This window comes from Botryllus schlosseri, chromosome 13 (assembly GCF_051294905.1).
Source record: "Botryllus schlosseri isolate E-star chromosome 13, Bs_hap1, whole genome shotgun sequence".
Lineage (NCBI taxonomy): Eukaryota > Metazoa > Chordata > Ascidiacea > Stolidobranchia > Styelidae > Botryllus > Botryllus schlosseri.
In genome coordinates this window covers 3,528,026-3,814,158 of record NC_137248.1, presented here as the reverse complement: position 1 = coordinate 3,814,158, position 286,133 = coordinate 3,528,026, and the positions used below count along the sequence as shown (strand labels likewise).

Sequence of the window (286,133 nt, the reverse complement as noted above, 5' to 3'; positions counted from 1 at the left end):
ATAATTTTTACGACATGCATTTCGTTTGTATCATAGATGTTGCACTGTCGGTGAAGTTATCATTTGACAGCTTGTAGCCTACTTTATAGGCCTACCGTTGTAGACGGCCCATTGTCTGCTCAATTTGAATCATGAAACATTCAAATGGTACAAATAGGTTGCCATGATGTTATGCTCAACGTACCGCAATATCCCAACTGAAGCAGGACTGCGTGGACATTGCATGGTTCTTATATCAAGACGCACATTATGTAAAATTGTGATGTAGACACCATTGTCAGAATGAAGCAACTCGGCGTGTCGCCAACAGTGTACGTACGCACAACTTCAGTGTTGTCAGCCAACAACTGCTACTGTTGAACGTTCTTTCTCCATTCTTGGCAAGCTACTTAGTAAGGACAGACAATTTCTACCAGAGAATATAGGAAAGTCTCTTCCGTTGTACTACAATAAATTTTAACTATTTCTTACATAATACGTGGTGTAACTACTGGAATTCTTCATAGTGCCAGATTTCGTTAAAATAATTTTTTTCACGAACAAAATTGTCAGTTTTTGGATCGAAAAAGTTTTTTCGGGCCCAACTACTTCGCAGGGACACACAGTTCGAACCAGAAATGAAGATAAATAGTACAATTTTAACATCATGTGGGAAAACACTTAATTTGCATATGTTAGGTCAAAATGTGGTCAAAATCAAGTTTTGTAAGGTAAAAAAATGTCAAAATTGATTTTTTGGGTCGAAATCTTCCGTTTCTTAGGTCAAAAAAATCGCCCTACTTATAATCTTTCAGTTTTCGCGCGCTTCTTCTCGCGGCCGTCGCAAAATTTATGGAATCGTGTCACGTGTATTGCTGTGAATAATTTAAACATTTTGATATGTACTTCTGATCTGGCCCTTGTTCGCTACAAACCTTTCATGCGGTGCACGCCAGACCGTTCGCGGGGATGAGCGCCATCACATCTTTTACCATTGATAAAAAATCATAATTGCAACTGTCGTTCACCAGATTTTCACACGTACCTATTTCTGAATCACAACACCTATTTTCACAACACCCATTTCTGAATCATTATGTAGGGCGCGCTGATGATATCCTTCTACCGGGACGAGCCCAGATTTCATCTTCCGTTCCAACTGCTGCAGGCTCTTATGGACCTCGACAGTCATTTCATGAAATTCAGACGTGAGGTGTTTTGAATCGCGAGTATTCAGTTCTTGTATAAATTTATTGCTTGCATATTTAGAGGATCACACGACCATGGTGCAGCGCATGGTTGGGAGCAAATTAGGTACCGGCGGATCGTCGGGGTATTTATACTTGCGTTCGACGTGCAGGTAATTAAATATGTGTAAATTATATAGTCGACAATGCGTCTGAATTCCTGTCGCTTCTGACGGTCACGAATAGGGCTGGGCAAAATCGAGTACCTGAGTGATTCGATTCTGAATCACGTAAAATGCTTCGAGTCGAGTAATCGAGTATCACTCATTATGACGTCATTGTAACGTACTTTTGATCGTAGCCTAGTTACGATAGTACGTTATATTTGGCTCGATTAGAAACTTGGCTGTATCAACTTAGACTGATCGAGTAGCTTGCTAACTCGATTCCAACCACTACCTAGTTTTTATGCGTCCTATTATCCGAGCCTACCCCTGAGACACGGTCAAAGTAATTCAAGCAATTACAGAAATAGGAACACAAATTTATCAAATAAAGTCCACGTCAACTTCAAGGCAGCGGTTACAAATCGGTTAACAACAGTTAACTCTCTAGGCTAGACTGATAATCTAAATGAATAACGACAATTACCTCAATGATGCACCAAACGTCCAAACAATACAATAATCGAAACCCTTATACCCCTAATTTTGACTAATTTGAATCACTGACAAAAAACTTATCACCAGCACCAAGCCTCAAACCGTAGGTTAGTTATCTATACTCAAACTGATTAATAAATCACGCGGGTACGGATGACCGCTAAAGTCACTATTGAGCTCCAAGGCTCACGGACACTCAACATTTCTCGTGTTACAGTCATAGCAGAATATTATTTGTCAAAGTTCAAATATGTACCTTTTAAGCGACCATAAAGAATATAATGCCTGTTATCCATCATATTAAGGATACTTTGTTATTTTTTTCGACCATATACCGATTTCATTGCACTTGGTGACATATTGTGGGATGATCATGACTTCGGAAATGTGCTATTTCCAGTAACGTTCGTAGCTTTGTACTTCATGTTTCGTATGCTACGATACGGCCAATCAAGGTTTCAAAGCTTCAACAGTGAAATTAGCATAAACTCGTCAATCGTTGATAAACTCCTCGTTGATAAATCAACTTTCAGTGGTGAGGAGCGTATAATTTCAGTACTCGAAAAAATCGTCTTTTACTACTCGATTCGAATCATTATAATTAATACTCGATTCAGATTCGAGTACTCGAATCATTGTGCCCAGCCCTAGTCACGAATCATGGTTCGCAAAAGTGGAAATCCTTGAAAATCGTAAGCTGTGCCTTAAAGACCTAGAAGAGGGCCGTGATACAAGTCGGCAGATCCAGAATCATAATAGGGAATATTGGCCTGATGTACATGTACATGTTGTATTCGAAACACCATGATTAACGAAACAACAACAATTATTTTGTCATTGAATAATTAATTGATCACGTTACGGATGTCTTCAATTCTCTAATAGCACTTGAATATACATGTAATCGCCATCAAATCAGCTTTGTAGCGATAACGCAGACAGATAGGTGCCGATTCGCGAGAAACTTCACCGTGAACTATTCCACTTGGTCAATCGTTTGCGCCTGGAAAGAAAATCTGATGCGATCAAAGCTTCACACACAAATAGCCTATACCTGGCTGAGCGTCGGACGCTGAGTGCCGATACTAATAACATAATACAACCAAATACTCCAATCTGTCATTTGAGCAGAAATTACTTGATTCATCGGAAGGCGGAGTTGTCATAGAGCTGGTCGAGTCCGAGATATTGTATTGAGACTCGAGTCAGAGTCCAAGTCATGGTGTTCACTGTTCATTATCGAGTTCAAGTCACGTTCAGCTCACTTATGCGTGAAACTCTTGGGTGATATCGAAGGACACGCATTCATAATATAGGCTACTGGTTTTTCTAACTATTAATATGTGTAATACATTCAACAGACATAAGACAGTTTCTAGGCCTATTTCCCAAGTATAGGTTATCTGCTCCTGATACACGAACCTTCAATCAAGTCACTCATAACGTCTCGAGTCGCGCACAATACACAAATTGACGCAAGTCGAGTCAACGAGAGAGGGTGACTCGAGTCCGAGTAAACGAGTCATAACTCGGGTCATTTCTCACAATACGACCTAACCTGTTGTGCATAATACGTGTTTTCCCGCATAATTTCCTGATATTGTCTTGAATCTCAGTGACCGGTACAAGATATTCCTGGACCTTCTCAATCTGTCAACGTATCTGGTGCCGCGCGACCGAATTCCCCCGCTCAGCAATCGTATGAAGCGATCTCTCTCCATTCAAAACGGGCACATTCCGTCCGACTCCCCGTTTGCCGAAGAGCTCGATTCTGGATACCAAGCGGGCAGTTTGCCGAGTGTCTCGATCAGCGAAGAATAATTGGGAATAGAATGGCAGAATAATCGTCGCGCGTTTGTTTCCCTGTGCGTTGACGCTGTAAAGTGTATATTATAAGCTTGCCATATTTGCAGCACCCAAACATACATTTTTACTGGCGAGTAAAGTGAAAGTGGAATTTTTACGTTTGAATTTAATGTTGTTTTCATTTTTTTTAATTGCAGGCAAATGTTACAAAAACAGACACAAAACAACAAAATCAAATTTGTTTTTCAGATTGCGAGAGGTTCGCTTAACGTTTGTCAATACGGAATGATCATTTTAACAAGTTCGTGAAATTGTTTACACGAAACACTATTGAAATTGTATACAAGCGTCAAGATGTTCGAACCCGATCCGACCAATAGGTCTGTTAAGTACGGACTTGCGCCAGAATAAGTGCGATAGATCCTCGCATGCACAATGCACATAGGCCCAGATGTTGCAGAGAACGTCGAACAATGTTTGCAATATCAGCCGAGAAGGTGCAGAGCTGGTAGGGAAATGTGTTGGAAAACCTTTTTTAAATCAGCAATTCATCATGTTTCATGGCAACAGTAAATAAATATGTCTCGCACAAAAGTATTGTTGAAAGTATAAGCAATATAAGCAACTAACTCGAGATAGGAAAAAGAAGACATTTTGGCAACATAACCTATTGCCTACTTCTCGCTATCTCATCCGTGCAAGCGGGTCGAATAAAAGCCTACAAGTGGGCCGTGCTACAAGTCGGGCATCTACGGAATAAAATTGATGAAAATTGGCAAGGTGTAAATGACCATAGTAGTCAACAAGCACCATGATTACCACAAACAACTTGCGTAAGCGGTACGAGGTGTATAGGCAAGACTTTATCAATTGTGAGTACTCCGAAAGAGTAGAAATACTTCGCTGCTGGCCACGTCTGTGCACTGTGCAGCGCACAGTTACCAATACGCATGATCCAACTAAACTTGTGGTTTTGTGATGCTCGTTATTTACGACCATTTATCACATTAACCATGTAGCCTTCATATTGGCCGCAATTTTCTGTCTTGCTGTCTTGTCCGTAAGTAACTAAAACTATTTAAAATTCGGACATCATTGATTTGATTGACACTGTACAGTACGGGAAATACAACCGCTGCAAATCACTAAGCGTTTTATTACAAACCGCATGGTGGGGTTAGTGAGTAGTTTATGAGATGTTCAGTAGCAGACTTGCAATACAGTTGTCCGACATTTGAGCCAGCAATGAAAGACAAAATTTGATGAGCAGTATTCTCAGAGTCAAAAACATCGCAACCGTCGGACCTTTGAATAATCTTGTACACGATAGCACTGCGGCCGTGAGTAAGGTTGATGACGTCTTCGTCGAAGCGTTTGGATATAAATTTGTAGTTTTACTTTACTCCAAATACATCATTTGTGAATTGACTCTGCGTCGTGCGGATCTACGTACGGCATACGGCGTATCCTACGACATACTGCTTCGGCACTAGATGTTATACGTCTATATATACCATAATATAGGGTTACCGTATTTTGGAAATGTGAAAAGGGGACCCTTTATCAAAATATTCCGACTTACAATATTGGAATAAAATCCGGAAAATATGGTAAATTTTCCCCGAATTTGTGGTTGGTTGACCAAAAAAGGTCAGCTTTCCGGCTCAGCTCCCGAGATAGCCGCTGGAGCGATACTTCAGTGCTGATTAACCGTATCTCACTCAAAATTTTCCCTATGTTTAAAACAAAATTCTTAATAAAGAGGACAAAATCTCAAAAAATAGCACATTTGGTCGTCCTCCGAGGACACTTTCAAAAAAGTCAAAAAAGAGGACAATTCTTTTTAAAAGAGGACGTATGGTAACCCTACCATAATAAGTTACTGGCTTACTGTAGCTATAATGACTGACTCGTCACTGTCGGCTCGGGACAGGCTCCAGTGTGTTCATTGTTGGCATTGTTCAATGTTCATATATTCGTTGTCATCCAGGAGGACAAATGAAATAAATTGAGCAGCTGCGGTAAAGTTTTCTGTTATGGTTGCAAGCCACGTGTCGCATAGCGTGTATTGCTCAACGTGACTAAAACATAGTACTCATGTGTTGTCTCACGATATCGCATGCAATTTAACGCATGTCGTCAGAAGAATGACGTGAACTCCACGAATAAACTATTAATCATCAATGAAACAATAGACCACCGTATATATGTAATTATGCAACTATTCTGCCTGTATACTAATGGTATTAGCCTAGATTTTCATTTGAAACCTAACAGCAGGATATTCTATTTCACTCATTTGAGGCTTAATTTTGGTAGATCCTAATAAATTTAATGGCTTGTCCATATTTCACATTGCCAACAACAAGGTAGGAATATCAAGTGTTCAAAGGTTTCTATCGTGGGATGACCAACATTATGCATTTCTTTGCAGAGTTGCTAACAGGACTTCGGTCATAAGGCAGGGAGAGTCGCGTCAGAATGGATTTTGTCCTATACAGAATGAAGATGATTTGACCTATCATAAATATTTACAAGTAATAGCGAATACTCGATAGATTTCTAAGGCATAGCCCCTATACATTGGACTACATGCAGGCATGCGTTCTTCAATCTTATAGAACCGAAGTTCATCGCACAATAGGTTGTACACTAGGGCTCTTCAAAAATGACCTTTTTTCTCAAATCGTACTGGCTACTTGATAAAATTGGTAGGTTACCTAATTTAAGCCTACACACAAAATTTGGTTCAACTCCAGCCAGTAACCGCTTTGCTACAGGACAAGAAAGTTTCTATTTCTTATATATAAATAAATTATAAAAAAATTGAAAATTTTCTGTTCACCCCATTGAAGTGTTAGGCTATCTATAGAAACGATCCTCACCAAATTTGATTCAATTCCAACCAGTGGAAGCGGAGTTATTGCCGTCGAAAAATTTGGATTTGAATAAAATAGTATTTACGGTGACCGATTCCTTGTTTATTTATTATAGTTGTGCTCACCGTAAATACTATTTTATTAGAATCAAAATTTTTCGACGGCAATAACTCCGCTTCCACTGGTTGGAATTGAACCAAATTTGGTGAGGATCGTTTCTATAGACAGCCTAACACTTTCATGGGGTGAACAGAAAATTTTCAATTTTTTTATTATTTATTTTTATATAATAAATAGAAACTTTCTTCTCCTGTAGCAAAGCGGTTACTGGTTGGAATTGAACCAAATTTTGTGTGTAGGCTTAAATTAGGTAACCTAACAATTTTATCAAGTAGCCAGTACGATTTGAGAAAAAAAATCATTTTTGAAGAGCCCTATTGTACACTGTACCACTACAGCTACGGTTGTTACGCGATGTGATTCTCGATAAGTAATTGCAATTCAAATAAACTGATCACAGTTATCAGGAATATCAAGGTAATTCCACGATGAACTATTCCACTCGCGCGCAGCGCGCATACTCGAAAACCAGTTTGATCATATATCAGCTGTAAAATCAGTAAACTCGGTAGTATTAATAAATTCCAGATTCAATAGAGCGGGTTCCGTGAGTGTTCAAATTATTTGCCTAACCTGGCCGAGTACTATCCATCGTATAATTCACGCCTGTATTCAGTAGAATCACCAACCTGACCGGTTGACTGATTTGTTATTGATCTGTCACTATACCGCGCATCAAATATATTTTATTACTGCGGCAATTACGTAACAGGACGATCACGGTGTTTATATTTCAATCGGTTCAAGAGACACAATGTAGCCGACAGCGGGATGCGCAAGACGCAATGCGATGTAATAAACGGATATGATGATGTCGAAACGACCAAGGACATCTACCTATGGCTAATGTCACTATTAACAGTGTTCATTCTGTTCAATCTTGATTTTTTGACGGTCCAAGTTTTTAGGCGCCTTTCTACCGCATTTTTGTTCGCCTTACTTGTAATCGTTCTTCGCCGGGTCTTTCTATGTAGGCCTATATGCCGTAAGAACAGCGGCGCGATATGCATCGTGAGGATCATATTATAGGTTAGGCATAGTAGAATCATATTTCGTCATGACCACTTGCTTCTGTGATAGGATTGAATGCAGTGCAGACCCCGCCCCGCACAGGAGCGCGCTACAGAAATTTCTTCAGCTGTGTGACATATCTTCTGTTTAGTCGGTAAGGAAAAGTGATATATCGGTTGATATGACAGCTGGATAACATACTGAATGCGCAAACCTTGAGAAGTACCCTCGACGGACAGAAACCGGTACACGACGAACACCTATTCATCATAACTCATCAAGGTGAAACTGACTTGGTCTTGCCGAATGAGAATGAAAGCAAGTTCTCAATTCCTGCATTGCAGCTTTTGAGTTGTGGTTTCGACAGATTTTGTATGAGATTGACTCGATAAGTAGGATCTTGTCGGCGGAATACTTGGAGGAAAGGAAAAGTCTTTGCGTTATTTCAAGGCTAAATCGCGTGATCGCAATTTTGAAGGTATATACAATACATGTATATTGTATATTTATATACACTCCATGTTGTGGCTGAAATACATTGCCACCGAGAGCGTGACGGAATGGACGTTACCGAGAATGCTATTATCGAGAATGGACATTACCGAGAATGGACATTACCGAGAACGGACATTGCCGAAAATGGTCGTCAAGAATATAGCTTACTGGGACTGACGTTGTCGAGAAATTTATACCTGAGCATCGATACCGAATGTGGCAACGCCGTGATGCACTCATACGACCTGTGCATATGCATAACATGCCTGCATTGCATATATTGCATTCTCGGTAATGTCCATTCTCAGTGGTGTCCATTCTCGGTAATGTCCACTCTCGGTGGTGTCCATTCTAGGTAATTGCATTCTCGGTAATGGTTTTCTCGGTATTGTCCGGACACCGATGGGCTATGGTTATGTGTAGAGAGTCAGAATTGATTTTAATATTGTATTGTTGCCAGCGGCAACATCGTGTTATTCGTCTGGCGTAGAATTATAGTACAAGAATGCATATCACGGTCAGCACCAGAATTTATACGCGTATGTCTCGCTGTTAAGAATAGAAACAGGACGCAGTACATTTTTGTCCTTGATGTTTTGCGGCATATACACCGACTAATGAAATATATACATACGATATGTATACCAAGAGCGCATGATGTACAGACGCCGCTTGGATAAGGAAGGCGCAGATGTAACCTTGTATCCCGGTAATGCGGAGCGCCAAGCGGGGAAGTGATTGATACCAGCGTTACTAATCATAATCATTAATCTGGTCTTTGGTCTGATCAAGAAGCCGGACGCTCCACCATCGTCCATTACGCTATCTTGTCGGTAAAGAGGAACATAACAACTCCCAAATTTGTAACAGCTATGCTGCGATCAATTCGGTGTGCTGGAAACAATGACTCCACAAGATTTTCTGGACTTCAGGTGAGGAAGCCTCTATAGCACGCATCGAGATATGCAACAAAAGATGTAGTTGAAGCGAGTGATGTCCTAAAATTCGGTTCTATTCGTTGACGTATGCCGCTATGTTAAATAGAATATGCGATGAGATATCATCGTGATATGATATTATAACTCATTTCATTCAATAGTCACCCAACTAGTCATATTCAACGACCACTCATACCAGGAACTGTTTATGTGACGCGACGCCAGGCACAAAAAATCTCCATAGTGTTTAGATTTGATGGAAATTCGAATTTGTTTTATTGCGCACTGTAAATCTAAAAGGTGGAGATTTCCTACATTAAAACTGGTTCACCATTTTGACCATTTCTGGTGGAATGTAACTCCACCCCCCATCATGGTGGAAATACTTTCCACCCTATATGGGGGAATACCGTCCCCCCTATATGAGGATTACCTTCCACCCTATATGGAGGAATACCCTCCACCCTATATGGGGGACTACCTTCCGCCCTATATGGGGTAATACCCCCCACCCTATATGGGGGACACACCTTCCACCCCAACCTAGCTGTCAGCTGCCACACATCTTTGCTTTATGCAATACTGCAGAATACAAATCCAATTAAAAACATACAAGTATGGCATTTCATGCATTTTATTAGGCGTATTCGAACAGTCATTACTATAGGGTTACCATATTACGGAATCGAAAAAGGAGGACAATTTTACCAATGCAGGAAAGTTAGTTGATCAAGAATGACAGCAGATTTTGCTATTTTTTGCTGGAAAACTTTTGGTGTTGAATGGGAGTGATGACTCCAGAATTACCATCTTTTCACTTACATTTAGTGGTGTTGACTAAAATTGAAAGTAGGCACTTACACTCAACTTCCGAATGACCCGCTCGAACCTCCGTATGGTAACCCTACATAACTATGATGACAGTTCCATTGTTTATGGCAACATATTGGTAGTCCTCACAACGGAATTTGTCAGCTCTACGCCAGGCAGCTTTAGCAGGTATGACGAAATGAAGGTGAGGGTGTGCTTGATAGTCTTCTGAAACTTGATGTTAAATATCCAATGAGTTGCGATCAGAAGAGCAAGTGCTTCATCAAAACTTTCAATGTTTTTTGAGAAGATGAGTCCATCCAAGTGCAGGCTCCATTGCAAATTGTAGACCATCGTTGGATATGGAGAGATAGAAACCTGAAAGATATATTACTATGAAATCTTCGGACTTCAGATCATTATGATATCGAGATAGGTTTAGTACATGGGACAATTTATATTACCAATGCACAAGTTATTAACATGACTTTGTGTCACAAAGTGTTGCTCATTTGATTTATACTTTTAAAAATAATCTTGTCAAGTCAGTCTGCTTTGGTCGCAATGAAGTATATATTTCAGTCACGATGAAGTATATATTTCAATCTCATGAGCTCCAATCCATTACTAAAGCTATGCGACGCCTGTACCAGGTCTATGAAACTATTTAATTGAGCAATTTTGACACTTTCTATTGGTAGAAGTTGTTGGGGCATATCAGAAATATGAATTGACTCGTGACTCGGTTATGAAACACTGGTCTACCACTATGGTCATTTACACCGGGCCGGAATTATTTATTTTTCATTCCGTATTTGCCGACTTGTAGCACGGGCCACTTCTAGGAATTTTGTAAGACACCGCTTACACGGATGAGATGGCGAGGTAGAAACCAGACTAGAACTACAACTACTGAATTTTCAAAATCAGCAGCTACAACAGTGGTTATCAACCTTTTTGTCTTCTCGGACCCCTTTTGGACCGTTACGGACCCCACGGGAGCGTGCAAAAAATGACTTTTCTTGAAAATATTTTTATCAGTAGGCTCTTGGCAATTTAGCAATTAAAATGAGTCTCACAGCAGGATATTTCATATCAGACGGCCATTCTGTTGATGTGAGTTTGGAGTTTTTAATGAAGCGAGGCGGCCTCGTGATTTTCCTAATTAAAAAAACAAACACAAATTACGTTATCAACTATGTTATAAATTTGGAGGCTTCGCAGACCCCTGAAAATGCTTCGCGGACCCCCGGTTGAGAACCACTGAACTAGAACTACAACTACTGAATTTTCAAAATCAAATAAAAAAAACCTTAGTTAGTTTACCATCAACTAACTAACTGTTTAGTTTTAACAACGTGTATTATACATAATACATCATCTATCTACGAACAGCTTACCTCTCCAATATGAAGAAAATTGTCATATCCTTCTCCAAACATGGATGGTATACCAGCACGCCAATCCACCACTCCATCACCTACAAAGCAGACGCAGGTTATTAGAACCATCGATGATTACTTCTAGTGTTCCGATATTTATTTTGAACGCGTATAATTTTCGGAAATGAATCCAACTGTAACCGGCTGGTACGAGACAATGTTATTGTGAAAGCCACGATTATTGGTGCGGCGCAAGTCAAACAAGTTTCTACAATTGCCTCGCAACGGCAGAAGTTAGAGAGCCACTGCACTTGAATTCATTCGAAAAAAGTTGTTAGCGGAAAATTTGCAATGCCACACAATTTCATGAAATAATATTCTCACCAAGTAATCCTTGAATAGTCTCGGGAACTTTAGGCCACTTTATCTTGCCTTGAGCTATATTGTAGCGGCTCTGTGTTGTGTGCTTCAAAATATCAAACCCAATCAAGGTTTCAGCCTCTTTCAACATCTTAATATACATAAAATATGATACACCTGTAGCAATGACAATTCATACTCTAGACTACTGTACTTACCCATTGAGCATCCCATAGTGATGGATAGATCAGGAGTATCTCCGATAACTGAGCCCCTTCTAAAATCTGATTTCTGCGGTGTTGGTGGGTCCTCTTCATTCGGTCTAGGAGCGTGACTTGGTTTGGCTCCCTCTTTTTAACTTCTTGTTGTATATCTTTTATGTGATTATCAATGCTGTGTTGATCTCCGACAAGATCCGGACAGAAATTATCCTGAAAAATTAGAATTTAACTAGCTCATCTCAAAACCAAGATAAAAATTAACTGGACTTACAACCCTGACTCTTTTGCATCTTGAGCTGCTGGTTTCTTCTTCCTCAATAACATTCCTTCGTTTTGTACCATACTTCTGCTTCATCTGATTCACCAATTTAGCTTGTAACGGTCTTCGATATTCATTGAACTTCTGCTTTAAGGCAATATGCCACGAGCCCTGAAGAAATTGCAATTATTGTTACACTCGACTCTGTAGAGGGCACTAATACCAAAACCAAGAAAAAAAACCTAAACAGCCCGCAAAGTCTGAAAATCGGCATTGTTTCAACAGTGGCAGTGCCACGACACAATGAACATAACAATGTTCAATTTTGTCGAGCGATTGTTGGGAACAATGCCGATTTTCAGACTTTGAGGTGGTTCCATTGCATGGACTCAAGTCGCGATTTGTGGGTGACTCGACTTGACTCAATTCTTTAAAAAAAAATACGTTAAATGACTCGACTCGAATCAATTTTTCATTGCAACTTCGAAAAATAGTTATTTCGAGTATGAGTCCTGATACTTGGCAAAATAGGGCCAGAAACTGTTAAGACTGAGGAAAATTACTGTATTCTGGATGGGAGCCAATCACTTTAGCAGAATTGACAAAAAGTGGATTGAACTGAAAACCTAACATTGAACGTAACGACTTGGACTTGGCTTATCTTGTAGTTATTCTGGAATTGTGGTAATTGCCTTCAGAAATACATTGAAGCAGCGTACAGTGTACAGGTATAGTCATGACAAAAGAGACCATAGGCGCCGACTTACGAGGTTACGAGGTGGCGCAGGTTGGGACATTTTGATTTGCGAAGACTGTCGCCGAGGCTGCGTAATACCAGCGCGTATTTAATTGTTCACCAGACATCAGTGACTCGCTAATTGACAGCGCTTCCGGACTCTTTGGCAAGCTTATCATACGCCAAAAATCGTCAATAAGAATAGATTATATCAGGCATGGGCAATGTGCGGAAATTTGTTTGGGCGTCAACACGTAATTCAATTAGTATGTCTTGGCGGCCGTCGATATTGGTGCGTATAATACGCTGATATGAAAACATACATTAGTCCGGAATTCACCTGTAATGGGCAAGGACAGTTGACTATGGATATTTGCCCAGGACTACAGGTACATGCAGCTGACTTACATAGCTGGAATTTTCTTCGTTATTATCTTTCAAAACTGGGTAGTTTCTTATTAATGCCGAGCATACTTCTTGATACTGACGCGCAGTGGGGTACCTGTTAGATAGATCGGCATATAGTTACCTGATATCTATCCAAACTAATGAAATGCATGCACGAATTTCAAAACAAATTACGATGGATGAATTGAATAGAATGATACTTACAAAGTATATTGTAAAAGATCTTGAAAGAGAATTGTCCTGATCTCTTTTCTCAGTCTTGATGGAATTACAATATTGCGAGCGCTACCAGGTACTAGGTGTTTGATGCGTTGCACCAGGTATTGAGGAAAAGTTGGGATGTTGTAGACCACAGGCCATCGTCGGTATGAACGTGAAAGTGATGATTCAACTGGATCATTCGTCACAATAGATTCAGATGAATCCAGTAATGATTCAACTGAATCATCCATCACATCACGTTCAGATGAATCCACAGTTAGGGAGTCGTTAGTGATGCTGCTGTCGCAAACGCTTTGTACTTTTTCTTGGAAAATTGGGTATAGAGGTGAAAAAATTGATAATTGAAGTCAAGCCTAAACTCACCCGTAACAAGGACTCTAATCCGATCATTGTCTTTTACATAAGCATCAGACAGATCAACCCAATCAGTAAACTCCTTATCATAACACTGAATATTCAAGAGTTCCGGCGCCAAATCAAATTTCAGTGCAACAGATGATGGTATATCCTCTTTTGTGCACACATTAATGATCTTGTTGTTGGTATTGAATGTAACTAAAAGTCTCATAATTATTTAGGACTGAAATTACAAATTACAATTAGTTTTCAATTACATCTCACACCAAGTGATCTAAACGGACATGATGGTGGTCATCGACTGCGTAGGCATCTAAAGGTACAAATGATTTTTCATCGTCGGGGTAAAGCAAATATTTCACTTCAGAGTTTTCCACAATGTGACTGTGAATTTGTCTAGAAAAGAAAATTGTGACGCCAGAAAGATATCAGAAGAGTTCCTTTCATTCAAACAATGAAAATCCAAATTGTAAATGTGCAGCTACTGCATGATGGTAAAACCATAGCCTTTATATAAAGGCTTATATAAAGGCTATGGTAAAACTATAAATACAGAACCAGTTTGAATACCCAATAGCTCTATACCTATGGTATGCATGAATATAAAAATGTACTCTTCCTAGATTATTTCTTGCATTATAATCACCAGTTGGCTTACTTGAATTATTTTCCCACCAAACAAGATATCAGCAGAAAAACAGTATCGGGTCATCAGATGCATCATTCTCATCTCGCAGGTACTGCTAACTGCTTATGGCAAGTTCATTGTATTTTTAGTCACGAGCGATACCGGTACTCAATACGAAATCGATTAGGCAGATGGCATAACTTATGAACTAAAATCAACAATACTCATAATTGTGATTAACTCAAAATCAATGAATATAAATATCTTTTTCTGTCGACTGACTGACTGACTGACGGCGGAGAGAGCGCATCGCGTACATTCGAAATTGCCAGAGTCCCGGATGCTGAATTAGCGCCGGTCACGGTTCATTGGTGAGAATGTTGGCAATAATAATATACGTTAAAGGTTTTGGATATGCTACAGTCGTGAAGGATATTGAAATAATTATCACAATCCATTATTAATATTCAGATATTTTCAAATTTACTAATCCCTTTACTGGTTTAACCACTTGAACAAAAAATGTTTAAAATTTTAACAATATTCCCAAATGCACGCGACTGTGACTTTATATTGAGTGAAAAAACAACACTCGACTCGAAATTCATGTCTGATGACGTTATTAACTAGAAGCCAGTATCGACTGTCATGTTTTAATTAGGCAATACGACAGTTTGCGAACAGTCATTTCTGATTTCCACCATGTCAATAATTGTTTTCCACCAAATAGGGTAGACTATTGATTCCTCCCTCCTTCCACCCTCTAAATTCCTCCATATGTGGTGGAGATACGGTGGATAAAAGAAGGAAAAGTATCTTCCTCCATTTTCCTACCATTTTTTCCACCTTTTAGATTTACAGTGCGATGTGCAAGTTGTATGGTTTGTGAACGGGCCTCAGCTTGACTTATCTTTGAACTAAGCCCGCAACTCAATACAAAAGAAAACAATGCAAATTCGCAATTGATATTAGTGCCAAATACGATGAAAATGTGCCCTGATGACTTAATGACATTCGGTACCCTGACTCTACTAATAGCCGTGCTACATATGTATGCATGGTTGTACAATGTACATGTACATGTACAAGGTACAATGGACCAGGGCCGTCTAACAGCACGAACATGTTGCGACCGGCACAATGTATATCAAAATTTCAGAATTTACGTTTGTATGGCAAGCTTTGCATCTAATTCGAGGCTTGAGAAGTGAGCACCGGTGCCGTGATCTTCAAAATTTGGACCCTGTTCGGCTACGCCTATAAAATCCGATTAGAACCCGGTTTTTCCCCAGACTGTCGTTTCCCGTGCATGTGCTCAAGAATAATATATATAATAATTAGCATTTACCCCTCTACGAGACGCTCCTGTTTATGTTAGCATGTCGAATCAACCGCACATTTTGAAGATTGTAGTTGTACAGAGAATTTCCTATTGATCTTTACGTTTTAGAGATACTTTGGGAGTAGCCTCCGGATTCCAGAGCTATCAATTCCGTTTGATGGAGATCCGATTTGGTGTCATCGATGTAAGTTCCATCTTTTTGCTAAGGTCAATGCACCAGACCGCATTCAAAATATTTCAACACCGAGCCGGAGATGAATCAACAGAACGTTCCGATTGAACTCTCGCTCAGTGTTCACTATTGCTGTAATCAGTGCAATGCACGTTATGGTACGGCCACTGATCATATGTTTCTAATTGGGACACTAGCTGACGCTATCCAGAAACTATCGACCAGAATAACATCTGTATTCTGTACTACCGATTTCTAATTGAATCACTGCTGATTTTGCCGAATTTAAATTAATGTGACATGTGTTGGTAGGCGAGGGCATTATATCCGGTAAACTTGAGGGCTGTTTAGAAGCGGAGTAGCCAATGCACCAACATCTTTTCACATTTTATATTTGACCTTGCAACATGGTAACGATTATCAAATTGCGAAAAACTCGGTTCCGTAGGACCTTCGCGTGTCATACGACAGGAAAAGCTTCCTTGAAGCGTTCCCTAACAATGAAAGACAGCTTCTTGAGAAGGCCCAATCCGAGCCATCCCTTCTCGACCTCGTCAACGACTGGCTCAGCAGGACTCCGGGACTCAAAGCGCGATCGTTCGATTTCTGGTGCAGATTCAAAGTCAGCGTGAACTCCATGCTGGCCGAGATGAAACTGGCAACTCAGGTAAGACCAATGGAGTCAGTATCTGTATTCATGCGGTGAGGGAGGACATGGTCACTGGGCCGGTATTCATCGTATCGCATATATGTTACAGCGGTATAAGAACCGTTACGTCGTATATATTGGCGGGATGTATAGGTTATTCATTTCGATTGCACCACACTATCCACAACGTCTTCAGTCTCGTTAGCTTCCGCTCCGACATGATGTAAAGTCGATGATGATATGTCAATGCTGGAGATTACTGGACTATTAGATCGGACATATCAACTTCGCCTTCCGTCACATGCCACTTCATTTTCATTGCCTGTCCTTTATATGCAACCATCCGTTACTTTTCAGTCACTGCGCCATGTGCATGTCTCTTATTTACATCTTGTTGGGTCTTAGGCCAAGGAGTGTGTTTGAAACACTACTCCAAATCGTTTGGACATTTTCCTACCGTTTTATCGTATCATAATCTTGTGGCGTGTTGTTTTGAATTCATCGAAATGCTAACAATTCGAAGGTGTCCCACAATGTGAAATACTGATTTGACTCCACTATATACTCAAATGATTGTGAACGTGGATGCATTGAAAAAAATTACGTTTTGGGTGTAAGGACTTCTGTAACAGATGCTCGAGGCCTGTGTGAATCGGATTTGATGAAATAGTGATACGGAATCTCCAGTCTATTGCTTGCTTATCTCTAAATCATATCTCACTCAATTTCAATTTCATAATGTATGCTACCGATACTGATTCTTTCTCTCTCACCCAATAGCAACTTAACTAAGAGATCTATCGACTACTCAGGACCTACCACCTGGAATGAACTACCCTAAGATATCCGTGAATTGCCTTACAATAGATTAAAAAAGACCTACTTAGTCACCACTTGTCGTCATATTAACACTATTGTCCTACCTTGCCCAGACATTGCTTCATAATCATTTGCTTTACCATCGTTTACTTTCTTTTTTATTTTCCTTTTCACACTAACATTTCTTACCGACTGTATAGAGTCAAGTGTACCTGTTTGATGCTGGTGTGATCAGACTAGTTGACCTTCACGGTCGTATCAATGATTCTTATCTGATACCAAATACTGTACATGCATATTTTCTCTGCCACCATCATTGCCGTCTGTTTTTTAATATATTTTGGTTGGATGGAAATAAAGGCTCGTTCGCTCTCTCCCTCTCTCTCTCTCTCTCTCTCTCTCTCTCTCATCTCTCATCGGCGAGGGTCTTAACTTTTAACTGCCGTCGCACATTGAGATTATCTTTCGAAAACCTGTCGCGCAGGATGAGTGTGACGACGTGGCTCGCGAACGAATGCTGTGGAGATATGACAAAACCAAGAAGAATTTCACAGAGTTATTTGACGAGGAACACCACAACAACTTACTGAAATTGCACGAACGTCGACTAACGTACCAGGCTATGCAAGTAATCTCACCAGGCTTGCGACATCACACGAAAGCATGCCGCATAATAACAAACTATATGCCGTCTATAGGGCGCGCTGATGATATTCTTCTACCGGGACGAACCCAGATTTCATTTGCCGTACCAATTATTGCAATCTCTCATGGACCTGGATAGACAGTTTATGAAATTGAGATGTAAGTTATAAGCAAAGTTCTAAATCTAAAAAGTATATAATATATATAGCCTACATGTCAGTCAACATTGGCATTATATTTGGGACGTACATACGACTAAATATGACTGTGCAAATCAGGTAAACTGCACTTTCTGGTACCAAATTAACTTTATTCGACACCAATTTCAATTCGTGAAAATGAGATGACATGATTTGCATCAGCGCTATTGTGGAAATCTATAATAAATACCCCTATCTTACAACCATATTACAGAGCAGTTTAACATGAAGCGACCATTCTTATGACAGATAATCACACGAGTATGGTACAGCGTATGGTTGGCAGTAAAGTCGGAACCGGAGGCTCGTCGGGATACTTATACCTGAGATCCACGTGCAGGTAAATTGGTTTCCAGCGGTCTGGCAATTAAAGTAGTGAGTAGGCCTAATGTAACTAGGGCAATTTGTTTGACCTAAATAACGAAATTGACCGACTTTTACCTAACGTATGCGAACTAGGTGTTTTCTCACATAATGTTAGAAATGTACTACTTATCATTTCTAGTTCGAACCGTCTGTCCTTACGAAGTAGTTCGCCAAAACTTTTTGGACCCTAAAACTGACAAATTATTTCATGAAAAAACGTGATTTTAACGAAATCTGGCCCTATGAAGAATTCCAGTAGTCACACCAAGTATTATGGTAGAAATAATTAAAATCAGTTGCAGTAAAACGAAAGATACTTTCCTACATTCTCGGGTAGGAAGTGTCTGTCCTTACTAAGTAGCTTGCCAAGAATGAAGAAAGAACGTTCAACGGTAGCAGTTGTTGGCCGATAGCACTGAAGTTGTGCGTGCGTACACTGCTGGTGCTGGTGACACACCGTGTTGCTTCATTCTGACAACGGTGTCTACATCACAATTTGTCATAATGCGCTTCTTGATATAAGAACCATGCAATGCCCGCGCAGTCTGGCTTCAGTTAGGATATTGCGGTACGTTGAGCATAACACCATGTCAATCTATTGGTTTTATTTCAATATGTTTTTGATTCAGGATGAACAGACAATGGGCCGTCTACAACGGCAGACTTATAAAGTTGGCTAAAATCTGTAAAATGTCAAATGATATGTTCCCGACAGCGCAAAAGCTACGATACAAACGAAATGGAGGTTGTAAAAAAATTTGACTTCGTTTACAATTTTGACATTTTGACGTAACGCTACAATTTTGACCTAATTTTGACTTTTTTGACATGTCAAAAAAATTGCTTGAATAATGAGTATTGGTGAACGGCGAACGAGGTCTCGGACCTGTAAAGCTGTTCAGAATTAAAACGTGTTGGAACAATTTAACGATAATTTAGTCAATCGATTTTAGAGAAACATCGGCAAACGTGCAATTATTATTATTGTTTTTATTGTCTCGTTATTCACAATGTACCACTACTGTGGCGTGAGGTGGCGGTAGTGACAATATCAAAATAAATAATAATACTCCCAAATAATCCTGTTTTGGATCCACCATTTCAGATCCACATTTGAGAAGTGCGTCACATCTCTTGTAGTAGTAATTTGCAGGCTGACAGCATAGAGTATATATACGATTGTCAGCCATATATATCTTACGTCCGATTTTATCTTAACAGCGACAGATACAAGATATTCCTCGACCTGCTGAACCTGTCCACCTATTTGGTACCTCGCGACCGTATACCGCCTCTCAGCTCCGAGATGAAGAAATCGCTCTCGATCGAAGGCTGCTTCGAGATTGGTCCGCCGCGATTTTTGGACGAACGGGACCCCGGTTATCTGACCGGTAGTAACCCCAACGTTTCGATCGCAAAGGATACGGACGATAGCGTTGAAATGGCGGTAAAAGAGAGGAACGGGACATTAGTGTGAATGCGGAAGCGGGTCGTTGCAGTATGATACTTGCATGTATGCCCATTGCCCAATGTCTATATGAGAGACGTCTGGTCGCTTGAACATGCTACATCTGTTCATTGCTTCGCCTTGTGTCTTGTGTAGGCCTCATCGCATTGTACGTTTTGAGCGGACGAAAACAATAGAGTCTTTGATTATGATTATTATGAATATGCACATTGTGATCAATTTGTGAAATAAACAAAAGCCGGTCTGCACAATCCTTGCCTTTTCACTGTCGGATAGTACGGGGATGCCATCCGATCGACGGATGTTCTTATTTAACATGCGACATCATGAAAAACGGCAGTTGAGCGTGTGACACTTTTAGCATGAGACATTATAACCCCCACACACCTTCCAGACCGCGACATTTACCCTTATCCCAAACCCTTTGACCCCAAATCTACTCCTAACCCAACCCACATGCTGAAGTGTCATATGCTATTATATTGCATGTTCTTGATCATTGCTAATATGTCCAGTGGACATTGTCCACGGAACCCACACGACATCATAGAATAGCAATAAATTATTTACCTTGAAGCAAATCAAGGCTGTTGTAGACATGCTGAGAGACCGATTATTTTTACAAACATCTCTTCATCAGCTACGCGCCCAGTGACAATTTATACGTTTATGAATCTTGTAATGTGAACCACGAACGTTCATTGAAATCATATATAACCAGAGGTGGTCAAAGTAGTCACCGTCGCTACTCAAGTAGAAGTAGATATAACGCCGGAATTTCTAGTCAAGTAGAAGTAGGAGTTATGGTTCACAAGTAAGTAAGTAAGTAAGTAGGCATTCTACGCTTATTTTTGCCTACAAATCTGAAACTGTCAAGTAGAAGTAGAAGTAATCTAAAATCATAACTACTTAAAAAGTAGTTTGAGTAGGCAAAATATACTTCAAGTACTTCAAAAAGTAGAAGTACTTCGTTACTGACCACCTCTGTATATAACCCCTTGAAAAGTATGCAATATTTATTGAAGTTGGTTTTCTTATTTCTCTCTCAATATCATGTATCACAGCGCATCGTCTTTTTGGGGGTTGATTTGTTGTTTCGACAACTATAACATCTTGTTGATGCGTTAATTGAGGTGCTAAAGAGGCTCATAGAGACGTAGATTATGTGTCATCAAAGTTCAAGGCAGCAAATCTCTTTCAGAAATAATTTTGTTTGATCGTCATGATGTATCGACATAAACGGTCACGTAGCAGCCCGATGTTTTTTCATGATTCGTGAGCTGCTCACTCATAGCACCGAATGAATATGGATCCTGGATCAAGCTTCTTTGTTATTAATATGTCCAGACCCAGGATTCAACTGCTACAATATTTACTCAGTTCCAACAACCAACAAGACCAAAAAACTAATCTGTTCCGATCAACAACTGCTGATTATTATTATTACAGCTGCTGAATCGAATTAAACTGTTTGTACTCAAGCAGTGCTTCGAAATTCACATTCTTATTTCATTTTTCTTCCAATTAATTTTGTGAAATCAGCTTCAACGGCAGCCGTCGATGGAACGACTGTTGCCAGTCCTCAAAAGAAGATCTTCAGCTTTTCATATTCTGATTACTACCTCAAATCCTACTTTTTGGCGCACGGGCACTTATATTATTTACTTCTTAATGGTTGTGTGGATTGATGCACGAATTAACCATCAACGCAAAATATCATTACTCGGCCTTTTGGGCTCGATTTCAAGGATACCTTAAAGATAGTCTGCTGACCCATGGAATATACACACCAGGACACACCCCAGAGTTTAAGAACTCATGCTTGCGACTTTCATAAATATTAATTATTTTCAAAATTTTACATTTCGCATCTGGTTACCCAATTGCCAAAAATAGCAATGGCTATGGAGAATTTGGTCATCCTTACTGAGTTACTATAACTTTTGATTGATCATTGTTTGACAGGAGATTTACTTCCGTGTGGCAGTAAACATTGATGATACGAGATACACGAGATCTATTAAATATCTACGATGTTTTCATTGACCTACGTCCCGCGGCAATGATATAGGCCACATCGGTTAACTGCAGTGTATATTTACGAGTGTATGTATATATACACTACAGAGAAGCATTCTGCATTGAGAAGCCCGGGATAGAACACGCCCTATAACTGCATGACGAATCATTATAGGGTGGAGAGGGGCAAATAGACAACATCCCAGATATGTGATAATCACATTCTTCAGTGTCATATATTGAGACTCACTATAACACAGTTAACATCTAGCGATAACCATTGTCGTGAAGTATATCGCAGGCCCCGCTGGTACATTGTAAAGGCAGATCTACTAAAATGACAACGGCCTGTGAGGATGTAGTGGAGTCGTGTCGAGTTACTTTGCAGGAAATCATTTTGATTGAGCAAATATATCTTGGAATCCACATGATAGAACTTTCATGTTATGCCGTGTTCCAGTAGCATGAAAGTGCATCTGCATTTGGCTAGATGGTATTGAGATGAGCTGCAGGAGATTTCTGTCGGTTAACGGATATTTCCTTCCAGCAGGTTTACTCAGAGAATCATTGCGAACCGGAGGAAGTTGACTCAAATTTTCTTCAAAAATGGATCCAATACTTTCAGCGACCGTGTTTGTCATAGATGTTAACAGACATGACAGTGATTCCCAACCTTTTTTAGTGTCGGATCCGCATTTCAAATTTCAGAGTAGCCGGAGCCGCACGAACATACTCATCAAGAATAACAAAAATTACAAAGCGTGAAAGCACGTACCAACGAATAGCAACACTAGCAAGAAAAAAAATCAATCTAATGTCCAACTTGGCATTGGCTTTGATTTTCAAGAAGTGTGTCAAAGCGAGGCGTAATTGCAGAGAATGCAGTGCGCAGTAGCTGCTTGAGGTGGTCATCGGTCAATCGACTGCGATACTGGTTTTTGATTCTGACCATTTTGTTAAAAAGTGCTTCACATATGCATAAGTTGATAACAATAGAAAATCGTTTGTACTGTGCATTGGTTATCAAGTTGGGAATCTTTGCCTCTGGAATTTGACGCCAAAATTCGAGTAAAGTCTTCACTATTCAATAATTGCTTGAGTGCGATATCTGACTGCATGTTCAGCAACTCAAGTTGAAAATGACTAGGAGCAGTTGCCACATTATATACGATTGTTGATATACGACAGGGGTCAACAACACGCGGCCCGCGGCCGCATGCGGATAGCATGGAGGAGAAAAAAACTGGGGTGCAGACTAGATGACCTTGCTATAAAGGCCGTATCGCATCTCCGTCGTCAAAGCATCTCGATGGTGCAGGCGAAAAAGAATACCATATCTCTCTCGACTGTACCCAATATCACTATTCCTTCGGTTCGGCATGGTAATATCATTCTATGGAGGAATAATTTGCTGATATGGATAGGCATATTGCCTTGGCGTGCAATGGCCCACCTCTGCCACGACCGGGACGCTTGATAAACGACTTCAGGCTCTCCAAAAGACCACGCGCGTGGAGAAAGTTTCCAGCAAACAGGCTACCGTGTCTATAACTAACCAAATATCGATTCTTTAATCCAGGGGTGGACAATCTGCGGCAGTAGAGGGAAAATTATGCGGTTGTCGACACTCAATTCAATTAGGATCTGCTGGCGGCCGTCAATAGGCCTATAATGCAAAATGAATTTACGAATTGACTCCCTAACTGATGAGAGGTTTGAACTATTCTTGAAATTTTCTGCGCACTAGGCGCGCTTCAATGCGAGTTGATTTAGGATTTTTATACAGTAGTGTCCTTTTTAATCAGAGTCAGACAGTACAGATGCGAACAGCAGAGGAAAATGATGCGCCCCGTAAAGAAATACCAATTTTTAATCGTGTTCTCCTCATCACGAATTAATTTTTTTTCTGGCAGGCCTGCGTTTGGGCGAATCCAATATATTTCTACTATACCGACAATTCTAATGGGAGGTAAAGAAATAACTGCATGCAACAAAGGGGACTAATGAGAATTGGCCCACCCAAAGATGCAGCACATCATTAATAACTTCTCTCCAAGTTTTTGAAGACACCCCCTGCATCAACTCTACCGGTGAATCTCATCACATGAGAAAGGATAAATATTTGATGGTATAATATGTGAAACTATACTAACATTTAATGACGAAATTCACTCATGAACATGAATAATTTTTCGCGCTTTTCGCGACTACAGAACGAATCCCTGTCGCTCTTCATAACATGACTATATTCAATATTTCCGTGCGCATAGTAAGCCGATATCAGTAAATAGATTAGTCCGGAGTGTACCGGCAATGGACATGGTGAGTTTAACGTGGATATTTGGCCCCAGTTAGTTCATTACCACTATGCACCGGAGTGTGGCGGCGGGCTACATGAGTAATCGAAATGCGGCCGTGAATAGCAAAAAGGTTGGCCACCCCTGTTTTAGTTGCTACAGATTATTGTCAGATATCGTCCGCAGCTCATAGTTAAAAATATATTGAAATTGATGATCATGATATTTTTTTGTATTTGTGTTTGTTCCATAAATATTATTTCTTTTGTGCCGCACATGTTAGAGAACACAGCATTGTACTAACGTAGCGAGTTGTCATTCGTGGAAGTTAAACTGCGTTGGCTATTTTAATCTCGATATTGAAGTCATGTGGCCCGCGGCCTCTAGGAATTTTGAAAAGTGGCCCGCGACCCATAGTGAGTAAGCGACTCCTGATATACGATGTTCTTTTGAAATCTCTATTTTAGTTTCTGACGATTACCCCTGAAGAGTGTCAGCCGAAAATATTCGGGTTCATTTCAATATGAATTGAACATACTATTCAATTGTATATTGAAGTTCTGTACCTCCACGAAGCTGTGCAATGGGATTTGAAAACATTTTCATCATGGGCAAGAAAGCATTCATTCTGTCAATGCGGCGGTTGAACTCATCAATAAAGTTGCTGTTAGGCCTGTTGTATGCATCAAATGATCCATTGGTTTGATGGTCAGATACCGTTAGGAAATGTGTTGTAACACCGCCTGGACTAAAGTCTGGTGGTGAGCTGACTTAATTTTGAGTGCCGATCCGAGCGCATTTGAGTGTGAGTATACTTTTCGGCGTGAGTTGAGTATCGAAATCGTTAACAACGATTCGTTGCTGAGTAGAGAATCGCTACTCGACAGCAGAGGAATTGGTCTCCACCCTTAATTATAAACTCCATACTCCGGACTCCAAGCTAAGCAAGGATAATTTTTGAATATGATTTTTTTGTTAATATTTTTGTGGGATTTCCAAACGTCAATGGGAGCCACAAGAAGGCTAGTTGGGAGCCGCGGTTGGGAATCACTGGACATAACACGATTAATTGATTCGAGTTTAATATAGTTATGGATCATCCTCATATAGCACGTACCCACCTATAAGCACGTGAACAAACATTTTTCGTGAGGATTTGCATGATGATGATCACAACACGAACCAGTCAAATTTCAATTTCGAGGTCTAAAATTAGTTCTGCATCAGTACGACTGTAATTAGTTGACTTTTCAGACGATATTTTCTGAAGGTCGCATCCGTTTTTTATTTCAAAATCTTTGTCACGAGGAAGCAAACTAAATATAAATATAGTGAAAGTGGCTATATTCGTGTTATGACGTGGTAATTTATAGCAAAAATTCGCAACCCACACCAATAATAGGATGTTCAATAACGTTGGGATAACAGGTATGAGCTACATCAGCTATATGTCAGCTATCGTAAGTCGTAACATTGTACACCACAGACTTTGATTCGGCAGGGCTTTAAAGTGAGATTTTGCCGAATTTGCACAGTTGCTGCAACAGGGACACCATAACAACAAAAATCACGTCATAACATCATAAATTTGCACGCTATTCACCGTACAGGGGTTTGTATGATCGGCGAAAGACGCCAGGTAACTATGACTGTCCCGACGACGAATTTGCGGAGTCACTGTTACGTCAGAGTCTTTATATAATGTGTCTCGGGTTGTTTACATCACTCGGTACATTTCCTATTTCGTATTGCTTGTGATGCAATAGCACAATGAGAAATATAAGCGTGCGAAGGTCAGCACAGACCAGAGCTAGGTATTAAACAATGTCAAAGAAGGATGTTAAAACACCACTAAGCACCGCTACATCCTTGATCGGATGAGAATAAATGAGAAATGCTCAGCTTTGTAATATCAGCAGCATAAGACGAGAATGTTGAACAGTTGTAATTCACAAAATCGTTATTATTTACATTCTTACCGGCGATATACGTCTCATGTAGTGCACAGTGACTTGGCATATATGCTGTACAATATAATGAACAAAAGAGAACGATTCGCTTCGTTATCCTCGCCAACACCATGGAGATACTGAGAAAATAGGAGAACGGCATACTTTGGATTGTTTGTGTAAACAAGACACATTCCAAATTGATGTGGTTGAAATTCTTGTCACTGTGAATTGCTTTGCATTTGACCAACGGTCTCTATGACTCAATTTATGTATCCTCCCCGGGCAACGATAATATAATTAACATAATCTTACACTTTTCATATAAAGCTCAGAACTTGTTGGTAACTCAAGAGTACAGCTGGCAACTTATGTTACTTTGAAATACTTGTCTAGATACTGCAGATCGAGTTACAAATATTCTTGGGGATCAAGTTCAGTCAACAATACTACTTGGGTGAGTCGGTGTGGATTCGTGAACCGAGCATATTTCTGTATCCTATGTACAATTGGATATGTAGGTCATAGGTCATACTTCGATAAATTAGCTCTGACCTCTCGTCAACCGCGAATTGAAAGTACCAGAGTAATCGCGAATGCCAATTACACGATATAAATATATTATACACTACGTAACTTTCCTTTACCTAGAAGGTGCCTTTACAACGCTGCCTTGACACCAACATCGCAAGTTACATATCTTCGAAACCCCGACGGAATTTATCGATGGCTTTACCAAGAGCGTCTTCCGTTTCTAAGCAAATCTACAGCCCAATACCGACACGATATTTCACTGGTTATTTTCCCGAGAAAATATTCAAGAGTCATCGCAAAAGTATTTTGTTTCGTGCGATGCTGCAGGTATTTTACTACGCCACTATGTTGCAATACTAAAATGACGTCATCTTCATCACGCGTTGTCGTACGATTGGCTGTGCGACGCTGTAAGATCCAGCAATGGATACAGTTTTCGCCTGCTTTCAAGTTTTCACGTGATACAGAGTATGCTTTGATTTTAATATTTGTTAGTAACCTTGTTAATGCGAAATTTATCCTGAATCTGTCCGCTTTATGTGTCAGTCACGTTGATTTCAAAAGAACTATCTTTAGAACAGGCCTTTTCTCCCTTACGATGCCGGTCTCGTGAATAGTCACGATGCTGTTCGTCATTACGCAATCTCTGGAAGGGGGCTATGTTTGTCCTCATAAACTGGGAGAATGAACAAGGAATGCCAGTATATTTAGTGGTTGTACAAGGTCAGACAGTCGAGGGTAAAGATTATTTCGTCCGGGTTATAGAACTTGCAAAGCAGATATAAGGATCGTTGTAAGATGGGTTGTGCTATTAGTCCACGAGTGGAATGCAGCTGGAAGAACCCTTTCATGGGATATCGAGATATCCCTGTCTTTCCCGTCAACAAGAGCGGTAAGAGTTGCCAGTGACAGGCAGATTCCACATGCTTCCATAGTAAACAATACCTAATGGAATCTGTCGCACGCTGAAATATTTCACACATTCTACAATTTAGATTACGTGAGATTCGTGTACATGACAGTGAATGATTTGTAATTACATTTATACATATAGGCCTACGTAGAAGTGCAAGGTTGTAAGGAAGGACCACTGCTGCTCGTAAACTATTCGATCCCAGGCGATTACACAACGTGAAGGGCGCTATCACATATCTACGACTTAGGCATACCAATGCAGGTAGATCATTCAATTTCTGACCATGACCACGATCGAAATATCGGTTTCGGTCCTTGAAATTCGTATAAGACACAAAATAACTCACTCGTCGGCTAGCAATGGCATTGGCTTTGAACCATGCCACAGATTTAAATCTGATGTATGCTTAACGTGTCTATTTAGGTATATGCTACTTCACAATATAGTTATTATAGGGGATAACCTGTGCGAAATACGGCGTTTGTTGTATGCGTGTCCGAACTTACCAGATGTGATTGCAATCTGGTAACTTCGTCACGCCCACTACAAGGGGTTCATAAACTACGCATCAGGTATAGCACTGAATTCTTCTAGGACTAAACAGAGACGGGATACAAAGATTAGATTACAGCTATACAACAGGCGGCGTATCATCGATATGGTGCTACCTTCTCGAATAAATTTAGCTGACTACAATACTAGAAGAATTGTTCACCGATAGAACAGTATTTTTCGGTGCATATGCTTGCTACTGACAAGCATACATTCGTTTCTCAATCATACATAGGTAGGGTTGCATTTAAAACAAAAATCAATTTAAAACAAACGTGTTTAAAACAAGACCCCTGTTTAAAACATATTTATTATTGTGTTTTTTTAAAGTCATGACGTCACGAATATTCAATTGTGACGTCATAATGGATTGGCATTTACAATTGAAAATATAGGGTAAATATGGCTCCTTAGACGAAATATCTGTACCATTGCTGTTGAACCGACTATTTTGAGGGTTCCAACCATCCCATATCGATATACGTTGGCTATATCGGGTGGTAATTGCCCGTAGGCTCATAAAACATGTTGTTTTGAAATTATTTACGCAATTATTTCATAATTTTACAACTTGAAAAACGTACAACTTTTTTTTTAAAAGGCCTTTGTTTAAAACACTGTTTAAGACATGTTTTAAACAAATTGTTTTAAAACACCGTTTGTTTTAAATGCAACCCTATACATAGGCCTACACACATCTATGTGCATTTTCATACATATATAGAACCAGTGTACCGGGACTCTTGAAAACTTGTCCAAGTCCCAACTTAGGAATAATTTTCGGCGACGTGTAATTTATTACTTGCTAAAGTACACAGCTCCCACAGAAGTGAAATCATACAACATCCATAGATCGCGGCAACCATCAGCTCCTTGCGATATATACGGAAAACATGAGCATTTCCTGTGCAGTGTGCAATTGCGCGGCGTGCATGCAGTTTGCAGAGACTTCGGAATCTATTCGATTTTCCCGTGTTTTCTTTGTGAAGCCTGTGTCGCTGTGCCATGCGCATTTCATTGCATAGTTACAGCTTACAGCAATTCTTTTATTCAGAGATCACATTTCGTAGTACCTGACAGGACAATAACAAAAGTTAGTAATTGTGACCATTGCACTATCTATCTAAAATGCTATTTGAAATCTTTCCTTTTCACGTCCCCCTGTTTTTCGAAACTAGCTCAAAATTGTTAAGAAATAACGTGTCATCCTAATTTATATATAGTACAGATTAAACGTGGAGAATGACATTCGCTGTGTTATTTAAAACACTCTTCTACGCACTCATGTATTGTCAAGACAAAACCAATCACAAGCTTCAAACCATAGTAATGCATTGACTTATATATTTTGAATATACAGTATCGACTCAAAGGTGGGAACTACTGGATTAACTAATTCAAGCAGTGAATTTACCTATTGCGATAAATGAAATTTGATGGGTGTCGAAAATGGGTTTGGTTTGAAATATGAGTTCATATTTAGTTATTGACAAAATTGCGTACATTCTACTTTTAGTGGTGGACAGACACTCCCATATGCTTGAATCAACAATGCCGATTGAATGCATCCTCACCGGTATGCAGCATTATTAACTGAAAGTTTCCGTCGCGATATACTTTTTCCGACACAATTATTATCAATTTTCTCATTGTCAATGAGAAGGCAATATGTGAATCAATTAAATAAACGGGAGGGGCATGCTAATCAACAATTATTCATTATCACATTCCCTCATCCCTGGTCAAGAATACTAAATGAATACTAGTCCACCCTCAAGATTACCGGATCACGCCTTCCATGACATGTCCCCCCATTTTTTGTCGCTTGCTTTTCTATACTATCTTCTTTCACTTTTCATTCAGTGTGCATTAGGGCTGTACAAAAATGACTTTTTTCTCAAATTGTACTGGCAACTTGATAAAATTGTTAGGTTACCTAATTAAAGGCTGCACACCAAATTTGGTTCAATTCCAACCAGTAGCCGCTTACTACAAGAGAAGAAAGTTTTTTTTTATTATATAAAAATAAATAATTTTTTTTTAAAAATATTCTGTTCACCCCATGGAATTGTTAGGTTGCTGAAAGAAACAATGCTCACCAAATTTGGCTCGATTCCAATCAGTGGAAGCGGAGTTATTGCCGTCGAAAAATTTGAAATTGAATAAAATAGTATTTACGGTGGCAAATTCTTCAAATATTTATTATAGAATGAATCCAGTAAAACACCAAATTATTTGGCAATTTTAGCGTTTGAAATTGGTTGGCCAGCGATGTCAACGGTTCGGTTATTGCAGGAGCTCACGACCAATAATTGGGATTTCGCAGCGTTAGCCCGATGGCTATTATGGGACGTCCATTCATGCACTTGGGACATTTGATCACGGGTGAAGGCATTCAAGCTTGCGGTGGTAACAACCAGAACCGTAACAGCACTTCGTCAGGCCCCCCAAAAAACGTTGGTCTTGGGCCTCCGGATCTCCCATCAGGTTTGTCGTATTCGCTGCGACTCGTCAACGCCATTTATCGTAATGTTTAGTGAGACGCATTACTTCGCATCAACGCGCGCAGCGCGAAAACTGTCAACAATTCAAGATGGAATCGGTCAATATGATCCAGGATTGCATATATATGTTGCTATCAAATTTTTCCTCCCTGCTAAAGCAATCAGATTTACCGGTAGAGCTGAATTAGGTTTTTTCGAAACTGTAGGGCCCCTAAATAAAAATTAAACATATTCGGCGGTATAATAACTTCACTATACATGATGTTGTTTTGTGACCTCCTGTCTGCTATGTCAAAAGATATTGAAATCGCCCAAACGTACTAAACTGAAAGACGCACACGATTTCAAATTGGTATTTCTTCACTGGCAATTAAATTTTCGTTGCGGGTAGGCATTTATCTTATGGGGTTCAGATTTCCAGGACAGGAACATTCGGCGCAAGTCATTTAGATGCATATGGACAATTAAACATGCAGGCCTATGTATATATATCGAAGTTTTCGGTCAGCATAAGGGCAGTCCTTTTTGGCCCAGGTTTTCCCGCCGCCCACACTTCTTGGAGTCGCATTTTACATGTCCTAAAACTGTATATGTCTTGGTGCGTCGTGGCGCGCTAATGACCGACGCTGAAATGCCTATTTGTATAAATCATATATATTTGTTCTTTTGGGGGAGAGTACCCAATAATCCAGATATTTGTCAATTTTAAATCGCGCGTGGCGCAATTTTTTTTTTAAGTTCAATAAATTTCCCAAAAACTCGAAATAATTTGAGGCCCTCTTCGAGCTCGCCCCCTTCCAATTGGGGGGTTCGGGGTGCGGCAGTTACGGTCCTGGTAACTACTATATAGCTAGTTTGTTGAGTAGTGATCCCCTGATAAAATTTATTTTTCACTATTTGTCTTATATAGGCCTATATATTATACATGTTGTGATTATTGAGGTAAAGACAGACATCGTATACTCGTTTTGATTAGCTGTCTTGTTGCTCCAACGCAGAATGAAGATTACTGTGATGTGTAGTAGGCATACTGAAAAAGAGGATAAGCGTTATAGGCTACATGCTGTGTATTTCAGACCTATGGGTTCTATTACATGAAGTTAAATAATTCTCTGTAACGTGGTTATTCATTATTTCCAGTCATGGAATTGGGCATTGGATTTTGAAATATTATTGGATCTGGATGAAGTTGGACTGTCAATTTGAAAAATAATTTTGGATCAGGATGGAGCTGGACTGAATTGGAAATTTTCAGGACTAGACTAGGGCTGAAAAATATCACAGTCCGCTCAACACTGTTGTACTGCACAAATTTGTCGAGATACTTTTTATGTATGAGCCTATGAGTCTCATTATGCGGAAACTAGAGTTGTAACCAAGTCACGAGGTCTCTAGCCACAAGTCAGTTCTACTTATATAGTTTTGACTCGAGTCAAGTCGAGTCATTTTCAATTCACCGCCGAGTCAAGTCCGAGTCCACGTCATTGTGTTCCCTGTTTATTTTCGAGTTCAAGTCCTGTTAACCTAATTTTTTACAATCCTGTTTGGTTAATATTGAATGCATCGCAATTAATTTTCTCCACTTTACACAGTTTCTGACCCCATTTTACAAATACCACTAATGACAGGCGACATACCAATAACGTGGTATCTTATATACTATTCTTCAAGGTTACAACAAAATGCATGTCCAAGCCGTCCGAGTCCCTAGTCATATGACTTTGTCGAGTCATGCGCAATGACTCGAGTTCAAGTCAACTCAATACACAAATTGACGTAAATCGAGTCGATCATTTTCAATATTTAGGTTGTAGTGACTCGAGTCAAGTCGAGTCATCAAAAAATCGCGGCTCAAGTCAGACTCGAGTCCAGCCATGACTCGAGTCATTACTCATTACAACCCTGGAAATTACTATTTGGAATTCACCTCATATAACATTCAATATTTCAGTCTCCGTTTTCTTACGGTATTTTGTCCGTAATTTGTGTGATAATATTTTATAATTCGCGTGAAAGACTGAAGAGATTGGCTATTTTGCAAGTTAGGGTGACTTCTGTAGGTTGCAGAAGCATTGTTTAGGAACAGAAACATGACATCATGAGTCGTGTGAAAGAAATGCTCAAATAGTAGTTTAATTTGCGTGATGTATAAAAAATATTCCCAGCCTAATTGGACGAAATTGCCAGAAATGTTCTCCGAAGCTTTACATATATCTCGTCAACATCCAAGAAAAACAATAATAGTAAATCATCAGAATGTACTTCACTAATTTACATTGTACATGCTTAGACTATGATACCGGTATCTCATGTAGACTATGTGAAATAAAAGTATCAGTAGCGAAATACGATATCCGACGTAAAAAATCATCGCTCTATCAAATATATGCCAGACCTGATCTTTGGAACAGTATCTTGCCGGCTATCCAACAGTCGTCGAGCATGTCCAGTCCAAATTCAAGTAGAAATACAAACAAATTCTACTGAATCAATACGAGTCAGTCCTCAAGTCACAACGATCTGACATATCGATCTCGCATTCCGACACATGTCACCTATTTTTGTCGCCTGTCCTTTTATATTACCTTCTTTTACGTCCATTCAGTGTGCATGCCCCCTTTTTACATCGCCCAAGCCAGGTGGGATTTTATTCTGTTTATTCGCACAAAAATTAGAATGCCAACGTCAGTAAAGCTTGTAAATTAAACTTAAAAAATATTGGTGGTATTGCCATCAAGAATGATTTGTTTCTGTTACTTGAGTGATAAACGAGTATGACCTGCGGTTGTTGTGCAAGGATAATATTAAATTTGTGTAATATGATGTCATAACTGCAATCAAGTATACATATAGGCTAGTTGAGTTGTATTGGAGTCGTAATCGAAAGCATATCTATGATTCTATGTGAAATGGATCAATGGTAGCTATATGCCAATAATTCTGTAGATATACGGTTTGATATTAGGGTACCATATTATGAGTTCACTTTGTTCCAGTCACAAAAGATGAAGTAGTATTCAATTCATCAATAATAGGGTTACCATATGTCCTCATTTTACAGGAAATCGAAAATTTCGGGATCCCAAAATATGGTAATCCTAGTTATTACGGGAGGACATATTGTAACGCTAATTGATATCGACGTAAGTTACGTAGTCAGAGCGAGATAGTGTGATGGTGATGCGTCCGGCTTCTTGATCGGTAGGTCGTGGGTTCGATCCCCGGCCGGATCAGACCAAAGACTCGAAAACGAGTATCCGCGTCTATCGCGCTAGGCGCTCAGCAACACGGATGGCATGCAGGAGAAAAAACGGGGGTGCAGACTCGAGGTCGACCGATATTTATTTTTACAGGCCGATACCGATACCGATATATTGGCTCACTCACAAGGCCGATACCGATATCATAGGCCGATATTAATATGGAAGGAGCAGAGAACAATTTCACCAAAAATATTATATATTAGGCAAGATGGCACTTCTACATGTCACAGAAAGCTGAACGACAAACGAGAAAACTGAAATTGAAGAGAATTATTGCTTAATGGTGCACATTCGATGAAATTTGGGATAACCCAAAAAGCAAAATATGATACAGAATTGCAGATCAGTCCAGAAAAGGTAGATTGTGATGCAGGAAGTATTGTTTCTCTGCATGCTCACCCAGCTAAACTCGTCCTGCAAGGGTAAATCTGTCATATATCGCCCTTTGCGTCGTCGATTTATTGAGATTGAGAACACGGAGCATTGAATTTCCGAAATTTTTGAATGTTTTTAAATGTAAAATATCGGCCGTGATATCGGCCTTCATAGGCCGATATCGATAATCGGGAAAGCTCTAAATATCGGCCTCGATAATCGGCCATGTCGATAATCGGTCGACCTCTAGTGCAGACTAGATGACCTTGCTTCTTCCCACGCTAGACACTATCTCGCACGGCGCAAAACTGTAGACATATTACAATTAAAACTTTAACGATAGTGAAAACATCCAACCCAATGACCATATGGGCCCCGGTTCTTCTGTTTGGTGTCGGAAATAGTGGGATGGTTAAGGTTCTTGTGTTTCGGGCAGCAGTCGGTTTCTCGACGGCGTCTTTTATAGGATCCGACCACTGCTTCCATACCAGGCGATCCATCAAGCTTAAGCTAAACGACGCCACGGATTTCGCTGCCAAAATAGGTATCGGATGTTGGTCGAAACCTTCAATCTCGATAATGATTTAGCACCAATATTGCGGCGCCGAATAGTTCTATCCCCGATGAATTATATTCCTCTACGTAGCCTGGTCACAAAACCACCACGTCTCAACATTTCGTCATCCTATCGAATGACCGCAGCAAGCCTGACTAGTGACCAGGGACATCCCTGCTAGTGACTACCGATGCTGGTTTTCTGTATTTATTTATCTATCTATGAATTATCAATGTTCATGGAACCGAATAAATTCTCTCTCTCTCTCCCTTGAAAGTTTTACACCTCTACCGCCAACCACCGGATCGCACATACTTATGCATTTGTGTAGTGATGCCGACATTGTTGTGATGAGATTACCCACGGCGACGCGGAAGTAGCGGGGCGATGCATAGTAGGAGTAGCGGAGTATGTCTTGCACAGCTTAATACAGTAATGAAGTTAATTACGATCTGTGATTGACCATATTAGATACTGTCATGTGCGAGAATGGAGATATCGTCGGGGTGAACAAATTCATCAGGATCCCAGACAAGTCGGATGGAGGTAAGATTTGAAAAATGCATTGAAAACTGAAATGTCCATATTCAATTACCAGCATTACGTAATTCTTTTTTAGCGATGTGTTGATTATTCAAATCGAACGGAATGACTAAACGCAACAACTCCATAAATTACGACCGTAGAACATATAAAATGTGTTTTATTGCTTGACCTAGTATTGACCTTCAAATATTGACATTATGTTCTTTTGCAGAAGCAATCGATATATGATGTAACGTGTGATATTTATTCGGTTTTTCAATCATTCTGGCCTGTATGCAACTCATTGAATGAATTTTCTGGTTGCTAGTGAATATATACATAGGATAGGAATAAATGCAATAGCCTACCTAACCTATGGTTGTTAGCATTTGGTTGATTTGAATTTCAGTGGGTCCATCAGCCAGAAGTGGTCACAGGGCTATTGCTGATAATTCCCACATGTGGGTAATAGGAGGGTTTAATCCAGACCACATCGGTTCACCATTGATCAAGTAAGTTATACCATTGATTTGTTACCGTGTTACACCGTCAGTCCGTCATACACCGTATTTGAAATCTTGAATGTGTTATATTGTTTGTTCAGGGAACTTTGGAAGTTAAATCTCACAACATTCAAATGGAAACTGATGCCGTGCAAAGGTGACATGCCCAGAGAATTAGCTTCACATTCTGGTAACATTATGAGATGGTATAGTTTGAAATTTCAAGACTTAGCCTATTATATTTTCTTGCAGCATTGCGAGATGGTCACTTCATGCTTCTCTTCGGTGGCACAGATTACCCTTTCGGTCAAAGCAGCAGCAACAAAGTGTCTGTGTGCAATTTAAAAACATGTACATGGAGTGTGTTGCAATGCTCTGGTAGTGCACCCGAGAAGAAATATGGCCAGGTCTGTATTGCAGTGTTCTGTATTTCCCTATTGTAGAGCCTGATCTAGTCACAACCGTTAATACCAAAATATTCCTAGTCTTCAGGGTGCAGTGAACCAAATTTTTAACGGTAGCTCATTTTGGTCTCTAATTGCTTGCCCATTCTAAGTCCATTTCTGTAGTTTTCATTCACCTTTCCTTTTTAAATCCAGTGAGCATGCCTCTTATTTACATGCCGTAGGCCATGGTCGTTGTCTGATTAAAGGCTACTCCAAGTCGTTTCGGCACCCTCCTATCTTTTCATTACATCACAATCTTGTGGTGTGTCGATTTCATAAAAAGTTTAATAAAATGATGATGAGATGATTTGAATTTATGGAATTTGAAAATTACCGATTAACTATGAGGCCAAATCTTTGCTCACCAACACAAGTCGTAAACCATTTCTTTTGAACAAAACGATTCTGAATTCTGCACACTAATGTGCAATATGTACCATCAGTGTTGTTTTAATATTCCAGGCAATTGTTGTACATGATGGAAAGTTGTATGTCCACGGAGGAACGTCTGGTTATTTTTACAACAACGATCTTCACGCACTTAATTTCAAGACCATGAAGTGGAGTCGCATCAAACCTAATAATATTTTCACTGAAATACCCTCAGAGAGGTTGGTTGTTTGCTTTGAATGTGGAGATTTATAAACTGTTGGTATACTTGACTGGACAGTGGACACTCAACCAAGCAAAGTTATCACTAGCATTGAATGTGTAAATTGCGTCACAAGGTTACTATAATAGGCGTCACTCGTGTTTTGTGTCATATTCATGTACTGTCTGGTGACTGCTACTCAATATTATTCAACATACATTGTCGATTGACCAGAAAGTTGATGCATTATCGTGCTGTTCTTAAGTATGCCGATTGCTTATAGACATATTTTTATATAACATATATGCGTCACTATGTCAAAGTAATCTTTGACGAATTAGTTTTACTGTCTACATATGCGTAGGTTACTTTTTTGCATTGTATATTAACTGTATTAAGACAAGTCAATTCTGTTTCAAGAAATTTGAAACATGATTTTTACACATTGAATTTCATGCCGGTGATGTAATATTTGGTGATACAATTGTTGATATACAAAATGTTTTTTCCAATTTTCTACTAGTTGCTGACGATTACCGCTGATGAATGTCAGTTGTAAATATTTGGGTTCATTTCAATGTGAATATATTATTCAATTGTATATTGATGAATCGGTTTTATTAGTCCATCATTAGTTATCATCCAAACCACTGGTCATAATAACTCTCATGGCTCTGATAGAAAATGATGTCAATGTTTGAAATTTTCCCATTTTCTACTTCAACATGAAATAGTTTGATGTGTTTTCAAAATTGAATAATTCTACTGTAAGGCGACTGAAATTTCCTGAAGATTTATTTCACTGAATATTTTTACCAGCTCTGTATGTCAGTGTATAAGCAATTGACACATTCTCTAGCGGCAATTGAAATGGGTGCATTCTTGGAAATATGCGTGTTAAATGTATGTCACGACGTGTGAACAACCGAAATGCACGTATATCTAATATTGACCTTTTCCCTTGCAGGTATCGCCACGAAGTTGCCGTGTGTTGCAGTCATTTGTTTGTTTTGGGAGGAGGCACATCGAACACGGTGGTGCCCCTGGATAAAGTTCACTCTTTTAACTTCAAGACGAAACGGTGGGAATACCACTCCACAAAGCCTGATGTGTGTGGAAATGCAGGTTGGTGTGAGACAGGGTTAATACTTATAGACAAGTCATTCCCGAGTGTGGTTCCCGGGAAGACCACTCACCAGGGGTTCACTGAGCCAGTCTCAAGGGATCTGCTGGAGCTCAAGACACTCACTCAACTCGTAAGTGATTCGTTGCGACTAGGGCAATTTTTTTAAACCTAAAAACGTAAGATTTTGCGCTAAAAATATAAACTTTGACATTTTGTGATGTTGAAAAACCTAATTTTTACAAAATATTGCCCTCGCGTAGGTAGATTCTGTAGGTGTTTTGACACATAATGTTAGAATTGTACTACTTTTCTTCATTTCTGGTTGAAACTGCTTGTCCTTACGTAGTAGCTTGGCTTGAAAAAACGTTTTGACTTGAAAATGATAAAATTTGAATTTATTTTAACAAAATCGGACCTATGAAGAATTCCTTACGGTACAAATAATTAAAATTTGTTGTATACTCTAAAACGCCTGTCGCAGTTCATGAATTTACTGTACAAGACACAAAACAGTTTGCCAGTTGGGTACCTGCGAAACTCTCGCATATAAATGCAAACTTTGTTGTCGTGTGTATTTGACAATTTTAGCATTTTGAAAAGCAAAACCGATGCAAGAGCTGCACCGCACTATTGCAGTACGTTGAGCAGAACACCATGTCAACCTATTTGTTTCATTTGACCGTTTACGATTCACAATGAGCAGACAATGGTCCGTATACAACGGTAGGTTTATAAATTATGCTACAAGCTATAAGATCATTTGCAATAAGTAATTGGCAACACACTGTTGCGTCTCGACAGTACAATGCGATGACGCTTTCCAAGGTGAGACCTCACATAAAATTTCTGGAAGGGAAATCACTCTGTTTGCATTAAATATTCAGTATGTTTTCGTTGTGTATGCAAGTAATATATTAATGGTTTTGCTCTTTAACACTGTTGACGCAAAGTTCACTCCGTGCACCAGTAATCTGTAGTCATGTCTTCGATGTGTTATGCAGGGTTGTAACCAAGTCACATGGTGCCGAGTCACGAGTCAATCTTACTTTTGTGGTTTTGACTCGAGTCAAGTCGAGTCATTTTCAATTCATCACCGAGTCGAGTCCAAGTCACTGTTTGATGGGTCAAGTCCGAGTCATAGTGTTATGACTCGAGTCCGAGTCCAAGTCACAGTATTGAAGTCATGTTCAACCCATGTTTTCAATCCTGCTTGGGTGATATCGAATTCCTTGCTTGCCAAACATGCCTATTTTGTCCCTATCAGAGTCTTGGCACATGTTTATTTAGGCAAATTACGGATAGTTCCTGGCCTCATTTACCGATGCCACAGATAGACGAGAGAAACCGACAATATGATAACTTTACAAATCTTAGAACTTGAAATAAAATATCTAATATCTGTCTGGTCAGTCTGATACATCACAAATACAAGCATTCAGTTTTTATTACGGGGACATCGACGACAGCTCACAAATAGCTGATTGAGAACCAACGAATTCAAGTCTACATATCAGGTGATAGAGAATCAAGAGATGTAGAGGTATTTTCACCAGGCCAGCATGCTGTAAAAGCGAGCATGCAGCTATGTGCAAGTGCAGTGACAAAAGAACAGATACCTTTTGATGTTACTAAAGGTTTTCCCAATTGCATTACGGACTACATCGCAGTTACAGCATTGGAGAAATAATTGTACGACGCTAAAAAACATTTTTTCAAATCTTCCGGCTGCTTTTTAAAATTGTTAGATTGCCTAAAAAAATCAAATTTGTCTCAATTCCAACCGGTAGAAAGCAATGCTATGAGAGAAAGTTTAGATTAATTACGAATATAGATTTTCGAATTTTACCGGCTACCTCATGATATTGTTAGATTATGTGAAAATATGATTCAGAGCAAATTTGGCTCAAATCCAACTAGAATAAGCGAAGTTTTTAGAGTATGATATTTTTTATATGAAAAAATAGTCGGCTTACTACTAGTATGTAATTATATTATATGAAAGAATTTCTCACTAAAAATACTCCATTAATTTTCAAATCCAAAATTTTCTCCTTTGATATCATTGATTCTACTTTTTAAAATTTAGCCAGATTCAGTGTTCTTTTAATGCGACATAACAATTTTATCAAGTAGCCACCCAGTAAAATAAAAAAGAAGTTATTTTTGAACAGCCCTATTGTATAAACATAGCACAACATTAGCCATTCATTATTACTCACGTGCATGATGCACATACCTACCAAAACGTCAAATGAACGGAGGGTATTGTGTGTTTTCACAGACGGTAGATCAAATCAATGATGAGTTACACTTCAAAAATACCAAAGTGGAAAGGAGATCCTCAGATATATTAAAGCGGCATGGCCTTGGAATAAATCCACAACTACTGAATACACGTTTCACTGGTGCACTAGATGCAGGAATTGACTAGCATTTTTGAACCTCACTTAAGAGCATTGGATTCCCATTCTTTCTAGTCGCCCAAAAATGCAAAGAATCATCACCTTCAAATCTACACATAAGCTTATCAGTCTCCTCCAAGTACTTGACCATCTGAGTCATTGCATTGGCTCTAATTGAACTTTGCTTCGATTGTTGCTTGTATAATTGAAAAGTCATGGGTACTTTGATTGCGGAGGATTTATTACCTCTTCATCATTGGATGATTTTGTACAATGCATTGCTATTATGTACCTTGTCTGTTGTTTTTACGGTGCTGGCATATCTGATATCAGAGGAGTGCCACGAAAGCAGTGGTGACAAATAGCTATGATGGCAGAATTCGTCTGATGCGTTGATCTAGTCATTACGATTCGTAAATTTATTTGTCTTCAAGTCATATAAAATAAGCCGAGTCAATGACTTGGGTCGAGTCATGCGTAATGACTCGAGTACAAGTCGAGTCAATCCAAATATTGACTCGAGTCGAGTCATTTTCCCATTTCAAGAAAATGACTCGAGTCAAGTTGAGTCACAAAAAAATCGTGACTCGAGTCATTACAACTAGGGCTGGGCACAATGATTCGAGTACTCGAATCTGAATCGAGTAGTAATTTTAATGATTCGAGTCGAGTAGTAAAATACGATTTTTTCGAGTACTGAAATTATACGGTCCTCGCAAGTGAAAGCTAATTTACTGACGAGAATTATAGTTTTGATACTATTTTCCACTGAGGAAGCCTTGAAACCTTGATAGGCCGTGTCTCGGCATACCAGGCACAGTACAAAGCTACGAACGTTACTGGAAATAACACATTTCCGAAGTCATGATCATCCCACAACATTGTTAAGATGTGAAATGAAATCAATATGGTCGAGAAAATACCAAAGTATCTTTAATGTGGCGGATAACAAGCATTAAGTTCTTTGTGGTGGCATAAAAGGTACATATTTGGACTTTGACATAGCACATTCTGTTGTGACGTCATAATGAGTGATACTCGATTACTCGACTCGACTCGAAGCATATTACGTGATTCAGAATCGAATCACTCAGGTACTCGATTTTGCCCAGCCCTAATTACAACCCTGGTGTTATGTGGTACAATTTTGTTTTTGTGACTCGGAGAAAATTTGTGGTTCTCTGGCAGCTTTCAGATTAGTGTAAGGCAGGGATATCTAGAACTAGAGGTTCTAGATATCCCTGGTGTAAGGGTTCCCAAGGTTTTTAAGAACCACAATTATTGACTGATGCTAAATTCATACCGTGTCTGTATTCGACAGGGTATCCGTCACCTAGGAGATGCCACGGATGCGTTCAGCTGCAAGACGACGCGTTTATTAGCGGCGGTTGTGACGGCGCCCGCATTATGGACGACGTGTGGAAGCTAAATTTGACAACGTTGCAATGGACGAAAGTAGCGACCATGCCGGAGCCTGTTTACTTCCACTCCGCAGCCGCTAGCCCTGTACGTTATTGCTGCGTTCGAGTTGAGACAGTGACCAAAATATATGTATGTCGGCAACTGTACATGTACATAGGTGGTCAAAGTTGTCACTGTCAATGCTGAAGTACGAGTAGAGATTTCCAAGCAAAAATTAGGTATTCTAGACCTAGTTTTGCCTGAATACTGTTCAGGGTCGTAACCAAGTCACAAGGTTCCGAGTCGCAAGTCAATCTCACTTTTTAGTTTTGACTCAAGTTATTTTGAGGTCGGTGTCAGTGAGTAGAGGGTCGAGTCCGAGTCATAGTGCCGTGACTCAAGTTCAAGTCCAAGTCATTGTGTTGACTGTTCAGTTTTGAGTTCAAACCAGTTCAACCCACTTTTTCAAATCTTCTCGTATTCATAATATCGTAATTTCCCTAGCTCCCATCAGTTTTTGGCCCTATTTTCCAACTATCAGGACTGATAGACGAAATACCTATAATGTGGTGACTTTACTATTCTTCGAAGTTACAATCATGATCTGTCTTATCTATCGTGACTCGTGTCATTACAATCCTGATACTGTCAAGTAGAATTGGAAGTAGTCTAAAATCGTAACCACCTGAAGTATTGCGGGTAGGCAAAATCTACTCCAAGTTATTCGAACAGTACAAGTACTCCGTTACTGACCTACTGTGCAACTGAAGCAGACTTGGACAACTAGAAAATTTCCAGCTTTTCCAAATTAGATTAGATTGTTTTCTTGATTTCTTGAGTCTGTCTGATCCAATGATAAAAACACTTGCATTGCACCACGCAGTGTTAAAAACCTCCGCATCACACTTCAATAATAACACACCAACCATTTCGTCAACACCTAATGCACTGTTACAAAACTATGTATTCATTCACATTACAGGACGGATGCATGTTCGTATTCGGCGGAATCTCGTGTGCCGCGCAGAACCTGCGCACCGAAAGCTGCTACCGGATATGGTTACGATTGCCGACCCTCAAGAATTTATGCTGGCAGAAGCTGGTCGCCACTCATCCCCAGTTACTGAAAATGCCCGTCAACAAGTTGCATCAAATCGGAGTGTCCGAGAACTTAATCGACAGACTGCGATGTCCGCAAGGTGCCTGAATGTCAGGCATGGGCTGGGGTTCAAAAAATTTTTTACACCTGGCAGTTTTTTCAATTTTTAAAAAAAATTTCGAAACTCCTTTATCTTTATAATTACTATAAACATACAACGATTATAGTAATTAATCAATACATATTCAGTTAATGTGATTGCTGAGCTTGTTTTTGCTCCAACAGTTTCTCAATTACTGATTTGGTGGCGGCATGAACGATGTTTACTCAAGATCAAATACTAACTTATTGATCTATATTGCTTTATTAAATTTTGATGTATATTTTTCTGAACGGAGTTGATTTTATGACGACAAATTTTTTCAAGACCCCCTGATGAAAGCGTATGGCATCTCAGTTGGGAACCCCTGAGCAGAACGGATCACCCGTTAGGTTAGAGCAGGGGTGGGCAAACTACGGCCCGCGGGCCGCATGCGGCCCGCAACACCGTTCTGTGCGGCCCGCGAGAGTCTAAGACACTTCTTAAAAATATTGATAAAATGTGAACTAAAAATCTAATTGATGCGGGGACGTGATTAAACTTGTTCTTAGTATATTTCACCATGATAATTTTAAGGCAGTGGTTCTCAAACTGGGGGCGCGAAGCTCAGCTCAACTGAAAACGTTTTGGGCGATCCGCACGATTCCCATCCGCTTCTTACTTTTTGCTCTGTGTTTATTCTGAATTTCATTTTTTAAAATCCCTCATACACAGTCGTAACCTTCCATGCCATCAAACTATCCGTTATAGGTTTGCTAGCACCCTGGTTGCGTTTTGTGATATGACGATAAGGGGGGGGGGGGGCGAAATCTTTCACCATCATAAGGTGAGTGTGTCTTAAAAAGTTAGTACCACTGTTCTATAAGATAAATACTTCCTATTTTATTTTTTATGTTTAATTTCTGGCGCGACAGCCCGATCTCAGAGCCCGCGAAGTTTGAAAGGTTTCAACTGCCAAAAATCACATAAATCATAAACGAGATTGACATAATTCGGATCACGAGTGTGATTCCAGATTGGCCACTTCAGTTTTAATTATTTCAGTGATGTACTTATAAAAAACGGTTCATGCGTGTCTTGGGTAGATTCGTTCTCTCTATATGCGTAGAATTAGGGTATTTATATTTTATCAACACATAGTAGAAGGGTGTTTGAAGCTAACATGGTTATGATGCTGTCAGCATTGTGTGTTCTGGAACTGAACCAAAAGCGGAATTAGTAAATCTATATAAACTGTTCGCTCTTCACAGATTCAAATTTCAATCCTGTTCTAAGAATCAGGACAAGCGACTTTCATCTCTACAGTTTTGACAACTTGGTTATTGAGAATGACCAGCCTATGAAATCTCGCCACTGTTTCTGACACGTGTACGATATCATCAAAGCAATTTTTTTTAAATAGGCATATATATTATCTCCATGTCCTCACTAAATAATCAAATACCAATATTGCGTTTTGGTTTATAATCCCAATTTCATATAGTGCGGCCCGCGGATGGATTCAGATGTTGAATGCGGCCCGCGAGCTCAAAAGTTTGCCCACTCCTGGGTTAGAGTTTTAGATATTAATGTGGCTTATTACTCATGACAGTATTATTCCGTTTTACTAAATTTTATAATATATTGAAGCGTCTTAACCTTACATAATCGAGGCGAGTGCTGCTATTTTCAAGGATTGCATAGATTGTCATGGGCCTTCATCGTTTCTTGGACTCTGCGGTGTTGTAGCAGCAGATTGTGTCAATGTCGAGTCACATAAGCTAGGATATGACAATGGCATACGCAGAATTCAGGGTTTATCTGAAAATGCAGCTGCGATGGAAGGCTTCCTTTCCGTTGTAGGTATTTTCTCTTCAGTGGTGTCGTACAGCTCTGCACTTGGCTTTTCTTCAATATCAAGCTGTTCAGCATCAGGAAATTTTCCGCTTTTGGTAGATTCTTCAGATGGGCTATCAGAGTCCTTTTTATCATCTGGACTATCGGATTTGTACACGGCCCGATTTTCAGAAAGGCAGCCTTCCCATGCCGTAAAGCTGTCGAAGCACTTGTCAGCGAAGGCGTCTTGGTCTGATTTGTTCTCCACCCAACAGGAGAAGGCTTCACGGAAAGCAGGACCGCACGGCCCGTTAGGCAGGTTTCCCAAACAAGGGCAGTCCCAGTTGATATCGCCGTTTGGTAATATTGCACCTGAAAAGGGGTGAACTTGATAGCAACAGCTTAATCTCAAAGCAATAATACTAACATTGGTTTAGTTTCTTGATAGTTTCATCATTTCAAAACACCACAATATTGTGATAGAATGAAAAGATAGCGTGTCAAAATGACTCTGAACATTATTTTAATCAAATACGCATATACAGTATATACACACTGAATGAAAATTACCAGAAGTTGAAATGAAAAGGATCGGATCAGGCAATGACAACGGACTCGCGTATGTGAGTGTGCCAATACCATAAACTACAATGGATGGAATACCATTTTATCGGGTTCGAGGCTATGGCGGATTTTGAGCACGGGAAAGTGCCCAGTGGCCCCACTGGAGTCTGGAATCTCGGTACGTTTTGACTGTTATAACAGGTGAGCAGCGATGATTTTCCAAGTAAAAGTAATTTAATAAAAAGTAAAAAAAAAAAAAAACCGTGAGCAAAGGACACCGATTCTATATAGACCCACCAGTGGTATACTCAATACCCAGACTGGAATCACTGGTTGTTTTCGGCAATAAGTTGCGCGTGACAGAAGGGTTTCTTCCATAGAATAATTAAGGAATTAATTGGAAAGTTGTGCGTGACATTTGCCACCAATTCCACTCTGGCTCAATACACATACAGATATAATATAGACAAAGACAGCCATATACGGATGATTATAGTGGCACAGTAAACAAACACTAATTATACCACTTAAAAATCATTCTTTACACTCGGGTATCGAAATTCATACAAACAGAATATACCTTGGTGACTCATATCATCATCCCCTGGATTTTCAGGTAAAAGTGTGACCTTGCTCGGTCCCGATAAATCCTCTTCTGTCACAAACATGATGATGTCTTTACCTGCAGGATACGGCATTAATCGTGAATATGTACTAGTTGGAATAGATAAGTAGTATTAGAAGCTTACCCTCTTTGCGGCAATAAGACATGATTGCTTTGAAAACGAACCGTATCCTCACGCCTCCCAAAACAACCTATCCGAAATTCAGACTCGTTTCAATGACAAACAACATGGACTGGACATGCTGGGTCGGCATGACTTTCAATGTTATCCACAAACAAATGCGGATTTCGCAGACCCGGACCCGTAGTACTTTACTAACTCATATCTTTTTTTCGAAGTGAAAATGGGCTCATTGAGTTTTCGGAATGAGCCTACTAAACTCAAATTAAGGAATTCTACGAAAAATTTCACATGAATACATCGCACGGCACACGGCATGGTGTTGCTGAATATACTATCTTCTTTACTTTTCATTCAGTGTGCACAATCAATCGATCAATCAGGTTTATTAATATTTTCATCGTTTCAAAACATCACAAGACTGCGATACAATGAAAAGATTGGAAGGTGTCGAAACAACTTGGAGTAGCCATTAAGATCAGACACCCACCTTAGCCTAGGCGAAGTAAATAAGAGGCATGCACACTGAATGAAAAGTAATGCAGAGAATATAAGACGCAAGCGACAAAATGAGGTGGCATGTGGCGGAGGGCGAGGTCGATGTTAGGTCGTGGTCCGGTAATCCTGAAGACTGGCTAGTATTGTTGCACTATAGTTGCACTGTGCAGTGTGCATGCCTCCTCTTTACATCGCCTAGGCCAAAGTGGGTGTCCGATTTCATAGACTACTCCAAGTCGCTTCGACACCTTCCTATCTTTCATTGTACCGCATTTCTGTGGTGTACTGAACTGATAAAATTGCTAATAAACCAATGATGATGATGATGATGATGAATACACATCGTTCAGATTCAGAAACATGTAGCTCGGCCTGTAGCCTGATTCATCTGTATATATTTTTATTACTTCACGATTGCGATACAGCGAAAATATAGCAAATAATCACTGAATCTATCGATCGAAACGCCCACCCTACCAAATCATGCAGCTAGTTATGTATATAATTTTCTTATGTTGGTTATATGATGTGAAATCGTGTTTGAGATATGCTCACTAGACTAGAAATACCACCAGAAAGAAAATCATATCCCTGTTTTGGTAAAATGTGCATGATGCAAAAGCTGGCAACTTTTGCATTCTTTCCGCGGTCATTTCAGAGTGCACTCACGGTTGAATCCAGATATATTTACATCACAAACTCCACCTCTGCAATCTGCAAACTTGCATCGTCGCAAGTAAGGAGAATATCACCGCTTGTCTGTCAAGTTGGCGTTACTACTGTAAACTGGTTACGAAGTAAATTTCAGTTTGTTTTAGTACTAGATGGCAGACGCCGGACCTAGTTTTAGACATTCGTAATCGTTTTGTCAGATCCTGAATTTTGATACAGGCAACGGCAACGGCAGGCATACGGTATACAGCATTGCGTGTTCAGTTGTTCACGTTTAGATTGGCTCATTTTATCATTTGTAATTATATGTAAGTTTATATTTGACGTCTGCGCGGTCTTTATAAATAACGTATATTGGTTATTCACGTAAACCTTCCTATTCATCTGTTCCTATATAAAAATACCAGGCCCTCACAGAGAGTGAAAAACGACCACGGATTTCGATTTAATAACCCGGATAAGGAACAGGATGTCATTTGGGTTTACGATGTTGCGAGGCAGTGTTTGGATTTGGATTATTACAAATAATATTCAACTTTGATGCTCTGTTCGATTAGATATAGATATGAGTCTTTATGTATATAGCCTGTATATAAAAATATAGATATAAAATCTTGCAAAATCTGATTATTGCTGATGAGCTATCCTAAGCATTCCGTAGAAACTATAGGCTACATTGGGCAATTTATTTATTTCGCCACTCTTTTCGATTTTGAATGAAGATTTTCAACAGTTCTTGCTTCGCGCAGGTCTACTAATGAATATATTTTTATTCTATGTCTTTTATTCAAAATATAACTGGTAACTACACAGTAGGCCTACATATAGATGGTGTAAAGTAGAGACTATATGATTAAACAAGAAAATTATAAAATAAAAATGTTGCCTGGACTTTAAATTGTATAAATAGACTATTTCGGTCCGAATACTTGAATTTAAAGTCAGGCAACAACATTTTTATTTTGTCTAATATTGGTTATCTGATAGAAATAATGGCAACTGAATTCGGTAAATACATGATTTAGTTACCAATTGTATATCTGAAAATACATTTTATGATGCAAAGACCATATTTCACCTTCAAGTTTTCTTTCCAGTTAATAACTGGTATCATATCGGAAACATACAATCCAATGGCCTCACCGGATGCTGGGCCTGGGATCGATACAAAAGGAATCCGCAAACCAGCGCGGCATCCGTTACCATACTATGGTATTGACATTGGCGGAACACTCGTGAAACTGGTGTATTTTGAGCCGCTAACGTTTGACGACGTAGAGGAAGAGACACTTGAAACGCTCCAGTCCATAAAGGACATGCTTCTTTCCAGCGTGGCTTATGGTCATACTGGTGTGAGGGATGCCCATTTGGAGATCAAGGTATCTGAAATACTATGGTCGGTGAATATATGTCATAAGAATGTTATAGTCTCTCGTGCTTATTGAATCTGCATGATCTGTTAGAGTAATTATTCAGTGATGTATTGCCACGAAGATGCTAGCACTTTGTGCTATGTGTTTGACAGTATTGTAGCTTTGTAGGTATACATAAGCCAATATGGAATCGGTGTCTCGTGCACACCAAAGATATTACTGACTACACACAGGTGTGACGCTGAGAACCGTCTTGGCACACCAAATATATTACGCTACACTTACCGGGATTCCAACCCAGTATATAAGCCTACCGTATTTTCAGCACCCAAAAAGAGGACATTTTTTGCCGGCAAGTAAAACAAAAGTAGAATTGTTTGAGTTTGATGATGTTTTACGTTTTTTTGGTAGTTGCAGGCAAAAGTTACAGAAACAAAACGAAAATTATAAAAGCAGACACTAGAATAACAATTCAAACCTGTTGTTCAGATTCAGCCCATGAATACTTTGCATAAGGAATGATCATTTTAACAAGTTCGGGAAAGATGAAATATCATTGAAAATCGTTAGGATGCTCGAGACTGATCCAACAGATAGGTCTGTTCTGTTGTCTGTTGAGTTTGAACATGCGACAGATCCTTGTGAAAATCCCCAGATGTTGCAGAGAATGTAGAATAATGTATGCAATAACAATGAAGAAGGAAATGCTGGTATGGCAGTTGGTTGGAAAACCAGCATTTCAGCATGTTTGATGGCTTCAGTAATTTTTTGGAAGTAAATACAACGTCACACCTAAAAGTCTGGTCGATAGGATAAGCAACTAATTCGAAATCCAATAAAAAAGAATATTCAGCCGTTTTTTAGCGTCCTTACAGGACCATTTCCTTTTCTTGAGAAATGACGACAAATCCTAAAAGAGGACACATGGTAGGCTTATCATTATCCTACAATCGAGAAAATTGACAAATACCGTAATTTTAGCAATTAATTACCTGTGCCTGGAAATATACCATATCATGCGATGATAAGTCAAGTAGGGCAGCCTTTTGTATATTGCCTCATTCACGCATGTATGCATGTATATGGCATGTATCCTAGTAGCCATATATGATAAATACGACAGTTCATTCATACAATAAATTTAATAACAAATTGCAAGCACATACATTCAGTATCGAATTTTGAGTAGAATGAAGTTAGTTTCAGTAAAGTTCCATAAAATTTGTTGAGTAATTATTGCATTCTGAAAATTGACAGCATGTTCCTAGCCGTGAAGCTGGTTATGCTAGCTTTGGAAATTCTTAGGCCAGGAGTCACTACCTCAAGACGGCCATAGGAAAAATATCAAATTCTTACACATCCCTTTGTGTTAGTTCTGATGAAACTACATGAAAAGTTAAGTATGTAATCTATGTAAGATATTATGAGCAAATTGCAAGCATGTAGTATTCTAGCTGTAGCCTACGTAGCTAATTGACAAAATTTGAATGCAGAATCATAATGTTTTTGACCAGATTCAAAGATATTGCAATAAGCAACCTTTTTGCATTTCTTTACAGAGTAGGCCCTACGCTATGGCGATGAAATGGTCGATATTTTTCAGGGTCTGAAATTCAATAATTTTACCGGAAATATGCATTTTATACGTTTTCCTACGCATCGCATGGACAGTTTCATAAAAATGGCCAAAGAAAGGGAATTCTCTGCAATGCATAATATTTGCCATGCCACAGGAGGCGGGGCTTACAAATTTGAAGACAAATTCCAAACCGACATGAATCTGAGATTCAACAAGCTGGACGAAATCGAATGCTTGATTAAAGGTGAGGTACTGGTGTTCATTGGGAATTGTTTTCTTTATATTGTTATTTCATACCAACTCTCAGTCAATGCTTTTTAACAAAGCAAGTTTGTCCAATAAAAATCTTTTATGCAAATGGAGATAAGATATCCCAAGCGGTTCTTGTCTTTTATCAATACTTGATCAAGCGTTGCCACATAGCTACGTATGCAATATTTGCTCATCATTCTAAACTTTATTGTAGGATCATGTTTCATGATCATGATTCATGTTAAAATTTGACTGTGCTGCCTGTGAGGGATAAGAGATGGCTGAGATTATTAAGGAGTGCTGTTTATGATGCAATACTTTCTTTTTAATCCCTTCATTCGGATTGTTCTTTTTAGAAGAATGTCCGCAGTCAAGTTTGTACATAGTAGGCTACAATTAGTACAGTTCACCTGAAAATGTGTGAAAATACATCTTGACACATTGGCAATGAGCTGACATATTTGAGATAGTGATTTTGATTTATAAGACCTCTTCTGTATTTGAAGTGAACAATTTCACAGACAAAGTGCCGTAGAGTTCGTTTTTCGGTCGCATATGGTTTCAGAACAAACTGATTTTGTTGTCTGCAAGGCTAATCATTAACTTCGCTTTGCAGGCATTCATTACATCGATCACAACACGGAGGTAAACGGAAAATCGGAATGCTTTTCCATTGCGCGCCCACGGGATCCAGGGGATATCGTCAAGTTGCCGTACAACTTTCAAAATCCCTACCCTTACCTCGTGTGCAACATCGGATCTGGCGTTAGTATTATGGTGGTAAACTCACCTCAAGATTACAGAAGGGTGTCAGGTTAGTGAGAGCGTGAATTAGGGTTGTTCAAAAATAACTTTTTTCTTCAAATTTTTCTGGCCATTCCGTAAAATTGTTAGGTTGGCTAAAAACGCTGCATGCCACTTTGGTTCGATTCCAACCTGTGGAAGCGATTAGCGAAGGTATTTTAAATTTATTAAAATAAAATTGAAAATATTTCAAATTTTCTGGCAACTCTCTATGAAGTTGAGTTGTTTACAAAATGAGGCGTGGCAAATTTGGCTCGATTCCAACCAAAAGAAGCATAGTTAAAGGTGTTCAATTATTTGTATTAGACATAAAATATTACGGTATGGTAGGTAGTTTTATAATTTATATAACTATAGAATTTTTCACCTTAAATGCTATTTTTTCAATCCAAAATTTTGCACTCCAATAATTTAGTTACCACTGGTTGGAATCAAGCCAAATTTGTTATGAATCGTTCCTTTTTACAGTTCAACAATTCCATGGGGTTGCCAGAAAATTTTGAAAATAAAATTGTGTTTTTTTAATAAATTTAAATTTTTATAACTCTAATATCTCTGGTGCTACAAATTGATTTTTGAACAACCCTCAGAGTGGACATTATGTTGCCACACGTAATTGTGCCCCCCCCCCCCACCGATACCTGTGTAATCGTTACGGATTCGTTTCCCAATCCTATGGGAAGAGCAATTATCATGCGACGGCCTTTCTCAGAAGGAACCATTCTAGCCTATAGATGGGCTTGGTTGAACCTTCCAGCACATTACATATTCCAGAATGGATGTTTACTGGGGAGCACATAGGACATACTCTTCAATCTATTAAATATAGGATTATTCAAGTTGATAATCGTGAACACAAATGAACAGTTAGCACTTAAAAGACTTGCCTTTAGAAGGAAAGGAAAGTAACACGCCATCACTGTAATTCTATGCACTGACTCAAGTAGAGGTGGAAGTATTCTAATATCAAAACCATTTGAGTAAGTTGTGCAAGTATAGGGTAAACCTATCTGCATCGGGGCAAGTCATTATCTTACTCAGGTGATATGGTATGGCGCTCATTCATAACATCGTGATTTTCTTTGTTCTTAACAGTTTCTGGCCCTATTTTTCGAGCATCAGGACTGATAGACGAAATACCAATAATGCGGTGACTTTACTCTTCTTCGAAGTTGCAATGAAATGTCTGTTTCGGCCGTCCTAGTCTCGAGTCATATGACTTGGTTCGAGACATGCACAGTGACTTGAGTACAAGATGAGTCGATACAAAAATTGACTCGAGGCGAGTCACCAAAAAATTGTGACTACAGTCGGATTCGACTTGGTTCATGACTCTAGTCATTACAGCCCTGATTATGCCTGAAAACAAGCGACCTAAAAATCCAAAACCCGTTATTATAAAATATAGCCTAACCGTATATGCAGATACGCTGGGACTAATTTTCAAAAGTCATTTACAGTTGATTTTGTACAGTTTGTTACCAGGTACCAGTTTGGGAGGCGGCACTTTCCTCGGCCTGTGCTGCCTGTTGACCGGCTGCGAAACGTTTGAGGAGGCGATCGAACTTGCGGCCTCGGGCGATAGTACGAAAGTGGACAAGCTGGTTCGCGATATCTACGGCGGCGATTACGAGAAGTTTGATCTTTCGGGAGACGTCGTGGCTTCGAGGTTTCGTATTGATTTTCTGTTTCCGCTGCATGATTTCTATACTAGGGGTGTCGAACATACCTCTTGCGAGACAATGCTTAATAACAGGGTGGTACTCGTAACCATAGGCGTCGACTTTTATTTTTTTACGAGGTGGCGGAGTCTTGTGACGTCATAATATCGATGACGTCATCGTCGCACGAAAACGCACTTTACTGCATGCCGCCGGTGTACGTGCAGAGTTAAACCATTCGCGTGATGTTTTAATATCAGCCCTGCCCTCATTAATATAAAACCATGCAGTCGAGTTATTTAATGAAATCTTAAAACGGTACGATCATTTGAAGTGTTACTGCGACTTGCGCTACCAGTCCGTCCGACGGAACCTGCAGTTGCATCAATGTTATTCACGCGCAATGCCCCGCGTGAGTAACGAAATACACTACGCACTGGCCTTGCAAGTAACACACAACTCTCGAATGCTTCAAGCAGACAATCATGATAATTACAAACGCGAAATCGCGGAGCCAATCAGCAATTGTCAATTGCGGTTCTTGCTTCGCGTTGACCAACTCGCATCGCGGCAATTGTTTGATGATTAAAACATTGGTGCATTTCCCGATTTACATCGGTCAATTCGTAAATTCTAATCTGCATGTCGACGGCCGCCAACGCATACTAATTGAATTACATGTTGACGGCCGCACAAATTTCCTTCTAAGGGCGCGGGTTGGCCACCCTGGGCTAGAATTAATTCCACTTCCGGACGCATGCCACGATCTTACCAATAGAAATCCACTGTCTATCTAATGCCTAATAGTTTAATATTCGATAGTGTTGTTCTCGATACGAGTACATCCAGCAATCAAGTTTATCGGAATGTAGAAGGTTCCCTGTTCAAACGATTCGAATCGGTTTTGAATGTGACACCATATTTGAGTACCTTTCGTCGCGACAATTGTTTTCTCATAATATCGGTGTTTAAGCTGTATTGCTACATTTCCCGATTTATGTCACTGGCAAAGCCTTGTTAGAGAAACGAATCTGCGCACAAATGAATTCAAATTTCCAATTTGCAGGCACGAACCAACACTACCTCCAATTTCGCGCTCCGATTACCTATCACGAAGCTATAGCTAGCTCATGAATGGTTTTGTAAACGAATACGGGCGCACAAAATTTAGATTCAAGAAAAGCAGAACGTATATTTGGGCGCCTGGTCGGGAGAGGAGATCTAGGATGGTCCTTCTCAGCACATGCTAGGCGCGTAGCCAGTCGAAAAATTACGGGGATTTGGATTTTTTTTTTTCAAATTAACCAATATAGCATCAATTCAATTCGGGTCATGTACATGTGTAAATGGTGATCATATAATCTCTTCGTATCGACGATTTTAGGCGCATGATAGGTCCGGGAGTGCTGTCAATTAGCGAGTCCCTGATCTCCTGCGAACAATTAAATAAATGAGCGCGCGCATTACGCAGTCTCGGCTACAGTTTTCGCAAATCAAAATGTCCGAACTCGATGGCACCGATTTCAAACCTTTGTCGTATTTCGGAACTGGAGACATGATACACATCTTCTTATCGTTACGTTCAAGTATTAGTGGGAATCAATTTCGCACGTTAAAGTCTGTTTACAGCGATTCGATGTTATTCAGTTTCGCGATGTCGCTTTTTAATCAATATGACATAAAACAATCACTAATTAGCGTAAACTCGACCGCATTGTCTCCATACCAGTGAGAGATAGGAGCCAAAGGATGTTACGCCCGAGACGCGATAGTTAGGTCACAGGCAAGCAAATGATATATATTTCACTCCAGGCCTATTGCAGATGCTGTTGTATAGGCTAACGATGATATCGTGCACGCCAGGCCGAAGCTGCCAATGTAGATGCGATTGCGCAGTAAAGCGATGATATAGTGTGAACTGGGCCTATTGCAGATGCGATTGTTGAAGCCTGCGCAACCAGGCTTGATCGAGTCGCGATAAATCAGGCTAGCGACGATTGCCACGCGCACGGGAATGAATGACGTAATTTCGCGACCATGTCAGCGGGATATCATCACAGATTCCTCTCGCTAATTGACAACACGTTTCTCGCAAATCTGCTGCGCGGAGCACTGATTACACCATTATTGAATTGTAACTGAATATTAGAATTAGAATGATCATTTCAAAATGAAGGCGTTTCGCGTTTCAAATAGGTATGTTCGACCCACGAAACCCCCGTGGCTACGCGCCTGGCACACGCGCCATCGAAATCGAAGACGTCTCTAACGAGGTCGCATCGATTCGCCTGATTACTAATTACTGGTCACAAATCACTTGGGCGTCTGTACATTTTGTACGGGGTGGCCGCCACCTCGTAAATTTGGTCACGAGGTGGCTGCGCCACCTCGTAACCTCGTAAGTCGGCGCCTATGCTCGTAACTATGTCACAAGTCAATCTTACTTTTATAGTTTTGATTCGAGTCAAGTCGAGTCATTTTCAATTCACAACCGAGTCCAAAAAAGGGAGCTACGGGTCGAGTCATACTGTTAAGACCTCGAGCCCATGTCATTGGGATCACTGTTCAGTTTCTAGTTCAAGTCATGTTCAACCCACTTTTAACAACTCTGCTTGGGTGATCGAATGCCCCTCATGATTTACCTCACCTTAAGCAGTTTCTCTACCCATTTTTCAAGTACCATTACTTGAAGAGCTTCTTGGAGGTGCAGAACTTCAATATACAATTGAATAGTATATTCATATTGAAATTAACCCGAATATTTTCGGCTGACACTCGTCAGGGGTAATCGTCAGCAACTAGTAGAGAATTGGAGAGAACATTGTGTATCAACAATCGTATCACAAAATATGACGTCATCAGCATGAAATTTCAAATGAGAGAGCGTTCAATGTATTTTACACTAACCAAAACTCTGTCAACAAAAGGAGTTTGTGTGCCACCTAAAAATAGTACATTGAACGCTCTCTCATTCGAAATTTCATGCTGGTGACGTCATATTTTGTGATACGATTGTTGGTATACAATGCTCTTTCCAATTCTCTACTAGTTGCTGACGATTACCCCTGACGAGTGTCAGCCGAAAATATTTGGGTTCATTTCAATGTGAATATACTATCCAAGTACCATTACAGGCAATACTGATGATGATATGCCAATATTGTGGTAACTTTACTATTCTCCGACGTTACAATGAAATGCCCAAGTCCAAGTCTCGAGTCATGTCCAATGACTAGAGTACATGTTGAATCAATACACAAATTGAGTCAAGTCGAGTCGCCAGAAATCGCTACTTGGTTTCGAGACGAGTCATTACAGCCCGGCTGAGTAATATTGAGATGCTCGTATTATCCAGCAAATTTCTATCAAAGGTATAGATTTGAAACAAGAAATGCTTCCACGTAAATATAATCCCTCGAGACAGCAAATATCGAACTTGTCCATATGTCGCATAAAATAGTTGAGTTTGTAGTCTGTTACTGAAATTATCGACTCTGTGACATCGACACCCAATTCCGAGAAGGCAGAAGACGTCCCATGCAAAGGTTAATTACTCCCTCCCCCTCGCACAGAGGCTGTATATAAGTTGCATAGTGCTCAAATTATGTAATGCAAATATCTGTGTTCGCACCGCTCTATCTTCTGACACAAAAGATAACCGGCCTTACAAAGCCATTTCTTCAGAACTTCAGAATAGAAGCACGTCAATTTACATCGAGGTGAACCATGGATAAAAGCCTCTGTGGTCTATAGCTGTACAATTGTACTCAATCAGTTAATCATAGTATCATTGTTTTCGAATAAAGGTGTTGCTAGAATAGGGCCATGTGATGCGTAGCATTATATATTATGTATGGACTCTAAATGAAGCATCCCACTGAAAAGCGAATACATGGTCTTGGAGGGAAGGATTCGGCACTCTTCGACTGATCCGGCCCGCAAGTGATCAAAAAGTTTGAATCCGACCCACCACCCATATTGAGTTTGACACCCCTGCTCTAGACTCTATTAACCGTGTAGATGGCGTGTTTCTCATTAGATTTTGTCTGTGAGCTGTCTCAATAGTTTTGTTTCTGATATATATATAATCGGCTGATAGACTTGTAACTAGGGCGTGGATATAACATTACCATCCGTAGGCTGCACCTATGTATCGCAATTGGTTGTAGCAATAACGCTCCTGTTTATTTATTCAGTTTTGGTAAAATGAACCAGAAAGAGCTACGCGATGCCACAACCAAGGAAGACCTGGCGGCAGCGACGCTAATCACAATTACCAACAATATCGGCGCGATTGTTATGAACTGTGCCGGTCGCGAGGTATTTTGATTTAGTTTGACTTTCATTAGTCATAACAAGTCGCTCAGCCTCACCAATGATGCGTCAATTTTCGAAACAAGTACGAATATCATGTTGCCCATGATTCATGACAGCCATTCTAGTCTGAAATCAATGGGTATTGCATTGTGTAGTTCTAGTAGAAAGAACTGTCAATGCGGCCATATAATTTTGTAACGAAATAGTTTTACTCAAATTCAGTACTGAAGTATTTTCTTCTATTCGCTATTCTGTTGACAGTAGTTCTGCCTTCAAGCCTATCAGGTACAAAGATTAGACCTACTAGCATTCTGCATTTTATCGTGTCAAAAGTTGTTCATGAATATTTTGATACTGTTCTTATGGGTGAAAGTCCCGACAATATCGGACAGTATGACCACAATATCAGGAGTTCTAGTGAGTTATCTTGACCTATAGTTTGGTTGTGATAGGACGGTAGCACCATCAGTCATGATTAGGGCCATTTACAGTCATTAAAGTCATATTTTTTTCTGTGCATCAGTAAGTCGTGAAATCAATTTTAACGCAAAAACCGCATCCATATGAGGTATATTAAGAAAGTTATATAGTCATATAAAGTCATATTTCGTCCACATCAGCGTATGTGGAGCGCTTATTTTCCTTACTAAAGTCATTTTTACGTCCAAATCGTAACTACAAAGATTTTAACATTCCACACTACATGAAACTGTACTACAACAGTGGTTTAATATAAAAAATTGTTGTGTAGTACTTTTATGTTGCGTATGTTTTACTCTTTAGTTCCGTGAGTGACGTTGTTCGCATGTAAAAATACACGAATTTCATATAAAGTCATATTTTCCAAAAAATAAAGTCATATTATTGATTTTTTAAGGTCATACAAAAATGGCCCTAGTCATGATGTACTGTGTGTGTATTGACACTTCCCCAGTTTTTCCCTGGCTTAAACACTACTACTTGTACTAGAGAGGAGTCTTACAGCAGCATTTGCATTTGCTATTCATTTCAGTGTTTGCCTTTGTTTCTTTCTTTAGGGCATGTCGCGGGTAGTATTTGTTGGCAATTTCCTTCGTGTTAATCAAATCGCAATGAAAATGTTGGCATACGCCATGGACTTCTGGTCGAAAGGTACATTGAAGGCGTTATTCCTGGAGCACGAGGGATACTTTGGTGCAGTCGGCGCGTTGCTGGCTACATCTGAAAGTCCGGAATAGCCCTGTACCGTATGTAGAATATTTGCGACACCGTAAAATGTCGGATTCATGCGATTATGCAAAGATCGGGTGCCTACAGTGTACCGGCGGACCCCGTGGTGTTGGCCGGGTTAATGGCTGCATACGCAAATGCCTGCTACGCTTGCATCAAAACCCACACAACATTTAATGTGGTGTAAAATATGCTTTAACATTTTTAATTCAAGCACTACAGGGTAATTATATATACGTGTATATATATATATGAATATTGCATGAAGGATCTATCTTTCTACTCTATAGTGGCCTGTGTCCAATAGTAAGTTTACCTTCCGAAATAATTGAGGAGTTATTTACAATGCCGACGGGCTCGAATACTCCTAAATTTATAGGCCATATATTTTTCCAAATATCTTTTGCGTCAATTTCTATGTCTTTGTGCATTTCCGTGAATATCTAAATATGCAATGTGTAATAATTTTTCTTACGCTCCAGTAGACTACTTGTTTACGTTTCAAACAGCGACATGTCAAATCTGATCCATATAAGTTGTTTGGTGTAGATTGAAGGTGCAACGAAATTTGTAAGAAAAAAAAATCATGTTACATCCCGGGTATCAATTCTTTGATCTTCATATGATATATGTTTTCGCCTTGTAGCCGCTTGCACTAAGCTTTTTAGCAGGGCTGAACTGTGTTAGCAATTGTGACTGTACTGATGGCCTTTGACGGAAGCACAAGCGGAGTGATTTTTGAGTGGTCTGACAAGCAGTTGATTTTGACTGGTGTGGCTTTGAATTTGATACTGGAGCAGTTGGTCTTTCTGCAAAGGGCCACTTTCATTATTGCACACTGTACAGTGACCATACTAAACTTGATTAGATCTTGTGTGATCTGAAATTATTTGGTACTCGCAAATGTCAGTTTCAATCCAGATGGCATTGAATCAATAATACAACTGATTTGCGCTTGAAATGTGTGATTTTTCGGTAAATTAAGGGATATTTATTATCAGTTGGTGTCTTGTAAACCAGAATAAAACAACAAATGAACTCAATTATGCAAGTCATTTGGACCAGCACCATAGGTATATCGGTGGTCATGGTTATGTTTAACGTTAGTGATCGGTGCACTTACCTGAGTAGCTAAGAGGTGTGTGTTTGTGGACAAATTTAGACTTGACACTGAATGTTAAAAGGATTGTAGATGTTTAAAGTCGTGTTCGTGTCTTGCAGGTAATTCCACTATCGCAGCCCGTCATCCAGAAAGCGTGTACGCGTGCAATTATACATGTTAAAGAGGAGGCGAAGTTCACGAGCCTCTTGAGATAATGTGTCTGCACAATTTACCATTAACTTAGATTCCAATACCGTAACATGCAGCTAAATCGCAGGAGGGAACGCAGGACGACGGTAATGCACAAGGCGAGGAACGAATGCAGATATTGTATTGCCGACGACAAGTTAACATTAATAGCTGAATTAATTTCTGCGCCCGCAGTCGTTGACAAATTCGCATTGAGCAGCCTTGGTACTCTAACTACAAGTAATTTCGGAAATTTATACTTAACAATAGTAGCAGTGCCGATTTAAGAGACGCCAAATCTCCTTCGAGTGGAAGTAGAATATGAAGATATGAAAAGTTTCAACAAGTAGACTTGTCTTCGTGACTTCCGACAAGATAGTGTCGTGAAGCGTCCGGCTTCTTGATCGGTAGGTCGTGGATTCGATCCCCAGCTGGGTCAGGCCAAAGACCTGATTAGTAACACCGGTATCCACGACTTCCCTGCTTGGCGCATATGCATTACTGGGATGGCACGGCGGGGTGGTGCAAGACTAGAACGCCGTAAGGCTATATCTGCACCTTCCTTGTCCAGCGGCATATATGCACTCATGGTATGCATATATGCACAGACCGTGTGTATGTATATCATGAGTCGGTGTATGCCGCAAAAACATCAAGGACAAAAATAAACTACGTCCTTTTCTTTCATCATTACCGGGATAGCATGGAGGGGAAGTGCAAGACTAGGAATACTTACCGGGCTATCTGTACCTTCCTGGTGCAGCGGCATATGCACCATGGTATGCATAAGCAGAATGCACAGACCGTGTGTATGTATTTATATCATGAGTCGGTGCTTATGCTGTAAATCATGAAGCACAAAAATACATAACGTCTTTTCCTTAAACCTGATTGATTGATTTCAAAATGACCAATGAGACTACAAATAGCAGGGTTGTAATGACTCGAGTCATGACTCGACTCGAGTCACGATTTTCGGATGACTCGACTCGAGTCATTTTCTCAAAATACGGAAATGACTCGACTCGAGTCAGTCTGTGTATTGACTCGACTTGGACTCGAGTCATTGCGCATGACTCGAAGCAAGTCATTGACTCGAGATTCAGACGGCCAAGACCGACATTTCATTGTAATTTCGAAGCCAACACACTATTGCGATTTCGTTTGTTGGTACTGGTGCTTGAAAATGGGACCAGAAACTGCTAAAAGTGAGGAAAATTGATACATTATAAATGCGAACCATTCAATATCAGCATACAGAGTTATAAAAAGTGGGTTTCGGATGACTTTAACTGGAAACTGAGCAGTCAACACAATGACTTGGACTCGGACTCGAGTCATAATACCATGACTCGGACTCTATCCTCTGTTCGCTGACTTGGACTCGGACTTGACTCGGTGGAAATTGAAAATGACTCGACTTGACTCGAGTCAAAAATATAAAAGTGAGATTGACTTGTGACTCGGAGCCTTGTGACTTGGTTACAACCCTGACAAATAGTGAAGCAGGGGCAATTACCGAAACTTTAGACCCGAATGTTATATCGGTTTCGATCTGCTCAGACGCCGTGACGTACGGTGAGGTTCATGATAGGGGAGCGAGGATGAGCGGATTCTCTGATTTGGCTGATAACTGAAACACAATATATTCTGGTTGGAATTTCTTGATAAAATCTGAATTTCAAAGCAAATTCGGATCCATTAGAACTACGTTTAATATCGATGATTTCCTGCTCCTGCTCCGTGTCCTGTACTGGATCATGATCGTCTGTGTAGTTTGGTGGTATATCGAATGTATACATGTTGTGTTTACATTCGATACTGGTGGGATATGGGTGGCAGTAGGACACAGGGTTGCCAGTAAATTTGGCCCTCGGTAATTCGGCCCTCGGTAAATTCGGCCCTTAGAAATGCATTTAATTCGAATTATTATTCTCAGATAGGAAAGTTTTACGTGCCGTGGGTGGGTACTGGCCAATGAGCTATATAAACTGGCCTACTGGCTAGGGGGACATTAGGGTTGAAGGTTGGTTCGGGTCCATGGTGGGGTTAAGGTATCCCAAGATTAGGGTTAGAATTGATGGATATTAGGGTTGGGGGGATATTTACCGAGGGCCGAATTTACTGGCAACCGGACACAGGATAGGAGTATTGCAAGTTTTGCATTAGTCTCGATCCGCCGTTTAGTATTTCGAGTTCCACCTGTTCCGCGTTCCGGTGTGTTATTTCTTCGAATTCGTGTAATCGTATTGTTTACTGATGGAATGCTGGCGCTGAGTGGATATCGCAAGTTTAGTGAGGAGGGTTGGTGCGATGACATGCAAAATAAGGTCAAAAACATGCAAAATAAGGTCAGTCGCTATATGCAGAATATGATCAGTCACATGCAGTCCATCCTCAAGATTACCGGACCACGACTGACCTATCGATCTCGCTTCCCATGACATGCCGCCCTATTTCTTGTCGCATTCTTTTTCTATACTATCTTCTTTACTTTCATTCAGTGTGCATGCCTCCTCTTTACATCGCCTAGGCCAAGGTGGGTGTCAGATTCCATAGACTGCTCCTTGTCGCTTCGACATCTTCCTGTCTTTTCATTGTATCGCATTTTTTTGTGGTGTATTGAACTGATAAAATTGCTAATAAACCAATGATGATGATGATGCAAAATAAGGTAAGTTGCATGCAAAATACGGTCAGTCGCCACATGCAGATTGCAGACTAAGGTCAGTGGCACAAGAAAGATGTTGGATTTGAAGTAAATATTTGGATTTATATAAAGACGGACTGTTAATATTCTACATGCGACTAATCACCTCGTAATCGTAATAATCGTCTGATTATATTTTGTTGAAACATCTTCAGCCTTAGGATATAGATGAGGAATGTCAATCACGAAATTACTATGTAGGAAACATATATTTTAAATTTATTTTTCATGAGAGAAAGAGTTGGATCTGTAATTGAAATATGGATTTAGATTTATGCGCGGACTGATAATAATATTATACGGGACTGACTTCGTAATCAAGATAATCATGATTACCTTTTGATTGAAACATCGTAAGATTTAGGATATAGATAAGGAATTTCAATGTTGAAAGTAGGCTACTATACAGGAAAGATATTTTGAATTTTGTTTTCATAAGAAAAAGAGTTGGATTTGTAATTGAAGTATAGAGTTGGATTTATGCGCGGACTGACCTTATTTTGCATGTCGCGACTGACCTTATTTTGCATGTTTTTGACCTAATTTTGCATGTCATCGCACCAACCCTGTAGAGTTTAGTGGCTCATTTTGGATAAGGGAGTCGAAAAACAACGTGTTAGGTATATGATTTATTCGAGTCTACAAATATTGATTTATGACGATGCCAAAACAGCATTCCGAGAAAGCGCACCAAAATGTGTGCCACAAATTTCGCATTAGTTTAACAATTAAATTATATGACGCTCGATACTACAGATATAGCTGTATTGGAATGGTGCATTTAATGAAAATATTTTGGCTGCACTTCGTATTGGTCTACTGGGTTGCCGGTAAACCCAGCCCTCGGTAAACCCAGCCTTACAAACCCAGCCCTCGGTAAACCCAGCCCTCCGTGAACTCGGCCCTCGGGAAATTTTGTATTCACGGATTGAGTAAGCGGGGGAGATAACGCGACGCTCACATACTCTACTTGTTTGTTTTGTGGTATTCATGGTGTTTCTGGAATATTATGGACCTCGGTGAATTCCGCCCCCGAACAATTTTGAATTAAAGCTGGGAGCTGGGATATTAGGGTTGGCGGAGGTGGGATATTAGGGTTGTTGGAGGTGGGATATTAGGGTTGGTGGAGGTGGGATATTAGGGTTGAGGGAGGAGGGATATTAGGGTTGGGGGAGGAGGGATATTAGGGTTGGGGGAGGGGGGATGTTAGGGTTGGTGGAGGTGGGATATTAGGGTTGGGGGAGGGGGGATGTTAGGGTTGGGGGAGGGGGGATGTTAGGGTTGGGGGAGGGGGGATATTAGGGTTGGGGGAGGTGGGATATTAGGGTTGGGGGAGGTGGGATATTAGGGTTGGGGGAGGTGGGATATTAGGGTTGGGGGATATTAGGGTTGGGGGAGGTGGGATATTAGGGTTGGGGGTTAGGGTTGGGGGAGGTGGGATATTAGGGTTGGGGGAGGTGGGATATTAGGGTTGGGGGAGGTGGGATATTAGGGTTGGGGAGATATTAGGGTTGGGGGAGGTGGGATATTAGGGTTGGGGGTTAGGGTTGCCGGGGGTGGGATATTAGGGTTGTGGGAGGGGGATATTAGGGTTGCCGGAGGTGGGATATTAGGGTTGCCGGAGGTGGGATATTAGGGTTGGGGGTTAGGGTTAGCGTTGTCGGGGGTGGGATATTAGGGTTGTGGGAGGGGAGATATTAGGGTTGCCGGAGGTGGGATATTAGAGTTGGGGGTTAGGGTTGTTGGGGGTTAGGGTTAGGGTTGCCGGAGGTGGGATATTAGGGTTGCCGGGATGCTGGGATATTAGGGATGCCGGTGAATACCAAATTTCCCGAGGGCCGAGTTCACCGAGGGCCGGGTTCACCGAGGGCTGGGTTTACCGAGGGCTGGGTTTACCGAGGGCTGGGTTTGTAAGGCTGGGTTTACCGAGGGCTGGGTTTACTGGTAATCGGTCTACTGTGGCTTTGATCTGAGGAAAATGGCTGCAGCCAAAATGTTTTCACCTGACATCACTTTAATTTGAGACCTCATCATTTCAGTAGACCTAAGTGGTTGTTAGATCGATAGACTTGTACCCTATGTAGTCATTTCAACATCTTTCTCTTATTTATTACAAAGCATTGTGTCGTGTATTGTGTGTCTTGAACTTTTGAAAATGCTGATTTATTAATTATTAGGCTATTATTTCTTTAGATTTTCTAGAAATTCTGAAGTAGGTATGTGCTGGTATCGCGTATAGTAGTTCGAAATATCCGACACAATGACTACTGAAGATGCGCAAGTTACTAACGAAAACTGGATTGAAGCGTTTTACGACCCAGTCGCTGGCTTATACACATTTTCCTCCGGACTCACCCTGACTGATCTGAGCGGAGATGGCGACAGTAAAGCTGTCATAGCAACTCTAGGCAACGGAACATTTAACATGAAGCTGAAAGTATTCAAAGGTGCTTCGCTTTTCCAAGAGAACTCTCTACTTGATCTTCCCACTGGAATATGCTCTTTTTACATGGATCATCACGAACCGAGAATACCAGGTATTGCGGTCGCGTCTGGATCATTCATTTACGTTTACAAAAACATGAGACCGTACTATAAGTTCGTGTTGCCGTATCTCCAACTCAATGAAGCGGAAGGCGATATATGGGCACAGGCTAAAGCTGACAAGGTTGATACTGAAACGCTTTGCGCCACTCTGCACTCAATTAAAGAGGACCCCGATAGTGTTCCGCTAACACATCGTTCGATAAGATTGCTAAAACTCGACACTTTGGGTGAAATGAACGAGTATGTTGATCGCTATAAATCTGGCGTTCTCAAACGGCAGACTGTGATAGTGTGCATTACGACTATGAAAAAATCTGTTCCTGAAGATGATGGGATAAGTTGTGTTGTTATCGGCACTGAAAATAAAGAAGTTCTCTTTCTGGAAGCCGAGTCGTTCAGTATTCAACAAAAGAATGCCCTGCCGGATATTCCGTCTTTTATCGCTGTTTCCGGCCTTTTCGATGTGGATTTTCGGGTCTATGTCGCGTGCCGTTCAGGTAAAATTTATGTGCTTAAAAAAGGATCAGACGTGGCGTATCCGTGCTTGGAACTGCAGTCTCAAATTGTGGGATTGGAAAAAGTGAACAAAAACCTTATTGTCGCTTGTATGGATCGAACCTTGTCCTGTTACACAACAAAAGGCAAGCGATTGTGGAGGTATCACATGCCTTCTGGTATAATATGCACGGCTCTCATGGATCATAAGAGCAGAGGATTCAAAGCAGTCATGGTGTCGTTGAATAACAATGAAATTCACGTCTACAAAGGACAGTGCGTTGTCGATAAAATTACGTTGCGCGAACCCGCGAATGCGATGGTGTTTGGAAAATATGGCCGGGAAGACAGCACGCTGATTGCAGTGCTAGCGTCTGGAGCCGTTAATTTTCATATCATGAAAAGAACTGCAAAGTATGACGATAAAGGTGTGCATCGTGGTCCACCAGCTGCTCAAGGCGTAAAGTTACAGATTGCAAAGAAGTCTCAACTATACATCGATCAGACTATAAGAGAACGGCAACAAGGCACTCAAATATTTCAAGCTTTCCAGACTGATCTACAAAGATTGCGTCTCACTGTGGCGAAAACATACTTGAAAGCGTTGGAATCGAGTGTGACACCAATTTCTACAGACAACAGTGTGCCGTTGAAGATATCAGCCACTGTTCAAGGCTTAGGGCCTGTTTTCAAACTTGTAATCGGCCTTCAAAACACCGGGTCAACGTCTGGCTCGGACCATAACTTGGTTACAAATTTGAAGCTTTGTTTCAAATACTCTGACATTACATACAGGATTGAGCCTCAAGTGCTGGACATACCGTCGCTGGTGCCCGGGGTCTTTTACAAACTGGAAACCCGTGTGGAGTGTATTGTGGCTGACAGGCCGACGCAAGATGACATCAGTGCAATTATTCTGAAAAGCGGATCCAATAGACCAGTGGTGACGGCTAGTATTTCAATGCCTGCGTCTGAAGGAACTATTGTCGTTTAGTGGATAGTTGCTAATGCATTTATTCATGTCTCATGTAAATTTTTCTGGCCCTTGTAATTTGAATACTGATAGTCAGATTTTCGCTACTACTGTGAGTGCAGAAGGTGGGGACCTTGCATCAGAAAAGCAAGCTATCATTTATCGAGAGCCTCTTATTTCCGTTGAATGATGGCTGGTGGTCAAATGTAGGCCTGCGAAGTATTCTTTGACATCCCTTTTGTACAGTTGTATATAATGTTGAAATTGAATCTTTCGATGTGTGTTATGGCTTTTGAGTTCAACTGTGATCAATTTAAAATACTCATCGTGTCATCTTAAACACAGTTTCGCTTGACCCCAGCCACCGCATATAATGTCTTGTACACATTTTTAGGCATTGTGATTTTCTTGTGGAATGTGAATCATCAGCAGTCGGTATTTAAGCTTGTCAGTGCTGCTGATGGATTAAAACTATCTGTTTAACAAAGGTTGAAGTCAATTGCGGCGTTGGCAGTTATGCCGATCATTACCGTAATTTTTTTGTTCCATTGTGTCAACTTGAATTCGATAATGTGTATAGTTCACATTGCCGGACTGTAGCTAATGCATGGCACCTGTCTGTAATTTTCATAGACGACCAATTTGTTTTTCCTGCATTGCAATTATTACACTGTAAATCAGCTATTCTGCTCTACTTGAGTAGCCTTGGCTAAAATTACTATTTTAGCCACTTCTGTGGATACACAACAGAAGTCGACTTTATTCAACACGGTACTTATTCACTGTATAGGTCTAATGAGTGTTTAGTTTTATGTACTATATTTGAATAAAGAAATATTATTTTTGAATATACTTTTTGAAAACGTTATGTCTAATGTGCGTTGTTTAGTTCTGTATAATTGAAGCGCCTCGGTTGAATAAATTCGGGATGAACGTGGTCATCGATTCGAGCGAGGTTGAAAAATACCCAATACCGGATTTATCCAAATTGCTGGACCTTGATCCGTACCTGAAAAGGTTTGAATCCGACCTATGTCGTAGGTAAGTGGTAATGAATCAGCCCTTTGAAATATTTTGCTACGAAGAGTCAATTGCGATTGACTTATCAATATGCCATTTTCAGACCTTTTTCTATTTTCAGAGTAACCTTTGCCTTCTGACTTAGCTTACCTTTACTAAAGTAGTTTTTAGACTTCTTCCACTTCTACTTGTAAATTTTTAAGCTGAAACTTTTTTGCACGTCTGGATTTTGCAAAGCAGAGGTAATGTTGGGATGTGTTTGTAGCACTCTTCTGAGTGAAATTGTCCTGACAACCTACTGAAATAGCTCCCGAATCAAGTTAAACTGAATATTTTTTTTGGCAAATGCATTGTCGTAGTCAATTTGTGATACTTCATTCAAATTTGGAAGTAGAAGAACTTCTTTTAGTAGTTTTGAGTTTGACACATCTTGAGATATTGTACTTAATTCAGTAAAGTATTTTATACTTCTCTTCTTTCTATATATAAATAATATAGGCCGATGTAGGCCTACTACTATAATATAATTATGTAGCCTACTTAAGTAGTGATACTGATCACTGACAACTTTGACTACATCTGTTCATTTCAGACACGCCATCTTTTCGAGAACGAAGGACGCTATCGATAAAGCAGAAGGCCTGGACCAGTTTCTGCAGAGTTACAAGAGGTTTGGCGTTCGTCAAACAGCCTGCGGCAGCGTCGAATGTCTCGAATGGGTTCCCGGCGCTACGGCTGTGTTTATTTTTGGAGCATTCAGTAAGTAGCCTATGCTTCAGAGTAGAAGTGTATGTACAACTTCTATATACATAGGAATAATACATTCATATTGAAATAAGCCCGAATATTTTCGGCTGACACTTGTCAGGGGTAATTATCAGCAACTAGTAGACACTATGAATACGTTATTCAATTGAATATTGTAGTTCTGTACCTCCGAAAGTGTCTTCGTGTACGGTTTCTGTAACGTGGAGTTATTCTTCAGATGATTGGAACAAGTTTGAGTTTCCGTATGAAAACCTGGGATACGGCAAGTGGAAATTGAAAATCCCGCCAAAGGCAGACGGGACGTGCGCGATTCCTCATTTAAGCGAGATCAAGGTTTGTATTTAGTAAGCGGGCTCGCATTTCAGAGGTTTGTTGGTAAGGGCGTCAGTGCTACTATATGCTACACAGGGCTGGCTACCAGATTTCGAAAATCTGTTATGATTTGACTGGGCAGTAGGGAAATACTCAATCCTATGACGACACCTCAGCGGTTGCACAATGAATCTCACCGCAGAACTTTATTCTGGCCGCTTTCTGATCTATGCAATATATAAATATACAACTTAATTCGGTCATTTTCGGTGCTTCATGTTAGTCGACGGTCCTGTTTGTCTCAGCTCGTGATTGTAACACCGAATGGCGAACACGTGGAGCGCATATCGCCGTGGGCAACCTACGTCGTAAAACCGAAGAAGAATGAGGGCGTCACTTACAAGTGGTTGTTCTATAACCCATCTCCGGACACGGTATACAAGGTAGGTATTGGTTGGGTTGTCTTCAATCCCATTCTAGATGCTCCAGATCGGTGCTTTCTGCTTTTCTCACATTAATTGTTACATTGTGACATGGGACTAGTGGAAAGTACACCACTAACTATATATATGACGTCAGAAAGCGTTCTACATAGCGGTCTAAATATTGCTATCATTTGGTGTTGTATTTCCTTTCTTGATAGATAAGCCTTCAACTAGTTCAACGTCTTGCATTTTGCGATTAAGAATATTAAAATATAAATATTTCTGACGACACCGGTCAATGATTTGCCCCATTTTCATCTCAGTTCAAGCATGCACGTCCCGCAAAGCCGAAAGCCCCGCGTATTTACGAGGCGCACATCGGTATCGCGTCTCCCGAGGGAAAAGTGTCGACGTACAAGAACTTCACGCAAAACATGTTGCCGAGAATCAAATATTTGGGATACAATTACATTCAGCTAATGGCGGTGATGGAGCACGCCTACTACGGCAGCTTCGGTTATCAAGTGACCAGCTTTTTCGCGCCTTCCAGGTTTGTGATTTCTTACAGATTGTGTTAACTAGGCTTCTGGGGGTACAAAACTTCAATATTTAAACAGCCAGAACTTTTGTGTTACTAAATTTATTGTGCTCCTGTCAATGGTAAGTAAACGGACGTGCTCGTGACATAAACCAACCAGAGCTAGTCAAAGTAATCGGTGATTGGTACTCATTACTCAAGTAGTGACAATCTTGTATATTTCTGCAATAAGCCGTTTCCAAGACGTGCCAAAACTACCTTGAATGGGAGTAGAGTTTCAGAAGCAGTTTATGGAAGCATACTTTTGGCAGTTGTCAGAGGTGGCTACCTCCAAATTACAAGACTAATGCAACATCCAATTGATCAGTATACTCATATTGAAAGGAATCCGAATATTTTCGATTGACACTCGTCAGGGGCAATCGTCAGCAACTAGTAGAGAATTGGGAAGAACATTGGATATCAACAATTGTATCACAAAATGATATGCCGATTGTTGATATACAATGTTGTTTCCAATTCTCTATCAGTTGGTAACGATCCGGGCTACCCCTAACAAGTGTCAGGGGAAAATATTCGGGCTCATTTCAATATGATTATATACTATTCAATTGGATATTGAAGTTCTGTACATCCAAGAAGTTTTTATAATATATCAATGTTTTTGATGTCGCAGCCGATATGGCACGCCTGAAGATCTGAAGGCGTTAATCGACACCGCCCATGGAATGGGGATCTCCGTCCTGCTGGACATTGTGCACAGCCACGCGTCGAAAAACGTACTGGACGGGCTGAATCAGTTTGACGGGACCGACTCGTGTCATTTCCATGGCGGACCGCGAGGATTTCACGATCTCTGGGACAGCAGATTGTTCGATTATTCCAAGTAAGCATGTGCCTGGTATTTGGATCGTGAATTCGGAACAATATCAAGGTTTCGCCGACCCCTCCTGTGTAGAGAGTTTCTATAATGGAAAGGTGATTGCGGTCTCAATTTGAGAGCATTAAAACATCAAGTCGCTGGCTTCCTTTGCAATGCCGTGGGAAACATGATTGGGAAAAGTGTATTTACTGCACCTGAGAGAGAATTCTGCCGAGCTTGTTACCACGAAACCCATATTATTCAGATGGGAGGTTCTGCGATTTCTTCTTTCAAACGTCGCGAGCTACATGGACAATTTCCAATTCGACGGGTTCCGCTTCGACGGGGTGACGTCCATGATATACCACGACCACGGGATAAGTAGGTCGTCGAATTGGTGTGGTGCGATCGGCCCGTTTCTCGTATTTTTGATCAAGTTTACATTTTCCAGGCCGGGGATTCTCTGGCGGGTATCACGAGTATTTCGGTCTGCACATCGACATCGAATCTGTCGTGTATTTGATGTTGGTCAATCATGTCATGCACAAATATTATCCGTCTAGCATCACTATTGCAGAGGTATGTGTAAAACGGGTGTACTATTCCATTGTGTTGGTGCTGTAAGGCTCTTGTGTGCAGGATGTATCTGGGATGCCGGCGATGTGTAGGCCTATTGAAGAAGGCGGCATTGGATTCGATTACAGGCTGGCGATGGCAATCCCTGACAACTGGATTAAGGTAATGGACCTCAAAGAATATAAGGCCAATTCTACACATTATAAATGATTTGGTGTATTTTCGACCACACCTATTTCATTGCACTTTATGACAATGAGCATTGTGATGCATCACAAAAATAGCAATTTGTGAACTGTCATATCTTCGGTTCTAGTAAATCGATTTCAATAAAATTTGGTTTTCTGAAATCAGAAGATGAAGTGCTGTATGCAAACCAATTTTTATGAAAATCTAAGATGGTGGGTTACATGACCGGGATCAACTGACATGGAATGACTGTGGATCGATCACAACGTCACTAATGTGAGTAGCTTTGTGCTACGTTGTCGTATGCTGAAATGCGGACAATCGGGATTTCAAGGCTGCTACAGTGGAAAATAGTATCCAAACTATAATTTTTGTTAATAAATTATAACTGAGTGGCAGGTAGCGTGTAATTTCAGTACTCTAAATCACAACTTGATTCGATCCATTACAAATAATACTCGACTAAGATTAGAGTGCTCCAATCATTGTGCCAATGCTAGTCATGACAGCTAGGCATTGAAAAAGACGAGTGTCATAATCAAAGATAATCAAAGCAGTCAGCGTTGCCATTCAGATATCGTGACAAGCACTGGAATGCACTCATTTTCAGCATGCGTTCTATGAATTTTTATATCCGTTTGCTTGTAGATGCTGAAAGAGCAATGCGACGAAGAATGGAAGATGCAGCATATCACTTTCACGCTTAACAACAGGAGGTACAAGGAGAAGTGTATCGCTTACGCTGAAAGTCACGATCAGGTATGAAGCTTTTTGGTAATCGCAATGTTCAGTTTTTGTATTGCTTTAAGACTATGAGATTTCAACTCAGTATAGGAAAATCCTTTGCTGGTGGTGGCATGAAAACGTTGTATGGGCAACAAGTTGTTTTCTACTAAGATAGTACCTTGCTGCAAATATCACTTTGAATGTGGCCCGTAAAGCTTTTTTTAAAAGTTATTCTTGTTTACTTTCACTGTACAATTAAATTGTATAATCATATTGAAATGAACCCGAATATTTTCAGCTGACACCCGTCAGGGGTAATCGTCAGCAACTAGTTGAGAATTGAAAAGAACATTGTATATCAACAGCCGTATCACAAAATATGACGTCTCCGCCTCGATTATTCGAAATTTACTATTCAATTCTATGTTTAAGTTCTGCACCTCTGAGAAGCTCTTCGAATACTTTTACTATTTAAGTGAGGTTTTCAGATTGCTTCTAATTCTACAGTTTTTGTGCAAAACTATACACTTGTTGCAGAGTAGAAATCCAGGAGATTGTTTTCACTTCTTCATGAGTAGCAACTCTGACTACTTTGAGTGCATCTGTGCAGTTATCAGGCCTCGATATTTATACAGGCCTTGGTCGGAGATAAAAGCCTCGCATTTTGGCTGATGGACAAAGAAATGTACACCAACATGTCTGAAATGTCGGAGCTGACGCCCGTTATAGACCGCGGCCTGCGGCTTCACATGATGATCCGGCTGGTTACACACGGACTCGGGGGAGAGGGATACCTGAATTTTATCGGTAGGTGATATCGTATTCGAGTTAAACTAGTCAGTCTGTGCTAACAGTGTGGGTTGTTAAGGAAATGAATTTGGTCATCCGGAATGGCTTGATTTTCCACGAGCAGGCAACGGGGAGAGTTATCATTACGCGCGGCGGCAATTTAACCTTGTTGACGACGAGCTATTAAGATATCGGCATCTGTATAACTTTGATGCGGCCATGCAAGCAGCTGAAGAAAAGTACAACTGGCTGTCTGCTTCACAGGTGACTCTTGGTGTTTGTTGCCAACTTGTCATCAACTATCACGAGTTTTAGCTAGCTTTCTCGACTGTATGCGGTTGAAGCAGTAATGATTTTTCAATTGTGGGCAGGTAAAGCAGTAGTGCATCTGATGCAAGTCTTCATAAAAGGCATACGCGACATTGAATTTTTGATTGGAATACATTTTTTGAAGTACTTCAACACTGAACGAGTAAAAAAGAATTGCATGCCCACGCCAGCACCAATCATTCTAAAATCTCACTGCCAACTTGAGAGTTGTAAATTGTTTCACGTAAGCCATATTGTCATGAACATGTCCCTTAGGGCTGTAAAAACTTCGCGATTGCTGGTTGGAATGGATTCAAATTTGGTGTGCATTTTTTTTACGGAACCTGATGATTTAATCGCCTAGCAAGCAAGATTTGGAGAAAAAGTTTTTTTAGGACAGCCCTAACGGCCATGCACTGTAGTATTGTACAATGTGTGATTGTGCTTTGTGCATCGATATTCAATTGTTGGTGGTGATTATACAAATTCAAAATCCAGATTTTGACCCAACAGGCAGCATTGGAGCAATCCTAAAAGTTCGCAGAATAAAATTATTTAGTCAAAATCAATCCAGTCAACGGAATAATCGAAAGTCCAATTCAGACGTGTCCTGGATTTGACGTAACGTCGGTAATCCCAACAAGCTATTTTGTGCATTTTCAGGGATACGTGAGCCGTCACCATGAAGGTGACAAGGTAATTGTGTTCGAGAGGGCGGGCGTCGTATTCGTGTTCAATTTTCATAAAGACAAGAGCTACACGGACTATCAGATCGGTGTTCACGAGCCGGGAAAGTATCCTTTCACCAAACCCGCAAAAACTACGTTAATTTATTATGTGATACTCATTACCGCAAGGGTCAGTAATGAGGCACTTCTACTTTTCAGTTTTACCTACCCGCACTGCTTGCTCGGGTGATTTCTGAATGCTTTCTTCATAGTTACCGCAGTATAGTTGCTGTTAATCCGACAGCCCATCGCATATTGTACCATTGCGTCCTTGACTGTATTTGTCAGATACACGATAGCCTTAGACACTGATGACGAAAGATTTGGTGGCCACAAGAGAAACGACCATTCCATACGATTTTTCACTGTCAACGAGCCATTCGATAATCGTACCAATTCCCTGAAGGTCAGTTATGTTAGCATCGTGTAACGGTATTTATTTCAATAATTTTTTATGACTCAATGCGGTCGAAGTTCATCTAGTTCGCATGTTACACTAGCAATACACTAGGTATTTTTATTCCAAAATTATGATTTTGTATATCGTAATAGTTGGCAGCAACAAAATAATTCTACAGTTTCACTGTTTTCACTAATTACTCGCGTGGTTATGTTTTTAGACTGCTCGAACTTGACAATTTGATTTTGTGAAGTAGAGAGAGAGTAGTTTTGGTATGCTTGAATCACTTTTACAAGTGAGTTTGTAATTTTGGATTTTGTGAAGTGGAAAGTACTTTTGGGGTAGTTTGATCACGTTTGCGATTGAAAGTGTCATTACAACTAGGTGAAATGTGAGGCCATACGTGTCTCATGGTAGCTGAATACTATTCTCGATATTGTGCGTATTTGTGGTGTATTTTGCATTGATTACCCTACAATTTCCTAAGCAGGAATCTGTGATTAACTGCTTCAGGCACTAGATCCCTAAACGAAATTTATTCGCCTCGAGTATTTTTCCGACCTTTATTTTCTGCTTCGACATGAAGTAATTGCGACAAGTCTCAGAATTTGTTACCTCTACTTGTGTCCAAATACAATTTACATCGTTACTTGAACTCAGGTATCAAAGCTGGGCCACCTCTGATAGTATCCAGAACTTGTTTTACCGTAATGTACCTACATACAGCCTGTATACCTACTCCTTTATTAGCTGTTCACTTATCGGTTTAAACTGTTGTTCCAGGTGTACATGCCTTGCAGATGCGCGTTCATTCTTGCCAAAGACGAATGATCTCGAACTATGCAACAACAACGTGCCACCACTACAGCAATACTCGCCGCCAACTTTTGTTTACGCCCTGTTTCAGACTTATCGCTACGACAGTACACACACGTGCAGTATCTTCTGGTGCTTTTTCAAAATAATTTCTATCAATCCAAAGGAAATAAATAACATGAAATGTTGAATCATGATAGCAATGGCTGAACATGATTATATATTGTCGAGAGGCAATCGTTTGCGGTTTTGAGGATTGGGAAGCTGCGGTCTTGTCAGTTCGGTTAACGGTAACAACGCAGCGCCGATCAGTCCAGGTCTTTCGCGCTGTAAAAGGTTATACGTCCCGCAGGCATTTTTCGTATCCTGAATTTCCATGGCAATGCCGCGCCGCGTCAAAATTTTTGTTACTGCGGGATCGATTCGCTCAAACCGTGTGCCCGTTCCGATAACTATTAGCTCTGTCGAAAAAAGGATGTTAGCGAGGAATAATGTGGATATTCTCCAGTGAGTGGTCGCGTTTAGGGCTGGGCAAGATGGAGGATCTGTGTCATGGGATTTTGAGTCAAGTCTTCTAATATCACTCATTGTGATGTCAGCAAGAATTACTTCTATTTTTTCAAATACTTCAAGTGGATTTCGCCTACTAGCATTACTTCCTCAGGTGGTAATGGTTTTAGATTACTTCTATTTGACAGTTTTCAATTTTTTAGGCAATACTATTATACTTGGTCAATTGCAGGGTTGTAATGACTTTTAGATGACTCGAGTCAATTTCTCGAAATATGGAAATGACTCGACTCTAGTCAATCTGCGTATTCACTCAACTTGGACTCGAGTCATTGGGCATGACTCGAGACTCCAACGGCAAAGACCGACATTTCATTATAATTTCGAAGAATAGTAAAGTAACCGCACTATTGGTACTGGTACTTGAAAATGCGACCAGAAACTGCTAAAAGTGGGGATAATTACTATAATATAATTGCGAACCATTCGATATCACTAAACAAAGTTACATAAAGGGGGTTTAACAAGACAAGCAGTCAGAACAATGACATGGACTCGAGTCTAGAGGTGGTCAAAGTAACGCCGGATTTTCTACTAAAGTAGGAGTTGTGGTTCACAAGTAAGTAAAGAGGTATTTTACGCATATTTGTGCCAACAAAACTGAAAACTCAAGTAGAAGTCGAAGTCTATAATCATAACTACTTGAAAAGTAGAGTCGGTACAACAAAATCTACTTCAAGTACTTCAAAAAGTAGAAGTACTTCGTTACTGACCACCTTTGCTCGAGTCATAATATCATAAATCGGACTCGACACTGCTCAATAACTTGGACTTGACTCGGCGGTGAATTGAAAATGGCTTGACTTGGGGGTCAAAACTATAAAAGTGAGATTGACTTGTGACTTGGTTACAACCCTGGTCAATTGCCTTTATTTCTACTTGAGTACAGACAGTAACTTCTTTGACCACCTCTGATTAACAGAGACCAAAATATGTACGCTTGGTGACCAAAAACAAAATGAATAATTTATTCATACTGAAATAACCTCGAATATTTTCTGCTGACACTCACCAGCTGTAATAGTCACCAACTAGAGTACTGAAACAAGAGCTTTGTACAATGTACATGTACATCAACAGTTGGAGTGCATCTGTTCACTGGAATATATTCTAATTTTCATACCTGTGATGTCATATTTAGTGATGCGAGTGTGGATATACATTATACAAAGTCAATTTGAACTCGCTACTATTTGATGACGAGTGTTAGTCGAATTTATTAAGGTTTATTTCAATATAAATATATCATTTAATTGTATTCAAGTTATGTACCTAGAAAAGTTTCTTCATAGTAAAGAGTGTCAGTTGCAGTCAATGATGAATTATTTCCAAATTATTGACACTAATGCTGTTTCTAAGAACGTGGGTAGGCTTTGGTTAATGTTTGGAATGATATCTCGAGTCAGGGTTTCAAGGTTCCTCCAGTCATTAAATAATGTGCCATATAATTTACGTATTCAAACATATTGGCTGTTTAGTCAATTGTATTTGAGTAACCTACTCGCATCCTTATACCCAGCCCTAGTCACGATATTCGAGAGTTCCCTTACCTATGGGTGGGTATATGATTCCAAATATGGACAAAGTCCTTTCATTGATCTCCTCAACACTACCGACCTGAGAAATACAAATTGGTTACTGAGACTGTCACTGACTGAATTTACACAAGTGACATACATTCCATCGGATCACTGTGCCTGGTAACAGTGCTATTGACCCGGTGACGTAGTTGTCTCCAAACTGAAAACCTCCGATTGACAGACCAGTCGGCTGGTAGATTGTGCCGCTTCTGTCCGCCGATCCTAGTGAAATGGTGGTTTTTGCTATGGCATCATCATGTTCGAGTTTGCTCTTTCGCCTGTAAACGAGAGTCATTATCTGGTAGTCCTCCTGACTCCTGAGGCTATACATGTAGTCAAAGCAGTCATCTATGTTAATCAAGTTGGAGGAAAAATGATATTTTCAAATTCATTATGGTTATGGCACTTTGCTCTGCTTTGGAAAGATGGATATACACATTTCATTTGGAATGCTGAATGACAATATGACTGTCAGGTCATCGAGTTTACTGGAGGAAAAGTGATAATAATAACTACCAAAGCAACTGTAGCAAAGATTTCACTCACGTTTACAAAAGAAGGAAATCCATTAATGAAGTAGCATGATATATTCTATAGATAATGCTGGAGTTGTAGTGAAGATATTTGAAGATTGTATAGTACTTGATTTATATTGGTATAGTATAGTATGGCAGAAAGCAGTAAATAACAACTGAGGAAACATACTCACTTGGCATTTAGTGAGAAACATCTTCTGCATGAGATTACCGGCTGTAAGAGCCTTCCAGTTTTTATCAAGGTAGACATTCAATTAAACAGTGTTATGATGAGTAATGAATTGACCTTGAACACCAACTGGTGTATGATTAATGTGTTGCATTGGTGTTCTATTATAGCAGCTGAAATGCACATGAATATCATATTACTACGCGTAGTTTTCGGTAGGCTATACAACCCCGTCATTAAAATTAATAGTTTGGTATGAAACAGTCATTATTCTCACCCTGTATGGAATCGGTGTCCTGTGCTCACACTGTTTTATTTTTCAATAAATTACTTCAAGTTGGAAAATCACCGCTGCTCACTTGTTATATCAGGCAAAACGTACCGAGATTCCAGTAGGGATTCTCACAATTCAGACTTCGGAATTTAAACTACCTGTTTTTCATACCATTGTAGACTAAACGTCCAAGATATTACTTTCGACTCGTTTCTATCTATTCAGAAAAATGCGATCTCCTGAAGTTTCAACATGATTTAATAAATATGCTAAATAAGCAGCTGACTGTAATCTACAATCTCTATAATGTAACTATATTTTATATGGCTTTCATAATATCAACGATACGCATGAGTACATGTGATCGTTACGGTTCATTAATCAACAGCTGATGAATAAATAATGAAATAAATTATATTCTACGAGTTTGTAAATTCAATCAGTTTATAGTATCATTGTGGTGATGCATATTGTGAAGAATGTGTTGACTATCCCGATTCATATTTGCCAAATTTCCCCAAAACGAGGGACACGTTATAGCGATTTCGTATCATGGCAACAACCGAATAGAAGGCTGTCTCCTTTGCGGGAGGTCGAAGTTTCCCTGTATAATATTTTATGGAAGTCGAGTTGAGACATAGCTGTGATTTACGAGAGTGTGATGCTTCCTGTATTGACTAAAATGAATAAGAAAGCTGCCTTAATGGAAATGCAAATAAAACGAAGTAAATGATATTCGATGTTGGCTATATAACGGAAGGTACATAAATCTAAATCCGATATGACATGAGCAAATACACTCTACAGGAACTTTTGGTTAGCTTTACATATTCAGCTCCTAATCTCCTTGCTATAACTTCACACCAATAAGCATGGCTCGTGAACTTAACATGGACACTCAGCGGCAAAATTTCTGGAAGGAGGCCGTCCGAAAAGAGGCATATGTTAGATTAGCGTGGCACGAAAAATACAGCGCCGAATTCGGACGGGAGAAATCGTCAGTACGACGACAAGACAGAACCAAAAAGCTAATGGAAATGGTTCCGAAACCGCCCGAGAAATCGCTCACGTTGCCGGTGATAAATTACCCGAAGAAAAAACCCACATTGGCGTCCATCAATATGATCGCGGCGAAGAACAGCCAAGATCCGAACGCTCTTCTCGTAGAAATGCGAACGGTCACGCCAGGTACGTATGGTTTCGTTGTATAGGGATGCGTTAAATTGTGCCAAATAAAAGTTAATGCCGTAATATTTTCCTTGCTGAATTGGGAAAGTTTTAAAAAATCGCGACTCCGTCGAATGTAGCAATATTACCAAGAGTTTCATGAAATCCATGTAATTTAGCGCATCCAATTTTTTTCAAATTTTGGTGGTCTTTGACAGATATGAATATTTGAATGGGTTGTTTGTTGCAAACTATCGGTGTAGTCAGCATCCGCGCTATTCTTATCTAGAAGATTCAGAGTTTACACTGTGCAGATAAATATCCGTCTTTGCATAGTATTGTGTGTGCCATGATCGTTAAACGACTCCGAAAAAGCTAATATCCAATATGTTCCGAGTTGTAGATCTTCCTGGCTTTCTCCTGCATTGCCCAAGTTTGAAACAGTCGAAGTTCGGCTTGATATCGGATTATTTATTCTACTGTAAAATAAGACATGGAAAGACACTCATGCCTGCAAATTCATCATTGACGTAACCGTATTTTTCTATGATAATAGTACGTGGCAATCGTGATGTTGGGAAAATTTGGAGTCGAAATATGTTCGTGGTTCAATTCAGTATATTATTAACACTTTTATCAGATCAATACAACACAGAATTGTGATACAATGAAAATATGGTAAGCTGACAAAACGACGTGGAGTAGTATTTGAAATCAGGCACCCTCCGATAGTCTTATGAGCCTTGATATGAAATGCAGCTTCGTGAATTTCGACAAATTTTGACAAAATGAGCCTATAAGCTTTCAGTTCACACCGTAAGGACCAGCGCGGAGCATACGCGACACTTCATGACATAAGAGGGTATTCAATTGTTTGAAGAAACGTCCATTCATTGTTCAAAGTCGACTTGTCGCCAACGATTGTTTACATTTTCGAAATAAAGGTTTTGCTTGGAGTTACCTGAGGCTGCTCTTTGTTGTCATCGGCGCTTTTGCCAAGTCGAATCTCGCCCGGCAATGTTAAATGTTAAGAACCATAACGCGCCGTTAAATACACTCCGCAGTCACGTAAAATATGAACTCATACGAGCGCATATGTTCCTTTGCGTGTGTAGTGATGTAAATCCATGGAAGCATTTTAGGCGGAGATCGTAAGATAGGTGATCCTGAAGAATGCTAATCGTGTGATTAACAACTGCTAATCGCGACTAGGGCTGGGCAAAATCGAGTACCCGGGTGATTCGATTCTGAATCACGTATTCTGCTTCGAGTCGAGTCGAGTAATCGAGTATCACTTATTATGACGTCAGAACCGAATATAGCATTTCAAACTACAAATATGTACCTTTTATGCCACCACAAAGAATATAATGTCCGTTATCGATCATATTAAAGATAGCTAGGTATTTTTGGGACCACACTGATTTCATTTCACTGGGTGGCAATGATGTGGAATGATCATGACTTCAGAAATGCGTTATTCCCAGTAATGTTTGTGGTTTTGTACTATATGTATTGTATGCTACGGTACGACCAGTCAAGGTTTCAAGGCTTCGTCTGTGAAAATTAGTATCGAAACTATAAATCTTGTTGATGAATTAACTTTCAGCGGCGAGGAGCGTTTAATTTCAGTACTCGAAAAAATCGTATTTTACTACTCGACTCGAATCATTAAAATTACTACTCGATTCAGATTCGAGTACTCGAATCATTGTGCCCAGCCCTAATCGCGACACATAAACTTGGATAATGGTACGCGCGATGATTACTCGAGGTGTCCCGAGTTTTCAATCAAGTCGTGTCGTCTGTTGCATCATAATGCAACGACGCGTTATTAGCTGTCAGTTGTCAATTTGTTGAATCATAGTGTCCTATAGGACACTATGGTTGAATGTAATGGCAGCCTGCTGATAAAGATACTGCGGTTGTAATCGGTAGAATTATCATCGTGTGTAATGAGTACGGCACAGTGAAGAAACAGATTATATAAAATTGATAGATATATCGTTCTGCGATGGTGGGTACATAATTTGTTGATTGATTAGTGAAGCCATTACCTAGGAGACAATCGTCACGGTCATTGTCGGAAATATTCCCGCGTAGCAATGATACGCAGTGTACACAGTAGGGCTGTTCAAAAATAACCTTTTTTCCTGAATCTTGCTGGTTACTTGATTAAATCGTTAGGTTGCCTTAAAAAACGACGCACACCCAATTTGAATTCATTCCAACCAATATTCGCGGATTTCGTAGAGTTTGAAAATTTTGAATTTGCCTAAAAATGCAAAAAAAATTTTTTTTCAAATTTTCCTTCCAACCTTATGAAATTGTTGCGCTGTCTTCAAAAACGATGGAAAACAAATTTGACTCAATTCCAAGCTGCAGAAGCGGAGTCATTCAAGTTTTTTGATGATAATTCTGGGATGATCCACCAATCAAGGATAATCCCAGAATTATCAAAGAAAAACTGAAATAACTCCACTTCTACGGCTTCGAATTGAGTCAAATTTGTTTTGCATTGTTTTAGAAGACAGCGCAACTATTTCATGGGGTTGGCAGAAAAATTTGAAAAATTTTTTTATTTGCATTTTTAGGCAAATTCAAAATTTTCAAACTCTACGAAATTCGCGAATTCTGGTTGGAATGAATTCAAATTTGATGTTCGTCGTTTTTTAAGGCAACCTAACGATTTAATCAAGTAACCAGCAGGATTCAGGAAAAAAGGTTATTTTTGAACAGCCCTAGTACACAGTTTAACTAGTTAGCTATAATTTGTTCCGGTTTGTTAAATCATGAGATCAAAACACACTTTATGCGCTGCGATCAACCGGTTTCCTTAATCCTGGGTTGTTAAATCCTGATGAACGCTATAGCAGCTGATTGAAGATGAGTAGGCCTACTTCAGATTTTGTAAAGTGCATATTCGCGACAAACGCGAAATTACTATCGTCATACAAATAGGTGCAATTTTCGAACGTAAATTCGGTAGCCGCGATACGGGGGCTATTTTTCCCAACGCTATGAAAATTGCCTTATATACTGTTAAGTAGAAATGTAACTTCTCAAAAACACGAGCAATCGAGTAAGTATAGCGTAAGTACCCAAAACTATGAAAGAAGTATCTATTTCACGCTAATCATCTGACAATTTCGCCGGTTAAAGTGACGCAAACTTATCCTAAAATTACTTTCCTTTTCAAAATTATAATAAGTATGTAGAAGTGGCCTGAAGCACTGTCAAGTAGAATTGGAAGTAGCCAGGAAACATAACCACTCGAGCTAGCAATGAAAGTATAGGCAAAAAATACTTGACCAACACGAAAAATTAGAAACATACTCCGTTACTGACTGGTAACCGCCTCTGTTTCGGATATTCGGATACACTTACAGAAGTACAGAACTTCAATGTCGCTACAAACAATATGTTCATACTGTCAACTAGGGATGGTGTGAACGTGAGGTTCACGTTCGCGTTCTGTGTGTGAACCTCGGAAATTTAGAGGTTCGTGTTCACAACAGAACCTTGGTAGGTTCTGCACTGTGAACCTTTTGGTAAATTGTAATTTTCACTCCATTATAAGATCTTTGGCTCAAATTTATTGCATTTCAACTGCGGGCCACTCCATGCATGGTACTGGCAGCATATAAAATCAACGCTTAACGAGCATGCACCATGCACCTCGACAACCTTAAAAGTTTTAGTTGCTTTGTTGCAAAAATTTTCTCGGAATAACCAGCTTTCCGTTTGTGAATATTTAGTGACTATCTGCTGTGAGCTTGACCCGCAATCACACAACATCACGAGCGATATACGTAGTCAGCGAATGATGCTTATTCAACCAATCAATGACATTGATATCGTCTTCTGATGTAAAAAAATCGAACGGGCGTACGGGGTCAATCTTGACTTCATATCTTCACTGTATCATTAAAACCAAATCCGTGCGATTAAGGTGTTTGCTACTGCTGCATAACTTGTTGTTGTTTGTGGTATCGGTAGCGAGTATTGAAACCCGTAGTACACTCTGCTCCATATCAATGTAGCAATACTCAGACTCCGAACACATTGTCCGGTCTGGCTAAGACCGTTAAGGCGTAAGCTTATATTCCTTGGTAAGTCCTCGTCGAAATTGTTTGCAAAGCGACGGAATGTATTGATTTTACGCAATTATTATATCCTTTGATTACCGCTGTTGATACATTTAGCGACGTTTAAAACGCCGATATGTACTTCAGCATTGTGGCATTATGTGGACCGAGTCTTCGCTAGGTATCGTGTACATTAATATAGGCTATCACTTCATTGGAAGATAGGGTTGGAATTAGCAAGATGACGTCACGTGACGTCACGAGGTTCACGTTCGTGTTCACACAGAACCTTTCAAAAAGGTTCGCGTTCACACGAACCTGAACCTTTCAGAGGTTCACACCATCCCTACTGTCAACTTTATTCCGCTGAAAGCTTTTAACTTTATTCCGCTGAAAGCTTTTCGACTAACTCTCATCACCAAGCTTGGAGTGATATGAATTTGGCAATATGAGTTTTACTGGAGTTTTACTGGACTCGAACATGTCCTGGAAGAGTCATATTCAGTCCCTAGAAACTAAATTATCACCGAAGTGCGGCCTGTTCTACAGCCTTGGGCGCTTCATGCCAGCATGGGTTCTTCTGATACTCTTCAAATCCTTAATCCAATCGAAGTTACATTATGGCATCCTCTGTTGGGGGGCTGCCAGTAAAACTGCACTCAAGCCACTGCAGAAACTACAGCATAAAGTACTCCGAATCATAGCTAGGGCCCCAAAGGGTCCTGGCTGCCCATCCAATAAGTCGCTGCTGAAGAGATTCGGCGTCCTAAACATAGAAGATATGCGGAAACTAGAAATCGCCAAGTTTATGTATCAGTTTCACTGCGGTCGTTGCCCCGAATATTTCAATGACTTCTTTACCACTGAATCAAAAGCGCACAAGTACAACACACGCGCGTCCACGTCGTCCAAATATCATATGATCGACCGAAAAGATCATCGCTCCATCAAATATGCCGGACCTGATGTGTGGAACAGTATCCCGCCGGCCATCCGACAGTCGACGAGCATGTCCACATTCAAGTCGAAATACAAGCAATTACTACTAAATAAATACAGTCCATCCTCAAGATTACCGGACCACGACTGACCTATCGATCTCGCTTCCCATGACATGCCGCCCTATTTTCTTGTCGCATTCTTTTTCTATACTATCTTCTTTACTTTCATTCAGTGTGCATGCCTCCTCTTTACATCGCCTATAGGCCAAGGTGGGTGTCAGATTCCATAGACTACTCCTTGTCGCTTCGACATCTTCCTGTCATTTCATTGTATCGCATTTTTGTGGTGTATTGAACTGATAAAATTGCTAATAAACCCAATGATGATGATGATGATGAGCAATTGAACACATTGTTGGTTGCATTAGTTGTCTAAATATACTGATTAGTGTGAAATGCCGGTAATCTAATTCTAATCTAATTCGTGAAATGTTTCTTTGCTCTAATTCTAATTTAATTTTCGCAATGTTTTTATGTTCTAATTTTGATTATCATCTAATTTATGGTTTTCAAAAAAGGGCTCCGTTAGAACTGTATAGTGCGTAAGGAGCCAAACTTGGTGTAAAAATTTGCCATTCGTATGCTTATGAAAATGAACTCTTATTTCATATGAACTGAACTTGGGTAAATTTCGATGTTTACGCGAATTCAGTAATTTTAATTCTAATATAATTCGGAAATAAAATGTGTAGCTTTGATTCTAATTCTAATATAATTTCGAAGCAAAATGTGTAGCTATAGTTCTAGCTCTAATGTAATTTGGAAACGTTCAACATTTTCCAACTCTGGTTGGTTACGATATTCCAATATTTTGAAAAACTATTTCACACGCCAGGTGTCCGCGATCTCCTGTACCACGGCTTCACGAAGGAAGGCCGCGGCCGGTACCAGTACCTGCAGACGCGTAAGCTGAAGATACCCGAGGACAAGTACGACTACCCGCTCACGTCGTCTTGGGAAATCGGCTGGCGGCTGAACGAAGTGCAAAAGCAATTTCGCACGCCCAAGTACGGACGCTCGCGCATCGTGCGCGACACGTTTTTCAGGCGCACCGGGATTTTATACGACCCGGTGACCGCGTAACCGGAGACGGTTTGCGTTTCCGGATTTTGGATTGCTGATTTAGACTCGTCTTTTCTCGTGTGACGTCGGTTGCGTTTGGGGCGCGCGACCGGCTGTAATTCCGCAGGGCTGGCGACAAAGATTTGAGTGTCAATTTTTGTTGTTGCTCGTGATATTCGAGGTGTCTTTCGACTGTAATGGTCATTTACACCAGGCCGATATTCGTTATTTTGATTCCGTATCTGCCGACTTGTAGCACGGCCCACTTCTAGGCTTTTTTATTGACACCGCTCACGCGCGTCAGATATAATTAGAGCACGACCAAAATTGATCGATTCGCCGATAATGTCGGGCCGATATCACACTTCCAAAGAAATATCTGTATCAGCCATTAGAGGTGGAACAATATCGGTATTTTCGTGGAGTCACAACACGATAGTAGGTAGTTGGATATAACCTGTGACTGCCGGACTCGGAATATGGATATGGAAATATTTGATACAACTAGCAGGTGTGCACATGCAGCCTCTCCAGAATATTTCACGTTCATTGCTGTTCAAATCAATGCACTGAAGCTTCGGGAATGCCACTTAAGCTAAATGGTAGACCTTTTATTGACGGTTGAATACAGCGGAATATGCTGGCTATCGGATATATCGGTTGGGCTCTAATTGTAGTGATTCGAGTCGTGTAGTGACAGTCTATTTATTCGACTGACGCAATTTTACGTTATAGTTGAGACTAAGAATAATTTACCAACGAGAAATATGGTCTTGATACTTTCTTCCAACCGTAGGAGCCTTGGAACTTCGGTTGATCGTAATTTCTCATCCGAATCATTTTGCGGAAGGCTATTTGTTATTGTATATCCGTGGAAACGACATTTCTGCCAAGTTTACTGATCGATCCGCGCCATGACCGCTGAGCGCTGCGTATAATAGTCACGGTCAAGAGTTACAACATTGTTTTTAACCGGGAATATTTTCCTTGCGGGCACAAAAAGGATGTATACTCGAACTTTTTCCGCCATCATTACTGGTATGACGATATGAGAGATGCTCAAACCTTAAAACTAGACTCGGAATAGAATCACCCACATGTTCTCTATTTTGTGTAGCCCTACAAATCCGCCCTGGCCACGAGGCCGTGGAATTCAGTTTTTCTACATGTTTTGTTTACAACCGCACCTATATTTTCTACATCGCCGGCGCGTCCTTGCATAATGTATCGAAAACGAGTGGTGTGCAATTTCTCCTGCCATACAGACGCTACTGCACGCCTCCACGCCATTGTGTATACGCCTTACGAGATTTTTCCCGAATTTCGGGCTTCGGTTTCGTTTTCTGGTCACTGCGTTACAGATTCTCGAGAATTTCCGAAATTCTTAATTCCTACTGCCAGTGAATTTGATAATTTTCGTATTAACCTCTAATTTAAGATGAGATCTAGGAATTGCGTGCCATTGCTTAAAACGCTGAAGTTTTTACATCTCTGATGCTTCAAATCTTTGATGCTTGTTAATATGTCTGCAGATGCCTTGTGTCGTTCTGCCAACGTCTTATTGGTCGTTATCGCGGAAGGTCGTTAGGTCAAGTCAGACCCATGTTTTATCAGTTATATTGTTACTTTACGCTGAATCGTGTTTGTTTCCGAGTCCGTGTCGTAGTGTGGAATCGATTAATGAAATCTATTGTTCTTTAAATAATTACCGGCGCGCGTTACATAAGCGATCAATAGCCGGGTCACCTCCCATTCTTGCAGGTATTATCTTTGAGCACAATGGAATCGATTATGATAACTTGTCTTTTTATCCGGCCACGTCGGAAGTAATTACGCTGTTTCAATCGAGAATGTTTTTAATAAATTTGTAAAAAATCGACTCGCATTTGTGATTGTGTTTCGTACAACGATAATATTTCAGGGTATTTTAAGTGTTCCGATGAAACGGCTGCATTGACCATGGTACCGGGGACTATCAAGTCACCAGAATGGCCCAGATAGTCACACATACTATGTATCAATGGTTCTCAAAATATGGCTCGTGACTACGCTAATTTCAAGTACCATGATTCTCAAAGTCGCGCGAAACGGATAGCTTGAAGATACGTGGAATTTGACAAATTTCCGTTTGAATGTTAGAAAATTCAACTATAGCTTGGCTATACTTTTGTACAAGGTACAGTACATTTTCAAATCTACTATGCGTTGGCTGATAAACAGTGAATGCCTCGTGCAGACATGTTTTTGTAACCATTCGGCCTGATCACAAAAAATGTACCAACCCATGTATTACGCAATCCGATTTGGTATGACGATAACGTTCTACTGATTTTTGGTTTCTCTAGTAATATTTATCCTGCACGAGTAAGCAGAGAGGGAGTGATGGTTGGGTTGCGACATGATGAGGTTAAACCACCGATATCGCAGTTACGTTTCACAACTTTAGCTTGAAATCCGTTATTTTGAGTCGCGTGAAATGTGGTCGCAGAATGAAAGACTTGTAGTTGTAGAAGGACTCATCCAAGTCAGAGTAAACTTGTCATGTTAATATCGTATGTAAAATATACGCTATACGCATCGTTCAATGCGCGGCGTATAATTTAAAGAGGCACTGCAATCTAAAAATGATGTAGTCTCAAATTGAAGGGCAAAACGAAATATAAATTTTGGCCGCAGCCGTTTTCTTCAGAACGCCTCCGTAATGGAGCTGCAATGTATTGAAATTTCCACAGGGGCTTCACGCTCCAGCAGTCACGCAGAGATCAAACTTTATATAGTTGTCAGCCGATGTTATGAAGGAAATTGAATACACTAGGCCCGATTTTGACATGAATCTCCTGACTGGACATCTACCTTTGAACGCGGTATCTAAACCACCTTGGCGTGTACGACATATTTCCTTCATAACATCGGCTGACAACTATATAAAGTGTGATCTCTGCGTATCGCAGTCTTGTGATGTTTTGAAACGATGAAAATATTAATAAACCTGATTGATTGATTAATTGATTGACTGCTGGAGCGTGAAGCCTCTGTGGAAATTTCAATACATTGCAGCTCCATTTGCGGCGGCGTTCTGAAGAAAACGGCTGCGTCCAAACTTTTTCTTTCGTTTTGCCCTTCAATTTGAGACCACATCATTTTTAGAATGCAGTGCCCCTTCAAGGATTTAGCGCTCCATGAACTTGAATATTTCCTGCAATGAGTCCGTGACTTGAAGAAGGTTGGCGACCACTTCTGTATTGCGCTCGATACGACAGAGTCCTGCATTGAAGATATTACGAAGGATAATTTTCGGCGACTTCAATCACACTGAATCAATGACATTTTGCAAATATATCATGTTTCATAAAACTGTGAATAGCTTAGCCCACTGCAACTGGTTGCCAGTGTCGTGACAGACGGATCTGGATCACTCTCTAAAAATTTTCGGAACCACTGCTATACAATATTCATATCGTAGTTCATGAGTACAAAAATGGTCCAAGTAGCCATATCTGCAGTGAGTGTGTCAGTGATATCTAACGGATCCCAGAGTATAAAGACATCGATAAGACGATTGAGCTGACTTCGGATATGAGATATCGTTGATATGGGCCGCTGTAATTTGACTGTATGCTTTGCGAGATTTCTAATAGTGCAATGAACCAGGGCTAAGAAATATATCCAGTATCCACCATTAGTTTCTCGTACATTTATGCTTCGTAGCGAAGTGTAGCGGCATAGAGTTTCACACTAATGAATCTTTGACCAATACAGACTCAAAGATCTACTCAATAAGTTAGATATAAGCTCAAATGGGATCATTTTCTAAACCTATTTAGATCGGTAAGTCCCTACAATATCCCGATAAGAGAGCAACGCGGTACGGATGGATTAGAAATGCCGGCGCCTTGGCGTGCCTCTTGCTATCCAACGTGTGCGCGACGGGCAATCACAAAGGGCAGATAACAGCCTAATTACTAACTGTGGACTGTCTGCACTGCGATACTGCGTAGAGTCGGCGACAATCTGTTGGCTCGAGTTGAAAGTTAGTGACTTCCGTCCAATCCTAAATCACTTGATCCTGGATTGGAATTAGCATTGGCATGGGGAGGTAGCAGTAGTAGTATCACAGAACAGACTTGGACAACTAGATAATTCTAGTTGTCTAATTTCACTAAATTAGAGCGAAATACCAGTAATCTAATTCTAATCTAATTTGTAAACGCTAAGAATTTTCTAGTTGTCCAAGTATACGCATGGACATTGGACAACTAGATAATTCTAGTAGTCTAATTTCACTAAATTAGAGCGAAATGCCAGTAATCTAATTCTAATCTAATTTTTAAAAGCTGAAAATTTCCTAGTTGTCCAAGTCTGTCACAGAAGCATGTATGAACTGGTGATAAGGTGAGACTGAGGTCGTGCTTTCAGGAGGCAGTTTGTCGAACCGTAGGATCTACCCTGAATTACTATCCAATATCCATCCATAGTTCTTCAGAAACAGCAATATCTAATAAGAGAGACGACAGAATGGCTGTGATTCGCTTAATGTTTTAATAACATTTATGGCTTGTGTCATGTTAAGGCTTGATAGTATCAAGCCGTTGTCGCTATCGTATTGGCAGTCCTTGAACTTGTTTGCTGCATCATATTTCTCGGTAGTGTTCTAAAACATTACAACTTTTCAGTCATATTGAGATGGTACCCTGTTAACCTCGGCCGGCACAAATAAGTTTAACACCATGATTATGATGATGATGTGGAGGTAGGACTGGGAGTGACGATTTTCGATTCAAGACCCGTCCGAGATCGACTTGTACAAGGAATAATGTATGGGGGCTATTTTTAGCTTGTTTCTGTTCGTATAAGTCCCGAGATATAGGTGGGGGATGCCATTCAACTTGCCAGACTTGCGTCATCGTACGCGTATCGACAAAGTTAGACGATTCCGTTTATCATACTCCGACGATAATTCCAAAAACCATAACACATTATTGATGTTAGTCATCCCGCGCACAGCCGCGCAAACTGTTTGCGGATTGTTTATGAATATTGTGAAGGTACGGGCAGTCACCCGGCTTCATTATGTGCCGTAACAGTGACATTAATGTAGTGCAGGTTATCAATGACATGCATGAAGTAGACTTTTTGCGTACCGGGTAATATGAACGCTCGCTTCTACATAGTTCGATTGGTACAGATAACGATGTCGCCGCTGTGAAACGACATACTATATTGTATTTTACAATCGTGTCGCTCTGTACGGGATTTGTTGGGGAAATTCTGGTTCGTTCTTCCGGGGCCTACGATAACTTATCGTTAAGTTATCGTAGGCCCCGGTTCTTCGTTGTATTATAATTTTTATCATTTCAAAACACCACAAGATTGAGATACGACAAAATATAAAGGGATTCTAGAAAATCGGGGCGACCGTGGACTATACACATTATCCACAACCGTAGACAAGACAAGCGTAGCAAACCATGGATATCGAGATATCCCTGAGCAAAGGATTATCAAAATCTATTTATTCCTCAGAATATAAACAGGGAAGGATGGATTCATCGCGTCGTGACTTGATATCGCATGTGCATTGTGACTATTTTAGATTCCAATTTACGTTAAGAAACTAAAATCGGAATAACTATTCCATAGTATATAAAATTAGGATTACTGAATTTACGAAAACTTGGAAATCGAATTGAATTCCTATAATTGGTAAGGAATACAATCAAATCAAGTTCATCAGAGTTCATTATCATTAACTCGGGAATGGCGAACGTCTAATTGCCTTGCACAAGATTGACTCGTTTCTCGCCACACAGTTCTCCTATATAGGGTTTACAGGAAAACCAGAAATTAGATTGTAATTAAAATTAGAGCATAGAAACGTATCACAGATTAGATTACTAGCATTTCGCTTTAATTATAGTGTATTAGACAAATCTAGTCGTACAAGTCTGCTATGAAGTTTAAATTCTGAAGTGCAAAGTAATTTTTATGGGGAGTGTTTTTCTTTGGATTTCCAAAAGTTATCGAAGTTGGCTATCTGTAGTTGGAAATAAGAAAATTACTGGTCGCGCAGGGCACACGGCAAGACCGACTATAACTATGTAGATTACTGGCTCGCGTATTGAATTTGCTCTCCCTATATACTTATACACCTGTTGTATGTGGTGTCGACGGGCAGTCGGAAATTGATTGTCTGCGGTTGAACGCTACGAGTATATCACGGGACTAGCCATGAACGTGACGAAATCGCATCAAATAGTATCACGACGCATCGATTTTTGTGCTTAACTATATAGCCGTTACATATACACGCTCTCTATGCTCAATCGCACGTGATTTTTCATCGCCGGCGAAAGGTAACACAATCATAGTATTCGAACGAGACACATACATATAGGCGAGACTTTTTATAGGTTTAACCCGCTGTGAGGCATTACTAGTTCCGTTATGCTACTATTTTTAGATTCCAATTACGTTAAGAAATGTGTGTTTTTCATATGAGATCGTAGAGAATAGTTGATGGTAACTGAAGGCTTAAGACGATCTCAATAGTGACATGTCCTGCATATAGTACTGTGTGGTGTGGTATGCAGAAATATATTATTGCTGCCCAGGTGACAGGTCATTCTATAGTGTGCAGAGTCACCAAATATATACACGTTATGCGAGCAAGGTGCAGGTCATTGCGTGGGACACGAAAGGCTACGTTTTATACATTGTGTAATGATAATATGATATGTAATGACAATATGCTTCACACGTTGTGTAGTGAGCGGAAGTGGTAACCAAATTAGAAGACCTGCAATCGAGCTCCAGACTTGACCCGTGGCAGCATCGTGAAATCATTGAAGAGTTTGAGTTTGAGGTACAAGCCGTGTATTCCTCGGGCACAGAGTTGGCAATTTAGAAACTTTTCAGCTCTTCAAAAGTTAGATTAGAATTAGAATTACAGTTCAAGTTCAGTTTATAGCAAATCAAAGTTGATTCCAAAAACCATGAGAACGGCAAATGTATGTACACTGTACAGCAAGCCTGGGTCGTTTCGCACTGCACACTTCACAGCATCTCTTGTATAGTATTTTCATGAAAACCATTAATTTGTTTAAAATTGGAATTAGAGCATATAACTATTTCGTAAATTCGATTAGAATTAAGAATTGGAGTAAATAAACATTTCACGAATCGGATTCAAATTATATTACTGGCATTTCGCTATAATTCGCCTAAGTCTGCTCAGGCATAAACAATAACAAAACTACTTCTCAGCATTTCAGAATCGAAGCTCTTACATAGTGCATGTTACTCTATGAATATCGTGTGTTCCGCGGTTTTGATATACTCCCTGCAATGGACCCACGAGGTGTACGGAAACTTCACAATCGGGACGGCCACGGATAGCGACGCTACTATCACAGTGTCCAACTCCGCCCGCTTGACTACGGCGCGTTCAGAAAGCGTGTGCGGAAACGGCACAATAAGAAACGGAGAGGAATATGTCATCCAGCTGATGACCAGTAATGGATGCCACCACGCCCTGCCGTATTTCGTGCGGTGTTCCGATTACAGCTATAGGATGTTCGAATCGAAGTGAGTGGAATAGTTCTGATTTAGATCAGTGTTTCGCTAAGTGTGCGACAGTGCGAGTTGGATCTACAATGGAGCCCGATTGTAACGGACAAAATATTATAACGTGCAGTCAATTATCTTTACTCTACTGTTTTATTTATTGCTGACTTCAATCGTTAATATAATAATAATTAGGGTTGGGCAATATCGAGTACGTGAGTGATTCAATTCTGAATCACGTAATATGCTTCGAGTCGAGTCGAGTAATCGAATATCACTGATTATGACCTCATAACAGACTGTTATATGTAAAAGTTTAAATATGTACATTTTATGCGATCACAAAGAATATAATGCTTGTTATCCATCAAATTAAAGATGCTTTGATATTTTTTCGATCCTACCGACTTCATTGCACTTGGTGTCAATGTTGTGGGGTCACGACTTCGGAAATGTGCTATTTCCAGTAACGGTCGTAGCTTGGTAATGCATGTTTCGTATGCTAGGATACGGCCAATCAATGTTTCAAGGCTTTCGACAGCGAAAATTTGTATCGAAACTACAATTCTCGTTGATAAATAACTTTCAGTGGCGAGAAGCGTATAATTTCAGCACTCGCAAAAAACCGTCTGTCACTACTCCGACTCGAATCATGAAAATAAATACTCGATTCAGATTTGAGTACTCGAATCATTGTGCCCAGCCCTAATAATAATCGATGGATTTGATAGCAAAGCGGCTCAATGCTTAGTGGTGAACAGGATCGAATCGGGGTAATTTATTTCACGTTTCGTGATTGAAATTATTTCGAATTCTCTTCGTAGAGACGCGTCGCAGGACTGCATGAAAACTCGACAATATTAAGTGAGCGAAAATTGGTATTTCGGCATCAAATCACTGTTCAACTAAACACAGTACACAGACAAAAACATTTGAGTAAATGAACAAGTTGATAAGGAAAATTAGAAGTACTTCGCTACTGATGACCTCTATAGCTCTTCGGGAGCGATAACGACATGTCGAGCTTGATTTAGGCAACGACGACTCGAAAAAGCTTGAGAACCACGGAATTCTAAACTGAGATTCTCGGCCACAAATTTTAGTTACGTTATGGAAAATCCATACCTGGGATTTGCGTAACGTGCGGAAAATCTCGGAATTCCCAGAGCGCTAACGCTTTCATGATGATGATATTATCGCTGCGCCTCTAACCATTGAATCGTGTCAAGATTGAGGAATCGAGCTAAGAAATATCTCGAGTTTGCAAATTTTAAGGATGAATGAATCAATTTGGAGAAGTCTCCGGAATATTATTTTCGTCCTATACAACAATTTGTGGATAAATTCAGTATGGCGCTTTCCGGACGTCTGCCCGAGCTCCCGCGGAAACCCACTGAAACCATATGCATCGTGTTCAGATCGCAGACTTAGTAATGTAATTGCCATCCGCGCTTTGACAATACAATATAGCGCAACCCGTTTGCCCACACGTGAACTCGTCTGTGGATTAGTATCATGCTAATGGATACGATAGAACTGCGGATTAAGATATTCAGCGCATTCACGGTACCGAATGAATTGCCTTTATAATATGATGCATGGATTATTACATTTACGTTGCGTTACAGCACCTGCTGTGCTCATTACCGACCGAATGCACAGGCTGATCGAGTAATCAATAATAATATGATATTGCTCAAACGCACGGCGTATGCGTTGTCATTGATTGATAAATCACCCTCCGCGTATTGCTGTTGATGCGCTGCTGTATATGTTGCGAATTCAACCTTAACGTTGCGAAAGAAATATGCTTCTACGTCTACGCGATGCGTGATGCTATATATATATATTTGTTTGGTAACAATCTGGTGCATGAAGCAAACTGGAGCTTAGGGTCTTTCTAACCGTTGAATTGTCAGGAAGACACTCTTACCAGCGATAAGTTACGGCGAAGCCGAACCAGTATACCAGTACCGTGTCCTGATGAAAAGTTTTCCGTCATTCAAGACGAAGTTTCTTGACTCAGTCCAAATTAAATATACTAATTGAATGCATCCCTCATTTACTATCTTCTTGAAAGTTTTGAGCTAGGTTTCGTCCTTCACTTTTTTGTTTTTCGTTATTTCATATACCAGCATAACTAGTAAGTATGGGTGTATTGTATGTACACATCTATTTATATTCTCTATGGTTCCTTCTTGACTTGACATAGTTAGTTACACTAGTTACACACACACACACACACTAGTATTATCGTGTATGTCTTGTTGCTTTGGGGATTTTTTACATACTCTATGTGTTTGTTGTTAATGTTCCGGTTGACGGAGCAATAAAATCTCTCTCTCTCTCTCTCTCTCTCGATGTTTGACCAATTTGGTTGTCTGCAGTTGCAACCTAGTGTAATGTTTACTATTCTTTTTATAGATGCGTCACAGGCAAGATTTTGTACATGATTGCCTGCGTAATACTTGGCTTTCTCACAATGACGGGAAATATGCTGGTAATCATCACCTTCTTCAAAGTCAAGAAGTTGCGAAATAGCCAGGGGATTTACAAAATGTCCATGGCGTTTACAGACTTAATATTCGGCGTGTTCGTACCGCCCTCTGTGATGATCTCATGGATGGGAGGATGGCGAAACGCCAACTACTTGTCCGCGTTGGGATTCGTCACACCGTTCACTACATTTTCATCCATGGGTATGCTGATCGCGTCTGGAACTGATCGCCTGGTCGCCATCATTTTAGGCATTCGCTGTCGTCCGTGGGTTGCTAAACGCTGTGCGTACGCCACTGTTGTTTTTGTGTGGTGTATCTCGGCCTGTGTGTCGTCATTGCCATTTTATGTAGATAACGTATGGTTCACATACGCGTCTACAGGGACAGTCAAGCTCTTAGCGGGAGAGCCAGTTGTGTTAGCATGTCTGGCGGTGGCTATTTCCGCTGTATATTTAAACGGTATATTTTTATATATTGTCATTAAAATTAGAGAGAGAGAAGCCGCAAAGATATGGAGCCATCACATATTTAAACGTGACAGAGATTTGGCGATCACCCTCTGCATAATGAATTTGGCGTTTACCTCCAGCACATTGCCTAGCATGATTTTCCTCACTGTGAACGACTCCATCAACACGCCGCTGCTCATTGGAGAGGGTATCGTAGTATTTTTTTTTATGACCAACGGATTTTGGAACTGTATCGTATACAGTTTCCGGCATAAGGAATTTCGTGACGAGCTGAAATCTATATTTGCGGTTTCGAAGCGTGCGTATGACGTTCGCGCAATGAAATAAATCGATGTTTTTTATGTTGTTTTTTGACTTTATGTACTGTGATAATACATTTCTCGATTTTCTGAAATTCACTGCCTCGTCGAACGGTACGACACGATTCTAATATCATTTGTTATCATCTGGATCGTGGTGGCTTATGATATGTTTGTGATGGTAGTTTCAAGCAGATTAATTAGGAAATTCGTCCTATCTTTTACCTATACACACTGACTTTTGAATATACTATAATATAAGTGGGGCGTTAAAACCCTATATTTCCGATGGCAATCAAACGATAATGAAATCTATTCACAGTTTTACGCCAACGGGTCTTCAAACCCAACTGATGCACTCTGCAGTAACTGAACGGAGTAGGCGTACGGCGTGTAGTTCCATCCAACATTATCCCGGTAGAACAGTGGTTCTCAATCTTGTTGACTTCGCGGACCCCCTTTGGACCGCCAAGTACCCCTGCGGATCCCTGCCCCCTCATTTTAGTTCAAATGTAGCTCAATTATGGTTTAATCATATTCTGTCTTGTGCAAATATTAACTATAGACTAGTGATAAATAGCAGCAGACTTCTGAAAATGCCCTCTCGAAAATAGCACGATACTCTTTATTTAATAAATGGGTAGACTTCTATATTTCAATGCAAATTCTGTAACTGCATTTCTTGAAATGCGAGGTCGTGTCTTGAAAATGGGCGCCTGCAATTTGGTAGGAACGAGCGCCGAAAATCTATTTCCACAAATATAGGTGACGCGATAACAACGCGTAACGACTCCGACGATGCCTTTGCGTAAAATCGCAACATATATGGCACCAACATTGAGTAACAAATTTTTTAATGAATTATAACTTCCGGCCCAGTAATTTCTTTCAAGCAGCTCATGTTGAAGGTATTATGGAAAAAAAGTTATTCACGAAAATCTCTTCCAAAATCCGATCAAAACACCTCTAAACAGCAATATGTTTCAACAGTTAAGATGCAAAGCTACTTCGTGATTTCTCTAATTAAAAAAATAAAAATTAGGTTACCAACCATTTTGAAAGTTTGAAGGTTTCGCTGACAACCTGAAAATGCTCGGCGGACCCCCGGTTGAGGACGACTGCGGTAGAACATGTCTGATGACGGCACTAAATCACTATTTTGAAATGGCAATTTGTACTTTGGTACTATCCTGGTGTAGGCTACGGACTGAATTGTAAGAGGTTTATTATAAGACCAAATAATGCATCTTGAAAGTATTCTGACGAGTACGTTTGAACTGCTGCAAATCCCGCTAGGCTAGCTATCCCGCGTATATTGTTTCCGTGTAGCATCATGTTTAAATCTGATAAATCCTTGAAATTCTTGAGTGCCATCTCATCAACGTCAATATTGTCGCATCGAATTACAATGTAATACTGGTATTGCGAATATAATATAGGTGTTATGTGTTTATATATAGATGCAAACGACTAGTATATACATTTCAACCAAGAATATCTGGAATTTATTTCATGTCTGTATAGTTCAGTCTAATTACAGAGTCGTGAGCTCATTTTTGAAAACTTCCAATGCCGCTAAATATTCTTCGCCGGTAGGAATGATTTGCTCTGGCGGCAGGAGAAATCCGTATTCTCCCGTGTCTCGCAATTCAATCGTGTAGCTCAATTTTACGCCAGCCTTATCGTAAGTCCAGTCCGACGTGGTCCCCGAAAACTCGTCTGTAAGCGACAAAAACGTGATTGGAGCAGGCGAATTTGCTTAGAGATGTGTTTGGATTTCGCAGTATACAATTATATATATATCCTGTGGAAACCATTAAGGAGCCATGTGTTGTTTGAGACTGTAGCTACACAGTGCACAGTAAGTGCTTCGTTAGATCTAACAGACCGAGGTATCTGTAGTTACAACGGAAATGTTGATGGTGATTATTAGCGATACATTTTGACCTGTCAAAAGTGTGATACTTGCGTTACCATTCTACATGTGTTTTCGGAATCTCTAGCAAGCAAGCTAACGTGATCGTTTGCATCTTCTGTTGGTTATTGTTGTAACAAAATGCCTTAGTACAAGAGGATTCATATGTCACATTCTGAATACATTGTTCGGCGAAGACAAATATCTTGCGCCGCTGCAACAATGATAGCCCTATATTTGTATCACTTTATCGAAGCTGCGAATGCGTATATCCACTATCAGGAAGGTTCCAGCGTCCATATACTGATGCTAATGAGAACAACGTTGCTGATGAAGTAGCAACTTATCAGATATCATGACACTACGATTTTCAGCTGATATTGTGATACGAGACGCTCAAGTTACAATTTTTAGCGTTAACGACTTACCCAGCTAACACCTATATTTTACGTCAAATTACATTATATTACGGATAACAAGGGTTCTATTCTAGCTACATCTCAATTTGCAATCAATGGTACGGTAATAATCGGTGGCGCTAACGATGGTAAATTGACATATTTCTATACTCCCATTATTTTAGTTGCATACTTGCTACAACCCTGCGTATGCATTTTTAGGAATGCAACAGATTTAACTGTAACCGCGGACGTTAGAATTCATATTATTGAATCGCGAGTCAGAAGTATGCGGCAGTGCGACCACAGATATTTTAATTATATCCTTCTAACCATACATGTATTCTCCTCATATGACGGTTTCCTATTAGCCTCATCACCTATGTGACTAGCTAGGTAGTCTTTCGGTAATTTTTCCTTAAAACTTTGAAATCTACATGCACTTTTTGCCTTACGGAATTGGGTGTCAATGTTAGTTACTAGTTCCTAATGGTGACTAGAGTGAAACCGCAACACCGATATCGGCTGGTTATAACGTTGTCTATGAACGACGAACATACTCTACCTCTGCTGTCTTGAGGGATTATTAGATGAAAGTATTTCTTCCTAGAATTCTCGACATTTGTTAACAATGTGATGGATAATACACGCATTTTTGCTCTACTCAGAATTGCTTCGCAAGCTGGATGAAATCGTCTGACGGGCCGGATGCGACCCGTGGGCAATATGTTTGTCGTCCCCGGATTACAGTGTTAGATATGAATGGTCAAGTATATATAAGCAACAGTTACGATCGGTAGCAGAATTATAGCCGTTGCCGTGGTACCACGTCGTGTGCAGTAGCGTACACATGGGAGGTACGGGTGCGAAATATAAATTCTGTCCTGGAATCCCAATTCTATCTTCGTTATTTATAAATTGATTTGCAATAATTATTCATTATAATATTTCGCGGGAAAATCATAATTTGAAGATTGTGTACTGTTAAAATTCTGTTGATCCACAGCTCATTTTGTGCACCATGCAGTCGAGTAACGTTTAGTCATGTGTTGGATCTGCAGTGAGATGTGTGTTGTATAGTAGTAGATTTTTTTTCATGTCCCAGCGAAGATTCGGGGTTCCCACTTGTCTTGGCTTGTATATTAGCGTAAGTACCCCCGCCTTAGTAAAGGTCAATGAACAACTGGTAGGCGCATAATTTCATATTCCAATTTCGAATAGCGATTACTTTATTCAATTACTTACATAAAACCGTTGCTCCAAGACCATTCGTATACTCAGTGCCATACACTGCGTATATTGCATTCTTCATCTTTTCCCCAACGGAATCCTTATCAACAAATACAATAAACTCTGTTATGACCTGATCTATTTAGATAGGCCTACCTAGTGCATCCGCAGTATGAGTATCATTATATTGCTGACCTGCAGTTCATAGTCTGGCGTTGTAATGTTCGCATAGTTGTAAGGATAGAGAATGTACTGAGAATAAGAATGCGTTGACAGATATCCGTCGATTTTCCCCAGCGACAACACGTATCTGGCAAGGTGACGTATCACTGGCTCTGATTCCGGAGTCGGTCCGTGGTAAAGATTGGAACAAGGGTCGTTCGACGACCCGGAAACTATGGAAAGTAAATGAAGTGACTTATTTCATAACCATTCCGTTCTGTTGAAATTTCTGTAATTACATTATATGTAATGCTTACCAGACCAATATGAATCCCAGTTACGGTTTGCATCGACTCCCGTACATAAACTGCTTGAGCCTGTGGATTTGGTTTTTCTCCACAGTCGGTCCTGAATATTAAAATCATTAATCAGTACCAAAATCATCGACGTTGTCAGTGATGCAACCTTAGTATACGCGTCTATTTCGAAAGCAGGCAATATTTATTAGGGATGGCGTAAACGCGAGGTGCACGTTCGCGTTCTGTGTGTGAACCTCCAAGATTGAGAGGTTCACGTTTACAAACGAACCTTGATAGGCTCTGCACTGTGAATGAACCTTTTTCATAAGTCACAATTTTTACGTAATTATAACAGCCTTGGTTGAAATCTACTGCATTTCAACTGCGTGTCACTCCATGCATGGCGCTGGCAGTATAAAAATTCAACACTAGACGAGCAAGCACCTTGACAATCTCAAAAAATTTATCTGCTTTGTTAAAGAAGTTTGCTCGAAATATCCAGCTTTCTGTTTACAAATATCTAGTGATTCTCTGCTGTGAGCTTGACCCGCAATGACACCACCTCAGGAGCGATGTCCGCTACATGTAGGGAGTCAGCGAGGGATGCTTATTCAACCAATCAATGAAATTGATATCGTTGTCTGATGTCCATCTTCTTTTCATATGTTTATCATATCATAAAAACCAAATCCGTGCGATTGGGGTGCTGGCTTCTGTTGTATAAATTGGTAATGAGGTGAAAACCTTTTTACACTCTGCTCAACATGAGCATAGCAATACTCAGACGCCGAATACGTTGTACGGTCTGGCCTAAACCGCTAAGGCGTAAGCTTACATTCCCTTGCAAGTCCTCGTCGAAATAGTTGGCGAAGCGATGGAAGATATTGATTTTATGGGATTATCATATCATTTGATTGCTTCAGTTGATACATTTGGCGACGGTTAAAAAGTCAGTGTGTAGTTCGGCATTGTAGATTATGTATCCGAGTCGTCGCTAGCTATCGTTTACCTGTACAAGTATACATGTACGACTTTGTACGTACATGTATAACTTCACTGAAATGTGCGGTTGGAATTAGCAATGTGGCGTCATGAGGTTCACGTTCTCGTTCACACAGAACATTTCAAAAAGGATTGGGTTCACGCGAACCTGAACCTTTCAGAGGCTCATACCATCCCTATTATTTACTTCGAGTTGGATCAGAAAATGGTTCGATCGGGTAAGAATGATTTTGAACAGAGCATGTATCGGATTGTGCATTTGAATTCCTTTAGAATAAAGACCTGAATCTCTGCAGGTGACGACTGTGTACTAAGGCCTCACGGCCCCTTGTTGCCATCCTGGTCCGTATCGGGTTTTCACTGGTGTGCCAAATAATGAATCTATATTTTATTTTTAACAAACATGAATAGCAGATTGGATGTGACCTGTTCAGGGATTTCTAGACTGGTCACAGATTAGTCTATAAGACATCACTGCTCATGCTATATAATTAACGTCGGTGAAGTGGCTGCATTCGGTGCATTCAGTCATTGCCCCGCACTAATTAATTGCTGTCTTACATTTGTCCACGTCTCCACGTAACCGTCTATGTTTATCATCGGTACGAAATACCAATTCGCGTCTTCCAGCATGTGTTTATACAGCGGATTTGTCATCATCTGAAATAAGAAATGTTACAGGCATAAAGTTTTGACGGAGTTATGTGCACTGTGCAGTTGGTAACTACAGCTCTGACTACATAAATAGATATAGGCCTATGAGTAGAGTAGGATACGGTTTTGTCCTTCCTACAATCGGTAGATGTCGCTGTGTCACCGCAGGTTAACAACATTGTCAGAGATGTCATTCTCGTTCAGTTCAATCATTTCAAAACACCACAAGACTGCGATACAATGGAAAGAATGGGCGGTGTCGAAATGACTTGGAGTAGTCTTTGAACTCAGACACCCACGCACCTTACTGCTTCACTTCGAGTACAAGCAGAAAACGGTACGATCATGTAAAACTAAATCCTTCAGAATAGATACCTAAATCTCTGCAGACTGATAACTGCTTCATTGTAGTAATACAGTTCGCGGTTATTGACGTTTCATGTCTGTTCATTAATAGATGGCCTACCTCAATATGCGGCTTTGGAGTGAAAATGTGGGATTTTAAACTATAGTTAAACCATAGGTATAGGACACTATGGTTGAACTATATTAAGATATATCTTACTAGAATAAAAGAGACCAAATGCATACGGTCTCACGGTCTGTCGTGGAAAATATACAATTATACATCCACCTAATATGGGATTCGGTGGTCGCGACTTTCCACTATAATGACATCACAAATTCTCGATGAAACAATAAACGGTGTCGTAGCGACCTATTATTTGTTGTCTACACACTGACAATGGAGGAGGTTCACCAAGCATCGAGCCAATAGGCCCGTAGACTGTTCCATATCCGATCCGTGTTACCTCTTTGAAAATATAAAGCAGCGATGCTGTTGTAATCCACTCTCGGCAATGTATGAGAGAATCTATGAAGATGACGGGTTTATCAACGTCTCCACCGCCTAAGAATTTCAACACGTACATCGGCCGACCCTCGTATGTCACTGCGATTTGCTCCATGGTAACGTTATTCGGAAACTCCATCGTTATAGTATTCATCCATTCCATGACCTTAAAGGATTAACAAACATGCCATTGCTTGCAGTTTTACTACCAGATAGCCCGATGTAGTCCACAGGATACGCCTTTACCTCATCATAGTCATGATACACACGGTAATCAAAGTCCAAGATGCTTCGCAATTCTCGGCTGTTCTTCGCTTCGATTTTACGTCTCATCTGTTCGAGGATGAGTTGTTGAACATTATCTATATAGGTGTGAAATGGGATGCGTTCGGTTTCCAATGTAGATCTCAGTGTTCTCTCCTTGTCAGGGTGTATCAGAATATCAACAGGCTTTCCCGGGGTTGTAGGCTCGCTCCAATAGTCAATCTGCCGTAGAATTGAGGATGAAACTAAAGCGAAGTGTGTAATTTGACTATGGTTCTTACGTGATTACCGAGCAACAGCATCCATAAGATGACCACAGTTACGTCATTTACCCGCTACCTACCATATTTTCCGAACACCAAAAGATGGCATGATTTGGCCAGCAAGTATAGCGACGGTAGAATTGTTACGTTTGAGTTTGATGATAGAGATTGTAGAAATTGTCCTACAATGTCTATAGTTTAATGATGCCTTGCATATCCTTGGTAGTTGCAGATAAAAGTTACAAAAAATAGCAAAGAAAAAGTTACAAAAACCCAGACACAAAAACAACAATGCAAATTAATCTTCAGGTTCAGCCCATGAATGCTTCGTGGTTGCGTTCACTTTTGCCAATAAGAAATGATGATTTTTAACGAAATCGTGAGATTGGTAATGTTTACACATACATGAAATATCACTGAAATTATATACAACCATCAAGATGCTCCAAACTGATCTAACTAATATAGGCTAGTAAGGCTACAAGATTTTACAATGTCTAGCCTAAACGTCTTGATAGAAGTATAAGCAACTATCTGGAAATGCGAAAAAAGAGGACATTTGGGCATTTTTGATCGTCATCGGAGGACCATTTACTTTTCTTGATAAAAACAACATGTGATAGGCCTACCTGGCTTGGAACCCATTGATCGCGAATAATTGATGTAAACCAGGGGTGGCCAATCTGCGGCCGTAGAAGAAAATATGTACACTGCAGTGTACACTGTACAGCCGTCGACACGTGTTTCAATTAGTATGTGTTCGTGGCCGTCGACAATTTAAATTTACGAATTGACCGAATTTTCGAGAGATTGAAATTAATCTTGAAATTCTCTTCGCTCTGCGTGCTACTCAATGTGATTTCATTTTTCGATATTAACACAGTAGCGCTCTTTGCAATCTGAGCTCCACAGTGCAGATGCGAACAGTAGAGGAAAATGATGCGCCCCATATAGAAACACCAACTAGGAATCATGTACTCGTATACCGACAATCCAGATGGGAGGTCAAAGTGACTGATAACAATTTGCCCTCCCGAAGATGCAGCATCATGTATGACTTCCCCTAAATTTTCGAAAACACCATCAACTCTGCCGGTGAATCTAATCACATGCGCTGAGAAAGGATAAATATTTGATAGTAATATGTAAAACTACTAATATTAATGACGAAACTCATTAGTAAATCTGAAAATCTTTTCGCGCTGCGCTCGACTACAACCAGTTTTGTAGGTTAGCACGGCCCCTCGTGATTTCTGTGCTTTAAGTAAGCCGACACGATTAAATATATTATTCCGGAGTTCACTGGAAATGGACATTTAAACATCGGTATTTGGCGTCCAGCTAGCTATGCCTGGAATGCGGCCGTAGGCCATATGAGTAGTCAAAATGCGGCCATGAATAGCAAAAAGGTTGATCACCCTTGCTGTAAACGGATAACATACAACAGTATTCTTTTACCTCAGTCGTAAAACCCAAGTCTTTCAAAAACTCAACATCTTTCATAGTACGTGGTTCCGCCCTCCATACTTCGTACCTGTATCGAAATGAGCGTCCAAAGATTTTGTCCAATATTGTTTTCTATTCGCGGTTTATCAAAGGCTGCGAGACATTTTATCTGCCTGGAAATTTGAGGGCCCCAAATGCGTCGCTAATATGGAAAAGTATAGAATCAAGTTTCGGGACGTTAACAGTAGTCATATATGCCAAACATATTACAATAAAATGCAATGAAAAATTTTTGTTACCCATCGTAACTACGCTGATCCGCGGCTACAAAACATGCGATAATACAGGCGTAAAATATTCCCGTAGTAACCATAGCCATCCTGCACCGACTTCTATTCATAGACTCCCATTCATATCTCATTTACTCCGTTGAAGTTCTCTGTGAGCAATGTGTGAATACAGTGACGCAAATATTTGGAATTGGGTATATGCTTGCTGCTATATTGGACTATCGGCGGTACGATGAGTTTGATATACATATAGGCTAATGGCGCACATGGCGCCTTTATTACTATGTACATTAAATTATGATTTTATGAATTGTGATGAATAGTACATAGAGTGAATATCTGCGGCGGAAAGTGTTGAAGTTCGTGGTGAACTCAATGGTTTGCAGTTTTTCTGGATAGAATAAAAATCGAAGAAAATAAGATACGGCACATTATGATTATCACCTCGATATTCACTTTGTGGTAGACAACCCTAGCAAAACGTCGACCTATTTCCACCAAATTTTCACCAAAGTTAGGATCTCTACCGAAGCAACTTTGATTCAAATCCTAAAAAGATTGCTGCATTAGTTTTGAAGCTATAGATGTGACTGATTTTCTATTTCGAGGGGCCTAGTTCTTAGAGAGTGACCAAAAACTCTGTGTGGATCTTAATTGCAAATTTTCGTCAGTCTGTCGCGAGCGTAATGCAGATTTATTTCCATTCATTTGATACTGCGTTGGTTGGTAAAAAGTAGCGTTGCCTAAGCAAAAACTTTTTGTGGTCAAACTTCTGCGTTTTTTTCTTAGTATTTTGTCATCTCTCCTGGATAATGCTAACAAATACTGTATTACTTCCTGAAAACAATAGTTTCGCTGGGCTATCACGCATTTTCGAAATCTCAAATCATCCGCGACCCGCAGAATATGACCTGTGTGGCCATAGTGGCCATAGTCAGATGCGCTGATGTTTGTTTTGTGGTATGCCTGGTGTTTATCGACTACAATGGTCATTTAAACCAGGCCGATTATCCTTACTTTTTGGCGAGGAGGAGCCTATATAAACCTTTAACACTTGGATAGGAATTTCCGAGTCGACCTCGGCTGGACTCGAACCCGAAACCCGTTGATGTTGCGGCTCTGGATTATACCACTACGCCATCTCGCCCCTATGTGAGTTGTTGTATATGCCTGTCTGTGTTCCAATCTCTACTGCTTGTGTGTCTTTCATCCATTAAGGAGGGGAGGAGATGTTGTGCACTCAGCTCATGCGATCATGCGTTGCTGTTAATGCGAAGCGCGGTGAAGATTTGTTCGGTTCGTTGGTACGGCGGGTTACAGAGCCCCGGAAATGACGTCGACGAACAAATACCATTATCCAGTCCAGTCCAAGGGTCTCAGATTAAAATTAGCTCGCGAGTCAATTTCCTAGTTTCTCATGACGTTGCGGGCCGCATTTTCATTAACAAGGGCAATCAATGTCTTCCTAACCAGGCAAGGATATGCCTTATTTGACGGGACCTTGCGAAAATAACACTTCATTCTCATCGTGGAAATGTGATTTACTTCGTAGCAATGCATGCATGGCACGACAAAATCACATATTCAAATATTTGAATACAATTATTGTTCTACTTGGTTTTGCAGCTGCCGCACCAAATGTTATCGTGTTTGACACCCCTAGGTTACAGGGTGGCTGTGTGGAGCATTACTAAGCAAGCAGCGTATCTTGTAATGGAAATATCTTGTCTGTAATATACGCGTATTGTTCATGCAGCTGTATCCTTGGCGAGTTAGTAAGGATAGATCAGTTACTTCCTAATACACAATACAATTTTATTGATTGTCTGCATGATTTCGCATTTACTCGCGAACGTTTGCTTGTGTGTCAGCCCATACCACTGACTAAATATGCATACATCGGATTACTACGAAAAATGGACATTGGGCTAAATACAGTAGCATTGGTTAAAATTTCATGAAGACTTTGGTGAAGAAAAACAGTAATGGACTGTTCTCAATCCTGCACTTTTCACATTTATCCCGAAAAGTTTTGCAGTACATAATCTTTCAATGCTCGAATTCCTTCCAAATATTCTTCCCCATTCGGAATTATCTGTTCTGGAGGAAGAAGATGACCGTATTCGCCAGTATCTCGTAACTCGTAGGTGTGACTCTGAACGATTTTGGCCACCTCATACGTCCAGTCCGTCGTGGTTGCGGATGCGGGGTCTGTGAAAAGTTGATTATATCATAAATCCCGATAATAGCATAATATATTCGTTATATTATTTTCATTCTTAAATTCAAGGCATTTTTGTTTACGTAATCTTTCAGTGTAGGATATGTATTCAGAAGTACGCAGTTGTATCGTATCTGATGGAAACTTGAGGTCTATATCAGAGTGTTGCCCATGCTGTAGCAAACACTCGGGAGTATTAATCGCTGATTGAACTATACTACTATGTTAAACTATACAAAAGCGAATACCTGAGTGATTCGGTTCTGAATCGAATATTAGGCTTCGAGTCGAGACGAGTATCACTTATTATGACGTCAGAACAGTATGGGAGATATGGAAAGTACGTTTCATGCTACCACAAAGAATGTAATGTAAGCTCTAATCACAATAAACGTAACTTGGTATTATGTCGACCATGCCTATATTTCGTTGCACTTTGTGACAATAATGTTGCGGATCGATCACAACTTCAAAGATGTGTCGTTTTCACGAACATTTGTATCTTTGTACGAAATGTTTCTTATGCCTCGACGCGACATAGGACAACGAAATGCCGACATAGGTTTCAAGGATTCCACTATTGAAACTATAGCCGTCCCTACTGACGATATGGAGGTCGCTCACGTAGTAGTATTTTCCCCACTCTAGTTTGGATACAAACATATGTTTCTGATAGCCATCGTTTTATACGCAGTCGGATTCCAAAGTATGACTGGAAGTCACAATTTAATTTGCTTGTCGCTACTCAAAATCTGACCAAGTTGCATTGAGAGTAGTGACTTTAGTTTTATGAGACTCCCCAGTGAAGTTGCGTAAAATCATAGCCAGCGTCCAGAAATGGCGACAATTTCTCAATCAACTGGGTTGGATCCACAAACTGCCAATCAAGTGGCTTATCTCTATTTAGAACTGCCATGATTAATTGATATGAAGATCGTGCTAAGCCTTACAGATGGTGGTGGATCCACGACCGTAGACGTACTCTTTCCCGTGGACTGCCCGTACGGCATCGCTCATTAACTTTGCCGCTTCGTGCTGTAAAATACGGCCGCAAAGTAGCTGTAACTCATGTGATTGTGCAAGTACGGGATTTCTTACAAGAGCTTGGTCATCTTTAGATGTTACGTTTTCTTTATAAATGTAGGGGTACAGTATCATTTGCGCTGCCGAATGGGTAGATATATACGCGTCGAAATATCCATCCCCGAAACTCAGGACGTAATTTGCGAGATTCCTGACTTCGGATTCTGATGCCGGGGTAGGTCCGTGATAGATTGACGAACACGGGTCTGACGAAGAGCCTGGCACTAAATTAGTTTGGTTCAAACATGTTGCTGATGAATTATTAGTTTCATGAATGTGTTACCAATAGACCAAAACGCATCCCAGTTGCGATTACCATCAGTTCCGACGCATTCTGCTGAAGGCCCAGTACTTCTTGTCTTCCTCCACAAGCGATCCTGTAATATTGACTTTGTTAGCTTTGCGACCGTATAGCTATATATTTTAGGTATTCTTACACCCGTCCACGTCTCCTGATATCCGTCTACATTAAGCATGGGTACAAAGTACCAGTCTACATCCTCCATCATGTGTGAATACTTGGGATTTGTCAGCATCTTGGCACAAATTACGATAAGATTCTGGTGGAAATACGGAAAATCTATGTGCACTGCCAACCTCTTTCAACATGAAGATCACCGATGCAGTCGTAATCCATTCTCTACAATGGATGAGGGCATCTATGAATATCTTGGGTCTTGCTTGCGTCGACGCCCGTTTGAATGTCAGCGCATATATTGGTCTGCCTTCATACGTAACTCCGATCTGGTGTTTCGTAGCGGTTTCGTTGTATTCTTGCACCACCATGTTCATCCACTCGTATACCTGAGTGAGCATGGTGTTGTATTAGTTTTACAGTTTACCTAACATTTGACGGCTGCCATATCAGTTCCTGAACAAGAGAATGAAATCAGTTCTCAACAATAGTTGGTAATCGATACAGGTATAGGTTGGATAGTAATAGGATCTTATATATTTATGTCCTTGATGTTTTCTGTGGCATATACACGACACCGTGTAGACCTGTCTAAAGATCTAACGTTTTTTCACATTAAATCTATTGTCACAAAACACTTTGTTAAGTCCAGGTGCACTGCACAATGCAAACATGTCCGTTGGCCTCAGAGGTGGTCAATAACGAAGTACTTCTACTTTTTCGAAGTACTCAAGTAGTTTTCCTCTACTTCTGGTACTTACTCAAGTAGATCTCAATTTTACTACTTCTACTTTTACTTCATAATATTTTGTGATCTACTTACTTACTTTTCGCTATTTTCAGTTTGTCAAGTAGAAGTAGTGTAATCCTCCAATCAGGAAGAAAGCCTGAGAAATTTCGGGGCTGTTTTCACGGAGTATCGACATTTAATTTTCATAAAAGTTGAGTTAAGCCCAGAATTTTCGTCGCGCTTCGCACGCAGTGAATGTGGAGTATCCAGTATGATTTCACAAAAGTATCGGTGAATATAATTTAGGTAGCGGGTTGGCGTGGTTCCGTTCACACTGCATTGTCGCCCTTCACCATATCAAATATTTCATCACAGTATATATGGCTTATCCTAACGTTTGAAACTGATGTTTCGCAATCTAGCATTTACTTATCATACCGTAATCTAGCTGTCCATGGTGTGTCCTAATCTGGAAAAGTGGATCGACTCTGACTTTTGTTCAGTTTTAGAGCTGTTTTAGCATACCAACCTTCGAAACTTTCTGGACTAAAGACATTAAATACATGTTCCGTTTTTAGATTTATATTTAACTTTCAACTCCCAGTACCCTATATTTTGATTTCTAATTAATATCAGTTCTTTTGTCTGGATAACGTACATCTTGAAGTATAAAAACAAGTGTAGTAATGCCTTCAGTTTCCAGAAATAAAGCTACACAATATAGCATTTTTACGGTCAACCATATTTTTTATTAACGTTTACTAATCGAAGAAATGGTTTACACCGCATCCAAAACAACATCTCCGTATTGCTCTTCGACTAAACTACAGACCTTATGAAGGAGTGTGCAATACCATGATATTTTCTAAAACGTGCTGTTTGAGTAAACAGAGGATTAGTATCGCATTTCCATATCAATACTATCATTTTCATCCCATGATGTGGACGAATGCTTATGCTATCGAAAATTGAATACCTGCTGCATGGTATGCATCAATATGAATCAAGCTCGTCACCTATCGCATAGCTCAATTTGCACCTTTTTATAATCCATGTGAACGAATTAGGATCGTTTTCAAAACTACTTACTTACTTGAGTACTTTTAAAGTCAGTCAATTCTACTTCTACTTCAAGTAGTTTTAGGTTGCTCATGGAAGAAGTACTTCTACTCGTACTTGAGTAGATTTTTTCGTCGCTACTTCTACTTCTACTTGGGTAGCTTTCTTGACTACTTTGACCACCTCTGGTTGGCCCTCGTTCGCAATAATTGAAATGAGCAAGCAAACCAGGCATCGATAGGTAGGTCTATCGTTCGCGACAGCATCATGGTTAAAACCTGCTCGCCTTGATTATTCGAAATTCCATGTCATATTTGGTGATACGATTGTTGACATACAATGTTCCTATTCCCTACTAGTTGCTTATGATACCCCTGACGAGTGTCAGTCGAAAATACTCCCGTTTATTCTAAGTTGAATATATTATTCAATTGTCAAACCATATACCTGTCAAACCATGCGGTGTATAGTTACCTCAGATGGAGGGTGATAAACGCTGTAATCAAACGTCGAAACGGTGCGCTGTGCGGACCTTGAGGCTTTTCTAACGTTTGCGTTAGCCTCCATCTGGTCGGCGATCACAGCTTGGACATCACTCAAGTCAATTTTATAGTCCTCCAGGCCGATATCGTTCAACTTAGTATCCAGCAGGCTTCGTTGATCAGGACGGACCATGAACGTTGCGGGGCTTCCTGCAGTAGATGGTTGTCTCCAGAAATCCAACTATGAAAAGTCGAAGAATTGATCTATTACTTAGTCTATATATCCTACCGATTAAAGTCTTCAAAAACGAGATTCTGAATTTTAGACATTGCTAGACGGTGAAGGTACGCGTTCGACCAAGTTTATCTAATGCCGTCATAACACTTAACACTTAGGCAAAGCATAGTAGGCTATAGGCCGTTATGCGAAACATATAAAAATAATATTACCTCTGCCTCTTGACCGATATTCACCAATTTCTTTAGTTGGTCGTTAGATGAAGGAACTACTCTCCATACCTGGTACCTAGAACACCGTCAGTTTAAACGAGAGCAAGGTGTACAGAAAAGTACTTCGCAATCTGGCTATTTTGACGCTGATTATTTCAGCCTAATTTGATTTCAGAGCACGGTTTGGCATATATCTCGTATCTGGAGAGCTTTGATCACATGTGAATATGCCTATAGGCGTACATAATAAGTATCCTTTGCTTGAACCGACGGAGTGATCTCGTTACAGAAATGGAACCCACTCACCCTGCATACGAATCAACTCTTCTCATTCCACTCGCGATGCCGACTGCAATACTTATGCAACTTAGCAATACATTGATCCAACTACCATTCATAATGAACGATTTCCAGCCTTGGACCAACTCGGATTGTAAGACAGGACCTCTTTCCCGGCCTCTTAGACTACAATGCTAAATGCAAGTGAGGTTTTGATGCCGTGAAGCGGTTTTTCATCAAATATTTATTTAATGCTAAATGTCGGATTTTGTAAAGGATATACCCCATTCCTAGAATTGAGCAAATATATGTCGCATGACTATTACGACTGTTAAAATTGAGCAGTGTATCATATTACTGGGAATTATGTTTCATTGCCCATGTGTTGTGATGCATGCTAAAAACTTGATTTTCATGGAAGTTATAGCAGCAGAGCCATGTCAAGTATAATATAAATGTATATGTAATTGCGAAAATCACCGTTTGAGTAGAACTTCCGCCACGAACAGAAGAAGGCGCGATTTTAATTATTTACCTGCCTTCCTATACCGCCGCGATAGTAAAACCATAGTGTCCTATATGGTGTCGACACAAGCAAATCTCACGGCTCAGTGAAATTGTAACACGTCACAATTTCCATTTGGCTACGGGCAATTTGACGGTCATTTTTGACCAGCTTGCCGGGCATTAAATTTGGTAAAACTGGTATCAATCGAAAGCTGACTCTGCACTGATGACGAAAATATAAATTTTATTCCACTCGTGGCCCTAGAACTCCCACAATCAGCCTCGAATTTTTCATTGTTATGGAGATTGGCATTAATACGCCACAATGCTGTCTGGCGAAACGAGAGAGTAAGTAGAGAGTAACTCTCTCGTTTCGCCAGACAGCATTGTTGCGTCCCAATGCCAATCTCTCGTTTCGCCAAACAGCATTGTTGCGTTTCAATGCCAATCTCCATAACAATGAAAAATTCGAGGCTGATTGTGGGGGTTCCAGGGTCGCGAGCGGAATAAAATTTATATTTTCGTAATCAGTGCAGAGTCAGCTTTCGATTGATACCAGTTTTACCAAATTTAATGCTCGGCAAGCCGGTCAAAAATGACCGTCAAATTGCCCGTAGCCAAATGGAAATTGTGACGTGATACAATTTCACCGAGGCGTGAGATTTGCATGTGTCGACACCATAAAGGACACTATGGTAAAACGATCAATTTGGGCCGTCGGTCATGGCCAGGCAGTATCACAAGTCACGCTTGTATAAGTCTCCCCCGCACACTGCTGTAGTCCTGAATCTCCTACCATCGTTAGTGCCGCGTAAAATCGATTAATAGCTGAGATATTCGTTTCATGGTCGAGTATGAAGTTTTTAGTCGAGTATTTGAGCAGTAAATGTGACATGAAGCGAAACAAACACGAACACGAACACGAAATAAATCATGCCAGTGATATGCTTACTTTATGCATTGAATAGCCTAAACAGCGTTAAGCTTGATGTCATGACCTTTTTGTTTATATTTTGGTCGTCGGCTTCACAAATTTTGGGATACACGCAACCGCCCATAAAACTTGAAGGGGTCTGCGATCACAAAAGTTTAAGAATACCTTCGAGAGGGATTATTTTCGGGTTCCAAGTTATTTCGAAAGACATCCAATTTCAATGGGACACCAGCGGTCTATAGGCCATTGCAAAATGACGCAGCAATCGCACAGAGTCAAGGACGTCTGTAATTTGTAACCATGCTTCGTATAACAGTAATGTGTATAATAGTATGCTACAAATGGTTTTAACTATCTTCCCTGTGTCATATACATGCCCGTGAAAACGTAGCATGTTATGCATGCAACACTTTCTATGTATGAGGCATAAATCGCGAGACGTTAATAAACCTTGAATTTGGGACACGGTCCAATGATTTTCGGAACCACTGCTATATCGGACGTCAATTCCAACAGGTCCTGGTCCGTCAGAATCGCCGATATTGACACCTGTATTGGATTCAGAAGTCTGACATTTGTAAATCTTTATACACAGACTTGCTGTATAAGGACCGATCGATCGATGGATCGTAGGCTATATATATATGTGCCGGGACATCCGATTAGTTATCGCATGACCCGTCATTACAAATTAATAATCTCGACTTATCCTATATCACTATGCGCGCCCCAAGGATGACACAGCAGAGACGGTTATTTTGCTACATATACCCGCAAACCGCATGCGGCCGTGGCCCACTAGGACACGTTTCTGTGTAGTATTGACCGAACGGCAATATTGTATCCATCTATCCAACCGCAATGACATATTACTGTGAGAAAATTTGAAATAATTTATTGATGATGTAGTTTAACAACGCCCATTCACGGACCCCTTAAAACAAGTTTGAGAACCTCTGCTCTATCGGAATGACCAATTCCCAGGCTACAAATGATATATACAGTACATTATTACATTTAGACAGACATCGCCTCTTTGACCTCGGTGACTAAATGAAGGCATTGCGTTGGACAATTTCCTGTTGTATAGTAGTTTGTCTCCCGTTAACGCTTCTGCTGTTGTATATGCTAGGTTGTGTTCCGTTCTCTTCTGCTCGTGTGTCTCTCATTTATTAAGGGGAGAGGATCTGTGGCGCACTCAGCTCATGCGATCACTGCATGACATGACGCGGTAGTGGGTTACTGTGCCTATATCGTTACCAGGTAATGAAGATATATCTTGTAGTGGGAATATTCTTCTTGCGATGTACACGTGCTATTCACACCAGGTATATGATACAATTTTATCAATTGTCTGCATAATTGCAAAGTGTACTCGCAGACAATTGGTTGTGTGTGGATGGCCGGTCAGCCCACCACTAATATAATATATAAATCGGTCGGAGGCGTTGGTTTTAAATCTCGAGTAGAATTCTGCATAAAAAACAGTAATGAACTGTCCACAGTCATGAATATACATATTATTTAATTTGCTTTTCTCAGTTATCCCGAGAAGTTTTGCAGTACATAATCCTTTAACGCTCGAATTCCTTCCAAGTATTCTTGCCCATTCGGAATTATCTGATCTGGAGGGAGAAGATGACCGTATTCCCCAGTATCTCGTAACTCGTATGCGTGACTCTGAACGATTTTGGCCACCTCATACGTCCAGTCCGTAGTGGATCCAGATGCGGGGTCTGTGAAAGGTTGATTATCGTCATATATCCATTATATCATATTCATTATAATTAAAATTATTATTCATTGATTCATCATTCAATTTCCAGTTCTCTTTGGTTTTGTAATTATTCAGTATAGTATATGTATTGATAACTACGTTGTTGTATCGCGTCCGACTAGAACCTGTGCGTACAGCCCATGTTGTAGCAAACACAGGAGATACAATGATTTAAATTCCGACGAGATTGGAATTCAGAGACACACAACAGATTGGATAGAGATATGTTGCTTATAGCCATAGTTTTGAAGAGACCCTTTGGAGGTACCAAATTTCAACGAACAATTGAATAGTATATTAATATTGAAATATATACCCGAATATATTCGGCTGACACGCGCCAGGGGTGCAGGGTGCTTGCCACTGATGCTGTAGTCTGGTCCAAGGTGTGGGGTCTGAACAAAGGCTACTCCAAACCGTTTCGGCACCCTCATATCGTTTTTCATTATATCGCAATCTTATGGTGTTTTGATTTGATGAAAGTTTGATACATGATGATTTAATCGCCAGTAACTACAGTAAAGTATTGAAAAGTGCTGTGTTTATCGATAGTGGTATCACATTATATCGCGTCCTCGGCATAAAAATCAATCTAATTATCGAGAGGAACAGATGACTTATGACTCAATGTATTATTTTCAGATGATACACGAACTCCTTCTATTGGCACAACCTGGATTGGTTGATTTTGATGAAAGTAGAATCCAAGGCACAAAACGGAAGAACGAACGAACTCTCCCGACGACAAGAAATCTGTCGTTTAGAGAAAATATTTTTCTCACAAATAGAATAATCCGATACATGGTTCCCAATGGCAGAGTTCATGACCGATGTCTGTTCCGATTCCAGATTAAGGGGATGGATCAAGGACGACATTTTCTCCGAGAGCGATGCGTGTGTCAGTCAAAAACAATCGGGTTTATTTCAATATCAATATATCATTCAATTGGGTACTACGATAACTAAGTTATCGGAGGTCCCGATTCAATATCTATAGTAGTATATGCAGTCGAAGTGAAAGTGTGAATCAGAGTCCAATAGGAAAGGTTAGGGACGTACGATTCGGAGTCGCTATAATTTAAAACTGACCAATTAGCATTGAGAGTGGTATTTCTAGTACTATGATTCTCCCAGATGAAGTTGCATACAAATCCGTGTCCAAAAATGATAACAAATTATCAACTGAATCGGATACTTAAACAGGTCCAGCAAGTAGCATATATATTTAGAACTGTCGTGATGAATTGATGTCTAGATTGCACTGTGTCTTACAGATAGTGGTCGATCCACGCCCGTAGACATACTCTTTTCCGTGAACTGCTCGTATAGCATCGCTCATTAACTTTGCTGCTTCTTCCTATAAAATACGGTAGCAGAATAGCTGTAACTCAACTTGCTGACTGCGGATATCCAGCAGTTTCTTACCAGAGCTTCGTCATCTTCAGATATCTCGTTTTCTTTATAAATGTAAGGGTAGAGTATCAGTTGCGATGCCGAGTGGGTAGTAATATACGCATCGAAATATCCATCTCCGAAACTCTGGACGTAATTTGCGAGATTCCTGACCTCGGATTCGGATGCCGCGGTAGGTCCGTGATAGATCGACGAACACGGGTCTGGCGATGAGCCCGGGACTAAATTAGTTTGAACATGGTAGACGCACGCTGATGATTCATTAGTTTCATGTATGTGTTACCAATAGACCAAAACGCATCCCAGTTGCGATTCCCATCAGTTCCGACGCATTCTGCTGAAGGTCCATTACTTTTTGTCTTCCTCCACAAGCGATCCTGAGGTATTGATCCGATTTTGTTAGCTTCCCGATCGTTAGCTGTATGTTCTAAGACAGTGGTTCTCAACCTTTTTGCCTTCGCGGACCCTTTTTGGCCCGACAAGACCCCATCGGAACCCCATGTCGTTTTGTTCAATTTCAGCTCAATTTTCCTACAACCGTCATCCTCTTGTACACAATATCATTGTAGGGTATATGGTGGCGCTATAGTAACAAACTGCAAGATTGCACATTTGTTGGAAATATCATTATACTATGCCTAACTTGTAAAGACTTTTATTGTGTCTCGGCGAATTCACTTATATGGTTTTTGCAACTGCATGTCAGAGATAAGTCTTGAAACTCCTGGTTGTGTCTTGGAAATCCGACAATTCCATTTAATATGAACGAGAGCCGAAAATCGACTTTAGGTGGAGGAGAATGGAATAATACCGCGTAAAACTTTCGGCAACACATTTGTATTTGATCGTGTTATGAGGCACCAAAATTGAGAAATATATTTTCTATGAACTAGTCACGTCCAACTTAGTCCTTCCTATCAAGCAGATGATTTCGAAGTTTTTCTGTAGGTTACTGATTATATCTTTCACTGCAACACCCTCTTTCCGACACATTAGTAAACTAGTTCAGGAATTCTTTTTCAGACGACTGTAAAAGTTCATTAATTTCTTTCAACTGACAGCTTCAAATCCAAGAAGTAATGCAAAGTTTGTGAAGTTACCCTGATTAACCTTTCCACCGAAATTTATATATTTTGTACAACTCTATTCCTTGACTAAATGAAGGAGGAGATGGCTATGGAGATGCCGAAGAGCCGTGTTATAGGTTATCAGTTATCACTACGCACCTCAACGCTAACCTGGGGGGCTGAGCTACTGGCGCAGAAGCTGCGGATACCAGTTTTGCGTTCAATTCTTTGGTCTGATCGCCCCTGGGATCATTAGTTAATATAGCTTAAAGGCGATTCAGATGGGTTTTGCACCATATGATATTTTATCACAAGCTGCCATTCTGCTGGTGTTGGCCCTGGCGTTTCAACTGTTTCAAAGCGAATCCGCTTAATGTGATCTGCGGCCTAGACTACAAAAATCGAAAATTAAGTAATTAATCATGTTGTAGATTTAGTGGTTTCAAGGACCCCTTAAAATGCTTCGTGACCCCCGGTTGAGAACCACCGTTCTAGGCCGCCTTCTTACCCCTGTCCACGTCTCCTCATATCCGTCTACATTGAGCATGGGTATGAAATACCAATCCACATCCTCCATCATGTGTGAGTACTTGGGATTTGTCAGCATCTTGGCACAAATTTGGGTAATACTGGCAGAAATAAGGACAGGTCACATGCACTGCCAACCTCTTTGAACATAAATAACACCGATGCAGTCGTAATCCATTCCCTACAATGGATGAGAGCATCCAAGAATATCCTGGGTCTTGCCTGCGTCGACTCCCGTTCGAATATCAAAGCATATATGGGTCTGCCTTCATACGTGACTCCAATTTGGTGCTTCGCAGTTGTTTCGTTGAATTCCTGCGCCACCATATCCATCCACTCATATACCTGTGTTACGATAGCGATATAGTTACGATGTAAGTTTACAGTTTACCCAGCATCTGAGAGCTGTCATCCCATTTGGTCGACAGGAGAATCGCTCCCCATATATAGTAATCGTCATTTAGGCACTTATGCTAATGATAAATAATGCGCCGATTCACGTTGTCCTCCTGTCGAACTTAAATACAGCTATATTATATATATTATAACTAAAATTCAATAATATGGTCTTAAACGAAATCTACTGTCGCACTAATTATAAAAACATAAATTATAATTTGGTCAGACATCACGCCAATGCCGCTCATTTTAGAAGCGAAAGAGTCCCTTAAGACTCTGCTTTTACAATAACAGCGAAATCTATTGACGCGTGCATTTGGCGACATTAATTTTGAAGCGTAAAATTGATCTGGCGAACATGATGTTGAAAAAAAAAGATTTCACGGGCAGAAACCCAGATAACCAAGTGATGCGCGAACAACTCAGATCTGGGTGGAAAAACCCAGGAGTGGCATGTCTGGGTCAGAGCACTAAAACCCTTCGAAATTGACTTCAATGTCGGGAATCGGTATTGTTCCGAACAATCGGAGGGCGCAAGATGATGACTTCTATCATTCTATCAACGATGCTACGACAAGATGCTCAATGACGTCACAATCACTCCATGCGGGGCGCTCCGATTGTTCATAGCAATGCCGATTTCCCATTTTAAGGGCAGGTTTTGGGGGGTTGCAGTGTCCTGACCAGGTTATAATTATAGTTTGGGATAGGTTTTCATAAATATTGAGCTCGATTCGCAAGCTATGTGATTACCACATCTGTTTACGAAGAGACCAGAAATTTCTAGGAGGGTATCCGGTTCCCAACCGTACAGTCACGTGTTTCGCATCTATCTGTAGGGCATTCTTTTTTTTACCGATTCGTTGTAGCGATTAGAAGTTGTTTTCAAATTTAATCTTACGACGCGGTGGATGATTGTTCGCAACAATTGAAAGGAACAAGTAGAATGCACATTTAAGCAGATAGAGGGCTAAAACAACATTATACCTGCCTAATCATGTGGTGTGTATTTACCTCAGATGGAGGGTGATAAATGCTGTAATCAAACGTTGACACGCTGCGCTGTGTGGACCTTGAGGCTTTTCTATGGTTAGTAATAGCCGCCATCTGCTCGGTAATCAACGCCTGAACATCACTCAAGTCAATTTCATAATCCTCCAGGCCGATGTCTCTCAAATTAGTATCCAGCAGGTTTCGTTGATCTGGACGGACCATGAACGTTGCGGGGCTTCCTGCAGTAGTTGGTTCTCTCCAGAAATCCAACTGTGAAAAGTCGAAGAGAATGATTTTAGTAGGCCCATATAACTATACCCCTTTGATTGCAGACTTTTCAAACACGAGATTCAAATTTTCAGTCGTTGCTAATAGTTGCTAATTGCCAGACATGTTTAAATGTTGATGTAATGCTGTCATAACATTTAATACATAAGCTCAGTAGACCATTAATATGAAGCATAGTTGGCCATTTATACGCAACATGTAAAAATAATATAACCTGCGCCACTTGGCCGATATTCACCAATTTCTTTAGTTGGTCGATAGATGAAGGAACTACCCTCCATACTTGATACCTGGAATATACCGTCAGTTAAGACGAGACCACGACATACGGTACATGACAGTGCATCTTTTATAAACATTTGCATAGATCTCGTGGTAAATTACTCAAACCAATGGTAGACACTCACCCTGCATACGAATCGATTCTTCTAATACCATTCGCGATGCCGACAGCAATACTCATGCAAGTTAGCAACAAATTGATCCAATTGCTCTTCATAATGAACGATTTTCAGTACTAGACTAACTCGGGTTATAGGACAGGACCTTTTCCGTCACCTTACCGACTCAAATGTTAAACGCCACTGAGGTGTAGCTAGAGTTACATTAAATATTTATTCAATGTTATGCAGTGTCGGGATTTTGTAATGAATGTCCCTTTTCGTGGATTGAGCAAATATATGTCGCATGACTACAACGACTTTTACAATTAAGCATTATTATTATGGGAATTCTGTTTCCTTGCCGATATATTGAGATGTAAGAGTCATATCAATTAAAATATATCTGCGTATGTATTGCGAGAACCCTCTTTGAGTGGAACTCTTGCCCTCAACAGAAGAAGGCGCCCTTTTAGGAACATAATACTTATTATCCTACAGTCGCGATTCTAACACGATCAATGTGAGCCTTAGGTCACCAAGCAGTATCACAAGTCACGCTTGTGTAGGTGTCATCTGCATTGCAGTCTGCACACTATCGCTTGTATACCGTAATGTGTTCTGGTCATTAGTGCTGGGCAAAATTGATTATTATCTGAGTTATTCGATTCGGGTCGTGTTTGGAGCTTCAGATTGAGTAGGCTATTTTAGTGCCACTTACGAAGTTAACGCATTGGAGAATCCCAGTTGCAATTAGGAACATAATACTTATTTACCTACAGTCGCGATTCTAACACGATCAATGTGAGCCTTAGGTCACCGAGCAGTATCACAAGTCACGCTTGTGTAGGTGTCATCTGCATTGCAGTCTGCACACTATCGCTTGTATACCGTAATGTGTTCTGGTCATTAGTGCTGGGCAAAATTGATTATTATCTGAGTTATTCGATTCGGGTCGCGTTTGGAGCTTCAGATTGAGTAGGCTATTTTAGTGCCACTTACGAAGTTAACGCATTGGAGAATCCCAGTTGCAATTATCTATAGAAATTAATTAAATTTTGCTCACAGTAATATGTCATTGCGATTTGATACAATGTTGCAAGTCGGTCCATACTGCACATAAATATGTCCTGTAGGGAACAGTAGGGGTGTTCGAAAATGATTTTTTTTTATCTCAAATTGTACTGGCTACTTGATAAAATTGTTAGGTTACCTTATTTAGGCCTACACACCAAATTTGGTTCAATTCCAGCCTGTAGCCGCATTGCTACAGGAGAAGAAAGTTTCTATTTATTATATAAAAATAAATTCTAAAAACATTCAAAATTTTCTGTTCACCCCATGAAAGTGTTAGGTTGCCTACAGAAACGATGTTCACCAAATTTAGTCCAATTCCAACCAGTAGAAGCGGTGTTATTGCCGTCGAAAAATTTGGATTATCCATAAAATAGTATTTACGGTGACCAAGTCTTTAATCATTTATTATAAGTGTGCCCACCGCAAATACTATTTTACTCAAATCCAAACGATGCTATTGCATTGGACACTTTCCTGACGTGGTAGTTGTTTCCAGTGAGCGCTTGTGCTGTTGTATTATGTTCAATATGATATATATTTGAGTAGTCAAGTGTACAACACATGCGTGGATTTTGAGGTAACATTCTGGAATAATATGACTGGTTCGGCCCGCGAGCCAATTGAAGGTCCGAATCCGGCCCGCGACGCAACTTGAGTTTGACATGCCTACGGACGACTGGCACCTAGTATACAGCCGACTGGAACCCTCGAAATCGTCGTCGGTTCGGCAGTTATAGCAAGTAGATATAGATCATTGGTACGGACTGGGTTTTCTGATGATGATGACCGCCGACCGTAGAAATGCTGCGTAACAATCTAATCCTTGTTAAAGATATTTTTGATCTGTTTATGACAGTGGTCGAAAGGCCTTTTCGTCAAAGGAGCCATATTTACCCTAAATTTTCAATTATCAATGCCAATCCACTGTTACCTAATAATTAAAGATGGATAAAAAACAGCAACAAAAACATGTTTAAGCAAGGGCGTTGTTTTGAATACGTTTTTTAAAATTGATTTTTACTTTAAATGCAACCTTATAGCCCAGTCCGTCGTAGTTCCAGATTCGGGGTCTGTGAAACGGTTGATTATCACTAGAGCGTTTTTTACTCAAAATTTTGTCAAAATTGTTGCGTTAGGTCAGAAACTATCAAAATCATTTACAAAGCCACATTGATTTGCAACCTGCATTTCGTTTGTAACTTAGATGTTTGCACTGTCATTAAACTTATCATTTGACATTTTGCAGCATAGTTGTACACTTTATAGGCCTGCCGTTGTAGCAGTGTTGGGATCAAGTCACTACCTTCGAGTCACGAGTCATTTCGAGTCATTGCACATTTTGACTCGAGTCAAGTCAAGTCAATTGATTTTCGAAGGTGACTCGAGTCAAGTCAAGTCACTCGATTTTCGGAGGTGACTCGAGTCAAGTCAAGTCAAGTCACGAGTCAAGTCACAATTCAAGTCAAGTCATCATCATCTGTATTTGATAAGATGCAATACGTTACCCATTTACACATATTGATATGATACAATTCGATTCTGCGCCAATGGTTGAGGAGTATATAAATTATATCTATTAAAATTTCCAGGGATATCTAGATATCCCTGTAAAATTTCAATAAAACAAGAGGTTTGGTTAAGGTAAGAACATAGAATAGAAATGGATATTTTGTTAATAAATGACTTTACTACTATAGCTTACGACAACGTAAGCTGTAAGCTTCGATCACTTCGTTTGTGGTCATTTATTTGTGAGAGAGCAATGAAGGCTCAGTAAAATGTACTGGTTGCTGTCACGGGTTCCAGTAGCGCTTCGCGAACAATCCGAAGATATGCAAGATACAGTGATTTTTATCGACACCGATAACTTGATGACTTGAAATCGACTCGTGAATTTTGCTCCGAGTCACGAGTCAATCCACATTTTTGATACGTCGAGTCAAGTCAAGTCAAGTCATTTTAGCAAAGTGACTCGAGTCAAGTCAAGTCATACGAAAAAGGTGACTCGAGTCTGACTCGAGTCAAGTCATGACTCGAGTCATCCCAACACTGCGTTGTAGACGGTGCATTGTCTGCTCATTGTAAATGTGTGTGTCTTGTTCAGATGAAAATATAATCCGATGATTATTGATATTGATGGTGTTTCGCTCAAAGTACCGCAATATCCGAACTGAAGCAAGACTTCATGGGCATCGGTTCTTATATCAAGAAGCTCATGATCAAAAAGTGTGCTGTATACAACATTGTCAGTATGAAGCAACACGGTGTGTCACCAGCAGTGTACGCGCAACTTCAGTGTTGTCAGCCAACAACTGCTGCTGTTGAACGCTCTTCGTCCATTCTCGTGAAGCTACTTAGTAAGGACAGAATACTTTCTACCCGAGAATGTAGGAAAGTATCTTTCGTGTTAATGCAATCAATTTTAAGTATTTCTATCATAATGCGTGACTTAACTATATACTGGAATTCTTCATAGGTCCGGATTTTCCTAAAATAATTTTTTTCATGTGACAATTTGTCAGTTTTTAAGTCGAAAAAGTTTTTTCAGACCCAACTATTTCGTAAGGACAGACATTCCTAACCAGAAATGAAGCTAAGTAGTGCAATTCTAACATTATGTACGAAAAGACCTAATTACATACATGAAGGCAACATTTTGTCAAAATTAAGTGTTTTAAGGTCCAAAAATGTCAAAATTTTGATTTTTTAGGTCAAAATCTTCCGTTAATTAGGTAAAAAATCGTCCTAATTAACACAAATCCAATGATAGCACCATGCCATATTCATTATGCAAAGAGAATTTCTTTTGTTTTTGCAATCCTGAACTATTTGATATGTATTCGGGAATACGTGTAGTTTAACGTATCCTGCTGAAACTTGAAGTTATAGCGAAAAATTGGGAGTACGATTCTCTGAATAAACTACCGATGGGGCAGGAGTCAGAAGCAGTAGCACACACCCCATTCTTCCTTGTATATGAATATGATGTCAACAATCGTGGTTTTATGCGGAGTTAAATTACATGAGTCGTAGTCATATCAATAATAATATATCTGCACATGTAATTGCGAAAGGCATACAACCGCTATTCCAAAATGATTAATTTAGGCCGCAGGTGATCCCCAGGCAGTTTCAAAAGTCACGCTTGTATGTCTTATATGGCTCTCAGTCTCTGTCACGGTAATTTTCAATATCGCTGTATTATCTATCAAGATTTTGCACACCCTAAAACCCTTAAATAGTCTTACTACTAGAATTTCAGGCCGCTTAAATTGATCTGAATTGAGTATTCAAAGATTGTGTTCGGAAAATGGGTGCTCCTTGAGGCCTGCTGAGTCTTCTGTCATGGTGCTAGAGAAGTAGCTTGCCTTATGGTTAGGGCCTCCCCTATTTTACAATCACAGCCTCAGTTTACGATTCGTTGTTAATATCCTTCAGTAAAGCCATATATGACTTGTTCGATATCAGTCAATATATTTTGCTGACGTTGTCATAAATCAATCAAAATATAAATCATCAATACATTCCGCGCCGTACCATTTACAATATTCGTCGAGAATCACGTTATTGAAGATTCCGTAGGCACACAAGTTGATCTTGATTGGATAGAGTACGGTCGCATTGCCATTTCACTATTTAATTTTGGGGTGAGCTGCCAGATCCAGATGGAACGAAATTGGCAACGACGTATTGCTTCAAAGCTACTAGTCCTGCCAAGTACTCTTGTCCGTTTGGTATGATTTGTTCGGCTGGCAGTACGAATCCGTACGTGCCTGTGTCTCGCAACTCATACGTGTGACTCTGAACTACTTTTGCGACCTCGTACGTCCAATCAGTCGTGGTTCCGGAGCTTATGTCTGTGAAACGAGAAATGCCATCTTCGTATTTTGATGATTAATTTTTAGCATCTACATTCAATATGGTTTTGAGCTATTGCAACTGCAATGTATGTTGCTAATTGCAAGCCGGCTATGTGATGAAATCAGAACACCTTTAGCTTAATGAGGCCCGGAGGCTTGACGTATAACGTTGGTGCACGCTATAAGAATGGTAACTATTGGCCCATAGACCCTTCCCTATTTACAGCATCACTTGGCTCTTTATATATAGCTGATAGTGTAATTTGCGAAGACTGATCATTCGACTCACATATTGTAGTAGCGCCCGGGCCGTAGACGTATCTTTTACCGTGAACTTCGAAAATCGCGTCACTCATCAACTTTCCAGTCGCGTTCTAAAGACAAATTACCATTCTATAAAGTAAATACTATGCGCAAGTCTGGATGAAACTGTTTGCGGTGAATTTACATGTCAGTTACTCATTCTCTAACGAGCTCACACTCACATACGCCAAGCCGTCCATTTTGGCTGCGGATTTTCGTATCGGTGTGGAGTTGTGCACATATCCTACTTACCAGAGCCGCGTCGTCAGCTGACGGTTCAGCGGTATGATGATACGGGTATAGAATGAGCTGCGAGTACGAATGCGTTGAGATGAATGCATCGATTACTCCTTCGCCGATACCCATTGCATAGGCAGCTAGATGCCGAACCTCTGACTCGGAAAAGGGACTTGGTCCGTGGTAGGTATAGGAGCATGGGTTGGGAGAGGCTCCAGGCACTGGAATATAAAAGATACAATGACACTTCAACGCATGGAAATATTTAAATGGAACGCCAATTTAGACAACTAGCTGACGCCTCCATGTTGTATAAAGTTCAGAAACAATAGCATATGCATAAGCGGTTCCCAAACTTTGGTAGCTGCGCGGGGCTTCCCAAGTGATACGTGAGTAACTTCAGCGGACCTATAATTTCTGTATTGAAGTTAAAATATGTAGATTAAGATTTCTAATAAGCTTTGTATCCAAGTAGCCCTACAGACCGACAAAAACTAGATTGTATAAGCGACTCAGAGAAGCTTCCCGTTCTCAGTTACTGAGAATCTTCCATGCGTTAATGACCCAATGCCACAAACAAACTAGTATGTTCGACGGCTCGCGGCTCAATTACGGTCCGTGATTGCAAATAATCAGACGTGCAATCGCTGGGCAAGCTGGAAGAGCTTGCTCCCAAAGCTCCCAAAAGCTCATAAAGTTTGTTCTATGTTCTATGTTCTATGAACAAACCTATCAAATACAAAAAATTTCCCGCACTTGGTGCGATTTGCTGTCTCGGGGATTAGCAATTCAAGTCTTTCCTCAATTTCGAAAGATTCATTTCATAATCAAGTCGTTTCGTCACTTCCTATCTCTTCATTGTATCGCATTTTTGTGATCTATTTACCAGATAAAAATTGCTAATAAACCAAACTACAGTGTGAATTCGAAAGAATCTTGCCTTCAAGCTGAAACAGTGGGCTTCGGCACTTTCCCGCTAATAAGTATAGCCTATATAGTCCCCGTAGGTAATGCGATGTGGTACGTGAGCTCAGTAAATTGCTGTAAATGGTACGCGCATATACGAAAAGTTTGCGAAGCACTGGAATAACGGTATTGATAAGACAGTTCCGCAAATGTTGAGTCATCGTGCCCATAAATGACGAGGTCAAGGATAATGTCTACGCCTACGGTTCTAGTAATAAGACTGTCTTAGTAGCGTTTGTAGAGGACGTTGACCTTCAGTTACAACACTACTACTGATACTACTTCGTAAGAATTCGATGTATTATAAAATCAAGTAAAAATTCGATCTAGTCTAAGTCCCACCATCACCTAAAGCGTTAAAGCAATCTATATTTAAAATGGAGATTACTGTACTTACTGGACCAAAAGGCATCCCAATTTCGATTTCCATCAGTCCCTACACATACACTGCTTGGGCCGGTACTGCGCGTTTTTCTCCACAGTCTATCCTGAAACACCCGCAAATCTCCATTTATTGATCCTGACTCGAGTTAAGACTATACGCAGAGTTATATCAGGCAAAGATATTGCTTCGTCACACAGATATAGCTACGATATAGGATAGCGTAGCGATGGAGTTTGCTGCTACTGGAAGAGGACAGAATCAACCTTCACCGATATCAAATATGATATTATACTTCAACTTGGGATTAAAGAGGGTGATTTGATGAATTCAATTCTGCTATGAGGCCGCCATAGAGATCACGATTGTCGAATTATACCTTTGTCTAATAATAACAAACTGCTTTGGTAAAGACATTCGAAATATTTTGGGAACCGTAAATCGCCGAGCGCGTTTTACTCGAATGATTACTTTACATTTTACAATCCTATTCAACATCGACTTCTTTCTACTTTATCATGTTTTATTCTATGATATAGCTGGGCTTTTTCTGAAAATAGTACCAATTCAATATATAGCCTGTCGAATAATTTGAACATAGTTTAACTATCTCACTGTCGAATATGTATTTCAAAACGCATACCCCGTTCCATGTCTCCACGTATCCATCCACGTTGATCATGGGTACAAAATACCAATCTACGTCTTCCATCATGTGAGCGTACGCTGGATTGCGAAGCATCTATAATAAAAATATACCGGTGCATGAGATTTCCGGGACACTAATAATAATCATCGGCTATTTGGTATCGTATAGTCTTCACGTGTTGAATGTCAGTCAGCTTACATAGCGTTTATCGTGATTTATTGCGAGCAGCTACCCCTTACTTCTTTGAATATGAATAGCAGAGAAGCTGTCGTAATCCACTCTCGGCAGTGAATCAAGGCGTCTACGAAGATGATTGGTCGAGGGTTTATTGACGCCCGTTTCTTAAATTCCAACGCGTAGAGCGGCCTTCCTTCGTAGGTAATGCCGAATTGAACTTTATCCGCCATCTCGGGATGCTCATCTACGACCATATCCATCCACTCATACACCTGCTCGACGATGATATTACGAAGGAGAGTATGTCATATCTAAGAATCAATGCCAGTTTAACACATCCATACCTCTTCCGCAGGATGATAAACGCTGTAGTCGAAATTCGCTACGCTTCTGCCAGCAGATCTCATAACTTTGTTTTTAGAATACTTGGTCGTTTTCATTTCCTCGTCGATGAGATTTTGGACGTTTGGTATGAAGACTGTGTAGTCTGTTATACCGTATGACTCCAAGCTTTGTCGGACTTTATCTATTTGATCTGGTGCTACTAGGAAATCGATAGGCCTCCCGATTGCGACTGGGTCTTTCCAAAAGTCCAGCTGTTGAAATGCCATAGTTTATGTAGTATGAATTATACGGCTGCGAAAAATCGAGTGATTCGAATCTAGCAGAGCAGTAACGTAAATAGCATACACGCTTCCGCAAGACAATATAGCGCGACCCGTTTGGTTACAGTACGCTAATCGGTATATGGATTTGTAACATGCTCATGAGCTTGGTAGAATTGCGGAACGTGCTGCTTTGCAAATTATACGATGTATGTATGTATTGTATACAATGCGTATAAAATACGTATAAATTGATAAACAATAATATATACTAGTTTCTGACGATTACCCCTGGCGAACGTCCGCCGTATGTATTTGGGTTCATTTCAGTGTGAGTATTAGATCAAATTACATTGGAGTTAGTAATAATGCTTTGGCTGAATCGCTGTACTTCGCAGAAATGTCATTTCCACCAACATACGAGACTTAGTGATACAACCAATTGAGATTTGAAGGATCCATGTTGGGATAAAAAGCAAAGCAACTATAATTCTCGTTTTAATGTAAGGCTTTATGGAAAATAGTATCTCACTACCCGACTCGTATCCTTGTGGTTAATACTAGATTAGGATTTGACTGATCGCATCATTGTGCCCAGCCTTAATGAAAACTTAAAGCCTTCGAATGCGTGTCATGGAAATATCATATATCTCAGAGTATATAGTTACCAAAACTCGGTTAGGTTCGCAATTGATACCGATTGAAATCATTCGTGAAAAAAATTAGTCGCTGCATATGCGACAGTACACGTCGCTATTTACAGATTGAAACAGCGGCTTCCGTGTTCGTTATACAAACCAGCGTTGTTTGCAGTTCACCGTTGCTTTAACCATATAAACCAGGGGTGTCAAAGGTGGCGAGATAGCGCAGTTGCATAATCCACAGTTACAACACCAATGGGCTGCGGGTTCGAGTCCGACCGATGTTGACTCCAAAATTCCTACCTAAGGGTAGGAGATTTATCTAGGCTCCTCCTCGCCGTCTTATCCGCGTAAGCGGTGTCTTACAAAAAGCCTCAAAGTAGGTCGTGCAACAAGTCGGTAGCAACGGAATAAATACGAAGGCCTGGTGTAAATGACCAGACCATAGTATAGGGTTACCATATTTTTGTGGCTCAAATTCCGAAAACTCTTTAGCGCCCACTAGTGGGTTTTGTAATGAGGTATAAACACATTGCCAGTTAATATGGTGTCACACTAGCAAAGCTTCGCTTATCGACTGTATACAGGAGTGGATCAGTGGAGCATATGTTCGGAATTGGGCCATCACTAATATGCGCTCTGGTGATTGCTTGGTTCTGCAACAGATTTCTTCACGGGCCGGATGATATCGTCTGGTGTACCTTATCTGGTTCGCCGGTCATGTGTTGCACAGTCCTGCTCCCAGCTATACTTTTTGGATGGTGCGGTTATCTGGTTTGTGTTGTAACCAGGTCCTGAACAATATTTTCTCAGTCCCCTTCCGCCCAAAAAAAGCACTATTGGTCTTTGACCCACCATAGGGTAATCGATGCAACTTCTTGGGAGGGGGGGGGGGGGGCTTACTATATCCATCTGGTTGGTAAATTTTGTGAATGAATTCTGTCAATAACATTGGTTCTTGCATATACTCCTATAAAATGCACCAGCAGGTTCCACACCCGGTGGTTTTCAAATTTATATGGTCGCGACCCCATCTCCAATTTGAAAATGTTCCGTGATCCATCTCAAGAATTGTTACGCTGATTTTTGATTACTAAAAAGGGTTAACTTGCCCAGACTTACTCACGGCCTATTTTGCAAGCTGATAACGTCCATTATCTTTGCGATCCCCAGAATAAAGGCAAACGGCCCCCAGGTTTAGAACAACTGTCTTAGACTAAAGCATCCAAACGGGCTTAATCAACTCTAGGTATATCTATATACCCGTTGCCGTATCATATAATTGCGATTACAATTCCACTTATTTCAGTATATGATGGCTATTTTTATTTATATTTAGCAAGGACGGCGCGCGGTCCCCATAGTAATAACAATATAAGTTGAACTATATCGCGCCTAGCGCGACGAAAAATTTCGAATAGCATAAATCTGCTTAAAAATACTATTGTTTATGTAGATTTACGAGTACTTTATTATCAAACATTTCAATGTATGAATACGAACGTTAGGTGTTTATTATAACAACACCGTTGTTGTTTCGACGCGACACTCCGTTGTCAATGAGTGTCGATTTCGCAGGCGTCGAATCCTGTCTGCTGCACCAAAATAATCTGCTACCGTGGACTAGGCAAACCTTGCGTATCAGTCTTGTATTATATTTAATCCAACCAAATGACCCCAGTCGAAGAATAATGTGGACTTGAGATTCCGTTGTTAGAAATACAAAAATGCTAATGCAAGCGAGATTTGCCTAGTTCACGGTAGCAGATTTTAGTGCAGCAGACAGGATTCGACGCCTGCTAAATCGACACTCATTGACTACGGAGTGTCGCGTCGAAACAATTCGCAATAGTGCTTGCTCGTCCGTTGCTCGATGGAAAGGAGGATGATGCAACAGCAACGAGGAAAATATATAGACAAGTGAATAGTAAAGTAGAACAGTAATCAAATAATCAGGATTAAAATCAGACAATGATAAATGATTGGAAAAGCGAGATAGAAATAAAGGACAGTTTGATTGGAAACTGATTCCTATAAAAACATCAATAGAGAACAACAAATAACATGCGCAATCGCAAACAGTTGTTCGCAAATAATGGAATTGGCAAAATACGATTATTGACCGGTTGAATATAGTTACGAACCATTAAAACAGTGGCTAAAACGGCGATTGAAGTTGTCATATTTCAATATTCCCTTTATTTTGGTCGTAATCTGCCGTTAGCCATTCGTATGCGTCGTGAAGAATACAATATATATTTACCGTAAACGCGGAATTTGGGATTTGGTTCATCAGGCTATCGCGCCATCTGGATACTGATTTCTCTGGAGGCCGGGAACTTTTCAGTCAGAAATGATACAGCACTGCGATCATAGATAATTAGAATATATATTTTGTGTAACTCCTATTTATCAGTGAACCTGCACATAACGGTTTTGCGCTGGCGTTTTCGCTTCTGCATATACCCACTCTTTGGTATCTTTTTCCATAAAACTAGAAATTCATTGTGCAATTTTCGCCTGCTCGGAATTGACTGTCAAGGTCACCTAATCGTGAGTAGTGTGAAACTATAATACCATTGTCGGCTGGATATGTTGCTTGTGAACATTCTCGACATCTGCTGCCTTGGGCGATTGTTTGAAGCAAATAATTCCTACTAAAAATTCAAAATTTGTTAGGAATGTGCTAGATAACCCAAGCATTTTTCAATCTACTTATATTATAATGGCTTGGCGGGCCGTATGTTTGACATGCACCTTTGATGTAAATCCAGCACTGGAATGTTTTCATATTCAGGGACGATTTATTTTGCAGCATTTATATGATTCTTCAATGATTCTTATTGGCTTTTCTGCACCCGTCATATGGAAGAATTTTGTAATAACTAAACACTCTCGTGAATATAAAAAACACATACAATCGACTTACGTGATGGATTTCCCCGATCATTTTTGCCGCTCGCAGAACATATTCTGTTGGCGGATCTATTCTCCAGACTTGATGACTGAAATGTGGAAGAGGAAAATGTAGTCAATGATACTGCTCTCAAGTATAAGTATAGATAACACCATCAATTTGTATGCAATTACGAGTCGACGTAGCAATGCCCAAGACACGTCAAAACTACATCAAGTGGAAGTAGATAGAAAACGAAAGATTGCAAGATGCATCTTTTCGAGTACAGCAAAATGACTGAAGACATTAAAAATATAGTGGCAATCATCAAAAAGATATCCGTTTACCGAAATACGTGGGCAATTTCACTTGGTTTGCATAAGAATTCCCTCTATATATGTGACGCAAACCTATCCCAACACTACTGTCCACTTTTCAAAAACGAAACTTCCAATAAACAAGTGATTTTGGAACAGCCTAAACAACTGTTCAATTAGAAGTGGGAGGTGTCTGAAATCATCACCACTTTGGCAAAAAATAGGCAAAAACTACTTGGGTACTTCGACGAAGTAGAAGAACTTTTTTACTGACCAGCTGCGATGAAAGGACATATATAAAGCTCAAGCGATGGGTTACTTCATTGCTTCAATATATATGATGTATTGCTGTATACGTTATGCTGTTGCGCTTGATATCTGGTAGTTATGAAATTATGGTCTGTTCCAATTGAATGACGAAGCCAATAATATAAATCTAATCAGTGGATAGGGCTTCTACACTAGCCCTATACAAAATTTTCATCCCACTAGAATGGCATATGCTAAGTAATTGAATACATGCTATTATTTTACCCTTCATATTTGGCCTCTTTCTGAACAGAATGTCCAACAGCCAGGAAAGAAGTCACGATGAGCAGGAAAATAACTCTCTCCATTTTCAGCCTAATATTACGGAATCCAGAAGTAGAAAATATAGCGTCCTCGTTAGCTCAATTAGGAAATAACCTGATGCCGGTCTTACTATACAGATGGTTATTTATTGATTGCCTAAATTTAATTTTTCAATAAGATATATATCCATATTATAGGCTATACGCTATTGAAGTTGACTGCTCAATTGCACATCCGTTTTATATCCAGCGAACAATATTGCAGCTATCTCGAAACAGTTTGACATGCACACTATTTATTACATTCACGTTGACAATGGTCAGTGGTTTGAGGATTTAAAATAATCATGCTTGAGTTTTATGACGTAAACAGTCGTTAGAGCTTCATACCGCCCTGGAACATTTTATAACCTCGTTTTGATCATTTATAAAATATGTTGTCACAAATTGCAAACATTGACTTATCCCTTGTTACATAGTTTGAACAATCACAGAGCTTCTCGGTTCATGGATTAATGTAGTACGCCTATGGCTAATGGACGATGGGCATACATATAGTACGGATGGGAAAGCGCTCGCAGAATTCTTTTGGTAAATATTGACCGACCCCATCAGTTGCTAGAAGTTTCATACCACTTGCAATGCTTCTTGAGAATAAAATATTCAGTATTTGCGTTTGTCGGATCATCAAATATCCATCTTTTACCGACTTGAAATTCTTCGCCCAGTAAATGATTTACCACTTCAGTCTCATTATGTTGACAGTGGGTCACGATATTATTGATTCGCGGGTGTCCAGTATACAACGCTTTTATAGCAAGCTTCAGATCAGGGGTCGACAACTCAAAACGGGTATCGGGCCACTTTTCAAAATTCGTAGAGACTGCGGGCCGCATAACGACATTTTCGAGACACAAATATAGGCAACGCATTTTGACAACCACGTTTTGATAGCGCTATACGCCAGTACAACGCTGTGCTCTCTAACACGGGCGACGGGCATAGTTACCACAAAGGAAATAATATTGTGTTGAAGAAACACAAATACAAGAAAAATATGATGACTATAACTTTCATTCTATCTTGAACTATAAGCAGCGCACGATACATGACAACACTCTTCGGAAACTAAAGCAGGGGTGGCCAACCATTTTGCCATTCACGGCCGCATTCCTGTGCATAGTCGTGATGAACTAACTGGTGGAAAAATATTCACATTAAACTGTCCATGTCCGTTGTCCATTGCCTGTAACTACGGTCAAATGTATTAACGCATATCGGCTTACTGTGATCACCGAAATCGTGAGTAGTCTAGTAATGTTATGAAAAGCCACATGTAATCGTGTTGTAGTCGCGCGTAGCGCAAAAATTTTTCATATTCGTATGAGTGAATGTCGTCAATAATTTTATTACAGTTTCACATTATTCATCCATGGCATGATATTACCATCATCGAAGCCGTATCAGCTAGTGAGGGATAGTGATGTTAGGCACGGGAGAATAGCTTACTTTGAACAACAACAATAATATGTTTGAAGTGTAACCAATTTCAGCACTTTAGTATGTTTTACCGTACGTTCTTTCGAACTTTCAAATAATTTCGCGGCCCGCGTGTTGGTGACCCCTGCTATAGATAAAGAAAATCAAGGAAAGATCGGGTGACGCACTAATACAGATGAAATATTGACACATGGTTATGTATACATTTCGTACTTTTCTCACTCACTTGCAATCTTTCGTTTTTCCGGTCCATGCAATTACCGATCGGAGATCATAGAACAGCCAACATCGAAACGTGTTCGCGACGTTAAAATTTACGCATGCAGGTTCACTTGATGGACATGAGCTATGATGGTCCTTTTTGCGTCGTAAAAGCATCATTTCGTATCATTTGGAATCCATTGCCACAACATATTTGTGAATTATCGTATTATAAATTTGAAACACTTACTTGATTGCCTCATAGGGTTGTGTTTAAAACAAAAATCGATTTAAATCGAACGTGTTTAAAATAAGGCCTTTGTTGGAAACAAGTTTTGATTGTGTTTTTTTTTCAAGCCATGGCGCCACGCATATTCAATTGTAACGTCATAGTGAATTGATATTCACGATTGAAAATATAGGGTAAATATAGCTCCTTTGACGAAATAGGCTTCCAACCCCTGTCATATACGGACCAAAAATATCTTTTACCAGGACTACATCGTCTTGCAGAATTTTTACGGTCGGCTGTCATCATCATCAGAACATTTATTTCGTACCAGTGATGTATATCTTTATACTATAGCTGTTTAACCGACTATTTCGAGGGCTCTAACCATCCCATATCGTGTACGTCGGCTATATCGTGTCGTAATCGCCGTCCGTAGGCTCATATAACGTGTTATTGGAAAGTATTTACACAATTAGGGCATAATCATACAACTTCAAAAAAACATTTTTTTAAAAGGCCCATGTATTAAACAAAGTGTTTTAAACAGCCATTTGTTTTAAATGCAACCCTAATTACGTCTCATCCTCATATCTAACGCCGTTGTCCTACATCGCCCGGACATTGCTTCATTCAATTGCTTCTATCATTTATTTGTTCTTTTGTTCTTCTGTTTTAACTAACATTCGTTATGGTCTGATCAGGTAGAGACATTGCACTTATTTGACACGGGTGCGATCAGACTATAGCTGACCTCCAGCATCGTAACGATTATCCGATATAGAACACTGTGAATGCGTAGTTTGTTGCCGTGTGTTTGTTCTGTGTTTTAGTTGAAAGAAAATAAAGATTTTCCAGGCTAGTTTTGAGGCCGCAATCCAATTTGAGATCGTTGTTTATTCCGGAAGAGCTGTCTCGTCTTACTTAATTTGCTTGACTGGTTCTCGCTCAATTATGTATTCAAGAATTAACTTGGATTCGTGTCGCTAATAATAATCGAATCTGTTGCATAGGTTACATATGATACATAACATATAGAGTTATTTATAAGTTACATTCTCGAGTTCATGGCTTGAAATCCTTGAGTATACTTCTAACCCGACAAGAAACTCTTCTCCATCAGGAATGATCTGATCGTCGGGAAGAAGAAATCCATACTGTCCAAGGTCACGAAGCTCAAACGTGTAGTTCATGTTAACGCCAGCTACGTCATATGCCTAGAGTTGCATTTGAAACAAAAATCAACTTAAAACAAACATGTTTGAAACAAGGCCCTAATTTAAAACATGTTTTTTATTGTTTTAAGCCATGACGTCACGAATATTCAATTGTGACGCCATATTGGATTGATATTGACAGTTGAAAATATAGGATAAATATCGCTCTTCTAAAGAAATATCTCTACTATTAATGTTGAACCGACTATTTTGAGGGTTCCGACCATCCCAAATCGATATACGTCGACTATATCGGGTGGTGATGGTCCGTAGACTCATACAACATGTTTTTTGGAAAGTATTTACACAATTATAGCATAATTTTACAACTTGAAAAAAAACACAATTTTTTTTAAAAGGCCTTGGTTTAAAACATGTTTAAACAAAGTGGATTGACATTGACAATTGAAAAAATAGAGTAAATATAGCTCCTTCGACGAAATATATGTATTATTGCTGTTGAACCGACTATTTTGAGTGTTCCAACCCAGGGTTGTAATGACTCGAGTCATGACTCGACTCGAGTCCGACTCGAGTCACGTTTTTCAGATGACTCGACTTGACTCGAGTCATTTTCTGAAAATACGGAGATGACTCGACTCGACTCGAGTCAATTTGTGTATTGACTCGACTTGGACTCGAGTCATTGTGCATGACTCGAACCAAGTCGTATGACTCGAGACTCAGACGGCCAAGACCGACGTTTTATTGAAATCTCGAGGAATAGTACAGTAATCAAACTGTTGGGATTTCGTCTATTGGTACTGGTACTTGAAAACACGTCCAGAAACTGCTAAAAATGACGAAAATTAGTATTTTATAAATGCGAACCATTCGATATCACCAAACAGAGTCATAAAAAGTGGATTTAACAAGCCTTTAACTGTAAACTGGGAAGTCAACATAATGACTTGGACTCGACTCGAGTCATAATACCATGACTCGGACTCGAACCTCTGCTCGGTGACTTGGACTCGGACTTGACTCAGTGGTGAATTGAAAATGACTCGACTTGACTCGAGTCAAAACCATAAAACTGAGATTGACTTGTGACTCGGAGCCTTGTGACTTGGTTACAACCCTGTTCCAACCATTCCATATCGATATACGTCGGCTGCACCAGGTGGCAATTGTCCGTAGGCTCATACAATATGTTTTTTGTGAAGTATTTACTCCATTATCGCATAATTTTACAACTTAAAAAAAAACACTATTTATTTTAAAGGCCATTTTTAAAACACTGTTTAAAACATGTTTTAAGCAAAGTGTTTTAAAACACCGTTTGTTTTAAATGCAACCCTACATATGCCCGATCGTCGGTTGTCCCCGAAGTCATGTCTACGTTTCAAGACACATAACAATGTGCTTCAATCATATGATTATTTAAAACACATATAGTCCTTACATATTACGTCTGTTGCTGTCGACGTCGACCCACACTCGTAGTATATCCCGTGTATCGCTTCGATGGCTTCACTCATCATTGTACCGGTGTTATACTCAGAGGTGGTCAGTAACGAAGTACTCCTACATTTACGAAGTACTCAAAGTAGTTTTCCTCTACTTCTGGACTTACTCAAGTACATCCAGCTTTTTGCTATTTCTACTACGTAAAGTTTTGTTATATACTTACTTACTTTTCGCTATTTTCAGTTTGTCAAGTATAAGTACCGGTAGGTTAATCCTCCAAGTCTAATAAGGAAGATAGTCTGACGAATTTCGTGGCTGTTTTCACGGCGTACCAAAAATTAATTCTATTAAAAATCAAGTTCAAAATTTTCGCTGCGCTTCGCGCTTAGTAGATTTGGAGTGAGAATTATGTTTTCACGAAAGTATCGGTGAATATAATTTAGGTTCCATTCACACCGCATTGTCACGCATATCAAATATTTCATCACAGTAAATGTGGCCCACCATAACGTTTGAAACTACCGTTTCGCAATCTAGCAATTAACTATCATATCGTAATCTAGCACCCCATGGCGTGTCCTAATCTGGAAAAGTGGACTCAGATATTTTTGAGCGTTAGACCTGATTTGGCGGACCCCCGCTGAAACTATTTGGACAAAAGTCATGAAATATATTTTCCGCTTTTCAGAAATAGTATTTGTGTTTCTCCTTCAATTCCGAGTATCATACTTTGAGTTCTAATTAGTTATCTTGTCTGCAGAACATACATGTTGAAGTATAAAAGCAAGTGTAGTATAGTAATGCCTCTATTTTCCGAAAATAAAGCCACACGATAAGATATATTTACGATCCACCATATTTTTCATTAACGTATACTAATCGCGCAGTGTTAAAACCGTATCAGATAGGCTACAACTTCTTCGTATTTCTATTCGACTAAACTAGGGACCTTATAATATGGGGGAAGGTGCCAGGGGGAGGGTGCTAGGGGAGGGAGTCACATTTCCATATCAATACTATTTTTCGCATCCCATGTGTCGGGCGAACGTTTATTCTGTCGAACATTGAAACGTCCTGGGCCATAAATTCTGACATTAGCAAGCATCTGTTGGATAATCCCGTTTGTGCGAAAAATTATTGAGACGACAGATTTCGCGTCGTTCCGACTTTGATTCATTATCTGCGGTGTGTTAGTCGATAGAATATACGAATAAATCTTGCATTGATTTCCTGATGTTGACTGTGGATTATTATAAATTTCGATTTTTGCAGACAGACCGAGGTGTTGAATGCCTATGCCGCTGTAAGCCAGTCTGGCATGATGATGGGTCTATGTACATTTGTACAATAGGGGTGGTTTTTATGCTGTCGGAAGAGTATAGAAAGTCAATTTATACTCCCTGAATTTCTAATTTCGTACTGTAAGATGTCCAAATATGAGCAATGAACATTCTACCCTGTATAGCAGGGTGTATCGACCATTGATTGATTTCTTGAGGACGACTAAAAACTAGGGATGGTGTGAACGTGAGGTTCACGTTCGTGTTCTGTGTGTGAACCTCAGAAATTTAGAGGTTCACGTTCACAAACGAACCTTGGTAGGTTCTGGACTGCGAACCTTTTTCATAGATTACCATTTTTCCCGTCATTATAACATCTTTCGTTGAAATTCTTTGCATTTCAACTTCGCACCATTCTATGCATGGCGCTGGCAGCATAAAAATAACCATCACCCAACGGGCATGCACCCGCCAATCTCAAATATTTTACTTGCTTTGTTACAAAAGTTTGCTCGAAATATCTAGCTTTCCGTTTGTGGATATTTAGTGACTCTCTGCTGTGAGTTTGACCCGCAATCACACAACATCAATAGCATCAGTAGCATGTATAGGTATAATTGGCGAATGATGCTTATTCAACCAATCAATGAAATTGATGTCGTTGTCTAAAGTAAAAATCTAGCAGGCGTATCGGGTCAATCTTGATTTCATATGTTTATTGTGTCATAAAAAAAAACCGTCCGATTGAGGTGTTGGCTACTGCTGTATAAATTGTTAATGGGGTAATATCGGTAGCAAGTACAGAAACCCGTTTTACACTCCGCTCAATATCAACCAAAGCAATACTCAGACGCCGAATACATTGTACGGGCTGGCCTAGACAGTTGAGGCGTATATTTCCTCGCAAGTCCTCGTCGAAATTGTTGGCAAAGCGACGAAAGATATTGATTTCATGAGACTATATTATATCATTTGATTGCCCCAGTTGATACATTTGTCGTCGTTTAAAACGTCAATATGTACTTCAGCATTGTGGCAATATGTGGTCAATAATATAAGCTATCACTTCACTGAAATGTAGGGCTGGAATCAGCAATATGACGTCACGTGACGTCATGAGGTTCACGTTCGCGTTCACACAGAACCTTTCAAAATGGTTCGCGTTCACACGAACCTGAACCTTTCAGAGGTTCACACCATCCCTACTAAAAACCCTATTCCAACAACATCAATTTTTCTCGCATGCATATATAGTCTGCATCATGCATGGTTTTCGAAACGACGCATACTATATAGGGAAACATGACTAACGTCGACACCCACTACACATGAAATCGAGGATGGAAGTAACCTTTTGATGCCCCATTTGCAATAACATTCACCTACAGCGAATGGATGAAATGGCTGATTCCCACTCATTCACGTATTCACGGATTATCTTGGATTCTTGTCCCTACGTGTAGCCCCAGTCTTTGGAACGTGGAATTACCGAACCGCGCGGCAATCACACATTGTGCGAGAGTTAGAACTGCATGAAGTGTCCATGTGCAATTGTGCAACCGTTACAGTTATTTCCTGTAATTGCCCTCTCCGAAACAAATGTTGAACACCCCAGGCCGATATTTCCACGATAAATGTCGAGTGCTAAAAAGTAACAAAATGGGTCATTTCATTGTTGTCTGTTCTCACAAAACCACTCGCTAAGACACTACCAACCGTACGGGCATCCAAAGCAGCAATTTCACAGGCATTTTAGTAGTGATAGAATGCGTATAGATGTCCTGAAATTTTAGATCAGGTTGGATAGCGTGATGCCTATGAAAGTCAACGTTCTATCGATAAATTGGTTATATACTGAATTCAAATGATTACACAAATGCATGCATTCACTTGTTCAGAATATAATATCAGCTCTGCTATATGTCATGCGAACAGCGCAAATCGATTGAAAGACAATAGGTTTGTCGAACAGTCGTCGCTAATAGTAAACGAAACTTGCATAGGCTACTTATGATGCATAACATAAACATAAACAGTTATAGGTTATATCGTCGAGGTCATGGGTTGAAATCATCGACGACGAAGTTCTTGAGTACTTCTAACCCGGCAAGAAACTCTTCTCCATTAGGAATGATCTGATCCGCGGGAAGAAGAAACCCATATTGTCCGAGGTCACGGAGCTCAAACGTATAGCTCATCTTGACCCCTGCTTCATCATATGTCCAATCATCAGTTGCTCCCGAAGTCACATCTACATTTCATTTTCATAACAGTGTGCTTTAAGCTAAATAAATAAAATAAATTGTGTCCTTACATATGCCTTCTGCGGCAGGTCCCCAAGTGTAGTACATCCCATGAACCGCTTCGATCGCCTCACTCATCATTCTCCCGGTATCATTCTGTGTTACAAATGGTAGCAAAATTATGGAGAGATCGATTTAGCAACGAAATCAAGTCATGTGTGAAACCATATCAAACATGAGCATATATGCGCTGTAGAGTTTTTAGAATTCCCTCCCATTTGGTATCAGTGAAAATTCGACCCGAAGATGAATACGTTGCGGCTACTGTATAGAAACCAACCCTAAATACTACACGTGTAGCTGGAACAGGTTACTAGGAAATCAAATCTGAATAAAGGTATCACAGCAGTCTTTGTATCTTGATAACTTATACTTCACTCACATATACAGGTCGGCGATTATATACTATGATATCGCGGCTATAGACAGAGTACAGACTAATTAATGATCTTACCAGTATCTGATCGTCAGGCGTCAGTTGCGTGGACCATCCGTATGGATACAGAATTAGTTGCGTGTACGAATGAGTTGTAACGTACGCGCTGATATTTCCAAATCCGAAACTAAGAATGAGGTCTGCCAAGTTCCTCACTTCACTCTCAGAAGCCGGAGTCGGTCCGTGGTAGGTGTACGAGCATGGAAGAGGGGACGCTCCATCTTCTACACATAAGGAAAGTATTCCTTTTTAATGTGTTGCAATGCAGTAAACATGTAACAAACTATTCCCATCTATCTGAACTCACGCGTGAATAGAAGTGAATTTCCTCTGGCTAGACGTTACAATAACAACTTAAACATCTATAAAAGTGTTAATGCACGCAATTATCAGTGGTGGCCAGTAACGAATTCCGTCTATTTTTCCTGAATACGAAAGTATGTTTTGCCTATACTTGTAGGCCTACTACTCACACAAGTTTTACACATTTTCCAACAACCAGGATGTCAACCACAAGTCGCAGTCATCAGCCTATACACAATGCACCTTTTGCAGGGACTTCAACGAACTCGCGACGATAAGATTGAATAATATCGAACCTGACCAATGCGAGTCCCAATTGCGATTGCCATCAACACCTCTGCAAAGGCTGCTTGCCCCGGTGCTCACCGTTTTCCTCCAAAGTCGATCCTGAAACATTAACTCCGTACATCAGTGGAGGACATAGTCTCATGACTAGTATGATTTTGATGTCTAATATAAATAACGGAAGCTTTTGAGTTGAAGATGATAATTTTTTAGTTTTTCACCTTAAAAACTTTTTTTTACAAAATTTTGACATCGTGTATGTAAATTAGGTATTTTCGCAAATAATATTAGAATTGTACTACTTATCTACATTTCTAGTTGGAATTGTCTGTCCTTACGAAGTAATTTGACCAGATCAAACATTTTTGACTTGAATACTGACAACTTTTTAACGTAATCGGAACCTATGAACAATTCCAGTAGTTACATCACGCATTATGCTGGAAATAATTAAAATTTGTGGCAGTTCAAGGAAAGATACTTTACTACATTCTCGGGTAGAATGTGTCTGTCCTTACTAAGTAGCTTGTCAGGAACGGAGTAAAAACGTTCAGCAGCAGCAGTTGCTGGCTGGCAACACTGAAGTTGTGCGTACACCGCTGGTGACACACCGTGTTGGTTCATTCCGACATTCCGACAATGTTGTCTACATCAATTTTTATTATCATGCGCTTCTTGAGATAAGAACCAACGCCCACGCAGTCCTGGTTCAGTTCGGGTATCGCGGTACGTTGAGCGTAACACCATGTCAACCTATTTGTTTCATTTGACCGTTGATGATTCACAATGAGCCGGCAATGGGTCGTCTACAACGGTAGGCCTAAAAATCGGCTACAAGATGTAAAATTTCAAATTATAAGTTCACGGAAAGTGCAAATATTTATGATCAGGGTTGCCATACCGTCCTTATTTCTAAGATTTGTCCTCATTTTGAAGGTCCACGTCTTAGAAAACTCATCTGTCCTTATTTCTAAGAAATGTCCTTATTTTCGACTTGCGTCCTTATTTTGTCTTATTTTCAACCACTACAGAACTTCGATCGTTTTCCTCTGGTATCTGTGTTGCATAATATTCTAAAATTATGCTTTTGCGTCGAGATTCTATGACATCATAAATGAAAGAACTCTCGTGACGTCCACAATATAAGATTTGACTTCTAGGTGGTAAAGCTAGGGCAGAGATATAGCAGTTTCGTCTGTACCAAGCTACCGCAGCGGACGTCATTTTAGCAGTAAACAGCAGTACCAGGTTGCTGCTGTTTAGTCTACAGTAGAATAAGCTGTGGGGAAGGCAACATTTACTGCGCAGTAAAAAAAGGCGCAGTGCAGCCGGCACTTGGGTTAAAAAGTAGTAAAGCCATAAATCATTGATAAATTTATTTGTATTTTGTGATACGATTGTTGATATACTATGTTCCTTCCAATTCTGTACTAGTTGCTGACGATTACCCCTGACGAGTGTCAGCCGAAAATATTCGAGTATATTTCAATATGAATATAGCATACTATTCAATTATGATAAATTTATCTAAATTATATTGCACACATAGTTTTTCACAAGTCGTTCAGCACCAATGATCACAGATTACAAGGCAGCTGCTGGTGATGGTCTGGGCATTCCATAACACCAGCAATCATTCCTCACCAACGATTGCACATTGCAATGGTTCAAAGCAATATTCCCCGATTCCAACATCGCAAAGAAGTTTGCTTCGGTCAGGACCAAGACTACACGCATTGTTACTGGAGTTCTTGCTCCATACGCTCAAAAATGATTTTGTCTAAACTTGGTGCACGGCCTTTTCTCATCTTGGTTGACGCCTCTAATCACAACGAGGTGAAGAAGTTTGGTGTATCACCCTATGGTGGCCCAAGACCAACGTTTTTTGAGTTGGGGAGGGGGGCTGACAAAGTGCTGTTTCGGCGCTGCGTAAAGGTAAATATAGACCTGAGCTGTCGTGAGATCCATGAAGCACTTTCTAATAACAAAGAGTTGCTGGAGCAGATTGTTTCTGGCGAAAAGTATGGAATGCCTTATGCCACGGCTCGTATAATTACAAAGTATGCACAAAAACGCTTTTTGATGCTAATCTTATTTTCGACTGTCCTTATTTTTGGGTCCATGTCGATGGAAACCCTGTTTATGATACTAACGAATGTAGGTTGCAAAACATTTTGACTTAACACTACAATTTTGAGAAAATTTTGACCTTTTCAGTGATTTTATTTCAAAATGTAATACACAAATAACTATAAAAGAAATGCATAGTAGAATAAGGCAATACAGGTAAGCATTGGGTGTTGCTGTTGCATAAGATGTCATTCATCTTTCGTTTAGCGGTGGCTTGGTCAGTAAGTATTGTCTGAATATTTCATTGTTTACGGTTGATTTCAGGAAAAATGTCAATAACATTGCCTTAAGTATTATAGGTTCTACGGGAACTAGTTAAGTGCAAAATCGCTTAAATATTGCGTTATGCATATTAATTCGGGATTAGCGTTTGTGCGCGCGTGGTCGATTTCAATTTTTCATCAGGTCTGCTTCGCGTTCGCTTCACGCCCTTTCACCCTCTATCCCATTGTCTTCTTACTGGTTTGTGTAATTTTCTTCTGATTTCGTCGGTTTTTGAATTGATATCTTCGGCATATTCATTGTTAATGTCAAGCGTTTTTTTCCATTCCCATATTTCGCATTTCATTTTCATGAAGGTTGTAATCGCAATGTGTTTGTGCGGCCCCTCGTAGGTGTTTTTGAGGATTTCTTCCGTAGAAGCGTTGATGTCGGTTTGCAGGGAGTCCTCGAGGTCGGATCTGACAAGGTAGAATAAATTTTTGTAAATTGGGCATGTCGTGAAGATATGATGTAGGGTTTCATGGCTGCTTTTGCAGAATTTGCAGTTGTTTTTTAGTTCTGCATTTTTCCTCCTCGTCCATTTCGCTTCGTTCTTTCTTGCGCCTGTAAAATATGCTTCATTGTTAATACGATATGATATTACTCTTTGGTGATTGGTTATGTTGTGCTTGATGGTGTCGTTGTAGAGCCATATTTCTTTCCAGCATGTGTCTTCTTGATCACCGTGTTGCGTTTTTCTTCGTATTAGTGAAGCATATATCTCTTTTTGAGTCAGGTCGTAGGTCGGCGTCTCTTCGTTTTCGAGTGAGTCGTATATGCGTTTCTCCTCGGTCCATTTGCGCGTTGGCATTTGTCTGTGAGGAAAGAGGTTGTTGTAGAGTGATTTATTTATTGACCTCACCTTGGTCCCCAGGTTGTGAATGGCCTCGGCATGCCATATTTCCTCGGGTGTTTCGAGTTTTGCTATTTCCTGTAGGCGCTTTGCATTTCTGGCGTTGATCGTTGTCGTTATGTGAGGCATTCCTATTCCTCCATATTCTTTTGGCCTTATCAGTGTGTTCCTTGATTTTTGTTCCAGGTTTTCAGGGCTCCATAGGATGTTGTATAGGATCCTTTCCATCTGCTTTGATTGTTTTTCAGTTATCTGTAAATTGTAATAGACGTAAGTTATCTTGGATAGCATGTATGCTTTTATTGCCTGAATTTTTCCAATCCATGTCAGTTTTTTTGCTTTGATGCTCCTTGCACTCGATTCCAGCTTTTTTATCAATTCATCATGGTTCTTTTCAACGTCATAGTCGCCATGGTAGATTCCCAGAATCTTGATTGTTGGTTTCATTAGCACAGCGTGTCGGGAATTTTGGAGGATTTCTCTCGACTTGTTGTTGAGGGGGAGAATTTCTGTTTTTTCAAGGTTGATATCTTGACCAGTTGTTTTGAGGTATATGTCATATTCGCCGAGCGTTGCTGTTATTGCGCGTATAGACCCTATATATAGAGTGACATCGTCTGCAAATTGGTCTATTTTCTTGGTGATTCCCCCAATTCTCAGTCCGTCAATATCTGGGTTTGCAATTAGCCTCTGAGCTAATGGGTCGGCACTTATTGCATATAGTGTCATGCTTAGGGGGCATCCTTGTCTGATTCCCCTTGTGCATCGTATTTTTGCTATTTCTAGCCCGTTGATTTCAATTGCAGCAGTTGGGTTTGCATATATAGCTGCGATGGTGTTAAAAGTCTCTCTTGTTAGCGGTAGTTTGGCCAGGATTTTCATCAACATTTGTTGATTTACTTTGTCAAACGCTTTCCTCGCATCGACAGTCATTATGTAAGCCTCTTTGCAATTTGATTTATAGTAGTTCTTAATAGCGTTCACATTGTCATGAATCGTGTTCATGTAGCGTCCAGGGACTCCGGCTTTTTGCGATTTGCTTATGGATGATTCAATTTCTTTAGTTAGTCGATTGTTGAGTATTTTAGCCATGATTTTATAGTCACTATTGAGAATCGAGATTGGTCGCCAGTTTTCTAGTGTCTTTTTATCCTTTCCCTTATGGATTAGTATTATTTTTGCTGCCTCCCAGCTTTCCGGCATGTTGTTAAATAGAATCGCGTTATTTATCAATTGAGTAAGCCTCCTACCAATGATTTTCCAGAACGTGGTGTAGAATTCACTAGTAATGCCGTCTCTTCCCGGACTTTTGTCCTTTTTCATGGTGCTCAGCACATTCCAGACCTCTTGTTGATATATGGGTTCCGCTTTCGGTTCCTCTGAGTTGGTATGCTGTGTAGTTGACCAGGTGCATGGTGCGAGATAGTCCTCCTGAGAGCGTTGTATGCTTGATTGGGGTTCTGTCCACAGTTCTAGATAGAATTGCTCGATCTGGTTAGCAATGTCATCAGGATTATTAATTATCTTGCCATCGTTTGCGCGCAGTTCTTTTATGTCAGTTCTTCGTTTTCTTCCTTTAAATTGTGCCCAGAACTGCCTTGTGGAGCATTTTTCCCCTTCAAATGTGTCAATCCTGGTTAGCATTCTTAGCTTCCCCTTTGCACGTTCATATCGTATGGATGGGTCTGGTTGTTTGTCCCTTAGGATTTGGTATCTTTTACTAACGTTTCCAATTTTAGTTTTTAGAGCATCCCACCAGGTGGTAATTGATTCATATGATTCGGTCTTGGAGTTTTCTGTTTCAATCAGGTTTTTCATAATGTCACGGTAAGTTTCATCTTTCAGGAGGTCGTTGTTACACTTCCAATTCTGCCTATGCCACCTGGTTTGTTTTTCAAAGACTAGTGTTGCAGTAGGGCTTAGATGGTCGGCAACGTAATTGTTCTCATGTCCCACATGTACGACCTGATCGATGAGTTCATATGTCATATAAATTCTATCGATTCTGCTTCCGCCATATTTCGTTATATGAGTGTATTCTTCTGCTCCGTGGCGTTTATGTCTGAAGATGTCCACCATACCAGCATCTTCTATCGACTTTTCAAACTGTTTAGCTTCGCTTGTACTAGTAAACTTTCGTTTGGCTTTAACATCTTTATGATCAGTCACAAAATTGAAGTCGCCTCCAATTACAATAGGGGTGTCAATTCTATCGAGCTCTCGGTCCAGTGCGTTTAACAATTTGATTCTATTTTTTATGGCGGCTGGCGTATTCCCGGAAGGAGCGTAGACATTGATTACTTCAACAGGGCACTGGTCCATTTCTATTATTATACTTTGGAGCCTATTCTCAACGGGAGTAGAATGTTTCAAGATTTTACCTTTGTGGTCTTTATTTACCATTATTGCAGTTCCGTCGAATTGTCTTGTGTAATTTGTGTTGTTGAAGAATATCTTGAATCCCAGTCTTTCAGCCCAGTCCATTATATCCGGTTTATTAATTCTGTGCGTCTCTTGTAAGAGGAGTATGTCCATATTTGATCGTTGAATGTAGTTTTTTATGTCCTCAAGTCTATTTTGTATTCCGTTTGCGTTTAGGGTTGAAATCTTCATTTATGACGGTGTGCTGGAGCAGTTTGACAAGTGATCTGACAGCTCTGTTTCTTCACACTCTTTTTTACTTATCTTGTACGTTATTGTTTCTTCACTACTTTTTGGGTCTCTCTGTCGTTTGTTGGGTTCCGACATGAGAGAGTCCTGTTCAATTGCAGTTTCATTCAACGGGTCCAGTGGCTTGTATTCATCCGAGTCATATTCTATATCTGCACCTACTATTTCAACGATATGAGGTGAGATAGGCGTGTCCATTACTACTTCGTTTTCTTCAGGACTTTTGTCAGTTGAGGCTGGTATGTTTGTGGTAGATAGGGTCTTGTTGGATACCACATTTTTTATTTCGACTGCCAATTTGTTTGGCTTTCCTGGTCTTTGATGTTTGGGTTCGTTTCTGCCTTTTGATTTTGACTTGTTTGATGAGTTTTGGGCTTTTGGTGATTTTGTTGGAGTTCCAGTTCGTTCGAACCAGTTGTCATTCTCTTCCTCAGAGTCATGTGCATCGCTCTCGCCATTTTCTGGCAGTTCACTTATTGCATCAAATTGGTTACTTAGTACAATGTTTTGCATTACTGTTTTCAGTTGGTTATTTCCACTGTGACCACTTCTTGCACCTTTTTTACTTCCCACACTTTCTTGAGCATCTGTATATGTAGCGTCTTTTCTGTTTCTTAGTATGATATCCTGATGGACTTCTTTGAGAGTAGGTCTACTGTTTTTGGCCTGGCTAGTTTCTGTGTTTTTGTTGTTCACCAGGTTTTTTGTCGGGCAGTCTCTCTTGTAGTGATCTTCTGCGCTGCATATGTAGCATTTTCGGCTGTAGGTGTCCTCAGCTGTTTTTATTGGACACGTATATCCGTCTACTATGAGCGATCTTGGCAAGTTATCCTTGTTAAAGTCTTCGATCCATACGTTTGTGAAACCATTGTACAGATTGGTATTTTTCCTCAGCACCCGAGTCGCGTTCACAAAGGTGCCCATGTCGTAATTGGCTATTTCCTCCTTTAATGACTTTACGGTTGATTCGGTTGGTATGCCCCTTACTATCAGGTGGGTTGCTGGTAGTCTAGGTAGTTCCAGCTTTATGTCTTCGAATTGCTGTTTGCTTTGGTTTTGATGCAGCATGTTGTACACGACATCTCTATTGTTTTGGCCCTTCTTTTGGATTTTGAGCGTCATTATCCATGTTCCTTTTCGAATCTCATATAGTGCTTCGAATTTTTCTTTATATTCATTAGTTATAGGGTTTTCGGTGATTTGTTCCCATATCCGTTCGAAGGTAATATCGTCGGGACCTTTCACAAAGAATGATCTTGGCCGACTGTGGTCATAGATCGGCTGCTTTCTTGGTTTCCTAGCAGCAGTTGCGTAACTTTGCTCTTCCATATTTGTATGCATATCCATTTAGTTCAGCGTGTATATCCAAAATATACTCCAGGTTCGGTGGGTCTCGCCCTGTCCGATATATGTATATATATCCACAATATTCCGTATTTTGCGTAATCCGGGGGCGACGCCCGAGACCGCCTGTCCAGCGCTTTCTCGCGCGCGTAAATCTTCTCTCTTCCAGACTATCACAGCTATAGTTTATACTACTGCTAGTGTTAACCTTACTACCTCAATCGAGATTCCCCACTGACCTTTTTGACATGTAAAAAAAATCGCCCTACTCATGACTCATAAAGAGCTGTACTCTAACCCCATTCCACGTTTCGTCATATCCGTCAATATTGATCATAGGAACAAAATACCAGTCCGCTTCATCCATCATGTGCGAGTACGTGGGATTCTGTAGCATCTACACCAGAGAAAACGAGATTCAATGGGCTGTTGCAATACTGACAAGTTCAATGGTATACCTCTTTGAATATAAATAGCAACGACGCCGTACTGATCCACTCTCTGCAATGGATGAGCGCATCGACGAATATGATTGGCTTAGGATCGGACGATGTTTTTTTGAATTCCAGTACGTACATGGGTCGCCCTTCGTATGTTACGCCATATTGGCGCTTCGTAGCGAAGGGGTATTCCGAATCAACCATATCAATCCATTCGTAAATCTAGGAAATGATGGTATGTTATGGTTAATATGGTAGTATACCTTAACGGCAGTAATAATGATTCGTTTTGGGCAGTAAGAGTCGACATTCTCGAGTACTGAAATTGCATGACCCTTTCCACTTATAGTTCTTCCACCGACGAGAAGTACAGTTCCACACTAGTGTGAGCAATGAGCATCTAAACCTCTATTGGTTGTAGGCTATTACATCATCCATAACATATAAAGCTACACACTTAATGATATTTCTATGGCTGTGCGTTGATCACAACTTCAATGAAATGGTATGGTCGAAAAAATATCAGAATAACTTTATATGGCGAAGAACTGATATTATTTTATCTGTGGTCGTATATAGAAGGTGTATTTGAACCAACCCGCTCAGTCACTCACCCATTCTCCTGTAGCATAGTAATGAATGTAATTCAATCCGAAACCTAATACCTGATTCAGTATCCTATCAAGTACTCGATTAAGCCTACCCCTACTTAACAGCCGACAGCTGCATATTTGAGAAGAAAAGTATAGTAAATTTTACTTCCCATATTGGGAATAGCTCTGGGCCTACGCCGATGATCTTCTTAGAAGTGGCAATCATTCAAACCTCATCAACTGTGTGATAGACGCTGTAATCAAAGCTGGAAACATCTCTGGTTGCCGATCTCTCGCGCGGCTTTTCGTAGGCAGATTTATGATCGTCAAGAAGGGCTTGTACGTCTTCGATGTACACTTTGTAGTCAGTGATCCCTTCCCGCGAAAGGAAATCTCTGATATCACCCGCCTTCTTCGCGGGTACAAGAAAATCTACAGGCCGCCCGATTGCAGACGGGTCCTTCCAGAAATCCAACTGAAAGAAGGCAAATAAATTGGTATAACTCAAGGCCACGCCTGGTGCTCGGTACCGAGCTTACTTCAAACAACGCTCCAATCTTTTTGATTTTACCAATGATGTCAAGTGTAGGAGGGGTAATTCTCCATACCTGCGCACTGAAATAACGAGAAGCGGGATGTATAGCTGTGATACATATCAAAATGACTATAATTTTCCACGAAAAACAGAAATATCATTATGCGATGTAGGCCTACTATGGCCATAAAACGCCATCTCTAGTTTGCATGAAGTTATGCCGATTGTCGATACAATTGGTTAAGCTAACCCGCCATTACAGTTGAATAATTATTATCACTACCATATTATCAGATTTAAGATCACGAATCCGCAACATAACTGTGAAAGGGTTCATTTTTAGTAGACGCTCGCGAAGAACTAAAATCATCGCTCAACTCGCCCGAATTCGATTGCCAGTTACCGAATTCCTTCTCAGTTCTCATCGTCAGAAAATTGTAACCACGATGAATTTTAAAACTATTTAGGCGTGACGTACAACCGTACTATAGCCGATTATTATGTAATACTAATAACTACAATTTCACACTTTACTCACCCTTCGTATGAAGTCGGGACAGTTGAAGGTGACACCGCCACAACAACCAGGCTAAGAAGCAGATATAGCGACCTCATCTTTACCTATAACTATAGTAAGCAGAACATAATTTAATGTAGACACCGTATCAATGCACATTATTTATGTTAGAAATTAGTCCATGTCCGAGTATGACTTTCGCCACAATATTCGACCCTCTTATCAAGCTGCTTTAGATTTCTGCTAGTCTGTTGCAATTCCTAGAAAATACCCGACGGTACAGGCATGACCAGCGTGTTTGGACTTAGCAAACTGGGCGCAGCATATACGTCAGTATTCTATGATGACTGCAATTAGGACGTATGCCAAATATTTACAGGACAGTAATTTATTCCCCACTGAGTCAATACAACCAGCATTACAACACAAAATAAATTCGCGAACTGATGCGGGGTTTTGATAAGAGGAGATTGGCGCATTCGCCCCCCAAAAGTCTACTGCGCAGTATTATAGAGTGATGTGACTGTCGTCAGCTAGATTGTGAGGAGACGTTGTAACTGTGATGTTGCAATGCATTGACCTCTTGTTTATCTTGAACACCAAAAGGCTAGGAATGACATTTTATTTGCCGAGAGTCAGTTGCCGTATTTGCCGTTATCAAGTCATGATAGGCGTTACTCAAATATACTACACTCAACTCGAAGCTCAATATGCGACTCGCATTCCAATCATCCAAGTACTCGAGATGCAAGTATAAACCAGGGATATCTAGAACTAGTTTCTAGATATCCCTGGTATAAACGGGAACAGAAAGCATTGTCCTACTCTTTCATATGGTGATATTTATTTGTTACACACGTAAATAAGATAGCCCCGATGCGAAATAATTTATTCGACGACTCAAATGTTTTGCACGACTACATTTTTCAATGCCAGAAATCCTTCGACGAGTTCTTCCTCAGTGGTAACATCTGCTCGGGCGGTAACAGAAATACGTATTCTCCATTGTTTCTTAAGCTCAAAGGTGTACGTCAGTGTCACCCCTGCCTCGTCGTCTGCCCAATCCTGCCTAGTTCCAGATGTGAAATCTTGTAATAGTAACAAGTTTAGTAACATGTAGATTCTAGAACAACCTCCACCACTACAGTGGGCGTGAAAGCAGAATCGTGTACCAAACAGCGCATTTTATCTGATTTTCACTTTGCGCTACGGTGGAAGTCGGCGAAATACACGGTTTCGTTATTGTGAAGTTTGTGAAGTTAGACACAAGCTGGGTACTTCCAAAACCCTGTCGATGAGGGGCCATAAATATATTCTTAGTAATGAACTGTCTTAATATCATCCGTCATTTTTATCGCTGTTGATTCCTGCATTAAGTACATTAAGTTGATAATACGCTTATAGTGGTGAATATATTGTCTGGCCAGATATAGACATTGTCCGGGGTCAAGACGTCGGTCCAGCGGTTCTGATATAGGATAAGTTGGGAAGCCAAGTGGACTGTGAGGAATGCACTAACATTTCCTTTGCCAAAGTCCATGACTTAGTTGGCCAACTTTCGAATTTCGGATTCAGACGCCGCTGTGGGACCGTTGTAAACTAGGGAAGACGGATCTGGAGATGCTCCTGGCTCTGCACATTTTGAACCATGAACAGTTTAATGGTGCAGATAAATATATTTATCTGTGCCAAAATTCAATCTTCCCAGTTACTTACATTCGCTCCTGCTTATATTCAGCGGAAACACACTCGGGTGAAATATATTAATGAACATTGGATTGGGGACATGGCGCTTGATGCTTTCACGAAAATATACATACCGAATGCGGCATATTTTCTATTGATGCACGCAACTAGACCAACCAGAGTCGTAATTTCGGTTTCCATCCATCCTGTCGCATGCGCTGTTAGCCGTAGGCCGGGTGGTTTTACGTCAGAGTCGGTTCTGAACTAAAAATGTTTGAGACTACCTTCAGCAAGTATAAATAAATTCAAGCTCACGTTGGGAATCCAAGTTTTAACTTATCCGTCGATGTTAATCATCGGGACAAAGTACCAATCCGCATCGTTGAGAATACTGGAGTATTGCGAATTCTGGAACATCTATTGATAGTTAGGGTTACCAAAATACAGTTTTACTTTCACATTATCAGGTAGTTGACTACAGAACAGGTAAACTTTCCGGCTCAGCTTCCGAAATAGCCGCCGGAGCGTTACTTCAGTGCTGATTTACTGTATCTCAGTCGGACTAACTTCTACGTGTCGGAGGTTATATGGGCTCCTCATCGCCGAGCTTACTGCAGTCGCAGTGACTTGAAAAGTCCATTCCCAGTGGGCCGAGCAATAAGTCGGCAGCAAAAATAAATGATAAAGCGCGCGTGACAGAGACTGCCTGAAGAGAGTGCCTAAGAGAGTGCAAGAAGGAACATTCAAGAGACGAAGAAATGCATATTCATTGTACTATATAATTATAACTTGTCATGCCGTGGAGCACAAAGCCTTAAACAGGCTATAAGCACCACTGATGTGAATGATAATAATAATAATGGACAGCACAAGAAGTTAACTTCACAGCCCCATGTAGACGAGCTTTCATGGACCAGGCTACAACCAAAATGAAACTGTAGCACATCTTATGTCCGGCTGTGGTGCACTTGCAGCTACTGAATACACATGAAGGCACAATAGGATTGGTCACTACATTCATCTTGAATTATGCAAACATTTTACCATCACCACTTCGACAAAAAATTGGTACGATTACAGCCCAGCACCAGTGACAGAAAACGAACAAGTAAAAATTCTGTGGGATGTACCAGTTATCACTGACCGCGAAATCAGAAGCACCCGCCCGGATATAATCGTCAAACTAAAAAAGAACAGAGAATGCTTATTCATTGAACTGGCTGTCCCAGTAGAAAATTTTCAAATTTTTCATCATTTATGTTTATATAATAAATAGAGACTTTCTTCTCCTGTAGCGAAGCGGTTACTGGCTGGAATTGAACCAAATCTTGTGTGTAGGCTTAAATTAGGTAACCTAACAATTTTATCAAGTAGCCAGTACGATTTGAGAAAAAAAGTCATTTTTGAAGAGCCCTAGTGCTCACACTATATTCTTTTTTTCAATTATTTTTTATTAAATTACTTTAACTTGGGAAAACATCGCTGATCACCTGATATATCGGGCAAAAAGGCCAGCGATTACAATCAGGGCAGTAAGTATCACAGCGCGACAATTTTGAAACACGAAAGACGGACAAGAATTATGATTATAAACGCGCACGACCAATCAGTAATTGTCCTCTACCGCCAACACAATCGGCTTTTACTTAGTATTGAGTAGCTCGCATCGCGACAATTGGTTGCTGATTAAAACATCAATTTTGACTGCGTTGCTATATATCCCGATTTACGTCCGCAAAGCATGATTGGATCAGTAAATTCCAACTAGCAGGCACACACAATAAAACACTGTTCAACTTTGCGCTCCGAGAATATTTATCACAAAATGGTTTAAACGCGGCTTGCGGCCCTCGTCGATGCAAATAATGCATAATACTATAGTTTGTAGAAAGTGAACGTACATTTGGTCGTCAAATCGCGATACGGGATGGTGTTTCTTAAAGCGCGCGGTGAAATCCATGTTTCTAACGATGAAGTCGAATTTGCACATCTAATTAGGATAGTTAGTTTGCTCAAATCAGCACCAGTACGCTGTGCGAAATACATAGCAGTGATCAATTTTATCGAACTGTACATTCGGCCGGCAAGGTTGCGCTGATAACGAAATTGCAGACATGCCGCAAACCTGCAATAATCACAATTACAGGGTATGCGCCAGTCCAGGGGTTCTCAGCTCTTTCTTGGCCGTGGCCCATTTCCGGTTTTGAAATGTGCTGTGGCCCACCTCTTATGTTGGAGTAATAATTATGTTCAATGCGTGGTAATCGACGGCGCCGATATGCCTATTTATCTAAAACAGGGGTCGGCAACTTTTTTCTAGTCACGGGCCAAATTCCGAGTGCACCTGCACAACTTTTTGGCGGGCCGGAATTTTTCTTAATACTATATTTAACGCTAACGTCGGTATAATACCGTACATTGAGGCAATCTCAATCATATAAATCACAAAAAGAGCAAAACACATGTATTTACACTTCAACAACGCAAGATAAATGTGACACTTGGCACAGCTCGCTTTGTGAAAGATTTTCAACTTCTGGTAACAAGTCAGATGAAGCAAGAATCAGACGATATTCTAAATGGGCGTTGGAATACGTGATCTTAGCTTGCTCTTCGTGAATGTCATTGTTGGAAAGTAGTGTTCACATGCGTACGCGCTACCAAGTCAAAGCCATTTCTTTTGCACTGTTGTTCAAGCTGAGATAAAGACCCATTTCAATAACGGACTCTTTGTCAAAGCCGTGCAGCGTTATGCTCTTTGTATGAGATTTGTCATTCAATCCAACTGCATCGCATTTCAAACGGATCAATTTGCAATTTTCAGGCAATCTTATTGGCGTTCACATTAAACGGAGTACTGAGCAATAGTCCGAATTTATTTTGTACAGAACGAATGTCGAAAAAGCGGATGGCAATTCAGTGATTAAATTTTCTATCACAGTTGCAAATGTATAGTGCTGGTACTAGGTTTACTCTCCTCCAGTATAGGAAAGTGAGCATAATTTTCTTTTTACTTATGTAATTCCCAGAGTCGCATTTTTGTTTCGAATGCGCCTCAACATCTCATGTATTCAGTTATTTCCCCACGAAGTTACAAATTCAATTTGTTTAGATGTGACGTTTATTGTACTACGAAAGCAAGAGTCGGTCATGTTTGTATTTTCAAGGAAAGTTGCTAATTCGTTTATCAGTTCATACACTCGTGCAAGCATAGCTGCTCGACTTAATGCCCAAACATGGCAGATATACAGGAAATCGCCATATTGATTCTCTGCTTCTAGTAATATATGGGGTAGGCTATCTGTCGGTGATTAAGTTTGTGAGACCAAAATCAGCTTTCGCCACTGTGTCCAAAACACTATTCAGGTTTGTTGTCTTGGCGTACAATGTTATCTAGTGAATTAAACTGCAGATGACTAACCTATACGGAGGCTAGTTATCTAAAATGAAACGGAAAGTTTGAGATTTTGTCATTGCGTTTTTGAAGCAGAGGAACGGCACCTTTATTGTCGCATCCGATCAGAGTAGCAAGCCCTTAAAAAAGTATGGTATACCTTTGGTTGCGCGATACACCCGCTTAATAAGCACTGGTCTAGTCTACTCTACAGATATTCTCTATCTCCTACTTTTAGTACGAGATAGGCTACTAGTCACGTAGCAATAGACTTATACGGCATAGGATACTTATATCGAAGCAATGCCGCATTCTTTCCAAGCAGTGCTGCCCTGCAGATTGGAACTCATTACGAAACGGCGGGCCGTATTCTTGTGGTAACTGATTACTTGGTCGCGGGCCGTAGGTTGCCGACCCTTGAAAATATGCGCCTTCTTTTATAATCTCCTGATGATATTTAAATATAGACCTCCTGGCTCATGAAAAACTTTTCATGTCCAATAAATACCCTTCAACAAACGACCAACGAAATAATATTGTGCCCCTTCGAGCTCCCGCAGTTGGGGGTTTGGGTGCAGCAGTTACGGCCCCTGTAGATCATAGGCTAAAACTCTGTGTATATTATGATCATCTGCTGCTCCATTCTCGTCACGAAACACAATAATAAAATCCACGCATCCACTGTGTGATTGGGATTTTAGTTCCACTATTGTGGGGAATTATGTAATCATTCTGGGTCAGCTTCAAACAATTCATTGGTGAATGGGGTAGGCTACTACAGAGAAGTGGAGAAAGATTTATTTAATATGCATGCTGTACAATGCACATTGTATGTCTTGTACCAAACCAACGCAAGTTGCGATGTCAGACTATTCAATCCAATGATACAATCAATTCATGTGACTCTTGCATTATGTACAACGATTTCCAGGGCGGACATTTTATACCTACTCCAAAGATTAATGCTCTCCACTGAATCCTCAATCCATTACGATTCGTTTCGGTAGTGTAGTAGTGTAGTAGTGTAGTACAATAATACGATGACTTGCCTTAGTACAGTAAATCTATACCTCAATTACAGTTCATTCCGAATTTATTTCACACCCCTTTCAACGGCATACGACATATGACCTTGCCAGAATACTTGGTAACTTCAGCATTACCTTCCAGTTATTATATACTCGAAATTAGTTTAGTTGCTGTTACCCGTACGTTGTCATAGCCAGTGGAAAAAGCCGCCGTTTCTCCCTCCCGTTTACGACGTATCACCAGAGTCGGATGACAAGCTTTACGTAGCCTACGTATAATCAGTTTTTATGAATATATTTTAAGCGATGAACATGACAAATATAACTAAACTTACATTAATTCTAAAATTTTCTAGATCAAATCTCAAATGCTCGTGTGGCCCATCCTTTGGCAATTCGGCAAAGGCAACGAGCACAATTTGTTCGGACGCGGGCATAAGTTTTAATCAAAAAGATATATAAACACAAACAATATTACACTCAGCGATTGTTACTGTTTGGCGAAAGTGTTTCTGCGGACGGTAGCAGGCCTGCATGCGGACGCGCTAACTCAAACCACCGACGATAGTGCACATGAGATATCGATGACCCATTTCGCATAAAAATGATTCTCGCTAAATTGCAGTACGCAGCATCGATAATACGAATTAGTGGCATTTCAAAAGGACGGGATTTCTAGTTATAAATGAGAAACTCCCTGGCTACGCATCTGGGGTTTTAATTCCGACAACGCGCTGGTTAATATCAGCCCGGGGCCTGCGGCCTATTAGGCCCCGATCAGCCAGTCGAATTTGATCGTAAAATGGTGCGCTTTTAATTATCCACATGCTATTAAAGATACAGCAAAATGGGCGCATGCCGCGACCCTATCAATAGAAATACATATCCATAAGGTTTGAAATTCGATCCGCGATATGGTTGTGCTCGATAGAGTCCGTTCAGCCATGAAGTTTATAGGAACATAGAAGGTTCCCGTTCAAACTAATCGAATAAATTCAGAATTTGCGCCACCGAGAATATCGTGTTGCATTAATACTTGACAACCTAATTCAATGCCGTGCACTGCGCAATGTGCAGTATTAATAACAAATCAAACAATGACAAGTGACACCGAGGGAATAGGAGTGTATAAAGCAGACAAGAATTAGTAGCCTGCAGATGATAGCAAACGAGAAAGCGCGCATCTAATCAGTAATTCCTCAACTTGCGTACAGCACAATGGCGTTCCCAGTCTGACATCGCGACTATTGTTTGCTCATTATAAGGACGTTTGAACTGCATTGTTGCATTTCAGATATAAGTTGGCAAAGCCTTGTTATAGTAATGAATATGCGCAGTGCGCACTTTGCGCAGGAATGACTTTCAATTCACAGGCATAGACAAATACACTGTCCTATTTCGCCCTCCAAGCCTCCAATTTAAAGAGACTATCACGGAACTAACTCAAGAATTATTTTGTATACGAATATGGGCGATGAGGGAGGGGGCCGTACCAGCACTTCGTCAGTCCCCTCAAAAAACGTTGGTCTTTGGACCCGATAGGGTGATAAACCAAACTTCTCTCGGGCTTCGCCCCCAAGACCCCCCGTCGCGTAATTTCGATGTAGAGCAAAGTTTAGGTTACGTGGCCTGGTCGCCTAGGGGCGAAAGCTTTCTATAATGGAAGAATTATTCGGTCAAAAATATTGGTAATTACAAATATATGTATCGCTATAAATTTTTACCCTCTCAACCCCCGTAATAAGATTTATCGGTAGCGCTGAATGAGGTGTTGTGTTGGAAAATGTAGGGCACGTAATTGATGATTAAACATAATCGGGTGGGCCCCGTTGGTATAATTAATTCGTTGCATGTTGTTATTTTGTAACCTCTTATCCGCTATATAGTCACAAGATCTTGACATAAACGTACTAAACTAAAATAAGCACACGATTCAAAATTGGTATTTCTTCACTGGCAAATAATTATTCTTCGGTGGATGTTATTTGTCCTGTGGGGTTCAGATTGTCATGAAATGTTAATTCGGCACGAGCCATTTAAGTACATATGGACAATTAGACATATTTATATCGAAATTTACGGTCAACATGAGCGGAGTCCCATATTGGCCGAAACTTCATATGTCTTCGTGCATCGTAGCGTGGTAATGGCCGACGCCGAAATGCCTATTTCTATTTTCGATATTTTTTCGTGGGGGAAGGGTATACCCCATAATCAAAAATTTGGCCTCGGTAATTCGTGCGCAGCGCGAAAAAAAAACAGTAGAATACTCGTATAAATCGCCCGAAAATGATGTGCAATTTTTGTCTGCTCTGAAAACTCGGTAAATATATGTATTACTATACTACACCATCTACTGCAAAGCCATTTTGCTTCAGCGCTCCCATACCGCTCCCTGAGCCTAGCGCCCCGCCCCCCCATATCGCCCCCTGAGCGTTTCCGCCCCCACCAGAAAACCAAAATCGCCCCTTGGGGGCGCTGGAGGTAAGGTTAAGGACCACTGCCTTAAAATAACCGCTGCAGATACATCGACAATAACAGATTTACCAAAGTCATTCAAGCATGAGCAAAGTCTTTTTTCAGTACGCTAATTTCAGTGCACACTGACATCACGGCCTCATTAGCTTGTCAAATGCTTTTTATTATTTGTGTTCTTTGTTTGTTTGTTTTGGGGTATTCATGGTGTTTGTCGACTACTATGGTCATTTACACCAGGCCGATATTCTTCTTATTTTTCCGTAACTGCCGACTTATAGCACGGCCCACCTCTAGGCTTTTGTAAGACACCGCTGACGCGGATGAGGTCGCGAGGAGGAGCCTAGGTAAACCTCCAACACTTAGGTATCGGAATTCGGAAGTCGACCTCGGTCGGACTCGAACCCGCACCCATGGGTGTTGCAGCCGCGTATTATACCACTGCGCTATCTCGCCACAACTATTTGTGTTCTATGTCAACCGAAAACCTGTTCACCTCATTTTCTCACAGCACCCAGCACCCTTGGTAAGTCGGTATTACACTGTGTCACGGCAGTGTTGAGGTCAAGTCAATACCTTTCGGTCACAAGTCATATCGAGTCATTACGCATTTTGACTCGAGTCAAGTCAAGTCCCTCGATACTACATGGTAATTGTCGTGTGCCTCGTGTTTTTTTGCGTTTGTTGGTCGCTCTCTTGGTAATGGTCACAATGTGCTGGGAAAGATTAGGACTCAGCAATTGCCAGAGCTGGCTAATGAAATTGAATCGAATTATTGCCGAGGTAATCACTTCTTCACCGTTGCACTTTCGCATGCACGATTAAGGCAGAGAACAATTTTTAGGTAGTTGCCAGCAGACATTATTCAGAACTGTACCTTACGAAACACGTCGAATTAGATACGCTAAGTATAGCCGTACGGTACCGGCGCTCAACTCGTGACGTTCAGCATCAGCACATAACGCCTATGTTCAAATGCAGTTGAATGTATTTCGTCTTTGCTGCACAATCGACTGATCTTCATGCATGTCCGAAATCTAATATGGGTGGTTATCATTACATGTCGTATTTCAGCCATTCAAAAGTTTGCCACTACTATATCCTTTAACGCCACGAATCCCTCGAGCAGCTCCTCGCTCTGCGGTAAAATCTGTTCGGGCGGTAGCAGAAATCCGTACTCTCCAGTGTCTCTCAATTCATACGTGTATGACAGCGTAACTCCAGCCACGTCATAGGCCCAGTCATCCGTCGCCCCAGAAGTTACATCTACGAAAGTTTCATTTTGTTAAAGACGATTACCGTGATCGGAAACGCATACTCACAAATCCCTGTCGCCGAAGGTCCATAGACATATTTTTTGCCGTGGACGGCCTCTATTGCGTCGGCCATTTTTTTAGCTGTTGAGTCCTGTAATAGCAGCGAACGGGAAGTCATTGAGAATGTTTGCTTTTGTTGACGATTGAATTATACGCTCTTTATCCACGATAATTATAGTTTCGATACTATTTTCTCCTGATGTAAACCTCGATTGGCCGTATCACAGCACACCGAACATGCCGTTCAAGGTTATACGTTAGCGGAGATAACATATCTGTGAAGTCGTATGGTTTACACGCAGCATGGTCAGAAGGCCCAATGGAATAAGTATGGTCGACAAATACCAAATAATCTTTAATGAGAGGTAGAACAGGCATTACATTCTTTGTGGTGGAGTAACAGGTAGGCCTACATATTTAAACTTTCCTTATCATTCATACTGTTATGATGCTATGATGATAATACTCGCCTAGACTAGAACCTTATTCGATTCGGACAAGCACTAGTGGCGATTCATCTTACCAAGTAAGCGTTGTCCGGAGTCAAGACATCATCATACCCGTACGGATATAGAATAAGTTGAGTGTACGAATGTACTGTCAGATACGCGCTAATGTTTCCGTATCCAAAACCAAGCACATAGCTGGCCAAGTTTCTCACTTCCGATTCAGAAGCAGCAGTAGGTCCGTGGTAATCATAATCGCACGGATACGGAGAAGCCCCAGGCACTGAAAAGAGGCACGTTTCAATTGTGGGGCCAGGTTACGGTCGAAGTAATATTATCTCACACGACCAATATGCGTCCCAGTTTCTATTTGCGTCCACTCCGGGACAAGCGCTGCTCGCAGTAGGCCGCGTCGTTTGGCGCCACAATCGACCCTGAAATCACTTTCGATGATCCCCGCAATCGCTTAATTCTATATGAAAACGGCTCACCCCTTCCTGCCAAGTCTTTACATATCCGTCGATGTTTATCATCGGAACGAAGTACCAATCAACCTCGTCCAACATACTGGCGTAGTCGTCATTTTGCAGCATCTTAACGAAGCAAAGTTTAATTGAGGCTATTCCTGTTTTTTTTTTAGGATTCCAGTTTGTGCATCAGTGCGTATTTGGAACCTGGTGGGATTCACATGGTCATAAGCTCCTTAAACCTTTCCTACATGAAGATTATATTTGGCTATTATGTAGTACTGTTTCAGAGTATTCACGAGCGTGAATCCTCGACATCTGATCCAATGCATCTGAGCATCACCCGTAAGTATTCACAAGTCATTCAACACCATTGTATTGTGGGGTGGGGTCGCGATCATAAACTTCTCTGGTCCCCTTGTCAAGTTTGGCTGCGCCTCAATCGAAACTGGAAGGTAACATAGGATGCAATCATGTTAATTTATTTTTCGGACCTGTTTGAAGACCAACATCAGCGAGGCTGTTGTTATCCACTCCCTGCAGTGAATCAAGGAGTCCACGAATATTTTCGGTTTTGGATTTGAAGATTCCTTCGCGAATTCCAAAGCGTATATTGGCCTTCCTTCGTAGGTCGTACCTATTTGCCGCTTTGTGGTAAATGATTCATATTCCTCTGCCACCATATCGATCCATGCGTATATCTAGAAATGACGACGTCAGGCGGAAGATCTTTATATGCGATTTATTCATGCAATCGTGCAAATCGTGGATTTTAATGCTGTTTACAACAATATAGTTTGCAAAAATACTCACCATTCAGAAATTTCGGAACTTCTGATTACTCAATTTTTGAAATACTGCCATTTTATTCAACTCTTCTCAATTTAATTCTTTCGTTATTCAATTTGGAAAACTAACGTTTCCAAGTATAGGCTACTTCATAACAAACATTTGTTGATTTAGACATACATTTTAAACTTATTTCAATATATGTTCATTATGCTTATACAGGACATATTGCTCACAAGACTGAATGGATTCATGTCGATTTGTCAAAAATATACATTTATTATATCTGACCATGAATACCGGAAGGTAATATTCCGTAGGACTACGATTTGGAGTGGTCTTTATATAAAATCAGTCGATGACCCTCAACTATACAAAGACAGGCGACAGAGGGACAGTGTTGGGATCAAGTCACTACCTTCGAGTCACGAGTCATTTCGAGTCATTGCACATTTTGACTCGAGTCAAGTCAAGTCACTCGTTTTTTTGGAGGTGACTCGAGTCAAGTCGAGTCAAGTCAGGTCAAGTTACGAGTCAAGTCACAATTCAAGTCAAATTGAATTTTCGAAGCATGAGCGATGATTTAAAGTCATTACATTTTGCTAGATATGTGAAAGACAGATGTATCGGTCATATATCCTGAATTAAATAACGAGTATAAAGTGAAATATACACGCAAAAATGCCTTGTATCGCTCACGCAGACGTAGAGCAGCTAATGGAATACGTGAGCCATAATACAGGAACGAATACGAAGCGTCGCAAAGTTGAAACAAATTGATATGGTATAATACACTACCCATCTACATATCTGTGAGAATATAAACGCACAAACTAAAATCGTTCGATTCAAATCATACAAGAGGTGGTTAAGGTGGGCACTTCGCGATCTAAGCACTGAGCCGTCTGAGAAACAGAGATACGTTGCTATTAGATTATTATTCTACTTCTAGTTCATAAACGTAAGCTGCAATCATTTCGTTTTCGTTCAATTTATTTGTGATGTAACAAGGGGGGATCAGTGAAAGGTACAATCAGTGAATGACTGGTTGCTTTCAGAAGTCACACAGGCGTATCGCGAATACAGTAATCCGAACATAAACAAGATACAGAGATTTAATAGACACCGTTTACTTGATGACTTGAAATTGACTCGTAACTTTTGCTCCTAGTCACGAGTCAATCCACATTTCTGAACTGCCGAGTAAAGTCAAGTCATTTTTGCAAAGTGAATCGAGTCAAGTCAAGTCAAATCATACAAAAAAATTGACTCGAGTCATCCCAACACTGTATAGGGAGCGCATATAATTTGTTGTTGATTACCTCTTCAACTCTGTGGTAAACCGAATAGTCGAAATCAGCCACAGTAAATGCAGCCTTTGCCAATTTCGATTCTGCCACCTGCTGACCAACCAACGATTTCACGTCCTTGATGTACACGGAGTGTGGTGGCAATCCGGAAACACTCAGAGAATGGGATATCTCTTTCTCGTATTCCGACTCCACAAGGAAGTCAACAGGTCGATTTACTTGCGATGGTTTTATCCAGAAATCAATCTAAGAAGAGAGGTATATTTTAGTGATAGCTGTAACAATGTCGCGTTTTGCAAGGAAACACCTTCAGCGTCGACCCGAGCTCTCTCAAGCGAATGATTTCATTTTGAGTTGTCGGCACCACTCGCCAGACCTGCTGACTAGAAGAGGATTTGCTTTATCCAAGAATGGGGGTAGAATCTATGTAAGATACATACCTTCCGGAACTTTGAAATTCGAAGAGTATTACTGTAATCGCTAGCAAACGGATTTTAAACATAATTTAAATCGAGGCTATAACCATATCAATAAAACCTGCTAGCATAGTTACACGAACGTGAAACCAATCATGACGGAACATTTAAACTTGATCATTATTTAACAAAATATAAACAATCCACTTCAATTAACCATTCATTTTGGTTAGGATTCCTATGCTGCACTATACTCAATCTCACTATATTTTGTGAGCGGAATCTGATGATCTTTCGCGCTACAATGACAGATATCACTGACTTAATGAAAAGAACATAACGCGACAGCGCCAAAACCCAAAATTTGAGGGGCAACATTGCCATTTCCGTCCTACGACCACGCAAAGATCAAAATGTGCATACTCGAACACCGCGTTGTAATGCGTTTGTAATTGCCTGCCGATTTTTGCCTACTTTCATCTCTGGTCACACAATGAACGATAGAAGCGTCGCTAAATATTTACTGACCAACCTCGCTTTAGACATGCATACTTACATTCCTTTGACACCACGTACAGTTTGGACTCCAATGACATGCAGTCTATGTGCATTGTGAGGGTTCGATATTATATCATTATGAATATACACTGCACCAGTATCCAGTTATCATTGATGCAATTTGGAAAAATAAATATACCACTCGGCTGGTGGAGCTTACCGGTGATAAGCCTACTGGATCATCGGTAAACTGCACATACCCGGCGTTACGGAAACCTGCCTCTACATATTGTCGCCACATCAGAAATATCACACGCATTTCATACAACCCACTATGTATTTTAACAGTTCGATGTCATTACATTGTTACGACTATATCATGACTGCCAGTTTTCCAAAACAACCTTTTTCAGCTCCTCCATACCAGCAAGAAACTCCTCTCCTTGTGGCATTATTTGGTCTGCTGGCAGTATAAAGCCATAGTTTCCAGTGTCTCGTAGCTCGTAAGTGTACGTGAGTGTCACCCCTGCCTGGTCGTATGCCCAATCCTGGGTAGTTCCAGACGTGACATCTTGAAAGAGCATCGGGTTTAGTAACAACTAAAACAACTTCAAGTTGACCATGCATAATTTGGGCTACATTTAAAACATATCGTAGGCTGGTGACTGACAAAATGAATGTAATAAATGTAATAACAAACATGTTTTAAACAAGGGAACAGTTATAATCTGGATCTTAAAAGCATTTTCCTTTTTAAACACAGCCCTAGACATAATGCTCACAGATGGTGGTTGATGATGGACCGTAGATGTACTCCTTTCCGTGGACAGCCTTGATGGCATCGTGCATCCTCTTGGCGGTTTCGTCCTGAGAATAATCGGCATACTGAACTGCAGAACAGATTTTGCTGAATTCGATATCATATTTTCCTTTCCATTGCACTATAGCGTGTTTACATTTTACGCATATCCCTATATCCACCACCTGAATGGTGTGACGCATGCGGCTCCAATTTTTAGAGATATGGTCCATCGAAAATGTATATACTACGGTAATTAACAATAACACCATGTGATTAAATGACCAATAATAACAGTTATAGCAAATATACTGATGACGCGAGGCCTACTTTGTCAGTAGTGGTCAGTATTGAAGTACTTCTACTTTTACTGAGTAATAAAGTAACCTTTGCCTATATTTGCACCACGCACTCAAGTGGTGGTGTTTTTGGGCTACTTACACTTCTATACATAGCAGCTCTTTGGGCAAGATTACGAGCTCAACTTGATCTCTGCGGTATGTATTTCTAATCCGGAATTAAATTCGAATTTCAAGCTTTTGCAAATTCGGTAATTCCAATTCTGAACTACTTTAAAAATTGTCAAGCTACAACTCTAATTCGGAAAAGATCAAAATTTTCTAGTTGTCAAAACTGCCGTAGGTCCCATCAATTTCTTACCACAAAGTCATATTCCGGAATTTCTTCCGCGGTGAAACCGTACGGGTAGAGAATAAGTTGAGAATATGAGTGCACTGTGAGGTAAGCGCTGATGTTGCCACGACCGAAGCCAAGAACGTAAGATGCCAGGTTACGAACTTCAGACTCGGAGGCTGGGGTCGGTCCGTAATACGAAAACGAGCACGGGTGGGGAGAGGCTCCGGGCACTGAAGAAATCGGAAATGAACATTATACTTGTTATCAGGGTTGAAACCAAGTCACAGAAGTTTACGAGTTACAAGTCAATTAGACTTGTATAGTTTTGACGCGGGTCAAGTCGAAACATTTTCAAGTCACAACCGAGTCAAGTCCCAGTTCAAATCGGGGAGCAACCGATAGAGTCCGAGTCATAGTGTTATAACTCGATTCGTAGTTAAAGTGATAGAGTTTACTGTTCAGTATCGATTTCAAGTCAGGTTAAATTCACATTTAACACACTGTAAAACTCTTTGGGTGATATCGAATGCCTCGAATTCATAGCATAGCCATTTTCTCACTGTAACTATGTTTATTTTTATTCAAACATATAAAGTACAATTTTTGAGCCTATTTTTCAAACAGCGGTTCTGATATACGTGACTTGAATAAGTTACACAGAATGTGTCCAGTTATAACACTTGGCCGAGTCAGCGAAAAATTGCGACTCCAGTCCTACTCGAGTCAATATACAACCCTGGTTGCTATCAATAGGGCTTGACACGATTGTTCGATCACGTACTCGAATCTGAATCTAGTTGTTAGCGATTGCGCATGTTATATTCTACATCAAGTGACTCGTGTTTTTTAGAGAATCAGTGTGCGATCCAAACGCTCTTCTTCATTTGTATTTCGTGTATGTAATCATTATAATTGCCCGATTCTATTCGATTGGATTGCTCGATTACTGTTTCATTTGTCTCCTGTGCTATTTATTGTCCTCGTCAATCTCCTCCCATACTCCGTTCCGTCGAGCATCGGACGAGCAAGCACTATGGCGAATCGCACTGAAAGCATCTTAGTATTCTTGAAGCAAATCGTAAGTCGACATCATTATTCGATTTTGGTTGCTTGATTGTAGGCAGGCGAATAACAGCAGACAGGACTCTACGCCTGGAAATCGGCACTCATCCGGATCGGAGTGTCGCGTCGAAACAATTTTATTACTTCTAGTGATTCGAGTCGAAATATTATTCTTATCGAGTACTTAAATCATACGCTCTTCGTCCCTAAAATGTAATTTATCAAAGACAATTATATTATCGATACTATTTTTCCACCGTGGAAGCCTCGAAACCTCGACTGATCATCGCATCCATGCATACGAAACTTGTACCACAATACTATATATATCCACGTTAATTAGAATGACATATCTTAGAATTCGTAATCAACGCGCAGCTTTGTCAGAAATTGCTATGAAATAGGTACGATATACTAAATACCAAATCGTCTTTAATGTGATGCACGACTAGCATTACATTATCTGTAGTGGCATATAAGGTACATATTTGATCTTGCCACATCACTTAAACTTGTTTGTTTGTTTGTTTTGGGGGTATTCATGGTGTTTGTCGACTACTATGGTCATTTACACCAGGCCGATATTCTTCTTATTTCCGTAACTGCCGACTTATAGCACGGCCCACCTCTAGGCTTTTGTAAGACACCGCTGACGCGGATGAGGTGGCGAGGAGGAGCCTAGGTAAACCTCCAACACTTAGGTATCGAAATTCGGAATCACTTAAACTGATTTGACTCGACTTTGTCCGGCCCTAGTTAACAATGTCTTTCTTTTCCTGTATTCTTACTTGACCATTTTGCGTCGAAATTCCTGTTTGCATCCACGCCATCGCAAGCGCTACTGGCGCCGGGGTGAACTGTTTTGCGCCAAAGACGATCCTTGAAATTAGCAACACATCAATACCACACTTTTGTCGCAGACATTGTCGGGTCAAGTTTTATTCTAACCTCTTCCCACGTTTTGATATAACCATCGATGTTTATCATTGGAATGAAATACCAATCCGCTTCGTCCAGCATGTGCGAATAATCAGCGTTCTGCAGCATCTGCAATTAGATTTCTACTATTATTGTAGGCACAATGCTGTATATCTTACACAGCGCAGAATCTGATGCTTCCATACCAGAAAGTGACCTAGTGTCAGAAGTGGTCACGTATTCATCGTTGGTACTCCAGTAGATGTGGTAACGCCGTAGATTTTTACTCAATTTCAAATAGGCGATTTGAAGACGTGTCAAAACTACTGCAAGTAAACGTAGAAAAGGGGAGGGCCGAAATGTACTGAAGTATAATTAGTTTCTAACATTTGATTTGGCCGGGGTTTCTTTGACAGTTAATGGGTGATGGACTACTTTTGAATCTGCAATGTTCGTCTTCGCAAATAACGCAAAATTATTAATGACGAGAGTGATTATTCTTTGACCTACAAGAACTTAATTTTGACAAAATTTCACTTCCAAGTATTAAAATTTGGCATTGTTTCGCATAACGTTAGAACTGTACTTCATTTCTGGTTGAAACCGTCAATCTTTGCAAAGTAGCTTGGCAAGAATTTAGAAAAAACGTTCAACATCAGCAATTGTTTGCTGGCGCCGTTGAAGTTCACTGCTTCTTGCCGACAATGTTTTATACATCGACCTTTTCAGGCCGCAACCCAAATATGACAATATGTTGACATCTCGCGATCTACCCGTATGTTGAGAACTACTGTGCTATAAGAAACGATGTAGATCACGCAATCAACCTTCAGGTTCAGATTTAAGATATCGGCGTGAGCTTGTAAAAAAACTGGTGACCTAACAAAAATTTCATTTGTTTTTCGGTATGACGATCATCACGCCACGTCAATTTATTTATTTCATTCGATGGTTTATGATTCACAATGAGTAGACAATTACCCATCCACAACCGTAAGACTGTGAAGTAGTGCACACGGTGTAAAAAAGTTCACCGATAGCGCAACCTCTACGATACCAACGAAATGCAGTTTGCACAAAAGTTTTGCCTTTGGTCAACGCTACAATTTTGACAAAAATTTGAACTTTTCTAATGACCCAATGAATACGTAAAATCTTCCAAGATATATTCAGAAGTTATTGTGGTGGTTATTTCACCCGGTTCTTGAGTAGGTTTCTCGCATTAATGTGACGCAAACGCATCACAAAACTATTTTCTACTTTGCTAAATCAGTATAATGTAAAAAGTAAATAGTAAATAGTTCTGCTTATTTTAACATCGTTCAAGTAGAAGTGGAATTAGTTTAAAACACAACTACCTGAGTAAGTATAGTGCAAGTAGCCAAAACGTACATTATTACTTCGAACAGGAAGAATACTTCTGTTCGCAACCAATGGCGAACAGCGTTGTATGTTACAAGCACAGATTAGTAAACCGCACCACTTTAATTCGTTACTATCGGGTAAACCGCGCATATCCGTTATTGCATACTAGCAAACTTTCCTCTTTAAAGATGTACATCAAAGAGGCGGTCGTTATCCATTCTCTGCAGTGAATAAGAGCGTCCACGAAAATCTTCGGCTTCGGCGGTGACGATATACCTTTCGTGAACTCCAGAACATAAATCGGATTACCGTTGTAAGTAACTCCAATTTGTTTCTTGGTTACGAATCCACCATATTCTTGCACCGCCAAGTCCATCCAACCATAAATCTAGAAAGGTACGATCGAAAATGCAATATGCATCGGTGAAATAAACTCTGGACTGTTGATTCAGTCGTACCTCTTCAGCGGAGTGGTAGTTGGAATAATCAAAATCGGCCACAGTACGAGCAGCGGATCTCGGAGTGGGCTTGAATTGCTGTGCAATCAACTTGTCGACGTCATGAATGTACGCCTCAACAGCGGTTAATCCATTCCTTTCCAACGCTGCAGTAACTTCTGCACGCTTTTCACCCGTCACTAGGAAATCTACAGCTCTCCCAATGGTTGTCGGGCCCTTCCAAAAGTCCAGCTACAAATTGATGCTATATCAGTTTCAAAAGTAGCATATAGCATCCATTCGTATCCCCGATACCGGAAGCTGTCCCACGCACACATTTTAATAGATTCTGCATTGCAACTTAACTGTATATACAGGATCAAATATACTGACCTCAAATATTACGCCGATATCTCGCAATTTCTGTATTTCCTCCGCACTGGAAGGAACTATCCGCCACACCTGACGTTCGCTAAAACAGACGGTGGGAGAAATTGATCATTTCGTGTGTTGACTGCAGTACTAACTACAGTTGTAGCAGTCTTAACATCATAACATAACATCGATGGGTTATTTCATCTGAACAAGTCACACACAATGTACAATGCGATGTCATGAAGAGATAGGAGGATGTCGAACGACACGCATCAATAAATCCTTTACTCTAACAAGCCCCGACCCTTTCTAGTTCTTTCCGTTCCTTGTGAGTGCTTCCGTTCCTTGTGAGTGCTTCCTTTCGTCGGGTCTTTTTCTGGGCTTTTTTGTCGCAGTAAGAACGGCGACGGCGGGGGAAGAGGAGCCCAGATAAACCTCCGATGGGAATCGAACCGGATCCGTCAGACTGGTGGGTGCGTATCGTTACCACTACGCTATCTCCCCGCCGTTTTACCTCAATTTAATTACAGCCCGTGATGCTAAAGACTATTGATGTGATATTCATCACTTAAAACTACTACAATATTAATAATACTATAGTTATAAATATCTTCACCTGTATTACTTACGATGTTTTATGTGCTGAATCGGCAAATACAACAGTTGCTGCCAACACTGAAATGATATGTCGATAATACATTACAGCTGTTATTGCGCGATGATAGGTAAATGAGTGAAGATGGAGGCAATCTAGGTATATCTCCTAAAATCTTTTTATCCCATCAAACAAAGTTGCCGCATATTGGTAACAAAAGTCAATATATAATTTACCAATGTCCCATAAAGGCATATTCAAAAAGTGTAAATACAATGGGGGTTGCTCACTTTTCCATTTATATTTAAGTAGCTAACCATTATTTGTGGTACGAAGGAATGCACATATTCTCTTTCGCACTGTTCAAATAAAGTAGGCTTACGATATATAACATGATATTCTGGGTTCAGCTATAAAGAGTTCATATGCCTGTTACTATTTACAAGCGCACACATTTACCGTATGATAAGCGCTTGTACAGTTGAAAGTTATAGACACAGGGCCCGTTACGCGTGTTCCATTTATTGGAAATTGATGACATGGGATGATATAATAGCATGTAAACTCATAAATCAACTTGCGTGCGTGGACACAACAACTTTACAGGAATCTAATGCATACATGCAGAGACCACAAAAGGTCATAAGCCGTGCCGTAATGCTACTGCTTCCAGCCAACAGAGATTAGGTGGATTCAAATTTAGATTTGGATCTAGGGTTGGAGATTTTGAAGAGCTTTGGACCGGATTTGATTCGGCGATTTTTTTTCAAAGGATTTGCATGTACAAATGTACAATGTACAATGTAAATATATAATTCTCAATCATTTGAATTTGGATGCTTGTTAGCGATGAATGTACGCTATCACGGGACTTGGACTTGAAATTGAAAATCATATCATCCATCAACTCATCTAATCGCATCCGCCCATCCTTAAATGGGTAATGTAAGAGTTCATTCCATGTGCGAGTATGACTGAGAAATATATATCGCCCTTTATCAGGTCTTATTTGGTCATTATAAAGCTGGTAGCAAGCTTTTATTTACTGAAATTTGACTCTACTACCAACCAACTGCTCGTTTCTTAATTGTTCAGTTGATAAGTTATCGCTTATTATCTCAGCCAGAACGAATATTGACATAGGCGAAAGTTTGACAGCAACTGTTAAACGCGAAGGAAAATGAATCAAAATGACATCGCAATATCGAAGGTCCTGGTGTTTCATGATTGGTTCTCTTTAAAATCTTGCTCTCGACTTCGAACACGTGTTGAGCACCGCCAAGTATAAATGTAATCGTGAATATCGTGCTTACTTTTCCCTGTTCCTATCAATTTTTAAGATCTAAATCCTTCAATCTACGTTATGGATATGGAAGACGTTATTGGTCAACAAATTGGAATCGCAATGAGCATAATTATAACTCCAAAACACTGTACTACACGAGCATAAGCAATACGCATAGCTCTTTTCAGTTCTATGAAATCTAATCACCTCAAACTATACAAGTGCACTGTCATCTTTATCATGAAGAATTTATTGTTGTCGACGACCCATATCCAACCATGGCCTACTATACCAGCATCGTACAGTCTAGGATCCAACAAAACAAATCGTAAAATCATTCGGAGCAATGTATCTCTTTCATGTTATCATTATAGGTCGTCTTGGTTCTCCATCACATATTGCTTCAACGCTTCGATACCCGCCAGATATTCTTCGCCGTTCGGAATGATTTGATTGGCAGGTAGCAGGAAACCGTATCGTCCGGTGTCACGTAACTCGTACGTATACGTTAGGGTCACGTTCGCCACGTCGTATGTCCAATCCGTGGTGGCACCAGAAGCCACATCTGAAGGTAATTTATGTCAAAGGTTACTGCATAGCAAGCGTGAACCAACGAAAAATGCAATTTTACATAACACTTGTGCTGTTGAACCCCAGGTGTAGTACATGCCATGGACCGCATCTATGGCATCGTGCATCAATTTCCCGGTGACATTCTAAAAATATAAGCGGGGATCAAATAGCAGAATTCGTTTTCATGGACAAGGTTTGGGATTTTACGCCGTTGAAATTGAGAGAATTGAACGTACATAACAGTGCATTGTCCTGATAATGGGATATTGTCACTTATCGTTCCGATATTTTAGCCATATAGCGGGACTGGGAAATCAAATTTTTGTTACTTTTAATGACGGTAGCAAACGTTTTCGTGAGTAGAATCTAAACCAAGGAGTCAAATTCATATTGCCTTGGGCCACATACGCCTGATGGGGGCCTTAAATTGTAACATCCATAATCTGAAGCAAATAATAATAAGATAAGACAACTTTGCACGTCTCCGAGTATATATCAAGGTGCCTAACGATTTTTCGCGTGATATCCGTACGCGCAATTCCCGGGTGGGAAATATGCATTTGGGGTGAGTTTGGAGCTCCTTTTTCATGGTCAATCTTCATCAAACTTCTTGTCATTGGATGTGAGGAATTTAGCAACATCTATTCATGGTACCATTCAGTTGTGGCCCCAGAATGATTTCAGGCCAGCCCCAGACATTTCGCATCATTTATTGCATGAAGTAAGAATCTGACGATTTAAGTACATCCACTTAAATTAATCTGTCGTGCCAAATTTGGCCAGTAAGGCACGAGCTTGACATTCCTATTCTTATTTGCCCACGCACTTGCACATGTTGTTTAGGCCCACTTACTAGAACATCCGCGTCTGGTGCGTCGTCAACTGAGTACCCAAACGGATACAAGATGAGTTGAGAATAGGAATGAGTGCTGATGTAAGCGTCGATCACACTGTCGCCAAGGCTGAGGACAAAGTTTGACAGGTGTCGAACTTCCGATTCCGACGCGGGTGTCGGTCCGTAGTACGTGTACATGCAAGGGAATCCAGATGCTCCCTCCCCTATTGCAGAGAAAATGCTTTTCAATTTGCGGGCAAATGGAGCAGCTCCTTTCACCATGATTCGGTGCTACCTGGTGGTATATTTTGTCATGTATATAAGTGGCCTAGGAATTGGCAATCAACTTGGGAGGGAGGTGGTGATGACTACCGCATATTTTATTCGAAATTTGGTATAACTTTATGCTGGATGTATTCGATGATATGCTACGACAATCGAGGATGAAACGATCCTAGAAGGACAAGAAATTAAATCGTATATCCAATTCGTATTGAAATGAACCCGAATATTTTCGGCTGACACTCGTCATGGGTAATCGTCATGACATCGATTGTGACCTTCGTACCGGACCAGTTTGCATCCCAGTTTCTATTGGCGTCTGTCCCTGCGCAAAGACTGCTCGGTCCAGTACTCATTGTTTTCCTCCACAAACGGTCCTGAAATGAGACTAGGCATAAATGGGCGCACGGTGTTCTCACCAATGCTCCATCATGAATTTCCTAGTAAAATGCGCCCCTGCCCGGGGTTGTAATTGAACATTCCCTGGAGTTAAAACATTAGAGGGGGCATCAAATTAGTTTGTCCGTGAATACAAGTGGTGGCAGTTTCCCCAGTAAGATATTTCATCGTAAAATCTTGATCTTGTGCATGAAGTTGCCGTTCCTCTGGCCCATAAAGTTTAAAGACTGCTTCATATACCAGTTAGCATCGATTCGTAAGAGAAAAAATACGGCAGGTAACTGAATAAGTGATTATGTAATGAACCTTTATTACTGTACTGTGCATGTACTGTGCAGAGTTTACGTTATAGGAAAAAGCTTAAGGATAAATGAATGGTCGTGATATGTGTCATCTGTTCGGATACTCTGGTTTGCGCGTCTGGAAGATATACTCAAATTCTCACCCCATTCCAAGTTTCAATGTAACCGTCAATATTTATCATGGGTACGAAATACCAATGCACATCATCCATCATATGCTGGTATTCTGAGTTCGTCAGCATCTGAAATACATTTGTCATCATTTTGAAGTATATGATGTGGAAAAGTATGCCGTCATCGTGATACAGTCCAATCATACTTTCTTTCTGCTCAATGCACTTATATACATATAGACATATATGTTTGTTATTATTTTTTTATCCCCTTTGTGGTACATGTCCCTTTTTCATTGAACAGATACCAAGCGATTACGGATCGAACCTCTTTGAAAATGAATAGCAGCGACGCCATGCTGATCCATTCCCGGCAATGGATGAGTGCGTCAATGAAGATGATTGGTTTCGTCGGTGATGCGGAACCTTTGTTGAACTCCAGCAAATACAGCGGTCGTCCTTCGTAAGTAATTCCAAATTGGTGCTTTGTCGTGAAGGATGAGAACTCGTTAGCCACCAAGTCAATCCATTCGTAGACCTTCAATATTAGAACGGACATTATAATAACCGTATTTTGCATAATAGATATCTAGTTAAGCTACACACCGTTTCGGGAATCGGATTGGACTGAACGGACTTCAATCATTGCATGAACTGCTCAACATAGTAGAAATATTACCCTGTGAAGTCTCCGACAGTCGTGATCAACAACATATTCGTTTTCACGAAGAAGAAAACCGCGGCAAAACGTCATGTTTCAATGTTTACATAACTACAGACTACTGCATAACTAATCCATAAGCAACGAATTTTACAAGTTGACAAACTGTATCGCTTCGAAGTATCAAAAGTCATTCACAGATATTTTTCCAATAGTTTGCCTCGTGTGTTTGAAGACTTTTGCATGCCTGCTAAAAATGTCCACTCCCACTACACGAGATCCGTGTCTAAAGGAAATATCTACTTACCCACATCCTAGCAACCTAACCGATTCAAAAAAGCCCTACTTGATCACCTCTTGCCGTTACACTAACACTGTTGCCCGACCTCTTCATTGATCATTTGCTACTATCGTTTAATTTTTCTTCCATTTTATTTTTTTAACCACCGTAACATTTTTTACAGCCAGGCTGTTCAGAGTTAAGTGTGCCTGTTTGATGCTGGTATGATCAGACTAGATGACCTTCACGGTCTTATCGATCATTCCTATCTAATACCGAATACTGTGAATGCATATTTTCTGTACCACCACCACCGTCGTGTGTTATGTATTTTGGTTTGATGAAAATAAAGACTCTCTCTCTACTCAATTACTTATTGCTCACTGTTCTCAAGTAGCATGGGTGAATTGCCATTCTTAAAGGGATTAATTATTAGGAGTGAGATAAGATTTATTAGGCCAACGGAATTAGCTGATATTGACGTACTTCCTCAGCTGGATGATAAACACTGTAATCAAATTCCAGCACACTTTCCGGGGTGACACGTTTAACGTTTGATTGTCTCTGGTTCTCTTGATCGATAAGATCTTGCACGTCTGGTATGAAGACAGTGAAGTCGTATCCGATGCTTTTCAGTTCTGACTCTATTTTCTCTTTCAAATCGGGCTTCACCAAAAAGTCCACCTGCCGACCGGGTGCGGTTGGCTCCTTCCAGAAATCTAGCTGCGTGTGAAAATAAAAAACGTTAAACGGCATGCTACTGTAATAAGATGGTACGTTGCCCGACATAAGCAGACTTATGTCTTATTACTGGTTACTAAATTAATCTCAAATTCGATTCCCATATCTGATGTTCACATCAGTCCCTCATTTAGAAATATATTTGGATGGTCTTTTCATCTGGACATAACGCAAACTTTGACATTTAAATTTTACACGTTCACTCGATATTTGACCCTGCACCAGTACCGCATAGCCTTCGACACCGTTCCTCTTCTCAAAATCCAGTTGGACTTGAGCATTGGGACATCACTATGACTTTGGCTGCGGCAAAGCCCTTCTGCATAGCACTGAATTCACTAAAATGCGAGTGTGTGCTGATGAGGAAAATTTAAGATCCCATAATCATGATAATGTTCGATTGAGTTGATGATGCGCCGGCAAGCTCAAGCTCGTAATCAAATCAACTGTGATAAGATGCTAGTTCTTACCAGCTTGCTTTCCAATTAGCCATTGTAAAAAACAGCGAGCGTATCGTGATACTAAGCCATATAAAATAGCCAAATGTAACCTCAAACGTACTTCTAACTCTTGCTATACTGATGTCACATGACATTTACCCTTCGAGGTATTGTTTCTGCACGTCTCTCTTGTATTGGACTCTATCCGTAAATCAATAATTTTCGATCCTTTTCTATACCCGAACTCCTTACGTGGAATTAATCTGTAAGCTCGAGGACTCCTGCATCGTTGAAATTGACGATCAATTTTACAAAATCAAGCTGAGGATGGAGCTGATGGAGGTGGTGTCTTCGAAAATTTAGGACACGTATAGCGTATAGCTATACATTGTAATGTAGTCATGTTCATGCGTACTGCTGAAGTACCTACCACAGTGAACTTGGACAATAACAAAAAAGCCACAGAAGATTGCGAATAATTATTTTTGCAAGAAATCCAGCGAATATCACATAAACATTAAACGATCGCTCGGGTGCGGTCGCGGCTCAGATTTAGATCATTTGCGACCCATGTTTGGATCGCGACCCATCTTTAGTAACCCCTGCCCTATCACAAGCTAACATGACCCCCTAATCCTAACTCGATATTTTGTATGCCTCGCTATTACGACACTCGCTGTTTTGACGGTCGATATTTCGCCAAGATGTTCTTACCACGTGTTTCTCCCCAATCTTTTCGATGTTTTTGAGTTCCGCAGCGTTTCGCGGTGTCATCCTCCATACCTCCGACCTACAAATACGCGAATATATTTTGGGAAACATAGTGCGACCAGTACAGCACTTCCACGAATAAATATTTGCTATGGGCTATGAGTTGTAGTCGGGAGTTTTAGCATAGTACGTCGAGTGGAAATGTCTGAATCCCACTTCCCGTTACTAAAGAGTCACTTTTAGCCTACTACCAGCAGTAATTCATGAATCGCAAAGAGAGTTCCCATTTCTCTGTAGGAAATAAGGAGGAATATTTTCTGGAATTCATTTAGGTACTCAAACGAATCAAAAGCTATTAAATGCTTCTACTTGACTACACGAATCCGAGAATTGAACACTTTGGTTATCGAACTTAGTGTTCCACGATTATCACAGCATCTGACACATGTAGCGCGAGGCTACGCAATTTTTTATCGTCTAAGATGTAGAAATCTGAACTGTTGGTTGATCTTCCTTCATTCGTGTGTCCTAGAAAACTGTGACACTTAAATGCTCGACCAATTCCGGAGCTTACTATACTCCATTTTTAATCGAATCAGCCACGTATATACCTTAATTTGCAGAGCACGGCAATTTGTTGCTGGAGACTTACCCGGTATATGATATCTGTTGACTCTCACATACTAGGACAAACACAATGCCTAAGACTATTATCCTCATGGTGAACCTATCGCCTGGAATGTATATAAATCTGTGATTCTATCACTTGTATCCCCTCTCTAACGTGACTTCTACACTTTTTCTACAAATGGTATAGGCTTGCGTTTCACTGTTATATTTTACTGCTATCCATCTGTCTGTTGTATTCTCGTTATTACACTTTATTGTAAGGTGATTAATCAAAGGCGATTTATGTATAGACAAATATTAGACATGTATACACATCATCATACTTACATCTTTCCGTGTTTTGATGTACCCGTCGACGTTTTAATGAAATACCAATCCGCTCCATGCAGCATGTGTGAGTAATCGTCGGTCTCCATATTATCTGCAATCACTACTATTATGGTTAGAACACTTCTGTAGTTTTCACAGTGGAAAACCTGTGCATGGATTTAGGCGCAATAAGTATATATAAGTAGCGATTTCAAAGACGTGCCGAAACTACTTGGCAGGAGTAGACAATGGTCATTATAGGGTTGAAAAGTAGTCATGCGAGTAGTTCCCAAAAGTAGATTTAGTGCAGCGTCTTCGAATGATAACCGGTTGTTAGTTGCTAAAAAATAGGTACAACCGTCGATAATATATTCGGAAGTTATTGCGCTGGCTATTCCACGCGTCGGTTCTTTTGACGATTATCCACATTAATTCGATGCCAACTTGCCCCAAAACCACTTTCTACTTTGTAAAATCCGACGTGTAAAACGTAAAACCGTTCAAGTAGAAGTGAAAGTAGTCTGAAAACGAGTACGCAAGTATGCAAAACCAACCCGAGTGCTTAAAAAAGTACTTCGTTACTAATCACTTCTGTGACCTATATAAGATGTTTGACTTGAATCTCAAATCCAGGAAATCTTTTGGAATTGAAAATAATTGCATCTTAAAACTCATCTCATTTTACCCATTCGTCTCTAAGTGCGCGTAGTAAAGAGTCCATTTGATGTGGGAGAATATTACATCGCCTTTTATGGCGCGTTATTCGATTTAGGGGCATCAAAAGTTATTGAATAATTCTTTATTCAAATTTGACTCTATACTGCCATCAAACTGCTCACTGCTCAAGTACTCATATCGACACTTCTCGCTTTATCGGTTATCACATATTATCTCAGCTAGCAATAATATTGATGGAGATTTTCCACGACTGTAATAGGCGCGAAGTAAAATGACATCACACAATCAAAAATGTTTGGTTTTCATGTTTGATTCTCTCATGAATGTAATCGTGAATATTGCGTTTAATTTCCCTTGAACATTTCAAATACAGATTTTATAAAACCCACATTACGGCAACGGTGGACGTTGATCATTCCGAAAATAGGAATCAAAAGAAAGCCTAAAAATAACTGTAAATCGTATACCGCTCTACTGTAGTATTTTCCAAACTTTTTTCACACAACGTCCCGCGTCTGCGTAAAACATGCATCGAGCGCCCCGTAACCCACTCCTGATCCTTACAAATGTAGAAAGGTTCTTTGCGCAGTCACTAGATTTTCCCGTAGACTTTTTTGTTGATCTAGTTCAATAGCCACCCGATATTCGTTATGTAGCCTAATCCGGGGGTTCTTAAAGGGTGGGCCACGGGAGTAATTTCAGATGGGCTACAAGAGCTATTTGGAAAATTGAAGAATTAGTGAAAGTTTAGTTATATTTGATATATTCATATATTTGAAAAGATATTCATATTATCGAATTTTACGTACGCTATACATAAAGCTCTTCATCCGACTCCGATGACATGTAGTGGCACGTATGGAGTCACAATGGGAAAGTCGAAAATGATTGTGGATATGGCGGCTTTTGTCCCCTGCTATGACAACCTATGGCAAGCAGCAACGAAAATAATTTCGAATATATAATAACTGGATGTTATTGCTGAAGTAACCAAGCATTCCGGCAGTGTCATACGTCTCGTGCCCTTGAAAAGAGTGTGAAATCTGTGCATTAAACTCGGACTGAAGTGCATTTGATGTAGATTTATTTACTTTACTTCGGCAGGTCGTATTATTGTAATATTAAAATAGCCACAATTGCAATATATTATCAATTATCGATTTCCGGTGGAAGTATACGGCACAGCAACGAATAGTAGTGGATTCAAGATTTTGCGCAGCTCATAATATTTGGAGTCGGTCTAAAATTCCCGGCCGTGAAGCTAGTATATTAAAAAATTCTTTCTCCACTTCTCTGAAGTATTCCATTCACCAAAGAATTGTTTGAATAACCGGGCCATGAAAGATTATATTGTTCCCTACCATTGTGGAACTAAAACCCCAATTACACAGTTATTGCAGGGATTGGATCATTGGTTTTCGCGACGTGAGCGGAACAACGGAAGTGCACAAGAGTTACACGATGTTCGGGGGCCGTACCTGTCGCAATCCAAACGCCCCAATGGGGGGAGCTGGAAGGGGCCAAAAATGTTTCGTACGCTGGTTGGTTGTTTGTTGGAGGAGATCTATCGAACTGAAAAATTTTCGTCGCGCTAGACGCGATTTCGTGTTCCTACAGGTCTAGCCTACATTTAAATATGATTAGTAGTCAAGGGGAAATGTCCATTGTCTATATTTTAGAGAAATAGGCATATCGGCAGCTGCGATTGCCTGGCAGTGAACAGGACTATGACTCTAGGATAAGAGGTGGGCCACAGAACATTTGCAAACCCGAAAAGGGACCACGACCAAAAGAAGGTTGAGAACCCCTGGTTTAATCAATGTCCGTGTCACAATCAGGTAAAACAATCTTACATGGCAATTTATTCCCTTCCAAATCATCGCACTTTGTTTTGGTGCGATATGCGTTCAAACTTCATCGTCATCGTTGTTTGATATTCATGCGTTTGAATGTGTGCTCAATGCTCATAACTATACATCCAATAGTGTAGCTGATTAGTTAATTCGGGATTTGATTGATTGATTGATTGCTTGGTTAGTGAGAAAACTCAATGATGCATAACAACGAAATATATAGGGAGAGTTGGTGACGATTATCGATTACATGCATCTCTCACTACCTCGAACGACGTGACCATATACTAAAAACTCTCAGTCCTGTACACAGAGAGAGCTAATAATTTATGGGTTTTCCCAAACAATTTTCCATAAACCATAGCGTCCACATTCACTCTGATTGTCCAGTCTTCTTTCGGTGCCCCTAATAGCGCCCCGGTCGCCCCGCAGCTCTAATTTATAGAGGTATATGTAAAGATCATTTTTAATTATGCAAACGCCTATCGTCTGAAACCATACAGTCGTTCTTATGCCATGAAGAATTCGTTGTTTTCTATTACTCGACCTATATCCAAACACGGTCTACTATAGTATAGTAGTATACTAGGACTATGCCCGTAGGCCGAGATTCAAAGTAACGAAAAGTAAAATCATTCGAAGCAATGTCTTCATCATAGGTCGTCTTGATTCTCCATCACATCTTCATCACCATCAACGCGACGATACCAGCCAGATATTCTTCGCCGTTTGGAATGATTTGATCGGCAGGTAACAGGAAACTGTATCTTCCGGTATCGCGAAGTCCGTTCGTAAAACTTAAAGTCACGTTCGCTACGTTGTATGTCCGATCCGAAGTGGTGCCAAAAGTCACGTCTAGAATGCGAAATGTGACTCCATAGTCGGTAAGAGCAAACAAAAAGATGGAATCTTACATAACAGTTGTGCTGTTGAACCCCAAGTGTACCGCATGCCATGAACCTCCACAATAGCTTCGTGCATCAATTTGCCCGTGATATTCTTCAAAAATAAGCACAGATACGAACACATATTTCTGTTTTATGGGTTTGGGATATTATGCTGCAGAAATTGAGACGATGAAATTGTAAAATGGCTCATTGACAGAGTGGCGGGATATGGCCACTTATCGCATACGTGTCCCAGGTGTGGCTGGATGGGAAGATCAAATTGAATTGAATTTAATATTGATAGAAGAAAACGCTATGGCAGGGGCGTGAAATTCATTTTACCGTTGCACATGGAGATCTTCCGCTGGTATATGTGTAACTTCTAATTTGAAGCAAATGTTAAGGCAAGCCAGCGTTGTAAGTCTACGAGTAGTTCTACATTTGTGACACTCTGACCTCATCCTAAATTGATGTATACTTTAGCGGGGATTAAATATACATGAAAACACCTATCCAATCTAATAGACTCATCTAAGTAGCAGCAAGTACAATTCAGTCAGAGCCTAGCGATTTCTCTCCTGATTTCTTTACCACAAAGCAAGGAAAATAGCATATAGTGCCGATTTTGAGCACATTGTTATGGTCGATTTCAGTTACCCCTATATGGGATTGGATGTGAGGGATTTGGTAGCATCTGCCTGATGGCATCTGCCCGTTACCATTCCTAACATGTTTAAGCGGTATTTTGGTAATACATGACCCGGGCGAGGTATTTTTGACTATGGGCCTGTCCCACGACGATTTTAGTTCACCCACGCGAAAGAACTGTCGTACAACGTTTCGATCGTGGGCTACGAGTTTTACACCCAAATCTAAATCAATTCGACTATATATTTGCAAATTCGACGCGACTTGTGAACGTGTACGTAGTTTGTATTTATACTCCTACCTGAGCCAATCGCTTCGAAACACACCTTTTCAAATCCGCCGACGCCTACAGAGGCCCTGAGTGGAAGGCGACTTCAGCCGGGACCATGCAGTATTGTGTCTTCTGCGTCGCGGCCACAGTGGTAGCTATTACGCTACGGAAATTCGTTAAAATATGCCCTGCTTATCAATTGAAAAGGGACTACAGTGTACTACTGTACAGTCACGCCTCGAACCTAGTGTCTCCGTGTCGACCTGGTGCATATGCTGGTTCCGTGAACCGATTCCGCCAACTCTCCGACGCGGTCAAACTCTTATCAGGCATGTATCTACGCCCCTACTTTTATCGGTCACTTAAACAGCTGTGAATTGAAATTGTGCTGAAGCCGGTCACTTTAATTAACGGCAATTCAATTCACAATATGCCGATTTTTACCATTCAGTTAGACCTAGAGCAGTGATTCCCAACCGCGGCCCTGAGGGCCGCATGCGGCCCCCAGCTAGTCTTCTTGCGGCCCCCACAAGAATATTGAGAAATCGATTTATGAAAAAAATATATATTTATAAAATACTCTTGCTTGGCTTGGAGTCTGGAGTTTTCAATTAGGATTGCAGGAAAGTTGTGTGAAGACTGCTAAGATTATGTCACTGCTGTTTCAATGCAATGTGCCCTAACTTTCCAGTTGAACGGGCAGTACCTATAGATATCAGTGGCGGCTCGTCCTATAGGGCAACTGGGGCATTACCCCACCTAATATTCTGTTCAATAACAATTCTTTACCCTTTATAGACGCACACCAATCTATATATACCGAAATCACAGCGAAAATGGTATTCTTCTTGTCCTTTCGCTTGTAAATGCCCATATATAACGAAGTCTCTGCGAAAATCAAATTCTCTTCTGTGTTTTCGCTTTGCGAATGCCTAGCCGGGGCATGCCCCGGTAGCGCTCATAACAAGCTTTCACTGTCTATTCTCTTAAAGCCGCGCACAATAAAGAAACAGTGATTTACTCTCTCTTATTCATAAAATTACCGAGCAACCGGGGCACAATAGCTCTGTGCCCTTAAGGTGTGATGTAACAATCGTATCTATCGCAGAACTCGGTTACCGTCATATGCGTTTAGTCGACCTTTGCTGCTATAGGTCGATTTTGATGGTGTTTCACACCATGAAAACTCTTGAAACTTGGTATGTCATGTCGTGATGGTGGTATTTAACACTGCCCCAAGTTTCATGGTTTCTACTTAAAGTTTGGGGTAGTAATTCCGTTTCCAAAGTCGATTGTGTGCTGATCCGTCATGTATCGCAAACAGATTTTACTCAAAAGCCGGTATTGGTATCCATTGATTTTGACGATGTTCAATACTGAGATCGGTTATGACATTTGGCACGGTAAGTCTTAATGTCAGTATCGAACGCTGTACCAAGTGTTAAGTTTGTCACTGAACTGTGTTAGTGGCAATTTCGTTTCCTAATTCGAGTGAGAGCTGACTCGTCATTTATCTCTAACAGATTATACGCAAAGCCGGTATTGGTCTCTATTGATTTTACCGATGCTCCTTACCTAGATCCGTCATAAGCTTTTGCACGGTGTGTCTTGATTTTAGTATCGAGCGCTGTGCCAAGTCTCAAGGTTGACACTCAATGATTAGGGCAGTAATTTCGTTTTCAAGGTCGAGTATGGTAGAGATGTGCTCCGATCTGACAGTTTAGCCTACAACACATTGCGGATTTCACGCTAAAGCCGGTGTATCTGCGGTAACATTAACTGAGATGATAATATCATTCTCAGTTTGCATTCAAATATTTACTTTGATATTATATTCTCCAATGTCAATTTCACCGTGAAATTGTGGTCTTCAAGCCATTTGCTTACAACCCCCTGTCAAGCGCGATAGCTATTTCGTCTTCGATGGCGGCTAACAGCTGATCAGCCTATTCCTCAGTATATTTTACGCAAAATAAGGTGTTGGTCTGTTCGCATTAATTTTGACAGTGTACCATACCGAAAAGGGCCATGCTGAGGCCACTTCTCGATGATGTCATGTAACAGTGTACTAAGTTTAAGGCTTTCATCCACGTATTTATTCGGTAATATATTTTCCAAAGGCGATTTCACAGCAGACCTATAGACAGTAATACGTTTACGTTGAAAAATGCCATTGTGACGTCATCTTGATAAAAGTCGCTTACAGCCCTTGCCCCACCACCCGATATTGTCACGAGCCGCCACTGAATTAGATATAGGTATAGATATCGGTATTGACAGGACCGTAACTGCCGCACCCCAAGCCCCCCAATTGAGGGGAGCGAGCTCGAACGGGGCCCAAAATTATTTAGTGAATTAGCATAAATTATAGAGTATTTTATGAAATTTTATGCAACTTTTTCAAAGATTTTTCGCGCTGCGCGCGATTTCAAGTTTCCAAGTACCTTAATTATTGGGTACTCTTCGACAAAGATAAAATATGCAAGATTTATAGAAGTGGGTATATCGGCGTTGGCCATTACCGCGCCACGACGCACGAATTCATATAAAGATTTAGGCCATGCAACATATTACTCCATGGCACTCTTGCAAGAAGTGTGCCAGAACGATCGGCAGCGAGAAAACCTTGGCCGAAAAGGACTGCCCTTACGCTGACCGAAAACTTCGTTATGTATATTTAAAATATATGTAGGTATTATTGACCATAGGCACCTAAATGACTGGCGCCGAATGTTCCTGTCTTGGCAATCTGAACGTCACGAGACAAATAGGCTACCATCCCGCAGGGAAGAATTATATGCCAGTGAAGAACCACCAATTTGAAATCTTGTGCATCTTTTAGTTTAGTATGTTTGGGCGATTCTATATTTCTTGATATAGCAGACTGGAGGTCACGAAATAACAAATAACATCATGTAACGAAGTCGTACCAACGGGTCCACCCGTCCGAATAGGTTGAACTATTATTTACGGGACCTACAGTTTCCAAGACACCTCACTCAGCTCTTCCGGTAAATCTGATTACGTGATCAGAGAGGACAAGTAATTGATAGCAATATATATGCAATTCCCGATCTTATTGACCTATTTTATTTTGAATTATCGAAAATTTTCGCGCTCCACGCGGGCTCACTAAACGGGGATCCTGATTTCGTGGCAAAGGCGAACAGCGGCACGGGGGGCGGTTTATCACCCAATGGGAGCTCAAGACCTAAGTGTTCTGGGGGACGGACGAAGTGCTGTTTCGTTCCTGCCAACGGGTATACGCCCGAAGACGTTTAATTATTATTGAGTGGTCCTACCTTTTCAAACACAATTCACTCGGCTCAACCGGTCAATCTGATTACGTGAGCAGAGAGAGGATAAAAATTGATACCAATATAAATGCAATTCCCGATTATATTGACCGATTCAATCATGAATTATAGAAATTTTTCGCGCTTCGCGCGATTAGTCGAGAGAAGCTGCCTAAAACGGACACCCGATTTAGATGATAAATAGCGGTAAACAGCCATCTAGCCGGAAGGGGTTTGGGGGCTTCGAAGTTCTGTTTATCACCCTATGTGGGGCCCAAGAGAAACGTTGTTTTGGGGGGTGGGGGGTGGGGAGGGGGCTGACGAAGTGCTGTTACGGCCCTGGGTATTGATAACTAATTTACGGATAGATGTGCAACAAGTGACTCACGATTGAATACGCCGAGATCCGTACTGCTTAGCCGGCAAAAAGCAGCATAATTGGTAGTCCTATAGCTCGCGACCCAAGCGTCCGAATAATTTGATATGTCGGTGTTTATCGAAAGCAAGTGTCGCACTGATTCCAAAAATACGAATTGAAATCTCGCCAGGGCAATAAAACTACTCCGAAATAGCCAGCAAAGGTTGATTGTTCTGAAAAACGGGAGCGCGGCAACACAATGGCCAATGGCGTCAAGCGAATGCTCGGAAAAATGCCAATTTTCATATTTTGGTGACTATTTTGGGTTCCTTTCATTGCTTTGGTATTCGTGCGGCCCCGGCCGTACTCTGAAATTCTAAATTTGGCCCTGCCACCGAAAAAGGTTGGGAACCACTGACCTAGAGTGAAAAGAGAATGCGCCGGGACTCGAGCCTGTGTACTTGCTATGCGTCGTCACTACTATAAATTGGATGAGTTAACCAACTCCGCCGACTTTCTGACGTGTATGCAAGCGGCAGGTTATATATATTTATTCCACTTCTGTAGTCGGTCGCTTTGATAGACGGAAATTCAATTCAATATAGGTTAACTTTCATTATATATGGGGACCTTAAGTGAACAGGGACTTCATCTGTGTCTCGAACATGTGTCACGCCGATTTCCTTAGCTCGGTGATTCTCAGCCTTTCTGACGTCGTGGTACCCTTTAAAAGGAAATAGCCTAGTTCGCGACACCCCAGCCCCTCAATTACCGTGAGTGCAAGATTTGAGAAGCTGATGACTGAAAAATGGTCATCAGCCTACCTCACAACCGGGCGAGAACTCCCCACTAGCAATTTTCAGGGGGTTTTAACTTTCGTATTGTAACGCTCTTTAAAGGGAAAGGTAGACCAGCTCATTTTTTTCATTTTTTATGGCACGACTGTAAAATTTGAATACAGTTATTTCTATAACTGTGTATACAACTGGTGCTACGCAAAATCCTAATCCACTGCAACTCTAGGATATATCTCCATAAGAATTGGTTTATTTGAATCAGTTTCGCCCATATGAATGGGTATTTATCCAGGATATTGTACCACATACGCAGTTGATCCCAAGCCTACAACCCGTGTAAGGGATAACGGACATAGCACCATGGCAAAGAACTACAAATGCCGAGAGAGAAAGAGGGAGAGAGATGACATTCTTTTTCGCACGGAGTTGCGATCCGCCCGTGAGGTCATCTAGTCTGCGCCCCCGGGAAAGTTTTATCGCACACTGTGAGCGACGACATGTTGCACTGTTTTCACCAGTCATAGTGTGCTCATGCTCAATGAATTGCTGGACAGTGAGGGTTGCACGGACTGCGCGAGGAGAATATACGCACTATCATCATACTGTAGTGTATATAGGCCAGCGATGTCAAACTCAACTTGCGCGACGGGTCGGATTCGAACTTTTAGGTCGCTCGCGGGCCGCACCAGTCAACTGATTCCATAATGTTCCCTCGAATTCCATGGCCTTGTTTTTCTTTTGCATATACTTTATTGTCAAGCATATATTATCACGGGCCATATTTTGAGTTCTATTCTGGCAAGTATGTTATTCGCAATCAATGTAATGAACAAAAATAACATGATCGGTTGTAAACCGCTAAAACAGTGGCTCTAACGACAATAAAAGTTGTCATGTTTCTATGCTCCCTTTTGTTGTAGTCGTATTCTGGCGTTAGCCTTAACCGTTTTGAGAAAAAACAAGACATTTAACTTTACCGTTAACGCTAATGTGGGAATTCGGTTCGCTATCATGGAATCGTGAGACGGGTTTCTCTGGAGACAGGAAACTTTCGGAGCAGAAGTGACATCACACTGCGATCACGGATATTTGAATAATCTTTTTTGTTTTTGTTTTTGTAACTATTCTATTCTTCATGTAATTTGCATATAACGGTTTTGCACTGACACTACTTTTAGGTGATTTTTTCCATAAAACTTTGAATTGAGTGTACAATTGTCGCCTTCTCGAAATTGAGTGTCAATGTCAACGATTTGTTCCTCGTGGTGAGTGGAGTGAAACTACAATACCACTGTCGGATGGGTATACTGTGGCGTCTGAACATGCTCGACATTTGCGGTCTTGTGGTATTATATTGAATGGACGCATTTCATACTAAGAATCGCAACATTTGTTAGAAATGTGTTGGAGAACACACGCATTTTTCAATCTACTCAGAGAATTGCTACGCGGGCCGGATGCAATCAACTTTCGGGCTAGATGTTTGACATTCCTGGTCTAGGCCTATGTTATTTCATTGAATAAGTACTGTATATTGTTCTATGCTAGAGCTTGTCTTTATTAGAGGTGTCAACGACAATAACGTAAATTAGTGACGCATAACGCAGATGAGAAACGACTGAATTTCTGTATTGTCACTAAACAATTGCTCTTAGTCCAATCATAGAAAGCTGGTGAGATCACAACTGTAATTTTGTCATTCTTGCCAAGATTTCTCGTATTTGGTAAAAATGGAGATCGATCCGATTACAGGTGGTTTCCGACGGATATTCGGGAAATAGTTAACGGATATCGTGAATAATGATCAGTAGGGCAATTTTTTTTAGACATGTCAAAAAAAGTCAAAATTAGGTCAAAATTGTAGCGTTAGGTCAAAATATGTCAAAATTGTTTACAAAGTCAAACATTTTTTGACCTCTGCATTTCGTTTGTATCGTAGATTTTGCGCTGTCGGTGAACTTGTCATTTGATATTTTGCAGCTTGTAGCCTACTTTATAGGCCTACCGTTGTAAACGGACCATCGTCTGCTCATTGTGAATCATAAATGGTCAAATGAAACAAATAGTGACATGGTTTTATGGTCAACGTACAGCAATATCCTAGCTGAAGCAAGACTGCTTGGACATTGCATGGTTCTTATATCAAGAAGCACAAGCTGAAAAATTGTGATATAGACAACAATGTCAGAATGAAGCATCACGGTTTGTCACCAGCAGTGTGCACACAACTTGAGTGTTGTCAGCCAACAAATGCTACTGTTGAACGTTCTTTCTCCGTTCTTGGCAAGCTACGTAGTAAGGACAGACACTTTCTACCCGAGATTGCAGGAAAGGATCTTTCCTTGTACTACAACAAATTTTAATTATTTCCACCAGAATACGTAATGTAACTACTGGAATTCTTCATAGGGCCAGATTTCGATAAAATACTAGTTTTTCATGTAAAAATCTGTCAGTTTTTTAGCCAAAAACGTTTTTTCAGGCCAATCTACTTTGTAAGGACAGACAGTTCCAACCAGAAATGAAGATAAGTAGTACAATTTTAACATTATATGCGAAAACACCTAATTTGCATACGTGAGGTCAAAATTTGGTCAAATTTCAGTTTTTTTAGGTAAAAAAAGGTCAAAATTTAGATTTTTTAGGTCAAAATCTTCCGTTTTTTAGGTAAAAAAAAATTGCCCTAATGATCAGTGATCGATTTTGACGTGATCTATGTGCTAAAAAGATAGAATCTTATTTATTCCCTTGCAAGTCGATTATTATTTTATTTTAAGTATAATCAAATTACCTCCTTTACACCTGTGCTCAATCATAAAATATTTATGTACTGTGCTGATTCGACGCATTGAGCTGTAAGCCTGTAACATATTTCGCATTTCTATTATTGAGATATTGTTGCTGCGACCTCGGCGGTATTTCACCATTCTTGTGAGGATGATGTATAGCGTAAAACGCTGAAGATAGGAAAATGGAGAATTGTAGATCAACTCCTTAGTTGATGCATGTATTTCCACATCAGGTAGTCATTGGCAATGGATCAAACTGTTTCAATATCAATATTGTCTCGACACCGATAAGCGCATAAAGTGACCGTCATTACATTTCACAGTTTGACGAATGGTACTGTCAAACTCGCCAATCGATTTCGAAAGCACACCACTGATAACCTCGCGTGTGGCCTTGCTGCGGTAAGGTCGTACAGTACGTCGCCAGATGTAATAAATCTAATACGATCAAACAAATAATGTGTTGGACTGTTGGTGTCACGCTTTAGGTTCTTGGCTCGAAATGGCCTCATCTGGCGCATAGGTTTCGATGATGTATTCGCTGATGTATTGAATTCCCGCCATCACCTCTTCGCTGGTGGGGATAATTTCGTATTCTGGCAGTTCGAACCGGAAGGTGCCGGTGTCCCGTACTTCAATCGTGTAACTCAAAGGAATCCCGGCCTTTTCGTACGCCCAGTCGCTGGTGCTTCCGGAAAATACATCTGGAAACGCGTCTTCAGATCAGAATTGGAAAATGGAAAAAATTTCAGCTATCTCAAATTTGATTAGAATAAGAACCATCCAATTCGTAAAAATTTGGAAATTGAATAAAATTCCCAATAACAAAGAAATACAGTAAAAGTCAAGTTCAGTTCATTCCGGATCAGAATTCCTTCGCATAAGCATGCGAACGACAAATGTCCGTACACCAGGGTGGGCTCGTTTGACACACTACAATTCTCTTGTAGCATTTTCAGCAAAACCAGAAATTTGATTAAAATTAAGATTAGATAGAATTATGTTACCAGCATTTAGCTCCAATTAGCGTAATGTAGGGTTGCCATACGTCCGGTATTTCCCGGACATGTCCGGAATTTCACTGTATAAACTTGCGTCCGGGAGGAATTTCTAAATGTCCGGAATTTTGAAGGTTTGACGTAGGCTCATAATTTTTCCGTAAAAAACATATAACATTATTTTTGGGGATATTTATGCTACATGATAATTTTATTCGCGCTGCGCGCGATATATCATCACATTTATTGATTTTAATATGAGGACTACCACCCTCGCAAAAACTGCAATAAAATATAAATGAAAATAACCTTCATTCACTGAAATAAGCTTAATTGTAATCGCAATTATAGGAGAACGGTGTATTCCTTGACATGAGCGTAATTAGCTTAACCCGTGAGTAAGTCTGGGCAAAGGGGCAGATTTCTTATAGTAATCAGCTCGTCGAATTATGATCTGGGCCACGGAACATTTTCCAATTGGAGATGAAGTCGTGACCATAAAAGGTTGGAAACCACTTGATGTGGGGTGTTTACAAAGCTCCGTGGTGCGCACCGGCGTAAGGCTGATAAACATTCTTTTCGGTATGACATGAATATGACTTGATGATGTACAATTTATGCGCTCCCTGTATTTTCGAAGTCATCATCATCCATCAGCTTTACCGATAACTCTGATCATGTGGGCGGAGAGAGGATCAGACTATTTAGTAATATATTGAAGAACCAATATTATAGGGTGAATTCATTCGAAAAATTTATCGTCCAGATGCATATAGCGAGCCCCCCAGAAGCTGTATCGATTACCCTATATGGTGGGTCAAAAATCATTGTTTATTTAGGCGGGAAGGGGCTGAACCGGATCGCGACAATATCAGGTCTATAAGCAAAGCTTTGCTAGTGTGACGTCGTATTGACAAATAATGTGCTTATAACTCATTTTGGAATCCACTAGTGGGCGCTAAAGAGTGTCCGGAATTTGGGTCACAGAAATATGGTAACCCTAACTACAATTATTTAGTTGCACAAGTCTGCTCCGAATATTCTATCTTGGACCTAACCTATATGCTAACAAATGAGAAAATCATCTACTTACAAGTTTTACATCTATTCTATTGAAAAAAAAATGATGGCAGGATTCACAACGATGCAGTGTTGGGATCGAGGCACTATACCTTCGACTCGCAAGTCATTTCTGGTCATTGGAAATTTCGACTCGACTTGGTTCGGAGAGTGAATGAATTCTATGGTCTGACGCTATGAACCAAACCTCCCTTTACTCACATAGAACTTTTGATCCCCGTCCGCTCTCATATCTTCTACCATGTACTGATTCAATTGCTGCGCTCAACTTGTTGCCGACGAATCTCTAAATAGAACCAAAGTATTAGCATGGGCGTGGATATAATCTCAGAATCAATCTTACCAATTGCGATTCAGTTGGAGCCGACTTGGAAATGTCATAGTTGTAAGGATAAAGTATTTGTTGTCCGTAGTTATGGAGCGATATGAGACCCTTTATCCTCTTTTTCTCCTGTCGCAAAAAGTTCGCCAAGTGGCGAATCACATTTTCCGATTCCGGAAACGGTCCGTGATATAAATCTGAGCATGTCAAGTTGCGTGCTCCTTCTCCTGTGAAAAAGGTAACGCTTGAATTTTCGTGCGTGCTTGCATATAGGGGCAGTTAGGGAGGATAGAAATTAGAAATTTTCGCCCAATTGTTTTGATGTTAAGCAATTTCACGTCATCACGTTTACGGGCATACGTTATGCCTCCGTAGTCTTGTTATACATCACCTGAGGTTGCGTACTGATCACAACAAACTTGTCTTGGGTGACGTGCAAGTCAACTATTTTAATGAACGTACAATGTACATGTACATTTGAATAGTATATTCATACTGATATGAACCCGAATATTTTCGGCTGACACTCGTTAGGGGTAATCGTCAGCAACTAGTAGATAATTCAAAAGAATCATTATATATAAACAACCGTATCACAACGTATGACGTCACCAGCATGAAATGTCGAATACGAGAGCGTTCAATGTACTATTTTTAGATGGTACACGAACTCTTTTCGTTGACACAGCCTTGGCTGACGCATTTTGATAAAAGTCGACTCCAAGGCACACAAATGAAAGTGTGAACGGCCCCACCCGACGACGCGAAATCTGTCGTCTCGATACTTTTTCGCACGGGCGGGATTATCCAACAAGTGTTTGCCAATTGCAGAATTTATGGCTTTTGATCGTTCCGCATCAATCTTGAGCGGATGAGTCAAGGGTGAGCATGTACATTCCTATGTGAATCACATGTACTTGCAGCAATGCATAATGCGACCAACACTATACCAACACTATGGGTATACTGTAGACCTTGACCTTTCCAGAGTGACCAAGAAATCAGATCACCCAGAAATTATCAGACAAACTTGTGAAGAATATATATATATATGCAGGGCCGTAACAGCATTTCGTCAGCCTCCCCCCAAAACGTTGGTGTTGGGCCCCCCATATGATGATAAGCCGACCCCAGACCCCCTAGGCCTAGACGCTGTTTCATGCTACTTATCATCGACATTGGGGCCGTTTACTGAGTCAGCTTTTCTCGCCTAAACGCGAGCGCGGAAAAAATCTGTAATTCATGTTTGAATCGGTCAATATGATCGGGAATTGCATATATATTGCAATCAATTTATTGTCCTCTCTGCTCACGTAATCACATTTACCGGTAGAGCTGAGTGAGGTGTGTTTGAAAAGGTAGGTTCCCTCAATAATAATCAAACATCTTCGGGCGTGTACCCATTGGCAGGAACGAAACAGCACTTCGTCAGCCCCCCACCCCCACCCCACCCGAAAAAATTGAGTCGTTGGCTCCCATAGGGTGATAAACCTACCTCCAATCACGTTGTTCGCTTTGCCACGAAATTAGCCGCAGGCTACTGTTTAGTGAGCCAGCGCGAAGCGCGAAAATTTTCGATAACTCATGATAAAATCGGAAATTGCATATATATTTCTATCAATTTATTGTCCTCTCTGCTCACGTAATCACATTTACCGGTAGAGCTGAATGTGGTGTCTTGGAAATTGTAGGGCCCGTTGGTATGACTCCGTAACATGATGTTATTTTGTCACCTCCTGTCAGCTATATCAAAAAATATAGAATCGCCCAAACGTAGGCTACTAAACTAAAGGACGCACACGATTTCAAATTGGTATTTCTTCACTGGCTTATAATTTTCCCTGCGGGATGGTATCTGTCCTGTATGGTTCAGATTGCCAAGACATGAACATTCGGTGCCAGTCACGTAGGCGCCTATGGACAATTAAACCTATATGTATTTTCTATATATAACGAAGTTTTCGGTCAGCATAAGCGCAGTCCTTTTCGGTCAAGGTTTTCCCGCTGCCGATCGTTTTGGCACACTTCTTGGAGTCTAATGTTACATGGATTAAAACTTTATATGTCTTGGTGCATCGTGGCGCGGTAATGGTCAACGCCGATATGTCCATTTCTATAAACCTTGCGGATTTTTTCTTGGGGGAAGAGTACCCCAAAATCAAGATATTTGGCAACTTGAAATTTTGAAAAAGTTGCATAAATTTTCAAAAAATACTCTATAATTTATGCGAATTCACGAAATAATTTTGGGCCCCCTTCGAGCTCTGCTCCCCCCCAATTGGGGGGTTTGGGGTGCGGCAGTTACGGTCTTGTATATATGCCACACACAGGGATAAATTACACGTATATACGGACGGTTCTAAGACCGTAAATAGCTGTTGGGCCGCTTTTTATGATAAATCTTTCAATGTGTCACATAAAACCACCCTTGATGGCAGGATATCGGTATTAACGGCAGAATTAGTCGCTATATGCGAAAGTCTTAATTGTTTACTTGATGGCGCGCGCCAAGGATCCACATATACCCCCGGAATCGCAATTCTATCAGAAAGTTTGAGCGGCCTAACTATTTTGAAAACCGGCAACACCAGCCATGTTCGCTCTCTGGTCAATGATATTTTTTAAGTCTTGCACAGAGCTGGATACTGCTGGAATAAATATTATGTTTCTTTGGATTCCAGGTCACTGTGGAGTTGGATTCAACGATGTAGCCGATGAATTAGCAAAGGATGCTGCGTCGTCTTAACTCAACGAGTAATCGGAGATATCCCGCTCTCCCGACAAGAAGCCAAAACAATTGCCGAAGAACTAACTCGCCCAAAATGGATCAATGAAGTTGCGACAAATGGATCGGAAAATCTCTACAATAGAATACACGCCGCACACGGGATTTCGCCGTCGCTAGGGCTCTCAAGAAAAGGATCCACGATACTGATACGACTTCAGACAGGGCATTGTAAACTGAACGCCCATTTACCAGTGTTGGGATGCCTCGAGTCACTTTTTTTCGTATGACTTGACTTGACTCGAGTCACTTTGCTAAAATGAGTTGACTTGACTCGGCATATCAGAAATGTGGATTGACTCGTGACTCGAAGCAAAATTCACGAGTCAATTTCAAGTCATCAAGCAATCGACGTTGATAAAAATCACTGTATCTTGCTATCGGATTGTTCGCGAAACCCTGGTGTAACCCGTGACAGCGACCAATCATCCAGTGATCGTGCGTTTTACTGAGCTTCCATTGTTCTCTCATAAATAAATTGACCGCTAACGAAGTGATTGAAGCTTACAGTTTACGCTGTCGTAAATTAGCATAGTAAAGTAATTAACTAGCAAAATGTCTATTACTGTTCTCTGTTTTCACCTGAACCAAACTTCTTGTTTTATTGAAATTGAATTCGAAGATAGTTTATATAGTCCTCAACCGTTGGCCCATGCTCGAATTATGTCATACTAATTTGTAAATGGGTGATGTATTGCATCTGATCAATTCGTTCCTCTATTCTCTATTTTGGCTGGTAACTATAAGCTGAGGCTATGCTATTGCTTACATTGTCTAGCATTTCTACGTATATGTGACCGATGCAGCGCCTTCTTGCGTGTATATTTAACTCCATATTCTTTCATCGGTTCAGAATCAATGACCACTCAATCTGTATTTCAGACAGCTAGCAAAATGCAATGACGTAATCATGCCTCATAGTTCGAAAAGGCAACTTGACTTGACTCGTGACTTGACTCGACTTGACTCGAGTCACCTCCAAAAATCTAGCGACTTGACTTGACTCGAGTCACCTTCGAAAATCGATTGACTTGACTTCACTCGAGTCAAAATGTGCAATGACTCGTGACTCGAAGGTATAGTGACTTGATCCCAACACTGCCATTTACATCGCTTAGGTTATCACGACGATTGTCTTTGTACGACATGCGGCGTGTCTGAAACGGTGGAGCACTTTTTGCTTTAATGCACTCTCTATAACCTGCAGCGAAACTATTTATTGGACATGGCAGAATGGAACCACGTGCCCCTCGATATTGTAGCTCTACTCGGCAACCCCTACCTCACCATTGTACCAGTCATTGAATATGTGTTTTCAACCGAGAGACAGCTTTAATCTAGTAGTTCAGTCGAGAGAATAGACTAACAATATTTTGGTTTGGTGCAAAAGGCCATAGCTGCTAAGCACCATAATCCCCATATACATACTATACATACATATCAACACTATATATTGAAACAGTAATATATCAAAACGTTTCCACAGTCTGTTATTTTTGCTGCATGTATAATTTACCCTGCGATTTGCTTCTATACTGAGGGGAGATAGCCGATAGTGGTAATATAGATTCGGATGAACTGCCCAGAGAATAAAACGCGCGTTTATACTAGATTCAAGATAAAAGTTCACGATGTAACCAAATAAGCAGTTGTTAATTCCTGCTCAATAGTGAAACAGCTTAAGTTGGTTAGGTAGGGTGCTTGTATATTCAATTGAAACATAAAATTCCATTATTTTATCAAATACCGGGATTACAAAGTTCACAAACGCAAGACTTGTCAATAAATTTCTATTATCTGCCTACTTTGTCTTTGCCACAAAAAGCGGGAATTTACGTCCATTGACATGAAATCGCGCGTCTAGCGCAAAGAAAATGTTGAACAAATACGCCCATAAAATATTACCCTTATTGATGGTTAGGGAAATAATTTTGGACGTTAAATAGCGCATAATTCCAATTTATCTTCTACCCCCTGCTTTGGTGCCTCGTATCCCCAAGGGTCCGCGGACTCGTGGTTAAGAACCAATGGCTTAAGCGGTCAACGGGTATGACCACAGTATATAAGAGAGTAATACCTATATTTAGGGCTGCATTTAAAACAAAAATCAATTTAAAACAAACATATTTAAAACAAGGCCCTTATTTAAAACATGTTTTTATTGTTTTTTTTTAACATGACGTCACGAAGATTCAATTGTGACGTCATAGTGGGTTGGCATTAACAATTGAAAGTATACGGTAAATACAGCTTCTTTGACGAAATATCTGTACTATTGCTGTTGAATCGACTATTTTGAGGGTTCTAATCATCCCATATCGATATACGTCGGCTATATCGGGTGGTAATTGTCTGTAGGCTTAGACAACATGTTTTTTGGAAAGTATTTACACAATTATGGCATAATTTTACAACTTGAAAAAAACACAATTTTTTTTTCAAAAGGCCTTTGTTTTAAACACTGTTTTAAACATGTTTTAAACAGAGTGTTTTAAAACACCGTTTGTTTTAAATGCAACCCTAACCATATTGCACGCAACAATGAGATTAAACTAAATATAAAAACTGCAACTTCGTGAAATCAGCTTGCCGTGATCCGATCAATTTGGCACTCACCCCCAAAATTTACATCCCAATTTCGATTTCCGTCAACGCCAAAAGAAATCGCGCTGTAACAATTACGATTATTCGCCGGGTACGGCCGTCTCGTCTTCCTCCACAGTCGATTGCGAGCCTGCAACAAGGAATCAATGTGAACCATAGATATAAGCTGTTCGACCCGCATTAATTGAGAACATACCCTTTTCCAAGTGTAATCGTAACCGTCCAGGTTGACAACAGGAACGAAATAAAAATCCAGCGCGGGTAACAAGTGCGCGTACGATTGGTTGCTCACAATCTGTAATGGAAAATAGTATTTCCGAACGATTAGGAACGCCTTTCGCTAGGAATATACAGAGATTGTCTGTAACGAAGTACTCTTTTTTTCTGAGTACTCAATTAGGTCGACTAATTGGGCTACTTAGTGAAGGGCACATTTTTTGGGCGGGCGGTAGGGAAACTACTTGAAATTTACACTGTGTATTTCAAAAATAGAAAGTAGTTTTGGAATAGGCTAGGATCCCATTTATGACAAAATTGTAATATGTTCTTGGCGAAAGAATATCACGATATATTTTCCAAAATTGCATCTATATTTGTAGGTTGGTAGGTTGTTGTTGTTTGTGGTATTCATGGTGTTCGCCGACTACTATTGTCATTCACATCAGGTAAATTTTCTTTATTATTCCGCGAATGCCGACTTGTGGCACGGCCCACTTCTAGGCATTTATAAGACACCGCTTACAATGTTGAGATGGCGAGGAGGAGTTTAGATAAACCTCCAACACTTGAGTAAGAAACCTCCAACACTTGAGTAAGAAATCTGAAGTCGACCTCGGTCGGACTCGAACCCGCAACCCATCGGCGTTGCAGCTGTGGATTATACCACAACGCTATCTCGCCACAGGTAGGTACTAGGGGTAATGTCCATTCTCTGTGGTGTCAATTCTCGGTAATGTCAATTCTCAGTGGTGTCAATTCTCGGTAATGTCCATTCTCTGTGGTGTCAATTCTCGGTAATGTCCATTCTCTGTGGTGTCCATTCTCGGTAATGTCCATTCTCTGTGGTGTCAATTCTCGGTAGCGTCCATTCTCTGTGGTGTCCATTCTCGGTAATGTCCATTCTCTGTGGTGTCCATTCTCGGTAATGTCCATTCTCTGTGGTGCCAATTCTCGGTAGCGGCCATTCTCTGTGGTGTCCATTCTCGCTAACGTCCATTTTCGGTGGTGTCCATTCTCGGTAATGGCATTCTCGGTAATGGTTTTCTCGGTATTGTCCGGACACCGGTACTAGGTAGGTATGAGGGGGTTATTGGGTTAAGCTGATCGGGAATTCGATGACTGGCCATGGCCATAGACAACGAGCATCAGTGAGTAGTCATTCCGGTGTTAGTGGTACTTTATTTCGCTCGACGGTCGGAATTACGATTCATCCTCGCACGGTCATACTTGGGGTAATAGAGAAAGAAATGCTCGACAGTTTCTCTAACCCCCCATGCTTCGGAAAGGCCACTTCGGTGACATCTATTCTATAGATATGGCCATTCAGTGTGGAGTGACCAGTCAGCAATCTAATTAGAATTGCAGAGTTCCTGCGTGGCACATGGGTTGATGACTCTGACATCTTGCGAGTCGTCGCCAATGGCATTTATGTGGTGGATCTACTTCTCTTGACATATTCCGGCAAAGAGGCACTTCATTTCCTTCATAGTTAGTTCCTGCTGAAGGACCTATATTTTTAGTGTCATGGTCATTTTGCGTTAGTAGCGAAGATACATCTTCCTATTTCGAAAGTATATAGCCACCTCCGACTACCTGCTAAAAGTATGCGAACCAGCGACCAAATCTACTGTTTGAAAATACTTGAATACTTTTCAGATCTTCAGTTTCTGCTTTAACTTGACATATTTTTGACATGTGTTTAACATTGGTTATTCTATTTGTAATAGAGTAGAAATTTACTACGTTAGTCCCATTTATACTTGAATAGCAACGCTGAATAGTTTGACCACCTGTGGAATGTATATGAATTCTTTACCTCTTTGACAACGTACATCAACGCGGCCGGCGTGATCCATTCTCGCGCGTGAATTCCAGCGTCTACGTATAAAACTGACCTATTGCTATCGCTCGGATTTGCAGATACTTTTAAGACGTGTAACTGGCGACCTCTGTACGATGTCCCGATACTAATTTTGCTCACAAAACTGTAATTCGAGGCCATTGAATCCATCCAGTCCTCAATCTGAAAAGATATATGTAACAGAGCGCTGTGTGATTGAGTAGGACTGGAAAATTTTCAGCTTTTCCAAATTATAGCTACACAGTTTTTTTCCAAACTAGATTAGAATCACTGAATTCGTGAAAATTTGGAAATTGAACCCAACTCAGACCGTATCTAATCAGAGTTCATTCTAATAAGCACGAGAACGACAAATGTCTGTACAGCAAGCTTGACTTGTTTAGCACTGACTATGCTGTTCTCCTATAGCGTTTTAAGGAATGCCAGAAATTAGATTAGAAATAAAATTAGAACATAGAAATATTTCACAAATTATATTATAATTAGATGACCGACATTTTGCTCAATTACTTTAATTAGACAACTACAATTATGTAATTGCATAAGTTTGGCTTTACGCATTCGAGGTATTAGGACATGGCTCTGTATACACTACAACAGCGCCTTTCGTAAGACAACCGCGTGTATAAATTATAGGACGTATATTGGAATACCTAACAACCTAAACCGTATAGAAACATTATAGGATGCAATCATGGATCACATAGTCTTATAGTTGTCAATTGAGCATTAAACTTTGTAAGCTTGTATTGCTACTGCCGGGATATAGAAGTCAGAAAGGCAATCGTAATTCAATCCCGAATTTGTAATGTGACACCTTCAAAAGATTGGAACGTACCTCATTCAGACGATGATATCTGGTGTAGTCGAACTCCACCGAAGCAGACGTGGAGCGCTTACGTCGCTTGGTGATACTTTGATGTTCCATTTCCAACTGTTGCAAAACATCGCGTACAATGATGTCATAATGGAATCCGTTGAATGCTAGTTCCGTCCTTAGCCGCTTTATGTATCTCTTTTCGACGCGGAAATATAGTTGGGTGTGGTTGTGATGAGACCTTTCCCTCTCGACCTGAAAAGCAGAACGCATTCACTCTTCTGTGGATGAGGCGTATTAGACATTCAATGTTATCGGTATATCTACGGTAGCTAGATTCTATGGTATATCTACGGTTGCTAGATTCTCTAAGTTGCAGGGTTGATTGGTTGAATAAGCAATTAAGCACCATTCGCTGACTACCTACATGTAGTGTATTTCGCTCTTGATGTTGTGTGATTGCGGGTCAAGCTCACGGCAGAGAGTCACTAAGTATTCACAAACGGAAAGCAGGATATTTCGACCAAACTTCTTGTAACAAAGCAGGTAAAAAATTTTCGATTGTCCAGGTGCATGCGCGTTTAGAGTTGATCCTTTTGTGCTGCCAGCGCCATGCATAGTGTGGTTCGCAGTTGAAATGCAATCAATTTCAACCAAAGATGTTATAATGAAGTGAAATTTGTAATATATGAAAAAGGTTCACAGCGCAGAACCTGCCAAGGTTCGTTTGTGAACGTGAACCTCTAAATTTCCGAGGTTCACACACAGAATGGGAACGTGAACCTCAAGTTCACACCATCCCTGGTATTTATACTCGCACTTTTCTACTTTGTATGTTCTACAACTTGCAGGTGTAGGCCTACTATTATTTTATTATACCAACTTAGGTAAAACAAAGCAAATATAAACCTTCGCAATTGGCTCCACCAGGATATTCGTTAATCTCAAAAAATCGTCATCTGTGTTGACTCTCACACTCCACACCTGTTCACTAAAAACAACAACTGATCCATCATCGTATTCGTACATTGCTTAAACACGCAATAATTACCGTTACGCAATCATTGTCTACTCAGTACTCACCCTGCATTGACTTCGTAGGCATGACACAGAAACGGAAGTAAGTAGACAATTATGATACCACAGTAGATTGGACTCATAGCTGCAAATTTAGCTTTGCGTATTTTCGATTTAGACCACAATACAGTAATGATTACGATATATCCTAAAATACCGACTGCGTCTTCAGAGTCTGACTTGGTTGCAATATCTCCTCCGTGAATTGATGGGCAGATAAACTGACCGTTCGGTCGAGCGTCAAACGAACGAGTGATTTGACATCAGTTGATCTGAAACTATATAACCCGAATCAAATGCGATGTTATCAAAATGTCGGAAGTTATTCGTGACTGCCAAGATTCGGTGCCTATATGATGCATCCTAGTATCGATACCGCGCTGTTTGAAGATGGGAAATGTCAATCGTTTGTGTAAATGGCACTAGAATTACGAATTATGAATTATGATGCAAGATAATGTTCCGTGAATTGTTTTTCGCAGGCATCACTTGTAAACAATTAATCATCCGTGTGGCTGCAAGCGTCCAAGCGCGCTTCAATGAGAGCAACATTTATTCTATTCTTACAGCGCTAGATTCGTCGTACCCGTGGGTCACAATCAATAAAACAATAAAACAATACGAGGTTTCCACTATGGCAGGGCCGGCCAACCCGTGGCCCGCGGGCCACATGTGGCCCGCGAGAAGGTTTTGAATGGCCCGCGAGGTAATTTCCGAAATTTCTAATATCATCAAAAATGGATTGCACAGATTGTGAACTTGCAAGGCAAACCAAAAATTTGATTAGTCTGGCCGCAACACTTGAGATTTGATGACTAAAATATCAGTTCCGACGCATTGACAGATCCATCAGCCATTCACATATTGGTATATTTTCGTACACTACAATAAGGCAGAATAATTTGCGATAGATTTATCAAAGATAAAGAATTTCAACAAGCTTGGCGCAACATGTTGTCACTCGATTTCTTGTTTTTAATATTGTTGCCCTTTTGTGAAAATGGAAGAATACTTAATGTATCAGATTGAGTCTAACTATATTCGCGATTACGAGACAAAGTGTCGTTCAACTTATGCGACATTGCGTTTGCGCTCGCAGTAAGACCGTCGACTATAAAACCTGGGTACAAAATCATTGACGCATGTTGGTCGCAGCTTTCGATATCGATATGTCCATGCGCCGAATAGCCCAGTCCTCGCAAACTTAGCCCAGCGATCTACAACATGCCAGCAATATAGTCAAGTGACAATATTATTGACCTATGAAATTCAAAAAAATTTCGCGCTTCGCGCGGCTAGTGGCCCGCACAATAGTGCGTCAATCGAATGTGGCCCTTTGGCTGAAAAGGTTGGCCAGCCCTGCACTATGGTCTAACGAGGATGATTGTTTGACCTCTGTTCGAAGTGTCAATGACTTGATGCTTGATAACTAATTTATTGGCTTCGCAATTAGAGTCTAATATAATTCTCACAACTAGCTTGAGACTTACCTGGGTCAACAATGCGATGTCATATTTTGTGGCCCGCGATTATAGTTGCGATTTTGAAAGAACTCTTCGTAAAGCACTTTGAGATGCTTAAATTAATTTCAGTTTCAAAATATTGTTTTTGTTGTTGTTGTTCAAAATAAGCTATTCTCCTTTCACCAACTACAATATTTCTCACTAACTGAACGGCTTTGGCGATGGTAACGGCATTCCCTCTTGCATGGAGGAAGAATCAGCTGATATGAATTGAGTATTGCCTTGCCGTGACAATGGCCCAGACATAAAGACCGAGACGCTATGGTGAAGGTAAATATGTAAGATGTTAAATTGGAAAACATTTATGAGATATCAGTGGTTTAACCCCAGATAATCGGGCACCTACACTCTTCCTCTCTCTCTCTCTCTCCCTCTACCCTGTTATCAAGTTAGAGTTTTCCAGAGAAATCTAAAATCTGGCTACGACATCAAGCCGACTTAATAATGCAGGTGTTGGCACATGTTTCTTGGTTAAGCCATATTGTTATAATTTTATGTGAGCGTTCCTTATAGGTTAAAGTACACAACCAATACGATGTGAAAACAAATGTGAAAATAATTTTTTGCAAGAAATTCAACAAATATTACGTACATTAAACTGTCGCTCTTATGCGGTTGTGACCCAAATTGTCTTGGAAAATGACTAGAAGACTTGAATCCGAGTTTCATATTTTTCATACGTCGAGTCTATTCATTTCAGAGTAGACTCGAGTCAAGACAACACTAATCTGAACGATAGAAGTTCAGCATAACCATTCCTTATGATGCTACACATTTGCAGTTGAACGGAGTTAAATACTGTTTATGCCAAACGCTATCACATCACAAGATCAGTGTACCCATTTAGTACATTAGTGTTCGACATCTGCAATGTGTTAATGGCTGTAGGGTTGTTCTGCTAATAATAAATTATCTTCCATGGTGTCATAACAGACAACTCACAACTGTATCGCAACAGTGACTCCAAGTGTTAGCATGACCAGACTTATGACGTCATGTGGATCTGTTATGCAATATGCTTTTGGTTACAACTATGTACAGTATACGTACAAGTACATAGTACATGTACAATATTTTCTAGATTCTCATTCATGTTTATATGAGTTCACTCACATCATTTTTTACCTACACAAATCACCTAATTCAAGAAAAAACGATGTTTATTTCACAGCAATACTGTCTACAGTGTACGTACAATGTATACGGTAGCGAATGTGCAAACACATTTTTTTCCGAAAATCTCTGAAGCTCATTGCAAAATAAAGGTGCCGCCCACGATTTTGCCCAGTCTTCATAACTTTGCTAACTGACTAGCTCTAATCTTCTTCCGGAATTGACACAGTTGTCGCGAATGGAAAAAAGACCCGAAGAAAGAAAGCACTCACACGGATTGGAAAGAACTAGTAGAAAGAACCGCGGCTTCAAAAAAAAAAAAGATCAACATCGAAAAGAACTGTGACATTGGGCACTCTAGGCCGAGGTGGATGTCAGAGTAAAGGATCGCTACTGATGCGTGTCGTTCGGCATCCTCCTATCTGTTCATTACATTGCATTGTGTCTTATCGCATTGTACATTGTGTGTAACTTGTTCAGATGAAAATTATAACCCAATGATTGTTGTTGTTGTTGTTGTTGTTAATGGAACATCATTCTTCATCATCGACCTGGCCACATTGGATTTCGGTTTATAATCGAAGCGACGAAATTGTCGTGATGTCATGGTTCCACGCGGTACTCGCCAACACTCGAATTTGAAGATTTGGGCAGGTACGACGACGCCGACCTCGGTGCAGTGGAATATCTTCTTTCCCCCGATGAACGTGGCGATTTGCCACGCCGCGATGCTTTTCTTAATGTCGAAGCTTTCAAAACGTGTTCGTACTTGCTCACGGTCTTTTGAGTTGATCTCACCGTGATTGGAATATCAGAACTGTGAGATCGTATTGTGTTTTTGGAGGATTCCGAGTCGTACGCAAAGACTCGCGGCGATTGGTAACCAGGTAACTGCTGAGCGAACGGAAATGATATTTGGTGGTTACTGGATGTATTCATTCTTTCTTCTCGCAGAGTCAACTGATTCCTTAGCATTTTGGTCCTTCTCTTCTTGGACATTTTGGCGTGGCAGAATGCGAAAAAACAGGCCAACAACAGGCTTCCTACAATGAGAACGACGATAACTATGGCGAGGACGCTAGCATTACGCGCTAGCAGTAAATATCATTCACCTGGAATGTGTCATATCACAAATCGACGTTCAATTATATCTCTACCAAAGCAAATGTGTGAGGTCTACGAATTTCTGAAAACGTACCACCATGTATGGAAGGCATACTGACGTAAAAGTGTCCAGTTAACATAGACTGTAAGAGAATCCGTAAATCTGCAAAGCCCTAACATTTGATGCACTATTCTGACGAATGATTACTCCGTATTCTGCTCAACGCGTAGCATTCAATCAACACACTTCGCTGTTCTGCTTTGGGATGAATGGAGTGGGGTAATCGCAGCCCGTGAACCAAACGCCACGATACTCCCCTGCGGTGTGTAATTATTTATCGGAATAATTATCCCTAAATATACCCGCAATTCGCTCCTATGGATGACACTAAACGGAGTATAGTCACTAAATAGGCGATAAAGATGTGCGATCAAGGTTGTTAAGCATTATTGCGATGCCCTAAATCAAGTGTCTACTGTACAAGTTGCTCAGAATGCATTCCCGGCATGAGATTTGAGTGCCGTTATTTCTGCTGTCTTTTAAATGTTTTGTGATATATATACATCACACCGTCTATACCCAGCAAACACAAAACCGTAAAAGGATCATCCGTGATCATCTCGATTAGGTTCTGATTTTCTAAGTGTCGAGGGAATGTCTAAAATACGTAGTAGGATGGTCTTGTGGTTATATTCAATCAGAATAAATTCATACTCGGTGTTGTTCCATCTCATGCATTAGGCTTCGTTATATCCGGTAGTTAACATAATAATGCAAATTTTCTATCTCTCGCGGGTACGACTAAAATACGTAGAAAGGATGACATTGTCGGTACATTCAATCACGATAAATTCTATCCGGTTTTGTTCGATCTCAGGCGGTAGCTTCGTTCTATCCATTTGAAAACAATGTTCTCCCTTCGTTTTATTGCGTGAGGATGTCACCGGTGTTGTATATTCGTGTTGTTGCTCTAAGGTCGAATAGTTTTGTTTTCCTCTGATATATATGATCTTCATTATATATATATTCGCTCTTTCGGTAATCTCGCATGTTCAACGAGTATGGTTAATAGTTTTATTCAGAGAATAACTAAATAAGTGATATGTTGTACGTTTAGGAATATGATTATCGATGCGTGACTTCTAGAATATTTCGGCGATTCAAATTTTACGTCATCGCGCCATACAAAGATTTGACGCGCAACAGGTCGCAGCCAGGCATAGTTCGCTCTTTCTGTATGGTAAATGCCGTAAATATATAGGAATTGTGACTGACTGAGGTAGCGGGTTAAAGGTATATATGCAGTAGCATATAGCTTATGGGGTATTTCGAATTGCCTGTAGTATATGACGCCTAGAACTGTTTGACTTTCTGCAAAACAGGTGTAGACAACTATAGAAAAGTTTCAGCTTTTCCAGGTTAGAATTAGAGCTAAACCGTTTTTCCGAATTAGATTACAATTATATTGCTGGCATTTCGCTCTAATTTAGTAAAATTAGACCACTATAATTCGCTTCAAACATCTGAATTACCGGTACCTATACCTACGGTATATCATAATATTTATGCTTGAATTTTCTAGGTATATAAGTCATATAGATACATTCCTGTAGAACACTGATTCATGATTTTATAAAAGTTGGTGCAAGAATGGACATTTTCAACTCGATGTTGATTAATGGAACAAAATTTGATATTTGAATGCAATTATACCTCGAATCCAGTGACAAGATTATTAATCGTTGAAACCAAACGCAGCTTGATTATGTTGGCCCAGAGAATTTGGCTAGCCAGACCATATTGATGGAATATGGTCACAGTAAGATAATATTTTGGGCTATTTTACATGAACTTTCAAACATTTGATTTGATATGTCCACTAAAACAGTTGTTATTCTGCTTTCGAATAAGACCTTAATTGCTGATTTCAATGGTAACTGTGTTTGTCAAAGGCCGCAAAGGTAATTTCTTTTCCATGTTAGATGTTTATTTGTTTGTTTGTGGTGTTCATGGTGGTGGTTCGACTACACTGGTCATTTTACACCAGGCCGGTTCTTATTATTATTATCCCGTATCTGCCCGATTACCATTGAACTCGGCACTTAGTGTTCCTATTTATTATATAAAAATGAATAATAAAAAATTTGAAGATTTTCTGTTAACCCCATGAAAGTGTTAGGCTGTCTATAGAAACGATGCTCACCAAATTTTGTTCAATTCCAACCAGTGGAAGCGGAGTTATTGCTGTCGAAAAATTTGGATTTTAATAAAATAGTACTTACGTTGAGCACAACTTTAATGAGTAAACAAAGAATCGGTCACCGTAAATACTATTTTATTCAAATCCAAATTTTTCGACGGCAATATCTCCGCTTCCACTGGTTGGAATTGAACCAAATTTGGTGAGCATCGTTTCTATAGACAGCCTAACACTTTCATGGGGTGAACAGAAAATTTTCAAATTTTTATTACCTATTTATTTTTATATAATAAATAGAAACTTTCTTCTCCTGTAGCAAAGCGGTTACTGGCTGGAATTGAACCAAATTTTGTGTTTAGGCTTAAATTAGGTAACCTAACAATTTGATCAAGTAGCCAGAACGATTTGAGAAAAAAAAGTCATATTTTAAGAGCCCTAATGTCCATGTCAGAGAAACGTTTTAGGGTAGGCCTACTCATATGTCTCGCAGCGTTCTCTACATAATTGTCAATTGCGATACAAACTGTTTGCTTGTATTGGTAAAGCCATCCAACTTCGAATTGTAAAATGTTGGGAGTCTTGATATCAAATTTTTGAAAGGTGCACTTTGAGAAGATTTCGGAATCTGTCAAATTATACAAAAATTTAGCAAATTCTTTTACATATTTCATCTATTTGGGACTCGATCAACGTAAAAGAATTGGTAATCATTTTATACAATATATTGTATTTGTAGTTGAAGTATAGTAATAATTCTTATGGTTACCGCACTTGTAACGATTCACGGCCATAACTGGAATAATTAGAATGATATAACTTTCAAATTGTCATGCATTTTGCAACAACATTGTTCTCAATTTTCAAGGTGCTGACCATTCGAGGAAGAATCACCCACCGGGAATTCACGATCCGTAAACGCGGCCGACTGTTTCTCTCCTCAAGCGGAAGCGACAGAGAAGAGGAACGAAGAGAAAAAAGGAGCAGAAATAGCAAGAGTGTGACAAGTCGCGTCCGTTCGCTTTAATGCGTATTTCCATCCGCGAAGTAGTAGGTGGTAAAACTAATGGGCGTTTGGTTAGCGCTTATATAAGGTTGACTCCAGCGCTGTATTTGCTAAATGTTGCTATGAAATAGGGGTGGTGTCATTTGGTATCAATATTGACTATTGAAAGACCATTTGTTAGTGGTCATGGATTTGTTCGGCCAGTATGCAGTAATTTCTGATGGTCACTTCCCGGGCTTCTGTTCTCTAACCCCTCATGATTGTTATTCTGCTTCTAGTAAGACTGTCGATTCTAATGTTTTATCGTATCATTTGTCGGAGGTTTCGCTCGCTTTATTTACAACGTTTTGCTCTCTGCTAGGTCAATTACTGGCTGAGTATCACTACAGCCTAAGAAACTGCTCTAATTCTCATTTTAATGTCTTGCTGTCAATTCTAATAATTTATTAATGTCTATACCAGTGCCGCCACTCAAATGTTTTGTTCTCTGTACACAATATTGTTAGGTCTTCAGCTTTCCAGGCAGAGTATCATTCCACTTTCTAGACTTGAGTATATATCTCTCCAACTAGCTGCCAAATAACTGATTCATTTGGATTGTTGAATTGATCATTTTGGACAGAATGTGAAGAAATTTTAGTCAAGAATTCTTTTTGTGTTAGTGGCTGTTTTCAAAGAGTGCTGAAGTAGTCATCGTTGATCTTGATAATCAAGTAGAAGTTACGATTGAAGTCGATCAGTTCTCTAGTCATATAATATTAAAAAATATAATAATAAAACTTGAAAACTTGAGTGGAAATAGTTCAGAATCGAATCCATTTTAGTAAGTATGGGCGAAAAAAATGTAGGAGTCATTCGTTAGCCGCTACCTCTGCCATTTTCGCAGTACGAATGTCTTAGCTATTAATCATCATTTTCATTTTATTTCTGCAGGGTGTTGAAAAGAAAAGGCCGCACGCTGGTTATTTAACTGGCTCATCAGAAGATGAAACCTGATGATAAGGACTGTTTTCACTTTCTTTCTAAAGACATTCGTTCGTTTGTTCGTTTTATTTTTTACAACGGCATTATTGCCAATTCGTTTGAAATTAAATTATCACAAATGTGATTAATATGTAGTAAATAATGTGGTGTGTGTACGCAGCCGTGATCAGGTTAAGCCCATAGTGGTAGAAAACAGGTTATTATATCAGGATCTTCTTCTTCTAACGTAGGATCTACATTCTACTCACCATGTTTAAAAGCTGTAGCATCTGCATAATATTTACATTATTGAAGGACATGGAAAAGACGTTGAATTGAGTCGACACAAAATCCCCCTTTCTACGACCTGCCGAGATCTAATATCTACTATATCGGCTCGGCTTTTCTACATCTTTGGTCTGTACTGTGTTTGCTGGGTAGATATAATTCAGATATTCAATACCACTATACATCTTACGAATATAGAGTTCCATATAGCGTTTAAGAATAGCGTAAGGGCGACTCCAATGAAGTAGGCAAAGAGCAGTTCATACAGACATTAGAGTTAGCGACAACACATTTTCAAAGTTCCAAAATGAGGCTCGCGGTGTATACATGCAGAATAGAAATACGGAGGCGTCACACTCACAAACACAATATTACGTCATAAATAAAGCGTCACAATCGGCATTCAAAATTTGAGGACAAAACCGCATCATCTCGTCTTGAGATCCCAAACGCGTCCAATCCGCTAGATTATGACTTTGAACATAATATCAATAATAATATGGATGTGAATGTGATATCGATCAATTGATAAAGTTGGGTTTCCTTGGTTCAATCGTGCGAGAAAACGTCATCTCATTTCTCATACTCATCGCATTGCAGATTGTTACCATTGGATTCCTTGACCCAAAAAACATACATTTTGACACCAAAATGAAGTCAATAGTAGCATTTGACCCAGACATAATCGCAAATGTAGATTTCAAATGACGGCCATTTTGAAATCCAATATGGCGGACATAAAGAGAGAATTCCGAGTGGCTCAATATCTGAAAATGCTCGCAACATGTTAATATACATGTGTGCCAAATTTGGTGCTTGTATCACAAAATGCACAATAGGTTTGCTATGCTGCCCTACTAATAGTGCGGCCCGCGAATGTATTTAGATGTTGAATGCGGCCCGCGAGCCCAAAAGTTTGCCCACCCCTGTACCAGTGGTTCTCAACTTTTTTTTAGACACGTCCCCTTTATGATAGTGAAAAATTCCACGCCTCCTTATCGTCTTATCACAAATCCAACCGGGATGCTAGCAACCCCAACAGATTGTTTGATGGCACGGAAGGTTATGACAGTTGATGAGAGAATTCAAATTATGAAATTCGGTCTATATATAGAGAAACACGCGGGAATCGGAGGTAAATCGCCCAGTTGACCGCTTCTTCGCGCCCCCTTCAGATGCTTTCACGCCCCCCAGGTTAAGAACCACTGCCTTATACCTTTGAATTAGGGATAATATAAATCAGAAGATTGCTAGCTTTTCGTACAAACCAATATGAGGCCTCTAGGACGAACACAAATTAAAATATGTTCATATGAAGTTGTTTAACTTGAGATTTTAAAAGGGTTAAGAGGCTGCACTGTAAATCTAAAAGGTGGAGATTTCCTCCATTAAAAGTGGTTCACGCTTTCGACCATTCATGGAGGAATGCAACTCCACCCCCTACCATGGTGGAAATACCGCCCGCCCTATATAGGGGATTACTCTCCACCCTATATGGAGGAACACCCTCTGCCCTGTATGGGGGACTACCCTCCACCCTATATGGGAGACATACCTTCCACCCCAAGCTATCTGTCAGCTGCTACACATCACTGCGCTATGCAATACCGCAGAATACAAATACAATTGAAAACATACAAGTATGGCATTTCATGCATTTTATTAAGCGTACCCAAACAGTCATTACTATAGGGTTACCATATTACGGAATCGAAAAAGGAGGACAATTTTACCAATTCAGGAAAGTTAGTTGATCAAGACTGACAGCCGATTTTGCTGTTTTTTGCTGGAAAACTTTTGGTGTTGAATGAAAGTGATGACTCCAGAATTACCATATTTTTACTTACATTTAGTGGTATTGACTAAAATAAAAAGTCGGCACTTACAATTGACTTTCGAATGACCCGCTTAAACCTCCGTATGGTAACCCTACATAACTATGATGACAGTTCCATTGTTTATGGCAACATATTGGTAGTCCTCACAACGGGATTTGTCAGCTCTACGCCAGGCAGCTTTAGCAGGTATGACGAAATGAAGGTGAGAGTGTGCTTGATATTCTTCTGAAACTTGATGTTGAATATCCAATGAGCTGCGATCAGAAGAGCAAGTGCTTCATCAAAACTTTCAATGTTTTTTGAGAAGACGAGTCCATCCAAGTGCAGGCTCCAGTGACGTGCGGTCCACTGAGGCAGGTGAGGCAGTGCCTCACCTGTCGTCTGGGTGAATAAGTGAAAACCCTCGATGAGTCGATGATTTATTGATGTTTTACAGCGATGTTCATAAATAACTAAATTTGAACATTTTTATCACCCAACATCATCAATCTGCATAATTATTATTCAAAAATACAGCGTCAAACTTAAGGTGAGGCACAGGTGAGGCGCGGGCGGGTCGTGCTTCACCTGCGACAATGCAATTCATCATAAATAGCTCGGAATTCATAATAACTGGTATCGATCAAAGGCTATCGTCATACTGATTCCGAAAATCCAAATATTAACAGTGTCAGAGCACCATAACCCCCTCAAAATCGCCAATGAATGTGAAATTTGGCTTTATTACAGACAATGCCATCGCAGAGAAACAATGGCCAGTTGAGGCACAAAAGAATCAGCCTCATGCACTATTCGCTAGCAATTGGACAATCGAAGCGCAGTGAACCGCGCTATCGATTCCGGAATCCAACAGTCTCGTAGCTAGGAATAATATAGTAGCGACGGCCAATACGCAATGCGGAGCCAATACATTCCTTTATTTATATAGCTGTTATGTATTTTCCATCCATAGCTACGTTAAATTGTGGTATGTGATAGCTCCTGGCATAAGCTACTTTGTCGTTGTTTGTGTCCTTTATGCTGTGTTCGACTGCAATACCTATAACCCCCAATTGTGGTGGAGCGGATCGACAAATTCTCTGGTCCGGATCCGATCCGGTTGTTCAATTCTCTGGTCCGGCTCCGATCCGGCTCCGGCCGAATCAGGAAAAGTACTGATCCGGTCCGGCCAAAAATGAAAAAGTCCGGTCAGAAGTCCGGCCCTACTTGGTACGGAGGTTCCGTGAATTGAAAAATATGTCTCGTTTATGTTCACATTGGCTTGGAGGTTACTTACGTGTGGTTGGTTGGTAGTTATATAGTTATAAAAATCATGCTTATCCATAAAGATTCTGGCCGGATCAAAAAAGTAGTGATCCGGCTCCGATCTGGCACCGGCCGTAACAGAAAAAGTACTGATCCGGCTCCGATCCGGTCCGGCCAAAATTGTAAAAATCCGGCCGGATATCCAATCCGGCTCCGGTCCATGCTCCGCATATTACATAGCCTGCGTTGTCGTTGTTTGGTCAGTGGTGCCACTCCTAGTTATTTTACACTAGATCTAGTGTATTTTGACTTGGCCTAGTACATTTTCCTTCGAAATTTGGCAAATCTAGTGGGTTTTTTTACTGAAAATATTTGTAACTGAGGATGCTTTTTTCATGTGCTTCGAATAATTTATACCGGTATTTGAAGCGATAGTAATTACTATCCGTCTAAAACGTGCGCATTTCGCACAATAGCGACCAGTCCTATTGTAAAATATGGAATTGCAACGGCTATTGGTGTGCACAGAAGATGCTCTCTATGGCCGCTGCGATTGTTACGTGCGTACGTGTTTGTGTGTGTGCTTGTATGTTCGGGGGGGGTGGGGGGGCGTGCCTGCCTCACCAGCCATGAACCTCACCGCACGTCACTGGCAGGCTCCATTGCGAATTGTAGACCATCGTTGGATATGGAGAGATAGAAACCTGAAAGATATATTACTATGCTGTCTGATAAGATTGCAGACGGGCCACTGCAGACTCCACTGGCACCTTCGCAGAATCGGATGTCACAGTACGGGTTTATGCGATACGTGCGATATCGACGAGACGGTCGACCACTTTTTAATTCATTGCGAACGCTACCCGAACCACCGCAATCACTTGAAGACGACAGCGGCGAATCTAGGCATACCGTTTCAGCTCACAAAACTGTTATCAGATCCACGGATTTTACTACCAGTGGCTGAATTCGTTATCCTCACCGGCAGACAGTTGTGACGGTAATGGATCTATCAGACTCTTGAGACCTGGTGTAAAAGGCCATAGTAGCCAAACACCATATGAACAATACTAACAACAACAACTATGAAAACTTCGGACTTCAGATCAATATGATATCGAGATAGGTTTAGTATATAGCAGTGTTGGGATGACTCGAGTCAAGTCGGACTCGAGTCACCTTTTTCGTATGACTTGACTTGACTCGAGTCACTTTGATAAAATGACTTGACTTGACTTGACTCGGCGTATCAGAAATGCGGATTGACTCGTGACTCGGAGCAAAATTCACGAGTCAATTTCAAGTCATCAAGTAATCGGTTTCGATATAAAAACTGTATCTTGCATTTGGTCGGATCGTTCGCGAAACGCTGGTGTAACCCGTGAGAGCGACCAATCATTCAATGATCTCTCACAATTACATTGACAGCTTACGTTGTCGTAAACTAGTTTAGTAAAGTAATTTTGTAGCAAAAAGTGTATATTTTTGTTCTCTGTTTTTACCTTAACCAAACCTCTTGTTTTATTGGAATTAAATTCGAATATAGTTTATATGGTCCTCGGCCAATGGCACAGTCACGAATTGTATCATATCAATTTGTAAATAGGTAATGTAATTCATCTTATCAGCTTGTTTCTCTATTCTCTATTTTGGCTGGTAACTATTAACTGATGCTATGCAATTACCTTCGTAGTTTAACAGTTCTACGTATATGTGACCGATACAGCGCTTTCATGCGCGTATATTTAACTCTATATTCGTTCATTGGTTCAGAATCAATGACCACTCAATCTGTATAACAGACAGATAGCAAAATGCAATGACATAATCATGCCTCATACTTCGAAAAGGCAACTTGACTTGAATTGTGACTTGACTCGTGACTTGACTTGACTTGACTCGACTTGACTCGAGTCACCTTCAAAAATCGAGTGACTTGACTTGACTCGAGTCACCTTTGAAAATCGATTGACTTGACTTGACTCGAGTCAAAATGTGCAATGACTCGAAATGACTCGTGACTCGAAGGTAGTGACTTGATCCCAACACTGGTATATAGGACAATTTATATTACCACTGCACAAGTTATAAACATGACTTTGTGTCACAAAGTGTTGCTCATTTGATTTATGCTTTTAAAAATAATCTCGTTACCAGTCAGTCGCGATGATGTATATTTCAATCTCATGAGCTCCAATCCATTACTTAAGCTATGCGACGCCTGTACCAGGTCTACTTTGAAACTACTTAATTGAGTAATTTTGATACTTGTCACTTTCTATTGCTAGAAGTTGTTAGGGCATATCAGAAATATGGATTGACTCGTGACTTGGTTATGAAACACTGGTTTACCAATATGGTCATTTACACCACGCCGGTGTTCCTTATTTTTTAATCCGTATTTGCCGACTTGTAGTACGGCCCACATCTAGGATTCTTGTAAGACACCGCTTACGCGGATGAGATGGCGAGGAAGAAACCAGACTTGTACAAACTACTGAATTTTCAAAATCAGCAACTAGAACTACAACTAATCAAAAAAACGTTAGTTAGTTGACCATCAACTAACTAACTGTTTAGTTTTAACAATGTGTATTATACATCATCTATCTACGAACAGCTTACCTCTCCAATATGAAGAAAATTATCGTATCCTTCTCCAAACATGGTTGGTATACCAGCACGCCAATCCACCACTCCATCACCTATAAAGCAGACGCAGGTTATTAGAACCATCGATGATTACTTCTAGCATTCCGATATTTATTTTGAACGCGTGTAATTTTCGGAAATGAATCCAACTGTAACCGGCTGGTACGAGACAATGTTATTGTGAAAGCCACGATTATTGGTGCGGCGCAAGTCAAACAAGTTTCTACAATTGCCTCGCAACGGCAGAAGTTAAAGAGCCGCTGCACTTGAATTCATTCGAAAAAGGTTAGCGGAAAATTGGCAATGCCTCACAATTTCACGAAATAGTATTCTCACCTAGTAATCCTTGAATAGTCTCGGGAACTTTAGGCCACTTCATCTTGGCCTGAGCTATATTGTAGCGGCTCTGTGTTGTGTGCTCTGCGTGACTGCCTAATCGCGTCGAGCAGGTGCGACGGTGAAGATATCGTGCCATGTAACGGGTTAAGCAGCCGCGGCAGCTGGTCTTGTAGAAATTTCAATAAATTGCAGCTCCATTACGGTGGCGTTCTGAAGGAAATGGCCGCGGCCGAAAATTTTTGTTCGTTTTTACCTTCAATTTGAGACGACATCATTTTTAGAGCGCAGTGCCCCTTTAAAGTACTGCACTGCTTCGAGAGACGCTCACGGTCCCGACGAGAATAAATCACCGCTAGTGACTATCAGTACTCCCGGAGCCTGCAGTTCGAACTTTTCTCCTTGCCCGAGCAGTAAACATCAGGGCAACCAAGCGCACAACTCAGTCGAACCATTTACGAAGAGATTTGCTTTACTCGTCAGAAACGTAGATACTGTACTAGACGGGTTGAAGCAGTTGGATCTACATCGTATTAATCCCGATTTGAAGTGAGCATTGGACAACTTGAAAGATTTCAGTTTTTCTTTTAAATTAACTTCTAATTAAAATTATAGCTAATCATTTTTTTTCCAAATTGAATTCTGGAATTCGCAAGAACTTGGAAATTGAATTAAATGCTCATTCAGAAAGAAAACAACAAAAATCAAGATCAGTTCATATCAAATCAAAGTCCATTATCTTAAGCGTGAGAATGGCAAGTGTCTGTACACCAAACTTGGCTCGTTTCACACTATACAGTTCTGCTGTAACATTTTCAGGAAAACCAGAGATTATATTAGTATTAAAATTAGAGCGTGAAAACATTTCACAAGCTAGACTAGACTCAGATTACCGAATTCGAAACAAATCCGACAAAAATCAAGTTCAGTTCCCGTCAAATCAGAGTTCATTATCATAAGCAGGAGAATCGCAAATACATGTGCACCAAACTTGGCTCGTTTATCACTATACAGTTCTTTTGTAGAATTTTCATAAAAACCATAAATTTGATTAGAATCAAAATTAGAGGATAGAAACATTTCACTAGTTTGATTAGAACTAGATTGCCGTCATTCCACTTTAATTAATCTAATTAGAGAACAATATTATTTGGTTATCTGATTCTGAGCCGAATACAACCAAATATGGTGTAGCTGTAGTTTACCGTACGTTTTTACGGGAGAATCTCGTGTCGGGTAAACGAACTGAGAGCAGCCCTCGATAGGCAATCAAATATCGCAACGGAGTCGGAATCCGGTGCATGGACGATGTCCATTGGATATGGCGCATTCCAGTCAATCTTCGGGCTCAAGTAGATCCGAATTACCTGCGTTTTTCAGTAGTACAAATGATAACACCGTAACTACGAGTCCAGTTGCATACCAGCGGGATTGTTTTACGTATACGGCGGATCACCGCGACCCTAGTGACTGCGAGGAACATAACAGTTTTCCTTACTTATTCGAAAATACGCGGCCAATGTCAGATCACTGTTAGAAATACATGGAGTGCGATTCTTCAATGTCAAGTCCCGCGGACCCGTCGCTCCCACAGAATCACGAGATGCCGCAGAGACGCTACCTGTGAGTGATTTTTCTATTATTTTGATACGTACCCAGATGTGATCAAATTTTTCGGTTCCATTTCAATATGAATATACTATTCAATAGTATATTGAAGTTTTGTATCTCCAAGAAGATATTGGTCAACATTGCTACTCATCTAGGCGTATAAACAATGCCGTTAATTTCTATTGGATTATATGTAGAAGTCGCGATTTCTTAGGCACGTTAAAACTGGTTCAAGTAGAAGTATCAAATGAAAGGTATCAAGTACTCAAGTAGTTGTAAAAGTAGATTTTGACTGAGGTGTCGCGTACTTTGTGTAGTAAATCGGATTGACTAATGCCAGCATTGATACTCGAGTGGAAATATATTCTCAATTACAAGTGCAAGTCGCGTTGTTTTAGTCGAAACGTTGTATTTATTTACATAAAATTACTACTGTGTTCAAGAAGCATGCGCTGGTTTAGAAAAGGTTTTCCAACAAATTGCCTTGACTACTATTGCAAACATTGTTCGACATTCTCTCGTTAACATGATCATTCCTTATTGGCAAAAGTGAAGGCAACCGCAAATTATTCACTTGCTGAGTCCGAACAATAAATTTAATTTGCTGTTTACGTGTCTGTTATTGTAACTTTTGCCTGTAACTACCAATGAAAGCGTCATCACACTTAAACGTAACAATGCTACTTTCGATTTACTTGCCGGCAAAAAAAATGTCCTCTTTCGGGGTTCTGAAAATATAGTTCAGTGCTTTTCAACGTGTGTGACGGTTCGCACTTGTGCGAATGAAAAAAATTGCAGTGCGAATGACGAACATGATGGTGCGAACGGTGTGAATGAAAATCCCGGATGAGTGCGAATGAAAATCGTGAATAATAATTGCTAATTTTTCTGACCTGGAAGAATTCAAATAAACCTTATAGGAAATTCAAGGGCAGTGTAACTTTTGTTGTTGCGACGCAATTGTAAAAACTTGTTTAACTTACGACGCACCACTAGTTGTAGCTCTCACAAGCCGTAGTGAATTAATGTTTTTGCACTATATTTATTACGTAGCTAAAGGCCTGGTTTGGAAGCTGGTGTAGTGGCAGACATACAGTATATCAGCCCATCTGAGCCTGCGACAGGCTGGGGAAATGACGTTAAATTGACTTTCTGCTTACTTTCGCTAAACAATCATCATACTTCCGTAATACCTGTTCGATTAGTGCGAGGCACGAGGATAGTAGTAAATGCCATCATCACAGACTTCCATTTGCAGGTTACTGTTACGCAAATTTTACCCCTTCAAGGGCTATTAAAGTATGGACTGCAGAAGGTATAATTTTGCGTCGACACGGTGCCAGAGCTATCTGTTAATATGTACGTAATATTTGTTGAATTTATGCAAAAATCCTGCGATAGTTTTTACAAATCCAAGGTCACGGTGTTGGGTACTGGAGCGAATAAACGAGACACGTAGAAAATATGGCTTTATCATGAGAATTCATGATAAGATTTGCCCGAATGGTTTTTCTAGAAAACATGGTCCAAGACCGTTGGGATCAACTACTGTAGGGACTAGGGATGTGCAACGAGCGAGTTCAGGTCTATGAGACTCATTCATTTCGAGGCCAACCCCTTCTGCGTCGGGTCACATGAAGACGGAAAGTTTTGGCCAACAAACGGCTGATAAAATGCGGTGCCAAAGCATGTGCGTCGGCAAAACCTTGGCCAACAAATCACAGATACTGGATGGCCAAACCATTCGATATGGATATGCTCCATTGTCGGCACGGAATAGACCCATTGTCGTATTCTGAGTAGACCAGGGGTGTCAAACGCAACTGACGTCGCGGGCTGGATTCAACACTTCAGATCGCTCGCGGGCCGCACCTAAATTCCCCATTCCCAAAATACCTCAAAATCCATGCCCTTATTTTTCATTTGAATACTTCATTAACAAGCGAATATACACAATAGTGTGTTACATTATATTACGGATCATAGGGGTTCTATTGTAGCTGCACCTTTTATTCGCGAACAGTGGAATTGGCAATAATATGATGATTGGGCGGATGAGTAAAGTTATAAGCCTATAAAGCAGTGGCTCTAATGATGGTGTTGGCATATTTCTATGCACCCTTCGTTTTAGTGATATATTGGCATCAACCCTGCGAACGCGTTTTGACGAATGGAAACACGGACGTTGGAATTTGCTTCATAGTATTGTATCGCGAATCGAGTTTCTCTAGAGGAGTAGTTCTCAACCGGGAGGCGTGAAAGCATCTGAAGGGGGGCGCGAAGAAGCGGTCAACTGAAAAAATTTTCGCGCTCTGCGCGATTTACCTCCAATTCGCGCGTGTTTCTCTATATATAGACCGAATTTCATATTTTTGAATTCTCTCGTCAACAGTCAAAACCTTCCATGCCATCAAACAATCTGTTGGGGTTGCTAGCATTCCGGTTGGATCTCGTGATATGACGATAAGGGGGGCGCGAAATTTTTCACTATCATAAAGGGGGCGTGTCTAAAATAAGGTCAAGAACCACTGCTCTAGAGGCTGTAGACCTCTAATATATTTTCCATGTAACCTGCATATCAGGGTTCTTGGCGTTTTCCCTTCTGTGAATAACTAGTCTTTGGCCAGTGAAATGAGTTCGCACTTTCTGGCCTTATCGGAATTGGGTGTCAATGTCAGCGATCTGGTACTAATGGTGACTAGAAACCACTACACCGTAGTCTGCTAGTTATAATGTTGCCTATAAACATGCTCGACATGTGCTATCTTGAAGGAGTATTTATTGGATATATTTCTTTCTAAAAATCTCAACATATTTTAGAAATGTTCTGGATATGACAAGCATTTATCAATCTACTCAGAATTGCTTCGCGGGCCGGATGAAATTACCTCGTGGGCCGAATGCGGTTAGAAAGTTGGAAAGAGAGTTGGAAAGAACATTGTATTTATTATCATATTCCGGGGAAACACGGGCCATGCTGTCGAAATCTGTTCTAGTAGCGGTGAGCTTTCAAAATTCGATTTTACCTCGGAAGTGACAGGCACATTTTAATGCGCCACTTTGCGTGTGGACTGTCGATTTAAGGACCACAAGTACTTTCTTTCGACCACCGTCAATTTGCTACTATCCCTATACATATACCTATATACACTTTATGAATCGAGTACAAATTTCGACCATTTCATTCGTCTGCAGGTCATGGATTTGATCGAAATTTACCTTCCGTCGATGTGTTTCGTTCAAGAAGACAAGCATTCTCCGGTCAATCGGACGACCATCGCTTTACGTAGAATCGAACAGCTTCGAATTTGATTCTGTGTTTGTGTTTTAAACGAATCTGAATACAACCTTGATAAACCATCGCAAGACTGTCCCCTCAACACTAACATATCGCGATTAAGCCTGACAGTTTTGGAAGCAAATAAATGCTCATTGCTCAGTTACTTTACCCTAGTATATGAACCACATACACACTATCAAAACTATATTTAATGGAAACAGGTCATAAACGTGATTTCATAGACGAAACATGAAAAGTCATAGAACACCATCTGATAAAATTGTGAACGCATATGCAATTATGCATATTAGGACGGAGCATATCGACAAATTCTCTGGTCCTACTCTGATCCTGTTTTTTTAAAGCTCTGGTCCGACTCCAAGGCCTGATTCTAGAAATGACCGTGATCCGGTCCGAAAAACTTGGATAGTAATTATGTGCTCACAGGATGGTATCGAATATTGATTGAAACAATGCAAACAGGAAATTAAAAACTGAAAGATCAAACCCATGCTGCGCCCCAATGCATATGTAATAGTCTACATAAGCTATATTTATACTACCTCGATGCAACATATATTATGTACACGATGAAACAAATAAATGATGAATTTGTGATAAATATTGGACAGAGACATACTCATATCTTTGAACGAACTAAAATGAAGCTGTTGCTACGAAAGATTAGGCGACTGGACAATGGGTGGGACATATCAAAGGAAAGTGTATGTATATGTAGCCCTGTTATATGCGTTTTTTACTGCCAACTCCGCACCGACATACTCTCAGTAACACTGCAGCAGTAATAAATTACACTTCACGTCTGTACATCTGTATTATGCATATGCATTCCTATATTACAGTGGTGCTCGTACCGATTCCAAGTGGTACGTCAAAGGTTCGGCGTTTTTTATTGTATTTATTTATTATAGTCTATGATTTGATGTCCTAGCAGGAGATAAAACCATTGTAGATACACGATGTAGCTATCAAACGATTATTTCAGTAGTGCAGCAATCTCACGTTGGTGTTATTGCGTGGCAGCAACGAAAACCAAGCTCCTTGTGAGATAGCGTGAATTCATCAGTATAAGGAGCGTACGCTTCAACCATGTCGCAACGAGTATAGTTCGGAATACATAAAGTATGGATTCATTGCATCGAATGCAGTCAATTTCAAGTCATCAAGTAATCGATGTCGACTAAATCGCTGTATCTTGTATAAGTTCGGATTGTGAACGATACGCTGGTGTGACCTGTGAGAGCAACCGATCAGTCAATGATTGTGCGTTTTACCAAGCCTCCATTGCAATAACACAAATATATCGATCGCAAAAGCAGTGATCGGAGCTTACAGCTTACGCTGTCATAAGTTGTAATAAAGTAATATACTAGCAATGCATATCTGCTATATAAACTGCTCACAGTGTCCAGTGCTTACCTTAACCAACCCTCTTGTATGATTTAAATCTAACGAATATCGTCCATACGTTTATATTTGCATATCATGGTATGGCACCATATCATTTTTTTGAACCTTCGAAAGTTTCGTATGTTATGCTGTATTTTGGTTGATAATTGTAGACTGGAGCTATACCGCTACTTGCGTAGTTTAGAAGTTCTGCGTATGGGTGAGCGATACAGCGCCTTTTCGCGTGTATAATCAACTCTTTTTTTGCTCTTTGATTCAGAATAAATGGGGACGCCATCTGAATTTAAAACAGTTACAAAAATGGAATGACTTTTAATCATGTCTCGTACTTTCAAAATTCAACTTGACTCGACTAGTGACTTGACTTGACTCGACTTGACTCGAGTCACCTCTAAAAATCGGGTGACTTGACTTGACGCGAGTCACCTTGGAAAATTGAGTGACTTGACTAGACTCGAGTCAAAATGTGCAATGACTCGTGACTCGAAGGTAGTGACTTGATCCCAACACTGATACATACACACGATTTGTGGATATGCATGGCATGCGTGCATGATGTACATGTACATATGCCGCTGGACAAGGAGGGTGCAGATATAGCCTTGTACGGCTTTTTAAGTCTTGCACCACACCTCCATGCTATCCCAGTAGGCCTAATGCCCGAGCGCCAAGCGGGGAAGTCATGGATACCAGTGTTACTAGTCAGGTCTTTGGTCTGACCCGGCCGGGGATCGAACCCACGACCTACTGATCAAGACGCCGGACGCTTCACCATTACGTAGGGCAGGGGTGGGCATGCGGCCCGCAACACCGTTTTGTGCGGCCCGCGAAAGCCTCAATAAACGTAGAAATATTGATAAAATGCGTAAAAAATCAAATTAGTGTGGGTACTTAATTAAACTTTTTGGTAATATATTTCAATTTGATAATGATAAGTTATATTCTTACCACAGTATTATTTTATTGATTGCGCGATGGCCCGACCTCGCGGCCCATATATTTTGAAATTTTTCCATAGCTAAACATCACAGAACGTGAATCATATATGACCTAATTCGCACCACGAGTGAGCTCGAAGGGGGCCCAAAATTATTTCGTGAATGAACATTAATTTTAGAGTACTGTTTTGAAACTTTATTCAACTGTAGTAAAAAATTTTTCGCGCCATGCTTGATTTATTGTTGCCAAATAAAATTGATTATTGGGTACCCTTTCCATAAGAAAAAATACGCATGATTTATGGAAATTGGCATTTCGTCGTTGGCCATTGCCGTGCCTCGACGCACGAACACATGAAGTTTTAGGCCCTGTAACATGCGACTCCGAGAATTGTGCCAGAACAAGCGACAGCAAGAAAACCTAGGCCGACAAGGACTGCCATATGTATAATTGACAATAGGCGCCTAAATGGCTGGCGCCGAATGTTCGTGGCCTGGCAATATGAAACCTACAAGACAAATGTCATCCCGCAGAAAAAATTATTTTCCAGTGAAGAATGAGCAATATGAAATCGGGTGCGACTTTTATCGTTTCGTAGGCTACGTTTGGGCGATTTCAATATCTTTCGACATAGTAAACAGGAAGTCACGATATTAACAGGATGTAACGAAGTCATCATACCAATGGGCCCACCCGATTATGTTTAATAATTAATTACGGCCCTACATTTTCCAAGACAACACCTCACTCAGCTCTAACGGTAAATCTGATAACGTGGGCAGAGAGAGGATAAAAAATTAGATAGCAATAGTCTCGTGAATGTTTCTGAAGCATGTATACGTTTTCATCAAATCAACGTTTTGTTTGTTTTAATATACAAATACACAGGCCTATATACAATTTCCATGTTATCAGTCACTAAATAATCAAATAACAATATTGAATTTTGGCTTAGTAGCCCAATTTTATTTAGTGCCGCCCGCGAGCTAAAAAGTTTGCCCACCCGTAGGGTTACCATATTTTGGAATCGGGAAAGGTGGGCACTTTTACAAATCACAAAATTTAAAATATCGGACGAGAAAACAGCTAATTTAAATATCTTTATGGGAAATTCTGAAAAGGTCAATTTTCCAACTCGGCTCCCGACAAGCCCGCTAGATGGTCTTGATTGACCTTTTTTAGTCAATTTTGCCGTCACTGCCGTCCAAATCCACATCTCGCGTCATTGACGGCGTTTTTAGTTGCGCCTGTACAATCGCCTGGCTGTCAAAGCTATAAAGGAGGACGAATTGCCAAAAAGGAGGGCATTTTGGCGTACTCGGAGGACATTTTGGATTTCATGAAAAAGAAGGACAAGTCCTCTTAAGGCGGGCGTATGGTAACTCGATACCACAAGCATGCTGCAGCAAGCAGTAGCGTCAGTGCCTCAGTGGTAAAGGCTCTGGTTGTTTGAAGCAACCTGCTGAATGCCTGTTTTCAAACTTATTAAGGCACTGATTCCCAAACTGTGTGCTGCTATATATTCTCATGTGAGCCGAGGATCTAATTGGAATTTTCGAACATAAATGTCAGTCAGTCAGTATGTTTTGATTCATCTCACCAACAAACACAACATGTAAATTGGTATGAATTGGGAGACGACGGGGGACCGGAAGGTCTTACAAGTAGTGAACAAGATTAAAATAAGGTACACAAATAAGCTTATGCGACTTAAAAGCGCATCGATAGCTACGAAATGCACGTGGCTGCGACACCAATCACGCCAACGTCATATTTATGCGCTGATAGCCTTAGTCTCAAAGAATACTAGTCAGTCTTCCCGATTACCGGACCACGACCTAACATATCGATCTCGCCTTCCGCCACATGCCACCACATTTTGTCGCTTGCCTTTTCTATTCTCTGCTTTACTTTTCATTCAGCGTGCATGTGCAGTGCATGCCTATTCTCTACTTCGCCTATAGCCCAAGGTGGGTGTCCGATTTCAAAGACTTCTCCAAGTCGTTTCGGCACCTTCCTTTCTTTCCATTTGTATCGCAGTTTTGTGGTGTTTAGAAATGATGAAGATATCAATATACTGATACTGATACTGAGTATGTAATTCGTTTCAAGCTCTTATAATGAATCAACTCATAACCAAGACATCATTCCGCAAATCATGAGGACATTGATTGGAATTCAGCTTGCGCTGCAACATTACTTTTCTAGTTTTGCTCTCAACAAATTTAAACCGACAATCAATTCATTTGGAGCAAATAAATCAGACAATCTTTTTTCGGAAGAGCAGTTCATTGGCCTACGAAACAAACGCCATGTCTTGAACGTTGTTTCCTCACAAAAGTGGATGATTTCTAAATACTATTCCATGAGAGGCGGAAAATCCATCTTCGTGGCTTTGTCAACATATCTTCCCTGTTTTGAATGATATTTAAAGCTGCAAACGAGTGAGACTGCTTTGATTTGACGACGAAATTCTGGTATGTTTGTCAACAATGCAACCCCTTTTCAATTGTATGTTCTCATAAACAAGCATTACCCACCCAGCCACCGCATTAACACGTGAAACTAGAATTATATTTTTAAAGCTAATTTCTTGTACGTGTGCCGCGAGTATTCTGGTGTGCCACAAGCCGAAAGAGTTCGAGAACCATTAATGGCGGTTTCCCGTATATAAGACTCAATGTATCGTATAGGTAAAATAGAGCATAGCTCACCGGCGGATTAGAGAATTGACTCGAAGCGGAGTTGTGTTTAAACTCGTTATCTCCTTGCCCAGTCACAAGTCTCCCGGTAGGCTCAGATTGAGGCTGCGGCTCGATTTCAGTTTTTATGGCAACTTGTGAAACGACCTCGGTAACCATCATATCGTTTCTTGCAGCTATTTTCGCAGCTATGGTCAGGGGTTGAGCTTTGTTTTCAACACGAGATTTTTCCTTTTCTTTTTTCTCCGTTTTGTTAGCCTTCCATTTCACGTAGCCGTAAGCAATCATCACCAATACTGCGATCAGTACCATAACGCCGCCGACTATATATAGTCCAACTACAAGACCGGTTGGGGTTCCTGAAATGAAATAAATTACCACATCACGATTTTTCATGTGCGTGACATCAAGACAGACAATTGATTGCTTCGTCGGTCGTCTAAATTGACTAATGGGAGCGAAATGCCGGTATTCTAATGCTAATCTAATTTGCGAGATGTTTCTCTGGTATGAGTCTAATTCTAATACATTTGTAAAATGTTTTCATGCTCTAATCTTAATTCTAATCAAATTTTCACTTTTCCTGAAAATGCTACAGAACTGCATAGTGTGAAGCGAGCCAAGCTTGTTGGGATATTCTTGTTAACCCACTGCAGAATGCCGCGGACAAAGAGGCATTTTCAGAAAAACTATAAATTAGATTAGAACTAAAATTAGAGCATAGAGACATTTGATAAGTTAGATTAGAATTGGAGCATAGGAACATTTCACAAATTAGATTATAATTAGATTACTGGCATTTCGCTCTAATTCAGTGAAATTAGACATCTGGAATTATCTAGTTGTCCAAGTCTGCTACTACTCTCTCCGTGAACGTGGAGTAATAAACCTTCAACCTTTGTCAAGCATGTTCTCAACAATGAAGCAAGGGCATATATTCGTGATCATGAAATCAAAGAAAGCGATGTCTCGAATCACACTTACAGGCTGTGACTTTACATCAGCCATTATGACCTATACAAAACTTTTGTGGTTGAAATGGCCGAGTCGCAAATATATTAAAGAGGCACAGGTGTTTTCCCGTCACTACGCCCCCACTTGGGTCTCCACTACCAACGATTTCATTGTTGCAAGTTACTGGAAGATGATTACTTACCAGTACTAATACAGTATATTTCAGGTACAGACCATCCCTCTTTTTCACATTTGATAGATTCGAAATTTGGAGTTCCAGAGCTGCAGGTCACATCGCATTTCATTCCAGCCGGAACCCAGTTTACTTTCACTCGAGGACATATTTCACCGTATTGAGGAATTTCAAGGGAGGTTCCCCCGCAGCGCACTAAAGAAGTCGCATGTCACGTTACAGAACGGTGCTGTGCGTCATTTATTTTCCGTGACGAAATGATTATTCTTTCAGTAAAGAATAACGGGAAGTCACTTCCGCTATTTCGAAACAAATCCAAATTATACTTTCAAAGCTATGTTAATTCAGTAATATCTATAAGGCTTAATTTACTTCACAAGAACCGGTTGTATAACTAATCGAGAACATACGACGACGCCTCAGGCGTGTAGGCGTACACTCTGCAATACATTGTGCTAATATTATACGATGGAACGTTATCAATGATACCAAGAGAACTTGCGAAATTTTACATGCCCTTTCAGAAGACCATGATATATCTCGCATATATGTGATTAAGATTAACTATCAACCCTGAAGCTGAACAGTCGCAGCGCAAGTTAAATCAAGGACGCACGCTTATTTCAGCAAAGTTGCGACAATATTTAACGATAATCGGTCTCCCATTTTGCAACATTAATCGACTGCCACATCCGAGATTAAACACTAACACACTGAATTTCTGATAACAATAATTATTCACTTTAATCATTCTTATTTCGCTGTGAGTAAAATCAACTCTATCACATATGGAATTTAGCAGGTTAGGATGCAGCCGTTAACCACCGGCTCAAGCTCAATACGTTGCCAACGTGCTTGCTTTTTGAAAGGAATGCCTGGATTGACATTAGGCACACCAGGGATGTCCAGGGATTTGGATCTAGTATGAACGAATGATTATTTCGAATCGCGATTTGAACTTAGACAACTGGTAGTCAACAGATTTCGGTCATTACAGGATTTGCAATTGGGAATATACAATACAAAATTAAAGTTTGAATAATTTGGATTAGGGCTCGAATTCGAATCTAAAATTCGAATCTCTGACCGTCAAACCATGCATTCCACCACTTAGTATATGTTCGCTGAATGGGCAATACTATATACCTCATCTAATAAGAATATAAATTTCATTGAATCGTTCACATAAATTTTAAACTTACTTTTAGGCATCTTGATCGTATATTTTCTAATCTACTTCTTCATGAATTGACTTACGTTACGAAGCATGAATTCTACAATTCCGACCATCTGTATTGTAATACAAGGTTGCAAAGATTATAATCACAGCAATAGTAATAATCAAATATTTCTACATAAAAATTCAAAGACAATGCTGTTTCGAATTCCAGAGCCTTGATAAAGCACATGGGGTACAACACCAGAGATAAAGATTCAAAAGTGATTGATTTGTACATTAGAACAGCAGTAGGCTACTATGATTTGATCGCAATTCTTCTTTCGGTCAATTCACCACAATCGTATCAGTACAATGCACGTTGCTCAATACTCACAGTACCGTAAACTATAGTCGATATAGAGCTATTGCTTATAGAGATCTGGTCACCTCAAATTCCCTTCGGATCAGAGCAAAGGCTAAGTTTACAGCGTGGATAGCGTGGCCTTGTGAAATGTATGCAGTTCAAACAGCTAACCATGAAAGTGATGGCGAACTTGTAACGTACCATCGCTAATTCTAAGTATCATATGTCCGAACACAAACACAAAACTTCATTCCTTGTCTATATAACGTATATAGTTGCAGTATAGAGTCATACTCTATAGTTGCAGCCATACGCCAGTCACGAAGGATAGAGCTGAGCACTGAGCAGTTATCGAAGATTGTAAGCCCTAACACAGCAATAAATGAGATGGTTAGCCTTGCATTTTCCAATCAAGGCGCACTGCATACTTCCCGGAGACCGTGGTAACCCAAAGCGATATATTTTTGTATCAAACGTAGAGAACACTGTTCTAGAGTTCTACTCTGCCATCTTCAATTCCGTATCAACACTAACTGAAACTGTTTGTTCTGTTGCAACCAATTACTGTAATCTGTCTGTAGTTTAGCTGCTTCACTAATATTCTTCCTCTAAGCGCATCGTCATCCACTGCAAAAGTGGATGTCAATATCTAGCCGGCGATGAGAAAAACAAATACGTCAAACTGTAGCGACGGGGCGCGCAGTCGGGATTGTGGGCTAGCCGAAGGGCATTCGTGAACGATCTGCTACCAGTGCATACCAGACAGGGATAGCGAATTTTTGATTGCTGCGGCCTGCGGATTGCGACATTCTCATTAGGGCCTTATCAAAAATGTTCCAAACATTCTCTGCGATGTGTAGCTTTGCTAATGCAGGTTGCCTCTCCAGGTTGCCTCTCCCCGTTGAATATGAGAATATCCCTTGTGTGCCTTGTCGCTGAACGTAAGCCCCAAATTGCAGTATTATAACCGTTATTGGTACGTATTAGGCATGTATATGTATTTAAGCGCCTACTGTTATCCGTCGCTTAAACAGATGTGAATTGAAAATGTGCTGATGCCGGTCACTTTAATTAATGGCAATTCAATGCACCATATGCCGATTTTTACCATTCAGTTGGACCTAGAGTGCTGCGCCGGGACCCGAACCTGTGTACCTACCGTGCATCTTCGCTAGTCTAAATTGGATGAGTTTACCGACTCCGCCAACTTTCTGACGTGTATGCGAGCGGCAGGTTGTGTATATTTATTCCCCTCCTACAGTCGGTCCTTTTGATACACGGAAATTCAACTCAATATAGGTTAACTTTCATTATATATGAGGACCTTGAGTGAACAGGGTCTTCATCTGTGTCTCGAACATGTGTCACGCCGATTTCCTTAGCTCGGTGGTTCTATGCCTTTCTGACCTCGTGGTAGGCCTACCCTTCAAAAGGGAAATAGCCTAGTTCGCGACTCCCAAGCACTTCAATTACCGTGAGTGCAAGATTTGAGAAGCCGATGACTGAAAAATGGTCATCAACCTACCTCACAACCGGGCGGGAACTCCCCACCAGCAATTTTAGGGGGTTTTAACTTTCGTATTGTAAAGCTCTTTAAGGGGAAAGGTAGACAAGCCCAATTTTTTTCATTTCTTATGGCACGACTGTAAAATTTGAATACAGTTATTTCTATATTTGTGTATACCGCTGGTGGTACACAAAATCCGAATCTACTGCAACCCTAGGATATATCTCTATAAGAATTGATGTACTTGATTCACTTTCGCCCATATGAATGGGTATTTCTATAGGATTTTGTACCACAAACGCAGATGATCCCTAGCCTACAACCCGTGTAAGGGATAACGCATATAACGCTATGGCAAAGAACTCCAAAGGCCGAGAAATTTTTATCGCACACTGTGAGCGATGATATGTTGCACTGGTTTCACCTGGCATAGTGTGCTCATGTTCAATGAATTGCTGGACAGTGAAGAGTACACGGACCGCACGAGGAGAATATACGCACTCTCATCTTTCTGTATACCAGGAGAGTCAAACTCAACTTGAGTCGCGGGCCGGATTCTAACCTTTACGTCGCTCGCGGGCCGCACCAATCAACTGATTCCATAATGCTCCCTCGAAATCCATGACCTTGTTTTTCTTTTGCATATACTTTATTTTCAAGCATATATTATATTACGGACCATATTTGAGTTCTATTCTGGCAGGTCCGTTATTCGCAATCAATCTAATGAGCAAAAATATCGTGATTGGTTATAAACCGCTAAATCAGTGGCTCTAACGACATTAGAAGTTGGCCTGTTTCTATGCTCCTTTTTGCTTTAGTCGTATTATGGCGTTAGCCTTGACCGTTTTGAAAAATACACCAGATTTAACTTTACCGTTAACGCAGAAGTGGGAATTTGGTTCGCTATCATGAAATCGTGGGACGGGTTTCTCCGGAGACGGGAAACTATCGGATCACAAGTGACACCGCACTGCGATTACGGATATTTGAATAATCTTTTAATGTAACTATACTATTCTTCATGTAATCCGCATATAACGGTTTTACACTAGCACTACTTTTGGGTGATTATTTCCATAAAACTTGGAATTGAGTGTGCAATTGTTGCCTTCTCGAAATTGAGTGTCAATGTCACCGACTTGTTACTAATGGTGAGTGGAATGAAACTACAATACCACTGTCGGATGGTTATACTGTGACGTCTGAACGTGCTCGACATTTGCGGTCTTGCGGTATTATATTTAATGGACGCATTTCATACTAAAAATCGCAACATTTGTTAGAAACGTGCTGAATAATACAAGCATTTTTCAATCTACTCAGGATTGCTACATGCGGGCCGAATGAAATCATCTGGCGGGCCGAATCTTTGACATCCCTGGTGTAGGCCTCTATGTCATTGACCGTTATTTTGTTAGATAAGTACTGTATATCGTTCTATGCTAGAGTTTGTCTTTATTACAAAGGTGTCAATGACAACGACAGCGACTTACATGAGTGACGCATAACGCAGATGAGAATCGACTGAACTTCTGCAGTGTCACTATACAATTACTATTAGTGCAATCCTGGAAAGCTGGCGGGATCACAACTGCACTTTTGTCATTCTCGCGAAGATTTCTCGTATTCAGTAAAAGCGCAGATCGATTCGATTACTGGTGGTTTCCGACGGATATACTGGAAATAGTTAACGGATATCGGGAATAATGATAAGTGATCGATTTTGATGCGCGATCTATGTGGTAGAAAGATGGAATATGAATATTCCCTTGCAAGTCGATCACTATTTTATTTTAATCATTATTAAATTACCTCCATTACACATGTGATCAATCAAAGAATATTTATGTACTGTGCTGATTCTACGCATTGAGCTGTAAGATATTTCGCATTTTTATTATTGAGATATTGTTGCTGCGACCTCGGCTGTATTTCACTATCATTGTGAGGATGATGTATAGCGTAAAACGCTGAAGATAGGAAAATGTAGAATTGTAGATCAACTCCTTAGTTGATGCATGTATTTCCCCATCAGGTAGGCATTGGATCAAATTGTTTCAATATCAATATTGTCTCGACACCGATAATAAGCGCCTAAAGTGACCATCATTACATTTCACAGTTTGACGAATGGTACTGTCAAACTCGCCAATCGATTTCGAAAGCACACCACTGATAACCTCGCGTGTGGCTTTGCTGAAGTAAGGCCGTACAGTACGTCGCCAGATGTAATGAATCTAATACGATCAAACAAATAATGTGTTGGACTGTTGGTGTCACGCTTTAGGTTCTTGGCTCGAAATGGCCTCATCTGGCGCATAGGTTTCGATGATGTATTCGCTGATGTATTGAATTCCCGCCATCACCTCTTCGCTGGTGGGGATTATTTCGTATTCTGGCAGTTCGAACCGGAAGGTGCCGGTGTCCCGTACTTCAATCGTGTAACTCAAAGGAATCCCGGCCTTTTCGTACGCCCAGTCGCTGGTGCTTCCGGAAAATACATCTGGAAACGCGTCTTCAGATCAGAATCGGACAATTGAAAACATTACAGCCATCTAAAATTTAATTAGAATAAGAACTATCCAATTCGTAAAAACTTGGAAATTGAATAAAATTCCGAAGAAATACAGAAAATGTCAAGTTCAGCACATTCCAAATCAGAATTCATTCGCATAGGCATGAAAATGGCAAATGTCTGTACACCAGGGAGGGCTCGTTTGACACAATACAATTCTCATGTAGCATTTTCAGCAAAACCAGAAATTTCATAAGAATAAAAATTAGAGCACAGAAACATTTTACAAATTAGACTAGAATTTTATTACCAGAATTTCGCTCCTGGTATTGTAATTAGACAACTACAATTATTTAGTTGCACAAGTCTGCTTCGGATATTGCAGCTCAGACCTAACTAATATGCTAAGAGAAGTTAATTTATACGGAGAAAATTATACTTACAAGTTTTATTTCTAATCCATGGAAATTATGGCGGGATCCACAACGATGCAGTGTTGGGATCATGGCACTATACCTTCGACTCATAAGTCGATTCGAGTCAGTACAAATTTGATTCGACTTGATTCGGATAGTAAAATGAATGAATACTGTCTGACGTTATAATTCCCCCCTTACTCACATAGAACTTTTGATCCCCGTCCACTCTCGTATCTTCTACCATGTACTGATTCAATTGCTGCGCTCAACTTGTTGCCCACGAATCTCTGAATAGAACCACTGTATTAGCACGGACGTGGATATATTCTCAGAATCAATTTTACCAATTGCGATTCAGTTGGGGCCGACTTGGAAATGTCATAGTTGTAAGGATAAAGTATTTGTTGTCCGTAGTTATGGAGTGATATGAGACCCTTTATCCTCTTTTTTTCCTGTCGCAGAAAGTCCGCCAAGTGGCGAATCACATTCTCCGATTCCGGAAATGGTCCGTGATATAAATATGAGCATGTGGTGTTGCTTGCTCCGTCTCCTGTTAGAAACTTAACGCTTGAATTTTTGTGCGTGCGTAGGGGCAGTCAGAGAGCGATAAATTAGAAATTTTCTCCAAATTGTTTTGATCGGAAGCAATGTCATGTCACCGTGTTTACGGGGCATATGTTATGCCTCTGTAGTCTGTAGTCTTGTTATACATCACCTGAGGTTGCGTACTAATCACAGCGAGCTAGTCTTTGGTGACGCGCAAGTCATCTATTTGTGATGAAGTTCATCACGTGTATACCATGGCATAGCCATACCATGTAAAAACAAAATATGTACGTTTATATGTGAATCACATGTACTTGCAACAATGCATATTGCGACTAACACTTTATATTGGAACAGTGATACATCGAAACGTTTCCACAATATATTATTTTTACTGCATGTATGATATATACTATGCGATTTGGATCTATACTGAGAGAAGATAGCCGATAGCCGATAGTGGATCATTACCATCAAACAGAGGGGGGCTTGATGGGTTGATGTATTAGCCTTCCTTATTGCTGTCCATTTGTCTCGAAATGATTATGTTTGATATTGGTGACATAGATTCCGATGAACTGCTCAGAAAGATAGAGCGCGTGTTCATACTAGATTCAAGATAAAAGTTCACGATGTAACCAAATAAGCAAATATTCATTCCTGCACAATAGTGAAATAGATCAAGTTGTTTAGGTACGGTGCTTGTATATTCATTTTAAGCATAAAATTCCGTTATTTTACCGCCCAGACCGGAATTACACAGTTAACAAACGCAAGACTTGTCAAAAAATTTATATTATCTGCCTACTAGGCATTTGTTGCCTTAGCCGCAAAATCGGGAATTTGTGTGCATTGTTATGAAATCGCGCGTATAGCGCTTAGAAAATGTTGAATAAATATGTCCATAAAATTTTCCATTTTTGATGGTTAGCGAAATATTTTTGAACTTTAAATAGCGTATAATTCCAATTCATCTTGTACCCCCTTCTTTGGTGCCTCGTACCCCCCACGGGTTCGCGGACTCAAAGGGTAAGCACTAATGGCTTAGGTGGTTATCGGGTATATGACGACAGTATATAAGAGAGTAATACCTATGAGATTAAACTAAAAATAAAACACTGCAACTACGTGAAATCAGTATGCTATGATCCGGTCAACTTGGTTCTCACCTCCAAAATTTACATCCCAATTTCGATTTCCGTCCACACCAAAAGAAATCGCGCTGTGGCAATTACGATTATTCGCTGGGTACGGCCGCCTCGTCTTCCTCCACAGTCGATTGCGAAGCTGCAACAAGGACACTCCACGTAAACTTCAGAGGTATACTGTTCGACCCGGAGTAATTGAGAACATACCCTTTTCCAAGTGAAATCATAACCGTCCAGGTTGACAACAGGAACGAAGTAAAAATCCAGCGCGGGTAACAAGTGCGCGTACGAGTGGTTGCTCACAATCTGTATTTGAGAAATGTATTTCCTTACGATTACGAACGCCTTTCGCTAGGAATATACAGAGATTGTCTGTAACGAAGTACTCTTTTTTCTGAGTACTCAATTCAATTAGTTTGACTACTTGGGCTACTTACTGAAGTGCACGTTTTTTGGGCGGAGGCAGTAGGGAAACTACTTAAATTATACACTGTGTATTTCAAAAATTAAAAGTAGTTTTGGAATAGGCTAGGATCACATTTATGACTGAAATTATAATAATTTCTTGGCGAAAGAGCATCACGACAACTGATAATATTTTTCGAAAATGGCATCTATATTTGTAGTTAGGTAGGTTGTTGCTGTATGAATTCTTCACCTCTTTGACAACGTACATCAACGCGGCCGGTGTGATCCATTCTCGCGCGTGTATTCCAGCGTCTACGTATAAAACTGGCCTATTGCTATCGCTCGGATTTGCAGATACTCTCAAAACGTGTAACTGGCGACCTCTGTACGATGTCCCGATACTAATTTTGCTCACAAAACTGTAATTCGAGGCCATTGAATCCATCCAGTCCTCAATCTGAAAATATAGAAGTTGGATTAGAATCACTGAATTCGTGAAAAATTGGAAAGTGCATCCAGCTCAGATCGTATCAAATAAAACTTCATTCCAAAAAGCACGAGAACGACAAATGTGTGTACAGCAAGCTTGGCTCGTTTAGCACTGACTATACTGTTCTCCTATAGCATTTTAAGGAATGCCAGAAATTAGATTAGAAACAAAATTAGAGCATAGAAACATTCCACAAATGATATTATAATTAAATTACCGACATTTTGCTCTAATTAGTTTAATTAGACAACTGAAATTATGCAATTGGGTAAGTTTGGTTTTACGTATTCGAGGTATTACGACATGGCTCTGTATACACAGCGCCTTTCGTAAGACAACCGCGTGTATAAAGTATAGGACATTTATGTGAATACCTAACAACCTAAGCCGTAAAGAAACATTTTAGGATGCAATCGTGGATCACATAGTCTTATAGTTGTCAAATAAACATTAAACTTTGTAAGCTTGTATTGCTGCTGCCGGGATGTAGAAGTCAGAAAAGCAATCGTAATTCAATCCCCAATTTGTAATGTGACAGCTCCAAAAGATTGGAACGTACCTCATTCAGACGATGATATCTGGTGTAGTCGAACTCGACCGAAGAAGACGTGGAACGCTTACGTCTCTTGCTGATACTTTGGTGTTCCATATCCAACTGTTGCAAAACATCGCGTACAATGATGTCATAACGGAATCCGTTGATTGCTAGTTCCGTCCTTAGCCGCTTTATGTATCTCTTTTCGACGCGGAAATATAGTTGGGTGTGGTTGTGATGAGACCTTTCCCTCTCGACCTGAAAAGCAGAACGCATTCACTCTTCTATGAATGAGGCGTATCTGACATTCACTGTTATCGGTATATCTACGGTAGCTAGATTCTATAAGTTGCAGGGTTGTTATGAGAGCCTTGCCTGGTTCAGTGACGTGGATTTTCGTGCCGATACTGTCGTAATCATAAACGCAAATATTAAACGGGCGAGTTCAGTTTGGTCTGATGGAAAAGCTTATCCCTGATTATCATGAATACAATTGAAACAGAAATTTACTGTATGCGATGACTGTGCCCATATGGACCATGAATCAGCCTTATAAGTATTGTTTAATTAAACATAACAATGTTTGGAAGATCTATTGAGGCGGTGGTTCACAAATTTCTTAAGCTTGCGGCACACTAGACCAATAATACAACGGTCCTGGCACTCTTACAAGAGAAAAAAGTCGCATGTAAGAATATTTTCAAGTGGTAATGTCATGCATCAGAATGCACTTGTTTATACCAACAAATACGACGAAACGAGGTTGCATTGTTGACAAACAGATACACGTATTTCGTCGTCGATGCCAGCCAGTCGCACTCGTTTACAGATTTTATTTCAGTCAAAACATAAAAGTCATGTTCATATAGTAGCCATAAAGCTGCAAACGCAATTCAATATGGATTGCTTTTGTGCCGATGATGGGATAGGATTTTGAAGCATACAGTCAAAACTATTGCATTCTTGTTGTGGAAACAGAGTTTAAAAAATCGTGTCGTTTCGTAAATCAATGAGCTGTTCCTTATCTGCAAGAAGATTGCCTCCTGATTCATGCGTAACCGATCAACTATACCCAACGAAAGTTATCAACAGCAAATTCTGGGAAATATTGTTGCAGTGCAAACTGAAGTCCAAACAGTGTACTCACGATTTGCGAAATGACTGCTTGTTTGTGGGTCGATTCAATATTTTAATACATATTCCAGAAAAAATGATCAGCACACCTGAGAATATGTGGCGGCATCAATGCATTGAGGGAATATACATACAAGTGCCAGGAAATTACCACACTACGGAATATGTGGTGTCGGAATCATTGATAGGTATCGCAATTCCAGCATAACAGGAAGTCAAATAAGGATACTGGTAAATTGGTGATTGTCATGAGAATTGGATTTTCAGGCAGTCTATTTGAGTCGACAACTGGGAAGAACACGAGCATATAGCCAGGCTCTTGAAGACGCGCACCTCCTACTATAGGTTCACACTTTGCGATGTCATCAAAAAGTTCACTACTTGGGTCAAATTCAGCAGCAAAATATATTTTTAGATTATAGTTGCAACTTCAAGTTGGCTGCATTTGTTGTAATGCCGGTTATTGATACACTATTTATACTCGCACTTTGCTCCTTTTTATGTTCTACAACTAGCAGGTGCAGACCTAATATTATTTTATTATATCAACTTGGCTACAACAAAGCAAATATGAACCTTGGCAATTGGCTGCACCAGGATATTCGTTAATCTCAGAAAATCGTCATCTCTGTTGACTCTCACACTCCACACTTGTTCGCTGAAAACAACAACTGATCCATCATTGTATTCGTGCATTCTTTACACACACAATAATTGGTGTTACGCAATAATTGTCTACTCACCCTGCATTGATTTCGTAGGCACGACACAGAAACGGAAGTAAGGAGACAATTATGATACCACAGTAGATTTGGCTCATAGCTGCTAATGTAGCTTTGCGTATTTTTAATTTAGACCACAATGCAACAATGCCTACGATATATCCTACAGTACTGACTGCGTCTTCAGAGTCTGACTTGGTTGCAATATCTCCTCCGTGAATTGATAGGCATCAGATAATCTGACCGTTCGGTCGAGCGCCAAACGAATGAGTGATTTGACATCAGTTGATCTGAAACTATATAACCCGAATCGAATGCGATGTTATCAAAATGTCGGAAGTTATTCGTGACTGCCAAGATTCGGTGCCTATATGATGCATCCTAGTATCGATACCGCGCTGTTTGAAGATGGGAAATGTCAATCGTTTGTGTAAATGGCATCGGAATTACGAATTATGACGCAAGATAATGTTCCGTGAATTGTTTTTCGCGGGCATCACTTGTAAACAATTAATCATCCGTGTGGCTGCAAGCGTCCAAGCGCGCTTCAATGAGAGCAACATTTATTCCATTCTTACAGCGCTAGATTCGTCGTAACCGTGGGTCACATTCAATAAAACAATAAAACAATACGAGTTTTCCACTATGGTCTAACGAGGATGACTGTTTGACCTCTGTTCGAAGTGTTAATGAATTGATGCTTGATAACTAAATTAATGGCTTCGCAATTAGAGTCTAATATAATTCTCACAACTAGCATTTGACTTACCAGGGTCAACAATGCGATGTCATATTTTGTCGCCCGCGATTATAGTTGTGATTTTGAAAGAACTCTTCGTAAAGCACTTTGAGATGCTTAAATTAATTTCAGTTTCAAAATATTATTTTTGGTGTGGTTGTTCAAAATAAGCTATTCACCTTTCACCAACTACAGTATTCCTCACTAACTGAACGTCTTTGGCGATGGTAACGTCATTCCCTCTTCCCTGGAGGAAGAATCAGCTGATATGAATTGAGTATTGTCGTGACGTGACAATGGTCCAGACCTAAAGACCGAGACGCTATCGTGAAGGTAAATATGTAAGATGTTAAATTGGAAAACATTTATGAGATATCAGTGGTTTAACCCCAGAAAATCGGGCACCTACACCCTTCCTCTCTCTCTCTCTATACCCTGTTATCAAGTTGGAGTTTTCAAGAGAAATCTAAAATCTGGCTACAACATCCAGCCGACTTAATAATAAAGGGGTTGGCACATGTTTCTTGGTCAAGTCATATTGTCATAATTTTATGTGAGTGTTGATTATAGGTTAAAATACCAACAACCGTGACTTAGAACTATACAGAGTATCCACAGAACTGCTAAGTGTGAAAACAATTTTTTGCAATAAATTCAACTAATATTACGTACATTAAACTGTCGCTCTCGTGCGGTCGTGACCCAAATTGTCTTGGAAAATGACTAGAAGACTTAAATTCGAGTCACGAGTCATTTCATATTTCTCATGCGTGAGTCTATTCATTTCAGAATAGACTCGAGTGAAGACAACACTAATCCGAACGATATAAGTTCAATTGAATAGTATATTCATATTGAAATGAACCCGAATATTTTCGGCTGACACTCGTCAGGGGTAATCGTCAGTAACTAGTAGAGAATTGGAAAGAACATTGTATATCAACAATCGTTTCACAAAATATGACGTCACCAGCATGAAAGAGAGAGCGTTCAATGTACTATTTTTAGGTGGTACAAGAACTCCTTTTGTTGACAGAGTTTTGGTTGGTGTATTTTGATAAAAGTCGACTCCAAGGCACACAAATGGAATTGTGAACGGCCCCGCCCAACGATTCGAAATCGGTCGTCTCGATAATTATTCGCACAAATAGGATTATATATTACTACTATTTGGCTGTTCTGTGCTATTAAAGAAAGCTCCTCTGATCTGCGTGTGTGATCAGGATTGCAAGAGTACGCAGAGCGGTCATTAGTCAGTCAACTTGTGCGTACAACGGGAACTGTAGCTGTGGCGTCGACTCCAATCAAGCACTATACCAGCGTGTCCTGCAACAAGTCGTTGCATCGACCGCTACAAGCTATACGTTCAGCATAACCATTCCTAATGACGCTACACATTTGCAGTTGAACAGAGTTAAATACTGCTTAAATGTCAAACGCTATCACATCACAAGATCAGTGTACCCATTTAGTACATTAGTGTTTATGGTCGTATGGTTGTTCTGCTAATAATAAATTATCTTTCATGGTGTCATAACAGACAACTCACAAATGTATCGCAACAGTGACTCTTAAGTGATAGCATGACCAGACTTATGACGTCATGCAGATCGGTTATGCAATATGCTTTTTGATTATAACTATGTACAGTACAGTAAGTACATAGTTAAGTACATAGTACATGTACAATATTTTTTAGATTCTCATCCATGTCTATATGAGTTCACTGATTCAAGAGAAAACGATGTATATTTCACAGCAATACTGCCTGCAGTGTATGCAGTGTACACACTTTTTTTCCGAAAATCTATGAAGCTCATTGCAACATAAAGGTGCCGCCCACGATTTTGCCCAGTCTTCATTAATTTGCTAACTGACTAGCTCTAATCTTCTTCCGGAATTGACACAGTTGTTGCGAATGGAACTTCATTCTTCATAATCGACCTGGCCACATTGGATTTCGGTTTATAATCGAAGCGACGAAATTCTCGTGATGACATGGCTCTTCGCGGCGATTTGGATGCTTTACTCCGTGAGGGCCGCAGAGTATTGTGGAACTCGCCAACACTCGAATTTGATGATTTGGGCAGGTAAGACGAAGCCGACCTCGGTGCAGTGGAATATCTTCTTTCCCCCGATGAACGTGGCGATTTGCCACGACGCGGTGCTTTTCTTAATGTCGAAGCTTTCAAAACGTGTTCGTACTTGTTCACAGTCTTTTGAGTTGATCTCACCGTGATTGGAATATCAGAACTGTGTGATCGTATTGTGTTTTTGGAAGATTCCGAGTCGTACGTAAAGACTCGCGGCGACTGGTAACCAGGTAACTGCTGAGCGAATGGAAATGATATTTGGTGATTACTTGATATATTTATTCTTTCTTCTCGCAGAGTCAACTGATTCCTTAGCATTTTGGTCCTTCTCTTCTTGGACATTTTGGCGTGGCAGAATGCGAAAAAACAGGCCAACAACAGGCTTCCTACAATGAGAACGACGATAACTGGCGAGGACGCTAGCATTACGCGCCAGCAGTAAATATCATTCACCTGAAATGTGTCATATCACAAATCGACGTTCAATTATATCTCTACTAAAGCAAATATAGAAGGTCTACAAATTTATGAAAACGTTCCGCCATGTATGGAGGGCATACTGACGTAAAAGTGTCCACTTAACGTAGACGGTAAGAGAATCCGTAAATCTGCAAAGCCCTAATATTTGATCCACTACTCTGCCGAATGAGTATTCCGTATTTTTCTCAACGCATAACATTCAATCAACACACGTCGCTGTTCTGCTTTGGGGTGAATGGAGTGGGATAATCGCAGCCCGTGACCCAAACGCCACGAAACTCCCCTGCGGTGTGTAATTATTTCGTGGTGTAAAATGAAATGTCCACACGCCCATTTTTATTGGAATAATTATCTCTAAATATACCCGCAACTCGCTCCTATGGATGACACTAAACGGAATATAGTCACTAAATAGGCGATAAAGATGTGCGATCAAGGTTGTTAAGCATTATTACGATGCCCTAAATCAATTGTCTACTGAACAAGTTGCTCAGTATGCATTACTGGCATGCGATTTGAGTGCCGTAATTTCTGCTGTCCTTTAAATGTTGTTCTGATATGTATACATTATACCGTCTATAGATATAATTCAGATATTCAATACGACTATACATCTTAAAAATATAGAGTTCCATGCGTGAGGGCGACTCCAATGAAGGAAGCAAAGACCAGTTCATATAAACGTTAGGCTTAGCGACAACACTTTTTCAAAGTTCCAAAATGAGGCTCGGGGTGTAGCCATGCAATGGGTGGGCAAACTTTTGAGCTCGCGGGCCGCATTCAACATCTGAATCCATTCGCGGGCCGCACTATATAAAATTGGGATAATAAACCAAAACGCAATGTTGGTATTTGATTATATAGTAAGGACATGGAGATAATACATATGCTTATTTAAATCAAACCAAACATTGCTTTGATGATATCGTGCATGCGCCAGAAACATTGGCGAGATTTCTTAGGCTAGTCGACCTCAATAACCAATTTGTCAAAATGATAGGCCTATAGAGATGGAAGTCGGTTGTCCCGATTCTTAGAACAGGATTGAAATTTAAATCAGTGAGCAGCGATCTGTTCATAGATGTACTAATTCCACATTTGGTTCAGTTTCAGGACACACAATGCTGACGGCATCATAACCATGTTAGCTTCAGACACGCTTCTACTCTGTGTAGATAAAATATGAATATACCAGGATTCTGCGCATACAGAGAATCAATCTACCTAAGACACTCGCGAATCGTTTTTTATAAGCACAGCACTGAAATAATGAAAAACTGGAGTGGCCAATCTGAAATCACACTCGGGATCCGAATTATGTCAATCTCGTTTAGGATTTCTGTGATGTGTAGCAGTTGAAATCTTTCAAACTGCGTGATGGGCCTTGAGATCGAGCTGTCGCATCAGAAATTAATAATATAGTAAGTATTTACCTTAGGACAGTGGTTCTCAAACTTTTTAAGACACGCCCCCCCCCCCTTATGACGGTGAAAGATTTCGCACCCCCTTGTCGTCATATCACAAAACGCAACTAGGATGCTAGCCAACCTAACGGATAGTTTGATGGCATGGAAGGTTACGATTGCGGATGAGAGATTTTTAAATATGAAATTAGGACTAAATACTAAGCAATAATTATGAAGTGAATGTAAATCGCGAAAAAAATTTTCAGTTGAGCTCAGCTTTGCGCCCCCTTCAGATGCTTTCACGCCCCCAGTTTGAGAACCACTGCCTTAGAATTATTATGGTGAAATATACTAAGAAAAAGTTTATTCAAGTCCTTGCACTAATTTGATTTTAGTGCGCATTTTATGAATATTTTTAATAAGTTTCTTTAGACGCTCGCGGGCCGCACAGAACGGTGTTGCGGGCCGCATGCAGCCCGCGGGCCGTAGTTTGCCCATTCCTGATCCATGCGAAGAAATGCGGCGGCGTCAGTGGCTCAGTGCGTCACATTCACAAACACAATGTTACGTCATAAATAAAGCGTCACAATCGGCATTCAAAATTTGAGAACAAAACCGCTTCATCTCGTCTTGGGATCCCAAACGTGTCCAATCCGCTAAATTATGAATTTAAAAATAATACGAATAATAATATGGATATCAATTTGATGACGATCAATTGACAAAAGTTAGGCCTCCTTGGTTCAATCGTGCGAGAAAACGTCGTCTCATTTCCAATACTCACCGGTTTACATACGGGCAAGATTGCGCTCGCAGAATTCCGTAGAAATCACACGAACAAGATCTTGATATCTATTAGGTGTCAGGACTAGGAAAAATTTGATACCGTCTTCAATGCAAATAGAAAGTCAATAGGTGTCTATGCGCTGCAATAAGTGTTTTGCAGCAACCTATACTCGGGTTACCATATTTTGGAAATCTGAAAAGATGACACTTTTTCAAAATTTTCAGACTGGCAATACTGGACGAAAATCTTGAGAAAATGCTAAATTTTCCCCACTTCGAGGTCGGTTGACTTAAAAAAGGTCATCTTTACGGATCAAAGCCTGAAATACAGTTTTTCTGATACATTATTCGGTAGTTAACTAAAAAAAGGTCAACTTTCCGGCTCAGCTCCCGAAATAGCCGCCGGAGCATTACTTCTGTGCTGATTTACTCTACATCACTCGAATTTTACCCCATATTCAAACAAAATTCGCAAAAAATTGTACAAAATCTCAAAAATGAGGACATTTGGCCTTGGGCGTCCTCCGAGGACACTTTCAAAAAAGTCAAAATAGAGGACAAATCCTCTTAAAAGAGGACGTATGGTAACCCTACCCTATACTGCGGACATCGCATGGTACACATAGCCTACTATTTAGCAGGGATGAGCAGGTATGAGAATTTATAAACAAACGTATTTAAGAACTTTGGCTATATTAAAATCTGATTTGAATTGACGAATTTATTCAAGCTGGTAATTAGATTTGAACTTTGACAAGCAAATTACCGCGACTTTTAAAACATTTCATTCACTAAACTGCATGTGCATATTTCCTAATAAATTTCAATTAATACATTGCGTGGTTAGGAATGCAATTATATAATAATGAAATTTGTCATTGTTTTGGAATAATTGTATTGTAAATCGAAAAGTCGGAAAGCTGTCAAACTTGGATTGGAGCATGACACGAATTGAATTCTGGAATTCGATATTGATCTCCATTCTCCACTCAGTAATAACTTTTGGATTTTAAAATATTAAATCTTCTCATCTTTTCCAAACAGACATCACACCATGTTCGTGTACAGCTTTACGATTATGATCGCATAGTACATGCTGACACCACTGAGATCGTTGACACTGCAGACATCGGTGACATCGCCAAACTAGATCTACCTGAAGAACAGACCTTTCGCAACGGTATCGCAAATGCCGCTGCGAATATAGTTACAATCATAAAGTAAAGTAGACACATTGTGTGTGCATTGTAATGTCAACATTTTATCTTGGGTTCGCAACAATTTCAAACGACAAAAACACTAAAATAACGAGGAAACATCGGTTGCTAGGCACGACTCTATGGGTCACTGATTTCATAAACACACAACCACCACCACCGTATGAATCTGCAAAACTTCTGTTCTCAACATTTAGCAACATTACGTGTGATCGCAGATCGCCTATGCTGTTGCAGAGAAGCATACGATGGAAAATTCCAAAACTGATCATAGGTTGTTAACCTTGAAGAAGCTGAGAAGACATTGTAGATCACCGGGGGTAGGACAGATTGTGAGCAGACATATCGGTCCCGAAGCGATACCGGTGTCACTATGCGACAAGAAGTCTCGTGCTACAAGACAGGTACTGACCTTTTTACTCAAGAACATAGTATCAGTTGTTGATAACATGATTGTACGCTGAACCTTAATGTCACCTAGCAGCAGGAGTAAAACAAGCTATATTCCGGATGCTGTTTTATGTCCACTTTAATTGCTACGACATTTCGTTGTTGCGTAGGTTTCTGAAAAACATTCAAATTCTATCAGAAGCGGATACTGTTACAACAGGCTAGGCCTATCAACCGATCGAAGTCAAATGCTCAGCACTGGTCGCCGTAAGAGGGTACCAGAACATCTTCGCAAAGGTAAGTGATAAGATTTACTATGACTTTCCGAACTTTACCCGTTTCCGCGGTGATATAATTGTTCCAGACTCGTGTAAAAACATCAGAACCATCATTTACTATTTAGTAATGTCATCAATTAAAATTACCACCTGATTGCGATACCGGTACAATGAAAGTACTGGAAGCAGTCGACTTATAAAATCTGTAAATCAGACACCCACCTTGGCCTACTGCTATGGTTACTTTAGGCCCGTGTATTATAGTAGCCTACCCGTGGTACGATTATTGATGTCCAATATTCTATCTAATTCTCTACTGTTGCTGACGAGTTCAGCCGAAAATTTTCGGGTTTGCTTCAATATGAATATACTATTCAATTGTATATTGAAGTTCTGTTCCTCAAAGAAGATCCTCGAGTACCGGTAGTGTATTATTCAATGTGATTGTTTGCGAGAGTAGTGTGCCTTATAGTCTGTAAATGTTTAGTGAGTTTGGAACTTTGGAAATCTTCCAGGAGCAGTCCCCAGCTTTCGTTCGTGTTGTATCCAAAATATAATGTCGATTGAATCGATTGACTAAAGCCAGATACTATACGTATGTTACTTGATTACTTGAGCCTGATACATACACCTGAAGCCTGTTTGATATAACAATGCACACAATGCTTCCAAAATCGCATTGATGTGAATGACTCCGTTTGGCTGTTCGTCGTGTCTAGACAAATTTCTCTCAAGAGACCACGGCTATAGTAGATAGATTGGGATGAGTTGCACATGTGTCTGGTCTGCTATACACCGCTATGTTGATTCATAATCGAGCAGTAAAATACGTTTTACAGCAAAGCCGAAACACCCCGCTCACTCAAACACCGCAGACGACCGCGAGACGCACTTTCGCAAAATATCTGGTTGCATTTTGTCGGGACCTGTCAGCAATATCGGTCCGAATGAGTCAATCGCGACCGCGTTGAAGTACTGCACTGCTTCGAGAGACGCTCACGGGCCCGACGAGAATAAATCACCGCTAGTGACTACCAGTACTCCCGGAGCCTGCAGTTCGAACTTTTCTCCTTGCCCGAGCAGCGAACATCGCGGCGACCAAGCACACAACTCAATCGAACCTTTTACGGAGAGATTTGCCTTGCTCGCCAAAAACGTAGATACTGTACTAGACGGGTTGAAGCCGTTGGATCTACATCGTATTAATCCCGAGTTGAAGTGAGCATTGGACAACTCTTCACAAGCTAGATTAGAATCAGAGTAACGAATTCGAAACAAATGCGACAAAATTCAAGTCCAGTTGAAGTCAAATCAAAGTTCATCATCATAAGCATGAGCATAGCAAATGTATGTACTGTACAGTGTGCACCAAACTTTGCTCGTTTCTCACTATACAGTTCTTTTGTAGAATTTTCATGAAAACCATAAATTTAGATTTGAATCAAAATTAGAGGATAGGAACATTTCACTAGTTAAATTAGAACTAGATTGCCGTCATTCCGCTTCAACTAATCTAATTAGAGAACAATAGTATCTGGTTGTCCGATCCTGAGCAGAATACAACCAAATATGGTGTAGTTGTAGTTTACCATACGCTTTTACAGGAGAATCTCGTGTCGGGTCAACGAAGTGAGAGCAGCCCTCGATAGGCAATCTAATATCGCAACGGAGTCGGAATCCGGTGCATGGGACATTGCGCATTCCAGCCAATCTTCGGGCTCAAGCGGATGCGAATTACCCGCGTTTTTCGGTAGCACGAATGACATCGTAACTACGAGTCCAGCTGCATACCAGCGGGATTGTTTTACGTATACGGCGGATCATCGCGATCCTAGTGACTGCGAGGAACATAACAGGTCTCCTTACCTATGCGAAAATTCGCGGACAGTGTCAGATCACTGTTGGAAATACATGGAGTGCGATTCTTCAATGTCAAGTCCCGCGAACCCGTCGCTCCCACAGAATCACGAGATGCCGCAGAGACGCTACCCGTGAGTGATTGGTCTGTTATTTTGATACGTACCCACATGTGATCAGATTAGTCAGCATTGAATAGTATTACCAATTGTATCTTGAAGTTCTGTACCTCTAACAAGATATTAGTCAACATTGCTACTCATCTAGGCGTATAAAAATGCCGTTCATTTTACTGATTTACGTGTAGAAGTCGCGATATCTTAGACACGCTAAAACTATAGTTCAAGTAAAAGTTTAAAATCAAAGGTATCATAGGTACTCAAGCAGTTGTAAAAGTAGATTTTGGCCGAGGTGTCGTGTACCTTGCGTAGTAAATCGGATCGTGTGATGCCAGTATTGATACTCGAGTGAAAGTAGATGTAACATATTCTAAATTTCAAGTAGGAGTCGCGGTTTCTTTTAGTCGAAACGTTGTATTTATTTACAAAAAGTTACTACTGTGTTCATGAAGCATGCGCTGGTTAAAAAAGGTATCCCGACAAATTGCCTTGATTTGCAAACATTGTTCGACATTCTCTCGTTGAAATGTTCATTCGTTATTGTCAAAAGTTAAGGCAACCGCAAAGTATTCCTGGGCTGAATCTGAACAATAAATTTGATTTGTTGTTTTTGTGTCTGTTATTGTAACTTTTGCCTGTAACTACCAATGAAAGCGTTATCACACTTAAACGTAACAATGCTACTTTCGTTTTACTTGCCGGAAACGAAAATGTCCTCTTTTGGGGTTCTGAAAATATAGTTTATAGGTTGTAACGTATAGTCGATACGAAACTGTGATTGGGCTTCTATTTCATGGTAGTTACTATTTACTCAACTGACGATAATCGCAGCGAACGTGCCAAACCATAAACGACTGCTAGCACGCTCCAAACGTGCATAGCACAAAATGAAATGCAACATGGATACATCACAATGCGGCTTTCGCCGCGGTAGACGTGCACTTGATCATGTTTTGGGTTTGCATGACTCCGTCAACAAAGCAATACACAACGGGCGATCAGCGGTTGCAGTATTCCTTGATATCAAAAAAGCATACGATACCGTGTGGAGAGGAGCGGTTATCCACAAATTGTCAAACCTGGGCGTCAAGGGTAAAATGTTGCATTGGTTGCAAAATTTCTTGAATGATCGAACATTTCAAGTACGCATTGGTGCAGCTTTGTCCGACAAATTAGAATTGCAAAATGGTATTCAACAGGGGAGCGTTTTGAGCCCTCTTCTCTTCACAATAATGACTAACGATCTTCCGCAGATGGTGTCCACGAATATTGGATTATTTGCTGATGATATTGCTATATGGGAATCGGGGATGGATATTGAAAAGATTTCCTCTGAACTACAAACGGCACTAGACGCAATAAGTCGATGGTGCGATACTTGGGGATTTACCATCTCCAAGGAAAAAACAGTGGCTTTGCTTTTCACGAGAAAACGAAAAATAGTTTATCCTGATATATTTTTAGGAAACAACAAGATTTCCTATGAACGCACATACAAGTACCTGGGAGTTATTTTTGACGGACGACTCAACTACAAATCTCATATTGACTATATATCAGGCAAATGCAACAAACGCATGAACCTTCTCAAACTATTAACAGGGACGGATTGGGGCGCATCAACTCACACTCTACTAATACTCTACAGGACACTGATTAGATCTGTAATTGATTACGGAATGGAGGCATACTTCTTCGCTCCGCAGACGTATCTGAAAAAGATCAAGACAATCAACAACAAGGCATTACGACTGTGCAGTGGGGGTATGGTGAGTACGCCTATATGTGCAATTGAGGCAACCTGCAATGAAATGCCACTCGAGGTAAGGCACCTGTATCTGTGCCTAAAATACCGATTGAATCTATTACACCAACGAGATCATCCAAACCACGGCTTGACAGAGAACAGCTGGGAAGATATGTACACGCTATTGAATAACCGATTCAGAACTTTCAATTCCTTTACTAGAAGCTCGACACTCGACCAAAATGCGACCATCCGAGGAAACGAGACGTTATTAATTGCCCCTTGGACCATTCATCCTCCCGTAATTGATTCAACCCTGTCGAGATCGTTATCCCGCGAGTCACCTTGCGACATGATAGCCATCGAAGTCGGGGAGTTTCTAGATGCTTCCTACACTAACTCAGTGACTATATTCACAGATGGGTCGAAGACCGCGAATGGATCCGGATACTCGGTATATGTGCCAAGTATTGACCTGAGAATTGCTCACGCTGCTCACCGCAGTTTCTCGTCATTCACAGCAGAATTATGTGCCATTAAATGTGCCTTGAATTGGATAGACCAAAACAACATTACTGACTCCATCATTTTAACAGATTGCCTAAGTGCTCTGCAATCCGTACACAATTTCCGTTCAGCTCGACACTTCATAATCAATGAAATCGTGGAAATAGGACATCGCTTGAAGAATAGAAGCATGTCAACTACAATTGCGTGGATACCCGGACATTCCGGCGTCAGAGGCAACGAAATTGCAGATCGACTTGCAAGAGAAGCCGCAAACATCGCAAATGAAACCACGACCTACGATTTACCACTAACAGACGCGACAACGTTAATGTTCCGCCATTGCAAGTCGATCTGGAATGGACAATACCAAAGTACTGACCAGGGAGCAACGTATCGACAATACCAGCCTACAATCGACACGACAATTCCAAGACAAGCATCGAGAAAAAATGAATCCACGTTATTCCGGTTACGAACGGGACACTGCGGATTGAATGGACATCTCCACAGAATAGGGGTGTCTGCGACACCTTTGTGTGCCCATTGTGGAGTCATCGAAGACGTGCGCCATTTTTTGATGGATTGTCCGACACTAGAACAACGCAGACAAATACTAAGAAACCGTGCGCATCGAAAGAGAATACCATTCGACTTGGAAAACTTATTGACAGACACCAATATATTACAACACGTAATCGATTTTGTAACATCATCGGGACGCCGTATATAATTATTTACGTTTGACTCCTGACTGAGAGTTTCATGTACTGTATTTGCAAGTTAGCTTGTGCTAGTGATGGAATTTTTTGTCACGTGGTGCAAAAGACCATGCTGTTATAAGCACCATAACATGCTTTTATTAATAAATAATAATAATAATAATAATAGAGCAATTAAAATGACCGCCTGTAGTCGTGCTAAAACTAGTCTAAATCGCTCTATAGTTGATACGCCAAACTCGTTGATTGGTTCACACGGTGTTATTAAAAGCCGCGAAGATAGTGTTAATTTTGTGGTCATCTAATTCAGCCGCCGGCGATTTCTACCGACGATCTTAGCAATATGTAGCATTTATTAGAGATTGACTGGTTATTATTAACGGTTCGTCGATAATATCGATTCCATGTATCACACTTTGAAATAAATATCAGTATTGACCATTAGAAGTAAAAAAAACACTGTTACGCATAAATAGTAGTCCATAATCAAACCGGTTATCGATATTGGCTCACAATCCTATATCGGTCGGGTTCTACCATTTATGCGCTGCAATCGTTTGCCAGATGGGATGATACCCCGTGCGACCAGCCTGCTGTTAGTATCAACAGTCTTCAGTACCGGTCTCCCAGTCGGGTACTATGCAGATCCCCGTCCACGCCTACGAGGTTTCTTGATACTTTAACGGGCCCAAGGCACACGCAGCTATACGAAGAGCTAGGTATTTTACATGCCGAATCAGGAGGTAAAGAAATCACGACGTAGCCTCAGTTTAATTGAAAAGCATATTCATATGGAAATGAACCCGGATATTTTCGGCATCTGTTCTAGTAGCGGTGACCTTTTAAAATTCGATTTTACCTCGGAAGTGACAGGCACATTTAATAGCGCCACTTGCGTGTTGAGTGTTGATTTATGGACCGCAAGTACTTTCTTTCGACGACCGTCAATTTGCTGCTATACCCATACCCATACACTTTAGAATCGAGTACAAGTTTTTTCCATTTCATTCGTCTACAGGTAATGGATTTGATCGAAATTTACCTTCCGTCGATGTGTTTCGTTCAAGAACACAAGCATTCACCGGTCAATCGGACGACCATCGCTTTACGTAGACTTTAACAGCTTCGAAATTGATCCTGTGTTTGTGTTTTAAAGAGTCTGAATACAACCTTGATAAAACCATCGCAAGACCGTCGCCTCAACACTAACATCTCGCGATTATACCTGACAGTTTTGAAAGCAAATAAATGCTCATTGCTCAGTTACTTTACCCTAGTATATATGAACCACATACACTCAATCAAAACTACATTTAATGGAAACAGGTCATAAACGTGATTTCAAAGACGAAACATGAAAAGTTATAGAACACCATCTGATAAAATTGTGAACGCATATGCATATTAGGACGGAGCGGATCGAAAAATTTTCTGGTCCTACTCTTATCCTGTTTTTTTGAAGTTCTGGTCCGACTCCAAGGCCTGATTCTTGAAATGACCATGATCCGGTCCGAAAAACTTGGATAGTAATTATGTGCTCACAGGATGGTATCGAATATTGATTGAAACAATGCAAACAGGAAATTAAAAACTCAAAGATCAAACCCAACCTTTATCTGAAGTAATTATGCCAACTTGGACTTGACATGTGGTTTATTTCCGCAAACGTTTCACTTTAACTATTGATTCGAGGGTGGAAGAGGGTAAGGCTGTCATATTCTTAGTAAAGAGTACTGATCCGGCTCCGACCAAAGTGAGAAAATCCGGCCGGATGTCCGGTCCATGCTCCGCCCTAATGCATAGGTACTAGTCTACATAAGCTATATTTATACTGCATCGATGCAGCGTACATTATGTACACGATGAAAGAAATATGATGAATGTGTGATAAATATTGGACAGAGACATACTCATATCTTTGAACGAACTAAAATGAAGCTGTTGCTACGAAAGATTAGTCGACTGGGACATATCAAAGGAAAGTGTATATGTAGCCCTGTTCTATGCGATTTTTTACTGTCAACTCCGCACCGACATACTCTCAGTAACACAGTATCAGTGATAAATTACACTTCACGTCTGCATATCTGTATAATGTATATGCATTCCTATATTACAGTGGTGCTCGTACCGTTTCCAAGTGGTACGTCAAAGGTTCGGCATTTTTTATTGTATTTATTTATTATAGTCTATGATTTGATGTCCTAGCAGGAGATAAAACCATTGCAAATACACGATGTAGCTATCGAACGATTATTTCAGTTGGGCAGCAATTTCACGTTGATGTTATTGCGCGGCAGCAACGAAAACCAATCTCCTTGTGAGATAGCACGAATTCATCGGTATAAGGAGCGCACGCTTAACCATTTCGAAACGAGTATAGTTCGGAATATGTGAAGTATGGATTCATTGCGTCGAATACGGAGTGTTAGCAAGAGCGGTAGTGGCCATTAATTCCAAGAGCCGTAATCGTTTAATATAGCCTGGACATCATCTCGATGGACTCTGAGCAATGTTCGTGAAATAATTTAAAACGCAAATAACAAATATATACCGGCACAATTGATTGAAATAAGTCATTTAGGAATCCGGATCCAGGTGGTACACAGAATCAAGCAGTACCGAATCGGAAAAAGTTTGAGAAACACTGCTATATTACATGGCGAGGGATTCACAAACCTGAATCTACGCATGCTGTTTAAACCGCGGCCTAAATTTTGACAACGGATTACAGCATTACCTCTTGTTCTGTATGTACCATAAGGGACATTTTCAGTAGAAACCGAGTGTTTTATCGCTTACCCAGCTGGTTACAACTACAAGTATAGGCAGTTGGGGCGCAGTTCACAGGCACCGGGGTTAATTCAAACCGGTACATGATATGGTTTTCCCTGGTGTACCTGATAGGCGTTGTTTTCCATGCCGCCGAGATAATGATCAGGATATGAGCCAATATCCCTTGCGTAATAATTCTGATCCAAAGCTCCGTATCTGTTGTTTGCTTGATATGCGTCGTATCCGTAGTAGTCCGGATGCATGGGGCCGTTGTCTTGTACGGAATATAACTGCCCTTCCAGTACAGGTTTGGGCCCGCCGTTCTCAAATTTAATGTCTTCTGTATATTCGTCGTAGTACGCGCGGTGCTTGCTGTGCTGGTTTCCGGCATGGTCGCTGCCAGAATTACGTGATCGCTTGCTCCTTGTGCTGTGTGCTGACACAGAACTTTTGTTACGCTCACGCCTTTCTCCGTTTCGATCAGTCGAGTGATAGGACTACAAAAGAAAAGGTTTATACTCCCAATCAGACTTGGACAACTAGATAATTCTAGTTGTCTAATTTCACTAAATTAGAGCGAAATGCCAGCAATCTAATTTTAATCTAATTTGTGAAATATTTCCATGCTCTAATTCTAATCTAATTTGTAAAATGTCTCTGTGCTTTAAATATAGTTTTAATCTAATTTATTGTTTTCCTGAAAATGTCATCGCCCTACTTACACATAGGGTTGTGACTTCGGGATCAAACTTGAAATTCCGAGATCGGGATTTCCCGGGATTAGCAAAGTAGTAAAATACACATACATACAAGCTACACAAACAACATTTATTCCTTGTAATGTTGGCGCAAAACATTAGAGCCTCAAGGGCAGTGATTCCCGCTTGCTGCTCCAAGGTAGCCTTCTTGCGGCTCCGATTGACCTCTAAATATGCCACAAAATATTATATACGACAGTTGTTGTTAGCTTCTATGAATAGTTATAGTCAATTTCTGAATATGAATGCTAAAATGAGGGATATTAGTTGTGTCTAAAGTCGTCCAAGGCCGATGCTGAAAAGTGAAAACAGAGAAAGAAAATTCTTGCAGACTAGAGTCACGCGCATGGATGAATACACGTCAGACAACGATAGATCCTGATTGATCCTCAGATCTACTGGTCATAGACCTTTATATATCGTCTCTACGAAGAGTACATTTCGGGACAATTTTACTAGCATCAAAATAACGGCTCATAGTCAAGTATAAATTGCAATAAGTCCGATATTACTCGGCCTATAATCCCCCGCAAACTTGTGCATTAAGTGCTGGAATGAAGATTGAGGAGCTGTCATAAAAACGACACAATAGGATGTTGTAGTAATGATATGCATTTTCGGTTTATTTCAATATATAGCACTCGCCAATCTGCGTCTATCAATGCTAAAATAACCTATATAGAATCAATAAAAGTATGTGCATTTTGCATGTGCGTGCATGTGCAATTGTGCATGCTTTTGAGTTAGCTAGCTGGTGAGATCCAAAGGTAGGTTATAGCTATCTTTCAATTTTGGTTATAAGTAGCCTATATAGCCTACCCGAGTGTTTTAATGCGCCTCCCTACGTACTCTCAAGTTTGAAATGCGGCTCCGACATCCAAAATGGTTGGGAACCACTGATCAAGAGTATCATCGTTTAGTTGGACGGTTTCGTGTCCTTAAATATCTTTAACATTGGGGGGGGGTTCCCCGGGGTCCCAACGCTACTTGCACTGTGTAGTCATAGTTATTATTGTGACGAATAATAATAACCTCCTACCGTAGCTGGTAGTCTGCGAACAACATCCTAGTTTCTGAAATTTTACATTAGTACAACGCCGTGCTGACTAACGTGGGCGATGCTCATGGTTACCACAAAAAAGTAATTTTATTAAAGTAGTGCAAATACAACAAAAAATGTCATGATCATAAATGTCATTCTATTTTGAACTATGAGCTGCGCACGATACCCGACAACGCTTTCCAACGACTAATGAATCGATATTGGGCTAGCCAGACATGTTACTAGCTGAAATACTATCTCTACCTGGAGATTGATCTTGTGGGGACTTCCTATATGCCGTTTTCTAAGCGTGTCTTGGCAGTGTCGGGGCCATTACACGTGAAGGCAATATGTCTATTGATGCCAGCATGCTTTCCATCGATGGAATGCTGTTGCCATCGCCGAAGTCGTTTGAGCTAGTTTGAAATAGTGTTGTTGGGCACAGGCGAGTAGCTTATTTTGAAACAACAACAATAATAATTTGAAGCTGAAATTAATTTTAGCACTTCAAAATGCTTTATTTCGCGTATTTCCAAAATCTCGAATCATATCGCCGGTGGCGATTGCGGCGATCCAAGCTTGGCGTGCAGACGTTAACCATTCTCGTGGTTATTATGGGAATGCACTGCGATTTGATATGAATATATTTTTGCCGTATTCATTTTCCATTCACAATTTCATTCAATTTCCAAGTTTGCTAATTCAGTAATTCTAATTCTAATCTATTTTGAAAAAAAACTGTGTAGCTCTAATTCTAATTCTAATCTAGTTTGGAAAAACTTGTGTAGCTCTAATTTTAATTCTAATCTAATTTGGAAAAAACTGTATAGCTCTAATTCTAATCTGATTTGGAAAAAACGGTGTAGCTCAGTAGCTCTAATACTAATTCTAACCAAATTCGGAAAAGCTCAAAATTTTGTAGTTGTCCAAGTCTGCTCCCAATACACGGTGTAACCGCAATAGTTTTACCATCTTTTGTGACCAGATGGACAGCTGGACACCTTTACAAATCACAAAATTTAAGATATCGAACGAGAAAACAGGTAATATGAATATCTTTACGGGAAATGCTGTTGTGTTGGCTACAAAAAGAACAATTTTATAACTCGGCTCCCGATAGACCCGCTCGGTCGTAAATTAGGTCTTGGTTGACATTTTTTAGTCAACCTTGCCGTCACTGCCGTCCAAATCCAGATTACGCGTCATTAATGGCGTTTTTAGTTGCATTGCCAAAACGATGGACATTTCGGCGTCCTCAGAGAACATTTTGGATTTCATGAAAGAGGAGGAGAAAACCTCATAAGGTGGGCGTATGATAATCAGATACCACAAGCATGCTGAAGCAAACAGCAGCTTCAGTGCATCGGTGCTAAGGCTATGGTTGTTTGAAGCAACCTACCTACAGTACTGCCTGTTTTCAAAGTCATTCAGGCAGTGACTACGACACCAATCACGACAACGTCATATTTGGGCTAGTAGCCTCCGCCTCAAAGAAAGTATTTAATTCGTCTCAAGCTCTTATAATGAATCAACTCACAAACAAGACATCATTCCGCAAATCATGAGTACATTGATTGGAAATCAGCTTGTGCTGCAACATTAGGTACTTCTCGAGTTATGCTCTCAACAAATTTAAATCGGCAATCAATTCATTTGGAAGCAAATGAATCAAGCAATCTCTTTTTCGGATGAGAAGCTCACTGATTTACGAAACAAAATACCTGTTTGGAACGTTTTTTCCACACAAAAGTGGATGATTACTAAATACTATTCCATGATAGGAGGAAAATCCATCTTTTTGGTGCTTTGTCAACATACCTTTCCTGTTTTGAATGATATTTAAAGCTGTGAACGAGTGAGACTGTTTGAATTTGACGACGAAATACGGGTATGTTTGTCAACAATGCAACCTCTTTTCAATTGTATGTTCTAATAAACAAGCATTACCAAGCCACCGCATTAACACGTGAAACTGAAATTGTATTTTAACGCTACTTTCTTGGACGTGTGCCGCGAGTGTTCTAGAGTGCCACAAGTCGAAAGATTTTGATAACCTTTGCATTAATGGCGGTTCCCTATGAGACTCAATGTATCGTAGGTAAAATAGAGCATACAGCATAGCTCACCGGCGGATTAGAGAATTGACTCGAAGCGGAGTTGTGTCTATACTCGTCGTCTCCTTGTCCGGTGACAATTCTCACGGTAGGTTCAGATTGAGGCTGCGGCGCGATTCCAGTTTTTACGGCAGCTTGTGAAACGACCCCGGTAACCATCATATCGTTTCTTGCAGCTATTTTCGCAGCTCTGGTCAGGGGTTGAGCTTTGTTGTCACCGGGAGATTTTGCCTTCTCTTTTTTATCCGTCTTGTTGGCCTTCCATTTCGCGTAGCCGTAAGCTACTATAATCAATACGATAACGCCGCCGACTAATAGTCCAACTATAAGACCGGTTGGCGTTCCTGAAGTGAAAGAAATTAACACGTCACGATTTTTCATGAGCATGACATCAAGACAGACAATTGATTGCGTCGTCAAGATTCCGGCAAACTTTTTGTCTCGCGAGCCGCATTCAACATCTGAATCCATTGGGGAGCCGCACTATAGTAAATAGATATTATTAGCCAAAACGCAATATTTTTATTCATATATGTATATAGTGACCGAAGAAATATAGATATACTATAAAAGTATATTTAAAACAAATTAAACATACGCGACAGAAATATCGACAAGGTCTAATAAGCTGGCCGTCCTCAATACCAAATTTGTCAAAATTAGCGATGAGAGTCGCTTGTGCCGATTCTTGCAACAGGATGGACTTTTTCTTTACGCCCAAGACATAGAATGCCGACAGTATCAGAATCATGTTACCTTTAAGTACGTTTCTACAATATACAGCACTAAAAGCATTTCAAAATCACGCTTGTGAACCGAATCATGTCATTTCTGTTTCGACTTTCTGTGATGTTTAGCAAGTGAAACCTTTCGTGGGCCTTGAGGTCAGGCTGTTGCGGAAGCAACAAAAATAAGAAATAAACTTGTAAAACTATATAACTTAACATTGTCAAGGTGAAATATATTTGGAAAAAATTTTGTAAAGTAGCCACGAAAATTAGATTTTTGGTACGCATTTTATCAATATTTTTCTGGAAGGTGTTGGGGCCGCACAAAACGTAGACTAATTGGGGCAAAATGCCGGTGCTCTAATGCTAATCTAATTTGCGAGATGTTTCTCTGGTATAATTCTAATTCTAATAAATTTGTGAATTGTTTTTATCCTCTAATTTTAATTCTAATCAAATTTCGACTTTTCTGAAAATGCTACAGGAGAACTGCATAATTTAGTTCCAATCTAATTTGGAAAAAAGTGTGTAGCTATAATCCTAATTTCGAAAAGTTGGGAAGTTTCTAGTTGTCCATGTCCGATGTCTACGTGTGATGACCTGGAAGGTCCTACTACTCGTTATCTCCGTAAACGTGGAGTAACGAACCGTCAACCTTTGTCAAGCATGATCTCAACAATGAAGCAAGGGCATAGATTCGTGGTCAGGAAACCTAAGAAAGCGATGTCTCGAACCAAACTTACAGGCTGTGACTTTACATCATCCATAATGACCTATGCAAAACTGTTGTTGTCGAAATGTCTAAGTCGCAAATATATTTTAGGGGCACAGGTGTCCCCCCCCCCCCCGACTACGCCCGTGTTTGGGTATACTGTACCAACGATTTCGTTGTTGCCAGATACTGGATGATGATTACTTACCAGTGCAGATTATTTCAGGCTCAGTCCATCCATTTTTTTCACATATGACATGCTCGACATTTGGAGTTCCAGAGCTGCAGGTGACTTCGCATTTCATGTCAGCCGGAACCCTGTTGGTTTTTAGTCGAGGACATATTCCACCGTATGGAGGGATTTCGAGGGAGGTTCCCCCGCAGTGCACTAAAGAGGTCACATATCAATTTATAAAACAGCACTGTCGGTCATTTATTTTTAGTGACTAAATGACTATTCTTTCGGTAAAGAATACCCGGCAGTCATATCCACTATTTTGAAACAAATCAAAATTATGTTTTTTAAGCTATGTTAATTCAGTAATATCTATGAGGCTTAATTTACTTCACAAGAACCGGTTGTATAACTAATCGAGAACGTACGAAGACGCCTCAGGCGTATTAGCGTACACTGCACAGTACATTGTGCTAATATTATACGATGGAGCGTTATCAACAATACAAGATAACTTGCGAAATTTTACATAGCTTTTCATACATAGTATGGGAAAACCATGAAATATATCGCATATCTGTGATTAAGAATAACTATTTACCCTCAACAGTCGCTGCACAAGTAATATCAAGGACGTACGTTTATTTCAGGAAAGTTGCGACAATACTTTGCGATAAACAGTCTCACATTTTCTAACGTTTATCGACTGCCACATCCGAGATTGAACACTCACGCAGACTAAATATCTGATGATAATTAAAATTATTCACTTCAATCATTCGTATTTCGCTGCGAGTAAAATCAACTCTTATCATATAGGGGATTCCGCAGGTTAGGCTGGAGCCGTCAACCACCGGCTCAAGCTCAATACGTTGTTGCCAAAGTGCTTGGTTTTGGCGAGGAATACCTGGATTGACATTAGGCACACCAGGGATTTGGATCTAGTATAGACTAATGATTATTTCGAATCTCGGTTTGAACTTGGACAACTGGTAGTCAACAAATTGTGGTCATTACAGAATTTGGAATTTGGAATGGTACACGAAATTAAAGTTTGAATCATTTGGTTTAGGGCTTGAATTTGAATCTAAAATTCGGACCCCTGACCGTCAAACCATGCATTTCACTAGCTTAGTATATTTTCGCTGGATGGAGACTACTATATACCTCATCTTATTATGATTACAAATTTCAATATATCGTTCACATAAGTTTTAAACTTACTTTTAGGCATCTTGATCGTATATTTTTCAATCTACTCCTTCATGAATTGGCTTGCGTTACGAAGTATGAATTCTACAATTCCGACCATCTGTATTGTAATATAAGGTTGCAAAGATTATAATCACAGCAATAATAATATTCAAATATTTCTACATATAAATTCAAACAGTACTATAATTTGAACGCAATTCTTCTTTCGATCAAGTCACCACAATCGTATCAGTACAATGCACATTGCTCAATGCTCGCAGTATCGTGATCTATAGTCGATATAGAGCTATTGCTTATGGAGATGTGGTCACCTCAGATTCCCTTCGGATCAGAACAAAGGCTAAGTTTACAGCGTGGATAGCGTGACCCTGTGTGAAAGGTACGCAGTTCAAACAGCTAACCATGAAGGTAATGGCGAACTTGTAAGGTAGCATTACTGATTCCAAGTATAATATATTCGAACACAAACACACAACTTCTTTCCTTATCTATGTAACGTATAGTTGCAGCCATACGCCAGTCACGACGGATAGAGCTGAGCACTGAGCAGTTATGGATGCTTATCGAACATCGTCAGCCTCAACAGGCCAACACAACAATGAATGAGATGGATAGTCCTGCATTTTCCAATCAAGGCGCACTGCATACTTTCCGGAGACCGTGGTAATCCAAAGCGATACATTTTCTATCAAATTTAGAGAACCCTGTTCTACTGTGCCATCTTCAATTCCGTATCAACACTAACTGAAACTATCTGTTCTGCTGTATCCAATTACTGTAATCTGTCTGTAGTTTAATGGCTTCACAAATCTTCTGCCTTTAAGCGCATCGCCATCCACATGTCAATATCTTGCCTGTGATGAGAGAAACGAATACGTCAAATTGTAGTGACGGAGCGCGCAGTCGGGATTGTGGGCTAGCCGAAGGGCATTCGTGAACGATCTGCTACCAGTGAACCTTTATATTGCAGCGCATACCAGACAGGGATAGCGAATTTCTGATTGCTACGGACTGCAACATTCTTATCAGGGCCTTGTCAAAAATGTAGCAAACATTCTCTGCGATGTGTATCTTTTCTGATGCAGGCTGCGTCTCCCCGTTGAATATCTCTTGTGTGCATTTTCGCAGAATGTAAGTCCGCATTCAGTATTGCAACCGTTATTGGTAATTAATGTCACATTACCGCCATCACCACGTGTACGACGGTACTTGAGCGGGCGATGGCATGTTTACGATTGATCTGCTGATGATTTAATTCGTCGGTATATAACAGTGGTCGGGAACCTATGGCTCGCAAGCCATATATGGCTCTTTTGGGTGTAAGATATGGCTCTTTGCCAAATATTTATTTACAGCATATTGTTAGTAAATTTTCATCACGCGGCCAGAAAAATTATTCTCGTGGCAGTATAAACATGTCTTTGGGAGGTAAAGACAATGCCGTCTTCAGGTTAAGGGGATTGTACCCCCTCCTTTCAAATCCTCAAATTTAAGTTACTGTCGCACCAGCGACAAATATCACTCGCGAATTCTATGCACCCGACTCGAAATGTTGAATGGTGCGATACGTTGATTAATCAAAGAGAATAGCAGATATGGCGACGTCCATGTCACAACGCAGTTTTCGAATACACATTTTCTTCCTGATCTATACGGCGCCAAATGAACTGCCGTGAACGCGACATTCACAATTACAAAATCGAATTACAAACAACGCCACAGCTTTCCACATTCTTGATTGGTAAGTAGCTCTGCAGTATACCGGTGATAAAATGTAGGCATGTAGCGCAACTCTATACGCTACTGTCGAATGTTTTGAGAATTGAGAAGTCGATCAGTTGCCTCTTTAGATTTTCGGAATCAGTGTGACAGTTGCATTCGAGTAATATTAGTTATAGTAAATTCTAAGCTATTTACGATGAATTGCGCTATCAATGGTGAGGCTTGACGCGTCTGTGTCTTACCCCTCGTTTCGAGCTTTATTTTCTAACAATAAATACCAGTTTTTACAAAGAAAATGTGGTGCACACGACGAATCCCATCTAGTAAGTTCGAATTAGTGCTAACATGACGTCACCAATTTCCAATTGGGACGTAACAGTGGATTGACATGTATGGCTCTTTGGGAGTTAAAATGGAAGAAAAAGGGTCAATATGACTCTTCCGACAAAAAGGGTTTCCGACCGCTGGTATATAACGTTTGTACCGACTAATGTTGTCGAGAAGCGTTCAGGACAGTGATTTTTGCGGACGCATTGTACATAATCACAATCGGACATTTGACCATTGGTGCAATCAATATTCTTCGCAATCCTCAACTGCGCGTTCGCCCTGTCATTTACCAATTAGAAGTGATGGGTCGGTTCTCGTGACACAAATTTGGGCGCCAAATCGGATGGCCGGTGTATCCGTAAAACATAATCTTGATATGTGCGAGAGATTTTGTTTCGGTAATTCGGAAAATATATTCATGATCCAGTACGACATAATCAACAAATCAAATCAAATCAAAAAACTACGACATAATCAATATTTCCGTTTGAATAGACATGTGCTGGAGCTCCATCTTGTGGTTTCTCGTCATTACTCTGCGTAATTTGCTCATTAATGTTACCGCTTCATCGGTTTTGTTATGGTCTAGGCCAGCGGTTCTCGGGGTCCGCGGAGCATTTTCAAGGGGTCCGCGAAGCCTCAAAATATTTGATAACGCAATTTGTGTTTTTTTTTCAAATTTGACGAATTACGAGGCAGTTTCGCTTCGTTACTAGTAAGACTCCAGAGCTCACATCAACAGAATGGCCGTCTGAGATGAAATTCCCTGCTGCGCAGACTCATTTTAATTGCTAAATTACCAATAGCTCACTGATACAAACATTTTGGTGTTTCGAGGTGTTTGTTGGGGATTGTGGGGAAGAAAAGTTGGATGAGTAAGATCAATCACAGTGACTTCGAAATGTTTAGAAAATTCAATTTTCTCCTGTGATACATATAATCATTTTTTCCATAATATCCTCAAGATAAGCTGCTTGATAAAAATGACCAGGCTTGACGTTCTATGTTCACTAAAAAAATTGTTTGTCAATTTTGGTGCCATATTTGTTGCGATCATACCCAAATGTGTCGTCGGAAGCGTTCCGCGTTATTATTACATTCGTCACCTTCTATGTTTGTGGAAATGGATTCTCGGCACTCGTTCATGTCAAATCAAAGTCGCGGATTTTCCAGACACGATCACCTATTTCAAAAATTGCTGTTGCACAATTCGCTTTGAAACAATAGAAATCAACCCAATGTCAATCAATAAAAAGTCATTTTGTTAATGTATATTACTAAGGCTAGAGTTTTCATTTGCACAAGACAGACGACGATTGCACGATAATTGAGCGAAATTTGAACTAAAACTTTGTGGGGGTCCGCGGGGGTCCGTGACGGTCTGAAAGGGGTCCGCGAAGACAAAAAGGTTGAGAACCACTGGTCTAGGCATAATTACTCTGTTGATATCGTGCAAATGTTGAAATTGTTTAAAATCTCGATATCTCCCTCTCGTTGCGAAATTAAGCCGGACAGTCCGACAACACAGCGCAGTGGTTCCAAATTTGGGCGATGTTGCCCCTTGGGGTGATTTTGAGAGATAGGCGACCAAAAACGCACGACATGGTGAACACTGAACATGTTAGAACAGGCCTGGGCAAAGGGCGGCCCGCGGAGCTATTCTGTGCGGCCCGCGAAAGGTTGCTTGAATTTCAAAATATACAACCTACTTTTTAATGTTGCTGTGTGGACTAAAACCATAGGATGTATAACGGAATTCGTTTACTATCAAGCCTGTTCATTACCATGACACGAATATGTTTAAGGAGTATAATTTAAGTTGGTTCTATCACAAAAACACGAAGACATACACTCGGTCAAGAGACGGCGAATTTCGGAAGAAGTGCAAGCTTATTGGCGCAACATCATCAACACAGGGCATTTCGCCAAGCTGCACACTGCTCGGAAGCTAGCGATCAAGACAATAAGCTTTATAGTATCCCCGGGGCCGATTGAATCATGAATCATGTAAAAATTCCGCGCTTCGCGCGATTAGGGCTTAAAACGTTGTCAATTAGTAAAAGAAATCTCGCTCGGAAGTAGTGTATCATCACTTCCACTGAGCGCCAATTAGCGTAATTCACTGCTTTCAATTTCGAAATAAAATCAATACGCTTGAGAATACAGCTAAAATTGATAACTCGGCCCGCCAACATATCTTCTGCTTGTCATTTGGCCCGCGGAGAAAAATAATTGCCCACCCCTGTGTTAGAACGTCAAGTCAAACGGTAGAAGTGGAAATTGTAAAAACAAAACTACTTGCATTGCTGAGACAAATAGATAGTACCTATACTGGAGCGATATGTGTTAAAAGTTTATGGAAATTTTTGGTATAGTGCTTAGCGTCGTGGGTGTTGTTTGTTGTGTGTGTGTGGGCGGGACGACAGAATAATATGGTCGGATTAATATATATACAGTAAATCGTTTTGCATGGATACATAATGACAGTGAGCTGCTGTAGTAGAAGGGCTGCGTCTGGCTTGATAGCGAAAGCGAACCAGTCTTTTCGGTGATATTTGGTCTTTCATTTCATTCTTCTTTGTTATGGTTGTTGTGATTTCTTATCAACCTAGCCAAAGTATAAATTGTTTTCATTCTGGAGGGATTGGTGAAATGGGCATGGGCAGACCGAGAGCTTGTTTAAGTTGGTATCTTGAATGCCGCTTAGATTACAGAGATGAGCGTGGATTAGGGTTAGGAGTTGAAAAAAAAACGGATTTGTGAAATTTTGGATTGGATTAGGACTATAATTTTTTTTCTGAACGGATTAGCAGTTGGATTGGATTTACCGATTTTCTGGAATATTGATATGTCGTGTGGCCAATGGCGACAACAGTTAATAATGTCCTTATGGCACGCTGTGACTGGATTATGGTACACTCGATGCCAAAAATGAACAGGAGAGGTGCGGCCCTATGCTAAGTTATCTTAAATCAAGATAACGGTTGGTCGTGAAAACAAAATTTCCAATTCCTGCCTTGCATAAATTAGCATTTTCCCTGAATTTCAAGTTAGAATCGGATTAGGATTGGACACGCATGTCAATATACAAAAGTTATGTATTAGGATTTGGATTAGGATTAGAAATAGGATTTGAAGCTTCGGATTTGGATTGGATTAGGACATAGAAATTCCGAATCCGCTCATCTCTGTTTGATTTATAGATAACTAGTAGGGATGGTGTGAACCTCTGAAAGGTTCGGGTTCGTGTGAACGCGAACCTTTTTGAAAGGTTCTGTGTGAACACGAACGTTAACCTCGTGACGTCATATTGCTAATTCCAACCCTATCTTTCAATGAAGTGATAGCCTATATTAATGTACACGATACCTAGCGAAGACTCGGGCCACAATGTCACCTTGCTGAAGTACATATTGGCGTTTTAAACGTTGCTAAATGTATCAACCGCGGTTATAAAATTATATAATAATCTCATAAAATCAATACATTCCGTCGCTTCGCCAACAATTTCGACGTGGACTTACCAGGGAATATAAGCTTACGCCTTAACGGTCTTAGCCAGACCGGACAATGTGTTCGTAGTCTGAGTATTGCTACATTTATATTGAGCAGAGTGTAAAACGGGTTTCTATGCTCGCTACCGATACCATAAACAACAGGTTATAGGCCTATAGCAGTAGCCAGCACCTTAATCGCGCGAATTTGGTTTTAATGATACAGTAAAGATATGAAGTCAAGATTGATCCCATACGCCCGCTCGATTTTTTTACATCAGAAAACGATATCAATGTCATTGATTGGTTGAATAAGCATCATTCGCTGACTACGTATATCGCTCGTGATGTTGTGTGATTGCGGGTCTAGCGCACCTCGGAGAGTCATTAAATATTCACAAAAGGAAAGCTGGATATTTCGTGAAAATTTTTGTAACAAAAAAGCAAGTAAAACTTTTAGGTTGTCAAGGTGCATGCTCGTTAGCGTTGATTTCTTATGCTGCCAGCGCCATGCATAGAGTGACCCGCAGTTGAAATGCAATATATTTGAACCAATGATCTTATAATGAAGTGCAAATTACAATTTATTAAAAAGGTTCACAGTGCAGAACCTACCAAGGTTCTGTTGTGAACGCGAACCTCTAATTTTCCGAGGTTCACACACAGAACGCGAACGTGAACCTCACGTTCACACCATCCCTAATGGTTGCCGGAGAACCCGGCACTTGGAGAACCCGTCCCTACCAACTCGGCCCTCGGAGAACCCGGCCCTTGGAGAGCCCGGCCCTCGGTGAATTCCTCGGGAAATTTTGAAATTAAGTGTATTCACAAGTATTAATATGAATTAATAAAGTAATAATGTTATTATCAACTGATTTGTCGGTCTTGTAAGGAGATCGGGGCATGCGTAGGTCACGCAGTCACGGCGTGATCAGATCACGTGATCACGGATTGCGCAAGCGCCAAGCGCGGGAAAGAACGCGACTTTCACATATCGACCACGCGTGATTTTGTCGTTTATATTTATATTAGATGTGATTTTGTCGTTTTTATTCCATTATATTAAATGTGACATTTACCTGATTCAATTGATTGTGTGAAGTTGGTCAGAGCAGGCTGTTAAGGGCAATGCAACTGTATGTTGAGGTGGGTAGGGAGACATTAGGGTTCGGGGAGTGGAATATTGGGTTCAGGTAGGATACTAGGGTTGGGGGAGGGGGGATATTAGGGTTAGGGTTAGGATATTAGGGTTGCCGGGGGTGGGATATTAGGGTTAGGGTTAGGATATTAGGGTTGCCGGGGGTGGGATATTAGGGGTAGGGTTAGGGTTGCCGGAGGTGGGATATTAGGGTTAGGGTTGTCGGGGTGGGATATTAGGGTTAGGGTTGTCGGGGTGGGATATTAGGGTTGCCGGAGGTGGGATATTAGGGGTAGGGTTAGGATATTAGGGTTGCCGGGGGTGGGATATTAGGATTGCCGGTGAATACAAAATTTCCCGAGGGCCGGGTACACATTTAATGCATTTTTAATTCAAAATTGTTCGAGGGCCGCATTCACCGAGGTCCAGAGTAGTCGAAAAACACCGTGAATACCACAACAAGTAGACCACGCGTGCTTGAAATACAAAATTTCCCGAGGGCCGGGTTCTCCAAGGTCCGGGTTCTCCGAGGGCCGAGCTGGTAGGGACGGGTTCTCCAAGTGCCGGGTTCTCTGGTAATCTCCCTAATAACTAGGTTAGTTATCTATAGTTTGATTACTGTCCTTTTACGACATCTTGCGGAAATCCAACTGACAAACTGTTACCGACCAGCGGGAAGTCACAAACATACAGAAGGGGTAGGCAACCTTTCGTGTGCAGCATGCCAACCAAAATACGCCAATGTCAAAATATTTCCAACTGCCGGGCCAAACAGGCTACATACCCCTACACCAGTGGTTTTTAACCGTGGTTCGATGGACGATGGGCCCCTTGACGGGTTCGAAGCACCAAGGCAGGAGGCACGAGAATTGGTGTGAAATTATTCGTTATTTAATCACCAAAATTATTTGCAAATTAACATAAAGTAGAATATTATTGGCCGGATTTCTTCAACTCGAAAATGCCGCGCGATTTTGTGGCAAGAGAATTGTTGCTTTCAATTTGGGTATGCCATCCGATCCGACATAGGCTTAGGCTTGTGATCAGTCAGGGCTCTTCTAACGGGTGTATCGTACACCCCATGGTGTACCATAACTTGAAAATGGTGTACCAATCGAATGGGGTGTACTGGGGTGTACCAGATTCGCATAAAATAGACCGATGACCAGCAAAGTTATATTCTTCGGAACAGGTTGTTCATAGCATCTGTACGCAACTTGAAAGTTACAACCTCTTGTGATGTCATAAGCAGATGCTTTTCATCATTTAACGCAGAGGTCTCAAACACGCGGCCCGCGAGAGCATTTTGGGCGGCCCGCGACGAAATTTTGTAATTTCAAGTATTCAACAATATATTCAAGTGCGATATATCTTTGATAGATATAAGAACTTACATTTAACCCTAAAACTACTTTGAAAATCACTGACATCTCAATAAACTTCACTATCACATTACTTTTAAAAGCTACCGTGTGGTTGAAGATCAGCTATTACGTCACATTTCTAGCTCATGACGATAAAACATGACCCGTTGATGATTCGTGACTGAAAATTGTGATTGGTTTGGTGCTAACTTCTCGTAAAATTACTCGATTTCGGATTGACTGGGTAATTAAATAAAAATGACTCGAGTTGAGTCGGGTCAAACATTAAAATCAGAGAAGGACTTGCGACTGGGAACAGTGACTTACGGACGCAACAATCTATGAAACTGTAATGGGAATAATAATATATCAAAAGGTCGTAGCTTGCGTTGCGTAGGGTATATAGCTATCTAATCAGGTCGGTATGGCAACAAATGGCATTATATGACCCCCGTGACGAATAGTTGGTTACATGCTGGGTGTTGTTTGTTCTCTTTATCGATGTTATCATCGGCGGCGAGTAGGGTAATATTACGCTCTACATCTGTAACACCAATGAATTATTCGCCGATTGGACATTTCTATTCCAGGGGCTCTTAACCAGGGTCCGTAGACCCTATCGGAGTACGAACCATAACATCCGGTTGTGCGAGATGAATTGTGGAATTAGGCCTATATGCAGTGGAATGTGTTCTTGGCCAATTTAATTCAACTACGTGCGATTATTTGAATGGGCTTTCAGATTTTAATATAGGTACAATCAGAAATTGTGTTGAAAATAGACAGGGGCTACGATAAATTTCATTGGAAGCACAAAGGGAACGATCGTCAAAAAGATTAAGAAGCAATGCTATTACTATGGCTCAATAATGATTATATTTAAGTTGTTATTGATATGTTCCAAATCGAAGGTAAAATCTAACGCTGATTTAATTTGACGTTGGCAATGACAATAACAATAGCATATAGTTATCATGACTTTATCAAAACCAGGATTAGGCTATACCGCTCATTTGCTCCGATATCAGATCAATCTTCAGTATATTATAAAATATTCTACATAAAATTGCGACACGACAAAGGTCCACTAGCTGCAATATTATGTTATTATATTAATACTATATTATTATATTATAACGATGTCGTGATACAAACTCTCGTACGATAACTTTAACTCATGAATGAAGAACATTACGCCCGGCACAAAAACAATTTTATTTAAATATTTGAAACTGTGATTTGTTCCGTGTCAAGCGTGAATAATGCAATCGTAAATTACATTTCCACGATGTTTGTGGAATGCCTGTCTGCAGGGTCCCGTCAAATAAGACCAACTTGCAAATTATATATTGAATATCCCTATTATTGATGCTACGGCCCGCGGCGTCATTACAAACTAGAAAATGGCCCGCGAGCACATTTGAGTTTGAGACCTCTGATTTAACGTATTGGTTCCTTTTGCAGTGGAATAGGCAGTGTCGTGCGATGAGGTTCATAGCTGGTGAGGCACTCACCCCTCTTTCGCCACACACACCTGAAGTACCTGATAAAGATACACAAATATGTGAACAACAACACCATCAGCAAGAGAAGCGGCTAGGCGAGAGCGTTTTCTCTACACCCTGTTAGCCGTTGCAATTATACATTCTACAATACATGTTCAAATTTTCTCCTTTTGTCAAATATTTAGTTAATTAATACAGATTGCCAACGAAAAGGATTAACCGAAAAACATAAAGAATCTTATATTTAAGATCCTAATCTCGGTTTTATAGTAGTATTACCATATTTTGGAATCGGGAAAGGAGTACCCTTTTTCAAATTTTCAAACTTAGAATACCGGAGGAAAATCTTGAAAAAATGGTCAATTTTTACCAACTCGTGGTCGGTTGACTAAAAAAAAGGTCAACTTTCTCGCTCAGTGCCCAAAATACACTTTTTCTTTCACATTATCAGTTGGTTGACTAAAAATATAAAAGGTCAACTTTCCGGCTCAGCTCCCGAAATAGCTGTTACTTCGTGCGTTACTTCAGTGCTGATTTACTGTATCTCAGTCGAATTTTGCCCTGTATTTAACCAAAATTCTCAAAAAAGAGTACATAATCTCAAAAAGGAACGCATTTAGGCGTCCTCGGAGGACATTTTCAAAAACACGAAAAAGGAGAACAAATCATCCTAAATGAGGAGGTATGGTAACCTTATTTTATAGTCTCTTTTGCCCTTTGCTCGTCCAATCTCCTACTTTACAAGATTGAAATGGACACTGAGCAAGACCATATATGTCACTCACTAACAACAAACTTGGTTAAAGACATCATTCAGAATGCGGACAACCAGGGTTAGATGCATGATTTTGATGGGGTATGCTGATTTCCTTGGATAGAGATTGGCACATATATAAAACCTAGGTTAGTTGATATAGGCTACTCCTCACCACCTTTTCCATGTAAGCGGCTTCTTACAAAAACCTGCAAGTGGGCCGTGCTACAAGTTGGCAGATATGGAATCAAACATTGAATATCGACTTGGTGTAAATTACGATTGCAGTCAACAACACCATAAAGTCCACAAACAACCACAACGCAGGCTATATATAAGTAGTTATCACATACCACGATTTAACATAGCTATGGATGGCAAATACATAACAGCTACATCTGTGAAGGAATGAACTTGCTCCGCATCAAGTATTGGCCATCGCCACTATACAACACTGTCGGTTTCCGAAATCGATTGTGCGTTTCACTGTGCTGGGATTGTCCGATTGCTAGCGAATAGTGAGCGAGGCAGATTCGATTATGCCTCGCCTGGCTATTGTTTCTTGGCGCTGCCATTGTCCGGAATGAAGCCGAATTTCACATTCCTTGGCGATTTTGAGGGGTTCCAGTGATCTAAGATACTTAATATTAGGATTTCCAGAATCGGTGCGGCAGTAGAATTTTATAGATACCAGTTATTACGAATTCTGAGCTGTTTATGGTGTAATGCATTGTCGGAGGTGCCTCACCTGTGTGTCACTGACCTCTCCTTTCTCGCTGTGTTTTTTAATAATAAATATGAAAATTGGTGATGTTGGATGAAAAAATATTCAAATTTAGGCATTCCTGGACATCGACGGTAAATATCATAATCACTGAAGGTTTTCACAATTTTCTTTACTCATCCAGGCGACAGGTGAGGTAGTGCCTCGCTTGCCTCCCCTGACCGCACGTCACAATGTATGAATAAATATGCAATTAACATGAAAGTTCTTTTGTTGGAGTAAGATAAAGGCGATTATGCAATCGCTCCAAACACTTTCGTTGGATTGATAGATCTGTATTGATGACTCAACCCCTTATATACACTACAGGCATGCAAAGGAATACATGGGGTATGTCGAACAAAACCATTTGCGTTGTAATCGGCAAACAAGCATATCATAAACAACAACAACTCTCCTAGAAATTGGGGTACGAATGACAGTAATGGGGGAGTGTTTCTTTCTTTAGTTGACTTTCTGGTTTAGTGACAAAAGCAAACAAAATATGTTGAAAAAATCAAAACAAAATAACATTATACAGCGTATCACTAAATCGTTATCGCTTTGATCGAGCAAGTTTAGCGCCTCCGGCAACCTGACTTTTCGCTCTATCGACGCCGTACACACAATGCAGAGATTTGAAAACTTGTCAAGCAACTGCTGCGAGCCGTGACTCTGAAAGACTCGCATTGCGGCGTATTATTGCCGTACAGAATGTCAGTCGGACGTGCAGTGTACATATACAGTTCCTGGGGATTGTATTGACTTCAATTGGGCTTACATAGGAAGGGGTGGTTGAAGTCGGTGAATGGAAGATGAGCTTAGAGAGGTATAGCCATTTACAGGATCATCGTGCTATGGATCATATTGATAAATCGGTATCATAACATAATACAGCGTAATTGGGTATGCCGTTAATAGATATCGAGTCCTGTTTTAATGAACGGGGTGGAGATACTTCTAAGGAAGACCGCAAATAATAACAAATCAGTTTCGAACAATATATTGCAGTAACTTGATTCCTATCCTATTTTCTGTTTTGACAAAATCCATCCAAGTTGATCTTAATTATGGAAATACAAGAATTATTCTATCCCTTGTATGGAAAATTTAATATAAACTCATGCAAACGGACATAATCATAGGGGAGGAGAAGATGAGCATAATTACAAACTTCAAATATATCCTGGGAATTCGCATTCCATGCTGCTCCAAGCCCATGTAACCTTATGTCACTTCAATGTACAAAAACATGATGTGGTCACGGAACCAGAACCAGAGCCACATTCAAATCTGGTCCACCAGAATTGTAAATCCAATATCTTCGACATCCATTCGTTTAAGCACCGATACAAATCCAGGATTATTTCCTGATCAATATGTAGATTGTAAAGTGTTAGAGCGCTGGATGTTAACGGCTACTAGGGATGGTATGAACCTCTGAAAGGTTCAGGTTCGTGTGAACGCGAACCTTTTTGAAAGGTTCTGTGTGAACGCGAACGTGAACCTCATGACGTCATATTGCTAATTCAAACCCATCATTTCAGTGAAGTCATAGTCAATATTAATATACACGATACCTAGCGACGACTCATGCCACATAATGCAACAATGCTGAAGTACATATTGACGTATTAAACGTCGCCAAATGTATCAACTAAGGCAATCAAATGATATAATAATGCCATAAAATCAATAGCATATCTTCCGTCGCTTTGCCGACAATTTCGTCGAGGATACTCGCAAGTGAATATAAGCCTCTCTTTAACGGTACTGGCCGAACAATGTATTCGGCGTGTGAGTATTGCTACGTTGATATTGATCAGAGTGTAAAACGGGTTTCTGTACTTGCTACCGATATTACTATAACAAGTTATACATCAGTAGCCAACACCCCAATCGCACGGATTTGTTTATTATGATACAATAAACGTATGAAATCGAGATTAGCGCCGTACACCTGCTAGATTTTTTACATCAGACAATTTTATCAATTTCATTTATTTTTTGAATAAGCATCATTCGCTGACTACCTACAGGTAGTGTATTTTGCTCTTGATGTTGTGGGATTGCGAGTCAAGCTCACAGCAGAGAGTCACTAAATATTCACGAACGGAAAGCTGGATATTTCGAGCAAACATTTAGTAACAAAGCAGGTAAAATTTTTGAGATTGTCAAGGTGCGTGCTCGTTTAGTGTTGATTTTTCCACGCTGCCAGCGCCATGCATAGACTGGCCCGCAGTTGAAATGCAATAAAGTTTAACCAAAGATGTTATAATGAAGTGAAAATTGTAATATATGAAAAAGGTTCACAGTGCGGAACCTACCAAGGTTCGATTGTGAATGTGAACCTCTAAATTTCCGAGGTCCACACACAGAACGCGAACGTGAACCTCACGTTCACACCATCCCTACTAATTACGTCAAGTCTTGTGTATTGAATTCTTTGTAGAAGAGAAAAGTTACATAAAATTAATTATAATTATCGTCGTTTTTGGAATCCGTCTTTCCAAATGTAAAGTTGCAATTTTGAAGATATTGACGTCGTTTGTTTCTAAGGCATACGCACAGGAATATGTAGCAGGTGATTAGGCAGATATGGCACGCTGAGTTGATGTTTGGTAATGATCTCCGTCGTTTGAAAATGATCCTTGGCAGAGAGCTACCGACATTACTTCTACTGATCATTACAAAAACCAGGGCAACAAAGAAAGGTACGTAAAAGCTACAGGAACAAGATACTAACATATGTGACTACCGTGTCGATGTCGTCAGTGTAAATGAAATTCATATAGGTATATTCACCGATTCCTCCGGAGAGCAGTGTGCAATGATTCCCCACTTCTTTCAATGGGTTATACCGATTCATATGCATCAATCCTTATCGAGATATCTCCTGGGGGTGAAGTAGACTCTCTTCCTGGTGTGGTAACAAAAAGGTGGTGCAAGTAGCATAAAGAAAATCCACATTCCCTGGGATATACCACCATGGGCATATTTCACTCGTTTTCACCCATCGGAATGGGTGTGCAATCAGAATTCGGTATGAGAAAGGATGGATGATGTGAAAATCTGGTCAATCCACCAAAGTCCCGCCCATGTATTTACACTAGTGTACTCATTCAGCATCATGCAATGGATGGACTTTGACTGCTCCGGACGAAGGCGCCTTCAATTGCAATCCCGCAGGGACGATTATTTCGAATCCTGGAACACGATGTACATTAGCCTGCGATTCCGGATACCGTCCTCAACACGAAGTACTCGTGTGTTCGGAAAATGGCGGGTGGGTGCCAACGAATTCACCAGAATGTCAAGGTAACATATCAATCATTTCGCACAGTCACCCACTAAATAATGATACTCTATTTCAGTTGACAGCACCATGACGCTAGTGATCGTATTATCCATTATTGGCAGCATAATACTGGTTTTCGGGTTGAGTGTTCTGTACGCGAGGACCTCAACTACATGCCGTGGAAAACGACGCAGACTGGACGAAGAAGACCCCGAAGCAGGCAATAGACGAACACAAGACACGTCCACTTACTATGGACAAGTTAAAAAACTACAACGTAAACGGCGTTTGCTGGCCGAACGCCAGAGCAGATCGCTGGAATCGAAACGAAGGAAACGACCAGCGCAAGAGAAAGGCTCAGTTAATGGGCCGACAAACCGAAAAAGCAAGCTGATAGGGAAACGTTCGAAGAGCAGTTCAGACAAAATCTTGAAGCATCCAGTAAGTCGCAAATCGAAGAAGATTTCAGCCAAACCAGGTAGCAAACATCGGCGGGAACAAGACCGTATTTACGCAAAACCAAAATCTCGGTGTGAACCAAAGAAGAAAATGAAACGCAAGCCGACTGAAGATACGATCGAACACGAATCCATTAAAAAATCCTCAACCAGTCGATCTTCACACAGCCGTAAGAATACTATGACTGAGAACCTCAGAAGCATTCTGCTCTGTTTACCGCGTAAGAGAAAGCGCGAATCGGCCCCTGGTAAGACAAATGAAAGAAAGGAAATAATCACCACTCCGAGACGCAAGAAGAAGCCGTCGAAGGACATGCCTGAACCGACATCGGAAATTCGAGAAGAGCGCCGACCATCTTCATCCAACTCAACGGTGTCGTCAGATAAGAAACACAAACCGAAAATACAACCAAAGAAACATAAAGAAATACAACCAATGAAACATAAAGATATACAATCAACGAAACATAAGGAAGTTCATGCGGCCACTAGCGAAAAGCGAGACAAACAGCCTCCTCCTCGACCACCCCCACCGAAAATACAGCCCAAAACTCCAGCGGCGCCCAGGAACTCTACAAACGACACCGAAAATAAAAATACACAAAAGACAGCCGTATCAAGCGGTTATTCCTCGGAAGGCGGCAGACTACGGAAAGAGACAAAAGACAGCACCGGTACTGAATCCGAAACAGAGACGGAGGTTAGCGACAGCGAGTCGTCAGACGACGGGACGGTAGGTAGACGAATCGAGGTGATGTCGTACAATCTAAAATCAGACGATAAAGTCAACTCGAATCCATACGAGCACTATCCAGTCGCTCAATCCTATCGACAGTACCTGGACTTCGAAAACGACTACCGGCGCACGAACGGTGACTACCGTCCACAGTACAGCACCGTGACGGTGATTCCGCTACAGAGCTCAAAACAAGCAAAACGGAAAGCGGAAGTGGAAGCCCACGCAAACGAGAGAAAAGAAGCGCAGGTAAAAGGGTCGGCGCAGGGAGGGATGAAATACATCGGTATCAGCGGTCACGAAAGTGACAAAATCGACGAAGCTGGACCCAAAAAGGCGAAGAAAAACCATTCGGGGCGATACGAGGAACCATCAGTTCGGGATCGGCGGATGAGCTCGAAGGTTAACCGCAAAAAGGCGAAGAGAAGATTAGCGGAAAAACGCAAAAAAGAAGAGGCCAAGTTGAAAAGTCAACGCGACAGGAAAAACGAAATAGCGGATGAAAAGATCATCGTCAACGGTACTACGTCGCGAGGTGCTACTACTGCGCCAGCTACAAGTGCGCAGCAAACCACAACTGCGCAAAAGGTTTAGGATCGGCGTAGGCCTAAATGACTGAAAACAGACGAAAGCATGATCTATCGATCGCGGCATACCTGAAACACGTATCCCTATTCGTGATGACGCTGCGCAATGCGCTGATGGGTGAATTTACGTCAGCGTAGCCAGGATGGCGATAATCGCGTTCGAATTCCCGATTTTTGACTCGGATCTCATGTTTACACTGAAACACAATGCATCAGTAGTCCAAATGTTAAGAAATATTCATCCCCTCTCGTCCTCCAAATTTTCGTTCTCTCCTCTCAAATTTTCATCCTGGCTACGCCTATTGTCTCACTGTCTATTTAAGATGTATAATGTATATGTGATATAATGAATATCATGATTATATAGCGGATCGCAACTTTTTTGTGGAGAGAATGTTACATTCATAATCTTCATTCATATGTATGTTGACCGTCATATATCGCTATATCTTCATGCTTGTCACGGATATGGTTCGATCGCAAATCGTTATCCTCATTTCCTTCAAAAGAAATGTATGCGTTATTGATGTTGGGAGACAGTTCAGGTCGGTAATAAAAATAGGCAATGTACCCCTTTGCAGCCCCGTTCTAAGGTTACGCGAAAACTAAAAGATTACTATTTTATTAATAAGCGCCATCATAGAAGTAGACTTGGATATATTTATTGTATGGTGAGCACGGCGTAGGCCTATTCCAAATCGCCCGAAATTTTTAGACATTGATGGAGCTAGGCTAGACAATGGACAGATAAGAGCAAGAAATAATATGCTACGCCGGGTGCAATTCACTTTGACTATAGCACGGTCAATTTTGCATTAGGGGAAGGTACAATGATACTTGGAATAGTATTTAGAAGGAGAATGAAGTCTCAAATATGGAAACGGGCTGTAAGAAAAACGATCATCGTCAGAAGGTGTAGACGTCATTAACTTATTCTAGTTGTGTTTATATGAAGACATAGAGCACGTAGCGCGCAGTCGTTGTATGAGGATTTGTTTTTACATCACAAACATGCGTTAAAACTTCCAAATACCTCAAGATGTTTCCGGGTTTGGATATGTCCACCGAGTTATACCCTGCCTGTCGGAATCCAGTCTGGTGAACTGTATTTTATGTGTTTGAATAAACATGAGTAAGAAAACTAGTATTGTGTGAGGCATTCGATACTACCCAAGCCAAGCAAAATTGTTAAAGAGTGAGATGAACACGATTTGAACTCGAAATTTAACCGTGAGCAGAGCGACCCACTGTATTTCGCCGGATACCAGAACGTCGGCCAGGCCTGCTTGATTATGTCCATCAGTTTGCTCCACCCTCAAGTAAAACTTCAAGCAGTACATACTTGATAAATACTAGCGTGCGTATAAGATTTACCAACCTCGCATGTACGTTTCAGTTACATGCCTCTTCATCGCTTGTCCACATTTACATAATGATGTGGGCTGGTCTGATTTCTCGTTGAGTCTGCAGCTGTACAGGTGGCCTACATGTCTCAAATAAAATTCATTATTCCATTTTGATACTATATCTCTAGGCCAGGGTGATTTGGTTTATTGACTTCACCAAGTCATGTCAATTCTTTCCTCTCTGGTCATTTTATTGCAATTCGTGTGCTATCTTGAATCGCAAAAACTGTTAACAAAATGATTATAATACCGAAGCAGTGTCGGTTATTTTGCGTCCGCTAGATGTCGGACTAGATGCAATTTTCTGAATTTTATTGTATTGAATAATACGAAATCGCGAAAGCCACCGGGCTGCTCGTACTCTGTTGCAACGTCTTGAAACTTGCAACCAGGGGAAATTTATTACAATTATCCATCTTCATCGTGGTTTGCTTGTATTAAATTTTCAAAACTAATGCCACAAGATCTGATATTTGCTGATAAAGTTTATGTCAAATATTTTGTAGATTTGAACTTCCTCGCAACAATAGGGAATTCTGAGCACATTCGTAACAATAGTTTCAATGACGACACGCCTGAAAATTTTTAGCTCACATATGTTGCATAATGGCGTTTTTGGCCAGAAAAGGACAAACGATTGCCAATACCGACCACAAATCCTGCTATAGCGAACGTTTATCTTTACGTATGCTACGTTTAAATGTACCCCACAACATATTCCGGTACATTGGAAAGTGCTTGACATCTTTAAATACGTAATATTGACACGGCGAGCGTAGACCTTAAACAAAACCCGTCATTGTTGACTCTCAGTTAGAGTCTTTACGTAATTCATCACTTGGTGGTTCAGTGAACCGTGCTGTCTAGAGCGTATGACGCATTTAAAACCCGACCATTATATCCAAAGGCATACTCCGTATCTTTGTAGTCGATGTGTGACGGCGCTGAAGTATCTTCCTGTGCTAGCAGTAAAGAGAGACCGCAGTATACAACGTTGAAATATTGATCATCGTGGTTATTCCGCTGAGCGAAGCTGTTGCCGGTGCTAAGGAGAAGCTGTGAAATATATTGCTGCCGCGATTTCAGAAATCACGACATAGCCTCGAGCTAGAAGATTCTTTTACGAACAGCGCATAAATATACTTTTACGCACATTAAAGTGTTCATAAACTATGCCGGAGAAGGTGGATACGAGGATATAAGCAAATATCAAAACAATACCAAGGTGTTGGTTGGTTCCTATCATACCAATACGTTACTGTACAAGAGCAGTAAGGAACAATTTCGTTGGACTACTGGATTTTATCAACCATGAACTCAAGTGATGAATACTTTTATATGGACTTAAGAAACCAGCTTTCTACGAGAAGATATATTTATGAGGGTCTCGGCGGTCAAAAGCACGACAAGACCTTGATTCTACATAAGTCAGAATCACACCCGGACGATACAATCATACTAAGACTGTGCAAAAGACTTAGTGCTCGTGTATCGTGGTCATCTTGTATCAGAGGGAAGCTGCTTTTCGCCACCTTACTAGCTTTGCTTGCCGTATTTTGTTATTTTAACTTATTTTCCGATTATCTACCGCGGCCGTGCAAGACGTTCCAGTCTACTGCCAGTCGAAAACTGAAGTCTGTCGCTAACGAAACTGTGCTGATAAGATCGAAAAACTCATTTCGCGACGATTTCTACACGCTGTTGTATCCGAAAATATCGCAGTCCCAGTATGTCAGCACTTTCACCAAGAAGGTCGCGCTGGATATGCATTGGGACGGAGTGTCTACGACCATCTTTCAAAAATACTCGGAAGCTATAGTAGAGTCGCCAAACACTGTGATTGACCAGGCTTCTCCGACTACATCCCCAACCAGTAATACTGAAGACAAGTCAGGAACAGACGTTTTGATTGAACAGAGTCTGTTGGTTAAAGTCGAAATGCAACGGTTAAACCGCATGCCTCTGCTGTCGCGTATTATCAACGCAAGGAAAGTCATCACGGTGAACTAGCGATCCGCGGCCACATTACCTGCTAGCCATTCTATTGCGTTTGTTCGGATCAATACCAATCTTGTATTGGGAGAGTTCAATCCGACTGCTTCACACCATTATTAGCAATTCATTCCGTTTAAAACCAACCCTTCACCATTGAACTGTCTATGCTTCGTGTATGGTGCGTAATGATGTTGTGCAGTTCCTGTGTCACTGCATTGAATTTATCATTGGGTACATCAGCAATGTTTGATGCTATTTCCTGCCAGTTTATTACTCGCGATTTTATTTATTTCCTACCTCTTCTACTTGCATCGTTGCCATCGAGTTTTGTAATAAAATCTTATCGAAAAGACTAATCCGTAGAAATTGGTTAGAAGGGAGTGTGCCTGCTGCTAAGAAAGAGGCGGAACAAAGGAATTCGTTTTATAATTGAGTGACGTAATAATATATAGCGTGAGACAGCTTCATGTAATAAAATTACTGCAAGGCGTGTAAAACACTCCTTTGGTGCAATGCTTACTACAAAGGCATTATGTTGTGAGATCACTGGAATCTGTGTAGTTATGTACAGAACGTCGCAATAAGTGCACAGCAAAACGTTATTGTAAAAAATGAAATCAGGTGGAAACCCGTGGGGTTCTGGGATGTACGATCACAAGTTTATACATTTCTGTCACCAATTATTTTACTGCTGGAAAGACCCTTGCGATTTACCCGAATTAGTTTGCCGAAGTGTCTGTTTACCAACGTAATGTTTGTTTGCTAATATTGTCACTGCGGGCAGCTGGTGAATGAGTTTAGCTACACACTTGATGTAAGGACACGTGCACATTGATGACTATTAATATTCAATCACCGTTATCTTAATCAAAATCGGAGGTTTTATTATTTTCATCCACCCACCAGTCACGAACACAGTGTACAATGCGACGAACAAAACGCAATACGGTGTAATGAACATAAACATTAAGGATGTCGAATCGACAAAGCATACTATAGCTAAACATCCACCTTGACCTACTGATATTGCAAGTATTAACGCCCAACTGTTCATTTAGCTGTCTTTCGTGTGAACCATTCCTTATCGAATTCATTTAAACTCGCCAGGCGGAGTTCATTATATCATCTCGAATCGGCATACAGTGATAAGAAATTGTCAGCGAGCTGTTTAAAGTGTTAAGATTCAGGCATGATAGTAAAATATCTTGGTTGGTTGGTAAGCGTCATACTCATAGCACAGTAAACTACGAGCCTGATGACATGATCGTGGATACGAACTTTGAGCTTATACTGCATACTTGTATACAATATGTAGGCTATCAGCAGATTTAATGAGCACAGACAGCGATGACGCAAATTTCGTATATCACGCCTCGTTAATTAATTTATCATATCAGCTCGACATGTAAATAAAGGAATTTCGGTGTGGGTGCGCTGTTGGTGTGTGAAACTAAATTAACCAAAGTATATATTTTTTCGCTGTAGTTGATGAGGTGCAAGCTGCCGAATGGACAAAAAGGTGCATTATGCGCAGTACATGGCACAGCGTTAGTTTGCTGTCCTGGATGTACGATGAACTAAATTTCGAAATAATATACATAGGTCAAGATGGGTAGTTGAGACTTTGATAAGTGTGCTAAAATGGGTACTCGATCTCTCGAGGAGTTAGAATTGCACGGGTGATAACGCACTGCTTTGACGTCACAAAGAAACCATGACGCCGTCTAGACTCTACAAGTGTACGTTTACGATTGAACGCGGCTATTTCTAAGCCTATCCATGAATAGATTTCCAAGTGATTACACGCAGCTCCAAGTAAATGTCGCAACGAAGACATCACTGATAATCCAATCGAACACGATCGATAGCAAAAATATCTCTGAATCAATATTGGCCAGCCGTATGCGATCTATGAAGTGTATATATATACAGCACTGACGCACAACCGCATGCAAAATCACGATATAGCTTATAAAGTAGTTCATGAAGCTGCAGTCGGTATGACGTATACACAATACGCCATCGTTAAAGTAATATCGTCACATCGTGGCTGCTTTACGTGTCACGAATATCTAACGATGTAAATCATAGAAAGTCGACATTGCTGTTGGATGCATTGCTGTTGCATTGCTGTTACATACAAGTGTACCTGTACAACACGTACAGTACACACTAAACAGCCTACGATATTCGGGTTTATTTCAATATGAATACATTCGGGGCCTACGAAAACTTTTACAAAATGCTGAATGATTGCGTGATACCATAATACTACAACGTTTGGATTCACAGTTGCATATTACAGGCTACCACTTTTGATTCGTGTCTTGAACATTCAGAGCTGAAAATTCCGATCTGACGGTACAGATAACATTTCGCGAAAGGAGATTTCTGAGTCAGAAAGTCCATCTGTTAACCGAGAAATTCACAATAACGTACGTGCTATTGTGGACACTAAATTGACCGCAGCGCAGCTGTCCGTAGCTTGAACTAGGCCGAGCAGGCGAGCAACTATCCGTACTTACTCCTTAAGATTTTCTTTAGGCGTCTTTGTACAGGGGCGAGAATTCGGGTTTCGAAAACTGTAATCAATATTCTCATATGGATTCGGAAGTATCAATTCTGGGATCCTAAATTTTCATTCGTATTACATGTGGTTTTCCTCGTTGATTCAGTTTCCATTCATGCAAAACAATTGATTAATTCGTCGAAACCATTCTAATATACCTGGACTCTTCGAAAGCTTTCGGCATTGTTATGTTCGCGCATCACGTAACAATGCATGTCTCGCATATGCTTTCTTATCTCTTCAGATATAAAAACGATGAGATATCAAATAGTGGAAAAATCGGGATGATAGGAATGATTTCAACACCGCAATTTACGGGCGAGTCACTTTAAGTTGTATTTCAGGGCTCTCTGTAGATGCCATCACAGATAAACGGTGCCATTCTTCGAGTCTAGTCAAATATAAAATGTAGTATCGACTTGAAAGTGAAATCGTTTCCACTAAGAATAAACGAATGTGTTTGGTTAGGTATATCTAATATGCAATCACAATATTCGAGCTTGAACCTGCAGCAATAACTTTCATGAAGAACGTCTTAGCAGCACAGCAGTATATTCATATTGAAATAAACCGGAATATTTTGCTGACACTGGTCAGGAGTAATTGTCAGCAACTATTAGTCGCAGTAGTAGTAGTATACTATTTCATTGAATAACTTTCATGGCATTCAGGCGAAATTAAATTGATTTCATTTCCGATTTTAACATTACACAACCGTTATTGTAATCACTGATCCAATTCTGCTCACACACCGTACGGTGAAGTGGCATCGTAGACGAATAATGTTAGGGCAATAAAATACGAAATGACAAGGCGTTTCACTCTTCGCGGTATCGACACTTCGCTGAAATCTATAGATGTATTGTACAATGTACTGCGTGATCCGCTAAGTGCTTTGGCTCTGTCCTAAGGGCGAGATATCGAGAGATAAGTACCGCGAACTTTAACGTCCTATTTGTAGAACACTCCAATAGAAATAATAGCAATTAGACCAACGCCACCAACGAATAAAAAACGTTGTTACGGATTAGCGATATTGAACATCATCAAACGTATTTGTTTTAGAGTGATTTATTGACACAAATGCACTCGCTGGTCTGAACGAAATGGTTCACTGACCGACTCGTATTCGCAGTACGCGGAAAAGCATCGTCAACAACATTTGTGAAAGGAACCCATGCAGATTGCTATCGACAAGGGACAGCACAGAGCCGTAAAATTAGACGCCACTTATTGTTTCGATACACTATCTCGAGAGACATTATACCTGCTCACCGTATAATTTCTATTGACAGACAATCAACGTACATGGAACTTGATACGCTGACAGGTATCGCTGGTCACAAACGAGACATGTGTTCGAATATTGGCGGGAATACGTTTCCCGCAGCGGACACCTGTCGTCAGTACATCACATAAAGGCTCAAGTGAACCACTGAGTTGACCAGCATGAATCATACGCCGAATCGTTGACCCATTACTTGACTTGCTTTGATAAGCTATGTCAAAAACTACAGCGGTTATGTCAAGCTAATAGTTGAGTCTCCGGTAGCGTCTGTATCTCGCTTGTTTTCCTTACCTATTACTTAGAAATCAGCGTACAGAATGGACGGTATGATGTAACCCGAAAACATTGAAGTCAATAGCGATTTCTACTTCTGTCAAGAAAAAAGGCACCCTCTCCGTAAGAATGGTATGAAGACTTCGAAGCCGTTGCTTGACGTCAGTTTCCAATGGAAACGATAGAGCAATGCATAATTGCATATGTTGAAGTGGAGTTGCTGTGTTATTTTGGTATTGTAAGGGTTGCCGTACACTGTGCTGCTAAATAAAGATGTTTCTATTGTGAGTCACCAGCTCAATAATTACTTTCTCCAATAATCTCTTCCATAAGCAGATTGACATGTACCTTCTGCCAGAAGACTCGCATCCATACATTAGCAATGCTACATGTATGAGAGTATTGTATACGAACTATCAATATTGGTATTGCTTCACGGAGACCGACCAGACATTCACAAACCTACATAATTCGCCTACCTACAAATTACCATTCCACGCGATATGGGGACTACGGATGTCAGCTGTGATGTAATTATATTTTAATAGTATATGGCGCTTGCATTGCATACAGATGGAATTATAGTTCGATGATTTAAGCATATGGCAAGGAATTCCTCACCACCATTAAGGATAAGAAACGAACGGATGGTATCGAATAAGATTAGGTCTCCCTAGGTATTGTCCACTGTCCAGTGTCCAGTCAATACTCATTATAGACAAATAGATCGATTCATATACCTTGTTGTACAAACGAAATTAACATGCGAAAGTAGAGTGTAGACTACCGGAAGATCATTGCTTGTATAAGGAACTCTACGTTGCAATGGCAGCATCCGAAACAGGACGATTTCAAAGTGCGGCATGTGTCGTCAGAATTGACATGAGTTGCAAAATGAGACCTCAATCATTCCATGTGATTTTCTCAAATGACAGCAGTCGCGTCCTTGCGATAACCAATCCGGAATATTCCCACAACTGCAGAGCCATTTGACCATAGCGATTGCTGCTACAAGGCGACTGGCAAACACTAACTCGCATAGTATTTGACAATAACACCGAACAGATATCATTGTATCCATGCACGCGTTAATCGTTGCCAACTGCCAAGGACATGTGAAATAAGTATGTCCATTATGTGCACAATGCTTTCATGTGATACTAGTGATAGTCAGACTGGGACAACCAGTAAATTTCCAACTTTTTACAAATTAGATTATAATTAATTATAGCTACACAGTTATTTTTATGAATAGATTAGAATTAGAATTAATAAATTCGCGATAACTTGGACATTGAATCTAGTGCCATTCATATCAAATGGGAGTTAACACTCATAAGGATGAGAATAGCAAATGTCTGCACAACAAGCTTAATTGGGTCGTTTCGCAGTATACAGTTCTCATGTAGAGCATAGAAACATTTAACAAATTAGATTAGAATTGGAGCAAAGAAACATTTCATAAATTAGGTTATAATTTGATCACCGGCATTTCGCTCTATTGAATCTAATTGAACAAATATACAATTATCTCGTTGTTCAAGTCTCGGGATAGACAACTGTTTCGAGGTTAACGCTAATCTGAAATTCAATCGGGCTTCGCTACAACAATTCCAGGTTAATTTATTGTATGGATGTAAATTGTTCCCATATTTTAATTCAGCTCGATGGAAACACACCAATATCGTGACGAATAAAAACTTAAAACGGAAAGTCTCAGATAATAGATCAGTCGTTAAGTCATCAAGCCTACATCCGCATAGAAAAGATACGAAAATAATTGACCGTTTCGCGTTATCGCTAAATATCCGCCTTTGAGTCTTAAAACGATTCTCTCGTACGTAATTGCGGAAACGCAAACTT

At 40.4% G+C, this 286,133-nt stretch overlaps 28 protein-coding genes and 5 long non-coding RNA genes across 41 annotated transcripts in view; 13 read left to right on the top strand and 20 right to left on the bottom strand.

Annotated features, from left to right (window-relative positions):
- The window catches only part of LOC145454728 (tryptophan 2,3-dioxygenase-like), a 328,104-nt gene extending 323,325 nt beyond the window's left edge, over positions 1-4,779 (top strand). The window contains exons 10-12 of the mRNA XM_080332719.1: positions 1,082-1,187; positions 1,249-1,339; positions 3,445-4,779. Coding sequence (XP_080188845.1) covers positions 1,082-1,187; positions 1,249-1,339; positions 3,445-3,649 — 402 coding nt within the window. The 3' untranslated portion in view covers positions 3,650-4,779. The remainder of the gene's footprint in view (positions 1-1,081; positions 1,188-1,248; positions 1,340-3,444) is intronic.
- Positions 1,690-3,519, bottom strand: LOC145454743 (uncharacterized). The gene is made up of 2 exons (XR_013920214.1): positions 3,387-3,519; positions 1,690-2,831 (listed from the first exon to the last, which is right to left on the bottom strand). It is a non-coding gene; the product is annotated as an uncharacterized LOC145454743 (long non-coding RNA).
- Positions 4,780-5,816: 1,037 nt separating the features above from the next.
- On the top strand, positions 5,817-20,372 carry LOC145454727 (tryptophan 2,3-dioxygenase-like). 2 transcript variants are annotated; one of them, XM_080332717.1, is made up of 11 exons: positions 5,817-6,003; positions 6,069-6,171; positions 7,833-7,926; positions 7,989-8,122; positions 9,010-9,071; positions 15,911-15,986; positions 16,423-16,641; positions 17,927-18,070; positions 18,141-18,246; positions 18,537-18,627; positions 19,875-20,372. In XM_080332717.1, the coding sequence occupies exons 1-11, from the start codon at positions 5,969-5,971 to the stop codon at positions 20,128-20,130; spliced, it is 1,320 nt and encodes a 439-aa protein (XP_080188843.1). In that variant the 5' UTR covers positions 5,817-5,968; the 3' UTR covers positions 20,131-20,372. The 2 variants fall into 2 exon arrangements, with proteins under 2 accessions (XP_080188843.1, XP_080188844.1); XM_080332718.1 differs by lacking the exon at positions 16,423-16,641.
- LOC145454736 (uncharacterized) lies at positions 9,696-12,122 on the bottom strand. The gene is made up of 4 exons (XM_080332729.1): positions 11,848-12,122; positions 11,654-11,780; positions 11,288-11,367; positions 9,696-10,265 (listed from the first exon to the last, which is right to left on the bottom strand). The coding sequence occupies exons 1-4, from the start codon at positions 11,944-11,946 to the stop codon at positions 10,011-10,013; spliced, it is 561 nt and encodes a 186-aa protein (XP_080188855.1). The 5' UTR covers positions 11,947-12,122; the 3' UTR covers positions 9,696-10,010.
- On the bottom strand, positions 12,080-15,314 carry LOC145454168 (uncharacterized). The gene is made up of 4 exons (XM_080332187.1): positions 13,839-15,314; positions 13,458-13,779; positions 13,254-13,347; positions 12,080-12,280 (listed from the first exon to the last, which is right to left on the bottom strand). The coding sequence occupies exons 1-4, from the start codon at positions 14,041-14,043 to the stop codon at positions 12,080-12,082; spliced, it is 822 nt and encodes a 273-aa protein (XP_080188313.1). The 5' UTR covers positions 14,044-15,314.
- A 2,424-nt stretch (positions 20,373-22,796) lies between the features above and the next one.
- Positions 22,797-27,559, bottom strand: LOC145454742 (uncharacterized). The gene is made up of 2 exons (XR_013920213.1): positions 24,349-27,559; positions 22,797-24,046 (listed from the first exon to the last, which is right to left on the bottom strand). It is a non-coding gene; the product is annotated as an uncharacterized LOC145454742 (long non-coding RNA).
- A 7,854-nt stretch (positions 27,560-35,413) lies between these two features.
- On the top strand, positions 35,414-43,438 carry LOC145454731 (kelch domain-containing protein 10-like). Its single transcript, XM_080332723.1, has 9 exons — positions 35,414-35,494; positions 35,558-35,632; positions 36,021-36,123; positions 36,216-36,304; positions 36,367-36,521; positions 37,023-37,171; positions 38,120-38,277; positions 42,002-42,186; positions 43,064-43,438. Exons 2-9 carry the CDS (start codon positions 35,566-35,568, stop codon positions 43,286-43,288), a joined length of 1,131 nt encoding a protein of 376 aa, XP_080188849.1. The 5' UTR covers positions 35,414-35,494; positions 35,558-35,565; the 3' UTR covers positions 43,289-43,438.
- Positions 43,439-44,855: 1,417 nt separating this feature from the next.
- On the bottom strand, positions 44,856-46,552 carry LOC145454738 (mitochondrial intermembrane space import and assembly protein 40-B-like). Its single transcript, XM_080332730.1, has 3 exons — positions 46,409-46,552; positions 46,240-46,341; positions 44,856-45,467 (listed from the first exon to the last, which is right to left on the bottom strand). Exons 1-3 carry the CDS (start codon positions 46,428-46,430, stop codon positions 45,070-45,072), a joined length of 522 nt encoding a protein of 173 aa, XP_080188856.1. The 5' UTR covers positions 46,431-46,552; the 3' UTR covers positions 44,856-45,069.
- A 2,132-nt stretch (positions 46,553-48,684) lies between these two features.
- LOC145453201 (pantothenate kinase 3-like) lies at positions 48,685-59,731 on the top strand. Its single transcript, XM_080331175.1, has 6 exons — positions 48,685-48,954; positions 50,552-50,771; positions 51,396-51,593; positions 53,069-53,252; positions 57,441-57,564; positions 58,599-59,731. The coding sequence occupies exons 1-6, from the start codon at positions 48,709-48,711 to the stop codon at positions 58,776-58,778; spliced, it is 1,152 nt and encodes a 383-aa protein (XP_080187301.1). The 5' UTR covers positions 48,685-48,708; the 3' UTR covers positions 58,779-59,731.
- A 1,258-nt stretch (positions 59,732-60,989) lies between these two features.
- Positions 60,990-62,111, bottom strand: LOC145453204 (uncharacterized). The gene is made up of 2 exons (XR_013919655.1): positions 61,114-62,111; positions 60,990-61,080 (listed from the first exon to the last, which is right to left on the bottom strand). It is a non-coding gene; the product is annotated as an uncharacterized LOC145453204 (long non-coding RNA).
- A 2,277-nt stretch (positions 62,112-64,388) lies between these two features.
- Positions 64,389-67,652, top strand: LOC145453200 (BBSome complex member BBS1-like). Its single transcript, XM_080331174.1, has 3 exons — positions 64,389-64,437; positions 64,542-66,878; positions 66,912-67,652. Exon 2 carries the CDS (start codon positions 65,032-65,034, stop codon positions 66,805-66,807), a length of 1,776 nt encoding a protein of 591 aa, XP_080187300.1. The 5' UTR covers positions 64,389-64,437; positions 64,542-65,031; the 3' UTR covers positions 66,808-66,878; positions 66,912-67,652.
- A 13-nt stretch (positions 67,653-67,665) lies between these two features.
- LOC145453199 (1,4-alpha-glucan-branching enzyme-like) lies at positions 67,666-75,447 on the top strand. The gene is made up of 15 exons (XM_080331173.1): positions 67,666-67,827; positions 68,399-68,565; positions 68,792-68,907; positions 69,192-69,329; positions 69,635-69,861; positions 70,526-70,735; positions 70,977-71,092; positions 71,163-71,290; positions 71,351-71,449; positions 72,125-72,235; positions 72,838-73,009; positions 73,071-73,255; positions 73,964-74,094; positions 74,317-74,434; positions 75,212-75,447. The coding sequence occupies exons 1-15, from the start codon at positions 67,715-67,717 to the stop codon at positions 75,257-75,259; spliced, it is 2,079 nt and encodes a 692-aa protein (XP_080187299.1). The 5' UTR covers positions 67,666-67,714; the 3' UTR covers positions 75,260-75,447.
- LOC145453202 (NADH dehydrogenase [ubiquinone] 1 alpha subcomplex assembly factor 3-like) lies at positions 75,363-78,328 on the bottom strand. The gene is made up of 4 exons (XM_080331176.1): positions 78,104-78,328; positions 77,492-77,672; positions 77,365-77,431; positions 75,363-75,705 (listed from the first exon to the last, which is right to left on the bottom strand). The coding sequence occupies exons 1-4, from the start codon at positions 78,178-78,180 to the stop codon at positions 75,461-75,463; spliced, it is 570 nt and encodes a 189-aa protein (XP_080187302.1). The 5' UTR covers positions 78,181-78,328; the 3' UTR covers positions 75,363-75,460.
- A 743-nt stretch (positions 78,329-79,071) lies between these two features.
- Positions 79,072-87,570, top strand: LOC145453958 (protein SPMIP1-like). Its single transcript, XM_080331921.1, has 2 exons — positions 79,072-79,561; positions 85,465-87,570. The coding sequence occupies exons 1-2, from the start codon at positions 79,246-79,248 to the stop codon at positions 85,710-85,712; spliced, it is 564 nt and encodes a 187-aa protein (XP_080188047.1). The 5' UTR covers positions 79,072-79,245; the 3' UTR covers positions 85,713-87,570.
- Positions 87,571-91,860: 4,290 nt separating this feature from the next.
- On the top strand, positions 91,861-98,240 carry LOC145453937 (uncharacterized). Its single transcript, XM_080331900.1, has 2 exons — positions 91,861-93,275; positions 95,679-98,240. Exons 1-2 carry the CDS (start codon positions 92,995-92,997, stop codon positions 96,547-96,549), a joined length of 1,152 nt encoding a protein of 383 aa, XP_080188026.1. The 5' UTR covers positions 91,861-92,994; the 3' UTR covers positions 96,550-98,240.
- Positions 97,936-105,464, bottom strand: LOC145453935 (carboxypeptidase B-like). Its single transcript, XM_080331898.1, has 9 exons — positions 105,307-105,464; positions 105,020-105,095; positions 103,281-103,520; positions 102,994-103,200; positions 102,089-102,187; positions 100,544-100,634; positions 100,260-100,459; positions 100,080-100,164; positions 97,936-98,240 (listed from the first exon to the last, which is right to left on the bottom strand). The coding sequence occupies exons 1-9, from the start codon at positions 105,426-105,428 to the stop codon at positions 98,056-98,058; spliced, it is 1,305 nt and encodes a 434-aa protein (XP_080188024.1). The 5' UTR covers positions 105,429-105,464; the 3' UTR covers positions 97,936-98,055.
- Positions 105,465-107,087: 1,623 nt separating this feature from the next.
- Positions 107,088-112,207, bottom strand: LOC145453936 (carboxypeptidase B-like). Its single transcript, XM_080331899.1, has 9 exons — positions 112,044-112,207; positions 111,738-111,813; positions 111,280-111,528; positions 109,199-109,405; positions 109,039-109,137; positions 108,885-108,978; positions 108,617-108,825; positions 108,469-108,553; positions 107,088-107,508 (listed from the first exon to the last, which is right to left on the bottom strand). Exons 1-9 carry the CDS (start codon positions 112,133-112,135, stop codon positions 107,315-107,317), a joined length of 1,305 nt encoding a protein of 434 aa, XP_080188025.1. The 5' UTR covers positions 112,136-112,207; the 3' UTR covers positions 107,088-107,314.
- Positions 112,208-114,786: 2,579 nt separating this feature from the next.
- Positions 114,787-120,503, bottom strand: LOC145454616 (carboxypeptidase B-like). The gene is made up of 9 exons (XM_080332610.1): positions 120,330-120,503; positions 120,137-120,212; positions 119,656-119,904; positions 118,381-118,587; positions 118,223-118,321; positions 116,931-117,024; positions 116,660-116,868; positions 116,507-116,591; positions 114,787-115,193 (listed from the first exon to the last, which is right to left on the bottom strand). The coding sequence occupies exons 1-9, from the start codon at positions 120,419-120,421 to the stop codon at positions 115,000-115,002; spliced, it is 1,305 nt and encodes a 434-aa protein (XP_080188736.1). The 5' UTR covers positions 120,422-120,503; the 3' UTR covers positions 114,787-114,999.
- Positions 120,504-124,829: 4,326 nt separating this feature from the next.
- Positions 124,830-134,923, bottom strand: LOC145453598 (carboxypeptidase A1-like). Its single transcript, XM_080331564.1, has 10 exons — positions 134,711-134,923; positions 132,947-133,036; positions 132,129-132,204; positions 128,298-128,549; positions 128,016-128,225; positions 127,771-127,869; positions 127,143-127,233; positions 125,795-126,000; positions 125,529-125,613; positions 124,830-125,236 (listed from the first exon to the last, which is right to left on the bottom strand). Exons 1-10 carry the CDS (start codon positions 134,863-134,865, stop codon positions 125,016-125,018), a joined length of 1,485 nt encoding a protein of 494 aa, XP_080187690.1. The 5' UTR covers positions 134,866-134,923; the 3' UTR covers positions 124,830-125,015.
- A 5,779-nt stretch (positions 134,924-140,702) lies between these two features.
- On the bottom strand, positions 140,703-151,640 carry LOC145453599 (carboxypeptidase B-like). Its single transcript, XM_080331565.1, has 9 exons — positions 151,513-151,640; positions 150,979-151,054; positions 150,672-150,914; positions 149,865-150,068; positions 149,705-149,803; positions 142,160-142,250; positions 141,579-141,784; positions 141,136-141,220; positions 140,703-141,072 (listed from the first exon to the last, which is right to left on the bottom strand). Exons 1-9 carry the CDS (start codon positions 151,587-151,589, stop codon positions 140,879-140,881), a joined length of 1,275 nt encoding a protein of 424 aa, XP_080187691.1. The 5' UTR covers positions 151,590-151,640; the 3' UTR covers positions 140,703-140,878.
- A 9,400-nt stretch (positions 151,641-161,040) lies between these two features.
- Positions 161,041-165,512, bottom strand: LOC145454557 (carboxypeptidase B-like). Its single transcript, XM_080332535.1, has 9 exons — positions 164,843-165,512; positions 164,710-164,785; positions 164,415-164,648; positions 162,798-163,004; positions 162,328-162,429; positions 162,180-162,270; positions 161,914-162,119; positions 161,397-161,481; positions 161,041-161,340 (listed from the first exon to the last, which is right to left on the bottom strand). The coding sequence occupies exons 1-9, from the start codon at positions 164,902-164,904 to the stop codon at positions 161,153-161,155; spliced, it is 1,251 nt and encodes a 416-aa protein (XP_080188661.1). The 5' UTR covers positions 164,905-165,512; the 3' UTR covers positions 161,041-161,152.
- A 122-nt stretch (positions 165,513-165,634) lies between these two features.
- LOC145454228 (carboxypeptidase A1-like) lies at positions 165,635-178,982 on the bottom strand. The gene is made up of 14 exons (XM_080332232.1): positions 178,778-178,982; positions 178,129-178,204; positions 176,720-176,956; positions 175,621-175,830; positions 175,323-175,421; positions 174,765-174,855; positions 174,215-174,420; positions 173,420-173,504; positions 173,160-173,353; positions 168,762-168,860; positions 168,602-168,692; positions 166,776-166,981; positions 166,099-166,183; positions 165,635-165,887 (listed from the first exon to the last, which is right to left on the bottom strand). The coding sequence occupies exons 1-14, from the start codon at positions 178,843-178,845 to the stop codon at positions 165,694-165,696; spliced, it is 1,941 nt and encodes a 646-aa protein (XP_080188358.1). The 5' UTR covers positions 178,846-178,982; the 3' UTR covers positions 165,635-165,693.
- On the bottom strand, positions 169,848-173,161 carry LOC145454560 (carboxypeptidase A1-like). The gene is made up of 4 exons (XM_080332540.1): positions 171,538-173,161; positions 170,927-171,005; positions 170,555-170,785; positions 169,848-170,484 (listed from the first exon to the last, which is right to left on the bottom strand). The coding sequence occupies exons 1-4, from the start codon at positions 171,606-171,608 to the stop codon at positions 170,227-170,229; spliced, it is 639 nt and encodes a 212-aa protein (XP_080188666.1). The 5' UTR covers positions 171,609-173,161; the 3' UTR covers positions 169,848-170,226.
- A 3,061-nt stretch (positions 178,983-182,043) lies between the features above and the next one.
- On the bottom strand, positions 182,044-183,380 carry LOC145454562 (uncharacterized). The gene is made up of 2 exons (XM_080332542.1): positions 182,510-183,380; positions 182,044-182,450 (listed from the first exon to the last, which is right to left on the bottom strand). Exons 1-2 carry the CDS (start codon positions 182,622-182,624, stop codon positions 182,272-182,274), a joined length of 294 nt encoding a protein of 97 aa, XP_080188668.1. The 5' UTR covers positions 182,625-183,380; the 3' UTR covers positions 182,044-182,271.
- Positions 183,381-190,827: 7,447 nt separating this feature from the next.
- LOC145454556 (carboxypeptidase B-like) lies at positions 190,828-202,736 on the bottom strand. 2 transcript variants are annotated; one of them, XM_080332533.1, is made up of 9 exons: positions 202,411-202,736; positions 202,237-202,318; positions 201,349-201,582; positions 200,466-200,672; positions 198,627-198,725; positions 198,443-198,560; positions 193,063-193,268; positions 192,921-193,005; positions 190,828-191,357 (listed from the first exon to the last, which is right to left on the bottom strand). In XM_080332533.1, the coding sequence occupies exons 1-9, from the start codon at positions 202,485-202,487 to the stop codon at positions 191,119-191,121; spliced, it is 1,347 nt and encodes a 448-aa protein (XP_080188659.1). In that variant the 5' UTR covers positions 202,488-202,736; the 3' UTR covers positions 190,828-191,118. The 2 variants fall into 2 exon arrangements, with proteins under 2 accessions (XP_080188659.1, XP_080188660.1); XM_080332534.1 differs by having other exon boundaries at positions 190,828-191,345; positions 202,411-202,732.
- A 5,121-nt stretch (positions 202,737-207,857) lies between these two features.
- On the top strand, positions 207,858-210,456 carry LOC145454563 (uncharacterized). Its single transcript, XR_013920169.1, has 2 exons — positions 207,858-209,396; positions 210,282-210,456. It is a non-coding gene; the product is annotated as an uncharacterized LOC145454563 (long non-coding RNA).
- A 1,786-nt stretch (positions 210,457-212,242) lies between these two features.
- LOC145454559 (uncharacterized) lies at positions 212,243-229,840 on the bottom strand. 4 transcript variants are annotated; one of them, XM_080332538.1, is made up of 6 exons: positions 228,983-229,099; positions 227,790-227,975; positions 226,646-226,992; positions 216,671-222,816; positions 216,308-216,387; positions 212,243-214,386 (listed from the first exon to the last, which is right to left on the bottom strand). In XM_080332538.1, the coding sequence occupies exons 1-4, from the start codon at positions 228,990-228,992 to the stop codon at positions 222,763-222,765; spliced, it is 597 nt and encodes a 198-aa protein (XP_080188664.1). In that variant the 5' UTR covers positions 228,993-229,099; the 3' UTR covers positions 212,243-214,386; positions 216,308-216,387; positions 216,671-222,762. The 4 variants fall into 4 exon arrangements, with proteins under 4 accessions (XP_080188664.1, XP_080188663.1, XP_080188665.1 ...); XM_080332537.1 differs by having other exon boundaries at positions 212,243-212,818; XM_080332539.1 differs by having other exon boundaries at positions 212,243-212,691.
- LOC145454561 (uncharacterized) lies at positions 218,152-221,593 on the top strand. Its single transcript, XM_080332541.1, has 3 exons — positions 218,152-218,293; positions 221,102-221,282; positions 221,477-221,593. Exons 1-3 carry the CDS (start codon positions 218,214-218,216, stop codon positions 221,591-221,593), a joined length of 378 nt encoding a protein of 125 aa, XP_080188667.1. The 5' UTR covers positions 218,152-218,213.
- A 2,850-nt stretch (positions 229,841-232,690) lies between the features above and the next one.
- LOC145454555 (carboxypeptidase B-like) lies at positions 232,691-239,017 on the bottom strand. Of its 4 annotated transcripts, none has more exons than XM_080332529.1 (9): positions 238,752-239,017; positions 238,585-238,666; positions 236,899-237,132; positions 236,100-236,306; positions 235,649-235,747; positions 235,463-235,580; positions 234,092-234,297; positions 233,950-234,034; positions 232,691-233,328 (listed from the first exon to the last, which is right to left on the bottom strand). In XM_080332529.1, the coding sequence occupies exons 1-9, from the start codon at positions 238,826-238,828 to the stop codon at positions 233,090-233,092; spliced, it is 1,347 nt and encodes a 448-aa protein (XP_080188655.1). In that variant the 5' UTR covers positions 238,829-239,017; the 3' UTR covers positions 232,691-233,089. The 4 variants fall into 4 exon arrangements, with proteins under 4 accessions (XP_080188655.1, XP_080188656.1, XP_080188657.1 ...); XM_080332530.1 differs by having other exon boundaries at positions 232,691-233,316; XM_080332532.1 differs by having other exon boundaries at positions 233,230-233,368.
- Positions 239,018-241,421: 2,404 nt separating this feature from the next.
- Positions 241,422-241,970, top strand: LOC145454565 (uncharacterized). The gene is made up of 3 exons (XR_013920170.1): positions 241,422-241,559; positions 241,685-241,792; positions 241,860-241,970. It is a non-coding gene; the product is annotated as an uncharacterized LOC145454565 (long non-coding RNA).
- Positions 241,971-245,518: 3,548 nt separating this feature from the next.
- LOC145454422 (uncharacterized) lies at positions 245,519-252,260 on the top strand. The gene is made up of 6 exons (XM_080332417.1): positions 245,519-245,855; positions 246,012-246,138; positions 246,959-247,337; positions 247,724-248,110; positions 251,636-251,814; positions 252,090-252,260. Exons 1-6 carry the CDS (start codon positions 245,700-245,702, stop codon positions 252,182-252,184), a joined length of 1,323 nt encoding a protein of 440 aa, XP_080188543.1. The 5' UTR covers positions 245,519-245,699; the 3' UTR covers positions 252,185-252,260.
- A 107-nt stretch (positions 252,261-252,367) lies between these two features.
- On the bottom strand, positions 252,368-261,449 carry LOC145454424 (uncharacterized). The gene is made up of 4 exons (XM_080332420.1): positions 260,600-261,449; positions 259,409-259,588; positions 257,773-258,104; positions 252,368-254,343 (listed from the first exon to the last, which is right to left on the bottom strand). Exons 1-4 carry the CDS (start codon positions 260,607-260,609, stop codon positions 253,936-253,938), a joined length of 930 nt encoding a protein of 309 aa, XP_080188546.1. The 5' UTR covers positions 260,610-261,449; the 3' UTR covers positions 252,368-253,935.
- An 11,912-nt stretch (positions 261,450-273,361) lies between these two features.
- LOC145454717 (uncharacterized) lies at positions 273,362-277,309 on the top strand. The gene is made up of 3 exons (XM_080332709.1): positions 273,362-274,374; positions 274,787-274,978; positions 275,035-277,309. The coding sequence occupies exons 1-3, from the start codon at positions 274,275-274,277 to the stop codon at positions 276,744-276,746; spliced, it is 2,004 nt and encodes a 667-aa protein (XP_080188835.1). The 5' UTR covers positions 273,362-274,274; the 3' UTR covers positions 276,747-277,309.
- Positions 277,310-286,133: the final 8,824 nt, after the last annotated feature.

Bases quoted from the DNA above. Each gene is read 5' to 3' on its own strand.
- LOC145453937 (XM_080331900.1), top strand. From the start codon at position 92,995: ATGAATATCGTGTGTTCCGCGGTTTTGATATACTCCCTGCAATGGACC. The intron at 93,276-95,678 runs GTGAGTGGAATA...TTCTTTTTATAG, and splicing joins TATAGGATGTTCGAATCGAA to ATGCGTCACAGGCAAGATTT.
- LOC145454736 (XM_080332729.1), bottom strand. From the start codon at position 11,946: ATGAAGAGGACCCACCAACACCGCAGAAATCAGATTTTAGAAGGGGCT. The intron at 11,368-11,653 runs GTGAGAATATTA...TCTGCTTTGTAG, and splicing joins GACTATTCAAGGATTACTTG to GTGATGGAGTGGTGGATTGG. The intron at 10,266-11,287 runs GTAAGCTGTTCG...TATATCTTTCAG, and splicing joins ATTTTCTTCATATTGGAGAG to GTTTCTATCTCTCCATATCC.
- LOC145454422 (XM_080332417.1), top strand. From the start codon at position 245,700: ATGGAAAATTCCAAAACTGATCATAGGTTGTTAACCTTGAAGAAGCTG. The intron at 246,139-246,958 runs GTAAGTGATAAG...TACGTTTTACAG, and splicing joins ACCAGAACATCTTCGCAAAG to CAAAGCCGAAACACCCCGCT. The intron at 248,111-251,635 runs GTGAGTGATTGG...ATCGTTTGCCAG, and splicing joins ATGCCGCAGAGACGCTACCC to ATGGGATGATACCCCGTGCG.
- LOC145453199 (XM_080331173.1), top strand. From the start codon at position 67,715: ATGAACGTGGTCATCGATTCGAGCGAGGTTGAAAAATACCCAATACCG. The intron at 71,291-71,350 runs GTATGTGTAAAA...TCTTGTGTGCAG, and splicing joins CTAGCATCACTATTGCAGAG to GATGTATCTGGGATGCCGGC. The intron at 72,236-72,837 runs GTATGAAGCTTT...ATATTTATACAG, and splicing joins ACGCTGAAAGTCACGATCAG to GCCTTGGTCGGAGATAAAAG.
- LOC145454560 (XM_080332540.1), bottom strand. From the start codon at position 171,608: ATGTATTATCGACATATCATTTCAGTGTTGGCAGCAACTGTTGTATTT. The intron at 170,786-170,926 runs GTCAGTATATTT...ATCAATTTGTAG, and splicing joins ATATCGGCGTAATATTTGAG to CTGGACTTTTGGAAGGGCCC. The intron at 170,485-170,554 runs GTACGACTGAAT...GTACCTTTCTAG, and splicing joins ACTACCACTCCGCTGAAGAG to ATTTATGGTTGGATGGACTT.
- LOC145453935 (XM_080331898.1), bottom strand. From the start codon at position 105,428: ATGAGATATGAATGGGAGTCTATGAATAGAAGTCGGTGCAGGATGGCT. The intron at 105,096-105,306 runs GTAACAAAAATT...ATTTCGATACAG, and splicing joins GATCAGCGTAGTTACGATGG to GTACGAAGTATGGAGGGCGG. The intron at 103,521-105,019 runs GTAAAAGAATAC...ATTCTACGGCAG, and splicing joins ACTTGGGTTTTACGACTGAG to ATTGACTATTGGAGCGAGCC.
- LOC145454557 (XM_080332535.1), bottom strand. From the start codon at position 164,904: ATGTTTAAAATCCGTTTGCTAGCGATTACAGTAATACTCTTCGAATTT. The intron at 164,786-164,842 runs GTATGTATCTTA...ATCCTCTTCTAG, and splicing joins GAATTTCAAAGTTCCGGAAG to TCAGCAGGTCTGGCGAGTGG. The intron at 163,005-164,414 runs GTAATCAACAAC...CGTCATTTCTAG, and splicing joins TTTACCACAGAGTTGAAGAG to ATATACGCATGGATCGATAT.
- LOC145454731 (XM_080332723.1), top strand. From the start codon at position 35,566: ATGTGCGAGAATGGAGATATCGTCGGGGTGAACAAATTCATCAGGATC. The intron at 36,305-36,366 runs GTAACATTATGA...ATTTTCTTGCAG, and splicing joins AGAATTAGCTTCACATTCTG to CATTGCGAGATGGTCACTTC. The intron at 42,187-43,063 runs GTACGTTATTGC...TTCACATTACAG, and splicing joins ACTCCGCAGCCGCTAGCCCT to GACGGATGCATGTTCGTATT.
- LOC145453958 (XM_080331921.1), top strand. From the start codon at position 79,246: ATGGCTCGTGAACTTAACATGGACACTCAGCGGCAAAATTTCTGGAAG. The intron at 79,562-85,464 runs GTACGTATGGTT...TTCACACGCCAG, and splicing joins AATGCGAACGGTCACGCCAG to GTGTCCGCGATCTCCTGTAC.
- LOC145453598 (XM_080331564.1), bottom strand. From the start codon at position 134,865: ATGATGCTTTTACGACGCAAAAAGGACCATCATAGCTCATGTCCATCA. The intron at 133,037-134,710 runs GTGAGTGAGAAA...CCGTAATATTAG, and splicing joins GGAAAAACGAAAGATTGCAA to GCTGAAAATGGAGAGAGTTA. The intron at 125,237-125,528 runs GTGAGTCGAATG...CTCGTTTCACAG, and splicing joins CCCGGGCGCTACTACAATAT to ACATAAGCTCCGGAACCACG.
- LOC145454555 (XM_080332529.1), bottom strand. From the start codon at position 238,828: ATGAGCCAAATCTACTGTGGTATCATAATTGTCTCCTTACTTCCGTTT. The intron at 234,298-235,462 runs GTGAGAACCAAG...AGTTTCTAACAG, and splicing joins TTGGGATGTAAATTTTGGAG to GAGACGGAGCAAGCAACACC. The intron at 234,035-234,091 runs GTAAAATTGATT...GGTTCTATTCAG, and splicing joins CCCCAACTGAATCGCAATTG to AGATTCGTGGGCAACAAGTT.
- LOC145453936 (XM_080331899.1), bottom strand. From the start codon at position 112,135: ATGAATGGTAGTTGGATCAATGTATTGCTAAGTTGCATAAGTATTGCA. The intron at 109,406-111,279 runs GTAACTATACAC...ATGCTCACTCAG, and splicing joins TTTATCACCCTCCATCTGAG to GTATACGAGTGGATGAACAT. The intron at 108,554-108,616 runs GTAAGAAATCCC...CGTATTTTACAG, and splicing joins CTAAAGATGACCAAGCTCTT to CACGAAGCGGCAAAGTTAAT.
- LOC145453599 (XM_080331565.1), bottom strand. From the start codon at position 151,589: ATGAGGTCGCTATATCTGCTTCTTAGCCTGGTTGTTGTGGCGGTGTCA. The intron at 149,804-149,864 runs GTATACCATTGA...TCTCTGGTGTAG, and splicing joins TGCTATTTATATTCAAAGAG to ATGCTACAGAATCCCACGTA. The intron at 141,221-141,578 runs GTAAGATCATTA...TTTGTAACACAG, and splicing joins CGCCTGACGATCAGATACTG to AATGATACCGGGAGAATGAT.
- LOC145454738 (XM_080332730.1), bottom strand. From the start codon at position 46,430: ATGTCTTATTGCCGCAAAGAGG. The intron at 46,342-46,408 runs GTAAGCTTCTAA...CGTATCCTGCAG, and splicing joins GTCTTATTGCCGCAAAGAGG to GTAAAGACATCATCATGTTT. The intron at 45,468-46,239 runs GTATATTCTGTT...ACCCCTTTTCAG, and splicing joins TGATGATATGAGTCACCAAG to GTGCAATATTACCAAACGGC.
- LOC145453200 (XM_080331174.1), top strand. From the start codon at position 65,032: ATGACTACTGAAGATGCGCAAGTTACTAACGAAAACTGGATTGAAGCG.
- LOC145454228 (XM_080332232.1), bottom strand. From the start codon at position 178,845: ATGAGGATAATAGTCTTAGGCATTGTGTTTGTCCTAGTATGTGAGAGT. The intron at 174,856-175,322 runs GTGAGAATTTGA...GTCTCATTTCAG, and splicing joins ACATTGAAACTTGGAATGGG to GACCGTTTGTGGAGGAAAAC. The intron at 173,354-173,419 runs GTAAAATTGCAT...AATTACCTTCAG, and splicing joins TTCAACAGCACAAGTGTTAT to ATGTGGCTTCTGGTGCCACC.
- LOC145453202 (XM_080331176.1), bottom strand. From the start codon at position 78,180: ATGTCTACCTTGATAAAAACTGGAAGGCTCTTACAGCCGGTAATCTCA. The intron at 77,673-78,103 runs GTGAGTATGTTT...TCTCGTTTACAG, and splicing joins TGTTTCTCACTAAATGCCAA to GCGAAAGAGCAAACTCGAAC. The intron at 75,706-77,364 runs GTAAGGGAACTC...TTTTTTCGACAG, and splicing joins AATCATATACCCACCCATAG to AGCTAATAGTTATCGGAACG.
- LOC145454424 (XM_080332420.1), bottom strand. The intron at 258,105-259,408 runs GTAAGTAATCAT...CTTTCACTTCAG, and splicing joins GCCTGAAATAATCTGCACTG to GAACGCCAACCGGTCTTATA. The intron at 254,344-257,772 runs GTGAGCTATGCT...TTTCTTTTGTAG, and splicing joins GTCAATTCTCTAATCCGCCG to TCCTATCACTCGACTGATCG.
- LOC145453201 (XM_080331175.1), top strand. From the start codon at position 48,709: ATGGCCTCACCGGATGCTGGGCCTGGGATCGATACAAAAGGAATCCGC. The intron at 48,955-50,551 runs GTATCTGAAATA...GATATTTTTCAG, and splicing joins ATGCCCATTTGGAGATCAAG to GGTCTGAAATTCAATAATTT. The intron at 57,565-58,598 runs GTATTTTGATTT...TTCTTTCTTTAG, and splicing joins TGAACTGTGCCGGTCGCGAG to GGCATGTCGCGGGTAGTATT.
- LOC145454561 (XM_080332541.1), top strand. From the start codon at position 218,214: ATGGAGTGCGATTCTTCAATGTCAAGTCCCGCGGACCCGTCGCTCCCA. The intron at 218,294-221,101 runs GTGAGTGATTTT...AACATATTTTAG, and splicing joins ATGCCGCAGAGACGCTACCT to AAATGTTCTGGATATGACAA. The intron at 221,283-221,476 runs GTGAGCTTTCAA...ATTCGTCTGCAG, and splicing joins CGAAATCTGTTCTAGTAGCG to GTCATGGATTTGATCGAAAT.
- LOC145454616 (XM_080332610.1), bottom strand. From the start codon at position 120,421: ATGAAGAGCAATTGGATCAATTTGTTGCTAACTTGCATGAGTATTGCT. The intron at 118,588-119,655 runs GTAAATACACAC...ATCGTAACACAG, and splicing joins TTTATCACCCTCCATCTGAG to GTATATGAGTGGATGGATAT. The intron at 116,592-116,659 runs GTAAGAAACTGC...CGTATTTTATAG, and splicing joins CTGAAGATGACGAAGCTCTG to GAAGAAGCAGCAAAGTTAAT.
- LOC145454559 (XM_080332536.1), bottom strand. The intron at 226,993-227,789 runs GTAAGTAATCAT...ATTTCATTTCAG, and splicing joins AATATACTGTATTAGTACTG to GAACCCCAACCGGTCTTGTA.
- LOC145454717 (XM_080332709.1), top strand. From the start codon at position 274,275: ATGTTTGGTAATGATCTCCGTCGTTTGAAAATGATCCTTGGCAGAGAG. The intron at 274,375-274,786 runs GTACGTAAAAGC...GTACTCATTCAG, and splicing joins AACCAGGGCAACAAAGAAAG to CATCATGCAATGGATGGACT. The intron at 274,979-275,034 runs GTAACATATCAA...ACTCTATTTCAG, and splicing joins GAATTCACCAGAATGTCAAG to TTGACAGCACCATGACGCTA.
- LOC145454727 (XM_080332717.1), top strand. From the start codon at position 5,969: ATGGCTTGTCCATATTTCACATTGCCAACAACAAG. The intron at 6,172-7,832 runs GTAATAGCGAAT...TTGATATGACAG, and splicing joins CCTATCATAAATATTTACAA to CTGGATAACATACTGAATGC. The intron at 8,123-9,009 runs GTATATACAATA...AATTTGTAACAG, and splicing joins GCGTGATCGCAATTTTGAAG to CTATGCTGCGATCAATTCGG.
- LOC145454556 (XM_080332533.1), bottom strand. From the start codon at position 202,487: ATGAGTCCAATCTACTGTGGTATCATAATTGTCTACTTACTTCCGTTT. The intron at 201,583-202,236 runs GTTTATATTTGC...TCTGCTTTTCAG, and splicing joins TGGTGGAGCCAATTGCGAAG to GTCGAGAGGGAAAGGTCTCA. The intron at 191,358-192,920 runs GTGAGTAAAGGG...TCTGATCTGAAG, and splicing joins ACGGGGATCAAAAGTTCTAT to ACGCGTTTCCAGATGTATTT.
- LOC145454168 (XM_080332187.1), bottom strand. From the start codon at position 14,043: ATGAGACTTTTAGTTACATTCAATACCAACAACAAGATCATTAATGTG. The intron at 13,780-13,838 runs GTGAGTTTAGGC...CAATTTTCCAAG, and splicing joins GATTAGAGTCCTTGTTACGG to AAAAAGTACAAAGCGTTTGC. The intron at 12,281-13,253 runs GTAAGTCAGCTG...CAATTTCTTCAG, and splicing joins ACGAAGAAAATTCCAGCTAT to GGCTCGTGGCATATTGCCTT.
- LOC145454562 (XM_080332542.1), bottom strand. From the start codon at position 182,624: ATGTGTTCGTATCTGTGCTTATTTTTGAAGAATATCACGGGCAAATTG. The intron at 182,451-182,509 runs GTAAGATTCCAT...TTCGCATTCTAG, and splicing joins TTCAACAGCACAACTGTTAT to ACGTGACTTTTGGCACCACT.